Below are 275,841 nucleotides of genomic sequence, written 5' to 3' on the forward strand. Positions count from 1 at the left end.
TTATTGCGGCAACGTGAGTATTTAAAAAAAAGCATTTGTGGATATTTTTTATATAACACTAATTGTGAATGGTTGTGCTCTATATTAAGAAAATTACACTCAAAATATAGAGTTCATAAAACCAACACAGTCCAACATTATTAACCAACAGAACGAGAGGAAACAACTCTCTTACATTCCTGACAAAGTAGAGGCATTTCCCGGAGATATAGTAGTGAAAACATGAATATTAATTATATGGTCATATTTTTATAAATTAACTGTTTGTAAAAGTATGAATTATCCGAAATACTCATATATATTTTGAAGCCCTGTGGCATATTGATAAGAACAACTTAATTTTGTGTTATCCTCTAGAAATTAAGCGCTCAAATTTTTACGCCAAGTAAGCAAATTTTAATACAGTTCCAAAATGGATAATGTTGACTTGGTGAGCTCTAACAAGTAATAAATATAAGATTGTATCAATGTTATTTCCTAAGCACATATTTAGAGTATATGTGATCAATGTGTTTTTAGAAAAAATTTATTATCTTACAAGCTAACTTGCATTCTTAGATCAATGGAAACAATGAAATATAAAAAAATGAGACTATGTACGATCCTTATATATAATATTTAGTTGTATTATAATTTTGTTTATATCTTTTTTCTACATATCACTGTACTCCTTGATCATCAATTAGTAGTTATTATCAAAAGTCATCAAAATAGGTATGGATTGTGAAATTGAACATCTATAGTCTATTATATATATCAATCAACGTGCCTTCAGATATGTCACTTTTGTATACATAGCATTGTCCTACTCTGGTGTAAAGGTGGGTAAAATATGTCATACAAGATTGAATTTTCATCTTTAAAAAAAAAACTTGATTGAATACCATAAAGTCCTTATAGTATTCACTTTTGTGATTAAAACTTGGCTTAATTTATAGTTTTGATGTCACTGGTGGATCCATGAATCCTGCTCGAAGTTTCGGACCTGTCGTGTGTTTGTCGAACACTAAGAACAATCATATCGTATGGAAGGATCACTATGTGTACTGGGTCGGACCTAAAGCTGGATCAATAGTAGCGGCTTTTGTTTATAGGTTAATATAACTTCATATTAAGTCAATAACAACCTTTCTCACTATTATATTCTTCTTAGTGATTTTTCACTGTCAGAATATGTTGAATTGATACGGAAGTGGCATGATATCACATTTTACCAAATTTGACATCAAAACACATACTATGATTTCTAGACACTTTTGTATCAATCAATGAATATAAGGGATCAATTACGATCATAACATAAAGCAAATGTTCTGTTTACGATGACGGAAAAACTTGAGCCATCCAACAGTGGCGAGAGAGAAAAACAATGAAAGCAAATATTTCCTTCAGTGTTAAATTTTACTCTTTCAAATGTTTTAAGATTGTATGTAAATTCCTTGTTTTTATACAAAAATTAATTACTTTGAATTCAATCTTTTAAACAACATTTTGATTTACTTATATGAAAAACCAGCAGGGATTGCATAGATACAAACAATACAAATCTAAATTTTCTATTAGTTATTGTTACACCGTACATAATGACCACAACAAAATCAAATATGACACCATTCAAACTAGGAAAACCAAAGACCTGAGTTATGACAAAACAATTAGCGAAAAACAAATATGACAGAAGGTTAAAAAATACACCCTACTAATAGTTGTATAGTTTTTAATACATACAATGTATTTCAGATTCATATTAAGTACAGAATCCTGTTGTTGCAGAACCCAATGATTTACATTGTTTATTGTAAGTAAAATCATCAACTTTAAAAATTATTATAAATTAAGGAATGTATCTCCCTCATGCAAAGCTCTGATTCCGTTCACGGATTTGGCTATACTTTTTGGAACTATTGGATTATAGCTCTACAAACTTTATATAAGCTTTGGATTTTACATATTTTGGCCACGAGCATCACTGAAGAGACATTATTTGTCGAAATATGCATCTGGTGCAGCAAAATTGGTACCGTTAATGTTATTATTTAGAAAATATTGAATTAAATAAAGGCAACAGAAGTAGTAATTCGATTAAGCAAATACAATTCCGGGTAAAAAAAAACTAAAACCAAGGGAAATACATTAACTATAAGAGGAAAACAATGGAACATCAGAAACACTAAACAACAGCAAACGCCAAAATACATTTGTAGATAACGACTTTCATATACCTGGCTTGGTACTAGACACTTTTAGAAAACATGGTCGATTTAACCTGATTTTTATAGCTAGTCAAACCTCACACTAATATAGTAATGTTAAAAACACCGCATATATAATAATGTTAAAAATACCAATAACATAATAATGTTAAAAATATCGCTAATATAATAATGTCAAAAATACGCAATAACACAGAACACACAAAATACATAATTTAATTAATATGATAGTTCATTACAACATTAAGCGATAATATTGACGTGTATCTCTGATTTTAAGAGATCGTCAGGATAAGTCGGTTGCATCGGTTATTAAAAAAAATATGATTAGAATTTTTTAATGGTAGAACGTTTTTCTTCTTACCAATATTTATGTTTGAATCTTCCCAAAATTTTGCTTCATTTTATTTTCAGATGTTGTTAACTAGATATTCTAGGGTTACAGAATCCAGATGAATAATATAGATTATATGACTAAATGTTGTACTGAACAGTTATTTTGTATTGTAATTAATATTTCAAACGTTCTTATATTTGCAACAAAATGTAGGTTTAACTATAATATATCATGGTCATAGCAGTTTTTTATGATTAGTAAGTTCCGAAAAGAAATCACGAAAAATAACGTATATTAGAATCAAACAGATTTCCTAGCATTTTTTGTGTAGCACTTTGTAGCAGAATTTAAATTACAGAATTCTAAAACAATACCTGGGTAGTGAAACTTTATTTGTATCATTTTGGGAAAAAAGGAAAAATGGCAAAGAATGAACTAGCAAATTTTTATAGAACTTTTCATCAACAGGTTTTCTTCGAATCCTTACCAATAAAATGAAACATATAGATATGCAGCTTGGTTTCACCCAAACAAACGGCAAAATCTAAAGCTTATTTTTAATAATATATTTGTACATATGAAGAATTATAATTTTAAAACTATAGAGAACCATTATTGTATTGCTTATTTGTTTTTCACTTTTTTGCAACAAAGTATATAACTGTTTAGAATTGTAATAAAAGAGACAGAACCATAAATCCAGTAAAAACAGCCAGCACCATGCAGGGATTGGGTAATTGAAATTAACGTGTATCGTCCTTCCCTACACTCAGTCGCTCATTTGCTCCCAAATGCTTGTATAACGACTTTGAGACGAAATCAGGCATTATCAACGATGTTGTGTATTCCGTTGAGTCGCTGAAAAGTAATGTTCACTTTGTTTATCGGCACATCTACCGTCAAAGTTATTCTCATTATTGCTTAACGTCAAGTGGCAAATATTTCATGCATGTTCAAGACAAGAACAATTTAACAATAAATACAATAGGTAGGTCTTGTCAAAGAGGCCATCTGGGTTGATTGTCGGGAAAATTGAGTGCCATTGGAAAATGAGGGTATATTGGATAGGAACAGATATTTTGCCCTGAAACAAGCAACCTATGGACCACTCAAAGAGTTTATGCAAGGGTTCATGACTTAAAAAGAGCGTGGCACTCTCTTAACATAATGCATCGGATTAATCGTCCCCGTTATTACCGGATGTGGCTGCAAACTTGTATATCCTGCTCAAACAAACGGACGAACTACTTGAGCAAGCGTTTTGCTACCGGTCGGATGAAGACCAAGTTACCATATTTCTATTCCCCAGTTACCCTTAGGGGTCTTTTTTAAAACCTACATTTGTACAAATTGTTCAGATAGTTTTTCAATACCTGTTTCAAATACCAATTACACATATTTCTTAACATTATTTTTTTATGTAAGGATAAATTCTTTACCCGAAAACAAGTTTTGTTTTTTATGAATTTCAAATTTGCACACTTTGTTTCTTAAAGTTTAAACACAAGGTAACTGCCACTATATACTTTTAACCTCACCTAATTCAACAGATCAAGTTGGTTGTTCTCATCAATTGAAGTACGTCGTCAGTCACCAATGTTCAGACCGAAGATCTTCTTATTTTTCCGTCGACTCCTAAAATAAGTTGTTTGAATCACTGTTTGTCAATTTTTACACTTTGGTAAAACATTTAACTAATACAGTACAAGATATCTACTTAATCTTACCCATGTATGCATATCATTCGACAACTGTAACAGAAAGAGATGAACTGTTAACGGGAAAATGGTGGACAATTTAAGGACTTTTTATAGATTATATTTCGAAATTGTCTTCCAATTTCTTATAAAAGTATTGATCCTCAATGACCATTTGTACCTTTTTTTTTAATTTTGAAAATAAAAAAAAAACAGTAGAAACAGTGAGACATTGTAAACGATCTTTTTTAATGAATTATGTTTTGTTGTTGTTTAAAGTTGGAGGGTGGTCATTGTTAAAAATGTACATCTGATCATGAAGGTGAGCAAAACAACCTCTTTAGATCCTAATGTAATTACCGAAGACTAAAAACATTATCAATAATACTTCATTGCGAAATCTGTTATCCAAAGTCCTTAAATATGGTGAGCCATATTCTATCAATTGAAAACGTATATATGTTTACTCAAGCTGCAAATATTGAACTATAACTGGTTTACAATTCCATTATTTGAAAGCCCCGCACTTTGTAAACAGTGTATGAAGTACATTACTAATTGATGGTTCCATTGCTTTCTATGTTAAATTCCTCCATTTCAAGTAGGCAAACCTCTTTTGTTTTAAGTTCAAATAAAGTGACAATCATTGCATGTTAAAGCAACACTGTATGGTGTCTTGTGCTGATAAAAATCAACATACCTTGAAAGGCATTTAAGAAAGTACTGGTTCCCAGAACTTCGGATGTACCAAAACAGGCACTTCAGATCTAGCAAAAAGACAAAAAGTACCCTCTTTTTATATGTAGTGCAGTTTTTTTAATATTCAAAATAATATGTCAAAAAGTGTTCTACAATGATCATAAGCCATTCAGCTTTCATTTGATACCAACAATACCTACATAATCTACATATTTTGAAAGTTACACTCATGCTTAGGAACTATGTTGTGTTAAATATGTACTACTTTCTGGTATGTGCTTTCTGACCGGGTCAGAATTAGTGGTGTTCCACCTGTAATCGTTATCAAAACCGTAATCTGCTATAAATTATATAAAGATCAACTTATCTGAACAATTATCCGAAATATATTGTTTTAATTTGATGAAACCAGCTCTGTATGGTACACTATCTAAATCAAAACCTTAACCAAATATGGGACGGACAACCAGAACGGAAAATGTAAGGCCTAGTATATCGTAGGCGGGCATACAACAGACTGTTACAACCATATTAATCATTCATTATTTTAAATAGAAACAAAAGCTTCAGTTTTTTTATTGTGATAATATCAAACCAATACATCGGTACTCCATAATTTTATTCAAGAGTTAAATGCCTTTTACGTACATTTATTGGGGAGTAAAACAATTGACCGAAATACATTTTGTATGAAGGGTGGACCATGCGCTTTGTTCTAAACATTTGCGCACTATCGACAGCAGTATTGATTCTGACGTTGTTAATTATCGTAATAACGTGTTATTGCATTCTTTTATTTGTCTTTATGAATATTACTTTTACTATTTAGTCTGTTTTTGTGATATCCATTTGTTATGACACTGTAATTATACATGCTGTCATTGCGTTATTCTTCTATGCTATTTTTGTATTCTTGTCTTTCATTTTTGATTATGTGCTTTGTCTATATGCATTTTGTGTTGTGTTACTTTGATACATATGACGCGAATCTGTAATTATACGAACCCGTCATTTTGTAATTGTGCTACGGTAAATATTTTTTATTCTTGTCTTTAATTTTTGCTTTTGTGCTTTGTCTAATATATGCCTTTTGTGCTTCTTTGTTACATGTTTGTTTGGTTCGTAGTGATAACGATTAAAACACAATGTTGACTGCTGTACCCCTTTGTTTTACATTTTTACCTATTAAATCTATATCTGTTTGTTTTTTTCACACATCGTTGTCAATATAATGGAATTTAATGCGACTTTCATATAAATTAGAGGTTTAGCTAACTATAAAACCAGGTTTAATCCAACATTTTCAACTTAGGAAAATGCCTGTACGTACAAAGTCAGGAATATGACAGTTGTTATCCATTCGTTTGATGTGTTTGATATTTTGATTTTGTCATTTGATTAGTGACTATCCGATTTGAATTTTCTCGTATTTAAGTTATTTTGTGATTGTATTTTTTACAACCCTAAAAAATCAATAAAAAGAAGATTTCAATAATTATAATTACATTTATTTTCTAGGATTATGAAAACACGATAAACATTTTAAAAACATATTTTATTTACCAAATGCACTTTATTGTGGAAGTTTGTGTCATAATGAATGTTACATATCAAGTTGAAATGCTTGTTTATTTCAAAATGAGACATGATTGCTGTTAGCCAATAAAAAAGAAGTAAAAACGTTTATACGGGTTATTTCATTATGTATCCTTATTGGTATTTCTCTTTGATCATTCATTAAATATTTCCGTCTATGGGTACTCTCATCTCCATTTCGATCGTTCATCTGTCAAGTCTTTTTGTTTTTTTGTAATAAAAACTCAAGTATTTCCTACCATTTGTTGTAAAATTGTATGAACAATAATGTAAACAAAAATTTCCGCATTGTTTGAAAATTCAAATTAATTCTAGTATGTATACTGTTAAACGATCATTTAAACTAACGTAGAAAAAATATTTATACAACTGTACTTACCACTGAAAACTATGACAACCGACTTCCATTTAAGAAACAGAGATCTAGATGTATCTCAAGACCAACAAGTCATATTCACAGAAGGAATGACTGTCTTTGATGGTACGGAATACATTTATTCGGATGAAACAATCAGGAATCGCTTAATTTCTAACAATAATAAAGAGTTGCTAAGGGCAATTTTTGTGGAATTCCTTGGTACATTGTTGTATGTCTTTATTACAACAAACCCCACCTTTATACTGGCTCCAGGTCTCGTATTAACATCACTGATGATAGCTTTTGGGAAAATAAGGTAAGTTTTTTGTTATTTCCATTAATATAGGTTATTTTTAGAGCATAGTTCACACCAAACTCACTGTTGTACTATAGTGAATAAAAAAGTGAAGCCACAAAATTACTGAACTCCCTAATCAATTGGCAAAATCAAAATTTCAAAAACACGAGCCTGTCAGTCCCATTTACCTGATCCTTATTTAATTAGTACAATTAAAGAACGATAATAAAGAAACGCAAAACCTAAGAAGAACCAGTTAAATTATAATTTATTTTAATGTGTTGAACCTGCTTATACATTATTGGAGGATTTTTATTTCAGCGGAGGTCATTTCAATCCAGCAATTACTCTTGCTGTAAGCATAAGTAGTGGTCTCTCAAAAACGACCATTTTCTATCCTATTGCTCAAATAATTGGAGGGATAGCTGGAGCAGGTTTGACAAAGGTAAGTTCGTTTTTTAATCATGTTTAATGTCATTTTATTGTTTTTCAAACAGCAAATACAGGTTATAAAGAATATTAGAAAATGTGTAGTTTATGTAAATTAAAACAAATGCATCAGTACGTTGATGTACCAGCGAGAGATATAAACATTTAGTACAAAACAATCACCGATACATAAAGAAACAAGGTTTGAATTGCTGTTCATCGTCTTAAATGTTGCTTGGAGACCTCCAGCGATGAACCAGACCTTGTTCACAATTCATAGATGACTCAATCTGCAATGTTGCATATATCATGATAGGAACAATTGGAGCATAAATCATTTATTTAATAGAACTGATTAATGTATATTTTAAACAGTTTGCTATGATGGGTTTTTTTTCTATGTAAATTGCGACAAGCTATGGCTCATGTAACTTTTAATACGAATTGCAATGCAAGTCATATTCGCTTCAGTGTCTTTAAGATGTGAACGTTTCATTTGTATTATCAACTAATCAATTATAAATAACATTTTAGGAAGTGTCCACACCTCAGTTACATTTTAACTCGAATTAATTGTCATTAAAGAAAACTTATTTCTAATGCGATTTGAATAATACGAACAAGCCAATTCGAATTCGGTTCGAAAAAGAAATAGAAAAGGGTTTTTACAAGATAAGAGAACTCGATTAGAATTCGTTTCGAAATTAATTTCAAATTAAGTGTACGTGTGAACGAGGCATTAATTTGTATTAAAAAGGCTTGTTTCCTGAAAGCTCATAATTAGGATAATTATAGATACTAATCGAAGATTTCAAATAGAGAAAAATATTCAACGAGTGACCGAACGACACATTAATTCAAGAATGCGCATAGCGCATGAGTTAATAATCAGTGTTGTTCGGTACGATTTGAATATTTTTCTATATTTGGATCATTAGCTTACTTATTCTATTGATTACATTGGCAAATTTGTTTTGATCCTACGTTATTATATATAAAAAAAGAAGATGTGATATGATTGCCAATGAGACAACCGTCCACAAGAGACCAAAATGACACAGAAATTAACAACTAAAGGTCACCGTACGGCTCTCAACAATGAGCAAATCCCATACGGCAAAGTCAGCTATAAAAGGCCCCGAAATGACAATGTCAAACAATTCAATAGAGTAAACTAACGGCCTTATTTGTATAAAAAATTATTGAAGTCTTGACAACGCCTATTGTTGTATGACGCTAGAGCAGTGAAATAACCACATTTATTTCACATGTGAAATTATCGGTTTTTATTTCACTGGGAAATCAATGTAATTCATTGCAACCAATGTGATACTAGTAAACATTTTAATGTTCCAGACTGTTCAATATGATATCGACTATTCGCCGAAAGGTATTAGAGTTATTTTCTAATATTCCTGGATTCTATATGTTTAACGTCGGATCTGCCTTAAATAATTTCACATGATATTCCGCCCTGGTTTTATTTCTTTCTTATATTTCAAAAAGTGTACATAAAGCATTTCCTAAAACTCATAATTTTGTTGTAATGTTTTAATATTCCAGGCTGTACAAGGTGTCAATTTTGAAGATCATGAATTCTATCGTACTTTTTTGCGCAGATCCGTTGAACCTGAATATGGAATTATATGTGAAGGATTGATTACATTTCTACTTGTGATAACGTACTTAATGAGCATAATAGATAAAAGGAATAAAGATTCCATTATGTCACCAATAGCCATTGGATTTGTTGTAGCGGCAAATCTTTTTTCTACGTGAGTATTACACAAAGTTACAGCATTTCGAAAGAAGCATACATTTTTGTTAATGTCCTTTTGTGTTGTTGAACTAATAGGAGAAAAAGAAGTAATATCTAAATAAAAATAATAACCTTATTACAGAAATCGCTTAAATGTTTACAATTAATTAGTTTATGTACAGTTTATTTGAAAACAATAATAAAAGATATGGGTCACCGATGTGTTAAAAAGGGTATTTCAATTTTAAGCCAGATATGGCTTTTTTGCTCCAAAGGGAGATAATTTGGAGCTTTTTCAATTATATAAACATTTTAAAAGTCATCTGGGATCCAAACCGAATCGGGTTTTTTTGTTGATTTTTGGTACCATATCACAAAGTTATTGCTAATAGTGTAATGAATTAAAATTTTAATGAAAAATCAAATGTTTATTTTTTTGCTTAAATTTTTGTACCCGCGAGCCTCCTTAAACATTTTGGTCAACAAATTTAATAATATAAATAGAAAGATATACATGTATCGCATTTTATGTGCACATATCAAGATTATACGTGAAATGAAGCGATAAATGAACCTGCATTATGTTAATGGGTAATAAGAGTTTTTTACAGCCCGACTGGAAATTGCTTTAATACCTGGACGTGTCACCTCACAATACATCTGGGATAATTCATTTAGTCATGCTGGTAATCAAATAAGGGAAGGTCCGAATTTTTTTGAATAAGTTTGTAACATAAAAGAATTATTAACGAATTTTCCAAAACACGGAAGACTTTATTACAACTTTAATCTTTGAGAGAATCCGTTAACGTTATTACCAAGACAGGCCGACTTTTTACGACTTGTAAACCTTTATTTAATTTTTTTCAGTATCGCGTTATTTAGTTTTAATCTGTCATTTCCTTGTCGGATAAAACAACCTTATGGTTGTCAAAATATCGACACTCAATAACGACTTAGTTATTTACTGCTGGTTTGATATTATCATGAAACCACATGGTTTCTTAAACCGGAAAGCTGTCAAAATAGCTACATGTAGAAAAAGTAAAATCACAAAAAAACTGAACTCAAAACGGTGAGTCCGTAATCAAATGGTAAAGTCAAAAGATAAAACACATCAAACGAATGGACAACAACTCTCAATTCATAATGATGGTGATCTCTTATCTATCTGAATAAAACGTCATTATTTATGAATTTGTGACTTTTTTACATAATGAACATAATATATTTTTTTTGCAACGCTTCCCTTTAATATCTTTAACTAACAAATCATTGTATGAATGGAACAACACTAATTAATAGTTACTAGATAGATACAACATTTGTCAAAATATGCTAAACTTGTCCATTTGGGTCAAACAAACAGCAATGTCAATGCCATACAAATATATGTTGTCCTACACTGGTATAATGGTGGGGAAACTATGAACCTTGAAACTGTATTACAAGATTGTATTTTCATAATTAGGCTGAATTAATTAACAATAATTCCATGTTTATTTCGTGTTATGGTTATTTAAAAACCTGACATAATTTACAGTTTTAGCGTTACAGGTGGATCCATGAATCCTGCTAGAAGTTTCGGACCTGTCGTGTGTTTGTCGAACACCCAAATCAACCAAATTATATGGAAGTATCACTATGTGTACTGGGTTGGACCTACAGCTGGATCAATAATAGCGGCTGTTGTTTATAGGTTAATATAACTACAAATGATATCAATTACATCCTTCTCCCTTGATATCGTCTTTCCTCTATATGATTTTTTTACACAGTATATGTGACAGATAAGATCTTCAACGATTTAAAAATGTCCGCTGCTCAGTTTCAAAATAACAAGCTTTTAAAAATAGTATATAAATAAAGAAAAATATGAAGGTTATGTGTGCTTGTTTTCGAGATGTACGTCATTGAAATATTAGCGGGAAATGATTCTGTTAAGCATTTCCCTACTTGTAACATTTTTATTTTAAAAGCAACGAATTTTAATAACAAGAATTTAATAAGATTATTAAAAATTGCTCTCTAAACCATGTGTAACAAAATTATGAAAAGAAAAAAAAGTGGTTAACGCGCAGCATTTTTTTTTATCAATACATCGATAAAACCAGAGGAGTCCGCTTTGGCAAAAATTCAAAAACAAGTGGAGCAAACATCATTGGAGCAGCTAAATAAAGGAAAAAGTCAAATAACGCTGTTCAAAAATCATAAAACGATTGAAAGAAAACAAATCCAGGTAACAAACGAAAACCGAGGGAAACACGTCAACTATGACAGAAAAACAACAGAACAACAGAATCATTGAAGTGCAACAAAAACTAACACCAATGCAACATACAAAGAAACGAAATATTTGATAACAACGTGCCTTGTTCTACCTTGGTACAGGACATTTTAAGAAAAATAGTGGGTTGAACCTGGTTTTATAGCTAGCCGAACCGCGCACTTATTGGGCAATGTTAAAAATGCCGCTAAAATGACAACCTTACGTGACAGGAATACATTACAAATAAATGCAATAACACTCAGGGCAGAGAAATACATAAATAAATAATAAAGTAGTACTTTCGACAAGTTAATGACAGAATTACAACAAACACCAACAATTAATTTACGATGGTACACAAAAACAGCATAAAAAATTCCGAACTTATCGTCACAGGGCACTTTTAAGATATGTACTTCCCATTGTTATTCGTATTTTTGTGTCAAAGAAATATGTTGCAAAAACAATATTAAATAAGCGTTCGTCCATTTTTAATATCTTGTAATAACAGCGGAGTTCGATCAAGAAAAATAACTGATGTACCAATTCATAAAAACACCTCAAAATTAAACTATTAGAACGTTAACCTTTTGCCCCAAGAAACTCTAGATACTACTTTTAACAAAATAAATAGTAATAATCTAGTTACGCCATTTCCACGTTTTAACAATTAATGTATCAAAACTAAGAAGATGGGATACGATTGGCTATGAGACAAACATCATCTAGAGCCCAAATGACGTGGATGTAAGTACATATTGGGTACCGTATTTTCTTCAACAATGAGAAAATCCATAAATCATATAGTTATCTATAAAACGATTGCGACATAACATAAAGTGAAATAATCCAAACGCAACCAAATGATTTAATTGATAGAAAAACAGTTATTGAAAACTAAATACGATAGACAGCAATCAACGACAAACAACGAATGTATCTATAATCTATTTCAGATTCTTATTGAGTACAGAAACCTCTTGTTGTAGAACTCGCTGACCTGATTTTTTTTGTAAGTAAAATCAGAAATAAAAAGAAATTATTGAATTAAACTATAAAATGAGTATTTATCTCGTATTATAGATAATGGTGATGATGAATGGCCAGCGTCAAATTAATATACATATTCAGGATGAGAACCTGTAAATGTAATACTAATTTATCTGCTTTGTACTAGACTGAACCGGATTTCGACGTGCTAGGTCACAAGGTAACAAGCCAATGGAAGAACTCTTACCTTACCTGGACTCATTATTCTGACGCCGAGCCGTCCAGTCTTTGCACGTATTTCTTAATTTTATGTAAAACAGCAAATACCGGCCGGGGTTCGAACCAACGATCTCCCACATTCGATACGAACACGCTACCATGAGATCGCCGAGACGGTTCGTATGTTAGTATATTGTCAGGTCAAGTTGATTATATTAGTTTTGAAAAATAATCCATTGTGTTCGGAATGTTTTTATTGCAGAACATTATCCTTGTAACCAATCTATATGAATAAAGTTATGCCATAGAATTCCTTTATTTTATTTTCAGATGTTGTCAGAACTGGAATTTCCAACTATATAGAACTCAGATGAATGCAATGTGTTGAATTTCGTACTGGACACTTTTTCTGTATTGCAAATAATGTAACAAAACATTCTTAATTTTTCACTTTACTTGTTAAAGTATAAGTTTAGATATATGTAGTTGATAGGGTCTTTGCATCGGAACTAAACACATTTATTTCTAAAAAAACAGTTGTTGGCATGACACGGGTTATGTTCTTCTCATATATTTTATGATAGTATGATACTAAACCCCTAACGGGAGGGATTGTACCTGATATTCATATGATGAAGACATAATCTTTCAATCAGTTTAATTGAGGTCTGGAGCTGGCATGTCAGTTAACTGCTAGTAGTCTGTTGTTATTTATGTATTATTGTCATTTTATTTATTTTCTTTTGTTACATCTTTTGACATCAGACTCGGACTTCTCTTGAACTGAATTTTAATGTGCGTATTGTTATTCTTTTACTTTTCTACATTGGCTAGAGGTATAGGGGGAGGGTTGAGATCTCATAAACATGTTTAACCCCGCCGCAATTTTGCGCCTGTCCCAAGTCAGGAGCCTCTGGCCTTTGTTAGTCTTGTATGATTTTAAATTTTAGTTTCTTGTGTATAATTCGGAGTTTAGTATGACGTCCATTATTACTGTACTATTATGCATATTTTAGGGGCCAGCTGAAGGACACCTACGGGTGCGGGAATTCTCGCTACATTGAAGACCCATTGGTTGCCTTCGGCTGTTGTTTGCTCTATGGTCGGGTGGTTGTCGCTTTGACATATTCACCATTTCCTTTCTCAATTTTAGTTATTTAGTTATATGTTATTTTTTGTATATAATGGTTTGCTTGTTGGTCTTTTTTTCATTTTTAGCCATGTCCTTGTCAGTTTATTTTCGACTTAATTGTTTGAATGTCCTTCTGGTATCTTTCGGTTCTCTTTTGTATAATATATTGGATGCTATCAACTTATACGTTTGGAAGTGAGTGAGTCTTCCTTATGGCAACATAAAATGTTCACGTTAACAAGACATTGAATCCCGATCAGCTCAGCGTAAGGAAATTAAAATAAAAGTAAAACAAAGAAAAAACGTCTGAAAAATTAAAAAATATAATTTCTCCTTTGTTTGATGAAGAAATATAAGTGCTTCATTATAAACCTACAATTAAAATAAAATGACAACTTGGAATGAAAAAAAACTAGTACTAAAATATGGTTAAACAAGAATGTGTCCCAAGTACACGGATGCCCCATCTGCAAAATCATTTTCTATGTTCAATGGACCGTTATAATGGGATAAAATCTCTAATTTGGCATTAAAAATTAGAAAGGTCATATCATAGGGAACATGTTTACTAAGTTTCAAGTTGATCGGGACAGACGGGCGGACGAACGAACGGACGGATGCACAGACCAGAAAACCTAATGCCCATAAACGAGGCATAAAAATAAAGGAATAAAGTTACGGAAACTTCATAATTTTTTTTAATTGTTGGCTTCCAGATAAAAATTTGCCGATATGTTTTCCGTATGCAGTTACCTCAGCTTGAACGAATGGGAAAACGAAATATGTAAATAGAGAGTCAACAAACATAAACATCGCTCCGTCATCGTAATAAACTGTATCTGGGGTTTGCGTTCAATATCGTAGCGGCTACATAGGGCTACGTAGATTTATGATTATTGAACGTGTAGCTATCCTAGCTACTACATATATATCGATAGCAGCTGGACTAGCTACTCGTTCAGTAGACAAAACTCTACGTAGCACTATTTAGCTACTACGATATTGAAAGTAACCCTTTTGTGCATGTTATACACGTGCGTACTTGAATATCCAGGCATCTTTGTTGATTGTTTAAATAGTTGACAATCGGTAAACTGCGGTTTCAAAACACGACCATTAATAAGTTGACATATTATCACAACATCACTAACCGTTTATACGACATTGATGCGTAAAACAATATGATAAAATCGTTCACAGATAACAAAATTTATAATACATGCATGCATTGGTTCAATAATTAGATTAACATCATGTTTCACCAGTCACTCAGACTTTAACTTCATTTTTTTTTTATTTGAGTCTTTTGTCAATTTATTATCAATGAACTCCAACAATTTTATTTTTGATGTCTTTGTTCGATTTATTTGTATGTTTGTTTGATAGTCAGTGGTGTTGTATGTCTGTGATGTATTTTACACAGTTTTCGATGCTTGGTCCCAATTATTGTCAAATTCAAAGAGGGACGAAAGATACCAGAGGGACAGTCAAACTCATCAATCGAAAAAAAAACCTGAAAACGCCATTGCTAAAAATGAAGAAGACAAACAGACAAACAATAGTACAACCTGAGTTATCTGCTTTAGTTTGCATCCCCAATTTTGTCAAATTAAAGAAATTTTATTGAACTGGCATAAATGTGGTACTGTTCTCAGGTTTAGCTAGCTATAAAACAAGGCTTATATATACATGTATCAAGTCAGGAATATAACAATTGTTTTCACCAGTTCTGTTGATAAATAACGTTTGATTTTGACAGTTTTTTATAAACTTTCCTTTTTTCAAATACCTTAGAGTTCGGTATTTTTGTCACGTTTAGGGATGAAACAAATTAAAATCCGTTCGTATGATTGATATAAAATTATTCAACAAGAGATTCAAAACTTCAAACGTATAAAAACTTTGTATGCAATCATGATGTAAAACATATTGAAATGTGTCAAATAAGAATTGAAAGCTGAAAACGAAAAGAAAAGAAGGTTTGTTCTTTTTGGTTCATGACAGATTGATTTGAAACGATCGATTTACAACCATAAGACAAGGTCATAAAATAATAGCTAATTCTCATTGTGTATATGATTCTCCAGTTTCCAATGTATAAACTCTTCTATTTTTCCATTTGTTTTCTGTTAGATTATTAATATAATGGCGCACATAATTACTTCGTTAGAAATGTAAATCAAAAGTTTTCTGTAAATATAGAAGAATTTATCGGTGAACTTATAGTTGTTTGGTGTGGAATGAGTTTGGAAAAAAATATAAATGTAAAATTTTCTAACGGTAATAAAGATAATAATTAACCTTAATTGTTACTTGATATCATATAAATGAAATCAACAGTAGTTTACCGCCGATTTAAAGTCATGAATTGATTTAGAGAAAGCAAATTCAGGTTACAACTAAAACAGAGGGAATCAACGGAACAATTGACAAATTGAGGTGCAACAGAAACAAACGCCCACATTCATAGAAACGAACTTTATGACAACAACTGCCATATTCCTGACATAGTACAGTTCTTTTAAGAAAAATGTTAGATTGAACCTGGTTTTATGAATAACCAATATTCCCGCTTATATGGCAATGTTAGAAAATATCGCTAAAATGACAACACTACGTGACAGAAATACAGCAAATTCTCGTCTGCATGTGGCGTAGATCAGTCCTTATACCTCCAGTTATTGTACAGTTTGTTGCTTCTCTTTCATTTTTAGCTTTGTGCTTTGTCTATATGCCTTAAAATGTTTCTTCGTTACATATATGACGTGGCTCTGTACTGATACATCCCGTCATTGTGTTATTGTGCTATGGCAAATTTATGCCTTTTTGTGCCTCTTTGATACATATTTGTTTGTTTTTTTAGTGATTAAGATTATCAAACAAAATTGACTGCTGTATATTTGACTTTTTTACCTATTATGTCTGTTTGTTTTGTTCATGCATCGTTGTCAACATAATAAATTTGATGCAGCTCTCATACAAGTGAAAGGTTTAGCTAGCTATAAAACCAGGTTCAATCCACCATCATTTACATAATAAAATGCCTGTACCAAGTCAGGAATATGGCAGTTGTAATCCATTCCTTTGATGTGTTTGAACTTTTTATTTGCCATTTGATAAGGGACTTTCCGTTTTGAATTTTCCTCGAAGTTCAATATTTTAATAATTTTACTTTTAACAGCATATACAAATTCAAGAACATGCACCATAGAGAAACGCACAAATAAATAATATAATAGTCGTTACAACGTATGAACCACAGAATAACAACGAACGTCTTCCATTAACGACAGCACAGGACATCATAAATAGTGACGTTTTATAGTTCGACTATAAAATCTTGAAATTCATACAATTATATTCACAATACTATTCCAAACAATTAACATGATTAAAATATTTTGTGTGGTGTTTTTTTTTTTTTTTTTGTGGTTTTTTGAAACGTTATTCGGATTTACCATGTGGTCAGAGCAACCCCATTTAACGATAATATCAAGACTTATTATAAAATTGAGAATGTAAATGGGGAATTGGTCAAAGAGACAACAACCCGACCATAGAACAGACAACTTTATACAGTTCGTATTATCGAAAAGATATACCACAAGACTAACAATCCTCAACTTGCAACACCTCTCCGTAGACAAAAAGAGGACTACTGGATTCGACAATTGGGAACTGCGACACCATATGGTTGCAAGGACAAATTTGATGGTATAGGTATTTTATCTAGTCCTTCCTGTAGCTCGGTATGATGAATATTTTCAACTCTTCTCCTTGACGTAGACGCAGTCATGGTCATCGTCATTATACATCACCTACTTTGCATGATTTCTCTATTAATGACTTACTGCCATTTATGCAAAAGCCGTTAGGCATTCATCACATTCGCACGAAACTTTATTCATTACCCCTTTCAAAACTTCATTCTATATTCAATTTATGTTTGGAAACCACTGTTACAAACCCTCATTCAAACCAATACAAACTTACAGCTAACATTTCGGATATTGCAAGTCACAGACTTTTCCAGTTCGCATTGAAAAAAATGAAAAAGAGAAAAGATCTTTTCTCAAACTTTCCTTTGCCGATAAAGGTATCGATGGTGTCAACTTAGGCAATATCCTTCATCTTTAATTAGTTCAGTCGAAAATACTTCCTTATTTTAAGACCAGTTTGTAACAATATTTTCTTATACCTATACCGAACTAAGATTTTCAATTATAAACACGTTTTTCACGATCTCAACATTGACGACTTCAAGTCTAAACCTCCTGATTGCACCTGTGATAGTTCAAAATTTAAATATAATCCGGACACGTTACTACCGGGGACCTCAACATTGTCAATAACACTTCTTTACGAAAATTGTTATCCAAAGGTCCGCGTGAGCCTAAATCAATCAATTGGAAATACAACTTCAAAATACTGATTGATTCAGTGGAGGATTATGCCAGGCAATAGGCTAAACGCGAGAAAGAAGACGTAGATACTCTTTCCGAATTGATTATCATTAAGGCTGTGATGTCGTTAATACAAATCCGAATTAGGAAACTTAACGGGTCTATCAATACCTACGCTACGTCAATTTTTAAAGACCCAAATATTGCAAAACACTTGTCCTTCCTCCATGACAAATATGTTGTTGTCCCCGCAGATAAAGCCCCAAACAATATCGTTTTTGTATGTAAATATAGAATAAAGGACTTTTTGTTTTTGATACTGACTTTATCACAGTAAAATATCAGGTGAGCCCGAAGGGCGAGCCTGATATTTTCTGTGATAAAGTCAGTATCAAAAACAAAAAGTCCTTTATTCTGTTTATCGGTAATTTAAAAAAAATTAAAAATCACTACAATAATAGAGAAAATAACAAACGAACTTCTTTTTCGCGTCGGATCACGGCGAATCACACTTGACGTCACAGGCTGCATTACGTCATTTGAAATTTTGTCACAGTGCAGTAAACATGGCGTTCTCTTGAACAAAGTATAAAGATTTGAAGGAATTTATTGCATGTGTTTCATTAATATTCTGCTTTGGACATGACTCTAACGATGGCAAATATAATGGTAGCATACCGGTAAGTCAAATTTCTGTATTTTTCACAAAGCATCAACATAGAGGGGGATAGGAGGGTTCCTGATCCCGAAATCCCGGCCCGTTTAAAAACACGAAATCACGAGGTCCCGAATTTAAATAAAGTAAATCCCGACATCCCGAAATCACGAGCTTAAAAACACCCGATCCCGGAGTCCCGATAAAGTCCTATCCATGCATCCATGACCCCCTCGAGCATACTGCATAGTAAGTCAGACATTCAGAACATTAGAATGATACGATATGAAACAGCAGATTGTTCATCGATCATCATTTTTAAGTTCAACAACAAGTTATCATAATTATATGTTACTTAGTTTAGTGGATAAAATTACATTTATCTTGTCATTATTCGCTCAGTGTTCATCATGAAAACGATCACATTGATTTCAAATAATTTTAAGAAAGCACTGAGGAGTAGTCCAAATAATTATGACGTCTTGAAAGTCTATTATATGTTTTCGTCATAATTATTTGGACTATGTGAGGAGACATTTTAGGAGCTGAGTGACTGTTAAAGTTATTTGTAAATTATCTGAACAAGCTAATTTCTTGTCTATACTTCATAATTATTTCAAACATTTTAATAGACGTCACTAAACTTTTAGCTTAATATAATTCTTGCTTTTGTCAAAGTCTTGTTCATCTATTTTCAACACGGACCAGAAATATGAAAATTGGAGTTTACAGTCCCTGTGGTTACCTTTAATTTCTTATGTGAATTTAGGGGAAGGCAACCCGTGTCAGTCACCCCTTAGCTTATAAAAGCTACAATTCAGGTCAAAGCAGACCTTTATACATGTATAGTTTGGTGACCCCGGTTACCCCCCTTTTTAAAATTTATACTACATGTAGATCCGCAAATAAATAAGTTCACTTTTTTGTTCTTTGTTCTATGAATATCTGTCTTTAAATTGACCACTATTTTCTAGCTTCTCTCATGCGATAGCGGTACCTTTTTGGTCACTATTTATGTGTTGCGTTTAAATATGAATTGTAACACTTTATAGTGACTGAACAGGTAAAACAAATACTTCTCAAGAAACAGAAAAAGAAAACTAACTAGAACAGCACCCGGTTATGTATTGGTATTGTATGCATAAAAACTCGGATTGGAACATCATGGACGATATAATAATATTAGTCATGTACTTAATAAATCAATTATAGATAACGCATTTTTGTTTAAAAGTCTATCGGCTTTTTCATTACATTTTGACATCAATCGTTCAAAAAGGCTAAACTAACTTTGTGAAAGTTTCAAACAATGTAAAAGTATTTCATTCGCCAAAAATCTCGTGCGTTTCTGCGAAAAAAATCACGCGCAATTTTGTGAATGAAAGGGGAAAGTAGATCCTTACGCGTTGTATTCGCGCATGTCAATTGCGTACTAACCCAATAATTTCAATATCACGGCCAGTCCACTGATACTGACATTATCAGCGAGTACACATCAAAGGAAAAATATACAAAATACCGATAAATATCATTACAGTTTATTTTCTATCTATGAGTTTGACTTTCCCTTTGTTATCTTTCGTCCCTCTTTTATACAACAGGGCTGAATCAATTTTTATTTTATTTTTTTAAAGATATGGGGGAGGTCTTGTTCATTGGAAATGTTTATGTTTTTGGTCTTTTTCATGCCATTAATTTTGAAATCCCGAGAAGGAAATTTACTGTCCCATGAATCCGCGGTTCCATTCTTTAAAAGCTACTTCATATTGATAACGTCAGTGCAATATTAATTAAGGCATATCAATGATATCTTATTATACAACGTAAAAACAACAGTTGAGATTTATTAATATTGCGCTTTTGAAATGAAATGGTGAAATTTCATTTATATGCTTAATTTCGTTTCTGATCACTTATTAACATATTTTGTAAGAAAAGGAAAAGAAAACGCTCCCAAATGTTTTACAACGCTCTATTCTTCTCAGGTTCTTTTGTAAATTAAACCAAGACCATTTTGCTAATCATTAAATTTATTATATTATTTTTACAGGGTCCCTTTTCAACTCTGAGGTTTTCAGATTGAACACTGCATGTGGTAGGGGTGCTCGACTACAATCTTAATTAAATGGAAATATCAGTTTTCTTACCGATGGTCGGTAGTTGTTTCAAAACACTCCGGTTTCTCCAAAAATTAAAACTGAACACGAAACTGCCATTAGTAATGAAAATGTCGTTAAACATCAATCAATCATTTAAAACTTATTTTTACTGACTTTGACACATTTGAGGACTTATACATCTACAATATGTGTGTATCCCGGCGTTCGAAATTATTTATTAAGTAGAAATGGATTATTATGTCCATTAAATTCTACTTTTATTTCGTTACCTTATTATGTACCTACATAACTGGAAGATAAAAATATCGGTCCTTCATTGCAAATCTGGTAATAACTATTCGTTACACAATCATGCATTCAATTTACTTCAATTTTATACGCCCGTCAAAATTTTGACGGGACGTATTATGGTATACAAATGTCCGGTCTCCGTCTGTCCGTCCGTCCGTCTGTCCAGCGTAAAGATGTCGCACTGTAACTTGAGAACAACTCATCCAAATTTCATGAAACTTAATACAGTTGTTTCTTATGATGGTCAAACGATCTGTATTCTTTTTGGTGAAAATAAGATTAAAACTTGTTGAGTTACGGGACTTTGTAACTCAAACAGGGGTGTAGTTTTTTTTCACATGTCGCACCGTATCTCAAACACAATTTATGATAATTGCTTAAAACTTTACACACTTCTTAGTTATATTAAACTGAAGATCTGTATAATTTTTGGTAATGATTTAAAATTTTATTTTTGAGTTATTGAGTATTTTGTAAAAAAAGGGGGATGGGGTTTTTACATGTCGCGCCATATCTCAAAAACAATTTATGATTATTGCTTAAAACTTTACAAACTCATTAGTTATATCAATCTTAAGTTCTGTATACTTTCTGGTTTTGATTCAAAATTTTATTTTAGAGTTATTATTGAGTTTTTTGTTTAAAAAGGTGGGTTTTCACATGTCACGCTGTATCTCAGAAACTATTTATGATTATTGCACTAAATACGATGGGCGTATCATGCGCTCATGGCGCATCTGTTTATTATATGATCAAATGTCGGGAAACTGTGAATTTGTCCATGCGCGAGTACAATATCGGATTATTTTGCTAGAATGTTATCGTTGAATTAATGACCAGAAGCTAAACTTGAACGCAGTTCAGCGTAATAATAGTCATAAATGTAACGAATTTTATATCTCAAGGGGACAAGATAATCAAATGTTATTGAATCAGATATTTTACCTTGCTTTTTTTTTTGGTCTGAATGCGATTATAATCAGATTGCAGATAAGATATTCATGATCGTATCATGTGATATCGTAGGGCCTTGTCATGTGTGGCAAACATTTACATTCGATTTTTATCACATTACAAGAAAGTATACCATAATAAACTTACAGGTAACTGCTTAACATAATGATAACTGGTCAGTAAGGACCTAAAACATTTCAAAGTACAAAAATAAAATTACAGGATATCATTACATTGAACATTAAATGCAAAACAAAAATCATCAAAACGGCGATACCAGGTTTATCATTTTGTGTACAAAAAAAAATCATCAGTGACTATGACCTGAAACAAAAAAGTTAAAAGGTCCAAAAAAGTACGATAATCGAGAGCATTGACGGCCAAAAATACTCAATTGTTTTGTTTAAAATAGCTTAGGTAATCTATTCCTTGGTAGAAAATCCTTATTATCTCGAACGATTCAAAGTCCTGTAAACTGTATTGTGGTCATTTTATCGGTATTTATAAGCCGGAACTTGGCTAGCCATAAAACCAGGCTGAGGTTTTACCAGCCATTTTTCGTAAAATGTCCCACACCAAGTTAGGAATTTGGCAGTTGTTATCAAAAAGTTCTGATTTTGTAGCAGTTCAGTTTATCTCTTATTCCGTTGTTTCCCTCTGTTTTTGGTTTGTGTGACCCGAATTTGTTTTTGCTTAATCGATTTATGTCTATTGAACATCGGTAAACTACGGTTGCTTTTTTTTTTTTTTTTTTTTTTTTTCTTTAACTCTGATCGATATGATATCACTTACTAACAGATTTATAAATGAATATTGTGAAAATATGCATTACTTGAATAACTGCATTACTTTGAAAACTAAATTAACCCCCTTCACTATCAGGAAACATACTAGTGGAGATATTTTTGAACCTGTCGGGCAAATTACTCTCCGAATTTGTCTTAACTGAAAGTGTCAGACTTTGCCTCGACAATGTTGTCCTACTTTGTCAGTTGTCTTACCGATGGTCGGTAGTTGTTTCAAAACACTCCAGTTTCTCCAAAAATTAAAACTGAACACGAAACGGCCATTAGTAATGAAAATGTCGTTAAACATCAATCAATCATTTAAAACTTATTTTTACTGACTTACCTGATGCTTTTTGTTATCTATTAATCATGTTTTTCTTTGTCTAATATGTTCTATTAATTTGTATTGTAGTCCTGTAATATTATGTTGTCATTTCAATGTTATATTTAACTTTGCCATTAAAGTGCGAGGTTTGGCATGCCACAAAACCAGGTTCAACCCACCACTTTTATTCCCCTTTAAAAGTGTCCTGTACCAAGTCAGGAAGATGGCCATTGTTATATTATTGTTCGTTTCTGTGTGTGTTGCATTTTAACGTTGAGTCGTTTGTGTTTTCTCTTATTTTTGAGAAATTGAGATAAGACGTGGCACGGTACTTGTCTATCCCAAATTCATGTATTTGGTTTTCATGTTATATTTGTTATTCTCGTGGTGTTTTGTCTGATGCTTGGTCCGTTTCTGTGTGTGTTACGTTTCGGTGTTATGTCGTTGTTCTCCTCTTATATTTAATGCGTTTCCCTCGGTTTTAGTTTGTTACCCCGATTTTGTTTTTTGTCCATGGATTTATGAGTTTTGAACAGCGGTATACTACTGTTGCCTTTATTTGACACATGTGAGGACTTATACATCTAGAATATGTGTGTATCCCGGCGTTCGAAATTATTTTTTAAGTAAAAATGAATTATTATGTCCATTAAATGCTACTTTTATTTCGTTACCTTATCATATACCTATATTACTAGAAGATAAAAAATATCGGTCCTTCATTGCAAATCTGGTAATAACCATTCTTTACACAATCATGCATTCAATTTACTTCATTTTTATACGCCCGTCAAAATTTTGACGGGACGTATTATGGTATACAAATGTCCGGTCTCAATCTGTCCGTCCGTCCGTCTGTCCGGTGTAAAGATGTCGCATCGTAACTTGAGAACAACTAATCCAAATTTCATGAAACTTAATACAGTTGTTCCTTATGATGGTCAAACGATCTGTATTCTTTTTGGTTAAAATAAGATTAAAACTTTTTGAGTTACGGGACTTTGTAACTCAAACAGGGGTGTGTTTTTTTTTTTCACATGTCGCACCGTATCTCAAACACAATTTATGACAATGCTTAAAACTTTACACACTTCTTAGTTATATTTAACTGAAGATCTGTATAATTTTTGGTAATGATTCAAAATTTTATTTTTGAGATATTGAGTATTTTGTAAAAAAGGGGGATGGGGTTTTTACATGTCGAACCATATCTCAAAAACAATTTATGATTATTGCTTAAAACTTTACAAACTCACTAGTTATATCAATCTTAAGATCTGTATACTTTCTGGTTTTGATTAAAAAATTTATTTTAGAGTTATTATTGAGTTTTTTGTTTAAAAAGGTGGGTTTTCACATGTCACGCTGTATCTCAGAAACTATTTATGATTATTGCACTAAATACGATTGGCGTATCATGCGTTCATGGCGCATCTGTTTATTATATGATCAAATGTCGGGAAACTGTGAATTTGTCCATGCGCGAGTACAATATCGGATTATTTTGCTAGAATGTTATCGTTGAATTAATGACCAGAAGCTAAACTTGAACGCAGTTCAGCGTAATAATTGTCATAAATGTAACGAATTTTAGATCTCAAGGGGACAAGATAATCAAATGTTATTGAATCAGATATTTTACCTTGCTTTTTTTTTGGTCTGAATGCGATTATAATCAGATTGCAGATAAGATATTCATGATCGTATCATGTGATATCGTAGGGCCTTGTCATGTGTGGCAAACATTTACATTCGATTTTTATCACATTACAAGACATTATACCATAATAAACTTACAGGTAACTGTTTAACATAATGATAACTGGTCAGTAAGGACCTAAAACATTTCAAAGTACAAAAATAAAATTACAGGATATCATTACATTGAATATTAAATGTAAAACAAAATCATCAAAACAGCGATATCAGGTTTATCATTTTGTATACAAAAAAAATCATCAGTGACTATGACTTGAAACAAAAAAGTTAAAAGGTCCAAAAAAGTAGGATATTCAAGAGCATTGACGGCCAAAAATACTCAATTGTTTTGTTTAAAATAGCTTAGGTAATCTATTCCTTGGTAGAAAATCCTTATTATCTCGAACGATTCAAAGTCCTGTAAACTGTATTGTGGTCATTTTATCGGTATTTATAAGCCGGAACTTGGATAGCCATAAAACAAGGCTGAGGTTCTACCCACCGTTTTTCGTAAAATGTCCCACACCAAGTTAGGAATTTGGCAGTTGTTATCAAAAAGTTCTGATTTTGTAGCAGTTCAGTTTATCTCTTATTCCGTTGTTTCCCTCTGTTTTTGGTTTGTGTGACCCGAATTTGTTTTTGCTTAATCGATTAATGTCTATTGAACATCGGTAAACTACGGTTGCTTTTTTTTTTTTTTTTTTTTTTTTTTCTTTTTAACTCTGATCGATATGATATCACTTACTAACAGATTTATAAATGAATATTGTGAAAATATGCATTACTTGAATAACTGCATTACTTTTAAAACTAAATTAACCCCCTTCACTATCAGGAAACATACTAGTGGAGATATTTGCGAACCTGTCGGGCAAATTACTCTCCGAATTTGTCTTAACTGAAAGTGTCAGACTTTGCCTCGACAATGTTGTCCTACTTTTTTTTAACTGTCACGCAATGTAGAAACAAAATTTATTCATCCTTGTCGGAATTTTTTTTTTCTAGTGTTAAAAAGTTTCTGATGACTCAACCAGCTCACCAACATGCTTACAAAATAGAACATAGGGACAAAATGCAAGTTCCGTCTATCATCTTGAAACTGCTACATATAGAGAAAACCTGACAGGGGCAGAAATGCTCAGAATATTTATTGGACCTACCTATGTATATATACATCCAAATTAAGTAGGAGTAATTGCATATTAATAACAGTTATTACCATTTTGTTTTTCAGTTTTTGCCTATTATTTGAAAACTTTACTATAAAACAAAATTTCAAACTTTATGCATCATAAAGTCTTAACTTCACTACAATAATAACAAACACAAAACAATGCATTTAGCCGTGCAGACTAGAAACACAAAGAAAGGGCGGAAAAGTGTAAATGATATACAATAAAATGAAAATGCTAAAGACCTAGCTTCTTAGTAACTTCTAAACGATGTGCAAGTGAGTCTGCCACGTACCCATTTTGGCAGTATCAGATTTCCATCGACCATGCCGTTTCCAGCAGCGTTCGTTGACATCAGCGTTAGCTGCGACAGTGGCTCCACCCGCCCTTAAAGAATGTAAACCTATGTTTATATCACCACAAACTTCTTTGAGTCTAGCTACTATACACTCTCTAGCTCTGGTATAACTCAGTTTTTTGTTCTTGTAAATCAGCGAACACCGTTTGTCTGATCTAAAAATAGGTTTAAATAAATACTGCTCAGAAGTGGACTCAATTTTACAAATTATAAGGACAAGCAGCAGACTCACCATTTGAAATAACTAATTTTTCCCCTAATCTATACTGATCAGTTTTGTTTTTGTCAATATCAATCTCTAAATAATTAGTTTTGAAATGAACGTCTTTACATCGAACAGAACTAAGCTCATTGTATCTAAGAAATCCAGAGAAACTAAGAACAATCATACATAAATACCTTAAAATAGCTATATCATCACTGTCTTTACATTTTATACAAAGTTCAATAATAGATTCCGAATCAATATGTTCCTTTTTAACTTTCGGTTTCTGTGGTTGACGTTTAGATGACTCCAGTAAATTGGTCACAAATGCATTTTCTGTGGGATCTAAAAAACCTTGTACTGTATGTGCCCATTTTATACCGTAAAACGCTGACTGAACTACACTATAAGATGAACCTGTGTCTATCAGTTTGGTTAGATATAAGGCTACATGTATAGGCTTTGCTGGCAAAGATAGTCCCCCTTGTTTCAATATAAATCTCTCCCATCGTTTTTAAGCATAAAAATATTTATTGTTAGTATTGTCACTCCTGGACTGCAGTAAATACGATGACATCTTACGTCCCAATTCGTCAAAATCAGCCGAAAGAATCCCTCCATCTTGTATTTTCTCCAACACCCTGCTTTTCAGACTGATACCTGTAGGAAAGAATGAAATAAATTAAAACCTTATTTTCATATCCAACATCCTGAAATCTGTGGATTTTCCGAACATACCATTTCTACCTCGGCCTTTTTTGATAACTGTTGCTGGTAATATTTTACTATCTTTAATGAACGATTCGAATTCTACAACATTACCGTATACTTTGTGTACTTAGTGGCCAATATGGTGCTGAAACCCATAAAGGAAAAAAATAAAGTGCTATCTACTTTATCTTGTATAATTTTGTATATACATCGGGATATGTCTGAAGGTGGTGGCACAATCCAGTTATTATCTTTACCCACTGTCTATTGAAAGCATCAATACCCAGTGTACCTAGACACCAGTGTTTAGTATTGAATATGCTACATTTTGCATTGTAATCAGTGGCAAACCTATCTACGGTATGTGGACCCCAATTCTGATTAAGATATTCAAAAGTAATATCGTCTATCTCCCAATCATCGCAAACAATAGTTTTGCTAATTTTATCTGCTTTAACATTCTCTTGTCTAGGTACCCACTCTGGTACGATCTTAATGCTATTTGATTATCATACATTTGCTATTTTAATTGCAATATTTTGTAAATCAGATTTCTTGCTGCCCTTTTTTATTATGTTTACTACGTTCTGATTATCTGTGTGCCACTTAACTGTTTGGCCTTTTAATGACATAGATATAGACTGCAGTACTCTATAAACTGCCTCAAGCTCTCTCCAAGTAGAACTTTTCAATTTTTCTCCATCGTTTTAACAACCCATAATCTCTTCGTCTATGGCTTTTACCAAATAGCCACCGTAACCTATGCCCGAGGCATCAGGGCATACTACACTCGAGTATTGCTCAACAATATGCAATTCTCTGCCATTCATTTTCTCTATATTTTCCTTCCAGAAAATTATCTCATCAAGAGATCTACTGTTCAACAGAACATTAGCATTCTAGTTTGATTTATACAAAATGCATTCGTACATACTTCTTGTACGTAGTCTAACTACAGGACCAACTGCCCCTTGCATAGATATGATCTGACCAATTATAGAAGCAAGAAACCTTGCCGAAACGTGTATTTCTCCTTTACCTATTTTGTGTATAATTCTATTTAAAGTATCTAACAATTTGGAAAGTCGCCTTTCCGTGACTGAAACCTGGCCTTTGTCAAATTGCCATACTAAACCCAGCCATACCACATTTTGGCTAGGTGTCCAATTGCATTTATCTTCTGCTATCGAAAACTCAGAAGCTTTCAGTACTTTCTGAACAACTATGCTAGTTTCCTGGGCCTGACTTATCTCGTCAGCCCAGCCTAAGCCATCGTCTAAATACATGATAATTTTCAAACCTGAATTTCGTAAATATTTAACAATACACCTTACAACTTTGGTGAATATATAACCAGCAGTAGATATACCAAATGGTAAAACATTAAAGACGTAATATTTTGTTTCACGATTTTTGACCCAAGCAAAACCTAAATATGTCTTGTGTGGTTCGAATATCTCTACATGATGGTAGGCCGATCTCAAATCGTAAGTAAAGCAGTAATCTCCCTTCTTAAACATTTGACTGGCTACGCTAGCATCTTCGTATTTAAATCTGAATTTATGAAGATGTGGGTTAATGTGTCTACAATCTAACACTAATCTTAATTTGTTTTTATTGTTAGCTACCGTCAACGGATTGACCACTTTAGGTTTACATGAAAATTCTTTTATGCATCCTAATTCTATCAACTTTAAAATCTCATTTTCTACGAAATCTGAATTTTCTAAAGACGATTTGTTGTTATTAAAAAATACCTCACTTGGCTCTGTGTGAAAAGGTATTTTATATCCATGTTCTATGATATCAATTACTGTCTCGTTAGCGCAAATAATATTACGCCAATAATCAATTGAACTTCTTAATTTACCTATAGGTGATTTACATGAAACTATAGCATTTTCTCTACCAAAATTAACAGATAAATCATTACTAAATAATCTAGTACTTATCTTATCATACTTTTCTTTCTTAGTTTGCCAACCCTGTTTATAATGGTCTGACCTCCAATGTTCTGATAAACCACACTCATAACATTTTCCGGGTCGATGCACCACAGGAATGTTAACTGCACTCTGTTGATTAACTGAGTGAATCGAGTAGACTGTGGGGCACTGTAAGGAGTTGTACGTGTCTTAAACTTTGTGTCGCTCTTCATTTTCCTCGACGCTTTGTTTTCTGCTCGTATTATATGCGTTTTTCGTCTTCTGAATCATCTACTAGGTTGTGCGTTTCATACTCGGTAACTGTTCTCCATCCGTTCTCGGACTGATCCGCGAGCTTAATCAATTTTTGTCGATGATTAAGAATGTCCAAACCTTCACAAATGTTCCTCATCGCGCCCTCTGTACTTTCGTTGTTGTCCTGCGGTTCTGTTAGAATACTTCTGGCCTCTTTCATCTTGTTGGCGATTTTTGTGTTAACCTTGAACTGCTCTCCGTTTCCCTTTCGCTTGAAAACGTAATTTTCAGTGTTCATCTGCTGGATTTTTGACATTTGAGTTTCTGATAGTTGCCTCTGCGTTTCGTGAACGGATCTCTGAAACGTGTCTAAACGACTAGACATTAATCTGTCGATGCTCTGCAGTATCTCGTTTTGGTTCTGACTCATAGCGTCTTTAATTTTCCGGTCGATGAGCATGTTTATTTCTGCCGGCTCCGACATGTTTAGTGTTGAACGTCTGCGGCTAGAATGATTTTCAAACACAAGAAAATTAAAAAAAAAACCGCTTTCACCTCATTAACATAATAACACTTATTGACACAATCCAAATGATTGGTCCACGTAACCACGTGTACAATTACACATAACAAAACCCGCCAAAAACATACCGTTCTTATAAAACGTTCTTTTTGGACATTTTCTCGCTATACTCCGAAACGCGGGAAAATACATTTATCAACATGACAAAATCTACCAAAAATGTCAATGGTCGTACTCATTAGTCCACTCCTTATTGGGGTGATTGTTGTTTGGTGACATCTTTTGTATGTATTTTCCGTTTTGCGTGTTATTTTGAAACCATAGAAGTGTGAATCAATTATTTCATAAAATTTTTTTTTTATATAAAATGTTCATTCCCCACCCTCATATCATCCATCTTTCCCTTCCCACCATATCTTATCACTCTCTTACTTACACTCGCTCTTCTTCCTCTCACACACATCCACTCACTAATCTGTCACACATATACTCTACTATCTCACACACGGAAACTTTCTCCCCTCTCTCCAAAACACACCAACACTCAGTCAGTCACTCACACACACCATCTTCCTCTTACACATACTGTCTCCTTTCACATATTCTATCTGCTAATATCCCCTATCACACACACTGTGTCACTCTCTCTTATCAACTCGCTTTTCACTCTGTCTCTACTCACACTCTCTCTTCTATCACTCTCTCTCTTATCACACTCTCTCTTCTATCACACTCTCTCTCTTTCCTCTCCTATCACACTCACTCCCTCTCTCTCCTATCACACACTCTCTTATCACACTCACTCCCTCTCTCTCTCCTATCACACACTCTCTTTCTCTCCTCTCCTATCACACTCTCTCTTATCCCACACTCTCTTTCTCTCTCCTATCACACACTCTCTCTCTCTCTTTCTCTCTCCTATCACACTCTCTTTCTCTCCTCTCCTATCACACACTCTCTCTCTCCTCTCCTATCACACACTCTCTCTCTCCTCTCCTATCACACACTATCTCTCTCTCCTATCACACTCACTTTCTCTCTCCTATCACACTCTCTTTCTCTCCTCTCCTATCACTCTCTTTCTCTCCTCTCCTCTCCTATCACACTCTCTCTCCTATCACACTCTCTCTCTCTCTCTCTCTCTCTCTCTCTCTCTCTCTCTCTCTCTCTCTTTCACACTCTCTTTCACACTCTCTCAATTCTAAGAGTAGAATTAAAGCGAAAGGTGGAGTTAAAGTGAAGGGTTGGGCTAAAGTGTAGCCCAACCTTTCACTTTAGCCCAACCCTTCACTTTAACTCCACCTTTCGCTTTAATTCTACTCTTAATTCCTACCCTTAACTTTAATCCTACCGTTTACTTTAACACTACCCTTTACCTTAACACAACCCTTCACTTTAGCCCAACCCTACACTTTAACCCGATCCTTACTTTTAGCCTTAACTTTAACACCCCTACATTACCCATAACCTACGTCACCCTTAACCTCTTGACCTTTAACCAACCTACAACCCATCATTTCCCCTACCCTGGAAAACACTTTACCCCATATCCTATACATGAACAAATGCCTCTCCTAGTGAATGCTCTGTATTCGACTGTTTCCCATCCACATGAGAAATATCAATATGACAGAAATTCAAAATGGCCAAGACAGTACAGGCGTTCTACTCCTTCAGGGCTGTGGAAACCACAGTCCATCGGGGAGGACGCCACTGCCTACCATTGTCTGGGAAAGGTTGGTACTCGTCCCTTCAGTTTACCTTCATTTGGTAGGAGTACAACACTAAATAAAGAAAATCTATGCGTTTTATTCCAATGAAAATGTCATACTTCAACGGTCTTATAACATTTTACAATTTGCAATATATACCTGTATGAAGAACCAACTTTTTTGTTTTCATTTGCATATCACTTTTTTTAATATTCTTGACCCTTTTTATGTTCAGGTAGCTAAAAAAAAATCTTACATTTTGTATGCACAAAAAATATTAAATGAGATGAAATAAAGGGTGCTAACTGTGACAATCCTTAAGTCATTGGTAATATATAACATAACAAATATACGCTAATTAATAGATTGCTCAATGTATGTCAAAATTAGTTCACTTGTAATCATAGTAATTACTGAACTGTAGAAATATCAACTGAACATTAATATCTTAAATTTTAATTTATATTATATGGATTTTTCTAATGAATTAAAAGGAAAGGCTGTTGATTTTCTATAAGAAATTACTTACGTTTATCATTGAATCAACACAAGGGTACGTAATGCCTTTGTAACGAGTCATACCAACAGAGAAGGTGCGTTTATATCAGACTCAAACATTTGATGATTGAAAATCAGATCAACTACAACTACATCATTAAATCTGGAAACAGAGAAATGCGTTTAAATAATTTTGGCCGACCGTGCAAGGGCTGCATAGCCAGTCAAGGTTGTTAAAAACTTCCGTTTGTTGTTTAAATAACGAAAAACAAAAGATTCGTTTTATTACAAATGTTTCAATTTTAAGTGTATTTTTCGAAAGTATTTTCCATATATAAAAATACAGACCAACTTGATGTTAATCCACAATAACATAAGCTATTTTCTATGTTCTTTTCATATTTGCTGGAACATAATATATGTATAGTACCCATATCTGTGTTTGCAAATATGTTTATATAAAAATAAAGCTGAAATCTTGAATCATTAATTTTACATTTAGTTTTATCTTGTCATTTTTTACTAGACTAGTGCATGTTTTTTCAGTGCTTCTGCTATTGACTAAGTGGTCATTTATTAGCATTTGTTTGTTTAAAGTCAGTCGTTCGTGTCCTTAAGTTGCAATGTTTTCCTTTATATTCAATTTTGCTTTTCATCTTAAAAACTATGATAATAGATAGACAGAGAGAGAGAGAGAGAGAGAGAGAGAGAGAGAGAGAGAGAAAAGTTAAAAGTAAAACTAATCAGCAAGACCAGATAAAGCTGCGAATAGGTCAGTATAGATGAAGTAATCAGTTGTTTTCTTAGAGAAGTTATTACCCGTGTATGACGATTTTTGTTTTCCCTTTGATGTTTTGGAAAAAACTGTAGGATATAAACAAAAGCTGTTAGCAGAAAAGAATATCAGAAACACAAGAGATCAACAAAAAAGTGATTAAATCATCTTAAAGTTTAGGTTTTTTTTATTTCCTTATTTTGTTTTAACTATAGACAACTAATGCAATAAATGGAAATGATTGAAAACCTTAAATGTTTCACTTTATCCAGTTTGCGATGTTCCCTTTGTTGCTTTGTTAGTTATACTCTACAGACCCAATGACCGGCTATCGGTACCATGTGTATGGCAGATGCTATAGCCAGCAATGATAAATATCAACTGTACACGATTGCAGTTCTAATCTATTTTACTGCAACCGCAATCTGAAACGCAGACAAAATTCGGCTATCACATATCCTTATGTGCAGATAGCAAGTAAGGACTATGTCCTCGTACAACTACTTTTATTCGTTTAACTTTTGATCAAACAAACACAGACATATCATAATTCAGTCAGGGATATCGAAAAGTTGGTTTAAATGTCCACGGTAGATAACTACTTACCCACAACAAGGTAAATAAGACACGTATGACCTTTTACCTATATATAGATATATAAATAATCTATTGGAATAGAAGAAACATGAGCGACGGTGAACCTCTATTAATTAGCGATGAAAGACATCCAAACCCATATGATACCTGGGAAGACAAATTTAGACCGATTGTTGCCGAATTTGTTGGTGTGACCGTTTTCGTGTTTGTTGGTACTATGGCTGTACAAACAAACGATATTACCAGCATTGGCCTTGCACATGGTTTGATGATTGCATTGCTTATAATGGGACTTGGAAATATAAGGTAAGAAGATAGCGTACAAAAATAGCAACATCTAGTTTCAAAATGTATACATATATATTGTTGTCCTAAATATTGCACTAGGTCTTGTACGGTTTAAGGTCATTTTGTTTAGCATTTGGTGAAGTCGCATGGATTTTTAACGAAAAATAAAGTAAAAAAAAAAGTAGAGTTGCTACAGAGATCTGTTGGTCTTAAACAGATAAAGAGCTGCGTGCGATATATATATTATGTTAGGCCAAACGCTGAAGATTTTAAGTCTAGCGCTTTAGTTTTTAAGTCAAGCGCTTTAGTTTCAGTTAAGTCAAGCGTACGTTGCTATTTTTTTAAATACACATTTTCAAAAATATTTCATTCAAGCATAGCAAAATGTTAAGCAAAACTACCCAATTTGATTGTTGATTTTATTTCAAACTGCCATTTTTCGTTTAAGGTGAAAGGCGAATTTTAAATCAAATACCAACCCAACCACAAAAAAAACCATATTAGAACAAGTGTGAGAAACGATCAAAGAGCTAAAAAAATGATAGGGATAAAGATTGAATTCCATAACTGAATACTAGTATAGAAATACGAAAAGGTAGTTAAAAAAGCCATGACGCTATTCTTTAACTTTGAGACACACACCAACACACACATCTCGTTATACTCATACTTTTTTAGTTCTCAAATTTTCTATTTTCCTTACTAGTTGAGGCATACATGTGAGTTAATATGTATAAACTATCTAGATTATAAATGATGTACCCCAAGACAAAACGCACATGACAATATTGTTTGTTGACAATGAAACAGGACACTTTATTCAAGGGTGTTGTCAAAACTTATCATCTTGTATTTAATCTTTTCTGCGAAATGTGTTGTGACGTTTTATGCTGGTTAGTGATGCGAATGATATTTTAAATCGTGAACGACACCCTTGACCCTAATGTAATTACTTTGAAAATTTTCATTTATATTACAGCGGATCACATTGAGTGTGTAGCGATAGGTAATATCTATGGTAAGCTTGTTTGTTAGCTGAACCGTGAAGTCATTCTTAGGTTAGGTAAAATACCCTAAGAATAGATTACTCCGACAGAAAACCAATCGATCTGTCTGATTGAATATGCTACTTCGAAAGAAGGGTAGCATACCTAACCTAATAATGACTTCACAGTTCAGTTTACAAGCAAGCTAACCAAAGATATTACCTTTCGCTACACACTCAATGGAATCTGCTGTAAAAGGTTTTTTTGTAAATTAAATGAATCAGAAGGAGACTTCGTCGGGTTTCATGCAAGTCGTGCATTATTCACGGCCGACACTCGGCTAACCGAGAGTTTGGTCGGTTAATCTATATTGAGTATGCGGCTATATCGGCGGTTGGTCTGTTAATCGGGTTGGTTATACGTCTGTTAAGAGTAAAACTCACAATTTAATGTTAAACTCTGTTAAATATACAGATTTTTGCCATATTATGAGAACCACATCAAAAAAAGAAAAGTGTCTGACAAAATGATATCCATCATAGAACATTTTCCACCAGTAAAAAAAATGCATAGCCTGCGCAGTTTTAAGTAAAACGAAAAGGCGTCTCGCAAGTATGTGGTTTTTATGCTTGTACGCATAGCAATATTTTGTATAAAAGGCTAAAAAACATTTTTATATATGATTTAAAGGACACAAAATAGTACTTTGGTTCTAAAAAAATAATTGTCATTAATAAATATTTCATAATTGTTATATAAGTTGAGTAATACCACATTTAAATGAATATTAGGGGAATACAGTCTGTTAATGGGTTGGACAATTTAAATCGTGTCAGTTAAGAGTTATTTAGCCACTACAATAGTCTTACTACCTTTAGTTTATATTTTCACATTGAAAAAAATGAGATGTACTTGTGACGAAAAAAATACAATACGGTGCAACAGTATCCTTATAAAAAGAGAACTTTTATTTTAATTTTATTTCTTTGCATTTCATTGAAGGGTGTGTCACTTCAATATAGCGTTATATTGACTGATTGGCCGCTCGAATTCGCACGAATTTATTATTTACGCCAAGTTATCAATCAGCCTTATTTTTTTTTTGTCTGTTCAAAGTCTGTAACATCTATGAATCTGTGGCATGTGTAAGTCTGTGTTGCAATGCAGCTGGTTAAATTCCATGCGTTTTCTTTGAAATACTAAGGCTTTTCTACCTCAGGAATAGATTACCTTATGCCGGCGTCACACATTGGCGTATAGACTGGCCATATCCAGAAATCAACGCCACTTTGCTTATTTGAATATTATACTAAAGAAATCGGATACGGGTCACGGAAATTACATTTAAATGATAGGGAATTTTGAAAAAATGTCTTTTTAAATTTTAATTTAAGTGATAGACAGGTTGCCGGGGCAGAAAATGAATATACACAACAATATACACCATTTAAACGAAACATAATGACTGTTGTTGCAAAAATACAGGTTCCTGAGCTATTTTAAAAATCGAAGCGAGAGGCTTTTAATATTGCAGTGTAAAATACAGGCTAAAATGGCTGAAACGTCAAATTTGCAGACATCGTGTTGAAAATTGGGTCATTACAAAAGCAGGTTGCCGGGGTGAAATTTGAAACTTGAATTTCCAAAGAATAAGCAAGTCCAAACCTTGTATGTGTAGACGTTGAACTCTAGGTTCCCACGTAAAGTTAAAATGTCACTATTTCAAGAAGAATAAACTCACGAAAGCACGAAAATTTCACTAAATTCGCGTTTATTGTTTTGATTTTGACCGCCTGACAACTTTACGGAAATATCAAAGTGATTGTAAATAAGGACTCTGTGACGGGCAACTTATAGTATCCGTGTTTTAAAGATTTTAATGATATCAAGCCAGTCCAGTTCAAACTACTATCACGTGGTGCAATTCTCATTTACATCTTATGAATATTAATTAGCTAAACCACTACTAATTTCTGGCTATGCGTGCACCAAACGTACAGAGAAAATTGACAAAGTCGGTATACGTTAGTTGCATGCCATAGGAACGCTTAGCAATCGTTCAAAGCGCGTTGCATAAGTTTGTAGTACGTCGAAATACAAAGGTAAAATTGAGAAAGGAAATGGGGAATGTGTCAAAGCGACAACAACCCGACCATAGAGCAGGCCAAGGCCACCAATGGGTCTTCAATGTAGAGAGAAACTCCCGCACCCGTAGGCGTCCTTCAGCTGGCCCCATAAAAATATGTATACTAGATCACACAAGACTAACAAAGGCCAGAGGCTCCCGACTTGGGACAGGCGCAAATTTGCGGCGGGGATAAACATGTTTATGAGATATCAACCCTCCCCCTATTCCTCTAGCCAATAAAGGAAAGTAACATACGCCAAGATACGTTTCTAGTACGCCCAATACACGCTTAAAGCTCGTTTTGCACACGTTACAAATATGATTGACAGGTTAAATGCATCCAAAATTACTAGCGTATTGGCAGCGTAAATGATTTTGAACACACCAGTGCTATACGCTGATGTGTGACGCCGGTATTAGTTGTGTTTCCTCAATACTTTTCAACTTCGTATTTTATTTGGCTTTTTAAACATTATTTTCGTCACTGGTGAGTTTTTCGTTTACGAAACGCGTGTCTGGCGTAAATATAAGGCGTAAATATAAAATTTGAATCCTGGTATCTATGAGGAGTTTATTTCCGGTATGTATTGTCTTTTGAAATTAATATTACTTTGATATTACACTTTTTGAAACCATTTCTTTCAATTTTCAGATTCCATTGTCTAAACTTATGTTTCATTGTTCATGTGTTGTTTCCATATATTCAGGCTAGCCACTAATCTTGAGTCTATCCCTTTATTCAGATAACACCCCATATAGCAATTAAATTATTCTTGTAATGTCATTCATAACTCTTAACAGACCAATTAACAGACCGAGTTTTATACATCCGACCCATTAACAGACCACATTTTTATCAAAAATTGATTTATGTCACCAAAATACAGTTTTTCGTGTAGATTTTTCACATATTGATGTTAATATGGTAAACAAACATAATGCCTGTCTTTTTTCGATGTTCAAAATATTGCATGCAAGTAAACTCAACCAACTTGTCATTTTTGTGTACATTTTGTGTGTGTAAAATGTGTATAAATTTACTGATGAGTAACTCGCCTTTTCATTTTATAGATCGTTTATTGAAGCTAGAAAAAAAATAATTACACCACTGGATTCAGTACTCCAAATCGTTTTGTCAGACATGAATAGTTTTTATGATATAAATATAATTAAAAAGTTATACAATGAAACATACTGACATTGCAATGATTTTCTCGATAACACCTGATTAACAGACTTTAGCCAACCCGATTAACAGACCAACCGCCGATATAGCCGCATACCCAATATAGATTAACCGACCAAACTCTCGGTTAGCCGAGTGTCGGCCGTGATTATTGACACGAATTATCATTGATATGGTAATATTAATAAATGTTTACGAAACTTTAAATTTTTCGAAATACTAAGGATTTGTAGATTTCCTTTGATGCATTTCTTCAACTTTATTATGCCTTTTTGTTTTCAAGCGTAACGGGTGGAGTTTTTTGTAGAATGCGCGTCTGGTGTTTAAAATCGCAAAACTGATATTTTTAATGAGGTTTTTTTTTTTTGCTAGTCTAAAAATGATAATTCTTGAAAACAAGAATTGCAATTAATATTTAACTTATTAAACGTCTGCTTCAAGTAGATTTGAAGGCATGTGTTGTCTGGCTCGTCATCATCTGATAAAATTAAAAATAAAAACTGATGAGTACCGATAGTGCAACCACTATGAACTTTTACCCAATCAGTAAAAACAGGTTATCACAACTGTGTCTTGTCACTGAATTTATATCTGTATATTTTTTTTATTTACTTTTCATCACGCAATACCAAGGTTACCTGATAAATCATATGATTAGCTTGATTGACAATAATCGGAGGATTAGATATGAGTGAAAGTGAGCCCTTGCTTGTCTCTGTCAATCATCATGGCACTCAAAATGGGAATTTTGAAAGAGCATTTAGACCAGTACTTGCGGAGTTTGTTTGCGTTACCGTATTTGTGTTCGTTGGTACTGATGGTTGTACAAACCAATGATATAGTTAGCATCGGCTTGGCGCATGGTCTGATGATTACTTTGCTTATTATGGGCATAAGTAACATCAGGTAAGAATCTGTATGAAATAAAGTATGAACAAAGGGAGATTTGGGATATAAATGTATACTAATGAAGCAACAAAAATGACGTGAATATCAGAAAACATCGAAAGGTACGCATACGGATTCTAACAGGAGACCAATGTATATATAGTATGCCAAGCTCTAATCCATCAGTACAGAAAAGATATGAATAAATTAGACAACGACTATAAAAGATCTTCGATCCATGCCTTATTTCTTGAGTACATTGAAAATAACGATATAACAAAAAGTAACCACTTTCATTCTGGACTTCAGACAGTTACATAAACATGTAAATAGATTAAAGTGGTTTTAGAAATCTCAACAAATCTTCCAATGAAAAAAGAATGTCTTATATGATCTTACAGGGTTACTTTTGTTTTGCCTGACTGTTCAGTTTTGGTATTCGTTTAAGCTGCAGAAACTGGTAGGTCTTTTCAAGTTTGTTAGGATGTAATACAGACTAGCATTTCGTGGATGCTGGTTTATATTCAGATATTCTTAAGGAAAAAAATCTAGTTGCTCTTTGAAAACCGTGGAACCTTCGAATTCGAAGCTTAAGTCGCAATAATCATCTTTTATGTAAAATGCATAATTATAATGTTTAGATTGCATGTAATATCGCTATTTGGAACATGTGACTTCTCTTTCTCTCAAAATACCAACTAGACTGAATGATGCACTAGTATTTTACTGGTTAATGGTTTCACTGTTCAAGTCAACATTTCACATTTGCACTGACAGCAGCAATCGCAGGCGAGACTCAGGGTTCCGCGCAACCATTATAAATGTAGCTTTATATATGTGTGCTTTATAAGTTCAAATTGGTGTGAATAAAAACTACTAAAAACTAAAACTAGTATCTACTTGCAACTGAAACTTTAACATACTTTGAATAAAACTTAAATCTAATACGAAACGGACAGACGAACGATCAGCCTAAAAAAATAATGCCTCTCTACTCCTAGACTTGTAGGCTGGACATGATAAAATAGTTCAGCATGCCTAGTACAAATATAACAACCCTTTATCTGAAGCCTTGTACTGTTATCTGAATTATCACACGGTATATATTATGCCTTGTCATCGTACATATCTTAAACATTTTTTTTACATTAGATAGAACGATCCCGAGGTGTATTTATAAATCATATGATTAAACATAATTGGTATAAATCAAACATTTTTTCCATGAAGTTCACTTAATATTAAACATGGGAGAAGGTGAAGGTACACCCCTTCTTGTTTCTGTTAGTAATGTTGGTTTTAAGAATGAGAACTTTGAAAAAGTATTTAGACCAGTACTTGCGGAGTTTGTTGGCGTTACCGTTTTTGTGTTCGTTGGTACTATGGTTGTACAAACCAATGATATAGTTAGCATCGGCTTGGCGCATGGTCTGATGATTGCATTGCTTATTATGGGCCTTGGTAATATCAGGTAAGATCTTATATGGTGTTGAATATGAACAACAGGAGGTGGCACGCTCTTAATCTGTTTTAGTTTTGCCGGAAAAGTTTTACATTTAACAGTCTATTAATTAAAAGATCCGCTATCATTATTTTTTTCTGTTTATAAGCACCATCTCTTACGATATGACTTAAAAACAACATTGACGAAGTTTCTTATTTGAGACAAGCACATGCTATGTGGGGAGGTAAAAAAATATATTGAAACATCCCCCCTTTTAACCAAAACCAAAACCATGTTTAAATATCAGATAACTTTTTGTTGATATAACCGCTTTTATCGGAGAAAACGATTATTCATATCAAATTTAGATCTACCTTGTTATTTGACCAATCATGTTCTAGATTTGTTCTTAATTTATTGTCCCTCTAAAAATATCTCAAATACTAGCCACTGGAACATTAACGACAATAATCAACCATTTAGAATCATTAGAGAAAACATCATGTTCCATATATTGCCATTTCATCTCAAGCATGGACTGTTCTCTGCCTCTTCAACGAAGTCTGTCATTAACGTTTTTCGTTTTTCTACTTTCAGTGGTGGACATTTTAATCCTGCAGTGACCCTTGGAGTTGCACTTAACGGGGGAATATCGATATCTCTGAGTGTTCTGTATTTCTTTGCTCAGATGATTGGTGGAGCACTTGGGGCAGCATTTACCAGAGTAAGTAGTATAAATGTTATAAAAAATAGTATTAACAATGCTCTTTATTTCAAAATAACAAATCCTTTCAGCGTTGAATCACGGCTTATTAACTTTTGAATTTCTTCATGGTAGAGTTGAAATATTGAGTTCTCATTGGTTCATATTCGAGATTGTTTTAATAATTGGAATAATACATGGGACCAAAATGTGCTTTTAAAAATTGAAAAAATTATAAGTAAATGTGTATATGTTGTTCTGGATCTTAACAGGGGATATGTGCTAATATTGCCCATATTACCTATCCGTGTTTTACTCCTGCGAGTCTTCAGGCGAATGGGAATATAAAGCTCTGACAGGGAATATGACCCTGTATACCCATTATAGTCCGAATAATAATTATATTAATATACTGCATGGCTTGTACTGATTTCAACAATAGTTGCCATTTTAATCTTCATTTTGTTCCCAAGATATCTGGGCTGATGTACAGTGTCAATTAAACAAGATTAGACAAGATACTAGTATAACACGCAAGTATCATATACATTTTAATAATCATATCACAAATATAGTCCGTCAAGGTCGTTAAAAACTCCCATCATCAACAAATATTCATGTGACGTGTGCGTATAGTCTAATGTGCGATATGGGTTTTCATTATAAAAAAATATGTCTTTCAGGTCTCAAAATATTAGCCTGTGATTTTGAATCGGGCTTTCTGAGTTGTTTGATAAATTAGATTACTAGTACTGCACATCGGGTCTAATATCATTCGTGGATAAATATCAATCTAATTAAAAACCGATCTCTCATCGCTCTTGTTTCTGATATGTCGCGTGGGAGATCTAACGAAACCCGCTTTGAGGTCACATGTGAGTGACCTCGTAGGTGTGTCTTTTTCGACCAATGAAATTGAGTCTTCCACGATCTTGTAAGTTTAACGTAAGGCAAAGGGATGTAACTCATTTTATTTACGACGAAATCGTCAGTCAAAATAATTCATAAACTTTTTTGATTGGCTTATTAATAGGTCGTCAACTCATTTGCATATCTTTATAAATTCATAACTTTTAGTTCACTCACATGTGACCTCAAAGCCGGTTTCGTTAGATCTCCCACGCGACATATCAGAAACAGGAGCGATGAGAGATCGGTTTTTAATTAGATTGGGATAAATATCGGCCTTTGGGGAGAGCCAATATTTAATAGTGATCATGTAAAATGAGTTGATCCAACTGTACTCAAGGGGGCTAAGAACAGAAATTCATTTAAATATTTGACTACAATAACTCTCCATAGGAGTGGGTACAAAATAACAAAGTGTGTTTTCCAAAGGCAGTTTTTGAAAATTGTATCCAATAACTGTAAAATGTAATACTATTTTATGTTTGCAGGCCGTTCTTCCATCACACGTTTACCATGGTGACATGTCTATAAATGGTGGAGCTCATACACTGTCAGCAGGGGTTGAACCGGGATGGGCTGTTCTGTGTGAAGCTATTTTGACTTTCGTTCTTGTTTTTACTGTACTTATGAATGCTCTAGATAAAAGGAATCAAGATTCTGTTTTAACGCCGCTTGCTATTGGTTTTGCTGTAGCTGTGGATATTATGGGCGGGTAAGTTTCATTTCTTTTCTTTTGCTGTAGATGCATTTTTAGCCGATAAAGTTTATTTTCTATTATACTTGTTTCCATGTTTGCTTGCATATACATCAAATCAAAATAAGAATCAATGATGATGGGTGTACACAAAAGGCAAAAATATAAATTTCTAAATTATTTGAACCAACTTTAGTGAAAATCATATGCTCTAGAATAGGACTAGGACTGGATGAAAATCTAATTAAAATACAATCGTGTGTCTAACTGTGCCCTGTAAACGAAGCGTAAACACGTGGTATGTATGTTAATCACTTTGCAGTAACATCGTCTTGCCTTCAAGTCCACGTATAAAGCTGTTTAAATAGAAAAAGATATCTCTATTAGAAATACATGTAAATTGCTTTCACGTAAAAACTGTCGTATTAAACAGGAGCCTTATATATATCCTCAACGTTCTTAAAATCACAACTTTAAATTATAGGGGGATGACCACTGGTGCTTCAATGAATCCAGCACGAAGTTTTGGACCAGCGTTGGCGGTATCAACTTTTAACGACGATGTATGGAAACATCATTATGTTTACTGGGTAGGACCAGCTCTCGGTTCTCTTGTGGCTGCTGGAATATATAAGTAAGGACATGATACTAGTTATATCTTAAAATGTTAGACAATCCTTAGATCTCTTAAATTGATTTAAAAAAAGAAGGGTACGTGAACATAAGAAAAAGAAAAGGATTCTGTATGTGATTCATGCGTACACGAAAAACTGGCAAACTGTGTCAAATTCATTTTGAGTTTGTGGTTTAACAACTCCACCAAAGTTCAAATGAAGTAATGTAAGCAATTATACGCAGTCATACTTTAAGTTTTTTGCTAAGTATATATATACTATAATCACAATTTAAAATTTATTACAGGTTTTTGTTTCGTCGATGAAAAGAAACTTCTGTCCCGTCTGAGAATGAAATGAACTAAAGCCTTGCTAGCTTGAAAGAAGACGGAGTTTGCGAAGATGCTCAGAAATCCACTTTCTTTGAAACTGATACTCATATTTATGCATGATATTTTTTTTATAATTCTTGTTATGTTTTTGAATAAATTGGTCGTGGGATTTGATCTTATAACTTAACCATACTGAACAACAGAATGACTAAAAATGCGTATGTTTCTTCTCTGTTTGTTATTAATTTTATGTAAATTGTCTCATTTTTAAATAGTCCGTAATAGAGGTTCTGGATGGGGTCCTTTATAGTTGTATTCTTTATTTTTTATGTATTTTTTTTCTTTTTTTCTCTATACTTTATAAATTGTACCTAGTATTCTCTATTCTTCATATTTTAGCACCACATTATTCTTCATTTTTTTATTTTTGGATCATTTTTTTCTCCTAATCTTTATTTTGTTCGCGCATTTTTCTCTATTCGATAGACCCCGAACCCTCTTAATAGACATTACAAGAACGTGAAAAAAATAATCATTTGGAATGAAGATGTAAAAAATAAGAAGATGTGGTATGATTGCAAATAAAACCAATATTCACCAGCGACCAAATGACTGATTGCATGCAAATTTATGCTACAGTAGCAAAGCCCACACCGTATAAAAACTTTTATGCTATAAAAGGCATCGAAATTATAAAATATAAAACAGTTCAAACAAAAAAAAAACAACAGTACAACAATACATAAATCAATAAAGACAACACAGTTCAAAACATTTCAGTACACATCCATAAACGAAAAACAAAAAAGATAAATAACGACCAGCGACAACCAGTGACCTGTGGCTAGAACAAACAGAATGTGGTCGCAGGTGTTTACATGTGTAAGCGAATGCTCTTATGACCTGGAGCACAACACAAGAACATAAGAGGGGCAAAAGATACCAGAAGGAAATTCAATCTCAAATGTCGAGAAAGACAAAAAAAGCGACAACGTCATTGCTATAAAGGAAAAAGACAAACAGACAAGTAATAGTACACAAGACACAACACAGAAAACTCAAAACTAATCAACACGAACTCTACCAAAAACTAAGGGTGATCTCAGGTGCTCCTGACACCTATATTTGTCCATCCGGATTTAACGGACTTAACCGTGAAAACGATGACAAAAGTAAGTATAACCAGATGCTCCGCAGGGCGTAGTTTTATACGACCGCAGAGGTCGAACCCTGAACAGTTGGGGCAAGTATGGACTCAACATTCAAGCTTGAGATGTCTGACACAGAATGAATGTGGTCAAGGAACTTAAATTAAAAACTTAAAATTTTTAAATTGGACATTTTCCTATTATGGTCCAATATCCAAAATCTAAATACATGGTTAGATTCAGCATATCAAAGAACCCCAAGAATTCAATTTTTGATGAAATCAAATAATGTTCAATTTTCGACCCTTTAGACCTCAATGTGGACCTGTTGTCTGCTCAATGGTCGGGTTGTTGTCGCTTTGACACATTCCCCATTACCTTTCTCAATTTTATTTTGATAGTATCTGAGAAGTTGACCAGGCACACGACCAGGCAATGAAAAGTAAATTGAGCTGTGTAATTGGGGTCAAGGTCAGATGAAAATTTGTAGACAGACAAGACCTTAAAATTATTCCAGACCAAACTTATTGACTTTTATTATAGTAAATGAGAAACGGACCTGAAAAGTAAAACTTAATGTTGACCAATAAACCATGAAATTGAAATCAAAGTTGATGATATCTGCCAGACAGACACCAGCACCTCACAATAATAAAAATTTCATCACTTGCTGTGCATAAAACATGATTCTGTATACCTAACATAGCTTTTTATTTCTTATTATTGAGAAAACTACATAAAAACGATGTTTTTAGCATTAATCTGGGCCATGTAAAACTAAAGTCACAAGCATATACCAGATGTAAACTTAAAAACAAAGACATTTGTAATGCAAGATATAAAAGAACATACGTCTTCTAAAAATAAAGTTTTTCACAAATAGTTTGGGCCATTGTTGCCACCCTAAATCACAGGAGTTTGAAATCCTATCCAGAGAGAAGCTCTACTGTGATAATCGAGTTTGGTATATTTTTACCCCGTTATTAATATGATTTCAAACTCCTGGGCCTAAATACGCATCACTATGTCTCAATTCTGTCACCATTTATCACAGGCAAGACAAACAATTAATTTAATATGTTTGTACTATAATGAACATTTCTTGGCATAATCCTAAAACTTGCCTGTAGCAAAGAACTGAGGTTGATGTCACATATGTAAGTCGAACTCATGATAACCAACACATATAAACTAGCTTTGCCCTTTCTTTTATCGTTATTGGGAACAATAACAACATGAACACTAATGGCCATTTGTGAATGTGAATTCAATGACCATGAACCCTGCTGTTAACAAGACTACAAGTTAAAATTCACAGGCAGCGGAAACGTTCTATTTGGACATATTATTATAGCAGTGAGCAGGCACGTCTGCACCATTTCCTTAAAAAAAATAAAAAAAGCTGTAAGAAACCATTGTTTTAACATATGGGTATGAACCCCAACATAAATAGAACTCAATGTAAACTGACTACTTAATTGCCAAGGAGATTTTTTAATGTTGAAATTACCCATATAGTCTAGGACTGTTTGTAAAATCAGCAGCATAATGGGTGAAAAAAAAGTACAGAGATGTGGATAAATTAGTCTTTAATTTGTTGTAGGATTTAAGAAAATACTTAATAATTAAAGATGCAGATGAACAAACTGAAAAAGACTCCCAGGCTGATGTCAAAATTGCTAAAAGGCAACAACTCAATTTATGAATCTGACAACATACAAAACATTCCCTTTTTATAGAATTTGATCACACACTCTAGATATAAACTTTTATCCATCTTACTGATTGATTGATTGATTGATGGTTGCTCAACTTCCAGTGGCAAATATTTCAAGCATGTTCAGGACTAGAACAAGTTGTAAAACAATTAATTCAATAGGTCGGTCTTGTAATCCAGGATAAAGGGCAGGAAAATTTGGACTACAACTGGAAAATATGGGTATATTTGATAGGGACATAAATTTTGCATAGCAACAGACCTCCAATGGGCATGCCAAAAGAGTTCTTCCAAGGGTTCTTAGCGTGCAGAGTGCAAGAATGTGGCAATGTCTGTACATGAGGCATCAGATTTAACATCCCAATTCTGACCCGACATCTATCTCACTGACAACACCATACTATATTTGGTGTTTGACTGTGTGCATCCCTGCAAAAATCCAGGGCTGGCTTGCAGATCAGTATGGTCACTTCTAATGAGAACTATGTAAATGAGGTCAAGGACAGTGGACATTTTACGGATGGAAACTTCATAACATAATGCATCTACATACAAGTACAAGGTATGAAGAATCAAGATCTTATATCTACTGTAATATTAAGCTTATAAGTAGTTAGATAATGTCTTTGTCTCCACCAAGGATGCCATATCATTATCCTTATGCATGTCTCTCTTTCTGCTACGGAAGTCACAAGCTTCACAAAAAAATCTATTACTTCATACTTGACATTTCCTGGTCATAAGAATCTTGTTTCTAAATATCAAAAGGAGTACCTATTTCTTTAATTATCAGAGGATAGGTAAATTAACAAACGTATTAATAGCTTGAAAGCCAGTAAGGCATGAATAAGACAAAAAAATCATTTCATGTATACTTTTATTTTTATGTCATAACTGACAAATAAGTTTATTTCAATAAAAATAGCACTATTTCCCATCTTGCAAGTCATCACATTGTTAAAAACTTTTCTTCATATTAAAGAATACAATCTTCAAAATGTTACTAAATTTTCCTAGATTTTCAATGTCTGACTGGTATTGTTCAATCAGATTAGTACACAAAACAGTATGTTTCAAGAGAGTTTCATTAAAATTACTGGTAATACTATTATTTTGCTTTCAAAATTTGGAAATAACTATTTCGTCATGTGACCTAACAGAAGGACAAATGACTCACTACCGATCATCATTAAATATTACTGCAATTTAAGGAGTCTTTTCTTCAGCTAGAGACTTAAAGATAAAACCAAACTGTTTAAATATATATTACAGTAAAACCTGCTATAGAGGTCACATCTATCAAGCAGCACTCTTGTCACTCTGTAGAGATACCAACCTATGCATTTTGAACCTCAATTTAAAAGTTACATATCTTGAACGATCAGATGTTAGTGACCAACAGGGCCATAGATTTGACTGTACTTTAACAAGAAGGTAGCATAGACCTCTTGTTTAGTTTTATTTTTGTTTTACTCTTATTTTTTTTTAGCCATTTCTATAATATTCTCCAAATCAATATATAAAAGTATGGAACTCTATGCATTTAATTTAATGGTAAAACTATTTGAAAATGGGATATAATGTTTCCTTATTCCAGGATTACTGCAAGAAGATTCATAAATAATTCAAATTGAAAGCAGCATTAAAATTTCAGCAACAGAAAAATACCCTTCAATTCTATACTTGTTAAAATCAAATACCAGCATGCAACTTTATATATAAAACTGAACTTTTCAATCATAGCATAAATGACTTCATGATTATTATTTAATTTTGAATTCTCACAGAAAAAATAACGTAACTCTTTCACTGTAAGTACATAACAATTCAAAGAAAATTTTACTGATTTTGGAGGTTGTTTTTTCTTTTGTCAAACTACCCCTGTACTTATCTCATAACAAAAGCTTTTAATGATAAAAAATACAAATATGTAATGTTCCATCATCCAGCATTTACTTATTTAAAACTATAAGATTCCATGCACAAATTACAATAAACCTTTCCATGGGAGAAAATCACAAGTGTGCATATCATTTTAAATGTCACATGGTTATATGTTTAATGTCATAGTCTGAAAATTCATTGTCCAAAGATGTCTTTCTATTTATCAGATTAAAATTTGTGATATAATTATTTTTATTTATTTTTGATACCCACAAATGGGCAAACAGTTTAATAATGAATGAGTTGAGCAAATTTATAAAGATTTGAACGATTTTTGGTTAAATATTGAGTACACTAAAACAGTTGTTTGACATAAAATGCATTCCAGTCTGTGAATAAATGTGTAAAGATATTACTATGTGGATCAGTTATTTACATTTTTATTATTTTAATACACTGAAACTATCAACAATTTTTTGATATTTCATGATATAAAATAAAATGATTAAGAAAATTTAAATACTGAACACTTCATTTTAGCAAAGTTGCCAACTTGCATGCTTCAAGTGTGTTTTGTCAACTGGTTTCACACTGTAATAATTTTCTACACTGACACAATGACTCCTTATAGCTGGGGGGAAAAATATATAAAAGCTAACCAATTGTAATGAAACACCAATGATAAATACGGTTTTCAAATGTAAACTACTGTAAATTCAGAAATTAATGAAAGGTTTTTATTATTGCGAAAAATGTGACAGAGTTGTAAACACAATAATTTAAACTAGCATTTTGAAATATTTTATATGAATTAAACAGGATTTGTCTTAAAATTGTAAAAATTAAAATCGCATCTAAATCTAAAATGACAAAATTGCAATAATAAATGCACACAATAATTTCTGAATTTACAGTATACGAAACTTACTTTCCATGAAAAACAATAAAAGTAGCTCTTACACCTGGATATTATAAAATTCAAATACAGATTTATCAAACTGCATTTATAATTTTGTTTTCAGAATGTTCAGAACAGTCGATGAGCATATATATGTTCTTTTTGTTAAAATTTATGACAAAAAAGGTAAGAAAATATGAAATATGCTTAAAAATAAATACTGTAATCCAACTGACTATGGATCTGTCTATGCAACTTTCCGAGAAACTCTCACAAAAATTTAAAGTGAATATAAATTGTTCAATTATGTCACACTTAGATCTTCTCTTATATATGTGAAAAGTAAGAGAATTGTGAAAATAAATATATTAATTTAGCAACAAAGGATTAAAAACAGAAAAGGGATAAGTGAAATTCATTTGCTGTACAGTATGCAGATATAATTGTAATGTCAGACAACATTTTATACTAAAACAAACTAACTTTAAATAATTCTTAATGACAAAATATTTTACTCCCCCTAGACAGGAGAAATACTAAATAAATGTAAAATGTCCAGCTGTTAAATCAAATTAACAATATATAGCACTTAAAAATACATCAAGCACTCCCTATTCTTCTGTGTGTACAGAGAATTAAGCCACATTCTCTCAAACCCTGCTCTTAATGATATATTGCTGCATAACAAGTTTTCTATAAACACACATATACATAAACAATTACACAACACACATATCCACACACCTGCTGCATTATAAACATATATGAAAGACACACAACAGAGCAAGTCAAATGATAGTGACTAGCTCTTGAGTATGAACGAACACACCATTAAAAGGTCAAAGTTCACTGTATACTTAATCTTCAACCTTATCTCATTATTTATTATAGTAAAAATCTGATTTTCATAAACTTAATGTTTAAATGGTTTTTCTTAAATTATTGAAAGGAAACACATTTGAAATGACAGATTTTACAATGCATCAGATTTGAGCAGTAAAGACATGTTAAAAATATTCCCTGTTAAAAAATTCTATCTCTAATTTTTCATAGGAAATAAGATGCGAAAAAAGAATTGAAGAATGATAAAAAAAAATCAACACAATTCTTATATGTCACATTTTTTTTCTTCAGATTTCATATGGTTAAATAAATGAATTTCATCTTTGTCTTCTCCAACATACAAAAACAAACTTATTCATTATCAGTGGTTATAAATAAATTAAATGGATGACAATTTAGGTATAATGAACTACTGTGGATACATTATCATTTGTGGAGTACCAATTTTTAAATATTTCTTGTGTGTAGGTGAACCCCTTATCTAAATATTAAAGGAAGTACAAATTTCATTAAATCTTGTATTAAAAAAATCTTTGACAATACCATGAAATCAGGTATCCACATAAAACAATGTTTCCTAAATCCACCAAAAATAAATGAATCCACAGTATGCATATCAATAGGAAGCCATGTACAGAACTAAGTTTTAAATGAAAACAGTTAACTGGCCTGACGTTTAATAACCTGATGTTAAATTCCATAAATATGGCTACAAATTTGCAATTTGGATTACAAATGAATTGAATATGGCTGAATACTCAATAAAATTATGCATAGATAAAATGTTCTACAAAATAATAATGCAACTACATTTGTGTATCAAGATGTAAAAATTTCATTTACATATTTCATCTTTGAGAAACTATTTAACAGAAGCTTGGCAAAACGTTTATGAATTCCAGCAGTTTTAAATCTGCAGTATTTATAATCCCTGAATAAATGATAGAATGTGCGAGGATGTCATGAAGATGAGGAAGCCATGAGATCATCTGGGGAAATGGCCTGCATCTGGTCCAGAATATTGCAAACGTAGCCTGCTACATCTACTTCTAACTCCTCATGGCGTTTAATAAATGGATGCTCCTTTGAAAAAAAGAAAATTTAAAATCATCGGTAAATTGAATAAGGAAACAAAAGTTAGTACTGCCAACCGATACTCACCCCACTTCACATTTATCAAGAGAAACAGGGTCTAAATTGTTTGATGTTAAAAAAATAATTTTAAGTTATCAATCAAATGATTATCCATCTTAAAACTTGTTAATTTGCCAGGCCTTGGGGCACATGCTCATTTATATTGCTGAATTTTGTTTTTAAAAGAGTTTCATTTAGAAACCAAGATTCTGTTTAGGTAAACTACAATTGTCTAATAAAAGATTACAAAATTTCTAAGCTTTTTTATTATGTCTATGGTAACAAAAAATATATTGACTTGCCGATATAAGTTCTATCATACATACAATACTTACAACTAATTTGATATATTTCGGTCTCTGTTTTTCATCTTTAGTTAAACTGCAGAATAAACAAAACAATACTTAATGAATATAAACCTTTTAATCCAAGGAATATTCCATATATGGTTCTGAAGTAATTGTTATTTTAGAATATTTCTTTAAAACTTAAATACAATTAATGCATTTTAATATACATAAGAGTACATCATATCCAAGAAAAAAAGCTTATCATGACATAAATATTTATGTGTCTGTCCCAAGTCAGGTGTCTTTTGTCATAATTAAGTCCATCTACTGGTAATTCTAAATATTTAACATCCCCTTTTTCAGATTATAAGTACCAAAGAAATAACTTAGTCCAAATCTTTTTAACTTTCAACATTCTTCATGTGCCTGGTCATAAGCCAGGAAATTAAATTTAGAGATTGTTGTATGCCACAACTGTTTTCTGTTTTACTGTTGCTGTATAAATCACGCTGTTTTTTTTTTGTCTACTGTATAGTTTCACACTACCTTTTACAGATACATACGGTTTAGTATGGTATTTGCTATTTGTTAATTACCATAACAATATCCCATAGATGTTCACATCCTGGTCTTTGGTAGAAAGTTATGTCATTTTATACCATCATACCACGTCTCTTTATTTTGTATGACCACAAAGATAACCCAGAGGGTGTTGCAATAGGTTTTATAATAAAACACAACCAGGTGTTCCGAAGGGCGCAGCTTTATACGACCGCAGAGGTCGAACCCTGAACAGTTGGGGCAAGTATGGACAAAACATTCAAGCGTGATACAGCTCTGAATTTGGATTGTGATCAAATTTTTGACATTACATGGGTTTTTTTTACACAAAACAAATGTCAAGATTTTACAAATCAATTAAAGATTTCTTCAAACTTTTTAAATCTAAAATTAAATAGTTGACACAGCATAGGTTTCTGACACAGAATGAATGTGGTCTAATGAACTTAAAAGTTTTTTTTTGCCTTTGAGCAATTCACTATGCTGTTGAATATTAATCCTCTCAAAAAAATGTTTGAAGAAATTTTCTTTTCATTTATGAAATCTGAAATGAGAAAAATTTAAACCCCCCCCCTTTTTTTTCACATCCCTGTTTCCCTTTTTCCAAAACTGATACCAATTCAAATTTCTAATGGAGTTTGCAACAATAACTACTCTTTTAAATACATCATAAAATATTAAAATGTAAAATAAAGTGCTTGTTATCACTGAATGGTAAAGATTGGTTGGTAGTAAAAGTGAATATACATTGTTTATTGTATAAAACAATAAAAAAAACTTCATCAGCAACATTTTATATTGGCAAATTTCCAATGAAGTTATTTACATAAAGTTATTGGCAAATAAAAATAGAAAATGACATCATATTCATGTCTGGCAAATGTCCAACATACATTATCTAAAAACATTTTAGATAAGATAAGGAAAAAAAGCTTCATCAGCAACATTTTATATTGGCAAATTTCCAATGAAGTTATTTACATAAAGTTATTGGCAAATAAAATTAGAAAATGACATCATAGTCATGTCTGGCAAATTTCCAACATATATTATCAACTACTATTCTATACAAAGAAAGATAACTCCAATTGAAAATTAATTGCTATTGCACAATATTGTGCAATTAGATATTTCTTGCTATTGTGGAATACTGTGCAATTGAAAATTTCTTGCTATTGCACAATACTTGATATGGAATCCTGATTTGGACCAACTTGAAAACTGGGCCCATAATCAAAAATCAAAGTACATATTTAGATAAAGCATATCAAATAAGCCCAAGAATTTAATTTTTGTTAAAATCAAACTTAGTTTAATTTTGGACCCTTTGGACCTTAATGTAGACCAATTTGAAAACGGGACCAAAAATTAAGAATCTACATACACAGTTAGATTTGGCATATCAAAGAACCCATTTATTCAATTTTTGATGAAATCAAACAAAGTTTAATTTTGGACCCCCATTTGGACCAACTTGAAAACTAGGCCAATAATTAAAAATCTAATTACATTTTTAAATTCAGCATATCAAAGAACCCCAAGGATTCAATTTTTGTTAAAATCAAACTAAGTTTAATTTTGGACCCTTTGGACCTTAATGTAGACCAATTTGAAAACGGGACCAAAAATTAAGAATCTACATACATAGTTAGATTCGGCATATCAAAGAACCCCAATTATTCAATTTTTGATGAAATCACACAAAGTTCAATTTTGGACCCTTTGGGCCCCTTATTCCTAAACTGTTAGGACCAAAACTCCCAAAATCAAACCCAACCTTCCTTTTATGGTCATAAACCTTGTGTTTAAATTTCATAGATTTCTATTTACTTATACTAAAGTTATGGTGCAAAAACCAAAAATAATGCTTATTTGGGCCCCTTTTTGGCTCCTAATTCATAAACTGTTGTGACATCAACTACAAAAATCAATCCCAACCTTCCTTTTGTGGTCATAAACCTTGTGTTAAAATTTCATTGATTTCTATTTACTTATACTAAAGTTATTGTGCGAAAACCAAGAATAATGCTTATTTGGGCCCTTTTTTGGCCCTTATTTCCTAAACTGTTGGAACCAAAACTCCCAAAATCAATCCAAACCTTCCTTTTGTGGTCATAAACCTTGTGTCAAAATTTCATAGATTTCTATTCACTTAAACTAAAGTTATAGTGTGAAAACCAAGAAAATGCTTATTTGGGCCCTTTTTGGCCCCTAATTCCTAAAATGTTGGGACCAAAACTCCCAAAATCAATCCCAACCTTCCTTTTGTGGTCATAAACCTTGTGTTAAAATTTCATTGATTTCTATTCTCTTTTACTAAAGTTAGAGTGCGAAAACTAAAAGTATTTGGACGACGACGACGACGACGCAAGACGACGACGCCAACGTGACAGCAATATACGACCAAAAAATTAAAATTTTTGCGGTCGTATAAAAACATTAAACAATGAGTCCTAAGAGGTCAGAAATGTTCTACTGTATAAAAGGCAAAGAATATTAAATTCTGAAACACGACCGCTATAAGTAAATGACAATTCTTACCATGCATTTAAAAAATGTACAAATTCATCTGAGAATCTTCCCTCTGATTTTATTTGGGGTGGAGGACCTTGAACAACTTGTGTTAATTGATCAAAGACACTGTTCCACTTGGGATAAGGAAATTTACCAGTAGATAATTCCATCTGAAATAAAAATGTTTATTTAGTATATGTTAACTAGAGGCTCTAAAGAGCCTGTGTCGCTCACCTGTTGCTGTATTTACTGATGTCGGCCATCTTGGTTGGTAGGCTGGGTCATTAGACACTTTTTTTAAATAGATACCCTAGTAATGATTGTGGCCAAGTCTGGTTAAATTTGGCCCATAGTTTTAGAAAAGAAGATTTTTGTACAAGTTACAAAAATGACGAAAAGTTGTTCAATATTGACTGTAAGGGGTTGACTGACAATTTTGGTCATGTTGACTTATTTGTAGATCTTACTTTGCTGAACATTATTGCTGTTTAAAGTTTATCTCTATCTATAATAGTATTCAAGATAATAACCAAAAACTGCAAAATTTCCTTAAAATTACCAATTTTAGGGCAGCAACCCAATAACGGGTTGTAGGATTCATTTGAAAATTTGTGAGGGGATAGATCTTAATTTGATTAACATTTAAATCTTGAAAGATTTGCCCAAAATGTCTTAGTTTCAAAGATATAAAGCAAAAACTGCATTTTACCACTATGTTCTAATTTTAGCCATGTCGGCCATTTTGTTTGGTAGGTGGGGTCATCGGACACATTTTTAAAACTATATACCACAATTATGATTGTGGCCAAGTTAGTTTAAATTTGGCCCAGTAGTTTCAGAGAAGAAGATTTTTGTACAAGTTACAAAAAATGACGAAAAAGTTGTTAAAATTGACTATAAAGGGCAATAACTCCTTAAGTAGTTGACTGACAATTTTGGTCATGTTGACTTATTTGTAGGTCTTATTTTGCTGAACATTAATGCTGTTTACAGTTTATCTCTATCTATAATAGTATTCAAGATAATAACCAAAAACTGCAAAATTTCCTTAAAATTACCAATTCAGGGGCAACAACCCAACAACAGGTTGTCCAATTCGTCTGACAATTTCAGGGCAGATAGATCTGACCCTGATCAACAATTTTACCCCGTGTCAGATTTGCTCTAAATGCTTTGGTTTTAAAGATATAAGCCAAAATATATATTTTACCCCTGTGTTCTATTTTTAGCCATGGTGGCCATCTTGGTTTGATGGTCAGGTCATCGGACACATTTTTTAAACTAGATACCCCAAGGATGATTGTGGCCAAGTAGTTTCAGAGGAGAAGATTTTTGTAAAAGTTTACGGACAACGGACAATGGACGACGGACGCCAAGTGATGAGAAAAGCTTACTTGACCTTTCAGGTCAGGTGAGCTAATAATATAAACAGATCAATATGTAAACATCACCGGTCAAGGGTATTACTTAAACAAGTTATCACAGAAAATAGCAGACATACTGTGAGTGTGGGAATGCTGACAGAGTTATCTCTTTCTGTAATGAATTTTGTTGAAATAACACATGTTCATTATTATACAAAGAAACAATGTCTTTAATAATGCCTTTAGTTATCACAGGCATTAATATTTGGGTTATTTTCAGTGAAACAAACAATATGGGCACAGTAATCCTATTTCATTGTATTTTGATAAATTTGTCTTGAATAAATTTAATCATTACGGTTATGTATTTCTTAGTGTGAATGAAATTACTGAATATTCATTTAATACCATGTACTTGAAAATAATGATTTGTTGGAATATTTTGCTTGCACTGTCAAACAACAGACTATTGTATCCTGTTTCCCCAGACACTATATAACAGTATACTTACAAGTGTAATACCTAAACTCCAAACATCTGATCTAATATCATATCCTTTACTTGAGGCTCGTGGATCTATTCTTTCAGGCTACAAAGGAAATAAAGTCAAATCATTCATAAATTATGTCTATTTCTAAATTATTTTCAGTTAATCCTCTTGATTATTTTTTTTACTAAAGAATTTTCATGAGGTAAGTGTAAGTCTTGTACTTCATGCTTGCTTTGAAACAATCTAACCACATGAACTTTAGAATATGTAAATAAAATAAAGAAATATACAAAAATAAAATTTTTCATGATGCATTTCAAGGGCAGTTCACCTCAGGATAAGGGGGGTTCCAATAATTTTGTTGATGACAACACTGCAAGCGCCCAACATAATACCTGAGTCTTGCTTTTTTACTCCATCAAGGCAATACAAAAACTGATTACCTATTTTAGAGAATGAATTACTTACTGCCATATAGGGTCGACAGCCAGCATCTCTACTCCTTGCTACCTATGTTAGAGAATGAAATACTTACTGCCATTTAGGGCCGACAGCCAGCATCTCTACTCCTTGCTATAGAATCTACATGTTAGAGAATGAAATACTTACTGCCATATAGGGAGATATAGGTAGCTAGGAGTAGATATAAGAAGATATGGTATGAGTGTCAATGAGTTAACTTTCCATCCAAGTCATAATTTGTTAAAGAAAACCACTATAAGTCAAAGTGGCTGAAAGTGCCTAAATGGGCATTTTGTGATGTCTGTAATGAAAGTCATACCATTAAAAGACACACACTCATAAATCTTTTAATAACCTGCAGCCGGTAATGAAAGACACATGTGAAGACATGACCTAAATGGGCATACCATATCTTCTTATATCTACTCCTAGCTACCTATGTTAGAGAATGAATTACTTACTGCCATATAGGGCCGACAGCCAGCATCTCTACTCCTTGCTATAGAATCTACTAACTGTCCACTGATACCAAAATCACAGAGTTTTATGTTGCCTTGACGATCAAGCAGAATGTTAGAAGGTTTTACATCTACAAAATAAAATTGATACATGTGTATTTTTATTGTGACAATTCTTGACATAGGTTTAGCATTTGGCATCTGAAACTGATTTTTTTTATCATAAATATACTTAATTCAATTTAATGATCTTTTTTACTTCAAATTTGATGAACATCTCAAAAGTAATGGGAACATCTATAGTATAGATGTTAAGATGAATGAATGACATACAACATTATAGCTTGCTGTTTGGTGAGAATCAAGGCTCTGTGTTGAAGGCAGTACTTTCAGCCACTTTGACTTATAGTGGTTTTCTTTAACAAATTATGACTTGGATGGAAAGTTAACTCATTGACACTCATACCATATCTTCTTATATCTATATAGTGTGTCTTTGACTGCATTTTGAAAATAAAGGCATCATTATCGTTCAACAATAATCCACGATCATACGGTGCTTTTTAACTATAAAGAAATTGACTAACTTCATTGTTATGAAACGAGAAATCAATAAATATGTACTCACCCCTATGTATAATTTTTAAATGTTCTTTTAAATAATTTAAAGCTTTTACAGTCTGAAATGGAAAATATAAATTAGTAAATAAAAGTTCACTATTTATGACTAGATAACAGCAGCCGGTTGTACGAACATGTCATTAGCCTAATGTGTCATTAAGTCATCATTAGCCTAATGCATCATAAGGGCTTAATGAAGACTTAATGACACATTAGGTTAATGACACGTTCGTAAAAACCGGCTGCAGGTTATTAAAAGATTTATGAGTGTGTGTCTTTTAATGGTATGACTTTCATTACAGACATCACAATAGCAATTATACTATCTAAACTATTCTCTAATCAAATTTTTCTTTAGCTGTTTTCAAATTTATACCTTTCTTGCACATATATGAAATATTTATCCCTAAAAGCCTTTAAGCTGTCTATGAACATGCAATGTTCTAGCTAGGATTTATGGGCAGAGGCAAGTTATTAAGATATATGGCATATAAGCTTGGTTTCTTATTTGGAGAGGGACAATAGTGATCATGTTTATAGATAAAAGATTGAAATAATCAAATGAATGAATTTATCATTTTGACTTGAAAAGTTTTCCAATCCCTTCAAAATGCAAAAAAAAAATGCAAAGGGCAGGATTATAAAGGCACAAATTGCATAGAAAGGGCAAAGGGGTATGCCCATTTAGGTCATGTGAAGACACGGCTACCAGTTTTGTAAATCTATAATATGTACTTACTGCTACTGTTATTTTTCCTAATATTTCTTCCGGTATCGAACTTTCCAAAACATTATATATAAATTTGTAAAATTTATCTAAAGAAGAGTCCATTACTTCCATACATATCCAGCAATCTCCCTGAAACACAATAAACATCTATAATGTAAGATTTCATGTTTCCTTGCACGCTGAGAACATGTAATATTCAACAATTAAAAGTACTGAACTTTTATCTTTTAAAAAAAATTGACTAGCAGTTAACATTGTGAAACTCCTAGCTCGTCTCCCTTCTAATATATATTCAGCTTTATACTATCAGTTTAAAGTTATCGGTACTTTATCACAATCTATATGAATCTCATTTAAATAGTAGTTTTTGTTGTAGGGGAAACAAAACAAAATAGCTTTAACAATGTTAACACTATATCAGCTTTTGAATATTCATTCAAATGGTTAAAAGAAACTCTGCAAACATTGATCATGTGTGCATATTAGCGTGAGAATAGAAAGTAAACATTGTAAATATTCATAATATTACCATTATTCCGTTTTTTTCAAGTAACATTATTTCACCTAGGCTGTTATCAATTAGGCATATTATATTTATTCCATGGGTGAAGACTGTTCAAATTTATTAACATCAGAAAAGGACTAAAATCTTGGTTAACATGAAAGGTGTTCTCAATTTTCTTTGATAATAGCAAACTTACTTCTTTAAACAATGCACCATAAAACTGTACAATATAAGGACAATCATTACTTCTCATTACAACATCTAAATCCATTAATAACTGTTTTTGTTCTTTTTCATCTACGGTTGATCGTATTCTCTACAAAAACAAATCATATTCATTAACTGTATAAACCACATTTCTACTGCATTACTCATAATGAGAAAAAATAGCTGTAAACAAACCTAAAAAATATTTTACTTTATGTTGTCAATTGACAATATGAACTTTTTGGTTTCTATGCTTCACTTATGTTCCAACAAACTTCATTTCTTGACTGATATCAAACATATCTTTATTTCAGAAAATTATACAAAGCAAGTCTCAAGCCTCCCCCCCTCCTAATATAGTACTGAAAGACGGAAGTGATTTTTATAAGTATATATCAAGTTACTATCTATGGTACTTAACCAAAACAGAATCTTACAAATGGAGAGCATGTTTGAGAACAGGAAATTCAACATCATGCTGTTGCGATTGAAATGAATTTAAAAATGTTATAACAAACAATACTTACTTTTACTGCCATTATTTTTTTACTCGCTATGTGTTCCATTCTAGAAACTGCTCCATGATTGCCACGACCTATTTCTTCTATCTCTTTTAAATCTTCTGATGTGAACATATAACACTAAAAAAACAAATTGAACAAATCAATTATAAATAATTGTTTATATACACATGTATACAAGAGTATTTACTTTCCCAAAATCTCAATTGTAGCTTGGTAAGAAACTACAAGGTGAGATAAAGCAAGTCTTACAGGGTTTAAAGTAAAATATATAATATGTTCGTTTATCATGTTTATATCAAAACTATTAATATAAATTAATGTATATCAATCATATGGTTGAACTTTATCTGACATCTTTTAAAATAGTGCATGTTTGTGTTATGGTAGCAACAGGACAGCAATAAAGTTATTTCTATGGGCCATTCTTAAAAAAATAGACAAATATGTATACTATAGGCAAAGATCTGCAATAAACTACACAAAAAATCTGAACAGAAAAATACATGCAAATCATGACCTTTTCAGGAGAGCTTATGATCGATTTTTATTGTTCTATATCTTGTTGAAAGAACCACTGGCCATTATTAACAGTATTATATTGAAGGAAAAAACCTTCAAAGTTTTCAATTAATAATGACAAATGGCTGTCCACATCAATTTAGAAATCCAAACATTACACAGATTTTATTACAAGTTTGGTTAAATGCTGTCGAACTGTTTTCATGGTGTTGCAGACCTATGTGTTGCTGCTGCTTGAAGCTGTCGAGTGACATAACAAATATGATTACAAAATTCTCTTACATTAGACAAGTTATATATGGCACTTATGCCACACCAATTTAATTCCTTGTACGACAAACCCGCCCGCACTTATTTTTTTCAAAACAGAAAAAACAAAATTTCCACATCCGGATATATAATCATGTCCATTTCCCGCATCGTTTATTTTGGTAAATATTATAAAAAGATATTACACTCGTTTTAAAATAACAGTTTTAACTGTATTTAATTATTTCAAACCTATAAGCACCCAGCCACACTGTATAAATATCTGTGTAAAAATCTTATTAACCATTAAACCCGTATATCCCAAGTGGGAGTGCTGCATTACCCATCAAAAAATGTTTGTTGTCAGAATAAAGTACGCTAATATAATACTAGAGTTATTCGGGAACATATGAGCCCTTTTGTACTAAAAGTGTTTTTTACAAAAAAGTATATTATAACTTATATTGACCCCCTCATAAAAGGGATATTTCATAACATTGATGGGTTGTTCCCAACCTGTTAGCAGTTTAATTTTTTTCTCTCAAATTATCGTTTTTGCACCATTACAAGACTGTAGATTTATGAACAATTTACAAATAAATACCTCTTTCGGTGCAATCTGTAGTTTTCCAGCAGACTGTATATTAGGACAATGTGGTCTGCCTGGCGGGACTCTGCCATATAATCTTTCTCTGTTAAAGCAAATTAGCTTTTATTTCACAATGAATATACATAAAATCTACCAAAAACTAAAATAAAATGTGTTGTGTACTGCGTATGCATAGTCAAGAGGGTGATAAAATTAAGATACATTGTAAATGTACCTTCATGTAGGTAAACAAAATAAAAAAAAATATTAAATATTTTACACATTTCTGAATTGATCTTAATTCAATTCAAACATGCTTCTGCAAAACTAAATCTATTAGGGCAATAAATTCAAGGGTTCAAACTGATTGTTAATGGAAAAAAAAATGTCCTTCCATAAATTTTAAATCTTGTACTTTTTCTATTTCTTACTACAAGAACTTTGCTATACTATGTCAAAGGCAATATGTCTTATGCTGAGACAACTTGACTTGAACAACTTTGGATACATTTCTGTCAAAGTCACATACTGTTTAATCTATTAAAATATTTTTTTCTGAACATACAGTTAAAGCTGCTTTACAAGGTCACCTGTGAAAACCTGCATAGACAAGGGGTGAATTCAGGCATGCTACCAGCTAAAATTTGCAAAGCACAAGTTGTCCTCAGCTTAATAATGAATATTTCAATAATTTTACCTAAAAAAAGATACAAGTTTGAACTGCCTTAACCTTAAATCCTGGATTCACCCCTGAAGACACGTCACCTCTTGTCCAAGTGCAATTTAAACTTTAATTCAAAGGGCAGCTTTCAAATATAAAGTCAGTTTTTTTTCTAGTCCCAGGAGTAACCTTTAAATGTACAGGTTTTCATCTGACAATAATCAACCAAGTTCACTCCTTTCCTGTAAACATTTAACAGTTTACCTCAATCACAAAAATACATGTAAATTAAGTACTTACAAACGTGTTGGGTATCCTAGACTAGCTAATGTAGAAGGTAAATTACTGTGAGGGTTGGGAAATTTTATTTCAAGTCTCTCTCGCAATTTCTCTGAAGTAAAAAAATAAAAGCATTTTAATATTAAAATCACAGCACTACTTGTAACAACAATGGAAAACGTAAAGTCAAATAATACATAATAGATTTCTAGAATAACCAAAAATAGTAGACAGCACAATATTTTCTAACCCAAATCACGCACAGAAAGACAAATTTTTATTCTGAAAACCTTTATCTCTTTTAAACTTCTGATGAAACTTTGAACAAGATTTCAAGATCCTGTTTTGTTGAATCGGTTAAATTATTGTGTCTTAAAAATCATGAAATTCTGAGAAAGCAAATTTAATCAGATATGATAAGGTCCTTCTAGTTCCAATATCATGATAATGCTTGATTTTGGTACTACATTTTTTTGTACTACACTTTGTGACCATAAATAAAAGTTTTTCATTGTCAGCAGAACCCACAGAACACAGACATTTAAACACTATTGTTTCCAGCAATGGCCCCTTCAATATCAAATAAAATGGATAAGAAATGTTTCATAAATAGCAGTTATAAATAGCAAATGGAAAGCAAAATCTTTTAACCCTTTCGACAATGAATTCCTGTTTCCTGGGATTAACGCTTCCGACAGACGAGTTCATAGATAGGAATGTCTCCTTTACATTGGCTGCTGAAAAACATTGCGAACACAAGTTATCTTTCTTTGTTGAATGCCTGAATGAAAGTGTAAACACGACACTTCTTTTTGTTGAAAACAGTGTCAAAATCAAGTGAAATTTACCAATTTAACTACAATTTGAAATAAGGGAACATTGAAGAATTGAAGCCAGGCTAAAATACTTTTAGGACATAAAATGCTGATTAATGCACAATAACACTTTGAATGGAGATGTACATCATTCAGTGAGGGAATTTGAACGACATTATTATATTCAAACTTTTGCATTTTTGGTTTAACAATTTACAATTTTCATCAAACAGTAGAATTGCATGAATTTCAACTCTTTTAATGCCTAAAATTAGCAAATTGGAATTTTAGAGACAAAAAACTTTATAAAAATTGTGTCCAAAACTTTTTTATCTACTAGTCCGGACACTCAATATCACCCGTGTTAAGAGAGAGCCATATCTCTTGCACGTTAAAGACACCCTTGTAGATTTCCAAAAAGAGTAGGCTAATGCCGCTACAAGGCAGCACTCGCACCGCAAAGTGGAAAGGGATTAATATAAGTTGCAAAACTTGTTTCCCAATCCACTATAAATAAATATGTTTAAACTAAACTAAACTCAATATCAAGACTTGTGTCTATATCATGTATATGACTATATAATTTTTTTTAAATTTTGACTAGTACGAATCAATATTTACTAGTCTGGGGCATCAGACTAGTGGCTTACATTGCAGACTGGAACACGGCCATGGTGTAAATGAATAAAATAAATACATAAGTTTTTATTGCTATTAAATATGAAGATTTCCAACTTCGGTCAAAACAGCCAGGGAAGCAATTGTCTCAGTAGCTTCTGTCAGGGCGGATATTGGTTAGGGTTAAGGTTCAGCAGTCAAAAACCTATTTAACTAGACCATTTTCATAATCGTTTTATGTATCAATCCCAAGCAAGGAGCCTGTAAGCCAGGGGTTGTGTTAGTTGCTGTCTGCCATAATTGATGACCTATAAAACAGGCAGTTGATTTTCTCATTAATGAATTGTTTCATATTTTGTCATTCAGATGAATCTTATAGCTGATGATAAAGTATTTGATTTGTTCAGTATCAAAGGAGCCCCATAGTGACTTTCCTCAGTAGATAATTGTCTCTTAGGCAAATCATACTCCTTCTTTTCCTTTTTCACTAAGACTTTCAAATCGCGTTTTCATGAGATCACATGAAATTGTAAGACCTACCTTATCTGATTTTTTTCTAAGTTTGTATGTCAAAATGCACATGTAATAGATACAAAGTCAGGTTTAATCATTTGACTCAACTTTAAGAGGATATATATGTTCATGGGGTGTAATTAAGTAAGAGAAGGGTGGTGGCTGAACTTAGAGTAAAAATTTCTTGCGACATCATTTGTAAGGCCGTTAACCGAAGTGTTTTGTTACGCCTTCGAAGAACTATTCCAATGCTATTTTTTTACTGATGAATTGGTAAAATCAATATTCTTGACTTTTGGGAGCGATTTTATCATATTGTCACATGTAATGTAGGAGATTTTGCTTAATTGGAAACCCTCCGACACTTTCTTTATACATTTTTTTAGAAAATTCACAATTTTGAGATTTTCTGCATAGTAGTTATAGGTCAAATTCTCATAACATTTCATTTTCTAAAAGTGTTCTTTAAATAAGGAAGAACTCAAATATCTATTTTTTTTTAAATTTATCATGGCTTTACTTAACAGGTAAACAAACATGAGCTTGTTATTGATCAAGGTGTCAGAGGTGTCACTCGACAACAAACAGCATTATTTATATCAGAAATGTATTGCGTTATTGTGTTGACATTAACAGAGTTTGTCGATAATTACTCTTTATTGAAATGTCATTTACTCCGAGAATGATTAAACAGTAAAAACATACACTTATGTATGACTCATACATCCTAAAATAAAACCAACATGGATTTCCACAAGTACGCTACCTTGGTTGTCATTCGGCTTTTTTGGATTCGGATTTTCTGGGTCCGCCATTTTGAAAAACGGCTAATATTTTGATGGTTGTATTTGCCAGTATGGTAGTTGTGTTTTTCATGAAACCAATTCCTTGTGATATTAAAAACACAGTAAAACAGGTAGCAGATATCGTGGGCTTAGAGGAAATGTGATTGGGTAGCGATGTTCATTTCTCTGCGATGACTCATCTATTCGAAGTCTTCTTGGGAAAATCCCTGTGACGTCAAAGTTTGACGGGAACTGCCGAACAGCGGGCACCTGCTACAATCGCATGTTTTCGTTACTTTCCGTAAATCCACAAGAGTTACCTCTCGTAGGCTATCAATTAAATCGACGTAAAGATTGATTCCTCTTCAGGCCCATCTGATATAAAATATATTAATTGATTTATGTCTTTTAGTAAATGACTAGAAATTTGTTGCGAGTGACTAAAGGTAAACTACACATACTAAATTTTGTTTAGGTCAAATTAAAGGCAGAAATCATTATGTATTTCTTTTCTTTAAAATTATTGCAATTTCTTGAAGTTTTTTGCCTGCAAAAGATTATGACATAACAATCAAAACCAAGGAGTAAACAAAGACTCACAAACCCAAAGGACATTTACATCCACAGTTATAAATAATAATTAAGAAACAACACGAACCGTCTACTAAATACCGGGAGTGAAATCAGGTGCTCCGGAAGGGTAAGCATTTCCCGCGCCGTATACGGCACCCGTCGTGTCATTTCTTTGTTCAGTTCAGTAATGATGGAAGGTTATGACTGAGGAAGAATATCAGATATGATTTCTGACACACTTTTGTTATAATGGCAAATTAGCTCATGATGGCGACCGTAAAATTTCTTGAGGGATGACCTTAATTTATCTTTGAGAGCTGAAATTGAACTCAAACTCAAGCGTTCTATCTATACAAAAAGTAAATCCAAAGGATTTTGCCCCCGATTTGATTCTTACAAACTAAACTCCATCTTTGTTCACTGACGCAACTTTACATGCTTACTTAAATGATTTGTTAAATCATAGATATAATAGCCAGTATATCTATCATGGTTAAATCATTATTCGATTATAATTATGAAACAAAAAGCATCCGAACTTACTCTTGACATATTTGCAATTAACTTACATGTTTGTTTTCAGCAAGGATTTTTATAGTCTAACTATACAACTCCTGGTTTTCGGCTATTATGGATTTCTCATGAATAGTGTATATCTTGTTCAGAATTCAATATCGAAATATATAATTTTCATTTACTAATAGTTGAAAAAAGGGCTGATTTTGGCCTCAAATTTCAGGTTCATCTAACGAAAGATTTTGGACACTTTTTAAACACTTAAATGTCTATTTCAATTGATTCAATTAGTTTATGTACAAGATTTTAACTAATTTAGTCATTAAAAACGCACCGATCCAAGCTTAAAAATGAAAAATCTTTCAAATATGACAAAAAATCGTCACTTTTCAGATGGTTTTTGTCAAAAATGAAAGTGGCCGCATCCGTGTTCATCCCCAACCTTTATATATGTTATGTATTATCATTAAATACAACTTACATTTCAAGATTATGAATGAACACGAATGCGGCCACTTTTATTATAGAGGGAAACCGTCTAATTTAACTAAAATGCTCAAATTGTGAAGATTTTAGTTATTTAGCATGACATAATGATGCTAGTCTCCGATATATGTGCATTGTATTGTCAAAAAACAGCCCATATTTATGTAGCAGAAGCATTCTTCTTTCCAGTAAATAGCTAACAGATTCATTTTCACAATTTTGTAAAACTGCTATATTTTGGGGCCAAAAAGGGGTCTTACTGAACCTGCTCCTTTATATCAGCTATGTTCGTATTTATTACGAATTTTCTTTCTTTTACGTGTGTTACCTGTGATGTGATTGGAGCGCAAAAGAAATTTCGTAAAAAAAGCGCATCGGTCGGTCTGTCGGTCGGTTGATTTGATATTAAATTTACTGTTCAAATCTGTGTAGTGTTTTGGTCGTTGAACTTAAACAATTCCCTCAAATAATCAACTTTTGACATGTTTTTTTAATCATGTTTGAAGATATGAACACCATGAGAAGTTATAGATCAAGTTAGCATTTTGTTCTAGAATATCAAATTTTAAAACCGGTAGGGGACTATATATTGCTATGCAATACTCACAGAATACTGGTTTTATTAGTTTGGTTTTTTTTGCTTTGAAATAGCTGTTAGTAACAGCGAGTACACAGGCACTCGTCTCAGAATTTTTTTCCTATATACCTTTTTTTCTGAGACGACTGTCACGAGTGCCTGTGGGCGAGTACTATCAAAACTGTACTTAGTGTATTTTTAGTTTATACACTGTACTAGTAAGTACAAATCTATATAAAAAAGAAGATGTGATATGATTGCCAATGAGACCAAATGATTTTCAAAAAGAGACCAAATGACACAAAAATTAACAACTCCAGGTCAACGTAATTGTGATTGTAAATTAGACAACTCTTCAGAAGATGACCAAAGCTCATACCCAATAGTCAGCTATAACATATCCCGAAATGACAAAAGTAAAACAATTCATACCAGAAAACTATCGGCCTAATTTATGTACAAAAATCTGCTTAGAATATTGCCATGATATAATATAAAGCCTGAACGAGAAATTAACAACAAGTCTACTTTATAACACTTTTCATGATAATAGACAGCACTGGCATTTTACCCGTCCTTTGTTACGAAGTTCTTTGTAAGTTGATGTACAGATATCGGGCTCATTTTCATCTATCCTGCGACATTTATGTCGCAAAAGCGAGACATAGCGATCCTAAATTCCGTCGTCGGCGGTGGCGTCAAAATATACTGAGGTTCAATCTGTGTTGAAGTGTTTTTTTTAGACGTCAATTACTTTTATTTCTCAAACCATTGTGGACCTTTATGAAATTTGGACAGACGCTTAATTGTTTATGACCAACAGATAGAATCCGGAGCAACAGTTTGACGTAACCTTTTTATTTTAATTTTCCCGTATTTTATTGATAACTTGATGGACTTATTTTTTTTTTTCATTTAAAAACTAGGTACAGTATAATGTTTATTGCACATCAATTATTTTGTCAAACCTTTCGATAGAATTTTATGAACTTGAACAGGAGCTTTTGTGTGGCAAGAAATAAAAATGTCTGAAGCAAACTCTTGATTTTCCCCCCTGATTTTTTCTGATAGATTGACTCAGTTCACATTTGCAGGCAGTCTGGGATTTAACGTTTTCTATAGGATATTTGTAACTCTTCGTGGATTGTAATGAAACTTGGAAAGAAGCTAGTATTCGAGACCAAGAAATAGCATATAAAGAAGAAGTTTGATATTTTTAAAATTCTGTATTTTACTGATAAATGAACTCACTTTTTTGACAGCAGAAGATGTGGTATGATTGACAACGAGACAACTCTTTAGAAGAGACCAAAATGTCACATAAATTAACAACTATAGGGCACCGAACTACCTTCAACAATGAGCAAAGCCCATACCGCATTTTTAGCGATAAACCAATTCAAACGAGATAACTAACGGCTTAATTAATGTACCAAAAAAGAACGAAAAAAATTATGTAACACAGCAACAAACGACAACCACTTAAAAACAGGATCATGACTTGGGACAGGGACATACATACAGAATATTGAGGGGTTAATCATGTTAACGGCATCCCAAACGTTCTCCTAACCTGGTACAGTAGTATAACAGTTCAACACAAGAACGAACTATAAAAATCAGTTGAAAAGGGCTTAACTCATCAGATGGATACAAATTGAAATGTATCTATTAAAAACAAAGAGTGGACGTTGCCGGGTACTTGTACATCCCAACAATAAAAAGACACTAAGTACAGATCTGAGATTACTCGCAGTTACTTCCTGCTAGTTCAAAGACAATAATAACTTATAAAAAAATCATGAATCTAAGACTAAATTATCAATCAGTACACATCCAATATTCAATGGATTCAATCTAATTAAAATATTGATCTATGATTACGTTATACTACATATGTTAAAAATCTAGAGATAAGGAGAAGTTCAAAAATAATAAATGCAAATTAGCCACAAAGATACATATTTTGAGTGGTATATGATTTTAAATGGTATATTTTAAAGATGTGAATTGTATTATCTGGTTCTGTCCTGGCCTTTTATAGCATTTTTAATAGTATTAAACAATGTTGTTTTCTTATATGTCTCTAATTTATGTCTAATCTTACTTACTTGTATGCAATGTCATCAAGAGACGGATTTAGGGGGGGGGGGGGGCATGGGGCCCCCTTTTTCAGGAAAATTTTGGTTGGTTACATAGGGAATCACTGAAGTGTGACGGAATCGGGCCCCCTTACGCAGTCAATGGGTCCCTCTTATGAAAATTTCTAGATTCGCCAATGGTCATGAAAGCTCTTTATAGGGCCCTTTAATTGGAAATAAAACATTCTTATTCTTATTCTTATTCTGTAGTATAAATTACTGATCTCTGATTACGTTATACTACATATGTAGTATAAATTACGTTAAACAACATATGTAGTATAACGTAATCAGAGATCAATATTTTAATTACACTGCAATGGAGTTAGTGTAAAGACGTCATTAACAGTCAGAAAAATAAAACACGACCTTGTACAATAACAAGATACAGGTATTGTAGATCCATGAAAGTGCATACGAAGATGTCAACAATCTCGAAGTTGCTTTTAATTTAATGTTAACAAAATCAATATAAATACCAATAAAAAACAGTATTCAAAGATCTTACTACAGGATTGAATTGAAGTTACCTTGGCGGATCCAAAGGGGGCGGTTCCGAGGGGTTGGAACCCCCCTTTTTTTTGGCCGATCAATGCATTTGAATGGGGACATAAAGTTGGAACCCCCCTTTGTTCTCGGTTGGAACCCCCCCCCCCTTTTTAAAATGGCTGGATACGACCCTGACCTTGTAGTTTAGTTTAAACATATTTATTTATAGTGGATTGGGAAACAAGTTTTGCAACTTATATTAATCCCTTTCCACTTTGCGGGTGCGAGTGCTGCCTTGTAGCGGCATTAGCCTACTCTTTTTCGAAATCTACAAGGGTGTCTTTAACGTGCAAGAGATATGGCTCTCTCTTAACACGTGTCAGCCATTTATCGTCCCCTTCCGACGGACTATCATCGTGTCCTCAAGACCATACTCGCAGATGGTGTCAAGGGAGAGCCGAAAAGAATAAGTTTATTCAAAGGAACGAAAAGCTCATCCCGTTTAAAATAAGTTTCATACAGGCAAAACCAAACATCAAAACCAACTCTTGATGTATCTATGGAAGAATTTAGTAAAGGTTTTAAGTAATATATGGTATAGAAATCCTTGACTTGATAATATACCATTAATACATCTATGATGAATTTGTTAATAGACAGTTTTGAGTTGTTTTGTTTATACGATATTGTAGTTGTTATGATATTTTTGCATATATTCTTTCATAACCTTTGGATCCGAGTGTACACGTAATCAAGGTTATTCCAGAAATGTGATTCATTTCCACCATAGTAGTAATCATTCAAATTGATAGTGTTTTTTTTCTAGTTTGAAAATGTCAACAAAGGAATTATTTCATCTCATTTATCACTTGAACTAAGAAACATATTTTTTTTTTCATAAAAAAAGGTTAAACAGAAGTTTAACATCATATTTTTTCTTTAATGCATACGATTTTTACAATTTTGATGAATAACTAATTTGCAATCATATCTATTTCTATCTGTTTGCCTGTGGCCTAAAATGTTAAATCTCATTTAATGTGTCTTTGATCTTAGAATGACTTGTTATTTGCTAAATACCCTGAAAATATGTGTATGTTAATGAGAAGTCTCGGTGACCGAATGACTTAGAAAATTAGTCCAACCTTAAAAGTCATTTTGGTCTTAACGTTCCATACAGATGACTCTTATTGAATGTTTGCAAGGAATGAGTTAATCATTGGAACGTAACGTTCGATCACTTAAATTTTTATTTTAGTTTAAAACAGCAGGTATATAGACATCATCGATGAATAGAAAACGTTTACCAAACTTTATCACAAATGAAGAGATTTATTTTGGAGCTATAATTCCACCTTTATAACAAAAAGTGGTATTTTGCCTCAAGATTTTTAATGTAATATTATTAATAAAGCTAACAAGTTTTGGAATGTCCTTGAAATCTTTTCCTTTTGCTTAATAGACTTGTTCATATTGGTTATACATTCTTTGGTGTTGTTCCATCACTACATATATACGGTATATTGTTTTCGGGGATAAATATCAATTTTCTAATTTTAAGTTTGAAGCAATGCTGACATGTGTCTCTAGTTTTAGTCCGGATAGTTTGGTCTGTTTTAACACAAGGTTATGTCTGTCTGAACGATTTATGATGTTGCTGAAATAATCATTTTATTATGTTCATCAACCGATATTAGATCATACAAGGGCCAGATTTTTGTTCGCATGTTAAATCCGTTGGAACTTTTCACTATTTGTACATGTATAGCCCCGGAACGATTTACAGCTAGACATATAGTATGGAATTATTGAAGACTGTATCTTGTCCTCTATATGTATTATTTCATAACATTTTTCGTAGTGTTGCTGAAAAGTCTTGCAGTTATAATAGCTATACAGAACAAGGTGGGGGTGCTTTTTTTTTTATTAAAGAAGATAAGGTTTTAACCTACTGCTTATTTTTGCAGGCCTCAGAATTATCAATTAATATATATGTTACAGGCATTTTCTTAATTTAGTCATTTTGTAAAATGCCTGAAAATTTTAGGCATTCTCTTAAATGCCTGCAAGATTCAGTCATAATACATAATGACTAATTTTTCTAGGCATTTTACAAAATGCCTGATAAAATTGAAAGGCATTTTACAAAATGCCTGAAATTATTTTAAAGAATAAAATATTAAAAATAAAAACAATTGAAAGTTTTGAACTCTAGAACAGTTTTGTTTATGATAATTATTACTAAATTAAAAAAGAAATTAAATCAAGAATAAATTTTACTGAATTACCCCAGGAAACTCGACAATTATTTATCATTTCTCATAAATGTTTGAATCAAAGAACTGTTACACAATATTTGTCCTGAACTTGTGTAATTACATAATTGTTTGGCATTAAATCTGGTTTTAGAACTTCAACCATATTTGGATAAACCGGAATCATCCCACATTTAGCTCTTTCGTTACCTTTACTGACAAAACACTAACCGTTCGACAGCATTTTGTTTCGCAATAAGCAATTGTCAATTGACTCCTGATGGAGTTATTGCCCTGTATAGCCAATTTTAAACATTTAAAATTTTTTTTTTTAATCTTTTGCACAAATAAATTTAAACCTAGCCACAATTTGAAAAAGGCTATCTTGATTGAAAAATGTATTGGATGACACTGCCAACCATATCTTTGCATCACATCAAAACACAGCCTTGTATGACAAAACCCATATTGTAGAGGGCGGAATTCGTTTTAATGAGGTGTATAAAATTAAAATTCTCATTATTTCTGAATGGGAATAATAAATATTGTCATATGATAGTAAAATGCAATACTGTCTTCACGTTAAAAACTCTTACATTTTTATTTATATTTATGGCTGTTCTGCAGGTGGAATTGTCTGTCCCTGTCCGAAATACTGTAACCGGGAGACTGGCTACTAATTTGATGATGATCACGAGCTGCAACCCACGACACGAACATTATAAATAATGACTAGGATCTAGTCACTTGAGTGTGAATACTCGCTTTAACTCCACTTGTAGAATTAGACACAAGTCCTATGCAGTAGTTAACAATTTAATGATTCAGGATGGAATACATGTAGTTTCACAAATTGTACGAATTGATACAAATTGATATAAATTGAGGTACTTTGACAAATTGATACACATTGACAAATTGAGCGGATGTTGTCAGTACGAATGTCTGACTCTCACTGAAGTTACAACTTCAGAAAACATATTTAAATCAAGAATTTACATGGTGACAATTACATAATATAAACGAGATTACTGAACGACAATGAAATACTAATACGATAAGGATTAACAAAAGGATATAAAAAAAATCTGTCGTTTGAGATTTAGGCTAAATAGCGCCGTAATTGAAATGACTACAGGATTAATTATTCTTTACGTAAGAAAACTTAAGAACTATGTAAATCTGTGACTTTATCTATTATTTACAAAAAGATTATCTTGAAACAAATTTCTGACTTTGTGAAATATACTTGACACTTTTAAAAATAGTTCCAAAAGAAGGTGCATAATTTACACAAATTATCACTATCACAATACCTTCAATTGCAAGCGGCAGTTGAAATGTCTGTCCTTTATCCGGGTCAATCCCCAACAGGAATAACCGGATATGAATTATAACCAAATTGTTCACGTCTAAAAAATGCATGACATATTTGCTACTGAAAGCAGCAAACAAAAAACAAAAAAAAAATCTGTTTCTCTGCTTCATATGTTTCATTTTAATTTACTGTTTGAATGGAGAATTTCAAAAACTTCTATTGTGAATTTTGTTTTATAATGACAGAACAATTTGTCCTTCTGCTATTTTGACAAAATAATCACAAATGTTGTACTAATATCTGAAATGCAGAGTAGATACTTTATAGAGTTTCACTAAAAAGTACACATCATATGACATACAAACCTTCCCAGCTGGTTTTGGAACATAAATTAGTTTTACCGAACCATTATGTATTATCTTTAAAAGATTTGTGTCTTGTCCACTTTTGTAAATGGTAACCTTCTTCTACAAATTGCCTGAAACTGGATAGGCAATTTGTTGAATTTTGCTTCAAAATTTCAGTCATTTTACAAAATGACTAGGTATTTTTAGTCATTTTGTATAATGCCTGTCAAGGTTAGGCATTTTATAAATTGCCTGAAAATAAATTCAGTCATTTTACAAAATGCCTAAATTTAGAAAATGCCTGTAAGTGTAACATATATATATATTATATACATATATAGCATTTCATAGATGTCGTGCATGCGACAAAAATAAAAAAAGACTTTATAAAAGAGCAGTCAAGCATATTCATCTGAGGTCAATTTTGCCTGTTGGTGAGTTGAAACCTTAAGTTCTGAATAATATCTTATTTCATCAACGGCAGATTTAAGTGATTTGGATGTGAACAATGTCGAAACAGAAGCCTTGATATACCCTCGGGCACTAACTATACACCAACAGAACAGGGCTAATAAATAAAGATATCAATTTATACAGTTTTTTTGGCGTCCGAAACCTTTTTTCTGAATTTACCTTCTTCGGGTACGCTCAAATATAATCATTTGAAGACAGCGATTTTAAAAATACAAATATAAACGTCCGAATCTACACACAATTGAAAATAAATCTCTAAAATAAGATTTCGGCTAATTAAGCAGACGGGTCATGTGCGGTGTTTAAGACCCTCTGTTCTTACAGCTAGGACACACCAGATAATACTATAGTGATTCATCCCCTATTAAATAATATTATTCAGTCGAGTCTGTTCCATACGTATCGTGACTTAAATCTAGAAACTGAGAAAGAGTGCCAGTTTAGAACAAGAATTAACGAGAAAAGAGATGAATTCGGTTTTCCAATTGTAAGCTATTCATTTGATATAACTGAGCGCCCGAGTATTACAGATACAACTGGCTAATTTTAAGATATGTCAGAGCTTTAGTTTGTAAACTTGAAAGTCATATATATTCCTTTGAAAATTTTACGCCGAGTGAGCTGCTTGCTTGATCGGTATGGCATAGCATGTATCACATATGCTGTCTTATACACATTTATATATAAATTATTGTCGCAGCTACACTCTTCTATTCTTTTAAATTGTGATATCATCGAATTAGATGTTTCACCGAATTTGCACTTAAAATGGGCAGCACGACTGGTATCACATGTGGGGCAGGATCTGTTTATAATTCCGAATCACCTGAGCTCTACTCCTGTTTTATGGGGTTCAAGTTGTTCAGTGTTAGAGCCAGGATCAGGAGAACCAAGTCAATAGACGTCCCAAACACCAAGGTCCCCTGTTGCGCAACCCGCGCGGCGGGATTCGGTGCTGAGCTCTTTCCGACGATGGAAGTTTCTAACGACCTTGATTGGATATACAGCCCTTTCACGGTCGGTGAGCTCTCTCCGCTTCATAAAGTGTTTTATATAGTGTTTGCTTTAACAGGCTGTCTTCGACATATGCATGAGTCTTCTGCAGTTGGTATCCTCTGCCTCTTTTTTCATGCAAAGATTGATACCCCCATATACTTTGTTTTATTTCTATTATGATATAACCTGGGACCAATAAATGGTCAAAGTTATAAAAACTGAAAAGTAAACATGTTTGTCCCTTTCAACAAATTCATGTATATTGTACACAGGCACTTATTTCTGAAAAAAATTCTTCATTATCATGACACTGAGAAATTTCAGATAACAAAACTTAGTGCCTGTGATATATTAGTCTTTCAAAGTGAAAACTGATAATTCTGATAAGAGAGCAAGAAAAGACAATTTTTTTCTTTTTCGATAGCCTAAAGAAAAGGTTTTATTTTCTCCCCACCAAAAGTAGGCTATTTGATCATTTAAAAAAAAAAAATCAACGGGTGTAATACCCATCTTCGCTAACTCTTGACTAGCAAAGATGAGAAATACCGTACTTATAATAAAAGTCGAACTCAAGGAATAATTATCAGAGGCTCGGATGATTTTTTTCTTTCCGACGATGGAAGTTTCTAACGACCTTGACTGGATATACAGCCCTTGCACGGTCGTTGAGCTCTCCCTGCTTCATCAAGTTTTTTTTATATAGTGTTTGCTTAACAGGCTTATTTATATACATTAAAATTTATTTTGGCACGTATATAGCCAGAGACCGATGATCCGAGAGATGATCACAGTTATAGTACAATTGGATGAATCTTGGATATAGCGGATAGTTCAGTACGGCATTTTTACTTAGTCAATGATTAGGGATCCCTGTTATTTTGTGATTTTTTTCTCTCTCTGTGTTTTTTATGTATTGATTATGTTTATTGTGACAATAATGAAAATCTCACGATTTGAATTTGTATATAGATATCAAACATGAATCAAAATTTATATAAACTTTTTTTTGACTACTAATAAAATTACGTTTTCCCAGAGACTTATAATCATGATAATACAATAGACCACTTTCGAGTTCATCCGTCACCGGCAAAAACTCGTCAATTATACACGCCTTTATGACGTCATTTACCAGATAGAGGGGCTCGCCTGTATCCCTGCACTATTTACGTTCTGCAAGCGTCTTAGTGATCGTCTTTGTGCAGGATAAACTAGAAATAATGGTTGCTCTGTAGGTACTTACTGACATTTCCCTAATGACAGCAGTGTTGATTGTCAATTTTGAGAATTCAATTTGCCGAATAATTCGTACAATATAGAATTATAGTTTTCCAACCACTCGCTCAACATTGGAAGGAAGTGACGACGCCCCTAAACGCACAAATGACGATGATAAAGGCGCGTATAATTGACGAGTTTTTTCCGGTGACGGATGAACTCGAAAGTGGTCTATTGTATTATCATATAAGGCACAAAATGTGCACCATAATTCAGTTACCTTGTTTTGTAACCCCCATTGACATAATGGTTACATTGGTTACATTGGTTACACTCATACAAACTATCATAAATCATCATATTCAGAAATTCTCAAATCCTGCTACATTTGTAACCTCCATTGACCTAATGGTTACATTGGTTACACTGGTTACAGACATGCAAGAATCCCTTTTAGCCATCTTGTTACCATGGCAACCCCATTATTCATGGCTGTGAGGTTACATAAGTTATTTAGGTTACAATGATTTAGAGTTACAATGGTTACATGCATGGAGAATCAGGTTACAATGGTTACATGTATAGGGCATCAGGTTACAATGGTTACATGCATGGGGAAGTCGGGTTACAATGGTTACATACATGGGAAAGTCAGGTTACAATGGTTACATACATGGAGAATTTTGTTACAATGGTTACATGCATGGAGAAATAGGTTACAATGGTTACATGTATGGGAAAATCAGGTTACAATGGTTACATGCATGGAAAATCAGGTTACAATGGTTACATACATGGGGAATCGGGTTACAATGGTTACATACATGGAGAATTGGTTACAATGGTTACATGCATTGAGAAATAGGTTACAATGGTTACATGCATGGGGAATCGGGTTACAAGGGTTACATACATGGAGAATTTGGTTACAATGGTTACATGCATTGAGAAATAGGTTACAATGGTTACATGCATGGAGAAATAGGTTACAATGGTTACATGTATGGGAAAATCAGGTTACAATGGTTACATGCATGGAGAATCAGGTTACAACGGTTACATACATGGGGAATCAGGTTACAATGGTTACATACATGGAGAATTTGGTTACAATGGTTACATGCATGGAGAATCAGGTTACAATGGTTACATACATGGGGAATCGGGTTACAATGGTTACATACATGGAGAATTTGGTTACAATGGTTACATACATGGAGAAATAGGTTACAATGGTTACATGTATGGGAAAATCAGGTTGCAATGGTTACATGCATGTAGAATCAGGTTACAATGGTTACATACATGGGAAAGTCGGGTTACAATGGTTACATGCATGGAGAATCAGGTTACAATGGATACATATATACGAATGTAGGACAGAAAGTCACAGGACAAAAAGTCACGGACAAAAAGTCACAGACAAAAAGTCACAGGACAAAAAGTCACAATTCAGTTTTGAGATTATTTTTGTTTGAACAAGAAAACATATATTTTGAAAATATTTTTTTGTATTTTTCTTGAAGTTTTATGTTTCAAGCAACTTTGTAATAAAAATCTTCTCAATAAATATCAATAACGATCAAGTAATTGTTATGAAAACAAAATGTCAAAGTGACTTGGTACCTAAATAGCTTCATTTTGCCAATAAAAATATCCTTTGCATGATTAAAATTTAATACATTTTCATTTATCAAGGTATATGAGCTTTTTTCTAAACTTAAAAATGATTATATGTAATAAAAAGAAAATATTTCAAAATATATTTGAACAATTGTCAAAAAAATATTTGTGACTTTTTGTCCTGTGACTTTTTGTCCTATCAAATTTGTGACTTTATGTCCTGTGACTTTTTGTCCTGTGACTTTCTGTCCGTTTACCATATATACATGCCTGGGGAATCAGGTTACAATGGTTACATTCATTGGGAAGTCAGGTTACAAAACTATGTCCACCATGATGGCCCTATGTGTCCATCATAATACTCCCTGTTGCTAATTAATACACAAGGTATTAATCAAAAACTAGTCAAGGATAAAGGGAAATCATGACTGCATTGAAGTGTTAAAATTACTTAACCTACAGGTAAAGTGTCTCAGGTAAAATATGTGTTTGTCAAATTTAATTACTGTGATTATGACCAGAAAATTCAAAAAATAAAATGAAATAATACAACTAGTTGAACCAGAGACATATAAAACACATATAGCCTTATAACATTTTTTTGGAAATGTCTTGTGACTTTGTTTCGATGTTAAAATTTTTTTTTTTAACTTCTATCAATTTATGTTATTTTTTACAAGTACTTTTTGACAACTGAAGATTAAATGAATGTCATCTTCATATATATATAATGCAAACTTTCACAATACCTGTCTTTTTCTATTGAAAGGTGTTTCTAAAATCAATTTTCTAAATTCAAAATTGTTTATACTAAGAGAGACGGATCTGCATTTAACATTGTTTAACAAATGTTTCAGATAATATCTTTAGGACTTATTTTAAATATAATTTAGGCAATTCATTATTTCTCTATTGAATAAATATATTCAACATATATTTATTACAGCAAAATTTGATAATATTTTGTATTGTCATATATCTGAGACTACTAGACAAGTATCTTTAAATAGTCTAATTCATTCAAGTCCCTGCAGTTATTACAATGTATTAACTTTATCTAAAAGGTCTGGTTTTAAGTGAAATATTCTTGGCAAATGTATACAAGATTATATGAATGTAGGACAGAGAGTCACAGCTCAAAATTTCACGGACAAAAAGTCACAATTCAGTTTTGAGATTATTTTTCTTTGAATAAGAAAACACTTCAAAAATTTTTTGTATTTGCCTTGAAGTTTAATATATGAAGCAACTTTGTAATTAAAATGTATTTAATAAATGTCATTAATAATTATCAAATAATTGTTTATGAAAAAAAAATGCCAAAGTGACTTGGTACTTAATTAAATTGGTTCATTTTGCCAATAAATATATCCTTTGCATGTTTAAAATTTAATACATTTTCATTATCAATGTGTATATATATGTATCATGCCAGTCCAGCAGTTTCGACAATATAATACACAGAGAAAAAAAATATGATTTTATTAATAGACCATAAAAATGTCACAATCTATAGACATGGTAGAAGTGTATTTATTTTTTCTGAAGACAAATTTTGGTTATTAACTGACAGATATTAGCCAAACTGACGATAACATACTTGATTTTCAATTGTTTTAAAAAGCAAGAAAATTTTTCATTAACTAGTTTCTTTTCATAATGCAATTAAGATTCACTTTATTTTGAGAGCTAAGAAAATTTTTCAATATGATAAAAAAAAATAATGAGCGATAACAAAAATTAATGAGCATTTATACAAATTTGATATTCCACCGCAATATCTACTGTACTGTTTAAACTGTTTATTCAAAATACACTCGGACGCAGATTTCCTGGCACCGATTTCCTGCATAACAGGAGCGACAAAGAATGTAGGACAGAAAGTCACAGGACAAAAAGTAATAGACAAAAAGTCACAATTATTTTTTTCTGGCTATTTTCTTTGAATAAAAAACGCTTATTTCTACAAAAATATTTTGGTATTTTTTTTAACTATTGTATATATAAACCAACTTTGTAAACAAAATTTATCCAAAAAATATCAAAGATGATTAAATAATTGTTAAAAAAACAAAATGTGAAAGTGGCTTGACACTTTAATGGCTTCATTGTGCCAATAAATATATCCTTTGCATGATTTTTATTAAATAAATAATCATTTTTCAAGTATAATGACACATTTCCTTAACTTTAATATGAATATATGAATTAAAAAGTGAATACATCACTTACATATTCAAACAATTGGCAACAAATTATTTGTGACCTTTTGTCATGTGACTTGTTGTCCTATCTTTGTGACTTTATGTCCTGTGACATTTTGTTCTGTGACTTTCTCTCCGTTTACTGAGACAAATACACATAAATTTACAAATAACATAGATAGCGAAATGAGTAGAATACATAAAATGAAACAGTAAAAATATTTTTTTAACAAAACAAAATATATACTAAATCTTTTGACCAGAACGCAAAAAGTCTGTGCAATCTGTAAAGTTTAAATAACCATGTGATCAATATATTAAGATATGTACATTAGGTTGGTTCTAGAACACCCAGACAAAGTCCTAGTAATATTCCTTATTATTCCCAAAACTCAAACTAATTACTTATATACAATCTTTGTTGATAGCTAGAAATATCTTATTCATCAAATTTGTCTGAAATTTACTGAAATAATTTAACACAATTAAATCTTTATCAAAAATTTAGAAATACTTTGTTTATTGAATTCATTTGTTATAATAGTTTAATATTGTTTTAGTTTTTTTATTATTTAGATTATGCCTCATTTGTTGTTTTTATTTTGCTTGGGACATCGTAACTGTTACAACTATCTTAAGACCCCAAAATTCAAACATATCTTATCTTAGAAGACTTTCTTAAGACTAATTAAGATGTGTCCTAAGACCAATACATGTGGTGTCTTCCCGATTGTCCCACTTTTTGAAATTACAGGTAAAAAGGTAATGAAATTTTGTGGGACAATCGGGAATATGTTTGTGGGACAATTGGGAAGTTTAAATGTGGGACAATTGGGAACTGTTTTTATAATGATTAATTTGTTTTTATAGCGTGTTGCAGTTAATCAAAGGTTACTAATCGATGTAACTTATAAAATATGAACAAAATAAGAACAAATAATAATATTTACATATTTTATTTTGCTCATAGTAGGTACATTTGAAGTATCATATAATATAATATGAAGTCTTTTAAAAAATTAAAAAAAATTAAATCCAAGATGCATATTTTTTTAATTATTTTTTATTGGCTTTGAACTAGCAGTCAGAACTGCGAGTACTCTCATATCTGTACTTAGTGTCTTTGTTGTGGTGATGTCCCAAGCCAGGAGCCTGCAAGTCAGTGGTTGTCGTTTGTTGCCGTGCAACATATTTGTTTTTCGTTCATTATTTTGTACATAAATTATGCCATTAGTTTTCTCGTTTTACATTAGTCATTTTGGGGCCTTTTGTAGCTATGTGATATTAGATTTGCTCATTGTTGAAGGCCGTATGGTGACCTATAGTTGTTAATTTCTGTGCCATTTGGTCTCTTTGGGAGAGTTGTCTCAATGACAATCATGCCACATCTTCTTATTTCTTATGGAAGTCTGGCTCTTCTTTATAATTGGTGAAGAGTCCTGTTGACTGCAAAAACAATGGGAAAATTGGAAAAACAACCTTTAATAGTGATTCTTGGAAAGGCTGATCTGGAAAAATTCTAGACAGCAGCAAATTTAGAGAAAATAGATGGGGTACAAGAAATGATTTTACCAGAAGCATGTGCATCCCATATAAAAAAAAAATCTTTCAAATTTCTCAAATATGTATTTTTTCAATCAATTATAACAAAGAAGTTGAAATAATAAGATTTGTGTTCTAAACAAAGAGAAAATTCCAAAATTTACAAATTGACAGAATGGTCAATTTGACACAAAAAAGCAATACATTTTTTTTTTAAGTTAGATCTATTCAGATATTTAGATTGGTCCACTCTATCTTTATTGAAAGTATGAAAAAAATAAAGTTTAATTGTGAAACTGTGATTTTTTTTCATGATAATAGCCCAAAAATGGATAACATTTGATGAAAACTGAGAAAATCATCAGAATTGGCTACTTTTAAATGGTTGTAGCAAAAATAAGTGCACCACCATATGATTTTCGTCACCAATTAGTTTTCTAGAGTCATATATATAAACCCAAAAATCAGGTTCAGAAAAAAAGTTTAATTCCAGACCTTAAAAGATCTATTTCATAAATCAGAAATATTATATTTTTTTAATCAAAAGTGTATCAATCTAATGATTTAAAAAACATATTTTTTATACTTTTTTAAAATTAATATTAAATGTGCAATAATTAATTCTTGTTTATTTAGCAAAACAAACAACAGTTACCTTGTTTTTCTTAAGAACATTTTACTACATAAAATAATGTGGGACAATCAGAACTTTTCATGTGGGACAATCAGAACTCTAAAATTTTAAAAAGTGGGACAATCAGGAATAAACCATACATGTATACCATGTATACAGGTTGAAAACATATATATGAAACCACAGCACAGGGAATCTGATGTTTTTGCGCCAAAGAAGAAACCTTTTAAGCACCAGATGTTTAACCCATTTTAGTGAAATTTAAAAATGTCAATGACCATTTTAGAGAAATATTTTAACCCATTCTAATAAATAATGTATGATCAATAAAAAACTTGAATAGACTCAAGACAGCACTATAAAACATATCTTGTCCATTAAAATACAGCACTAAAAGTCTAAAAGGTTAAATCAAATGTTAAAAGTCTGTTCTACCCTGATATTTATATATCCTATGAGAAAGTACATAATGGGCTCTGCATGAATAGACTCCCTGTACAATACTATTCATAGAATTGCATAGGGAACTGTTCTTTCTCTTTATCTTGTCTAGAATGTGGTGCACATTCCTGTATACTTTGTAATTTTAAATATGTTGTTGTTTGAAATTTAATAATAGTATCAAGGAAAATGTAAATAGCTGGGTGACAACTATAAAATTGCTCATTATAATGGGCATGGAAAGACTCTGGACCATTAATTGGTTGCTTTGAATTACACTGCCCAAAGCTTAAGTGGGAATATAGAATCTTCAGTTCTTCCCAGTTTCTTCTAAGAGATAATCTGCGAATTCGATACATCTCTTATTGTATTTCCATGATGAACATATAAACAACTTAAACATTAAACCAGTATAAATTATTGTTCATGGTTATAGTGAGGCTAGTATTATTCAACCAGGGTCAGCTTTCGCTAAAATGGACTATACAAAATACAGGAGAACAGAGTAATCACACGCTAAAATGGGCTCTAATGTAGGCGCTAAAATATTCCCTAGTAGTCTTTTTTTTTCTCTCGCTGAAATGTCCTGTGCCCAAGCCTGTATTATGTGGTAATAAGCATTGTGTATAAGTTTCATAACATTTGGTTGAGGCAAACTAATGTTAGAGAACGGAAAAAAACTTGCAATTAAATGCTAACAAATTTGGATTTTATGTTACTTTAAGGAGCTACCATTTGATTTTTATGGGGGGGCAAGGATGAAAAATTTTGTCCTGCATTTTTTTTTAGCTGTAATCTCTGTCCTGCCTTTTTATTTTTCACTCTGTTCGGTCCTGCCTTTTTTTTTTTAGTTTATCCTGACTTTTTTTTACCTACATTGTCGTCCTGACTTTTTTTTTTATACAAGTGTCTCATCCTGCCTTTTTTTTTTACTCAAAACTCCTGTCCTGCCTATTTTTTTCAAATTTCATCCTAGCCCCCCCCATAAAAATCAAATGGTAGCTCCCTTAGGGAGATACCTTATTTGTAACCCCAAGCCATTCAGTGAAGTCAATAACTACCATCATGACCATTAAATTTTCAATTGTTTATTGGATATGGTCAGTGGGTATTTATGTCTCTGATATGGTTGATAGAACATGATAATTTGCAATTTGCACAAAGTCATCAGTCATGTGTAATGTGCTGATTACAAAGTAATTTAATTACAAAGTCATAATATCTGTAAATACCAAACTTTTTATTTATGGTTTTATATGCTTTTCTTTTCTTACATCATAGAATAGAATATAATAGAATAGAATAGTATAGAATATTTTTATTTCCCAAATTACAGGGCCATTAAGGGCATAAAATCAGATACAATTGATTTACATAATTGGTAACAACAACAATAATAGTCAAATGTAAATATATATTTAGTATATAAGCATTGGACAGAAGCAGAAACAAAACCACATACATATTGTGAATAATTAAAAGAATGAAATTACATTATATGCATTCATTCTCAAATCGTTTACTAGTACTTGACTTATATTCAATATGTATACCTGATCCCCTTAATTCAAAACGGTCTCAAATATAATTTTTCCATAAGAGTTAAATTTTCTTGGGTAAGAGCCATAACAATTTATAAGATTTATTCAAATTTTTAAAATTATAACAATTGTGAGAAATGTATTTAAAAAAACCTTCCCTCTGAATATCAAAAAGAAGGCATTCTAACAAAAAATAAAGCTCATCTTCAACTTCACCAAATGAGCAATTTGAACAAAGACTCTCAGATCTTTCTCAAATGTTTTCATATATGCATTATGTGCTTCTAAAACACTGATTTATGGTAATTAGTTTTAAAACTTTGTTTCTAGTGCAACAAGACAAGTCCTTTGCTGTATTTGTAAGCACCAATTACTACCAAAACATTTTAAGTCCCATCATGTTTAACCAACTATGTTTAAAAGTGTCGGATCCAGAGATTTTCATAAGTGGGGCCCACTGACTGCCTAAGATGGGCCCACTCCAGTCATGCTTCAGTGATTCCCTATATCATCAACCATATTTATCCCAGAAAAGTGGGGCCCTGGCCCCTGAAAACCCCTCTAAATACGCCTCTGAAGTCCCAGTTTCTTCTAAAATTTCCAAAATAGAATCCTGTGACTTTCTTTCCTGCACTCTTAAAGGAGATTGCATTCATAATGCTATAAATTAAAATTATTTAATGCGGTCTTCTTAACTTTCAGCTTACAGCTAACAATTCTACCATACAACAAATATAGTTGACCTATTGCTTATATTTAAAGAAAAACAGACCAAAACACAAAAAACTTAACACTGAGCAATGAACTGTGAAAATAAGGTCAAGGTCAAATAAAACCTGCGCTACTGGCATATAAATCATAAAATATTTCATACACGAAATCTAGTTAATCTAATGCATATAGCATTAGGAAAAAAATACCAAAACTGAATTGAAAACTTTAACTTTGACCACTGAGCCATGAAAATGAGGCCAAGGTCAGATGACACCTGTCAGCTAGACATGTACACCATACAATCATTCTATACACCAAATAGTAGACCTAATACATACAGCATAAGTAATACAGACCAAAACACAACAACTTAACTATAACCACTGAACCAGGAAAATGAGGTCAAGAACATTGGACATGTGACTGACGGAAACTTCCTAACATGAGGCATCTATATACCAAGTATGACGCTTCCAGGTCTTCCACCTTCTAAAATATTAAGCTTTTAAGCACTTAGCTAACGCCGCCGCCGCATCCCTATAAAAATTAACAATTACAGAGAGGCAAAGACTGATTATCTTATCAACCACTTCTTCAACAATCTGTTTATTCTTGTTGAATTTCACATGTGTATAACATATTTATAGTTTTGATATAAGTTAAACAAATTTAAAATTTCATTATAATGTCTTTAAACCTTTCAATATAAAGGGAATGGTTTTATTTTAGGACTAACCTTTTTTTAGGGTTTATTTTAATACAAAGTTTTTTTTTCAATAAATACGTACATGAATACAAGGACACACTCTAATTTTAATTCAATAATTTTGATATTAATTATATTTATTTTTCTAACCTATTTGATTTACATTTGAACATGTCATGCATGTTGAAGAAATTTACAACTTTCCATTTGAAACAAATAATTATATAGATATATATGCCATGCAAATATGAAATATGAAATGACAGAAACATATAATGCATATATTATATGTCTCTAGAATAGACAATATGTAAGATGTAAACATTTATAGATTAGGTATTAATCTGAGTTTGAATTATAAGTAATAAACAAGGTTAAGATTGTAAGTTATACCCAGAGTTTAAATAATATGTAATAAACAGAGTTTGGACTGTAGGTTATAAACAGAGTTTAAATTATAAGTAATAAACATATTGATATAATGTTACATTGGGGAAGATGTTTATTAATTCATTAATTTTAAGGCAAGTTTAAAAATTGAATAGCATTATATAAAAAAGTTAGACTAAAATAATGAGTAGAAGATGTTGTTTCAGGTTTTTTTACTGTTCAAGATCAACAACCAGCATATTGTTAATTTTATTTGGATGATCATTGTCAACACAAAAAAAAACACCATCATAATCAATTAACATTTATGAATTCAGATAAAACACTGAATTATTCAAAAGAATGTTCCCAGGCTAAATGTGATTCCGTAATTGGTCTTGACATGGACATTAACAAAGTCCTTCTACTAAGGGAGTTTAACAACTTGACTAAGTTGGTCCTGAGACTACTGTGTTATACTTAGTCTCTGAGGTCTGTCGGATTCGTTTGTTTAAATATGTTAACACGTAAAAACCATGGTATATATAGTACTTGTAACCTGATTCTCCATGTGTGTAACCATTGTAAACTGATTCTCCATGCGTGTAACCATTGTAACCTGATTTCCCATGTATGTAACCATTGTAACCTGATTCTCCATGCATGTATTAACCATTGTAACCTGATTCTCCATGCGTGTAACCATTGTAACCTGATTTCCCATGTATGTAACCATTGTAACCTGATTCTCCATGCATGTAACCATTGTAACCTGATTCTCCATGCGTGTAACCATTGTAACCTGATTTCCCATGTATGTAACCATTGTAACCTGATTTCCCATGTATATAACCATTGTAACCTGATTCTCCATGCGTGTAACCATTGTAACCTGATTTCCCATGTATGTAACCATTGTAACTTGATTTCCCATGTATGTAACCATTGTAACCTGATTTCCCATGTATGTAACCATTGTAACCTGATTCTCCATGCATGTAACCATTGTAACCCGACTTTCCCATGTATGTAACCATTGTAACCTGATTCTCCATGCATGTAACCATTGTAACCTGATTCTCCATGCGTGTAACCATTGTAACCTGATTCTCCATGCGTGTAACCATTGTAACCTGATTACCCATGCATGTAACCATTGTAACCCAACTTTCCCATGTATGTAACCATTGTAACCTGATTCTCCATGCATGTAACCATTGTAACCTGATTCTCCATGCGTGTAACCATTGTAACCTGATTCTCCATGCGTGTAACCATTGTAACCCGACTTTCCCATGTATGTAACCATTGTAACCTGATTCTCCATGTGTGTAACCATTGTAACCTGATTTCCCATGTATGTAACCATTGTAACCTGATTCTCCATGCATGTAACCGTTGTAACCCAACTTTCCCATGTATGTAACCATTGTAACCTGATTCCCCATGCGTGTAACCTTTGTAACCTGATTCTCCATGCATGTAACCATTGTAACCCGACTTTCCCATGTATGTAACCATTGTAACCTGATTCTCCATGTGTGTAACCATTGTAACCTGATTTCCCATGTATGTAACCATTGTAACCTGATTCTCCATGCATGTAACCGTTGTAACCCAACTTTCCCATGTATGTAACCATTGTAACCTGATTCCCCATGCGTGTAACCCTTGTAACCTGATTCTCCATGCATGTAACCATTGTATCCCGACTTTCCCATGTATGTAACCATTGTAACCTGATTCTCCATGCGTGTTACCATTGTAACCTGATTCTCCATGCGTGTAACCATTGTAACCTGATTTCCCATGTATGTAACCATTGTAACCTGATTTCCCATGTATGTAACCATTGTAACCTGATTTCCCATGTATGTAACCATTGTAACCATGATTCTCCATGCGTGTAACCATTGTAACCTGATTCTACATGCATGTAACCATTGTAACCGGACTTTCCCATGTATGTAACCATTGTAACCTGATTCTCCATGCATGTAACCATTGTAACCTGATTCTCCATGCGTGTAACCATTGTAACCTGATTTCCCATGTATGTAACCATTGTAACCTGATTTCCCATGTATGTAACCATTGTAACCTGATTCTCCATGCATGTAACCATTGTAACCCAACTTTCCCATGTATGTAACCATTGTAACCTGATTCTCCATGCATGTAACCATTGTAACCTGATTCTCCATGCGTGTAACCATTGTAACCTGATTCTCCATGCGTGTAACCATTGTAACCCGACTTTTCCATGTATGTAACCATTGTAACCTGATTCTCCATGCGTGTAACCATTGTAACCTGATTTCCCATGTATGTAACCATTGTAACCTGATTTCCCATGTATGTAACCATTGTAACCATGATTCTCCATGCGTGTAACCATTGTAACCTGATTCTACATGCATGTAACCATTGTAACCGGACTTTCCCATGTATGTAACCATTGTAACCTGATTCTCCATGCATGTAACCATTGTAACCTGATTCTCCATGCGTGTAACCATTGTAACCTGATTCTCCATGCATGTAACCATTGTAACCCGACTTTCCCATGTATGTAACCATTGTAACCTGATTCTCCATGCATGTAACCATTGTAACCTGATTCTCCATGCATGTAACCATTGTAACCTGATTCTCCATGCGTGTAACCATTGTAACCTGATTTCCCATGTATGTAACCATTGTAACCTGATTCTCCATGCATGTAACCATTGTAACCCGACTTTCCCATGTATGTAACCATTGTAACCTGATTCTCCAAGCATGTAACCATTGTAACCTGATTCTCCATGCGTGTAACCATTGTAACCTGATTCTCCATGCGTGTAACCATTGTAACCTGATTTCCCATGTATGTAACCGTTGTAACCTGATTCTCCATGCTGTAACCATTGTAACCCGACTTTCCCATGTATGTAACCATTGTAACCTGATTCTCCATGCATGTAACCATTGTAACCTGATTCTCCATGCATGTAACCATTGTAACCTGATTCTCCATGCATGTAACCATTGTAACCTGATTTCCCATGTATGTAACCATTGTAACCTGATTCTCCATGCATGTAACCATTGTAACCCAACTTTCCCATGTATGTAACCATTGTAACCTGATTCTCCATGCATGTAACCATTGTAACCCAACTTTCCCATGTATGTAACCATTGTAACCTGATTCTCCATGCATGTAACCATTGTAACCTGATTCTCCATGCATGTAACCATTGTTACCTGATTCTCCATGCGTGTAACCATTGTAACCCGACTTTCCCATGTATGTAACCATTGTAACCTGATTCTCCATGCGTGTAACCATTGTAACCTGATTTCCCATGTATGTAACCATTGTAACCTGATTCTCCATGCATGTAACCATTGTAACCCGACTTTCCCATGTATGTAACCATTGTAACCTGATTCTCCATGCATGTAACCATTGTAACCTGATTCTCCATGCATGTAACCATTGTAACCTGATTCTCCATGCGTGTAACCATTGTAACCTGGTTCTCCATGCGTGTAACCATTGTAACCTGATTTCCCATGTATGTAACCATTGTAACCTGATTTCCCATGTATGTAACCATTGTAACCTGATTCTCCATGCGTGTAACCATTGTAACCTGATTCTACATGCATGTAACCATTGTAACCCAACTTTCCCATGTATGTAACCATTGTAACCTGATTCTCCATGCGTGTAACCATTGTAACCTGATTCTCAGTGCGTGTAACCATTGTAACCTGATTTCCCATGTATGTAACCATTGTAACCTGATTTCCCATGTATGTAACCATTGTAACCTGATTTCCCATGCATGTAACCATTGTAACCCGACTTTCCCAGGCTTGTTACAAATTTTTACTGGATTCTCCATGGACAGCCATGTATGTAACCATTGTAACCTGATTTCCCATGCATGTAACCATTGTAACCCGACTTTCCCAAGCTTGTTACAATTTTTTACTGGATTCGCCATGGACAGCCATGCATGTACAGTTTGCAACAGATAAAGTCACTATTGCATATCATTTACTTAAGGTCCATGTGTGTAACCAATGTAACCAATGTAACCATTGCTTCAATGGGGGTAACAAAACAAGATACCTATATTCGGGTGCACATTTTGTGCCATATCTATGTATTATATGTCTCTGGTTTTCCCAACTCAGACTGAAATTTTAAGACATTTAAACACTTTTTATATCCTTCAAATAGATCTATCTATTTGTAAATAAAATACTCAAAACGTGTCATGTATTGATTACAAAGGATATATTATAAGCAATTATTTGTCACCTTTTCATATGACAGAATGAAATCATTTCCACACGTTATAGAAAAAAAAGGGCGGTCCTTGTGACGTACTACACAATAACCCCGGAAGTACAATCAAGACAATCACCTGCAACAGTTTTAACAGCGAAAGTACAATGAAAACAAAGATAATATTTTTGTTAGTTATAAATTATATTGTAATTTGTGTTGGACAGGATAGTAAACCAATTTTAACAACAGATTCAGAAACTGAAAATCCAACAAAATCTTTAGAGAATGGTGTAAAAGGACTTGTTAAAATTGTTCATAGTTTTTTAAAATCAGTGCAAAGTGAAGATTTCGTTGGAAAAACTGAAGGGCCAATTTGTAAGTATTCAATTAGAATAATGTTATATAAAACATAAGTGACAATAGCCCGAGGACAACATGTTGCTTCGATTGATTTGTTTAAAATCCAGCTAATCACCCAAAATGAAAATAAAAAAGAAATATGTTGAAAACAAGAAATTTTAAATATTTTAGACCAAATTCGACAGTTCTTGACTGTTGACCAAAAGTATTCATTACTTTAATTTTTTCAATAAATTTTATATAAAACACCTACCTTATTAAAAAAATATGTAATGGTGCTTGGACTTTATACAAACAGGGCCGTAACTAGGGTTTGAATTCAGGGGAGGCAGGGGTTTGGGGGCCACCAAGTGTGGGCCCCAGAAAGGGGGGTTGGGGGCTAAGCCGATGTTTTTCTCACAGTAAAATGGCTAAAAATGACCTGTTTTCCTTCGATTTACTTACTTTAAGAAACATCAGTATTGCTTGAACCCTGGAAGCAATTTTTATGCAAAAACAAACAGATTGCTGTTCGGGGTGAGCCAAGGCTCCGCCTTGAAGGCCGTACTTTGACCTATAATTATTAACATTAAATACATTGTGACCGCGGATTTTGTTCTCAATAGGGCTAAAAATCACCCGTTTTCCTTCGATTTCCTTACTTTAAAAAACATCAGTATTTCTGGAATTTTATACAAACAATTATTATCTGTATTTAAAGATATTTTTGTTAGAAATCAAACTGGTAAGTTAAAAAAACATATAAAGCAAGATCATAGAAAGCAAGATATTTTTTGTCGAGGACCTTGAATTTCAATATTTTTGAAAGCTGAACATACATGTATATAACTACAAGCAGAGACTTTCAAAACTAGTATATACTTAGTTTAGAAAGTCTCTGCTTCAACGAATGGGAGTGTTTAACTACTAAGGCATTGACCATAATGTTCTCGTACGATCGGCCGGGAGACGTTAAAAATGACCCAATTGCTGATTCAGCCGGTAACGAATTTCCGATATCATAAAAGATTCACAATACAAAGGGAACTTCCTCTGCTTAATGGAGCCCTAAATAAATGTAAATAGTTAAGTTTTATTCAAAATTGTCTAAAAGAAAAATTTCATATGTATTCTCGTACGAATACTGAATAACAGACGGACGGCCACACGACAAAAAAAAAATTACTCAAATGGTTCACTTTCGGTAAAAAAATCCGGAAGTTGACAGATATATCACGTATCATGATAACACTGTTAAAACTGTAAACTTGTGTTGTTTATAATATAAATTCAAGTTTTTCGTGTACATATTGTCAATATTTCATTTTATTACTTCAAAAAAAAATTTGGTGTAGAAAATTCAGGGGAGGCAGTTGCTTCCCCTGCCTCATAGGTAGTTACGGCCCTGACAAACTTATATACACTAGAACCTTATTAAAGAGGGGGGATAGGACCTTTATCAGGACTCTGGGATCGGGTGTTTTTAAGCTCGGGATTTGGTGATTGACCCTTTCAAGATCCGGGATTTTTTTATTTGACTTTCAGGACTTCGGGATATTGTGTTTTTAAGTCTAGGATTTCGGGATCTCATGTTTTTATGTAAATTATACATAGTTATTAGTACGTTATAATTACTGATGACTGAGTAGAAAGTTTCAAACTGTCTAATATAAAAAACTATAAAATTTTAAGTTATTAGAACCACATAGGGTATTACATCTATGTTAGTCTGTTAGAACATGTAGAACATAGACAAAATAACTATAAATAATTGTATAAATGATGTACATTGTAGTGGTATTTATTTGGTCAATAATGTCTCCAATTGGTTTTTTTATGCAGTTAAGCTGCATTATGCGAGCACCCTAGATTTGTGTTCTACCCAATAAATCCTGAAATACTTGCCATTGTTATTTTCTAGCTGGCTACTATGTTATATATAACTAATTGAACACTTTTTTAATACTTTTTATTCTGGATTACAAAAAAAATGACCAGAAAAACCTTAAATGATCGTCGATTTATCCAAAAGTTTTAAAGTTACACATAGGAAGTAGTGCTTATTAAAAATCCTTGTGTAGTTCATTATGACTCGTGCTTTTAGCTAAGATGTCAAAGAATAATTGTATGAAATATTTAATCGCCGAAAATCTCTTAAGACAAGCAGTTTAGATTTCCCAAATGACAAAAGTCGTAGGAATATTGTTTGTCATCAATACGTAGTACAACTACGTCAGTAGTCTATTATATAATTCAACTGTTCATGCTGTTGGCGGCAATTTCAAATTAGAAAAAGAAATTTTCGTAGCTTTTCAATTTGGAGGCAGGTGTGCAAATTAGCGGTGGTCCGAGACCTTCCACTTTTGCAAGCGGAATTTCGACTAGGATAGTTGGTTTCTAGCTACGCCCGACGTAGTCGCCTTACATTTGAAAGAAAATAAGAAATTACTTTGCAAACCTTTTCGGCACCATGTTCACCAAAGTCTCCAATTAAACGAGCTAAAAACTTATTTTTATCATTATTATTCGTGACGGCGATGTTCATTTTGTTCAACCGCTAGCTTTATACAGAAAATCGCCGACAAATATTGTATAAATTCGAGTAAAATCGTATCTGATTGACAAAAACAACATTGTAAACACATAACAATGGCGGCCGTGAAGACAAAATTTTACAAAATCGGATCCGATTCCGGAAGCGGATAAGGATAATTCCGGGTTTGACGATCATTTACAAAATAAATCCAAGCAGGTGAAAAAATACATCTATGCATGGTAAATGAATATAAACACTAGTATTGTAAACCAAAAGATATATGTAAAAGAAAGAAAAAGCTAAAAAATATTTAATTCAGAAACTAAAAATTACATTTTGATAAATTTTAGTTTAAAATGATCCAATACAACGTGACAGCTGGGAACAGTATATCTAACAATATACATGTTCATGGTCACAGTCTAAATTTTCTTTATAAATGATAAATGATGATAATGCATGTGAGATGCTTTTAAAGTGTAAACATATTACTGCAATTTCGAGGGGTTATTTGTTTTTTCTCAATTTTGAAGGGTCAATTAAAGTAGCTGAAAGTTACATTCTTTATTTTCACAAATAATGCAACTATATTATATATACCTTAATGTAAGTAAATCATATGATATATAGGTGGCATTCTTTGGGCCACTCTACCCCCTCCTGTTTGATAACTTGGAAACGGTCGAGCTCCCCACCCCTAAACCATATGAGGGGCAGATCCAGGATTTTAGGTTAGGAGGGGCGCAAACTTAAATTTTCGCCGAGCTGTTCTCAGCTTATTAAAAAAAAAATTGAGGTAAAATTATCGGAATTTTCTTTATTAAGCTGAGAACAACCCATGCTTGCAAATTTAAGGGGGGTGCAAGCCCGCAACCCCCCCTGTCCGAATCCGCCCCTGCATATATTCAAGTATAGGATAATATAATAAATAAAAAATAAAATATAGGGGGAGTCCCTGGAGATACCCCACCCCCTCCTGTTTGAGAACTTGGAAACGGTCGAGATCCACACTCCTTAACCATATATATTCATGTTTGTGACAATATGAAAAATCAAATGAAATATAGGAAGAGTCGCTAGGGGTCACCCCACCCCTCCTGTTTTAGAATTTAAAAATGGTCGAGATCCCCATCCCTAAACCATATATATTCATGTATGGGACAATATAACAAATCAGATGAAAGATAGGGGGAGTCCCTGAGGTCACTGTTCACCCTCCTGTTTGAGAACTTGGAAATGGTCAAGATCCTTACCCCTAAACCATATATATTACTCATGTATGGGACAATATAACAAATCAAATGAAATATAAGGGAAGTCCCTTGGGTCACCCTACCCTTCCTGTTTGAGAACTTGGAAACCAATGAGATCCCCACCCCTAAACCATATATATTCATGTATGGGACAATATAACAAATAAAATGAAATGTAGGGGAAGTCCCTAGGGTCACCCTACCCCCAGTGGCGGATCAAGAAATTTTCATAAGTGGGGCCCACTGACTGACCTAAGAGGGGCCCGCTCCAGTCACGCTTCAGTGATAAGCCCCCTGCCCCCTAAATCCTCTGCCTACCCCTACCTGTTTGAGAACTTGAAAACCGTTGAGATCCCCATCCCTAAATTATATATATTCATATGTATGGGACAAAATAACAAATCATTTACATTTACTATGGGCAAGTCAGTCAGACCTCATCTTTGATCCCTGTTGTAGTGAACATTTGTCTGATTCGTGTCTCATAACTTTTGTACTATAGAACACAAACTCAGTTTTCTTTCCATGGAAACCAGTCCATTCATACTATTACATGTTCATACTACGTCAAATTGAACTTCTAGCAGTCAAATAAAACCAAGGTTAACTACCAAGTAGAACAACTGCAATCATTGGGAACTTGTACCACTGCAGACTCACCATAAAAAATATACATTGATATATGCATTGCTTTTGAAACCTTGATAACATATAAACTATTTGCCTTAATAAATACATCATTAGATAAACATGAATGTACTATACATGAATGTTTAATGTTGAGGCAACATTGCCACAGTTTTCATAATTACGGTTGTCTTGGTTTTTGGTTAACTGCCTTCAGCGCTTACAGCGCTTTGATTTTCTACTGATATTAACACTATAATAATCGGAATCTTATTTGGATGTTGTTATCATTATGTCATCCTCATTATGACCTCATAGTCATTCTTAATGTTCTAAGCTATATATTTGCTCATAGGCCAGAATATATTTTCGATTTCTTACATCAATACTTATTCAATTTTAGTAGTTAGCACCCTGGGGACCTCAAAACCACAACATAGACCATTTTTATTAAAAAATAAGTCAGAAGGCCTAATTTTTACACATCTTTTCCCACAATAATGTATATATATGACATATCTGTCCCTAATGTATTTTGTTTAATCTTACTTTTTGCACAAACATATATGCATATGAATGCTACTTTATTATAAATTTAATTTTGAATGACATTAGTCACATACATAATGTAGGATGGTTTAAAATTACTACAAAGGAAGTATTTATTTACATGGACATCATTGTAACGAAAAAACGATCATGAACTTGTTATTGGAATGATGTCTACCGTTTTCGTGCTTAGAAAATTTATACATTTTAATTTGCAATCATTTTGAACATCATTTTTATTTTATTTTTTTTTATGGTTTTTTTATAAAATGCCATGCTTACGATTTTTTTAAGCTACACATTCGTTGTGTCTACAATAGACATGCATCAGTGATGCTTGAGTTGAATAAGTTAAAAGGCCAAATAAAGTTATAAAGCATTGAGGATCAAAAATTGAGAACGGTTTCACCTCATTCCTTAGAGGTATAATAAAGTAATAGTTAGTATAGTCAAAACAGTAATGAAATACAACATTCATATACATGTACAACCACTTAGTTTAAAAGGACTTATAAAACACACAAAAACTATGTATGCTACCTTCATTTACTTTTAGTTATGTTTGTTTAAATTGTTTGACCTTTAGGCTTTAAAACTGGGAGGCTGTTCCTTTTTAACTGGGAAAATTGACTTTCTAATAATCACTTTATTGATTGATTGATTGTTGGTTGCTTTACATTTTTATGTTTATGTCATACAGACAGAACATTTTTTTTGGAATGCTCCAGGAAGTATAAGTCAATGTTCATCCACATACAATAGTTTAATGATGATCATTTCTTATTTAAATGTAAACAAACTGATTAATTGAGATTTGATTACACATATAAGAAAAAGCAAAAATATTTATTCAAATATAGATGTGGAAAATTGGTTTTATGTCATTCATGTCCAGTAATGCGGATGCTGCTCCATTTGCAAAACAATCCTGGTCACTGATGAGAGTGGATTCAACAACTGCATGATGTGTACAAATATAAATTCATGTCTTCTTTTTATACCCCACCTAGGGGAATTATATATTTAGGTCTGTTAATCTGTTCATCAGTCTATCCAGCTTCAGGTTAAAGTTTTTGGTCAAGGTAATTTTTAATAAAGTTGAACTCCAATCAACTAGAAACTTAGTACACATACATGTTCCTTTTGATACAATCTTTCTAATTTTAATGCCAAATTATTGTTTTGATCCCAATTTCACCGTCCATTGAACATAGAAAATGATAGTGCTTTTGTGATCAAAATATAATGGAATGTATTATTTTGTTTTCATTTATGCCAGCAACCCCATTGAAGTATAAATTAATAGTGCCCTGGCCTATTTTCAAAGTATACATCATAGATGTACATACATTTACATACATGTACAAAGGTATGAATTTTGGTTAAATTTTAATGAAACAATTTAACGTTATTTGAACATTTATCAAAGCAGTGCACAGTTGTATTTGCTCTTGTTAAAACTTGTATCCCCTGGTAAAGCTACAATGTATAGTCAATCCTGATAGTAGGAAGTACTTCAGATGCTTGGCATTAAGACTTGTTTGCTTACCTGATAAGCTTTATTTACTAAAGTAGATAATTGGAATATGTATGATTGATAGATATATGCAATCTTTTGATAATTTGATCATGGATGATATGGAATGGGTGGCCCAGCTGTGTGATTGGTGTGCCAAGTTATGTTTTTTATCCGGAGATATATAGTTTTTTATACATTTTGTTATTTTGGTCAAATATAATATAAGCAAACATATGAAATGCATTTCTTCTTGTATTTTGCCCCTATGGTAAAACATTGCCATTTGAAAAAAAAGACTATTACCCGGTACTTGAAAGACTGAATATGAAATTCCTAATTTGAATAGGCATACATTGATTGTATGCAGCAATTCTTTATTTTTTGTACAACGCAAAGAGTGCTTCTTGTGTAGTATTATCTGCTTAGCCGCCAGTGTATGTAAACTGTTGTGTGTCTTTTTTGGCCATGGATGGTATTGTCTGTTTTTCTCTTTTTCTCTGACCTTTTGCTTTTTCTCTTGCATTGGCTCTTGGTATTTCCAGTCTCTATTATTTGTGTTTTGAATTGAAATTGTTAATCTTTTTCAAAACGTGAATTTATCATGTTCCTTTAATCTATGTTTTATTATCAATACAATGTAAGTTAGTCTACCATGTAAAGCAGAAAGGGAAAGACTTAAAAGAAAATGTACATACATGTCTAGAAAGCAAGATGTTAATTTATTTTATATGTTTCTTGATCATACATGTACATGTGGCTTTGCTTGTTTTATTGTACATGTGTATCTGAGACTTCAGTCAAGTCTGTTTTTAATATATATCTAAACATTACAAGATTCAAGTTTTGATTTACATGTTGTGGTTGAAAAAGTCTTCAAATGTCATTCTTCAATATTTTGATAAGTGAAACTATGAAGTTCAGGATTTCAACATTAGCGCAAATAATATAAATAGTGAATTTAAAACATAAAATACAAACTTTTAAAACTTTTGAAATGACATGTCTCAAGTTTTGATTTACATATTGTGGTCGAAATGTTTTTTAGTCTTCTGGTGTCATTCTTCAATACTGCAATAAGTGATACTATGAAGTTCCAGATTTTAACATTTCTTTTACGAGTAAGAATAATAGTATAATAAATTTAAAACACACACTCATCAGATGAAATCAAAGTAATTCAGCTTGATGTACATGTTTATTTCATGTACATTTATAGATGAATTGAATAACTGACATTTTAAGTTAGCTTTCTATCAAATGCAAATAGAATTGTTTGGGTATGTTTCAGTGGAGTCATAGATTAAATTACAGGTAATATAGTAAATCGTCAAATAACTAATGCATTCTCTATGCAGATTTCTAAATTGAGGATTTTGAAAAATTGTTATAGAGAAACTATAAAATTGTAAAGTAAAGGGGAATTTTCCACATGTTATTGTAAAGCCCTGAATTCTGCTGTTCAAAAGCAATGTCCATTTAAACATATTTGGACCCTAATATTAAGCAGACAATTTTTAAACATTTTTTTTTTTCATTTATTAATTTTATATCTTTGACTTCTATTGTAACAGAGACATTGGTATATAATTATATAGCTTCTACTGATTGTTATAATAACTTTTTCTACTTAAAGCAAAAGATGTTATATAACATAACATAAATTATGTTAATTTTATTTACTATATTCTCTGGAGCTATCAAGTATAAGACAGTGATACAAATCCTTGTAGCTATTTACTAGTTTATGAGAACAAAACCATTCATTTAAATATTTTTCCATTCATAATTTACATGAATGAATTGATTAGAAATAAAGTGCTAATTTATTTATGATAGAACAAGACATTATACACCTAATAGAGCTTTCTTACAAATTGACGAAAGGTACGTATGCTTGACGAATCATACGTAAGACTCGTTTTAGGGATCCTTTATTTTGACACATTTATATAATAGTCGTGGAACTTCGGACAATAATGGTGTATGCTACGACACTTATTAAATTGGATTTTTCTTGAGGTATATTTAGGATTTCGGGACGTACGATAGGTTAGAATATGATTATTGATACCACCAGGTCGGAGGAGGTAACACTACAAAGTATTCTAAATATAGAGTTGTCAGACGAAAAAAATGTCCCCTAGAAAACTAAAAACCGACCCCTCCCCTACTTTTAATATTACAATGTTGCACTGTTTAACCTAAGAAAATGGCAAAGCAAATACAAATGTCTTCTTCCCTAACAGAAATACAAATACTTCCTTGATTCATAATTTGCAACGCTCAAAATAATAAAATGAAAAAAATAGGATGATCTTTATACTATGTCATATGCTGGTGCTCATTTCATAACGTTTGAATCATCGCCTTAATGTGATATATGATACACCGGAGCAATGGAACGGTTATTTTAGCGTATAACTGCGTTCTGCCTAAGTCCTGAACATTCATGAAATATTAGCCACTGGACGATAAGTGACAACTTCGTGTCTATCTTCCAAACATGTGTACTGTTAAATCGTCATTATAAAATCCAAAATATATATGGTGCAAAACTGTAGATTTATTTCTTGATATACAAAGTCTTTTTTTTTTTACATTTATTCAACATTACTTTTTAAAATCATTGTATCATCATTTTATAGCAAATCTCGATATTCCACTTTGATAATTTGCTGAAAGTGTACTGTAACAAATAAAAATAAATGTGAATCTTGTCGTTAAATTTAGACTAATGATCTTCAATAATGTCATTGAAATGTTAATCGTGAAACTCGTGCTTAAAAAATTCTCACGGAAATGTGTGTACTCGTGGTTTACGTAAATAACGTATCGGACGTAAGTGTATTTGACACTATTTTTCTCTGTTAGATTATATTATAATCCTGTATTATTTGCGATATTATTTTTTTTTAAAATAAACTTGATTTAGAAAAGAATGCTGTTTTACTGGATAAAACAAAGACTCTTTTAAGTTTTTGTAGAAATGAAATGCATGCTCCCTTTAGGTTCGTTCGTACCTTTCGTCAATTTGTAAGAAAGCTCTATTAAGTGTTAATTGCTTATCAAGGCAATACATGACAGTTACCACACACCTTTTCTACCTGTCTTGGTTTTTACCTGGGAACATCTTATTGATCAACAGGAAATCAATTAGAGATGCTATAATTCTTTATAGGTCTAATAAGATTTCTTGATTATCTTAGTTGAGACATGACAGGCAATACACAAATCTAATTATCCTGTACTTGAGAAGTCCGTTGACCTTTCACCTCCAAAATGACCATATGTTAGAATACAAATTTTGCCAAATTATCTGTATATATAAACCTGGGATCAATATAATAATCCTAGTTTAAACTCACACATTGTGTATAAGAATTCTTTATTTGATTTTCAACTCTCCTTGTAGTTCAGAACTAAATGTTTACAAATACTTGTTTTTTATTCATGACATCATTTTACAAGTATTGGTTCCCTATTATTGGTTTGATTTTATTATAATATCAAAGGAAGCTGTACAATTTGGGATCAAACTAGCCATAAAATCAAACTTGTTCAAACTGTCTCTGATCTGAGACATTCTACTCTTTAATACCTTTGATTTATAGTTAGACTATCAATATTGAATTTTTGTATTTTAAGAAACCTTTTACCATATTGCAGTTTCATTATAAAGTGTATTTTTGATGTTGTTTATGAACAGCCATTAAATGATAGAAAAATCAAAGGATTTGGGTATCCATCCATCATGTCCATGATACAAAATCATGACACGCACAGCCGAAAAACACACAAAAATCAAAGGAGTAGTGATTTTATTGCTGTTCTTCATCTCAAAGGCACAGTGAGGTGTTCAACACAGATGTTTATTTCTGAAAAATGGCAAAATTCTGCAATTTCTTCACCCATTTTTCTCATAAATGTACATGGTTAGAAAAAAGGTCATGAAAGTGATATTCACACAAACTAAGTATTCTAGTTATATTTTTGTATACAGTGGTTATTGACCAAGTTGGCCAAGATATGTGTAAATAAATTAAAGTTCAGTAAAATGTGAAGTCAATGAAGACTTTAAAAATAGGTGAGAATTTAAATTGTTAAATTGGTTTTTCAAAAATGTTTATTCAACAGTTCCTTATTCATATCTTCAATTGTATGACATTTTTAACCCTTGACTGTTAAATTTTTAAATATTTTAAAGACTGCACTCATGCTTTTAAATAATGCTACATTGTTAGTCTTTTATTAATGTATATTAGAATAAGTTTGATCATATAAATTTACAAAATGTCAGATATTGATCTCCAAACTATATTAAGAATAAGAACATTCTTCAGTGGTACATTATGAATAAAAACTTCACACAATACATAGATCCTGATTCACTGAGTCAAATATGAGTTAACTCCCATATTAAAAATTGTCAGGAAATATCACGTTCACTTTAAGACTGACTCCTTCTAAATACAGTGGTCGCCCTAATATGTATAGATTATCAGGTTTTATACACATTGATCATGTTGATAAATTAAAATATCAGCTGCTAGCTACAATGTGAACCTTTTTGGCGAGTGAGTGCAGTGAACGAGCTAAAGAATTTCTCATTATGGTCAGCGGCAGATATTTTACGATATCTTTATGACGAAAACTCTATCATCTGTTTATCGCTCTATTACTGGACTTTTACCTTTTCATAAGACACGTTTTCGCTTGACGAAAGCAAGCTTGATAATGTCTCCTTTCGCATTGTGACGTCACTGATAACTTCTCCTCTCACATTGTGATGTTGCTGATAATGCCTGGTCTCGTTTTGAAGTACTGATTGGAAAATTACGGTACAACAGAGCAGGTTGATATAGACATAGGGAAGGACGATAATATCAAATAAGGGATTTGAAATAAGCTGTTTTGATATCAATCCCCTAATGTTGGTCCATTTATATGGTTTAGAGTTAAGAGTGACATATATCTTCACTGAACTAGTACAAATTTTTGTTTTGAGGCCAACTGAATCTTACTTCCGGGTGTAAGATTTTCTCACTATTTTTGGCTCTTTGGGCTGGTTGTTTTCTCTTTGACACATTCCCCATTTTCATGTTCAATGTTATAATATCATATTTATAATACTGGTACATTCTTTCATTAAATCTTTTAATGATAAGATATAAAATTGAAAAATGAATAAAATACCATAGGGAGAACCCTTATAATGATGAATGTGGGTTAAGAGAAGCATAAGGAATACATTTCATGATATATATGGTTTGACCTTGCCTACATTATAAGTTCATACCCAAGATACTTCCACTGGTAGTTCTAAAGGAGTAATAATTTCAGAATGAAAGATGTTTTATCTTTGTTTTACATACATGTATATTGTAATGGACTTCTCCTTTTATATGTACTTTTATATAAATACAAGAGTGCACACACTGAAATGTCTCGCCTTTACTAATCATTGATATTATGTTGATAGTCCTAAGTATAAAGCTTTATTACAACTGTTACATTTTAACATTAACCAAGATATTATTAAGCTAAACAAAGACCAATGAACCATGAAAATGAGGTCAAGGTCAGATGAATCAGGCCAGGCAGACATGTACAGCTAACAATGCTTCCATACAACAAATATAGTTGACCAATTACTTAATTATAGGTTAAGAAAAATAGACCAAAACACAAAAACTCAACACTGTGCAATGAACCGTGCAATTGAGGTCATGGTAAAATAAAACCTGCGGGACTGACATATAGATCATAATATATTTCCATACACCAAATATAGTTGACCTTTGGCATATAATATTAGATAAAAAGACCAAAACTTAAAAACTTAACTTTGACCACTGAACCATGAAAATGAGGTCAAGGTCAGATGACATCTGCCAGCTAGAAATATACCTTTTACAATCATTCCATACAACAAATATAGTAGACCTATTGCATAAAGTATGAGAAAAACAGACCAAAACATAAAAATTAACTATAACCACTGAACCATGAAAATGAGGTCAATGTCAGATGACATCTGCCCGCTAGACATGTACACCATACAATCATTCCATACAACAAATATAGTAGACCTATTGTATAAAGTAGGAGAAAAACAGACCAAAACACAAAAAACTTAACTATAACCACTCAACCATGAAAATGAGGTCAAGGTCAGATGACACCTGCCAGTTGGACATGTACACCTTCCAGTCCTTCCATACACCAAATATACTATCCCTATTGCTTATAGTATCTTAGATATGGACTTGACCACCAAAACTTAATCTTGTTCACTGATCCATGAAATGAGGTCGAGGTCAAGTGAAAACTGTCTGACGGGCATGTCAGGACCTTGCAAGCTACGCACATACCAAATATAGTTATCCTATTACTTATAATAAGAGAGAATTCAACATTACAAAAATTCTGAACTTTTTTTTCAAGTGGTCACTGAACCATGAAAATGAGGTCAAGGACATTGGACATGTGACTGACGGAAACTTCGTAACATGAGGCATCTATATCCAAAGTATGAAGCATCCAGGTCTTTCACCTTCTAAAATATAAACCTTTTAAGAAGTGAGCTAACGCCGCCGCTGCCGCCGGATCACTATCCGTATGTCGAGCTTTCTGCAACAAAAGTTGCAAGCTCCACAAAAACCACATTGATATCATGTAAATTCTAGTAAAAGTGAAACTTAGTCATATTTAATTATGATGAAATGATACAACCAGGATGTCTGATAAAGATCACGATTTTCACCTAGTCCATTCAAATAAATCATCATGTGGTCACTACTTTAATATCTATTAAAAAGTTTCAATAGGATGTCATTGTCCTTTAAATAATTATGTGTATTTTTTCGCACCATTTTTGCAAAATTGCCTCATTAGGGATTTGCTATCTTATGGGTTATTTATTTTTTTATGATCTTTAAACATTTTAACTTGCAGATTTATGGTAGTTTGAATGAAGTCTGTTCGACTAAAAGACAACATGATAGTTAATAGCTACAAGATAAAGAAATATAAGGCCATTTATTTTGTAACTAAATAAAATTGAGAATGGAAATGTCTCTATTCCAATAAATGTTTTAAACAAGACAGATTTCTTGTCCTCTGTCTGTAGTTATGATTTCTACATGTATATCAGATTAAATATATGTTTGATTAAAAAATAATAATAATTTGTATACATAATTTGAGAACCTCCCTTTTAAGGCATTCACTTGAAGATACACCTGATGCAGGCATTGCTTCAGTGAGCTTTGAATTTTTGCATTTTTCACATGGTGAACTTTGGTGGTTATAGGTATTTTTATAAAGAAGTAATCTGTAAGAAAGTTGATATTTGATACATAGTATTATATAGCTATAGTCAATGATAGTTAGGAGAATCAGGAGTTGATTAAAAAAGCATGTCTCATGTGGAGGAATGTCCAGAATTTATGGATAAAGGGTACACTAGATAGAAATCAAGGCAAAACTAATATGCTGTGGCAGATTACAAGATTACTGAACATGACTCCTTGCATCTTAGTGGGATGTACATGTAGGTTACAAGGTCACTGAACATGACTCCTTGCATCTTAGCAGGATGTAGGTTATAAGGTCACTGATCATGACCCTGAGCATCTTAGCAATCTAACAAGAACAACAAAGAAATCTAACAGCCTGGTGATTTACAATAAAGATTTTATCATATATGTTATAAAGATATTTTTTGCTTATATATTTGTATTGTAACAGCAAGTCTTGTGATAATACAAATGTTTTTATTTGTTTTATAAAGATGTTTTTTTGCTTATATATTTGTATTGTAACAGCAAGTCTTGTGAATAATAATAAAAAAAACAACAACATCATATACATTCCAAAGTATGTAGGGTGTACAATTTAGAAGTTTGCTGTTTGTTTATATAACATCTTGTCTTTTTAAATTTGTGAGGTTATACAGCAGTATACTGTACAAATATTTCACAATTAATGGCAAACAAATGCTTTCAAACTGTTTGGTTTAAATACCATTTAATAGTGCATTTATTTAAATTTAGAGAGCTAAATAAATTTGTTTAAAAGAACATGTTAAAAAATAGAATTTCACTGCATGAAAATGATTTAACAGTTCAAATACCACATTTTTTTTAAAACCATTATAATTATAAGTTATCATCTTTTTACTTCTTTATGATGTTTTATTAGGAATATGCAAGCATGTGCTCACAAACTCAAAAGATTTTATTAAAAAAGAAGAATAATTCAAATTTTACTTGTTCCATATTAAAAATTCACTAGACCATGTAGACCAACCAAATTTAATATTTTAGAATCTTTCAATTTATTATATATGTTCCGGACCATATGAGTATTTGGACCATACGCGTATGGTCATGACCATATGGGTATATACTCATATGGTCGGGGTAATTAACACTATGTTACAGTTTACTTTAAATACGTCTCAACTCTTCATATGATATGACTGTTCATTAAAAAGACGCTATCATATAGGTGATTTTATATCAATTTATATAATCATAACAAAAAGATTAACTAAAATAATTTAGAAGTTTCAAATAGTTAATTTTATTTACTTGTCAAAAATATCATAAACACATTTTATACCAATGGTCATTGCCGATGGTCATTACCGATGGTTATTACCGATTTGTTACAACATGTGAATGGCAATATGTCGACTTAAAAAAATAGTCAAAAAATGTCTTAATGAACTGTTACACAAGAAGTCAATTGAAAGTAACACATTTTATTTAAGTCGTCTTGTGAATATGGTGTATTGCAGTCGTGTAACGATATTTGAAATCTAGAGCTTCTTAAAACATCGTAGATATATCGGCATGGCCCAAGACCTCGGTATCACTGTACGCAGCTGCAAAAAGGCTAACTTTTCATTCGCAAACAAAAGATGTAAATGAAAAGGATCGTGCACAACACGGACTAGTAAATGTAAAAAAAAGCTATGATATGGTGTGGAAGTAACTGTCACATCAAGCCTACATGCAAGAATATAATTAGCGATGAAAACTAACTAGGGCATCAATATTTAATTTTTACGTAGCCTTTGAATTATAAAATTAATACATTATCATGTAACCATCTTGCTTTTTAGATAGTTTTTGTATTGATACGTTTATAATGTAATTTGAAAAAAAATACCTATATGGTCCAAATACTCATATGGTCCGGCCCGTTAATAACCAAACGAGTATTATACTCATATGGTCCGACCATATGAGTATACGCTTATGGTCATGACCATACGCGTATGGTCCAAATACTCATATGGTCCGGAACATATATATATGGTCTTAAAGGGGTTGTATACTACAGAGAGTGCACACCATTCTGTACTATTATTTTTATTATTTGAGTAATGAATTGATGACTCTAGTAGAGACGTAAGAGGAAAATACTTCCCACTTCTTGATCTCCTTGATCTCCTTGACTGATATCCTACTCTTATGTGTTATAACTTATACGTACAGAGTATTCTTACCACCTAACAAATTAAGGATTGCAGCAATACGTCATGTACAGAAAGTCAATTATGGTTTGAATTATTTTTGTCATTTGTAGGTTTTTTTGACCATGTTGACCCTTTCTTTTATACCTTATGGATTCTGCTCAGTGTTGAAGGCCCTAAGGTGACCTATAGTTGCTTAAACTTTTATGATTGGACTCTCAGTGGCAATCATGCACATGTTTTTTATCATATTGAGAATTTTTTCATTTGTTTGTGAACTGATACCGTTCGTTGACCTCCAATTGCTTTGACATCTGCTACATACTCTATTGGATAGTTGTGTCATTGGCGATCTTTTCATTTCTCTTTTTAGTTGCAGATCCAGAAATTTTCATAAATAGGGGCTCACTGTCTGCCTAAGAGGGGGCCCACTCCAGTCATGCTTCAGTGATTCCCTATATAATCAACCAAATTTTTTAAAATAAATTGCTTCATCTATGTTCTTTGTGAACCTATTAAGTGATTGTTTTACAGTCTTATTTGCATGATTTGTATGAGGCTGAATCAACTATTTCAAGAGTTTGCAGTGGCGGATATAGAACTTTTCTTAAGGGGGACCCGCTGACTGACCTAAAGGGGACCCGCTCCAGTCATGCTCCAGTGATTTCCTATATAATCAACCAAATTTTTCCCACGAAAGGGGGGGGGGGGGGCGGGCCACCCAGGCCCCACCCCTGGATCCGCCTATGGTTTGCAACAGAAGACCATTTTATTGGTTCTCAAACACCAATCTGTAAGAACAATTTCTCACTTGGCACTTTCAGTTAATTGAGGATGTAAGTTTCTGATTGTTTACAACAGATAATTTGAAATGGATATATCCGTTTCAGGGACTGCATTGCAACAGATAAAATATTTAAAGTATGTGAAGTGGTAACCAGACACTTGATTTAAAGGATAAAACAAAAGTGTTTGTGGTCCTGACTGTCTCCATAAATGTTGAATTTGAAATTGATAAAAACGAAATAAAACGAAATTTAGAGTATGGAGTAGTCCATCTTTGTCTCTAAAATCTTAGAATAGAAGGGCTTTGTCCAATATAGAGGGCACTTATGTATTGTTTATCATTTTCACACAATATTTTTGGGGAAAGACGGCTTCAAGCCGTCAATCCCCTATAGGGATGACCAGAGTAACATTCCCTCACATCATTCATTTTGTTTTTATAGTGTGGAAAACCCCCCAACAAATCTTACTGAGATTGATGAGAAGGAAACACACAAATGAATAGATTGACTTTAAACACTTTTCTACACATTTCCCTTCTGTTTCCAGCGAAATTATCGTATTTTGAGCTCTCTTTTACACTATTAACGTTTTTTTAACAATCCGGAAAAATCAGTATGACGAGATATTCTAAATATATCCAACCTACATTATATTTTATAATGAAGTCATTGTTGGAATGCCACACCATACTGATATCGAGCAGGGATATCCTTTACTGAGCGCACGCATGGTTATTTAAATCATTCTCAGAGTTCGTGCACTAATTATAAATTGTTATTTGTTAAATTTAAACATAATTATGTTTGCTGTAGATGATTCCAACATCAACATGCAATACTTTAATTTGTGGGTCAACAACTTTCAAAGTACATTGTAAACAAAGTTCGTGGAGATACATGAGATTGGGGAGAGAAACGATTTTTTTCATTTTTTCTGTAAAATTCTGTTTTGTGAATATTCCTTCAAACAGGAGCACCTCAATTGATGAGTAATTATCCACTAAAATAAAACTTGAAAATGTGACATTTAGTATATGATTAGTAGTCTTCCATTAAAACTAAATTGTGTTTACCAACAAATAAATCATTGTAATGGTAATAAAAAAAAAATTTTAAAAAAGTTGCAGTTTATAGTTTAAACCTATTTATTCATGAAATTTACAAATATTTCAAAATGTAAGATCTGGAAACAAGCTTCACACAGTTTACATCATTCATATTATTTTTTATCAGTACACAAATGTACCTGTATCCCTGTGATGAGAGTTGTAACTGGGAACTTTATCAATGGAAATTTAAAACACTTAAAAGAAAAAAAAGAAAAAAATCTTAGAGTACTGTCATAAAAAATGGAAAATAGCCTAGCCTGCAGTTCAGTGGTACACAATTAAGATTTCAGAAAACATTGTAGTTGTTGTTCAATGACAGAAATCAGTTGAATTTTACATCATTAACTATCAACTTTAATCAAATGTTTAGATTTAGAAGATCCAGATCTCTTGGTCCAAATTGAATCCTAAACTAAGGAAACAAAATTAGATTAAACAACAATTGACTTCAATATTGTCAACCTTTCTACATGTTCTAGCTGTTCTTTTTTTTCATTCTTTATACAAAAGATACCCCCCCCCCCCCCTAAAAAAAAGAGACAAGGGCCGTCTTTCCCCTCAGAGCTATTCAGCTCTTTGATTTACATTGGTAATTGTATTTGAGGAGACCTCCTTTTATCCTCAACCAAGCATAGTTTTCTTCATAAAGATATGTTCAAGATTTTGACTAATAAAAAGAAGGTATAAATGCTAATCTGTCAGTTTTTCTCTCTATTTTCCTATGTGCAAGATCTGATTGAAAAGTGCAAAAATAGATAGTCTCTGTTTTATACTCATTTTAGTCAAAGCAATCCAAAGACCCATTTTAGGGACTTATATATTGTAGCTGGGACTGTGGGTCATGGCTCATTTACTCTTTACTCATACAGTGTCAGTAATATATAGTTCATTAGTCCATGAATCATGACTTTTTACAATAATTACCAGTATTCAATATTTTTTTATTTCAACATATTTACTTTCTTATTTAAGTATTTATCCACTTGTTCATTTAGCTACTTATACTTGGTGAGAAATGAACTTGTCTTGACCTATCCTTATATAAAACTAATTATATGTAACAACTTCAAAAAAAATACATTTGAAAATAATAGTTATAGTTTTCAATCCAAAATCTATTTAAACTGATTTTTTTAAAAGGCTATCATTAAGTTGGTTAATTTTTTTTCATAGATCTTAAGAAAGTTAGTTGCTTTACCATTATAAATAAATAGCAGACAAGTAAATTGGCAGATTTCTGTTTAGCTTGTAAAGTAATATACTTCATGTTATTCATATTTAAAAGTTAAAGACATTCCCTATAAAGTATTAATAATTTGATTTATTTGACAAATCCTAAGTTGAATGTTCTTATCATTTGGCCAACACAATATGGTCAAATTACATTTACACAATTAATAGTTATGAACCTCCCCTGGTACCCTCCTTTTTTCTTCATCATTAGTTCACTTGTTTTTTATGGGATACAGTCTTGATACTTGAATTTGAGATTCATGAAAGTTGTAGTTTTTCTGATTTTTTTTGTCATTTTAATCAATTTCTTATGTACTAAGATAATGATGAGTTCCAAATATTTTGTTTATGTCTATTTTCATACCAGTTACTTTTTCATATAGTGACAGCCCTTGCTTTTCAAAAACTTATATTTGTCTAGAACTTAGAAATGATTTGTAATTGGTTTTTAAGTGTGGTCCACAAATGATGAGGTGTAAAAAACAATGTTTCGTGTTTCATTCAAGTATATCAGTGTGTTTATGTATGGACATATTTTCCAGTGTAAATCATTCTTATTAGGGGAGCACCTATTTACCTAAGATGTTTTATTTGACAAAAAGATGTAGACCTTAACACCTACATGTGTTTTGATTGATGTAGGGATACAAGTGTTACAACATGATTGATGTTAAATTAGAACATATAACATTGGAGATATTTTTTTTGTTATTACATGTTAAAATGTTACCTCTAAGGAGGTTTCTATCTGAGGGTCCTTCATTTCTGCAAACTGAAATATTTTAGGTCATTTTTCTCGATTCTATAAACGTTTTGCCCACTTAAATCTTTATTCTTTATATTTTAACACTCAAGTATTTTCTTTTCACTAATTTTTTGCACTATTTTTCTCTTATATTCTTAGATTTTTTGGTACCTTTTTTTAAAGGTTCAATACATTATCCACTATTCTTTAAACCCCATTGAGACCCTTCCTTTCAGTACGGAAACATTACTTTTAAAAATACAACAGTCTATGATTTGAATTTTTTAATGTTTTTTGTGCAATATTTTATGTACCGGTAATGCATCATAAAATAAAGTTACATTTTTTTTATGTTACAATATTTTTGGGTCAATGACTGTATAATGACAATATCCTAGCTGCATTTAGAATTTTTTATTTGTAATTTAAGTATGAATACATGGAAATTTACCAAATTTGAATGTTTCAAGAGGAAGTTGTTTTAATAACTTGATCAGAAATTGTTCAAAAAATTAAATGATCCTTTCCTGTTGGAAAAATTGAAGCACATAGTGCTTTAACATACTGGCATTGTATGGTACAAATAGTTTTGTAAAATGTTAAGTTTGTTATTGGTATTTGTTTCAAATTGATATGGGAAGTATTAAATTTTTTGACTATTTTGGTAATATCAAACAAAGAATATTATTGAAACTGAATAATGTTTATTTTTGTGTCCTGATACAGTCGTAGATTTTTTATTAACCATTAATTTTCTTCCGCAATGTTGCCTCTTTGTGGTACACGATGACCTCAGTTGAAAACATATGAACACCTGATGTGATTTTCCTTGATTGTATAATTTTTTCCGCTGTGCATAATGATGTACCTCTCAATCATGGTCTACTGACTTTAAAACTTTCAGTGTAACACAATATTTTAATCATTTATTGTGAAAATAAAAACATGTACACATTACATTTTTGTTACAAATATGAAACTCTTGCTTAGTTTACATTTTTGTTTGTGGTTAGGTCAGTTTATGGGGAACCACTAGTTGTATGTCAATGGTATTTGTCATGTACAAATATAGTTGTAATAGCAACTTGTCACATCTCATTTCCATGAAGATTATTTGACCCTGCCCTTCACTTCAGTCATGGTATATTTAAGAAATAATTCATGGAAGCCATAGATTATTGGAAATTTACACATGGCCTGGGCCGTGATATTCGTATTTTATCCTGAGCATTAGCGAGGGATAAAATTAACGAATATCACGGCCCAGGTCATGTGTAAATTTCCAATAATCTATGGCTTCCATGAATTATTTTGATTCTAATAGGACAAATACGATCATTAAAAAAACTGAAGCGAGGGTGGGTATGCTGTGTGTGCGGCTGTTCTTTTTTACTCCCTGTTAGATAAAGCTCGAACATTCTAATAAATCCGTAGCTTGCATGGATTATTTCGTGAACAACCGCTGAAAAAAAAATCTGTTTCATTCTCAAAACCAACAATTGCCATTTTCATTTACATGTTTTTCTCGTAAGCTACCGTAAAATTCAAAGTTGACATTTCGTAACTAAGGAGCCGCCATGTTGACTTGCTGAAATCCGTAAAAATGCTAATAATGCAATAGAATAGAAAATCAAACAAAACCTACCTTGAGAATCAATTTTAATACAATAATAAACGAAATTTAAATGGTTCACGTAACAGAAAACTTTCAACTCTAGCGTTTTCATTTGTATGACGTCATGTTTTGAAATGACTTTGATAGCGCCAAATACATGAATAAACTTTCGCGTAATTTTATTTTATTTTTATTTTGTTGGTTTCTCCAAGCTGTTTTGCATTACTTCTTTTTATAATGCATCCGAATAAGAATAAAAGTGATTTTGTTTTTTTTAATTGCAATTTTTAAAACAATAAAATCGGCAAAGGGTTTGCAAATAGATTTCAATACATGAGGATTTACGAGGGAAGTATATTGTAACAGCCATTATTATGTACATCTCGGAGTCTGCGCTAAGTATAGATATATCGAGAATTTTATCACAGTGTTGTTTACAAAGCGAAAGAAGCACGTCATATTAGAATGACTTTGAATCTTTTTATTAGTTTGCATGCATTAGTTTGTGATTAGGTGATGAACCACTTACATTATTCAATGAACTTAGTATGCTTATGTATAAGCATTTGCAAGTGTCATTTCCATGGAAATTATATGGCAAAATATTTTGCAAGTTAAAGTTTGAGTTGAGGTTAGTTTAAAAGAAAGCACTTATGATAAGTCAATGGATTTGGTATGCAGTTTTATAAGCATTAACAATTCTCATTTCTATGCAGGTTGTTTGGCCATGCACCTTCAGTCATGCAGTCATTCCCAAGATCTGTCAAACTTATGGCAATGCCCAGAAATAAATGGTTTAGTCAGAGACATATAAATACATAGTATACATGTCTCTGGTTTATTCCAGTGAAATGTCATCAATTACTGGACCAAATTACCAGTGAAAATATAAGAATTATGTAATACTCATATGGTAAAAGACTATTAGAAAAATGACTGGACCAGTAAATCTTGAACAATTACTGTACTAAATGACCAGTGAGGTCCAAAAAACTTTATGATTCATTGCCTTTGAATGTTTTGCATAATATATAGTTTACATGTATAATTTTATCAAAATTATGAGAAAAGCAAGACATATTCTGTGTCAACAGTTTAAGTTATATGTAATTCTAGTTTTTACTAGTTTCTTATAATTGTTCTAGTTTTAGCCACTATTTCGGTGGATGTGGAGAGTAGTTAGTAATCAATTCTCTTACTTATATTTTTCAGCATTTACTGATGTTGAAGACATAATAAAACGTCAAGACTATGGTGAACTTGCTAGTAGATGGAGAGATGTAAGTTTGTTATATACTTTTGGATTCTGAAATCCATCATTAGCAATAATATTCCATCATTCTAGAGGGGATGTGATGTTTGTGATTGTACCCTCTGTTGTAAAGACGAGTTTGGTTCTGTTGTTCCCTTATCCAAATGACTTATTTGCTCTATGATTAGCCTGTTTTGTATCTTTTAAATGCCTAATCCACAGTCTAAGAGGCTTCTCTGTAACCAATCTGAAATGATATTGCATCTTAAGCTTCATTCAAGAATTATGGTGAAAACCCTGCCTTTGGTAGATATTATGGTATATAAGTTATTTTACCCCATTTTATGGAAAGATGATATATCTAAAACCTAGATTGATTGATAAATTGATTAAATGTGGGAGTTTAACACCACTTTCAGCACACTTTTATTGCAACCATTTTTTATTAGGAGAGACAGTTAAGGACCCTGAAGAGATAACCACTAACCTAATTATGAAAGTTGCAACACAGATTGACTATAGATCAAGCGATAATATAAGTTGTCTTTAGTATCAAGCTATATCCGCGCGCGCCACTACAGAAATTTGATTAAAATATTTCCTTTTTTTTTATTTATTAAATTTACATGAAACTGGCCATGTACAAGAAGAATGGTTTTGTTGTAAATAGAATAATCTGACATGAAAGCTTACATAAAAGTTAAATACCAGCCTATTGATTTTGCCAGTTAAATATACTAAGATAAATCATGATTTATTATTTTATGGATAATACATGTAAGACATAGTATACTGAGTACAAAAAAGTTAGCAACAAACATTTTTAATAACTTATTTCAAAATTAATTATTCTTCTTAAAGTCATAAGAAACCTTAAATTAAAAAATAATATGCATATGTTTTTTATAACTAAATGGATAGTTTTCATTATAAAACTTATGTACGTATACTTTTTTCTGAGGAAAATTCTTTAATTTGTCCACTTTTAGAAGAAGTTTACTTATTTTTAATTGCTTCCTGACATATTTTCTGTATGCATAGTGACCTGAGCGTAACCCTCTTCGTTTATACATGTTAAACACGTGCGCAATACCCATGCTTTTTAATATTTGTTTACTATAAGGTGACAATCGGTAAACTTCGGCTATAAAACACGGCATTTAATGAGCAGCCATATTTGTTAAATCATAACAGACAGAGAGAAAAAAATTGACGATTATACGATATATTTGCGTAAAAAATGAGAAAATCGTGCACAGAGGACTAATTAAGTTTATGATATATACATGCATTGGTTCAAGAATTGGATAAACATTATTTTTCACCACTCACTCGTTTCATATGACTTTTAACATAACTATATATACACAGATTATTGTATTTATAAAATAAGAAAATGACCATAAGATGCAATTCTTAATTGACAAAAACAATTATTTATAATTTATTTCAACAACTTTATGAATGTTTAATTAAATCAGTGTTTTTCAAAACTAAAACATATGATGCTGAACTTTTTCTATTCAGTATAAACATTTAGGTTTTTATATTGATTGAAAGACCATTTTAAATTTTGAAATGCCGTTTTAAGTCAAATCTATAAAATTGTATACATGTCCAGTGTTCTCCCCAGGCCGTTTTAGCGTCGCGGTACCGCGACGCTATATTTTTTTACCGTGACGCTATAATAATATCCGCGACGCTATAATTATTTTCAGGATGCTACTTTTCTTGGCAAAGCCATGTCCTAAATTGTGAACTATCATCTAATTACCGCTTATGATCATAAAAAAAATATATCACCGTTAATTGTAATCCCTTCAAGTCGGACAATAGAGGCAATCTAAAGTGATTACATAGGTGTTAATTGCCCTTTGGGTGATAACTGGTTGGATGCTAATACCCCAAGCTGTCACTTGTGACATGATTATTACCACGTGGTATGCAATCGACAAAGAGAAAATGTAATCAGAAAATCATAAAATAAATCAAAATATGTTTGCAAAATGAAAATTCAAATAAACAAACATTTTTTTTTCTCTTTTAAAAAGAGATTCTTATCTTTTTATGACTTTCAAAATATTAATAGTATTACTTTCTTTCTCTTCCTATTACTAGTTGTAAATCGAGAGTGAAAATTTTGATTTTAAATTATATAAGTTTTGTACTTTCTTTAGAAAGTGATCATGATTGGCTTTAGTTTATGTTTCATCCATTTAATGCATTAAAAACGCCATATTTATTCCCAATCTCTTGTCAAACATTGTTTTATTTTCGTATTTTTCATTGCTTTCGGCGGCCATTTAATATTTTAGTGTAAACTACGGATCGGAATCGGACCAGATATGACAAAAATCCGCATTTTACGATAATACACTACATATCCACAAATGGCACAGTAGACAGAAAACAATACCTAATGAAAAAACTAAGCATTAACAGAATATTTATTAGATAACTTTGTGAAAAAAATATGTATCATTTTGATAAAAAGAAACAATTGGGACCATGAACCAATATATTTAATAGACATGATAAAGAAAGTTTTTTTAATTTAAATTTTATTGCTATATGATACCTTCTCTTTCCTTTTTTTATTATAAGAACCAGTGTTTTTTTCCTACACATTTAGTGCAATTGTATCTATACACATATATTTTTATTTGGCCCAAGAGGAAAAAAATAATTCTGGAACTATAAATGAATATAGAAAACATAAACTGAAAATTATCTGTTATCATGGTTTTAGTTTAATTGTTTTCTCATTTATGAATTCAACAATATAGATACAAAGAATAGGGTGGAATAGAATATTTTATTCACCAAAAAAGGGCCTATAGCATACAAACAATATAATACATTTTGTAATAAACAATAATGTATATAACAAAGGAAATAGAGCATTACCACGATGCGACAAATTACATTGACAAAAAATACAATTTATTTTTTACGCCAAATGTGATGCTATCCAAAATTTCTGGGGAGAACACTGATGTGTTGCATCATATTATATTGATAATAAGTAATAATCAGCAAATTGTATTTAAGATCATAGAACAGAAAATGCAGTTATATACTAATAGTTTTAAATATATATTTGTAAGATTATTTGAACTTGAACATATTGAGGTGAAACTGAAAATTAAAGAAAAAATCTAAGAGCATTATTGTTTTACCCCTGTCCATCTGATGTACATCCCAAATAGGGTATATGGTATCTCTAAATAACTCCCCCTTTAGTATCAAACTAAGAGTTTATATTTTAATTTGAAGTGTGTGCATTTTTTTAGGTAAAGATTGCAGGAAATGCAGTCAAAACCTTATGGGACTGACTTGATATCTCAATGTTCCAAGGCTTATCACTACTTTTTTTGATACACAACATGTAGTGCATTGATCAAAACATTATACATTCTATCCATGATCATTTCAAGATATTTATGGATATAATATATGCTCAGATATTAAAGGCTCAAAATATTGTTACTAATATATAACTTTTGCAAGGTGCAGGAATCTAATATCTGTTCTAAAAATAGAATGATGTCATTGTTAACATCATCTTTAAAAATTTGGGGTTATTTTTCTTTTGTCTAGAATTGCTGTTAAATCAACTACAACCAATGCAATAATTAATTTTACTTCCCACTGATAAATTGAAGCAATCTTTACCGTTCAGTGCTTACAAGCACTTTGGTTATAATTATTAACGATTGGAAGCACTTTTTGGAGGGTTTGCTGCCTGTGCAATGATATTTTAACTTTTATGATTTTTATTTATATTTCGTAGCAATATTTGGAGTTTTTGCTGTCTGTGTAGAAATATTTTACTCTTTTTTGTTGTTTTTTTCAGTTGGAGGCAGTATTTGGATGGTTTGCTGCCTGTGTTGTGATATTTTAGTTTATTTACAGTTGGCAGCAGTATTTGGACGGTTTGCCATCTGTGCACTGGTATTTTATGCTGTTATTTATATTTTCAGTTGGTGGCAGTGTTTGGAGGGTTTGCTGCCTGTGTAGTAATAGGACTATTGTTTGTATTATGTATGCCATTGGCTGGTTGTATCACATGTTGTTGCTACTGTTGTTGTAAGAAGTGTGGCAAAGCCTCGTCCAAAGAAGATCCTAAGAATGCCAAGTGTAAAAGAGTTACATTTGGTTCCTTTTTGTTTATATTTACTGTGTTAATTTTGTAAGTATGATGTTGCTATTTAATCTGTAAATACATGTATATGTCATTTGTATGAGAATGTTCTAAGAGATTACTCAGATTTTCAATTCAAATCATTGAGAACAAAATCATAAGGCCTTGTGTTCATAAAAGTTTGGTAGCATGATTATCATACTCAGACTCGGGAATCAACCAATTACAATACATGTAGTGGATTTGGTGTTTGGAACACAACTTAGGTACTCCCAAGTACTGAGTAAATTTTTATGACCAAGGACCCAGGTTATCTAAATTATGAGCCTTAATATTTTCTGTTATTAAATTAGGTTTTTCAGCCTTCACACAAAATGAATTATGTTAAAATTTATTTTTCCGTAACTTCTTAATTTTGTGGTTACAATATCCTAGCTACTATCTGTATTGTTATTTACATAACATTACTATCAATAAATTACAATAAGCTGAGTTTGAATCAATATACAGTACATTTTGTACAAGTATTTACATAGAAAAAAATAAAAATTCATTTGAGGTCATCTGATACATAGTCATAGTATTTATTGCTTTAAACTAAAATATTCTTAGTACATTTCGTACATCCTCATAAAAATCTATAGTATCAAACTAATACAGAACTGTATATCCAGTGGCTGATTCAGGACTTTAAAAAGGGGGGACCAACTAGATTGTCTAAAAAAATTAAAGTAAAATTCATCATTTTCTTATAACGGATACATATAAAACTATTTTTAGTGTATTCTGAAACAACAGTGTAAAAATGTATTATAAATTTGCATTGATTATTTCTCTTTTTTTAATGGATAAACAAGGTAAATCAAGCAGTCATCACTGTTTCATCGTTTGCTTATAAGAAATCATTAAACTCCTTACATCCCAATAAAAACCATCTGTAACCAGTTTGTAAACAAATAATTTGGTATCCAATAGTATGTGTTTTTTGTTTTGAGAGGGTGTGTGACATCTTTTAAAAAAAAGAATCAGGTCAAAATAGATTACCTGTGTAAAATGTTCATATCAGTTTCAGTTTTTTTTATCAAAAAAGGTAAAATTAGATATTTTTGTTATTTTGTTTCATATACAGATTATTGACTGTTGATGAAACTGATATCATTGGTAATAAACTGTTTCACAGGTCTTATTTCTCATCTGAAACATTAGGTAAATTTCAGGTAAAGGAAATAATGAAGAAGCTTAAATGACAATAGGTAGTAAATTTTTCACTTCTACTCTACTCCAATTTTTATTTTGAATAAACAATCAAGACCTAAGTCAACTTTTGTCAGCTTGAAACTTACATCAGAACTGATATGAAGTGAATTTAACTTATATGAAGTGAATTTAGTCCTTGGAAATGCTTATATGGCATTAATTGTTGAAAAAACAAGAGTCTTGCTGCAGCAACCCAAATGTTTGAAATTTGAATAAAATAATGAAGCTTTATTAAAATAAGGTGATGCAGAATGATTGCCAATGAGAAAAACATCTGCCAGAGACCAAAGGATGGGAATGAAATCAGACAGCAGTCCAACAATACCTATAAATCAGCATACACACAACAATGAACAAGTCTTCACAGTTTAGTGCAAACTCTTAACTGGGTTTCCGATGTCTTTAAACAAATGGGGTATGATTGCGCAAATTTCACAAAAATATCCTTGTTGGTGTTAAAGAGTCTCAAAAAGGACACAACTGATTAGGAAAAAGTAAAAACACAAAAATACTGAACTCCGAGGAAAATTCAAAAAGGAAAATCCAAAATCAAAAGGCAAAATCAAAAGTCCAAACACATCAAACGAATGGATAACAACTGTCATATTCCTGACTTGGTACAGGCATTCTCTAATGTAGAAAAATAGAACCTGGTTTTATAGCTAGCTAAACCTCTCACTTGTATGACAGTCATATCAAATTCTATTACATTGTCAACGATGAATAGGTTCTTAAAGTATTATTTCTGAAGCTTATTCTATCATATGAATAAACCCAATTGTCTATTTTCAGAGTTGGTGCTATATTTTCTGTGATATCCAATGAAATCCTACATTCCAAATTAGAAAATGTCAATGACCATGGACCAATTGGTCAAGTGAAGTCATCTCTGGATGGTTTAGTTAGTTTTGCTGGAGATACTGCAGACGTAAGTATAGGGTACAGTTAGAAATATTTCAATACTATGTAAATGTTCACAACAATTTTCTTGCACAATTGACATTTATCTTTAGATCTTGATATGCATTGAAATCTATTCTATTACATAATGTAAAATCAATTCTTTGATTAGGACACCCAATAAATGATAAACATTATATCTGGTTCTAACTGTGTGAATCATACATGTGTAATAAAAAAAAAACTTTGTCCGGCTATCTGTGCCTCAGAATATGCCTCATCTATTGTGATAATTCTAGGACGTATGCCTTGATGAACGCGTACACAATTTTGCACTATGAATGTAAGGTTCTTTGAGACTAGAAAACTGTTCTTTTATGAGGTATTGGACTTTTATCATCAAAAACAGGTTAATTCATATGGGGTAATTGCCATTAGACATGAATTTAAAAAAAAGAGCTTTCAGAGACATACAAGTTTGTGTTGACTTTTACACTTTTGAAGTTGTAAATCTGCAAGCATAATAAAAGTTGTGAATTAATTCAATTTCTAAAAATTTCAGGAAATTGTGCAATCATCTGAAAAAACTGTAATAGACACAGTTAAAGACTTATTAAAGATAATAAAAGGTAACTTATTATTTCAGATTCTAGTATCATTCCTCATAAGGATTCTGTCCTGTACACTTATCTGCTTTTTTTTTTATAGATAAGATAACAGATTTACCTCTGATCTCTGGCATAAAAGTCATTGAACTATCTATTTATTCCATAAATAGGGAATAAATAGAAGAAGACGAGGTATGAGTGCCAATGAATCAACATTCCATCCAAGTCAAAATGTGTAAAAAGTAAACAATTATAGGTCAAAGTACAACTTTCAACATGGAGCATTGTCTCACACTGAACAGCAAGCTATAAAAGGCCCTTAAATGACTAGTGTAAAACCATTCAAACAAACAAAAAACAATGGTCTAATCTATATAAAAATGAGAAACACTTATGAACCACATCAACAAACAACAACCACTGAACATCCTTTAATCCTATTTATAGTAAACTGCTATTTAGTAGTTTTATTTATCAAATAAAAAGCCAACTATAAAACAAAAGTATAAATACTACCGATATTCAGAAGTTACAGACTAAGGTGCAATAGCAATAAATGTAAAGATAAGTTTTAGTTTTTTATTGGAAAAAGTTAAACTATTTTGATATATAAATATTTTTAAACTCTTTATCAGGTGCATCGGAGCAAACTGTAGAAGATATACAGAATTCCATTAATGCAACAGAACTTTTGAACCAGGTAGAGAGTTTAGGAGAAAGTAAGTTGACCTGTGCATGTCTTAATGCTTAACCACAAGTCCTATGGCATAGATCTGTAAAATTGGTTTCAGACTTGTAAAATTCTTCTCTACAAGCCAACAGAATCCAAATAATTTTTTCAAAAAAAATTGATCTTCGAACTTGTGGACTAAATATCGTGAAAGCTGGGCTTTTGTTATGGTTAGGTCAATATCTGTTATTTTCGTCATATCAATATAGCCAGTCTATATTTTTGGATGTGGAAACCTACTGCATGGCAAAAAATAATGCACTTAAAGTGAGTCACTAATCATTACAAACCATAATTAAACTGGTCCGCCGTTCTATCTATAGCTTTGCACGGAAGGAACAGGTTGGAGCTATTGTCACATTGGCATTAATTGGATGAGTCTTACAAATTCAACGATTCGCTAATAAAATTGGCCAATTAAAGTGATAGGAAATTGACCTCAAATGTTAATACTGCGATGCCGCAAAATAAACAAGAATCTGTTAATTTACCCCGTGGTAGTAGCGCAGATAAATGACATGTTCTTGACAAACTGAGACGGCATCTTTTATTCCCTTAAGAACTCAGTAGGGTAATAAATGTGCTAATTTTTCTTTGATTTGCTATCAGTAAAATATGATAATTAAACATAGCCCATGATGTACTAGTCTCGTTGAATTATTAAATCCCGTGGTCAGAATTCTGACCACGGGATTTAGGCCATACCTGTTGTCAGTGTAGCGATTAGTTAACACAACAGGGGTCCAGTTTAAACCATAATATGCTAGAAGATTGAGCACAGACTTCAGTTAGTAAACCCCTTGCTGAGGTGTTACCATGATAGCCAGTTTGCTAATGTAAATACAACAGGATTTAATTAATGATAATGGTGTAATCAGTGTTTTGACCATTTCTGAATTATGATTGTTAACTAAATTTACAAAATTGTTTAATGTAACAGACAATTACTTTAATTGGAAATTATAAGCTATAGATATTATATAAGCCCAGTGTCTTTATTGACTCTAAAAAAATGTTTCATTCGAATAGTTAAGCACAATGTTATATGAGAAATATTCTATAAATGTAGAAATAAATGCCTTTGCTATTACTGTAGTTTAATTATTATGCATTGGAAACTATTTTTTAATAGGGGTTACAGCTAAATCAAGAATTTATATTTTTAATGATCAAAAACTGTTCTATATGCTTGATACAGACTTTTGCAAATGAAAATACAGTTCTGCCACAAATTATGAAATTGGAACCCATGAAATACAAATGAAACTACAGTTAATATTTCAAATATATTTTTAGATGCTAACATATCGGCTGAAAGTCTTACTGTTGTCACTAAAGAAGTGACAGCCCTGAAGGATTTAGGAATAAAAACTACACAGAAACTGACTGATGTGAAAGATAATATCACAGCGATTTGCAATGGTGTCTCTAATTGTGCTAACACAAGTGGTCTTAATTTGGCAACAGATTTCTCACAGGTAATTTTTATTTAAAAATTGTACATCATATTAATAATGTACATTTTTTTGGTAATTTTTCCATGCACATAAAATAAGGAGATGTAGTATGATTGCTAATGAAACAAATTTCCACGAGTCCAAATCACATGGACTTAAACAACTATAGGTCACTGTACAGCCTTCAACAATGAGCAAAGTCCCATTCCTTACAGTCAGATATAAGCACATTATGTTTAACAATTTTAAACCAATTTTGTATGTTTTTATTCAAGCAGAACTACTGTAAACCAACTATTTTCGCCTGAGATTTATTTTTGCGAATTTCATGAGTAGAAAATAAATGCGAATATAAATTGTCACAAATATGGTAAACTTGGAAATTTCTTATTAAACTTTATCAAGTAGATTTGAAAATCGCCAAATTAAATAGTCACGAAACAATGTCATGAGTCCACATACAAGACATTGTTATTATAAGCAATTTCTTCGGGTGTCTTACAGCCAATTGCATTGAGTGTGTAGGTAAAGGTAATATCTTTGGTTAGCTTGCTTGCTACTCTCAGTCATGGTTCTTTTATAGTCAAGATTTGATAATTTTTTAAAACACTGTAATACAATATTATTTTTTTTTAGCTGGATGATTTAGGAAATATTGGTGTTATAGTACAAGCTGTAACAGATATTTCTAAGAAGGCTGGTAAGGTAAGTTCTTTGTAAACCAAACTTTAATTTGTTGAATTACCTCATGAGTAAATGTTTTTCTGCCCCATTTATGGGCATTATGTATTCTGGTCTGTGCGCCCGTTCGTTCATTCGTCCGTTCGTCCGTCTGTCCTGCTTCAAGTCAACTTTTTGGTCGAGGTAGTTTTTGATGAAGTTGAAGTCCAATCAACTTGAAACTTAGTACACATGTTTCCTATGATATGATCTTTCTAATTTGAATGCCATATTAGAGTTTTGACCCCATTTTCACGGTCCAATGAACATAGAAAATGTAAGTTCGAATGGGGAATTAGTGTATTAGGTACACATTCTTGTTGTGTTGTGTTTTTATGAGGTATGAATGCTAATTCAATTGTTCTCTATTAATTGAGAAGATTTTGTGCAAATGAGAAAGTGTTATTGTGGCTGTTAATTTGTATGTACGATTCTCTTATTATTTGTTTTGGAGCATTAGCTAATTCTCAAAAAAAGGAGGAGGGGAATCTCAACATACAAATTAAGGTACAGATGTCTTGCTGTCGTTTAGAAACCACCCCATTCATATATTGTTATTTGTGAAAATTTTCAACCTTTAGCACATTTTCCCAGCTATCTGGAATAAAATCTTTTCCATTGTAATTCTGAAAATGAAACATTGAACAATTTCAGACTTTGTCAATTCGACAATATCAAGAAGATTTTTGGATCCTAAATTTGAAGTTATTACAAAATCGGAAGTAGATGTGGTTGTATTGGATAATCAAGACAAAAACTTTACCAGAAATGCTGAAATACAAGCTGTACAATGCCCATGGTTTAACTTCAACTTATTGTTGCGTATAAAAGTTCATGTGTAAAGTCATGTAAATAAGACTTTTATACATGCATCAAATGAACTACTGGTTAGCTTGTTTCAGTCAAAAGATTATCCAAATTGGGGCATCTGCAGTGGCATCAACAATGTATAAGTTTGTGATTATGTCAGTTTATAGGGAACCACTATTAGTAGGTCAATGATATATGGTATGCAGTTGTTTCTAGCATTCACACATCTCATTTCCTTGAAGAAAATTTGGCCAGCCAGCTCAGTCATGGTCTATTTACTTTGAAAATTTTTCTTACTTTGCATGTATTAGTTTGTGATTTGGTTCAATTAAAAGGAACCACTTGTGGTAGGTCAATGATATTTGGTACATATAGATGTATTAGCATTGGCACATCAAATGTTAAGGAAAATTATTCAACCCCCATGCCCTCAGTCAGTGTCTATTGAAATTTTCTTGCTTTACATATATAAGTTTGTGTTTAGGTCAGATTAAGTGGTACCACTAGTTTTAGGTCTATGTTATTTGTTATGTCAATGCATAAGCATTAGCACATCTCATTGCCATGGAAATTCATTTTGCTTTGCCACGGTTGACAATGTTTTCTCGATGTAACAATCCGCTCTATCACCCTCTCAGCTATGTGTTATGTATATAATGTTTATATAAACAGGCAGTTTTTGTCATTATTCAGAAAACAAATATTTATCTGTAAGTGATCAAAGCTACATTTTTGTTTTTCAGGCAAGGGAAGAATTTAATGGTATAAAGAATAAAATTCAGACAGAGTTGTTAGGAACTATAACTGGTTTGTATTTAGAATGGATATGACACAAAATGCTATATTATTTGAACTAGTTTATTGGGTGCATCAACTGTCAATAATAACAGATAGGTTACAGAGATTAAACTGCATTATTTCCATGATATTTTGTTGAATTTTAAGATCTGACAAAACTTAACAAAATACAATCGAAGAACCTTTAGATAATAAGATATTGATTGATTAAATTAAGACTTCATACATGTTTAAAATTCCAATTTCAAACTGTTTCTTTTTTATTCTGCAAATTATTCAGCAACATGTTGTTTTATTGGGGTTTTTTTTACATTCCAAAAAGGAAATATCTCAACTTTGTCTTGAATTCACCAGAGCAATTGTTTATCTGCTGTGCATTTTCATTATTTATGACTGAACAATTATTTTATTGCATCAGTATTTTTTAATTAATCTCATTTAATGCCTATTTCTGCATATTATGTAAATGTTAGAAAGTACCAACTGAAAAAGTAATCTTCAGATGAGGAGGTATAACATTTTTTGGCCCCTGAGTTAGAAAAAAACCCTAGTAAATCTATACAGCCTTTTGAAATAATGATAATTGTGTGGGTATTAAAACAATTTTGCATTAAATGCAATAAGTTTGAAACTCATATACAAACGAGAAAGACAAAGTAGAAAAAAATGAAAAACTGTCTGATAATATGACTTATAATATGGACATCTAAAGGATGTAATTTGGTAGATTTGAAAATACCATACTGATTTTTAAACTGTAAGGCTGCAAAAGTGGCCTTATCATTCCTCCTCCTTTATGGAAAATTTGTTCTTTTCAATAGTCAATTTGCCAATTACTGATTTTATTCTGTTATTACACACTTTTTAAACAAATTACTTTGTCAATCATAGACTGGTTCCATACCGGACAAAATTGGCTTTTGCCAATGGAAAGTATGATGAATTGAAAGTGATGTATTGGCAGTTTAATTAATTTTTCATAAACTATAATTTCTGATGTCAAAAGTATTTAGCTTAACAAAAACTTTATGTAATTAAAAGATTTGAAACCCTTAAAGATTACTCACATTACACACAGGTAAATTTGCTCTTTCTGCTAGCTCTCCATTGTAAATAAAAATTAATGTCCCTCATAAGGGAGACAACTAAAAAGGAATCTCTTATTACAGGATCAATTACGGGAATTGGCCTATTCTCTAAATTGATAATAGTATAACTGAGGGTGCAATTTTTTAAGATTTAGTTATTCAGCATGGTAGAAGTTATTTTTATGTAAGTTTTACTGTTCTACAGTACTTCAACTTGAAAATGAATGTCTACACGTTCATTAAAATTTTATTTAATTAAAGTCATAACAAAGGAGTGACTGGTAAAAATAATGTTATTCCAATTCTTGAACCAATGCATACAAACATCATAAACTTAGTCTTCTGTGCATGATTTTATCATTTTTTTCGCATAAATTTCATATACAATGTAATTGTCAATTTTTTTTCAATCAGTCAGTGTTGTTGTGAAAATATGGCAGGTAATTAAAGTTCGTGTTTTGAAGCCGAAGTTTAACGATTGTCACCTGTTTGTCAACGAACAACAAAAAAGCTTGGATATTTAGCACATGTTTAACATGTACAATCAGATAATAGTTTATTTTAAGGACATCCATGCGTATTGCATTGCGATCACCAAATTTTTACGAGATAAGTCACACTGAGGTCACTTTGCATACGGAAAATATGTCAGGGAATTGCTTCCTTGAAGGAAGCAGTTAAAATAAAGTAAACTTCTTCTAAATATGAACAAATTAAAGAATTTTCTTCAGAAAAAAGTATATGTTCATAAGTTTTATAATGAAAACTATCCATTGAGTTATAAAAAACATGAATTATTTTTTTTTGATTTGAGGTTTCTTATGACTTTAACAATTTCAATAATATTCCTTTTTTCTTCAGAGGCAGAAAAAAAGACAAATCAAACAAGAGATGATATATTGAAGGAAATTCCAAGCATAAAAGATACCTTGAATAACATAGTAAGAGTTATAGCATGATTTCTAAAATCTACTAAAATCCAACGATATGTCACCACTTCTTAGGCCACTTTTTTTTTATTAGTTGGTTTACGGATCCGCCGACCCTGTTTTTCACGATTTTGAAATAAAAATAAAAACGATTTGGAAGATTTTTTTTAATTCCGCCGACCTTTTTCTGTTTGAAGAAGTACAAATAAAAATAAAAACATGATTAAAAAAGATCGGTCTTTCTTCTTCCAGTCGGAATACCCTCGGAGTGAATAATATCCTTGGATGTATCACCGTAAACCTATCAAGATCAGTGGATTCGGAAATCCCGTGCGGTTCCCTGTTCAGTCAACGTTTCATGATGATCTAATGTGGTGAAAGGGAACCGGTTGAAAGGCGGTTCCCTGTTCAGTCAACGTTTCATCATGATTTAATGCGGCGAAGAGGAACCAGTTGAAAATGGAGGCAACTTCCTAGCAAGAACCGAGGCTCATAAACTCGGCAATCAATGTTACACGCAGGACTTCGGGAAAGTTCGGAGAGCCGACAACCTTGCTTCAGAAGTTGAAATGGAGGACCAGATACGATTTTAATATTGTTGCCTTGGAGATTTTCGGTGTAAATCTAACGGTTGAACAAAATAAACATCGCAGTCATGAATAATAAAAATGAAAATTATTTTTGAGATGGTTTGGGAAGTTTGGTTTAAAAGGTCGAACAACCGCTAATTTGAAACCCTGTTTTAGATAGTCAGTGAGGTTGACGGCGGGTCAACTTTGGTTCAAGTGTTGATCAGAAAGTCTGAAACCCGTCGAAAGGGGTTGTTCTAGTTTCTTGAGGATTGAGCTCCATTTGTCATTACATATATGAGGTACTAGTCCAAATAATTATGACGTCTGGCAAGGCTTTCTGGCATCCAAGATTTGTTTTAAATAGCCTTGCCAGACGTCACTTAAGGGAAGAATCTTTAAACTTGCTGCCAGGGATGGATTAATTGGCTTATTATATAAATACTTAAATACCATCCCACCGTACCCATTAAGATTTAATGGAACAGAGATGGGATATGGTGAACAAGATCCCAACACAAAATCAGAACATGTATTACTGTAATAGAATGCCTGACAATTAAAATCACTTCAACATTTATAAAAAGGGACAATCACAGAACACTTCGAGATATAAGCTAATACTTTATTAATAGCAGTGTAAAATAGCATAAAAAGCCTAAGAGGGACATGTTTTCATGTACCACATATGAAGGCATATGACATGCAAAGCGCATATGGTATTTCCTCAATAAGATTGTATTTTGTTATGAGGAATTTTGTCAATCCCTGATCTAAATTTGATAAATAAATACACAGAACAAAGAGAAATGCAATTGGTAAAGACACTTCACTTTCATCAGGGACATGCTTTCATCAATCTACATTGACATTGGACTCCTTGTAACACATTAAATTTAAATTAAAACAGCAAGAATCAATACCAAATTATGAAACGATCTGCATACATGTTTAGTACAAAATGCATAATACTATCATATCTATCTTCCCGTCAAGGAGTGGACTCATTTTTGAGTGTATATATTCCAGCGATTATATTACTATTATATAGACTGTAGAGTAATGTCATTGTTTGTTTCTCTCCATTTTTGGTTAAAAAAAACGGTATTAAATCCAATTTTTATTTTTATTTATTTTTCGTCCTCCTACCCTACATTTTTTCATTGTTTTTATTTTTATTTTTTTTTCGACCTCCTACCCTTCCTTTTTTAAGAAGAATCCCGTAAACCAACTAATAAAAAAAAAGTGGCCTTATGAACTAGAAATGCTCGGTAAAACTATCCACCAAGGACAAAATGCAGGATTTAAGATTATTCAATTATGATTAACAGTTCACATTGTAGAATTTTCTCTTATATGATCAGTCTTAAAATTATAACTCCTCGTTTCACTTTTAGTATATAATAAAATCTGGCTGTCTGTGATTCATGGTTATTATATTTTCAGACAAAAAATTTGAACTTGACAGATGGACTTAATGATGCAAATGAATCTATAAAGCAATATGGTGATTATGTGTAAGTATGATATAAATCCCTTGAATTCATCTCTTCAAAGTCATTTTCAAACTGCACACTTGTAACCCTGTTTAAAATTACAGTACTCATTTAAGTATTTATATTAGATTGTTCATTTAATTAATGAACTATCATCTGCACTTAAAATGTTTCCTAATGATCTAGCAAAACTATTTCCAAACAGAAATATCTGAAGTTGACATTTTTATACCCCCATGGAGAAGGCATTTAGTTTTACCCCTGTCCATCTGAATGTCCGTACATCTGTTCATACATCCCAAAGTTGGTTTCCATTCTCTAACTTAAGTTTGCCTCAACTAAATGTTTTGACACTTTTACTCAATGCTTATTACCAGAAAATACAAGTTAAATTTGAATTTGAGTGTCGTCACTTTAATTGTTCCAGAGTTATGCCCGTTTATATATGAAAAAATAGCTGATTTTTTGTTTCAGTTCTCTCTAACTTGAGTTTACCTCAATCAAATGTTATGAAACTTGCACACAATGCTTTTTACCACAAATTACAGATCAAGTTTGAATTTTGGTGGCATCACTTTTACTGCCTCACAAATTTTTCATATGGCTTCATTTTAGTATGCTTTTCTGTGTGAAGTGGTTTCAGTTTCATCACTGATTGTCTTACTGTTTCATGAATACTTATATATTATGCTGATACATACAGGCACTGTGGTGGCCATGGGCTTTTTATGCTCTTTGGTTGGTTTAATTTTGTCTTTGACACATTCCCTGTTTCCATTCTTATTGAAATTTAAAACAAAAATCTGTACAAATGATATCTTCATCCATTGAGCACATATAAATAGCTGAGCTTATTTTAAAACAAAAACAATAAAACAATAAAAATGTAAAGACGTAAAATTAATAGATTTTATTTTTGTTTTAGATGGTATGCTTTCATAGGTGTGCCTTGCCTAACTTTGTTGGTGGTCGTGTTTTACCTGTTTGGTCTCCTATTTGGTATTTGTGGAGAAAGGCCTGGGCGAGATGCCAGATGCTGTAACAAAGGAGCAGGAAGTAATATGCTTTGTTGGTAAGTAACTCAAATACCCTTATTTTGATCTTGTGCAATCTTACAATTTATGGAATAATTATAATAATGTGTCGGAATGTTTTTCTAAAAAAGTTACCTAAATTGGACTAAATGAAGTTGTTATCAAACAAAGGTTCTTAACGAAGTTTTGAACAAAAAAATGCAGAAGCTAGAAGAACTATGTGACTTTGATTTCTGACTCAATGACACTAGTGTTTTACCTTTAGTAAGTAAGTAAATTTTTTATTATAGTGACATGTGTAAATATGTACAAATTATAAACATATAATAGATGATAAATAGTAATACACTATCAAATCTTAGTTTTGTTGATATAAGTAAATTTCCAAAAATATATAAACATTAAAATATTTGTAAACCAAAATTTAAGCTTTAAATATGCAAAAAATGTAAGTGTTATACAGCAACTGGCGACGTATATGAAATGCACAAACTATATATTTTGCTATTTTTCTTATGTGGAAAGTCATTAAAAAGTTCAGTTTGTCAGCATGATTCAAGTCTGTGAAGTTTTCCTCAATTAAAAAATTACTAAAAAATTTAATTCAACATTCAATATACAATTGGCAATCAAACATAAAATGGAACTCAGTTTCAGTTTCTTGATTTTTGTCGAGCCTGCGACTTTAGTTGTAAAAGCTTTATATTTTAGAAAGTGGAATACCTGGAAGCTTCATACTTTGTATATAGATGCCTCATGTTACAAAGTTACGTCAGTCACGTGCCGAATGACCATGACCTCATTTTCATGGTTCAGTGACTACGGTACTTGAAAAAAAATTGAAGATTTTTTGATATGTTAAATTCTCTCTTATTATAAGTAATAGGATAACTATATTTGGTATGTGTGTACCTTGCAAGGTCCTCATGTCTGTCAGACAGTTTCACTTGACCTCTACCTCGTTTCATGGATCAGTGAACAAGGTTAAGTTTTGGTGGTCAAGTCCATATCTCAGATACTATAAGCAATAGGTCTTGTATATCTGGTGTATGGAAGAACTGAAAGGTGTACATGTCCAACTGACAGGTGTCATCTGACCTTGACCTCATTCTCATGGTTCAGTGGACATAGTTAAGTTGTTGAGTTTTGGTCTGTTTTTCTTAACATTTAAGCAATAGGTCAACTATGTGTGTTGTATGAAAGAATTGCTAGCTGTACATGTCTGCCTGGCATTATTATTTTACCTTGACCTCATTTTCATATGGTTCATTGGTCAATGTTTAGTTTTCTTGCAAGTTGGTTTATGTTAAGTTTATGTGACAGTTTTAATAAAGCTTTATATTTAGGACTATCAACATAATATCAATGATTAGTAAAAAAGGCGAGACATTTCAGTGTGTGCACTCTTCTTCCAAAATATACATATTCTTTCTTCTACACTTTCGTCCTTTATGTAAAACTGATTTAACTGATTTTTCGTCGAGCCTTCAACTTTTGTTGCAGAAAGCTCGACATGGGGATAGTGATCCGGCAGCGGCGGCGGCTACGGTGGCGGTGTTAGCTAACTTCTTAAAAGGTTTATAGGTGAAAGACCTGGATGCTGCATACTTTGTATATAGATGCCTCATGTTGCGAAGTTTCCGTCAGTCACATATCCAATGTCCTTGAACTCATTTCCATGGTTCAGTGACCACTTTATTATGTATATCTCTGAGTCTGCGCTAAGTATAGATATATGGAGAATTTTATCACGATGTTGTTTAACTTGTTTACAAAGCGAAAGAAGCACGTCATATTAGAATGTAGAATAAATTATAAGAAAAAAAAGACAATTTATTTGCAAGAAAATATATATATTTTTTCTTTAATTACAGTGGCGTGCTATGTTCCTATTTGATTGGAAGCTTGATAATGTTCGTAGTTATCCTTATGTTTATACCATTTGGGTTACTGTATACCAATGGTTGTCGATACCTCAATGATGGAGTTGAAAATATAGAGGTAAGGACTAATATGGAAATTTATTTTGCTTCACATAACTTAGTCCCTTGATGATGTAATAAACATGTTAATTTAATAAAAGGAACTATGATATGATTTACTTTAAGCATCAACTTTTAATTACAACAAAAACTGCATCCAGAACACTTACTGCTATGTTTATTTTCTAAATATAGTAACAAAGTAAATATTTTGTACAAAGTTAATATTTCCTATTACTTTTCTATACAATCTGGGGCTCATGAAGGGTTGAAAAATAGAATTTTTTTTGTATAGCCATTTTTATACCCTAGACGCAAGGCGGGGGCATTAAGATTTACTCTTGTCAGTATGTCCCAAAATTGGTTTCTGTTCTCTAACATTAGTTTGCCTCATCTAAATGATATAAAACCTATATGCATTGCTTATTTATTAACACAAAACACAGATCATGTTTGAAAGTTGGTGGTGTCACTTTTACCTTTCTAGAGTAATGTCCCTTTACAAATAGTGAAATTGCTGAATTTTTCCTTTCTTTTATAGTTTGCCGCAACCAAATATTTTGAATCTTATACACAATGCTTATTACCACAAAAGACAGATAAAGTATGAATTTTGTTGTCATCGCTTTTACTGTTCTCCAGTTATGTTCCTTTTCAAATGGAAGAATTGCTGAATTTTTGGTTTCTGTTCTCTAACTTTTGTTTGCTTCAACCAAATGTTATGATACTTATGCACAATACTTATTACTACAAAACTCAAATCAAGTACAAATACTTTTACCATTTGTCAGTTATGTCCCTTTATAACTATATATGATATGCAAGCGAGTATCATCTGTATCCCATTGACATAATCAATTTTTTTAGCTGCAGTATACAGTAACAACAATAGTACACCAGTGTCATAAAAATGTCAACTACCTGTTATCGACAGAAAATTGTTTAAGGGCATGACAAAACTGTTCCCCAGTTAAAAATCATCATACAAAAAAATTGCATTATAAAACATTTAAAAAATAATATTAATACATATCATCATGATCATACAATGTTTATTTTTATGAAAGTTTAATTAGTTCATTTTAAAAAAGGAAATGATTGTTTGGTCTTTTGTAGAGATTTGAGTTTGTGGTCAGTGAATCTCTGGGATATAATATATCTGAATTTATTGATCCTAAAGGAAAATCTGGAGGCAAGATAACTGTTGGAAGTATTTTGGGGTAAGTTATAATCATATTTCTTATATAGCATTAAAAAAGGTAGCTGTTTCTGGGTTAGGGACAAGCTTAATTTAATGAATTTTGAATCATTCCTGGTAAAATGTAAGTCATAGTGACACTTTTATTTTGGAAATATATTGTGCTGTGAATATTTGAGATGACAGTTGAACCACAAACACGATCCCAGCATTAATTACTTGGAAGATAATTTTAAATATTTCAGACGGTTTACACAACCTTTCATTGACCTGTGATTATGCTTAGGTTTTCATGGTCAAGTCTAACTCTGATATCAATAGCATAAGCAAAAGGTTAATTAAATTTGGTATATTCAATAAATGTAAGGTTTACATGTCTATCCGTATTGTTTCCTCTGACCTTAACCTCATTTTCATGGTTCATTCATTATAAAATCATATAATTTTAACTTTTCATGGTTAGTTTTGTTGCCAGATACTATTTAAGCCTAAAGGCAACTATATTTATTTTAGGAATGATTTTTAGGTGTATGCCTGTCTGTATGAGACTTAAAATCATTTTTATGGTTCATTTAAGAAAATATAAAATTACACCATTATTTTGATTATGTTCCTTTCTCATAAATCTTTTTAAAATCAGTAGTTCAACTATTTTTTGTGTATTGAACAATTGTGAGATGTACGTGTCTGTCTGAGAGGCTTCATTTGATTTTGACATTATTTTCATAGATTTTGATTTTGGTTTTATTATGTGCGCATAGTGATTTATTTTCATGAGTTAATTCACATGAATTGATACTCCATATTGATTATCTTCTACACTGTGAAAATTTTCTATTAATAAAGATTAAAGACAAAACAAACACTGAAAAAAGAGGATATGTTGAAAACTTAATGAAGGGTTTTTATACGACCGCAAAAATTTTAATTTTTTGGTCGTATATTGCTATCACGTTGGCGTCGTCGTCGTCTGAATACTTTTAGTTTTCACACTCTAACTTTAGTAAAAGTGAATAGAAATCAATGAAATTTTAACACAAGGTTTATGACCACAAAAGGAAGGTTAGGATTGATTTTGGGAGTTTTGGTCCCAACATTTTAGGAATTAGGGGCCAAAAAGGGCCCAAATAAGCATTTTCTCGGTTTTTGCACTATAACTTTAGTATAAGTAAATAGAAATCAATGAAATTTTAACACAAGGTTTATGACCACAAAAGGAAGGTTGGGATTGATTTTTGGAGTTGAGGTCACAACAGTTTAGGAATTAGGGGCCAAAAAGGGGCCCAAATAAGCATTATTTTTGGTTTTTGCACAATAACTTTAGTATAAGTAAATAGAAATCTATGAAATTTAAACACAAGGTTTATGACCATAAAAGGAAGGTTGGGTTTGATTTTGGGAGTTTTGGTCCTAACAGTTTAGGAAGAAGGGGCCCAAAGGGTCCAAAATTGAACTTTGTTTGATTTCATCAAAAATTGAATAATTGGGGTTCTTTGATATGCCGAATCTAACTATGTATGTAGATTCTTAATTTTTGGTCCCGTTTTCAAATTGGTCTACATTAAGGTCCAAAGGGTCCAAAATTAAACTTAGTTTGATTTTAACAAAAATTGAATCCTTGGGGTTCTTTGATATGCTGAATTTAAAAATGTACTTAGATTTTTAATTATTGGCCTAGTTTTCAAGTTGGTCCAAATGGGGGTCCAAAATTAAACTTTGTTTGATTTCATCAAAAATTGAATAAATGGGTTCTTTGATATGCCAAATCTAACTGTGTATGTAGATTCTTAATTTTTGGTCCAGTTTTCAAATTGGTCTATCTACATTAAGGTCCAAAGGGTCCAAAATTAAACTAAGTTTGATTTTAACAAAAATTAAATTCTTGGGCTTATTTGATATGCTTTATCTAAATATGTACTTTGATTTTTGATTATGGGCCCAGTTTTCAAGTTGGTCCAAATCAGGATTCCATATCAAGTATTGTGCAATAGCAAGAAATTTTCAATCGCACAGTACTGCACAATTGCAAGAAATATCTAATTGCACAATATTGTGCAATAGCAATTAATTTTCAATTGGAGTTATCTTTCTTTGTATAGAATAGTAGTTGATAATATATGTTGGAAATTTGCCAGACATGACTATGATGTCATTTTCTATTTTTATTTGCCAATAACTTTATGTAAATAACTTCATTGGAAATTTGCCAATATAAAATGTTGCTGATGAAGCTTTTTTTCCTTATCTTATCTAAAATGTTTTTAGATAATGTATGTTGGACATTTGCCAGACATGACTATGATGTCATTTTCTATTTTTATTTGCCAATAACTTTATGTAAATAACTTCATTGGAAATTTGCCAATATAAAATGTTGCTGATGAAGTTTTTTTTATTGTTTTATAAATACAATAAACAATGTATATTCACTTTTACTACCAACCAATCTTTACCATTCAGTGATAACAAGCACTTTATTTTACATTTTAATATTTTATGATGTATTTAAAAGAGTAGTTATTGTTGCAATCTCCATTAGAAATTTGAATTGATATCAGTTTTGGAAAAAGGGAAACGGGGATGTGAAAAAAAGGGGGGGGGGGTTAAATTTTTCTCATTTCAGATTTCATAAATAAAAAGAAAATTTCTTCAAACATTTTTTTGAGAGGATTAATATTCAACAGCATAGTGAATTGCTCAAAGGCAAAACAAATTTTTTAAGTTCATTAGACCACATTCATTCTGTGTCAGAAACCTATGCTGTGTCAACTATTTAATTTTAGATTTAAAAAGTTTGAAGAAGAAATCTTTAATTGATTTGTAAAATCTTGACATTTATTTTGTGTAAAAAAAAAACCATTGTAATGTCAAAAATTTGATTACAATCCAAATTCAGAGCTGTATCACGCTTGAATGTTTTGTCCATACTTGCCCCAACTGTTCAGGGTTCGACCTCTGTGGTCGTATAAAGCTGCGCCCTGCGGAGCACCTGGTTTGTGATATGCTGAATATTGTGCATTTGGATTTTTATTTTTATTTTGGGCCCTGTTTTCAAATTAGTCCATATTAAGGTTTGAAAGGTTCAAAATTAAACTATGTTTGATTTCAACTAAGATAATATATTTATTTTTTTTTATATGCTGAATCTAACCATGTTGTTAGATTCTGGATATCAAACAATACCAGGAGCTTGAATGTCCCATTTTAAATTTTAAAGATTTATTATGTATCAGAAAATCTATATTGTTTCAAAAATTTAATTACAATCAAAATTCAGACAGTATCACGCTTGAGTATTGTGTATAAACTTGCCCCAACTGTTCAGGGTTCTGCGGTCTTATCAGGCTGTGCTCGGCAAAACATTAAGTGATATATATTTTTAATTTTATTTCAGAAACTGCAAGAAAAATATGGGAGTATACAGTGCATTCCATTTGGAAAATTTATTTTCACTAGATGAAATTCTAAACATGACAGTGAGTGTGAAATGAATTATATCTTATGTTTTATTACAAACTTGATGTAGTATTTGATGTTTGCATTATCACATATATCAACTTTCTAATATTAAAATATCTTTACAGATGTTTTACAAAAAACATTTATTTAAGAATTGAATGCTTCTTTTTGTAACTTCATTGGGGTGTAAAAGCGTTGACCAAAGTACATTTTGTTTGAAGCACGGAAGCGCTTCATTCTAAAAATGTGCGCACGGCCAACGCTTTTACAACAAAAAGAAGCATTCAATACTTATAATTACATTTTTTAGCTATGATCATGAAAACACGAATTTTATCAATTTTTTATTTAATTTACCTGTGAACTTTATTGTGGACCATGTGTTATCATGAATGATAAGTTTTATTGTGTAATGCAATTGCTTAAGGAATAACATGTGATGTGCAGTTAGCCAATCAGAATAACATATTATAATGAAACATACATCTAATGTAATTATTCAATTATTTATTAGATAAATGCAATGTACTTACAGTATACTTTAATGAAAAACATAATTGTCTTGATAATTTTTTTCATTTTTTTCAGAAAATCACTTCAGAAATTGACAAAATTGTTGAGGAAGGCAGCAAAGCTAGTTTAGGTAATATCACAATCATTCCAGATGATTTGAAGACACAGTTAAACGATTTTGCAGGATCAGGAATAACTAATATTAGCTTTACACAATATGATGAGGTTGTAAGTATAATTGCTTTTAGTTTAAAAAGATATATACAACATCTTGAAATTATTACAACAGTTTCTAATTTGTATATTTTAATAATTAATCAAAGATTAAGCAAAGATTTTATTGGCTTCAATCAGTAATGAAATGGGGCACACTTCAAGAAGAGGAGCAGACATTTTATATGAACTGATCAGAATCCAAAGAAATGAAACTAATCTGAAAATATTGATTGATTGATTGTTGGTTGCTTAACGTCCAGTGTAAAATATTTCATGCATGTTCAGGACGAGAACAAGTTAACCATAAGTACAATAGGTAGATTTTGTAATAATAGAGGCCATCCAGGATGATGGTTGGGAAAATTTGAACTGCCACAGGAAAAGGATGGCATATTGGATAGGGACAGAAATATTGACTTGCAACGGGCCACCTACGGACCCCTCAAAGAGTTGTTGCAAGGGTTTTTAACTTGCAAAGAGCATGACACTCTCTTTACCTGAGGCATCTAACGTCCCCATTCTAACTAGACGTGGCTGCAAACTTGATACACCCCGCACAGCCAAACTGACACCCCACTTTGGCAAGCGTTTTACTGCTGGTGGGGAGAAAACCAAGTGACCATATTTCGTTTCCCCAGTCACCCTTTGGGGAATCTGAAGAGATATAATTTAAGAAGAGTTTAATTTTATAGTTTTTATACGACCGCAAAATTTGAAAATTTTTTCGTCGTATATTGCTATCACGTTGTCGTCGTCGTCGTCGTCGTCCGAATACTTTTAGTTTTCGCACTCTAACTTTAGTAAAAGTGAATGGAAATCTATGAAATTTCAACACAAGGTTTATCACCACAAAAGGAAGGTTGGTATTGATTTTGGGAGTTTTGGTCCCAACATTTTAGGAATTAGGGGCCAAAAAGGGCCCAAATAAGCATTTTCTTGGTTTTCGCACTATAACTTTAGTTTAAGTTAATAGAAATCTATGAAATTTTGACACAAGGTTTATGACCACAAAAGAACGGTTGGGATTGATTTTGGGAGTTTTGGTTTCAACAGTTTAGGAATTAGGGGCCAAAAAAGGGCCCAAATAAGCATTATTCTTGGTTTTCGCACAATAACTTTAGTTTAAGTAAATAAAAATCAATGAAATTTAAACACAATGTTAATGACTACAAAAGGAAGGTTGGTATTGATTTTGGGAGTTTAGGTCCCAACAGTTCAGGAATTAGGGGCAAAAAAGGGACCCAAATAAGCATTTTTCTTGGTTTTCGCACCATAACGTTAGTATAAGTAAATAGAAATCTATGAAATTTAAACACAAGGCTTATGACCATAAAAGGAAGGTTGGTATTGATTTTGGGAGTTTTGGTCCCAACAGAACAAGGGGCCCAAAGGGTCCAAAATTAAACTTTGTTTGATTTCATCAAAATTGAATAATTGGGGTTCTTTGATATGCCGAATCTAACTGTCATGACTGTGTATGTAGATTCTTAACTTTTGGTCCCATTTTCAAATTGGTCTACATTAAGGTCCAAAGGGTCCAAAATTAAACTTAGTTTGATTTTGACAAAAAATGAATCAGTTAGGTTCTTTGATATGCTGAATCTAAAAATGTACTTAGATTCTTGATTATTGGCCCAGTTTTCAAGTTGGTCCAAATCGGGGTCCAAAATTAAACTTTGTTTGATTTCATCAAAAATTGAATAAATGGGGTTCTTTGATATACCAAATCTAATTGTGTATGTAGATTCTTCATTTTTGGTCCTGTTTTCAAATTGGTCTACACTAAAGTCCAAAGGGTCCAAAATTAAACTTAGTCTGATTTTAACAAAAATTGAAATCTTGGGGTTCATTGATATGCTGAATCCAAAAATGTACTTAGATTTTTTATTATGGGCCTAGTTTTCAAGTTGGTCCAAATCAGGATCTAAAATTATTATATTAAGTATTGTGTAATAGCAAGTCTTTTCAATTGCACAGTATTGCGCAATGGCAAGAAATATCTAATTTTTTAATTAGAGTTATCTTTCTTTGTCCAGAATAGTAAGCAAGAAATATCTAATTGCAAAATATTGTGCAATAGCAAGATTTTTTTTTAATTGGAGTTATCTTTCTTTGTCCAGAATCAACTTAAATATTTGTTATATACAATATACAATGTATATTCACTTTTTACTACCAACTAATAAATTAAAATAATCTTTACCATTCAGTGATAACAAGCAGTTTTTTTACATCTTAATATTTTATGATGTATTTAAATGAGTAGTTATTGTTGCAAACTCCATTAGAAATTTTAATTGAGATTAGTTTTGGAATAAGGGAAAGGGGGATGTGATTAAAAAAATTGGGTTCAATTTTTCTCATTTGAAATTTCATAAATAAAAGAAAATTTCTTCAAACATTTTTTTGAGAGGATTAATATTCAACAGCATAGTGAATTGCTCTAAGAGAAAACAAAAATTTTAAGTTCATTAGAACACATTCATTCTGTGTCAGAAACCTATGCTGTGTCAACTATTTAATCACAATCCAAATTTAGAGCTGAATCCAGCTTGAATGTTGTGTCCATACTTGCCCCAACCGTTCAGGGTTCAACCTCTGCGGTCGTATAAAGCTATGCCCTGCGGAGCATCTGGTTTTATTAAGTTTTTCATACTCATTAATAGTCAGCTTTAAGAAAAAGTTAAACCATAAAAATTATGTATATAATATTGTTTTTATACTTCAGTTAAACAAAGATAGTGTTCCCAATTTGAATTCAATAATGGATAAATTGAATAGAACAGCTCATCAGATGCGTGAACTAGGTGAAAATGTAACTGCTGTAAGTTTTTTATTTAACATGTTTAAAGGGATTGATTTATTTTCATGGTTACTGGTTTTCGAGGATTGAGGGAAAATTGTCTTTTCATGGTCATTGAAAGTTGTTAATTTTTGCTATTTGTTTTTAGTTTTAAAGAGAGTTAGAATATTTTGCTATAAATTAACTAATGAGACAAATTTAAACAAAAAATAATGACATGGGTATGTCATATTGCAGAGTTTAAGAGATAATTGTATATGGGCTTGCTGAGAGATCATGAGATATGAACCTTTGTAAATGTGCTATAACAAACACTGATAATGGCATTATTTGGAAAGATTTATACTGGCATGTTTCCTATTATTTTTTACAGAAGCAGCTCTTGAATGAGTGGGAAAAATTATTAAGGATTCAGGAACATGAAATACCACTCATTAATCAAGCCAAGGTAAGAGTAATACATATTACATGTAGTAGGATTTAAATTTATCTTTAAAGATATGCTAAACAAGCTTTCTTTTGATCACTAAGATTTAAAGGTTCTTGTAGGTCTTAAGATTTTAAACTTTGTAATTAGGTCAGTTAGGTCAGTTTATTGTTGAACCACATTTAAAGTCAATATTATTAGTCTTAGTTTTTAGCTCACCTGGCCCGAAGGGCCAAGTGAGCTTTTCCCATCACTTTGCGTCTGGCGTCGTCCAGCGTCTGTCATCGTTAACTTTTACAAAAATCTTCTCCTCTGAAACTACTGGGCCAAATTAATCCAAACTTGGCCACAATCATCATTGGGGTATCTAGTTTAAAAAATGTGCCCGGTGACCCGGCCAACCAACCAAGATGGCCGCCATAGCTAAAAATAGAACATAGGGGTAAAATGCAGTTTTTGGCTTATAACTCAAAAACCAAAGCATTTAGATCAAATCTGACAGGGATAAAATTGTTTATCAGGTCACGATCTATCTGCCCTGAAATATTCAGATGAAACGGACAACCCGTTGTTGGGTTGCTGCCCCTGAATTGGTAATTTTAAGGAAATTTTACTGTTTTTGGTTATTATCTTGAATATTATTATAGATAGAGATAAACTGTAAACAGCAATAATGTTCAGCAAAGTAAGATTTACAAATAAGTCAACATGACCAAAATGGTCAGTTGACCCCTTTAGGAGTTATTGCCCTTTATAGTCAATTTTTAACCATTTTTCCTAAATCTTGGTAATCTTTTACAAAATCTTCTCCTCTGAAACTACTGGGCCAAATTAGTCCAAACTTGGCCACAATCATCTTTGGGGTATTTAGTTTTAAAAAATGTGTCCGGTGACCCGGCCATCTTGGTTGCCATGTCTAAAATAGAACATAGGGGTAAAATGCAGTTTTTGGCTGATAACTCAAAGACCAAAGCATTTAGAGCAATCTGACATGGGGTGAAATTGTTAATCATGTCAAGATTTATCTGTCCTGAAATTTTCAGATGAATCGGACAACCCGTTGTTGGGTTGCTGCCCCTGAATTAGTAATTTGAAGGAAATTTTGCTGTTTTTGGTTATTATCTTGAATATTATTATAGATAGAGATAAACTGTTAACAGCAATAATGTTAAGCAAAGTAGGATTTACAAATAAGTCAACATGACCGAAATGGTCAATTGACCCCCTAAGGAGTTATTGTCCTTTATAGTCAATTTTTAACAATTTTCATAAAATTTATAAATTTTTACTAACAATTTCCACTGAAACTACTGGGGCAAATTCATTATAGATAGAGATAATTGTAAGCAGCAAGAATGTTCAGTAAAGTAAGATGTACAAACACATCACCATCACCAAAACACTATTTTTTCATGAATCCATCTGCTTCCTTTGTTTAATATTCACATAGACCAAGGTGAGCGACACAGGCTCTTTAAAGGCTCTAGTTATATAAAAGTGTTGCTTTTTAAATTTCAACTTTTGCATAAAACTTTCAAAATTACAAAAAGTCAAGATGTTTGACTGTGTCAACAGTTTTCTCAGCAAACAAATTTAAACAGCCAATTATTTGAGATTAAGAAAAAGAAATAAATTCAGAGTTTTGTACTTGTACTAAGTATTCGTGCATATAAAAGTCTTAATATATAAGATAAAATCTATATGTGATGGTTTGTTATACCAGTATATATTTTTTTGCAGGGAAATTTAACAGGAGCTCTTGATAATTTGAGGAATCAGACAAATCTAAATGTAAGTTCTAAAAATATTTACAGTGTTGAATAGATGTTGTTATCAGTACTGCTTTAATAAAACATGGATAATATTCTTATACTATGATTTGATTTGCCTGATAATAATCCCTAAGTGTTTTTGCATTTCAATTCAAATTCAATTTATATGATACATATAGAACTTGATTAATATAGTTTAGTCAGGAGTAATTCCATTACATCAGGAAGGAAAACAAGAAGTCCCAAAACATTGAGTAGACAGCAACTGCTTTTTCAGAACTCACAAGCTTTGATTATCTGAATAGTTATACCTATAGGTTACCTAGCAAAACGTTTAGCTTACATATCTACACAAACAGGAAGCATTAGACATGGGTTTGTTAGCTATTGAGTTCTAGTGTGGTTTTTTTTCCTTAGTTTTATGCCCACCATGATCACTTTTCACACAGACTTCATATAAATGTGCTAACTACTTATCTGAAAATTCTATATTCTTTACTAACGTAAGGCAAGCCAAAACTAAAATGCACACAAACATTAATGACTTTATATAGGTAAAAACTGGTTTTGGTGAAGTTTTCATTTTTTTTGTGTTTTTTCAAACAGGTACAAGTTCAGAATGTAATAGACAGCTTGACCACATCTCAGAATACATTTAACCGAGAATCAACAGGAATATTGGAGAAGGTAAAAAAAAATGAAAAATTGTTAAATGTTTAAAGAAGATTTTTTTTTTATCTGTAATGTACAATTTTTGTCTGAATTATTTTGCAAATTTATGTGCATATTTTTGAAAGTGGTCAAATTTGTTTAATCATTGCAGTGTTAAATAGATGTTGTTATCAGTACATGGATAATCTTCTTATACTATGATTTCATTTGCCTGAACAACTTGGGTTGTTTTAAGTTATTCTCATTTCTTGATGTTAGCCATCCATTAATTTCACTATGTTTCAACTTTTGATTTATTACCCTCTATGAATATTTTCTTTTATGATAGAATTGGGTCATTTGGAAACAATGCCTTTGATCTTATAGGACATGAGGCGTAATTGATTTCCCATAGCCGGTATTAGGTTACATTTTCTTCTACAGCTCAGTCCGTATCAAAAACTTGGATATGTTTAAAAGTGTGTTTCGAAGCTAAGACATATTCATATATGTGATTAAATTTGAAGATTACGATGTGAGATTCATTATTCCTTAAGTTAGCACACCCCAAAAATACTTTTGTGATGCAGTTCCTCATTGTAAAAAATCCCTTTTTTCACACAATAAGTTCTTTGAAAATTTAATACTTTGCATACATTCAATAACTCCATAGTTTTTATACGACCGCAAATTTTGAAAAAAATTTTCGTCGTATATTGCTATCACGTTGGCGTCGGCGTCGTCGTCGTCGTCGTCGTCGTCGTCGTCGTCGTCGTCGTCCGTCGTCCGAATACTTTTAGTTTTCGCACTCTAACTTTAGTAAAAGTGAATGGAAATCTATGAAATTTTAACACAAGGTTTATGACCACAAAAGGAAGGTTGGTATTGATTTTGGGAGTTTTGGTCCCAACATTTTAGGAATTAGGGGCCAAAAAGGGCCCAAATAAGCATTTTCTTGGTTTTCGCACTATAACTTTAGTTTAAGTGAATAGAAATCTATGAAATTTTGACACAAGGTTTATGACTACAAAAGAACGGTTGGGATTGATTTTGGGAGTTTTGGTCTCAACAGTTTAGGAATTAGGGGCCAAAAAAGGGCCCAAATAAGCATTATTCTTGGTTTTCGCACAATAACATTAGTTTAAGTAAATAGAAATCAATGAAATTTAAACACAATGTTAATGACTACAAAAGGAAGGTTGGTATTGATTTTGGGAGTTTAGGTCCCAACAGTTTAGGAATTAGGGGCCAAAAAGGGACCCAAATAAGCATTTTTCTTGGTTTTCGCACCATAACGTTAGTATAAGTAAATAGAAATCTATGAAATTTAAACACATGGTTTATGACCATAAAAGAAAGGTTGGGTTTGATTTTGGGAGTTTTGGTCCCAACATAATAAGGGGCCCAAAGGGTCCAAAATTAAACTTTTGTTTGATTTCATCAAAATTGAATAATTGGGATTCTTTGATATGCTGAATCTAACTGTCATGACTGTGTATGTAGATTCTTAACTTTTGGTCCCGTTTTCAAATTGGTCTACATTAAGGTCCAAAGGGTCCAAAATTAAACTTAGTTTGATTTTGACAAAAAATGAATCAGTTAGGTTCTTTGATATGCTGAATCTAAAAATGTACTTAGATTCTTGATTATTGGCCCAGTTTTCAAGTTGGTCCAAATCGGGGTCCAAAATTAAACTTTGTTTGATTTCATCAAAAATTGAATAAATGGGGTTCTTTGATATACCAAATCTAACTGTGTATGTAGATTCTTCATTTTTGGTCCTGTTTTCAAATTGGTCTACACTAAAGTCCAAAGGGTCCAAAATTAAACTTAGTCTGATTTTAACAAAAATTGAAATCTTGAAGTTCTTTGATATGCTGAATCCAAAAATGTACTTAGATTTTTTATTATGGGCCCAGTTTTCAAGTTGGTCCAAATCAGGATCTAAAATTATTATATTAAGTATTGTGCAATAGCAAGTCTTTTCAATTGCACAGTATTGAGCAATGGCAAGAAATATCTAATTGCACAATATTGTGAAATATCAATTTTTTTTTTAATTAGAGTTATCTTTCTTTGTCCAGAATAGTAAGCAAGAAATATCTAATTGCAAAATATTGTGCAATAGCAAGATTTTTTTTTAATTGGAGTTATCTTTCTTTGTCCAGAATCAACTTAAATCTTTGTTATATACAATATACAATGTATATTCACTTTTTACTACCAACTGATAAATTGAAATAATCTTTACCATTCAGTGATAACAAGCAGTTTTTTTTACATCTTAATATTTTATGATGTATTTAAATGAGTAGTTATTGTTGCAAACTCCATTAGAAATTTTAATTGAGATTAGTTTTGGAATAAGGGAAAGAGGGATATGATTAAAAAAATTGGGTTCAATTTTTCTCATTTGAAATTTCATAAATAAAAAAGAAAATTTCTTCAAACATTTTTTTGAGAGGATTAATATTCAACAGCATAGTGAATTGCTCTAAGAGAAACAAAAATTTTAAGTTCATTAGAACACATTCATTCTGTGTCAGAAACCTATGCTGTGTCAACTATCTAATCACAATCCAAATTTAGAGCTGAATCCAGCTTGAATGTTGTGTCCATACTTGCCCTAACCGTTCAGGGTTCAACCTCTGCGGTCGTATAAAGCTACGCCCTGCGGAGCATCTGGTTACATATTTTTTCTATGGTCCTCTTCTTTCCAAATCAATACAAACGGTTAAGCTCAGTCACTTGTTAAAATATGTCCAATACCGCTACACATGGATATTTTGTTCACACACAACTTTTGAGTTCCTCACCTTGAGGCACATTAGGGATCTTGATCTTTTAAGGGTCAATAGGTCATATAGTGATTTTAAAATCTTGATGATGAAATATGTATTTAGGATCCCCTTCAAGATATAAATGAATAATGTTCTCATTTCCTATATTTCTATTGTTTATTATAGACAGAGAATATGAAATCATATTTAGTGAAGCATTAAAAATACTATATTATCCCTTTTCTGCTCTTTTATATTGTGTAGAATTTCTTTAGAGTATGATAAATATAATTTTGTTGTATCTTACAGAGTTTAGTGGCCACTTCACAACAGCTTGTGAGCACAGTCTCAGACCAGCTGAACAAAGTCAAAACAGATGTATGTTGAAAAATTTTGTTGTCTATATTTATACAATGCAATGGATTTGATAAAGCAGTAGATGCTTTGTAAGTTAAAAAAAAAAGTCATGCAATTTAAAAATTAGTTCTGCATGTTAATTTGTACTGCCATTACAAATTCTATAAAGGACACTTTTTTATGACTATATAAAAATACAAATTCCTTTTTCTTATTAATTTGATATTTTTTGTCAAAAATGTTTTCACCATGGTTGATGATGAGAGACAGCAGAGAAACCTGGAGGCAAATGAAGAGAGACGATCTGTTTGTTTATATTAGGCAAAATCATGTTCTCACTATACTCAACTGAGAAAAAATATTTGCAGACATAAGCTTTATATGAATTTAATTAAATTAAAAATTTATATTACAAAAAGATCATAACAAAATTTAGGAAATATTCATAATCAACACAATTTACAGAAATATGTTATGTTTATTATTTATGTCATTGTTTTTAGCAGTGTTTTGGGAAATATTCCAATAATGTTATTCATTTCTTTGCTCATTGTCCTGAAGCAAATTTTATGACCAGTAAATGCACAAATGATGTAAATTAATATTGTCTGAAAACTAACTACAATTATTGGAATCAAAATATTGATTGTGTAATAATACAAATGCAAGTTTTATACATTATCATTGATCATCTCAACAAGATTGTTTTTCTCACTTGAGCCAGTAAGGCGAAAGTGAGAAAAGCAATCGAGTTGAGATGAACAATGATAATCTGTTTATCACTATTTTACCTTTAATTTCATTAGCAACCCCACATGTCCCCTTAGTTTCTAGCGATAATTTTCATATCACTTGACTCTGCTGGGAAAGGAAATTATCAGTCAGTAAAGTAAGTTCAAAGGACAATTTTGTAAAATAGCGCTAATATATCTTATCTCACTGAGTTCACAAAGTAAATGCTTTGTATATCGACTTTTGTCCTTTTTGATTACCAGCTTTACCTTTTGAATAAGTTTTTGGACTTTCAAATATCAAGGCCTTATTATTTATTTAGCAAGTAACTTTTCATATTCATTTACAGATAAGATCATATGGAAAATGTGAGCCAGTCTATAAGAATGTACAGAAGTTATCAGATGCTTTTTGTGTTACATTTTTAGATCCTGTGGTAAGTTATACTAATGACAGGAAATTTACTTTAAAGCCAAAGGTACCTTTCACATTTAAGTAATATACACTGCTTACCAATGACAACTTTTGATATTTACCATTGCTATTAATGAATGTAAGAACTTTACCTCGTGGAAGCATTATTTTCTTGTATCAAGGCAACACCATATAGGATGGTGATTAACAGTTTTTGTTCAATTTTGTTTTAAGGGCTGTGTGTCTGCTATCCTGCCCTGAATAGGAAAAGGATAATGCCAGTGGTACATTGTGTCGATAAAAGGACACATTTTTATTTCAAATTTTCAGCAATGACTTTATTTTGCCACTTGTGGTGAAATTGTTACTATTATTTTGGTGTGTAATATATAAAGTCGCATTATTTATTGTTTCAACTGACAAAAGAAATAACAAATTCATAGCGACTTTCACAGATTCGTTTACAAGAAATTCAGTTCTGCATGCACCTTTTAATTACTCATTTTAATAACTTTTAAGGATTTATAACACTTAACATGAATTAGACAATTTGTGCAGATATCAGTTTGATAATCCTATTAAAAACAGCTTTAAAGAAACTCCATCACACCTTCATTTGCAGGACTTGTCATGCACTTGCTATTTTAGAAATCAATCTGAATGATTTTCAAGTTTCACATTTCGAAATATGGAAATTTCTTATAATATTATGGTGTTAGCTGTTGACCCACATCTTCTTTCAAAAGACTCACACATTTTTGTTTTAGAAACATTTATGCAAGTTTCTATTTTTATGTTTGTTTTACAGAATTCTATATGGTTTGGATTAGGCTGGGGACTAGCCTTCTTTATACCAGCTATTATATTTGCCCTTTTGACTGTCAATCTATACCAGAGAGAAGAACCATATGATACAGGTTTCCATAGAACAAGAAAAATGATGAAGGCTAGAGATCAGGAGGAATCTACATTTGATAATCCGTGAGTTTTATGTTAAGAATATACTGCAGGTTTTACAGATCTTTACTGTGTTAAATATTAATTATGTAAATATACATATGAAATTGTTAACAAGGTGTTGATTCCTCCATAAACTTTTGTTTGAAATTATATGTTTTATGCAGAAAATTATGTGTTATGTTTCTGGTCATTCAATGCTGACAATAAACATGTATATTTTACTGATCCTATAGTACTACAGATAAAATTCTATGTATTGCAGGTCTGGCCATTAAAATGCTGACATGAATATTTTCGTAATTGTTTAGGCATGTACTACAAATAAAGTTTTTTTTTTTTTATAATCATTCTGACATGTTAGAGAAACAGATTCTTACATAACTACTTGTGAGTTATCAGATTTATCCAATCTTGCCAAGGTTCGGACTTTGAAATTGATAATTTAAGTATCTCGATTGGATAAATCTGATAATCCACTGGTATCAATGTGAGAATCAATATTTACAATTTTCATTCTTTTCATATCGGTAGTTGGAAAATAGACTTAAAAATGGGTTAAGTGATTCAATCATTATTTTCATGTCCTCTATTCTAATGTTTCTCAACTCATTCAGGGATCTCTTCCAAAGATTCATTCTTTATCTTGATTTTTCCAGTGACATTGACAGATATCAAGGTCAAGGTTATGATGCATATGGTGGACCTGGAGCAGACAACATTCCACTAACAGGGTATGTAATTTAACATGGACTTAGAATGGACATTTTGGGGATTTTTTTGTTTCATTTTTTGCATGAACTTTATTTGATTTACTATTTGCTTAAATTATTCAAATTTATTTTAAGATAGTCTTAAATGCAACTTTTAAAGTTTTGGTTTTTTTTATTTTATATTAAAAAGTAAAATCACAAAAATACTGAACTCTGAGGAAAATTCAAAACAGAAATTCTCTAATCAAATGGCAATATCAAAATCTCAAACAAATGGATAGCAACTCACATTCCTGACTTGGTACAGGCATTTTCTTGTGTAGAAAATGGTGAATTGAACCTGGTTTTAAAGATATCTAAACCTCTCACTTGTACGACATTCACATCAAATTCCATTATGTTGACAACGATGCGTGAACAAGATATATCAAGATATTGAAGGAAAAAAATGAGGAAATTAGGCATAGAATTAAAATATAACACCAACACTGTTATATTTTCAGACAAATATATGTTCCAGATGACTGAGCAGTTTTCTTGATCTAAAGTAATTTATTTGAATTATCATCAACATTGATCAATACTAACGCATCAAAAACTATTATTACAATATATGTGTTCATTATGTTTATTTGCTTCGTTCTGGTGTATTGAAATAGATTGCTTCATTTTTTTTACACTGTTATCTCAACAGAGATTTTATTGTTCAGATCAGTCTGCTTAGACTGCTTGTATATTAACATCTCCATTGAATTTACAAAGATTTGATAAATTTACTGGGTTACGTTTTAATTATATTTTTAAAATGAACGTTACAGAAAGTTACATTAGCCCAAAGTTTTCTTAAAATGACAAAAGTATATGATCAAGTAACTCATACATATGTCCCTCATCATTGACTGGGAAACCAATCATTCATCAAAGATACAGATAAAATGAAAATACCATATTCTACAGTTTGCTTTGAAAACCCTGTAATAATGTACATGTTATCAACTGTATCAATCTGAACACCATCATCACCTGTCAAAATTAATGAATCTCTAGTTCTTTACCATAGCTGATTTACCGTAGATACTCACTTTGAAGTCACTTTCTTTGCTTTAAAATAATAGATACAGGAAGGGTCCCATTGTTAAAGAGAAGTAAATAGGCAATAATTTTCATTATGCTGTAGGAAATTCAGCAATTCTTTATCTTTAATTGAAAAAAGTGTTGCAATCTTTATTTATTGATTACTGAAATGATGAAAAGATATATTTATTTTGGTTCTTTAAACAAATTTTTACATCTGAAACAAGCAGTTACGGTTGAATAAACAATTTAAGATCTGTTGAGATTAATGTGTTTGTGATTGTCATCATAGATGGTTAATGAATGGAATTATAAGTGCAGGTTATTTTCAAAACAATGCCATACCAATAGTAAATAAGATTTTTGGATATCTTATTGAAAGCCATTTTGCTTATATATTAATTAGATTATATTATTTAAATTTGAAAAAAAAATGATTTTTGTGTACAGATATTTAGATATTTTTTATTTTTTAAGAAAATAAATAGGAGGGAAACATTAAATAGCTTTAAAATGAATTTTAAATATATAGTTAATATTTGAAAAAGGTCTGTGAAGCAGTAATTGATTTCAGATTTGAAGTAAAACAAAGAATAAGCAACCGTATTGGCATGGCAGTGTATTGATTATTATAAATGCTTATCAAAAGCAACCTAAGACATGTCCATTTGAATGATACTACTGGAAAATTTCAGCCTTTTGTGATGATTTTTTTCTAATAAAAAAATAAGAAAGAGGAAATCAATTTCTGATTATTGTTTCTATTATGAACTGATGTTTCCAAAAGTTTAACTATAGGAAAAGAAGGTACTGAAAGATAAACCAGTAAGTAGAATTAAATGGACACCGTCTTTGTGGGAAAGCTTTGTAGTTAGAATATCTTAATTTTTGTAGCGTGGGTCAGAATCGTGGCAGAAATCATAGTAGTGGTGGTGGTGGTGGTGTGCCTAATCAAGGTTACTATTCTCCTGAACATCGCGGAGATTATCCAGATCACCGTAATAGTCGTTATCCAGATCACAGACAGAGTAGTGGAGGTTATTCCGATCACAGAAATAGTGGTGGTTACCCCTCCGCACCCCCTCCTTATAATGGACATGGCTATGATGACGATGTTAGAGGTCCTGCTAATAAATATAGAAAACCCCAATATTAAAATATGTAAGTACAGGTATTGTCATAGAAATAGTGGCGGTTACCCCTCCGCACCCCTCCCTATAATGGACATGGCTATGATGACCATGTTAGAGGTCCTGCTAATAAATTTAGAAAACCCCAATTTTAAACTATGTAAGTACATGTATTGTCACAAAATGACAATGCCACATCACAGAATTCTCAAATAGATAATATAGAAAATCCTGAAAATATTTTCCCAGAAAAATAATAATGGCTGCTGCAAGCAAGTGTTGCTTCAGGAATAGTTGAGCCTGTGTGCATAAAACAAAAGCCCTACTAATTAAGTGCTGATTGGTTAATTCAAAATTAACTATGAATCTCATTGGTTAATTAGTATGATCTCGAAAAACAATTAGTAAACGAGAAGCACATGTGACAGTGACTGGAAAACCCCATTGCTGATTGGTTAAAATCCTAGACATGCATGTGTCCCCTAGTAACTACTGACTAGCATTCCAAAACATATTATGTATTAATACTCTATTTAAATAAAATAGTTCCATTTGAATATGTAAGTACAGGTATTGTCATAGAAATAGTGGTGGTTATCCCTCTGCACCCTCGCCATATAATGGACATGGCTATGATGACCATGTTAGAGGTCCTGCTAATAAATTTAGAAAACCCCAATTTTAAACTATGTAAGTACATGTATTGTCACAAAATGACAATGCCACATCACAGAATTCTCAAATAGATAATATAGAAAAACCCAATATAAAAATAGGTAAGTAATATATAATTATATTTATCCTGCAACTAGTTGTGTTTATTTCCTAAATATTGTAACACAGCTATATTTTGTGCATAATTAATTTCATCATGGCTCACTTTTTCCACAATCAGGGGTTCATCAAGGGATGAAAATAAGTTTGAAATTTCTGTTAAATTTAAAATTCTATCAATGTATTAATTTAAGTAACAGTATAAAAACAGTATTAGGTCAATGTCATAAACTGGGGAAGAACCTCACCCATCCCAGTTTCTCAGCCTCATACAAAAAAGTTTATATTTTTCTGACATTGACCTAATATTGTATATGTACTGTCACAAAAAGACAATATTAAATTGCAGTATGTACCAGTAGTAATAAAATAGAATTTAAATGTTAAGTGTAAAGTAAAAAAAATTCTTTTAAATGTTGAAGTAAAAAATTTAACTGTTACCTGAATAGTAAAATAATTATTCTTCTAAGAATTTTATGTATAACAGCTTAAAAGCATTAAAAGTATATGTATGAGCTCACTCGTCTTTATAGTTTTTATGTACAAATGATTTTTAGGTGGTCTTACAATTTCAGTCAATTCGAAGGAAAAGTTTTCCTCCTATTTCATGTTTTCTTCATCTACAGTATAGGCTTGGAGAAAAAAGATATTTCCATTCATGCATGATATTTTCATTCATGCATGATATTTTCATTCATGCAAAACATAATAATTTGAATGAAGAAGGGTTTGGTTTCATTTCTGTATCTTAACATTTTTTGTCATTTTTCACTTATTTTTACTGTGTACATTACTTGTATATTGTATTCTTACATTTAAACACCCCATTACTGTATTCAGTATTCTTTAAATAAATCTGATAAGACAAAGTTTCTATTAACTTAAGAGGTCTTATGAACTTATTATGAATTATCAGGATAGGTCTGTTATATGTTATTTGACAAGGTGCAGCTTTTGTCATCATGGGTTATGGCACTTGTGGTTGTCACACTTTGTCAAGTCTCAACTCCTTCACAATATCTAACAGAATTCCACTAAACTCACATAGATTTTTCTCAAGGGCAAGATATTGTGCATCTGTTATCTGATATTTAAATTTTTGATTTGTGGGATTTTTCGTGGTGTTTCCGTACCAGACATAGATTCTTTTGTTTCTAATTATATTTATGGAAACGACAAGCACACAAGTTTTCCTTAGAATACTCAACTATTTTTATTAGTTTAATACTATATTTCTAACTTAATATTGTCATAATAAGAAAATTGTTAAAATGCTTTTATTCAAAGTTGGATTTTTACAATTGTTTTTTGTTGCCTATGAAAACTTTAATGTATTGATTTTTTTGGTATTAAGAATACACTTCATAGAGTGTATATTACTAAGTATGTTTTTACATAACAAAAAAAATCATAAATTTTTTATACCCCCGCTTTAAAAAAGGGGGGTATACTGTTTTACCTCTGTCTGTCAGTCCGTCCGTCCGTCAGTCCGTCAGTCCGTCAGTCAGTCCGTCCCATGAAACTTTCGTCACATTTTTCTCAGGAACTACACATCCACCCTTTCTGTAATTTGATATCAACATTTATATAAGTCAGCTATACCGTGTGATGCATTTTCAGATTCATCACTCGACAACTTCCTGTTTACCGAACACTTGTATGATTTTACACATGATAGCCAAGTTGAAAATTTTCGTCACATTTTTCTCAGGAACTACAATACAAGGATTTCTGAAATTTGGTTTCAGGATTTATATAAGTCAGCTATACCGTGTGATGCGTTTTCAGATTCATCACTTGACAACTTCCTGTTTATCGAACACTTGTCTGATTTTACACATGATAACCAAGTTAAAAATTTTCGTCACATTTTTCTCAGGAACTACAATACAAGGATTTCTGAAATTTGGTTTCAGGATTTATATAAGTCAGCCATACCGTGTGATGTGTTTTCAGATTCATCACTCGACAACTTCCTGTTTACCGAACACTTGCATATTTTTACACTATTAATATTATCCACTTGCGGCGGGGGTATCATCAGTGAGCAGTAGCTCGCAGTTTCACTTGTTTGTACTTTTCAGATCTATGTATTATTAGTATGAAAGAAAGAGACACAGTTTCTACTAGTTGTATTCCTGTGGAGGGGAACATTTCCAAACTAGTCCATTCCAGTCTTTTGTACAGTGTCCTCAATCATATCATAATTTTCCAGATTATCATCTTATCTAACTATTGTGCTGATAACATCACAAATGTCCCTCTTGAAAATGTTATGCCAAAATAAAAATGTTACATTTAATGGTGCATGTGTATTGGTTGATAATGTTCTTATTATATTTATATTTTTGAAAATGGCATCCATATTTATAGATTTTTATGTGTAAGATGCAATGACCAATTCTTGCCAGACAAACAGTCAAGTCTGGTAATTTTGTTTGTCACATAAGTCCATTCTTTTCGTTTATATAACATTAAATTAAATTCATGTTTCAAATTTTAAAAAAATGATGCATATGTTTTTTTATTACTAAATGGCAAGTTTTTATGATAAAACTTATATACATACATTTTTTTCCAATGAAAAATTCTTTGATTTCTCCCAATTTTGAAAAATTAACTTTTTTTAAATGTTTGCTTCCAGCCAACAATTTTGCTGCATGATATTCCATATGCAGTATCCTCAGCGTAACCTTTCTCGAAAAAATCCAGAGATAGCAATCCGCAAGTGTGAAGGGGAAAATCAAATTGTTAGAGAGAGTCTTTCTTCCTAGAGGGTAGTAAAGGGGGGCTATGAACACAGAAACACATGAAATAAAAAATCTCAAAAACGTTGCACAGAAAATAAAAATTTGGAAAAACAAAGCACGATAAATAAAATGGTAAATATTAAGGAAAAAAGCACTAGAAGTTATAACTCGGCCCTTCTTGGAGATCATGCAGTCATTATTAATCGGCTTCTTTGTTGATTGTGTACAAAGGTGACAATCAGTCAACTTCGGTTTCAAAACACGATCATTAATAAATGCCATATTTTCATAACACTGACCAAGAGTAATATTTTTTTGAGGATAATACGATATGGATACATAAAAAATGATAAAATCTTGCACAAAAGACTTAAGTTTATGATATATGTATGCATTGGTTCAAGAATTGGATTAATGTTATTTTTCACAAATCACTAATTTCATATGACTTTAACAGACAAACAGAACAAACAAAAATGCCAGCCTTCATTGTTTATTTTTATAACTGTAAATTTATTATATGGTAACAATAAACAGATTGTCATATTATATAACTTATATAAACAGATTGTTATGTCTAACTCGAAAAGATTTGATAATAATTGGTCATCAAAAGTGATTAAAAACATGAGGAAAATGTTTTTGGGTGATTTTATGATTGAATCAATGCAAATTGTCATACATATTTTGTAAAAACAATAACGAAATTGTGTGTTAATCATTTAAATATTTTTTTGTAGAAGTGTAATTTTTTTGCTTTTGCTGTTGGTTACATGTTGGGTTATTACTATTTAGGTGTTTAATGCAAGTTATCTAAGAAATTGCTTTGAAAAAAAGACTAATTCTGTTTGAGGTGCAATATATGTTGCATCAATATTGAAAACCTATAGTTTTTTAACAGAGAGGATATAAATTTGTAGTTTTTAAGAGAAAGAATTTTCATTGACAATGACTTTGTTTTTGAGAGAGAGAATTTTTATCGACAATGAATTTGTTTTTGAGAGAAAGAATTTTTTACTAACAATGACTTTGTTTTTGAAGGTATATACAGTTGCATCATATCTTACTAGCTTTATCGAATCTTTTTCGAACCATCAGCCAGGCTTGTCATTCTATATGGCAAAGAACCTTGGTACTATGGAGCTGCATAATAACAAAATATAGTATTGATACAAGAAGATTTATGAGCCATATAATTTGCATAATAAGCATTCCATATCTTTTTCCTGCTCAATTGTTCTCTTTACTTCCAGGTTCTCAGGGATGACTGGTTTATTTGGGGTTCATAATCTTTTTGACAATCAGTTCTTTAAAATTGACATATCATTATGCTGTCCTAAACAAAGAGTAAAATTATAGTTTATGTTTGATCACTGTTGTTAGGAATGGGTCAGTCTTAACGTTTATGTGGTAGATTTATAAAGCTTATTCCAAAAAGTAAAGTTACATGGAAATGAACCATCACTGCACAAGTATAAAAATAAACTTCAATAAATTCAGGAATGTATGATTTTATGAGGGGTTAAAAGCTTTTGTCTCTATTCAATGGTAGTAAATGCTATGCAGAAAATTTCTAATTTTTGTCAAATTTTCTGTAAATAATTGCTTCTTCATGATGTTATTTTATCCTCTTAAAATCATTATTTTTCACTTTAATTATTGAGATCTTATCCAAATATTTAAGGTCTTTAAGGTTTTGCATAATTTTGAACAAATTTCATAAGAGGGGGCAATATTGGCAATTATAACACCTATGAGCTAGAATCAGCTAGAGCATTGAATATAGAGCAGATATTTCTATCTTGACTTATGCAGTGAAAATCATTCCAATACTGCATTTTGCTTTGTTGTTTTTTTATCTAAAAATTGTGATCTCTCCTTGATGTTATGTGATTATCATTGCCTTTCAACAAACAACTCCATCCAGATAAATTCTATGCAGACAAAAATATCATTCCAGAAGAATTGTAAATATTTGTTGTTTTGTACTGCCAAATTTTTTAATGGCAATGCATTGTTAAGAATATTTTAAGCATATCGTGAAATACATATTTTTGTATTGTTCTCAGAATTCCAGAACTATCTGTCATCATATCTTTTATATACGAGATTTATCATAATTTTTTCTTGTCTCTAATAAATTGTTATAATTCAATTATTTTAATTTGTCATCATTCAATTATTTTAATTTGTCATAATTCAATATTTTAATTGTCATAATTCAATTTATTTTTGTATGTAAATAATTGTGTAATTTTTATGTTTCAAGAAATCCAACGCATAATGCCATTACTTTTTTGTGTAATCATGATATAGAATATATTTAATCTTATAAATAATTTTATTATTACCATTATTTATGTATATTTACATTTAGATTTACCTTCTGTTTTCTTAGTTATACATGTATTAGCTTTATTTGGGTTTTAATATTTGCCAAAAGATAGTGTTAAACTTGCAGTGTGCAATATGCAGTTTATTTTTTGATTGAAATTGGCAATATCCAGTTAAAGCCAAAATTAGTATCTTTGACATAGAGGTACAACCAGAACATGATGATTTTTTCAAATGATTCAATTGTCACAAGAATATTTGTGCAATAATTGTTATATTGAATATCAAAACTTTAGAAATAGAAAAGATACTATTTGAAAATCCTCTTCATGTAACAGTTCTTAAATATATTAGTCATGTGCAGTTCTATGGAATTTTTACCTGCAATTGCAGTAATATAGAATGTTGCCTGTGAGTGCAGAACCACATCTTCTGAAAAAATCATTAAAGATTGTCATATTTATTAAGACTCTTTTAGTTAACCTTTTGGAGGTGCTTATACTAGTTTTTATCAATTATTTAGCCATGGAAAAACGTATCATGTAACTTATAGTGGGAAAGAATATGATATAGTAATACTTCACCGGGTTTCATTGTTTAATATTAGGGTGAATATTGTTTTAATTCAATTGTTTATGAAGAACAGTGACGAAGAATTTTTAGTTTTAGTCTTGTGTTTTTTTAAACATAAACAAAATTAACTTTAACTTTAAGATATGATCTACAAAGTTATTTTTATTCTTTTTCTGAGATCATTAGTTCCATTAATTTGAATTATTTCATTATTTCTTAGATTCAGGTTTGTTGGTTTTGTTATAAATGCACAGATTTAGATTGGGAGCTTTTCGTCTAGTTTTCCCTCAGTTTTAGTTTGTAACCCAGATTTGTTTTTTTTTTTCAATTGATTTATGATTTGCCAACAGCAGTATACTACTGTTGTCTTTATTTAGAAAAACATAATCTTCCTCAAAATTTAGTTGACTATATTCTTTGGTATTAACTTGCTGGTTGTGATATGTCCTTCTTTAAACTTGTGATCTCTGTTGCTGCTTTGTACAATGTCAGGAGCTTTATTTAATGTTTGATACGCTTTTGTGATCTTGATATTGTGAAGTTTTTTGTTAAATTTGAAAATTTGTTTGTGACTGATTGTTAAAAGGAGTTTTTGCGTTAATGGATAGTATTTCTGCAAATAAGGCCTATTTTGGGGGGTATAAATGAACATAACCATTTCAAATTTAACATTCACTTAAAAAAATAATAAATTTAAGATAAAATAAATCATGTTAGCTTTATTGTCATAAAATTGTTTATTTTTTGTATAATAATTTTACTAACAATATACATAGATTATTTGACTCAGTTATTTTTAAATGATTCAAGAGAAGTTTTGAATTTATCTTTGATCTTTGCTAAAATCTTTCACAATGTTTTTATGTTTAAAAATTTAAAACTTCACCTCAATATGGTTTCAAATGTTGATTTATCCAAATGACTTCAGTTCAAAAGTCACCAACTTATGATCATGACAAGTGTTCTATAATACAATTTAAATTAGCATACAGATTTACTTTTTATCAAAATGTATATTTTGAATGTGCCTTATGTTTCTATTTACATGTATGTGTAAATGTTTCACAGATTAATAAATGTACTTTTACATGGTAAAATGTTTTGTTATTTGTTAGTCAGAATTCACCAGTAGCTTAATTTAAGAGTTAGGATTCCATTTTCAAATATGTTATAGGTAATCACAAACATTACTTTATATAATGTTGTGTTGCTTCCTAAGAATTCCATAACATATATTGTTGAAAGGGTGTATTTTAAAATACTAATTCAGTGGACACATGTTTACATCAGACTACTAGCAAAAAACATGAGTCTGTCCCAATGGCAGTCAGTTTATCTAAAAAAAAACATTTCACTATTGTTAGAGATAAAAGAAGTCTTCTGCTGCTTTTACCTGGACTGCCTAGGACTGTACTATATGAAAATCCATGTTAACTTTTTAAAAGACTGTCAAAATTAGTTACAGTGACTAACAGTTGATGATAGTCCAAGGTAATGTTTTTCATCTTAAACTGTTTAAAGTGATCAGGAATTCTTATACAGACAAAAAATACCACTTGTATAGATGCTTGCACAGTAACTTTTAGTTGAACAAAGGGCCAGGTGAGGTATTGTTATCACTTGGCTTCGATCATCAACCGAAACATCTAAACATAAGACAATGTGACTGAAATCCTCCAGTTTTTTAAGAAAACTTTTTAATTTATTTTCAACTATTTTGAAACATATAATACACAGAGAGAAAGCTTAGCTGCTTAACTGATATGCAAGATAAAAAAGACTTATTGTAAGAGTGAAAACTTCAACTAACATTGAATCCCCAGTTTTTGCATTTTCAGATATTTTCTTAAAATCTGGCATACTAAATGGAGAACAAAATGTAAAAAAAATATTAGTAACATAAGTTTTGAAAAATAAGCAATCGCAATGGCTTGCAATAAAGACAAAAAAGAATGTCAAGATCTCATGTTTTTTGCCAGTACAGCAATTCAGTTCCCGAGGAGCCTCTTGTATTTGTTTCAAAATGTTGCCTCCCCGTTTCAGAATTTTCCACACAATTTATCTTATCGATTTATTTATCAATAAGAATTTAAGAAGTTCTATAAAATATTCATGAGAAGAAAACACAGATCAGAAATAAATGTCTTCGTGAAATATCGAATATGTTGAGCTTTCAGTGTCCAACGTATTTACTATTATCATCTGTTGATGATCATTGTGCTTTAGTCCAAATCTCCCCCACAATCATTCCGGATAGCCTCTATTATGACATGACCTACCTATTGTATTTATTGTTAACTTGTTCTCGTCCTGAACATGCATGAAATAGAAATATTTGCCACAGGACGTTAAGCAACCAACAATCAATCAATCATGTTTTTCAAGTCATCACAGTGTGAGTTTCCATTGAGTTCTTTTTGTTATCCTTATTCCGACACTGTCAATCTGAACATTTTTGAAAAACGGTTCTGCTCTGAGAAAAACTTGTTCACATGTTATTTAAGACTATAGGAATGAGACTGATTAGGGAGAATGTGTATTCCAAATTTCACAAATATATTTTCACGTGGTCAACTAAAATTAAACTGCACAGCTGTTAAGAAATATAGCCAAACTGCTTTCGGAGAACCACAATCAAGACATCATTGTTAAGATGCAAGTGAAAAAAAAGAGGGTGCAGAAATTTATTTACAAATGTTTTTTTTTCGCTGTCATCTTGAAGATATTATAGTTATACGTTATATTTGATGTAAAACCACTGTTCCAGTTGAGGAGATGATTGGACGTGCACAAACATATCTAAACCCGCCATATTGTATGACACTGTGACCTAAATTTACTGACTTCTATATTTTTTGGTCTCTGGTAGAGAGATGTCTCAATCGCATTCATACCACATCTTTTTTTATAGCACATACTACTTGAACGTGGGCACCCTCAATCTTAATTGTATCCTAAAATGTTTGGTTTAGAAAATGCATTATCTCTCTTATCTGCATTTATAGGCAATTGCTTGATAGTCATATTGAGGTCCTAAACCGACTTCCACTTAAGATCCACTCAGTGATATATTCTATGCATCGGCTACTCATCTTCAATCGTCTTATCATTCATTTCGATTTCCAGAAATGAAAACCGAACGACATTACAGATCTTTCGTCGGCACTAAAACTTAGACTTTTCATTAAATTTCTTGTCTTCTAACTTCTTGACTTCATCATCATTTGTGTGTATAAAAAGGTATTCTTTGCAGTTTCTTTACTGGACGATCTTATTGCTTTTTAATCCTATACACACAAATCGTTGATTTCTTCCTGTAGAACAATTCGCTCATTTTTAGTTCGAAGCCAGACTACAATGTTTCTTCTTTTCTATATTTATGTTTTGGCATTTCAAGTTTGTACAGTTTGTCCGTCTTACTGTATAGTCATGATATTGATGTATGAAACCTTATGTGAAATATAAGGTATAACACTTCCGATATTAGGGAGTAAAACTTGTTATATATATGAGCCGGACAAATACTTTGATATAAATACAAAGAAAGGGATAATAGGAATAACCAAAGCTGTGCAATAGACCACACCAACAGACTACTTGGTATTCTTCCTAGAAAAGACCGCACAAAGACAAATAACAACAAACAACAGTGCGTCGACTACTAGTATGTTTTGATATATTCTATAGATCGGATACGCACCTGCAATCGTTCTATTGTTCAATATCCTGTAATTAAAGCACAGACGCAACCACAGATCTTTCGTCAGCACTAACACAAAGGATAAATAGATAAAGGCTACAGTAGTATACCGAAAAATTAGCACCTCATGTTTGTGGTTTATTATGTTTGCCGCAAGTTTATTGTTTTCTGTTTGGTATTGAATTAATTTAAGGATCCATTTGTTACATCTTGTGATCAATTTATTTGGCAATCGTCAATAGCGGTCATCATGGTTTAAGAACATCAGTTGTTTGACCTGCTAGTCAATGCGTTTTGTTAAAATATGCTTTTTCACCTGTTTTTGTCTTTTGGAGAATGTTGTTTGTGCTGTATTTAGACCCCTCTACAACGAAATTTGTTTTACATGCACACGTATAAAAATTGCGGTTTGTATCCAACTCAATCATAGGTTTGAACGTTGTTTTCAATTTAGACTTGTATATATATAACGCAATCATTGTTTGATAAAGGCAACAGTAGTATACCGCTGTTCAAAACTCATAAATCCATGGACAAAAAACAAAATCGGGATAACAAACTAAAACCGAGGGAAACGCATTAAATATAAGAGGAGAACAACGACATAACACTAAAATGTAACACATATAGACAAAATCCCACGAGAATAACAAATATAACATATATATATAACATCAAAACCAAATACATGAATTTGGGATAGACAAGTACCGTGACACGTCTTATCGCAATGTGAATTTACACTCAAAAATAAGAGAAAACAAACGACACAACGTTATAATGTAATACACACAGAAACGAACTATAATATAACAATGACCATATTCCTGACTTGGTACAGGGCATTTTTAAAGGAAAAAATGGTGGGTTGAACCTGGTTTTGTGGCATGCCAAACCTCGCACTTTTATGGCCATGTGAAATATAACATTAAAATGACAACACAGGACTACAATATAAATAAATTGGAGAACACAATTGACAAAGAATCACACGAACAACAGCCAACAAAAGGCAACAAGTTCAAAATTTTAATACGCCAGAAGTGTATTTTGTCCACACAAGACCTATGTGTGACGCACAGATACAAAAGTTTGAAAGCCGAAACGAGTACAAAGTTGAACAGCATCGAGGACCAAAAGATCAAAAAGGTTGTGCCAAAAACGGCAAGGGTTTTCTGTTAAGTTACCAGAAAATCCCTATAATTTAGAGTAATTTATACTTTTGCAAACAGTAAATTTAATAAAATGAATATTCAAAAGATGTACATGATAAAGCTGAAGTATTAACTAATTACAGGAAACAACTGAAATACATTTACATAACCAGACATTTGAAACACAAAAGTAGACACATCCGAATACGTTTAAACCTCTACGCCAAGTGACGTCCTATTTGAAACTGAAAAATGACGAAAAAATGACGTCATTTGAATTAGTAAAACAGAGCATCAAAAAATGAAAAATGACGTCACATAAGAATGAATAAGATAGAATTAGGATTAATTTAAGATTATATATTTGAACTAAATACTGATATTGCATTTAATAACAAAGCACATTTTAATTCTTATTAATATAAAACTGAGGTAGCAATTAACTATATTATAAAACTATGTCAGGTTTGTTATGAATCTAACTTCAAACGTAAAATATCGTACTGATTACTTTGAACGAAATCAAATCTGATAAATGAAGGCGGTGATTAATTTTCTTTACCATAACACATAAATATAATAGAAAAGACGTCAACACATTTGACAAAATCCGATGAGAATTACAAATATAACATTAAACATTTAAACTAAATACATGAATTTGGGATGGATAAGTACCGTACCACGTCTTATAGTAATGCGAGTTCACACTCGGCAAAACAGTCACAATCGGGAATAAGTCACGTTTGGTAATTAAAAGATTAGACGACATTATGACAAAACACAATCTACCATGTGGTAAAAATGTCCTTAGCTAGTTTGGTCGTAGGCAACGTGAAGATGGGTATCGTGAGCCTAGGAAGGCAGCCTGTCTAGGAGATGGAAAACTCTGATTTCAAATACCGTATGGTGGTGACCGCTAGTCCTACAAGGACAAACACTCCAGACACTTGACAAACAGTAGGGAGATCACTTCGGAAGATAGCTGCCACGCCACAACGGCAAAGAGCATAGGAATACAAACGATAATTTCCAAACCTTGTGTGAAAAAGAAGGAAGACCTTTAGATAGAAGGAGAATGACGTTGGATGGCCAAAACTAATGGAAGCCTCACACCTGGGACGTTTTAACTCTAGTTCTGCAACGAAGGTAGGAACATGGAACGTGCAATCTAAGTATATTCCAGAAGAAGCGAAAACCGTCGAAAATGAAATACAAGCATATAAGATACTTTTACTAGAAATAGCAGAAGCAAGATGGACATTTTCAGGACAGTCAAAGATGTCATTAGAAGAAGTGAGTATAAGCTCTGGACACATGGAGGAGAACGTCCAACATACTGAAGGAGTTGCCATCACGCTATCAAAAGAAGCTCAGAAAAAATGACAACAGTAATTAGATCGAAACCACTCAGTGTCATAATCATCACTGAAAATTTCAAGACCGCACATAAATGAATATCATTAAACATCATTCAATTCTATTTTCCTACAAATGGTTCAGAATACTACATCAAAGAGGAAGTATATCGCATGTTAGAAGAAACTACCAAAAATTATAGCTAAAAAACACTATCTTAATGTAGATCTAAATGCAAAGGTAGGATGTGACACTGGTAATGAAAAAGTGAATGAAAGACCTGGACTGTGAGATATCAGTGAAAATGGTGTGCTCTTTGTCAATCACTGTTAAGATCACAATCTTGTCATTTGTGGATCACTTCCCCATCCCACCCCACGCCAAAGTGTCATCTAGTAACATGGTATCTCCGGAAATGTACACTGAATTTCAAATAGACCGTGTCTGTATCTCGAAGAATTTTAATAGAAATTTAATAAATATCCAAGTTGAAAGAGAAACAAACGCTGCTATAGCCATCACCTTATTATGACAAAAGTAAAACTAAAGTTACAGAAACATTATCGAACAGGTAAGCAATTAAACATATCAATGTTGTCCAACAAAACAAAGAAATCAGAAATCCACTTCTCCACATTGCAGATTGTTACTGAGAAAATAGTTACAATAGATGATATCCGTCAACAGATTAAAGAAGCTTTAGAATTGGTATACGATGATGACTGATATTGGAATTAACTATTTGTGGATTCTTATAAATTCTATATATATCTTTTGGACTATTTTTAATCTCGGTCTATTTCTGAAATTTATTCTTACATACTTTTGATTTTTCAACCCTATATGCTAACATTGCCTATGTAAATTTTAAAATTGTTTGTATACACATTGAACGACAAATTTATGTGACGTATAAAATTTTCTGACGTCAGACACACAAATCAATGAATTTGTTTGTAGATAGATGTTTTTTGTGTTCTGTCAAATTGTTCCTTTAAAATTGTTATACGATGATGACTGATGTACCCATATTTTGACTATTTTATTTATTGTGTCTGTTTAGTTAACGCATCAATGTAAATATAACGAAATTTGATGAGACTGTCATCAAAGTGAGAGGGTTAGCGCTATAAAACCAGGTTTGATCCACCATTTTCTACATTTGAAAATGCCTGTACCAAGTCAGGAATATGACAGTTCTTGTCCATTCGTTTTTTATGCGTTTTGTTATTTGATTTTGCCATGTGATTATGGACTTTCCGAATTGATTTTCCTCCAAGTTCAGTATTTTGTGATTTTACTTTTCACAACATCTTGCGAAACATCAGTTTGCAAAATTGGAAACATCAGACATGGATACCATCAGAAACACTTCTAAAAGTGGAAAAATGAAAAACAAATCCTGAAAACAGCAAAACAAGATAAGCATAACAAACAGTCTCAAAAGCGTACACTATAGCTAGCAAGAATATCAAAAACAGAGGAAGGTTATATAAGAGGGCGTTTATAGACAGGTAAAATGCAAAAAAGGGAAAACACTTTGCACATCGAAGAACAGTTGACTGTTAAAGACCATCTAAAGAAGGAACAAAGAAAGCCATAAAAATGCTGCTAAATAAAAAAAATCCAGGGCATGACAGCATATCTGCAGAAACAATGAAAGCAGATATTGAAACATCAACTCAAATGCTATATGAACTGTTTGGAAGGATCTGGGAAGAAGAAGAGGTATCTCTTGAATGAAAGGAAGTACACATTCTTAGGCTAATGGTTCCAAAGAATGACAATTTAAGCGTTTGTGACAACTGTAATGCTACTGTCAGTTCCAGGGAAGGTTTTAAATGAAATATGTTAGATCGACTCAAAATACAAGAGACGAGAAGCTTCTTGAAAAACAAGCTGGATATAGACAACACAAATCGCGTGCAGACCAAACAGTAACCGTACGCTTCAGCCTCGAACAATCACAAGAGTTCAATTAATCGCTCTATTCTGTTTTTGTCGACTTTACGAAAGCATTTGGCAGCTTAGATAGAGCTGTTTTGTTGAAGTTAATGAGACACTATGGCATTCATGAAAAAATATTACCATCATCAGAAACATGTTCACAGGAATGCAGAGCAAGATCATCCATGAAGATAAAACAACACAGGCCTTTGATATTCTATGCTATTCCTCCTGGTGGTTTACTGGATTATAAAGCAAGCCACAGACGATAGATGAAATGGTATCCAATGGACCATGTTGACCCAGCTAGATGGCTTAGACTTTGTCGATGACATTTCTATGTTGTCCAACAACCAACACAAATGCATGACAAACTAGCACAGTTTGAAATAAGAGCTACAGAGACACGCCTATTTATCAAATACTATCGGACCACATTTTTTAAAGTCAAGTCTGGTGGTTTATATCAAAGCTTCAGAATAAGTTGATTCCTTTACATATAATGTAAGCGTAGTGGACCATCTTGGTGGCTCAGATAAAGGTGCAAAAACCGAATTGGCAAAGCTAGAACTGCATTTAATATGATGGATAGGACACACACTGGGAAGACAGATAACAGCATTACAAAGCAAGCCTTACGATGAAACCCGCAAGGTAAACGTGGCATGCCTAGATACACCGTGACAAGAAACGTTGCAGTCGAGATGGAGAAAGAAGAGTGTCGTTTTGGTCTCTTGTGGAGAGTTGTCTCATTGGCAATCATACCACATCTTCTTTTTTTTATACCAGTGGCATGATCATGAGAGGCTAGCAAAAAAAAAAAAAAAAAAAAACAGTACAAGGTGGAGGTGGATCGTGGTCTAGATCGTGGTCTAATAAGATTAAGCAAGTAAGCATAAGTTGGAAATTGTCTTCAATTGACCATCAGTTGGGTTCACGGCCACGAAAGAAGAAAAATTTAAAGAATGTTCTTACAGTGAAGTCATTTAATTTGTTTTAGCTATAATGTTAGCAAAATTAATGAATTCGAATGCATGCATATATACTAAACCAAGTCATGTCTGCACATTTCACATTTATTTCGAAATCGACAAATAATATTTCATTCGGGGAGTTTATAACATGCAAATTTTGAGTTTGTTACCAAAATGTACCGGATCGTGACATTGATAAAAAAAAATAAGCATAGAGCATGTGGAGCACGTGAAAAAATGAGTCAATTGATAGAGCCATGATCGATCATGATCATGATAGTATTAAAAGTAAAGTAAAGTAAAGGTAAAAGGAAGTTGAAGTCAAGTGAAATTGAAGTTGAAGTTGAAGTTGAAGTTGAAGTTGAAGTTGAAGTTGAAGAGTGAAGTGAAGTGAAAGTAAAGTAAAGTTAAGTAAAGTTAAGGTTTAAGGATGAACTTAGGTGAGTTTTTGGAATGTGTGTCAAATGTTCGGACTCCTTGGTGTTTTTTCCATACAATACAATGTAAAATATTTTGCCCCATAACACCCATTTATTTTTTCATATAAGACTTAATAGCTCTTGAAAGGTCATTTACCAAAATTTTAGAAGATTCTTGATTTTCTTTCTTTTGTTTTGAAACCCAAATAATACCAATGCAAATATAAGGTAAAAGTCCGAGTCAGCCTTTCCCGCCATATTTTTAATCTCAAGTATCTGGAAAAGGAGGTCCATGACCTATCAATATGTTTAGTCTATCTCTATCCTTAACTGATGCTCTACCAGATATAGTATCAATTTTAATTTTTTTATTTCTTAATTTTTACATAACCTCACCTAAGTACATCCTTAAGTAAAGTACAGTAAATTATGTAATAAAGTAAAGTAAAGTAAAGTAATCTTTATTCAAAGTCGTTGCATATTCATATAGATACACAGTGGCGGCTCCAGAAATTAATATAAGTGGGGCCTACTGGCTGCCTAAGAGGGTGCCCGATCTCGTCACGCTTCAATGATTCCCTATATAAGCAACCAAATTTTTTTCTCAAAAGGGGGGCCTAAATCCGCCTCTGATACACACAATATAACAATAGCTAAAAAGCTTAAAAGTTTTAAAAAGAGCTCTTTAACGGACTGTTATTAAATACATGTTATAACATCAGAACGTAAAAAGGCCTCCATAAATTGAACCCGGTATTTATTTATTGATTTTTTTATTTCATATATCACCGTCTCTGATATCAAAATGGAACAGGAACGGATTTCCATTGCACCGTTTATAATGATTTTGTCTGTGCCCCTCCCTTTTTTGTTGACTAACCAATGAAGTGTACCGTAACAAAGATGGAAGCAATATGGCAGACAACATGAACTTGGTTGTGGAGGGGCTTGTAAAGTTTCGAGACGGCAAAAAAGTGAGTATCTTTGCCTAAATATAAATCAAATGTTGTTTTAATACTGGTAGCAATGTTTATTTTCACTTGTAATTTATTTTACAGTGGAAACCTCGTTGGTGTGTACTGAAGAAACCGTCTCCGGTCGCTGGTAAGTTTTACAACTTTTTGTTTACATTTTTTCGTGTTCATTGCTGTCTTTGTATATAATTTTTGTTTCTGTTAATTTAAAGAGATCCTAACAAAGTAGCATTCTCTTTATTTGCCAATTGAAAGTGTCTGTGAACAGTTGATGAATTGTCATACACCCTAGTACATTTATTATTATTTTGAGTGTGGTTCCTTATTATGATTTTACCCAGAGTAATACATAAGAGTTGTCAAGTTGTTGCCCTTGGTACTCATACCACATCTTCTTTTTCTCTGTACTTTGGAGGACTGTTGAGGTCCAATTTGTGAGTTGGCATGACGTATTCAACTTTATATATATCTTATATATATGACAATGTTTTCCTCATAATTAATGATTCCAATAATTAACAGATTAACAAGTTTTAATCCAATTTCAATACCAAATCCAAAAGTATACATTTCCTGTAATTAATCAGTGTGTTCGCCTCTGTCAAGCGCACCACCAAGTGATGTTTTTGGGATTTGATATAAACACAGGTCATATTAATCACATCCAAGCATCATTATACCTTGAGGTTTCAAAACAAGTGAGAATTGGATATCGCTTGATATTAACTCAAGTTATTATATAAATATTATGATAAATAAACCTTCCCTCAATATAAAATAAACAAGGAATTGATTAAATATTTCAAGCACAAAAAATTATGCAAATTCCATAATTAAAAATAGTTCCAAGTTCAAATAATAGCCTGTTTCTAACTTTCTACTAAATTCAATCATTGGTCTCAAAAATATATCTACATGTACAAGTAGTTTCCTGTTGTAATACGAAAACCAGGACTGATTCAAACACAAAGATTTTGAAAGCAGAGAAAACTATACACATTATAATCATCATGACTTAATCAAATGACGAAATGAATACTTAAAATCCAGGCTAAAAATAATGCGTAGATCTCAAGGCGTAGATACTTTAGTTCAATCATGGACCCAAGGTGTTCTTGTATGTATTCAAATAAGTATCTGTAACAGAAATTATCAAAAAGTCTTGCATGGCATTCTCATGTATTTGATTCAAATATGTGTTAAATGTAAACCCTTGAGGGAGTTATCATATTCAATACAATGTATATACATGTATATATATATATTAAAATTGTATAGTTTATCAATATTCAATTTTAAGATTAGATGATGTGGTATGATTGCCAATGAGACAACTCTTCATTTGAGTCCAAAAGACACCGAAATTAACAAGTATAGGCGTCAACAATGAATAAAATCCATACTGCATAGTCAGCTATGATAGGTCTTGAAATGATGATAATTCAAACAATAAAACTTACGGCCTGATGTATGTATAAAATAATGAACACTAACACATAAGTAGTACAGCAAAAATTGACAATCATCGAATTATAGGCTCCTGACTTTATTGCCAAATACTAGGGATACTGTCCATTTCGGAAACAGTTCTGCTATAATTTTATGTAATATAAAAAAGAAGATGTGGTATGATTGCCAATGAGACAACTATCCACAAAAGACTAAAATGACACAGACATTAACAACTTTGGTCACCGTACGGCCTTCAACAATGAGCAAAGCCCATACTGCATAGTCAGCTATGAAAGGCCCCGATAAGACAATGTAAAACAATTCAAACGAGAAAACTAACAGCCTTATTTATGCAAAAAAAATGAACGAAAAACAAATATGTAACACATAAACAAACGACAACCACTGAATTACAGGCTCCTGACTTGAGACAGGCACATACATAAATAATGTGGCCGGGTTAAACATGTTAGCGGGATCCCAACCCTCCCCCTAACCTGGGACAGTGGTATAACAGTACAACATAAGAACGAACTATAAAAATCAGTTGAAAATACTCATTACATTAACATCACTGTGCACAACCACAGTTAGTTTGACATGAAAGGAATCACAAAAAATACCACTCAAAAGTTCAGAACAACATTAAACATCATTATGACTCCTCCATAAAAAACTCTTAACACACAAAGTTTAAGAATAAGAACACTAGATAGTAAGTCCAATAGCTGGACTTAAAAATGCACAAAATGTGTTGGGTTACACCAGTTTCAAATGATGATTGCATATTTCACAATACCCTTGGCTTGAAGATAAAAGCTTTTTTAAGAATAAAAGGTGATTTCCTATTGTGTAATATACTGATAAGAGTATTATGGCTTCAAAACAAAAGTTACTTTTATCTATACATTTTTTAGCTATAGATTCTAAATTCAAATCTCAGATTTTTTCATGTTTTTGCAAGACCTACAACTATATAAAGATTATAGGCATCTAGACTACATTTGCAAGTGAGCATCTCATACCAACCCTATGCAATGTAAGTTAATTTGAGTCCTTTTCATGCTTCATTGACTTTCATTTTTGTATTCCCATTTCAGTACTCAGATACTAAACAATATGAACTAGGCTTATTAAATATGCTATCTGGATGCTTCTACACATGAACTGAAGATAAATGGCCGTTTGTCAATTAAATGTGAAGCTTTAATCACTCTCATTAGGTTTATACAATTTTCAATCAATGTGTAGTTCCTAGATACATGTACTATATGGACTTAGTTTTTGTCTATCGATATAATTATAATAAGATGGCTTCTATGGACGAAAAATACTTTATGAAGAATAGATAAATAATAAAGTGTCATATTGAAATTGTAAATTGATAAAACACTATGTCAGAATCATGGTACCTACTCAATGGTACATTTTTCACCACAGCTAGAACTTACATGTGCTATAAAAAAATTGAAATGAACAAAAACTTTTTTGAGATTTTCTGGTTTTCTTGTCATAATTATATATGTAATCATGGTAATAAGATTTTTGATAAAAAAAATAGTTTTTCAATCAATTCTTGACAGATTTTAATACAGCTTTTACAATGTATTCATCTTAGCATTTAACTCCCAAGTCTAATTTGGTCTAGATCTATTGCAGACCATTTGACAAAGAACTTAATTATTTTCCTTGATTTCTAGGATAAACGAGACAATACGATTTGCCACATCTTGCAATGTGTTGTAAATTGTAGTAAGTGCATGCTGTAAATTGATTTCAAAGATTTAAATTTATAGATGCTTTGACCTATTTCTTCTGGAAAAAATCTACAACACTTCAAACATTGTAATCATCTAAATTCTTTGGCACACTGTCAGGTTATGGTGCCTTCATCATAAAAAATAATAATGAATCCAATTTATTTACATAGCAGGCTTAAAAAAAACACAAACATCAATTTCATTATTGAAAGACTTGTAAAGTAACATATATTGATATTTAATTTAAAAAAGATATAATATATTTATAGCATGTATCTAATTTGCTTCAGCAATTCCTAAGGCAACAGTATTAAAAAGTTTTTCTCAAAAAAAAAATGCAAATTGCGATTCTTTGTTGTATGAGATATTTTGAATTTCATTCATTTAGTTGGTTTATTGAAACATATCCTGACCTTATTATCTGCATGTAAATACACTTGTAGGCTAGCCAAGGAGTTTTAGGGTTCCAGGTCAAATAAAAATAAAAAGCGACCTAAATCTGAACATTTTGGTTACTGATCTACTAGTATATTCATGGCTAACTCACAGGGGGTTCATTATCATGTTGACTGGTACTTTCCACGTTTCTAGGTGGTACTTTTCAATTTGTTCCATGAATATCTTATATAAAAATTCCTACATTTAGGCGGTACTTGTCAATAGCATAGGAGGGTAAAAGTACCAGGTATCGCCTCCTAATGAATGGCCTGAACTCAGATATGAGAAAACTATATCAAATATATACAGTTCTTGTAAATTTCACTGTCATGACTGTATAGTCTTCAGCATCTCTAGAAAAGATGCAGATTACTTGATACGACTAAGAAAAAGTGGTATAAATGACCACATTTTGTACATGAGTTATAAGAACTTGGTCATGCACTTCAGAACAGACAAACTTTATTTTTGATATACATGATATATAAAATATTAGTTTAACTTGAGGACTAAAAATCAATACACAACAATGAGAGATATTTAAATTTACTCTCAGTTGTTCAATAATAAATGATAGATTAAGCAGATTATCAGCCTTATGTAGACATACTGTGTACCTGTTGGCCTTTCTATTTAAATATCTGTTTAGTCTGGGTCAAATTACAATACATGTCAGCAAAGTAGTTATGCCTCTGCCACAGGCCTCTCAAAGAAAGAAAAAAAAGTTTAAAATACACTTGTTCCTGATATTTATATAGGTTATATTTATATAGTCCTGTATTTAATCCTCCTGAGAGTGTTCATTTTTATATTTTTTTCCTTCTCCTAATATAGTTTAAATGTATTGAAATTGGTTGTTCCAATTACATGTATGTTTTCACTTAAGTAGGGGCTAAATTGCAATTACCTTGTCTGTCCAGTGTTTCATACAACAAATATTTTCAACACAGAAAATATTACAGAGAATTACTTCAAATTTGGACAGCATTTCAACAGTGATTAGCTGTAACGAAATAACACTTTTTTGCTGCATGTTGAATGCACTTCAAAATTGTCAACACACTTTTTCCCCAAACTTCTTAGCAGAATGACCTCATATTTGGTCAGCAACTCAATATTGATGACATGTAAGTCCCCTTTTACACTAGCAAAAAAGATTGATCTTTGGTCTAATGTAAACATGAAAGATCGATACCATCTTTCTCTATGTTTCCAATACTTTTGATTACTAGTGGGGTAAGCTAAAGTTTGACATGTATTCTTGTTCAATAAGCCTTTACTACTGGAAAAGCATACATTGTTGACATGTAAAGGGAATAAAAACTGAAACCTGAACACATAAAGCTGACAATTTATGCTTGTCCCTTTAAAGCATACTAGAACACACCCGCGAAATCGCGGGCATATACAGCTTGTGAACTGTTTGTTGTAGGATGATGTTTTGTAAAAGATATTATGTGTTTGATAAATAAACTCATCATAGATACCAGGAATAAAATTTTACACTTACGCCAGACGCGCGTTTCGTCTACAAAAGACTCATCAGTGACACTTGAAAAAAAAAAAGTCAAATCAAATTAAAAATTTGCTCCGTTTCAAACATCAAATAAATGTAACTGCTTATATATATAGACCATTATTAGTCTAATTATATATGCTTCTAGGACAATCCATCAGTGCTTTTTCTTTTGAGAGCCTTATTAACATGCCAATGGTAGGATATGAATCTTGTATAAGTGACTCAGACTGACTAAGGCTAATTTGAGGGGTGGTCGGATGGGTCCTGATCCCGAAATCCTGAGATGCAGAATTTAAAAAATTAATTTCCCGAAATCCCGAAATCGAAAAATATATTCCCGGATCCCGTAAGGACCAATCCCCAAATCCCGAGCTTAAAAACACCCGATTCCGACGCCCCAAAAAAGGTCCTGTCTCCCTCTAGTCTCTACCTTACTTTCATTTTTACCAAATCACAATTTTACCTTTCAACAATAAATTTGTATGCCCTGGCCATTTAGGAGCAACATGTTTTCTAGTCTGTGCATCCGTTCGTTCGGTCGTCCGTCCGTCTGTCTATCTGTCCCGCTTCAGGTTAAAGATTTTGTCGAGGTAGTTTTAGATGAAGTTGAGCATGTTTTACTTATTTTAATATATACAAGTGGTATGATCCCTTAAAGAGTAAGCATTACAAAGAAAACAGTAGACAGAATCAGGGACTTTCTATACTGACATAGAAAGTCCCTGACAGACGGCCTTGAATACAGAGAGTCTCTATATATTAATGTAGTATAATCGTAGTTTACATTAGATAATTGTCCTCTATAAGGAGGTATAATAGTTGTTGTTCTTGCGATCTAAACACCATGATATGGAGAACGCTCTGATTGGCCTATTTACTTTTCATTTTTTGTTATCTTTCATACGATTGGTTGTATTTGTGCATGTTTCAAACCGGAAGTCTTATCTATGACTAAAAGTCACTCTGATGACGGAATCAATATTCGGACTCCTTTTTTGTCGTTTTTCTCCAAAAATAACTCAATCTGAATAATCATAAGAATGGATGACAAATGCGACTATGCGTGTTACCTATAGAACACAGAGGCATGGTGATTAATTAATCGTGGAAGGAAGAGAAGCGACACACAAAATGAGGTCTTCTCGTTTAATAGTATAGATATCTATTGCAAAAAATAGATTATGTAATACCGTTCATGAAGTTACATGTTTACATGACATGAAGAAAATCTGAAGAACAAAACAGTTGACAAAATACCATACAAAATTGATAGTTTTCAGGTATAGATTATTCATTAATGACATGTTATAGGAGATATAAATATTGCTATCGTTTGGTCCTTTTGTATTGCAGATATATGTATGAAAAAATGAATATTGCAATATATAACTTAAGTAAAGAATTTTTCATGCGTTTGAAAGTTCTCATTCATGTTTGTCTTTAGAGAAAAATCAAAAGTGTTTTTTTTTGTATATTTTGTATCTTTTATTTTTCAAGTGGAATAGAGATAATAAGGGATAACCAATTCATATATAATTTCTTTGCTGGTTCTTTTGAAAGTTGAAAACAAAGTCTGTAAGCAGATGAAACAAAACAATGCATAAAAAACTTCTGTTTAATTACTTAGGTGTGATGTTTGTAGAATGATATGAAATGTATCCATGCATAGTTCAAAGCAATTAGGACATATGCAGAATCTGTACTGGTAGTCAAAGGAGTATTTCATTCAGATCTGTTTTTGTTGTTCATTTATAATGAGATGTAGATTACATCTACATAAGTAACATATCTTTGTGGTTTACAGATGTGTTATTGCTGCAGAGATTATATCATAAAAGTCATTCAAAACTTCCTTCATAGTAAATAGTGTACACATAAAGTCACAAATTGTGTCAGAAAAAAAAATCACTTCTAATTTTTTGTGGTGAATTTTCAAAGTGTGAGTGATTCACTCTGAGTCTGAGGGATATCTATTGATGATGTAGGTAATATACAAGAATGTAGGAAAGAAAGTCACAGGACAAAAAGTCACAGACAAAAAGTCATGGACAAAAAGTCACAGGACAAAAAGTCACAATTATTTTTTTCTGATTAATTTTATTTAATTTTAATTTTGTTGATTTCTCCGAGCTCTTGTGCATTACTTCTTTTTATTATGCATACGAATAAGAAAAAAAGTTATTTTGTCTTTTTTTAATTGCCCTTTTTTAAAACAATAAAATCGGCAAAGGGTCTGCAAATAGGTTCCAATACATGTAGATTTACGTGGGAAGTATATTGTAACAGCCATTATTATGTATATCTCTGAGTCTGCGCAAAGTATATTTTATTGAGAATTTTATCACAGTATTGTTTACAAAGCTAAAGAAGCACCTCATATTAGAATGTATATTAACTAACTTTATAAACAAAATTTTCAAAAAAATTTTCAAAGATTATCAAACAATTGTCAACAGAGTATTTGTGACTTTTTGTCCTACCAAATTTGTGACTTTTTGTCCTGTGACTCTCTGTCCGTTTACCATATACAACAGGGTCATTAATTAGGCTGTTATCACCTCCTGTCACTAACAATCACTGTTTGCCAGTTTATCAATAAACACCAGTGAGAATGATCATTTACTGAATCACATTGTGTGTTTACTGTTACCACTTTAGATGTCTCATGGTTGTTCCTTTAAATGATTTATTGAACATTTTGAAACTTGTTCTCCCCACAAGCTGGTTAACAGGAAATTTTGAAATACCATCTAGTTTCTAAGAAATTAGACGTTAAACCAATACAGCAATAACATACTGTAATCTACATGAATAAGAAAATTATATCATATTGAATCACACACCTTAATAAGCTATATAGCATCACTTTAACATGATGCTAAATGACCCTACTATTGGGAGAATACTGATAAAAGGCTGATTCTGTTACAGGGACTTGTTTATTGGGTCAGACAAGGTTTTACTGTCAATGACGGTCACTATTCTATATGCATAAAACATAGGATAGCAGCCGCCATTGACAGTAAAACCTCGTCTGACTCACTAACAAGCTCCTGTTATTCCATTCTAACATTGTGAGTAGTGAATATTAAATGAATGCATGATCTATGTCAATCTTTAAAGGATAGTTGATGTTTATATACAGACAAACACTGTGGTAAATTTTCTACAGTAGCTGCTCCTCTTTATGTGGTCTTGTACTTTTGAGTCAGAAATCTATTTGAAAATCTGTGATTATTTAGTTTTCAGAAAAGAGCCACAGGAGAAGCAAAAAATCTGTATATACATAGGTGGATCCAGGGGAGCACTGGGGGGCACGGGCCCCCCTTTTGTGGTTGATTATATAGGGAATCACTGAAGCATGACTGGAGTGGACCTCCCCCTTATGAAAAGTTCTGGATCTGCCACTGATATCCTTTATATTCAAAACCATGCTGATCTGAATGTCATCTTGTCCCCTTTCTTTATATAAATATGTTAGTATATACTAGTATATATGTAAGGAATATTGCAGCAAAAAGTGTTCAGGTGTTCATCATCGGGTTATCGTGGCATAGATAAGCTATTTATTTAACTTTAAAAATAGCACTGAATCAGTAAAGGTTCACAAGATGCAGACTATCAAACATAAAAATTATCATTTTATAGTTCTGCCATTATAATCATTAGAATTGATACCAACCATATTAAAAAAACGTGATATGCTGATTATTGCCAGAATAATTTGAAGTTAAATTTTGATGTCAGATATTTTTTGGTCTTTTTAAGTAAATATTATCAGGTTAGGTGCTCACTCAATTTTGTCAACGCAACTCTTATACAAATCAGAGGTTTAGCCTAGTGTATACTTTCTTAAGAATTGTCTGTACCAAGTCTGGAATATGACAGTTGTTCATGTGTTTTACAGTTAGCAACATTTTTGATCAGTATCACTTATAATAATATAACTTGTTTGAGTAAACAAGGTTTAGATACCTAAGAACCCTGGAGGAAATAAAAATGTTAAAGTTATCAGATAGTGTATTGCTGATAATTTTTTGTCATTAACAGTTTCTACTTATATTATAGTTTTGAGATAGAGGCTCAAGCTAAAAGAATGGCAACAAATTGTCATTCAAGGGCAATAACTCATGTATGGAGCTATCTGATAATTTTTGTCGAGCCTGCAACTTTTGTTGCATAAAGCTCGACATAGGTATAGTGATCCGGCGGCGGCGGCGGCGTTAGCTAACTTCTTAAAAGCTTTATATTTTAGAAGGTGGAAGACCTGGATGCTTCATACTTTGTATATAGATGCCTCATGTTACGAAGTTTCCGTCAGTCACATGTCCAATGTCCTTGACCTCATTTTCATTGTTCAGTGACCACTTGAAAAAAAAGTTCAAATTTTTTGTAATGTTGTATTCTCTCTTATTATAAGTAATAGGATAACTATATTTGATATGTGCGTACCTTGGAAGGTCCTCATGTCTGTCAGACAGTTTTCACTTGACCTCGACCTCATTTCATGGATCAGTGAACAAGGTTAAGTTTTGGTGGTCAAGTCCATATCTCAGATACTATAAGCAATAGGGCTAGTATATTCAGTGTATGGAAGGACTGTAAGGTGTACATGTCCAACTGGCAGGTGTCATCTGACCTTGACCTCATTTTCATGGTTCACTGGTTATAGTTAAATTTTTGCGTTTTGGTCTGTTTTTCTCATACTGTATGCAATAGGTCTACTATATTTGTTGTATGGAACAATTGTAAGGTGTACATGTCTAGCGGGCAGATGTCATGTGACCTTGACCCCATTTTCATGGTTCAGTGGTCAATGTTAAATTTTTGTGTTTTGGTCTGTTTTTCTCATACTATATGCAATAGGTCTACTATATTTGTTGTATGGAACGATTGTAAGGTGCACATGTCTAGTGGGCAGATGTCATGTGACCTTGACCTCATTTTCATGGTTCAGTGGTCAAAGTTAAGTTTTTGAGTTTTGGTCTTTTTATCTAATACTATATGCCATAGGTCTACTATATTTGGTGTATGGAAATATTTTATGATCTTTATGTCAATCGCACAGGTTTTATTTGACCGTGACCTCATTTTCACGGTTCATTGCACAGTGTTAAGTTTTGTGTTTTGGTCTATTTTTCTTAAACTATAAGTAATCGGTCAACTATATATGTTGTATAGAAGCATTGTTAGCTGTATATGTCTGCCTGGCATGGTTCATCTGACCTTGACCTCATTTTCAAGGTTCATTGGTCTATGTTTAGTTATCTTGGTTAATGTTAAGTTTATGTGACAGTTGTTATAAAGCTTAGCTTTATACTTAGGACTATCAACATAATATCAATGATCAGTATAGAAGGCGAGACATTTCAGCGTGTGCACTCTTGTGTTGAATACAAGAGGTTCATGTACATGTAGGTAAAAAATCATTTTTGAGCATTTTTGCCCTTTTCAAATTGTTGATTTATTATAGTTTTCAATACTTTAGAAAAATAACTTGGTTTATACTCTAATATTCTTTTTTCGCTAATGTGGCCATCTTTGTTGACTGGCAGGAATAAAAAACGCAAGTTTTTAATAGATGACCTAAGGACCATTAAGCCAAGTTTGCTGGAAATTGATCATATACTTTTATAGAAGATTTTTTAAAAGGTTTACATAGTCAATTGATTGCAATTGACAGGTGAGCTAAAATGGGATAAATCTTTAAAGCAACTCTGTAAAGGGAAGGTGTATTCCTGTTAATAAAGTAGTTATATTTGCATGTGGTTAAGAGTGTTTCAGAGCATTGAGGTTTTCCTGTATTTTTATAATCTGTAAATCCTGTTTAGTGAACAGTGCTAATTTTTGGTAAACATCATGTTTGTGGTAATTCAAGATTTTGATAGTTGCATGAAAGTTCAAAGCTATTCATATTTAATTTTCAGTTCATAAAAAAAATGCAGAATTTGTAAAATTCCAAGGATATCCTCTTGATGCACAGGTGTTTCTTATAGTTAGTTTTTGTCCCATTCTTTTGTGTTATTTCTGTATAATGTTTGATACTTAAAGATTTTCAATATTTATTTTTAAGTATTTCTGATAAGAAATAGATTTTTTAATATGCAATGTTCTATGCTGTAAATTAAATTTGTGACTTTTTAACCAATACCTTTCATTTTATTACCTGCAATTTTGTGCAGCAAATTAAATTTGTTTATTTTTAACAGCCACATTTCATTTTCATTATCTTTTATTGTCTCTTAACCAAGATATACATAGTACTTTCTCAGTTTGTGTTGGCACATTTTATAATGAGATGTAAAATTCACTAAACAAACTGGTAGGAGCTTTGACCAGGGTACCTATTTATACTTAATTATACTCCACCCACTGGGTAAACTAGAACCACCTATAACCAACTCTTTGTCCTCTTATTTTGTCAGTCCACATCTTTTGTTGCAAATTTTTGTCAGCTTTTGTATTCATTCAGGAATTATTTGAAATTTGGTTAAAAAGCCATATTATCTGTAGGCTATTTTCCTATCTTCCAGGCAGTTATTGCTTGTTTGACTGTAAATTGAATTTTACTTTAAATACCCTCTCACCAAGAAATTATTTGTCAACATCAAATGACGGTATACTTTTACTTTGAACATTGTTTGCAACTTCTTTATTTGGATTGACCTGAAAACTTGAAACTTCTTTGACTTATGTTTTTTTTTGTACTGCCAAATCTGCATTAATAAGAATATCTTTATGCATGTCTTTGAAACAAACAGCTGCATAGTTAAGAAGGTTTTCAAAATCATAAAAAGAATAATTATATAGATCTACAAAGTAAATATTTTTATCCTAATTGTTTTAGAAAACTGCAAAATAAGCAGAGTATTTGTTTTAGCCATATGGTTTTCTATAGTTTAATTACAGCCATATTAGATGGAGTAGCAGTTATCTGTCTGTTTCATCTCTTTGAACAGGAAATAAATGAGTCACAGGTTATGGCGAATTAAAATTCTTCTCCCCTCTTCCAAAGTCTTAAAAATAGCACTCAAAAATAACCTATGTATATTTTGTTGTTTGTAAATAAATTGATGTTGATATTTAGTTGCTATCTTATAAAGATAACACATGTTGTTAAGTATGGATATGTTTTGCTTTGTACAAGTATAAATAATTAGATTTATTAGGATTTTGAAGTGCCCAAAGAATTTTTAACAGTATTCCTTGGAATAATGGGCATATTGTAAATTCCTGTATGTTATCAATGATAACATACAGGAATTTACAATATGCCCATTATTAAAACCGATCCACAGGTCCAGTCCATGATAACTTATCATGGACTGGACCTGTGGATCGGTTTTAAGTTTACATTTGTCAGTGCATCCACCGCATTTCAAAATTATAGGTTTTGAAATCATTATCAGATCTATAATCTCCTCAAGGTTATAATATACTACAAAACTAATCACGGAAACCATCACATTTTCCTGATGTTTGGTGCATACAGTACACATTATCATTTCCATATGGTATTACATGTTTGTCATGACTAGAAACTAAGAAATAATGTCTTCCTCTGAAATATATCAAGATTAGTTGTCATGACATGAAATTCTTACTTTCATGTCTCAAGTTAAAATAAATATACATGTGCGTAAGTGTTGAATTTTACTTTGTAAATGTCAGTGCTGCTAAGTGTGTATTCATTATTTTTGTGGGTACTATTTTTCGTGGATATTTGTAGTTTGATTTCCAGCTTTAATCAAAGTCTGCATACCTTAGCCTAAAGAAAATAAATAACTCAACATTTAAAATTTTCGGTTCACCTTAACTCATGAAATACTCGATAATTGGTATCTGATAAATAAAAATAATTCGTCTTATTTTGTCCAGATAAGGGACATGATTCGAACTATTTCAATAACTAATATTATTGACTTTTATGTCCTAGTTATGGGCATTATGTTTTCTGGTCTTTGTATCTGCTCAATCATCCCTAAGTCCATCCGTCGTCCCACTTCAAGTTAAAGTTTTGGTGAAGGTAGTTTTTGATGAAGTTTAAGTCCAATCAACTTGAAACTTAGTATGGTACACATGTTCCCTATGATATGATCTTTTTAATTTTGATGCCAAATTAGAGTTTTGACCCCAATTTCATGGTCCACTGCACAAAGAAAAGGATAGTGCAAGTGGGGCATCCATGTACTACGGATACATTTTTGTTTGTATCAATTTTCATCATTAGTAAATGTTGGGCTCTTGTTAGAATCTATCTTTTATAAATAGCTACAATTGAGGATTTCTGATTTTTGCAAAGAGGGATCAACCAAATATTTTACCAAAAATATGTTGTTGGGTGGAATCTACATCTAAGAACTGTACTTCAAAACACAAATGTCTGGCTTTTAGTAGTGTGGCAGGCAATAACTCTTTAAAAATACTTATAGTTTCATGGACATACAGTTTACTTATACACTACTCTTTTCCTATTTTTACTAGGAATGAGATAAAATTGTCACTCTTTTCCTTTATATAGTAGCAAAAGTACCTAGTTTAACCACCAACCTTTGTCCAGTAGTCACATTTGAATAGAACATGGCTGAAAATGCTTTATTTTCAAACCTGAGCTTTCTTCAAACTGTGATGCATTTACCGGTACTAGTAATTGTCATAACTTTATTTTACAGATCGCTTACAAGTCCAGTTATACAAAGACATAAAAGATGCAACAAAAGGGAACCCACCAAAGCAGGAATTTTACGTGGAAGGATTTTATGGTTTGGAAACGGTTAAGTTTGACAAGGAACCTAATGTCCTCTGTGTGGTGTGCCAAAAACAAGTGACACTATTTGCATTTGAAAACAGGGAACAAGTCATACAGTTTGAAATCAAAATCAGAAAAGCTTTAGGAGAAGGTAATTATGATTTCAACTACTAGTAACAGAAAGAAAGGGTACTGGTAGTTATTTCAATATTATTATTCATCCTTATATTTAAAACCCAGGGTGCATGTTGTAGCAAGCATGTTTTTGCAAAATTGTAGCAAACATGTTCAAATAAATTTGACTGACTTAACTTAATTTTTGAATGAAATATTTATTGAGATCCTTAATGGTGTAAATTATATCTTCTGGAAAATAAAAAATCAGTTTATAATTAGGGAGCTTTTTGGGTCATTTTCTTGTGAAAAATCAAGGGTTTGTTTTGAGATTTATATTATGAGAATTAAATATGTTTTTTTCTCGTTTATTTTCTTGAAACTTAATTGACAGTAGCTGTCAAAAATTGAAAAAACCACAAGCAAAGACTGTTGATAGAGACCTAGTGATCATTATTTTGTCAGTTCTACTAAGAACCTTGTGCTTGTTACTGGCATGATTTATTATAACAATACATTTTTATGACAATTTTCTCCCTTAAATGAAGTCAACCTTTTTTGAGTTTGTTGTTTCATTATACGACCGCAAAAATTTTAATTTTTTGGTCGTATATTGCTATCATGTTGGCGTCGTCGTCGTCGTCGTCGGCGTCGTCGTCGTCCGAATACTTTTAGTTTTTGCACTCTAACTTTAGTAAAAGTGAATAGAAATCAATGAAATTTTAACACAAGGTTTATGACCACAAAAGGAAGGTTGGGATTGATTTTGGGAGTTTTGGTCCCAACATTTTAGGAATTAGGGGCCAAAAAGGGCCCAAAAAAGCATTTTCTTGGTTTTCACACTATAACTTTAGTTTAAGTGAATAGAAATCTATGAAATTTTGACACAAGGTTTATGACCACAAAAGGAAGGTTGGGATTGATTTTGGGAGTTTTGGTTCCAACAGTTTAGGAATTAAGGGCCAAAAAAGGGCCCAAATAAGCATTATTCTTGGTTTTCGCACAATAACTTTAGTATAAGTAAATAGAAATCAATGAAATTTTAACACAAGGTTTATGACCACAAAATGAAGGTTGGGATTGATTTTTGGAGTTGAGGTCACAACAGTTTATGAATTAGGGGCCAAAAAGGGGCCCAAATAAGCATTATTTTTGGTTTTTGCACCATAACTTTGGTATAAGTAAATAGAAATCTATGAAATTTAAACACAAGGTTTATGACCATAAAAGGAAGGTTGGGTTTGATTTTGGGAGTTTTGGTCCTAACAGTTTAGGAATAAAGGGCCCAAAGGGTCCAAAATTGAACTTTATGTGATTTCATCAAAAATTGAATAATTGGGGTTCTTTGATATGCCGAATCTAACTATGTATGTAGATTCTTAATTTTTGGTCCCGTTTTCAAATTGGTCTACATTAAGGTCCAAAGGGTCCAAAATTAAACTTAGTTTGATTTTAACAAAAATTGAATCCTTGGGGTTCTTTGATATGCTGAATTTAAAAATGTACTTAGATTTTTAATTATTGGCCTAGTTTTCAAGTTGGTCGAAATGGGGGTCCAAAATTAAACTTTGTTTGATTTCATCAAAAATTGAATAAATGGGTTCTTTGATATTCCAAATCTAACTGTGTATGTAGATTCTTAATTTTTGGTCCAGTTTTCAAATTGGTCTACATTAAGGTCCAAAGGGTCCAAAATTAAACTAAGTTTGATTTTAACAAAAATTGAATTCTTGAGCTTATTTGATATGCTTTATCTAAATATGTACTTTGATTTTTGATTATGGGCCCAGTTTTCAAGTTGGTCCAAATCAGGATTCCATATCAAGTATTGTGCAATAGCAAGAAATTTTCAATTGCACAGTATTGCACAATAGCAAGAAATATCTAATTGCACAATATTGTGCAATAGCAATTAATTTTCAATTGGAGTTATCTTTCTTTGTATAGAATAGTAGTTGATAATATATGTTGGAAATTTGCCAGACATGACTATGATGTCATTTTCTATTTTTATTTGCCAATAACTTTATGTAAATAACTTCATTGGAAATTTGCCAATATAAAATGTTGCTGATGAAGCTTTTTTTCCTTATCTTATCTAAAATGTTTTTAGATAATTTATGTTGGACATTTGCCAGACATGACTATGATGTCATTTTCTATTTTTATTTGCCAATAACTTTATGTAAATAACTTCATTGGAAATTTGCCAATATAAAATGTTGCTGATGAAGTTTTTTTTATTGTTTTATACAATAAACAATGTATATTCACTTTTACTACCAACCAATCTTTACCATTCAGTGATAACAAGCACTTTATTTTACATTTTAATATTTTATGATGTATTTAAAAGAGTAGTTATTGTTGCAAACTCCATTAGAAATTTGAATTGATATCAGTTTTGGAAAAAGGGAAACAGGGATGTGAAAAAAAGGGGGGGGGGGGTTTAAATTTTTCTCATTTCAGATTTCATAAATAAAAAGAAAATTTCTTCAAACATTTTTTTGAGAGGATTAATATTCAACAGCATAGTGAATTGCTCAAAGGCAAAAAAAAACTTTTAAGTTCATTAGACCACATTCATTCTGTGTCAGAAACCTATGCTGTGTCAACTATTTAATTTTAGATTTAAAAAGTTTGAAGAAGAAATCTTTAATTGATTTGTAAAATCTTGACATTTGTTTTGTGTAAAAAAAAAACCCATGTAATGTCAAAAATTTGATCACAATCCAAATTCAGAGCTGTATCACGCTTGAATGTTTTGTCCATACTTGCCCCAACTGTTCAGGGTTCGACCTCTGCGGTCGTATAAAGCTGCGCCCTGCGGAGCACCTGGTTTAGGTATATATTTAGTTTTTTTTGTTCTTTAATTTCATCCATATTTTCCTCTTTAAATTTTTTTTGTCCCATCCATATATTAAGCCATATTAAATTTTTGACCTTCAGACCTTCAGACCTTCACCTTCATCATAATTGATGAAGGTCATGCATGTACTTTGTATGAATTGATAAAATAAATAACTGTACAAAGTGTTTTGTTCTGATTGAAGTTTCCTGCATGGTTATTACTATTTTCTAAAACATATATCTGTTGATAGTGATACAAATAAGAAATACCCATTAAAATTTTTAAAACAATTTCAGAGGAAAGAACACCCTTCCTCTGTCATGTTTTTGTACTTTTATAAAGTTGTAGTGGTTATTTAAATACCCCCAGGCTTGGTTGAGCAGGATATAATGAAGATAAAGATGGCCTTTCCTGTTTCCTGAAGTGGTCTGTTTGTTTAACATTAAAGAATAAACAAAATATTGTGAAATCATGTATATATCCCTCATCAAAAGAAAAGTGTGACAGTCATACTCATATACCATATTTTTGGGAAATATATCTTTCTATGTCAGTTTGAATGTGTAAGTTATTATTTATTTATTTAATTTTTAAAAAAGAGAAAACAAATGTTTTCTTAACCTAACTGGATGACTGGTTATGGGTTACAAACTTTCATAGAACACTCACTGTGCACATGGTGCAGAAAAGGCTAGATTCAGAGTGTGTGGTCATCTTTTATGAATTGCTTCTTTTTCAGTAAGATGAAATTTCCTCTTTCATATCTGATTAGTGTCACAAAGTTAGGACTATCATTCCAAAATTTGATAAAGGGCGTTTAAAAAGTAAGACAGTAATTAAGGAATGCAATACTATGTACAGAAGTGCAAAAAGAAGGAAATACAATATCATTAATCTTTCTCATAAAATGGAAACATTATCTTTTTATAGCAGGAGTCTATTTTGTTGATAATGCATTCAATAAAGTCTGCATTAAACCCATGTTAAAAATCTATCAAAAGTAAATAAGCTTGCCTTTCACATTAATCTTGCTTAAAGTACAGTATATCTTGCAAAAATCTAGGTAAAAATGCCGGCTCTATAAATCTTATAAACATTTCTTCATGTTTATTAATCTTCCATGGATTCTTCAGGTAGAAAGGTGAAATAAAATAAAGAATCTCGATTCATTTTAATATTTATGAATGAAAGGAATTTGGCTTCCTGCACTTCCAAGCAATTAATTTTGCATTTAACACTTTATGTTTTTGTTCTTCATCAAGGTAATATATTATGTCTTAGAGAAGTGTTAAAAGCATCTATATTGTGATTGAAATTTACTATGAAATGTATTTGTGCATCATTACTATAATTTATTTCATATCTAAGATGTGAAAATATTGTATAGTTTTCTGCTTTTTGCATTGGATTTACAACCCGTACACATTAAGTGTTAAATTTTCATCCAAAAATTTCATGGTCAGTTGAATTTATGGAAAGCTTTAAGAAAGGCAATTTACAAATTTACTTACATTGGTTACTGTGCAATGCATTTTGACAGACCCTTATGAAAATTTAGTATTTCTAATGTTAAATATATTCAATTGAAAAGTCAAACTGGATTGACTGTAAGTTCTCTGGATGAATTTGGATGAACCAGATGTTAAACTTGTCAATAATTATCATCAAACTATTGAGAATATGATGATACCCAGCTGAGGCTGAGTCTAATTGGCGATGATTATATTCATTTCTAATTATCTCATAAATGTTATCTGCATATCTCACTGATAGCTGTTAAGACTTTATTTGTTTGTGCATATGGAAATAATAATTTACAAAGATTTATTCTATTTTGTATGTTTGATGAAATTAAAAAAGATGGCACTTGTATAATTATTTGATAGTGAATTTTGTTATAATGCATAGATTTAATTTAATAATTTACTTCATTGGTTATTGAATGAAAATTATTTTGTAAATCATTTTTTTCCCTCCTTATATGAAGGAAATAATTAAGTTTTCACCCAATATCTTGTAAAAACTTACTAACCACATATTTGAAAGGGGTTTTATTTTTAAAAATTTTTATATCAAATTTATTCTAGTATAGTTAAATTTTGCAGTTATAATTTTTACATCACAATGCCATGTGCATGTATCATTAGAATACATTGTACATGTAGATGTTTAAAAAAAAATTGGTGACATTTCTTTGTATGTCTGTAATAGGAGTTAAGAAATAGGGGTGTCTCATCTTAAGTTTCTGAGAAAATAAATGTCAATCCCCAAATTCTCTTTAAAAAAATATGTGACCCACATCATGTTATGATTAACCCCAAATGATCCCCCATTCCCAATGACTTAATTGGCTGTGTCAGAATTCCAATGAATTGAATGTTTCAATCTCAAATCTGGAAATTCAGAGCCTCTTGGCTTTATGGAATCCAAAATAAGATTGTTATCAACTACACTGGGCAAAACATTAACATACAAAAAAGATCAAGAGAAATCTTGGAAGTTATTTTTTTGTACAACTACAATGAGTCTAAAGACAGGTTATCATGGTTCCCAATCTCATTATTCACATGTGATAAATTGTAATCACCAGATCAGGTATCCAGCATACCCATTGTCTATCCTAAGCTCTTAATGTGGGTTATATGAAGGATTGATTTAATTTAGGAAACCGAAAATCAGATTCTGGGGGTAAACATGTGCTGCTGTTTATGAAGTTATTTCATTTGATAAGCTGTCCTGTCATAGAGTTCTTGATGATCATTGCTGATAAATATTGATGTCTGACTCTAATTTGATGTTTTGATGTATGTTAAAGTGTTCATGTTATGTCTTGTCAGACCATCATGGCTGTCAGCTGTCTCTACCGTTTAAACAGGAAATGTACATCTTTAAAAATGATTTATGGCCTGAATACAACATATTCTATTGTTTTTTTAATCAGTTTTGTGCTTTTACACTCTTTAAGTTTTTAAACATACTAGCTAAAAATCCCCTATAATTTTGAAGATTTATATGAAAAATTATTTTATTTCCCACCCACACAGCTTTTTTTTTGTATGTAAGTGTAAATTTAATGCTGTATTTTAAAAAGTATTAATATACTATAAATAATTCTAACTTTTTCAGAGGATCAATTTGTAGTTGATATAAAGAAAGTTCCAACTAACAGTAAACTCCAGCCAGATCGTGTCAGACTTTTGATACATGGACAAAAGTTTTGTTTTACTGCAAGTATTCCTCCTAAAGTTTTATGTTCTTGGCAAATAACCGATCTGAGAAGATTTGGAGGTGTTGATGGCAAGTTTGTATTTGAAGGTGGATCCAGGTGTACTAAAGGTAAATGATTGAATACACAAATTGTACTTTTGTTTACCATACAGGTAGTGAAATGTTTGTCATTAAAAGAAAATATGATTTATTTTACTTTCAAAAAAGGATTTCACAAATCTAGAAAAGATACCAAAAGGACATTCATTCTACTAAACCAAAAAATAAACTGACAACACAATGGCTAAAAAGGAATAGACCAATAGACAAACAATAGTACACAAAACACAACATGGAACAGTGGCGGATCCAGTCATTTTAAAAAGGGGGGGTTCACAACCCAGAGTAAAGGGAGGGTTCTAACTATATGCTCCCATTCAAATGCATTGATCATCCAAAAAAAAAAAGGGATTTCCAACCCCCAGAACCCTCCCCCCTGGATGCGCCACTGTGGAAAGCTAAAGAGTAAGCAACAATACCTGGGGGTGATCTCAAGACATGCTCTGCTTTCATGAATGTATTGGCACATCTTCATCCAGTTCTAAGATACTGATTTACATGTAGAAAAATGATTGTTTTATTAGTTTAAGTTTGTTTATTTTAAAAAGTTTCTACAATAGTTTGTAAGAAAGTCCTGTCTAAATGAAAGGGGTATAAGGTTTTTTATTGTGTGTGTGCTCTAAGCTTGCAGGGCTGCCTACTTGTTGATAATGCATTGGGTTCTAATTTTAATAAACATTAAGGGAGGTGCTGAAAAGCACAAACGTCAAAAAGGTTTAATTTTTGCAACTGGTATATGTTCTTGTAATTATATATTTGAACTTTGAACTAAAGCATACATTTTAATACTAAAATACTCTAAAATGTTGGCAACAATTAAAATTGAAAAAATAGCAACTGTATTGAATACAACTATATGAATATGCACTTGTGTAACTTGTGTTTAGGCTAAGAGTCAATATATTTGATATTCAACCACCTTGTGTAAGCTATAGTTTGATAAAACCATGTAAAAAACAAATGATTTACATGAGATGTGGGACATATTTCAGTGAGATAGCAATCCAACAAAAAAAAAAAAAATTAAGAGATTTAAAGGTCTATATTCATATCATACTACATCTCCTTATTTCATGTATACAATTGAAAGTGAATGATATCTTCAAGCGCAAAAACATTTAAAAAGAAAATTGCAAACATGTTGTAAAAAAAATAACCCTTTGCTGCCCGCACATATATAAATTAATATATGCTAACACTGTAGCTTTTGTATAAGACAATTTTTATTTGTGAAAATTGTTTTTAATTATATTTAAAAAATTAAAATATTTCATTGAACAGGTGCAGGATTACATTGTGTAGCCAGTAAGCAGGCAGAGGAGATAGCTGAAATTGTCACGTTAGCTAGCCAGGGTAAAACTGCAAGCTGTAGAAAGGCAAACAAGAGGAGTAAGTAAATAGACAATTAGATTTATGTACACATATTGTTCGCATTTATATATTGCAATTTCCCAGTAAAATAGTATCTGATAATTTCACTCTTTTAGTTTGACCTGAATCTATTGAAATTGACACCATTAGAAGTAAAAGTTTTTTAACAGTTATAATGATAACATAGATTTATATGTAATATTGACTGTTTTTTGTTTATGAAAAACAAAGAAATCTTATGTATCTAACTGAGAAGATGTGGTATGAATGCCAACCAAGAGACAACTCTACACAAGAGACCAAATCGCACATAAATTAACTATAGCTGACTGTACAGCCTTCAACAATGAGTAAACTATTTTTATAATGAAATTGATAGATTTGTATGCCAGAGTTGAAACTACAGTTGTTTTATGGAAAACGATATATTATGCTGTCCAAATAAAAATTGCAATGTATTCCAGAAATGCATGTTCATGGTAAAATTATAACTTTCAAGTGTTTTCAAAGAATACAGGTTGTTGAATTTATCAATTGTAATAACTTTTTGAATTTTTATCCACAGGGTCTCAGTGTTGTGATTCTTTTGATTCTGGAAGCCGAGCATTCTCTGATTCAATTTACAAGGATTTTCACAGTTCTTTCAATGATTCACAACATAGATTTATGCACGATAACAGATGGCCTAAGCGAGCTTCATTCTATTCAGATCATAGTTTGCACTTACGGAGTATTGAGAATTTGGAGCGTGAAAGATTAATGTCTTTATATGATGTCCCACCTAACAGAATTCGTAAAGTAGAGGCATTCAAATGTACAAAAAAGCATAGTTTTAGCAGTGTAGAAAACAAAAGCCTTGAAGAAGATAATTCACCAAGTTCGTTCGGTTCTGGGAATACTGTTATAAGTCGTAAAGAAGAACCACTACAAAGTAATGGCATGCCATTGGACAAAAATAGTGAACAAAATGTCTCAAGTCTCAGTATAATCAGTTGTAACTCAGCACTAAGTTTAGCAGAGAACTGTTTAGCGGAGAACTTTGACGAAAATCAAATGTATCTTGGATGTAATACCAAAGTTTCTGCTAGTGCACCTGCTCTGTGTGGATATGGTGCTTACATTTCTGATCCAAGGAGAAATCTGACAGGGTCTGTGCCAAATAGAATTGATGAAGAAATCGACAAAATGGCTGATTATACCAGAAGACAGGATGCTTGGGATAGACTGCAGGGAGAAGAAGTTAACTTACAAAGGGAATTATCACTATTGGATGAAATATTGGAGGTTTAGTATATTTTATTTGAATTATTGCAGGAAAAGAAAACTTTAATTATACCCCCACTTTAAAAAAGGGGGTTTTTACTGTTTAACCTCTGTCTGTCCATCCATCAGTCTGTCTGTCCCATGAATATTTTCTTCGCATTTCTTTCAGGAACTACTTGACAAGGATTTCTGAAATTTGGTTTCAGGGTTTATTTTAAAAGTCAGTTATACTGTGTGATGCATTTTCAGATTCTTAACTAAACAACTCCGTTTGCCGAACACTTGTATCATTTCACATTATAGCCAAATTGAAAATTTTCGTCACATTTTTCTCAGGAACTACAATAAAAGGATATCTAAAATTTGGTTTCAGGGTTTATATAAGTCAGCTATACCGTTTGATGCCTTTCAGATTCATCACTCAACAACTTCCTGTTTACCGAAATATTACGGCAGGGGTATCATCAGTGAGCAGTAGCTTGCAGTTTTACTTGTTTGAATATCAATAAATGTTTATTAATTTCATAATACTATCATTAATAAGGCACAATTGAATTATTAATACATGTACAAGGCTCTTGGGCGAATACTGGACTTAATTTCATAGTGTTTTTTTTAATGTATTATCTCACTCTTTGCAAAAGACATAGTCAGTTTCATGTCATTATTTGAATAATGAAAACAAATAACCTATACTCAGAACATTCTGTAGTTATATATATGCTGTCATAAAAAACCTTTCGTTATAAAACTAAATCTTCCTGTTAACTAATATATGTTGTCTTTATTTTTAGGGTTGTAAGGTTGAGAGCAGAAAGAAACAACAGGAAATCAAGAGAAGAGAAAGAAATAGACCCCCGCCATTACCTTGTCGTTCTACAAAACCAACAAAACGACCTACAAATATTAATCTGAATCCAAGAAATGTTTTAGAATACAACGATAGTTGTTTGAGTCCAAACCTGGCTAGTAAACTTAAAAAAATACCTCCTTTTTCAAAACTGTCAGCACCTCTACCGTATGTGAACTTAGAAAAATATGATATCGGAGATATCGACAAAAGTCATGTTTATGTTCCCGCTGGTATACCTCCTAAAGATATCGGTAACTGGAGTGCACCATGTTTTAGATCTGGAAGTTTTGATAATATGAATAACAAATTAGCGAACAAGGAGAATCGTAATAGTATTTCAAGAAGGAGTTCAAATAGTAGTGACTGTCTTCAAAACATGCATAATACTGAAGATTTTAAAGTGCCTTTGAGGGAAAATATTTATGCCAATGAAATTCCATTTGAAAATAAAGATAATGTGCCACCTAAATTACCACCAAAGGGACCAAAACTGAAAAGACAAAATCCTGAAGATATTCCGCCACCACTGCCAACTAGACGCCGTATAAGCGATGCACAATATCAAAATTCCTTAGATTTTCCGCCAAAACAAGAACCAACAGAATTAATACGAGAAGAAAATTACCTGATGATGGGTGGCTTTGCCAAAGAACCTAAACCAAATACAGGCAAGTTACAGGAAGAACTGGATTGTGAACTTATGGTAAAATTACCAACAAGGAAATCAAAACCTAAGAGGGACCCCCCAAAACCACCTCAGGATGAAAACTCTGGGGACCCTTCCAGTTGTTACATTGACATGGCTGGACAATTTCTACCAGAACCAAAAAAGGATCCTGCCAATCAAAACCTAGATACAAAACCCCCACAATATTTCCGATCAAATAGTACATCTGCCATTTCAGATCGTAAAGTCTTCCCGCCAAATTTCAATAATTCATTCAGTGGTACAACGGAAGCTAGTACAAAAGGACTTGTAAGGGAAGAAAACTATTTACTAATGTCAGCTTTTAAAACACCTCCAAAATGTTCATCGGAAAGTTCAATTTCGAGTCAAAATACAGAAGACATGAGAAATGAGTTAATACTTGCAAAGGAATCATCAGATTCTCTAAGCAGTAGTGAAAGTCAAAGTTCAGAGGCGAAAGGTCATAATACAGAACGAAAATCTTCAATTATACCTTTTCCAAATCTGATTAATTTTCAAAAGCATAATGTGATCAAATCAGCAAAAACACCAGAAAAACAAACTCCTGTAAGAACATCTTCAGAAAAACTGCATAGTGAAGGTGGCAAAAGTCCAGGTTTTCTTTCACGTCTCATTAGAAGGAATTCCGGCAATAGGAAGAGCATGTCTCAGAGTCAGGAAAACTTGCTAGCATCAAGTTCAAGTGAAAGTTGTTTGGAACGTGTTCACAATACAAGATCTCAAAATAAAGATGCAATATCTATTTCAAGTGGTTCATCTCCAAGCAATAGCCGTAGGGCCAGTCAGCAGGACATTTCAATCATTGAAAGGCGGAGGTCGTCAAGTTTTCCAAATCGCTCAAGTTTTTTGGATATGTTACCTCAGGGTAGTAGTGATGAGAAAAGGGCACATCATGAATCTCAGGAGTCATTTGTATCTACCGTATCTATGGACGACCAAATGCAGTTGATCGTTTCTGAAGAAATGCCTTGTTCTTTGGAAGTAGACAGTTGTAGCAATGGATCTGATAAATCCAAACAATATTATATGGGACCATGTCAAAATAACGAAGAAGAGAAGAAACGTCCTGAAATCCGAAAAAAAGTTAGTGATTTTCCCTCACCAAAAACTTCTTTAAAATTTAATAAAAATAATGTGAATAATGTTTATACTGTTAGACATGTTAAAAGAACAACATATGATTATGAGAAACCAGAAAATACGAGTAAAACAGATGATGAAAAATTGATTGAATTATTGACACGTGATAAGAACAAAATTGGCATGGATGACTGCGATTCTCTGAAATTATCTGTTGACTGTAAACAGGAACATGACGGAAGTCCTGTAAAATTACAAAAACAGTCTCCTGCAGAGGAGGCAGCGGCCATTGCTCGCTTAGTAACATCTCTACCACCTTTCATACCTCCAAAATTGAAAACTAATCCATGCTCTCTTTCACCTGTGCTAGAAAGTGCTCCATATACCCCATCATCCAGAAGTACTTTACCGAGTAATCTTACAGATACATGGAGATCCAGTCAAAGTTTTAAATCCTTTCATTCGGAAAGTATGAGCAACAGACGTTTGCCATCACATTCTGAAATTACTAGTGCAATGCTGAAAATTGTTGACAACAATCAAGGAAAAGATTTGTCTGTGTGGGTTAAAAAGTCCAGTGATTCAGGTTAGTTATGATTCATATTCTAATGATTTATGTAAATTTTTAAATATCGAAAAAGATTTGCAGCAAATCAAATTACAAGAACAGGTAACCAAACAACAAATAAGGGAAATAATAAAAGACCTACAAAACACTTTAAATACTTATTTATATCCGTTGAGCATTCTTATTCTCTTGTGAAGAAAATAAAACATAGCTACAGATAATGAACAAAGCTTATATAAGTACAATTGTATAAAAAGATCTTTGAAACAGTGTTCTTACAAAAGGCATATTGTTAATCAGATAAACCTTTATTTACTAGTTTTGAAGTAAATGTTTAGGCCATTATTTTACTTAGGAGTTTGATGAGACTTTTAACACATTAAGAGAGAATGTGTTACATTGTAATTGATGGAATTGTCTTACACATTAGACTTGAATAAGATGCCTAAATAAATGGTATTACAATTGTATTTTTGAATTGGCAATTTAGTAGTACCAGAATGTAATACATGTAATAAGGAAAACAGGAATTACCCAAAAATAAAATTGAACAGTGGTACACTTTACAACAACCATCAACACTAGTACTTAATCTTCCACGAAAAAAAGACATTCAAACAAAGATGAACAACAAGGAACCTGATAGTTTTTTTATTTTGATTATGAAATGGGGTGGGGTTGAACCAATTTCATTTGCTCACATATCTAATGATCATCATATATCTACCATATATGTTGTAAAGAGTAAAAATCACCATAAAAAAAAATCAAAGTCTAGCTACTAACAAGATGACTGCTAAATATAAGAAAAAATATTGTTTGCAAACTCATTTCAAGAAATAACAAACAAAAAATGGCTAAAACAATATTTCATGCTATGGGAACATGGTAGCCAGATGACAGGTAATCAATCTATAAATGTATAAATTTTAGTGTATACATTTGATAAATATATTTGCATACGGTTACTGGTATACAATTAACTTGACTTACAATTATTTTTACAGGTAAAACTGAATCAGTAGAAGAACAAGAAGAGAAGTTCAAGGCAATTGTAATAGAAGTTGATGAAACACAAAATGACGATGACACAATGTCATTGTCTTCACAGGAGAGTAGTTTGGATGATGGAACAAGGAGCAGCCCTGCATCAACCATTCTGAGGCCCAGATCAGGGAAAGAATACAAAATGATAGAAAGAATATACACGGGTACAGATAGCTTTACAACTAGTCCAGTACCAACACCTACTTCCCCCTCGGGAACCTCAGTGTTTACATTTGACAATTTTTCAGCCTCACCATCAACACAGAGCATTTATAGTCACGATAAGGAATCTCTTGCTACTTCCAAAGGATCTCGACACGATGATAATCCGCCAAAAGTGCCAGACCGAGTTAGTCCATACAGGGCTTATGTGAATATAACACCCCCAGCTTCACCTTTGAAAAATAGCAGCACAACATTGCAATCGGAAAGTGAAAGGCAATTGATCTATGCAGAAATTGACTTGACTCTACCAACAAAAACAAGTCGTAAGACCAGAAAGCCTTCAATGAAATCTCAGAGATCTTTAGGAAACAATGTTGAATATGCTTTAATTGATATGGAAGCTACCCAAGCAATACAGAGTGCTGGACGTGAACATGCCCGAACACGAGAGGACAGTTCTAGTCTCAGGAGGGTTGATCGAAAGGCTTCATTGTCAAGCTTTAGAGATCGTAAGGCCTCTGCTAGTTCTCCATCTCCAACATTCAGAGAGAGAAAATACAGCTCATCATCTTCAGATTCGGGTCATGGGGAATGATCCTGTTACAACAATAGTTGTTTTGTGTGCTATTAACCACTTTGATCGATCTGCTGATATCCACATATAAATCAGTGCTTCCATTGTCTTGTTGATTGTTTTTGAAATCATCATTGTTCAAATTGTTATTAAGATTTTCTAGTCTTATATCCTATGAAATGTCTTTGGGACCAAATTGGACCAATTTGGTGTTTACTGTCATTTATTTGTATATCATTTTATAATGAAGCTAAGGTTGATTATACTTCTGGGTCTTATTACACCTCTTTTTACATATTATTTCAATAATGATCAAAAAAGATAATCGTAGATGTTTATTCAAGAGTTCGAGTAAAGAAAAGTGGTTTTTTTTTCCACAAAAAAACAAGGTATTTAAAATGTTATATCCACCCACCTCATGCTATATCATAGAATTATTTAGGTACAACATTTATATTTTTCAATTTGGCCTCATAATAATGCAGGGAGAAATTTCAAGTTTTAGTTTAATGAATTATATTTTAAATTATTTTTCATAGAGAGTGTGTTTTACATATGTTGTGCTTCCTCAACCAAGAATCATTTCGAAAAATCAAATACAATGTATTTGCTTGAATTGCTAATCAAAAATTGTATGTTTAGGATTCAAATACCTTAAATGTTAAGTATACAATGAAAATGAGGTTTAAACTCTTTTATAGTAAATCCATAGGACAGTTATGGAGAAGGAAATAAAACGTGAAACTAAATCCATGGGACTGTTTTGGGACAGGGGAATGAAATGCAACGATCTCATTGAAATACATATTCTGTGTCCACACTTTGTTTACAAATATCAGACAAAGCTTGGGATCCTCAGGTTATAATAATACATATGCTAAAAATTTAGGAGACATAAATTTCATTGTTTGAAACTTTTGAGAAAACAAGCTAGAATCGAGTTTTGCTAAATCCATGTAAGCAAATCATGGCCATAGGAACAGTAATTAAACAGATTTTAAGATGTAAGGAATAAAAAGATAGATAGAAAATCCCATCTTGTCAAATCCCATAAGGGTACACTCCTTTGTTTATATCTAATGAGTAATTTAATACAATTATAATAAAATGGTTTCTATACAACGAAATATGATTATGCATGTTTTATAGTGATATATAAGCTACATAGCATTTAACTGGTGCTTAGGTCATTCAAAATTATTTCTAGTATGCAATTAAAAAAGGGCATTTGCCAATTTTTTTTTCAATTGATGTGTTTTGTATGGACAAATTTTTTATCCAGAAATTTACATAATATTTACATATACATGTGTACTTTAAATCTTGTTCAGCTACTAGATTGAAATATTTTCAAAATGGTTTTTGAAACTTTTTACCTTAGCTTAATGAAAACAATTATGGAAAAAGAACTAGGAATCATATTTGTGTGGCCTAAAAATATAGTTTAGGTTGTTTTATGTTATCAAATATCTGTATATTTTGAAATTTTATATATATATTTTAATGGTTTTTATATTCATACTACAAATGTTTTTCAGTAGGAAAAAATAGTACCAGGGAACAATAAATTTAAACCAGTGTTATATAAGTTGAAACCTGTGGTTGTGTTTTATATTTTCAAATACATGCTCATTAATTTATTTTTGTAATCAGAAAATCGCAACTCAAATTGTGCTTTACAAATTTAAACTTGTTTATGATGTAGAATTTTCTTGCAGGAAGATTTGATATTTGGATATTTTATAAGCAGAGACTTGAAGGCTTTAGACTTAAGTGTGATTTTATATTTTTACATATAAAATTTGATTTTTATAATTCTTTATTTAATTTTGGTCTCTTCCATTTATTTCGTCTGCTTTATATGTTGATAAAATCTTGATTTGATAGACATTTGTTTTTAAATTTGTTTTTCTATCACTATACTAATACTAGTTGCTATAAAGAATCATGGGGAAATTTTTTAGCTACCTTGTCGTATTGTTGCCATTGACAAACTTTTTGTTCTATTAAAAGCACCTTTAACACCGTTTATTTATTAATATAGCATACTATATTTTGTAATTTTTTTTGAACAAGAACTAAAGCTGTCACTTTGACTGGAAAACTTTCTTTATATTCCAAAGTTTTATTTAATTCTTTACATACTAATCTTCTTTTCTGTCATATTGATTTTTTGCCAATTTTATAGTTCTCAAAATTACAAATGAGAGATAAAATGAAGTTACCATTATTTTTGGGACCATCATCCTTCTAACAGGTTTTATGTCTATCTATTTGTTTCTAGTAAATATGTAAGAGTTAAAAATAGAGTCAAGATTTTATGAAACATTCAAAAAGCATTTGCTGTTTTTTCGCTCAAATGGAAGAGACAATGCTACCAAATATTTAACAAAGAGCTTTTGCTTTCTTTTGATGCAGTTCTCATAACTATCCAAAGTTGTTTATTTATATTTTTTTTAAAAGATTGATATATTTATACCCTTACTGCAATAGTAGGAGGTATTTTTGTCTGTGAGTTCGTTCATCTCAGGTTAAAGTATGTATTTTTATATGACCGCAAAAATTGCCCCAACTGTTTGACCTCTGGGGTTGTATCTGGCTGCTCTCAGTCTCAGCGAAGCATTTTAATGATAGTTTACCATGGCCATGAAGTTGTGGTCACATCAAGCAAAAATATTATGCACATAGTCTATATGTTGTGAACTTTTTACAAAATAAATGCCAAAATAGGATTTTGACCTAAATTTTGTGGTTCATTGTGTGAATGAGGCATGGTGCCCCAAATACACATAATATTTTTTATCAAAACTTCTGTATTTAGTTATAAGCAATGCAATCTTGGAGCAGACAATTTTTCAAGATGTCTTAAACTAAAATATGAATCAAACTTGTTGCTCGTACAGTTGTTTTTCTATTACAAAAGAGCAAAGTTTATAATTTTGTAAAATTTTTCAATATTACTTTAGGATAGTTTGCACTGACATGACCAAACTATATAATCCAATTCATTCACAATAAGAAAAGATATAATTTTTGAAAGAGTTTTTTTGCTTTTGCACTTAATGATTTTGGAAAACAAGAAGGTCAACATGCATGGTCAAAATATTGTAATTTTATTTTTTCATGTAGGATTGTCATAATATATACCCACTCACTATGTTTAATAAAATTTTATGGAGCCATTATCATTTTTGGGTATCTCACAAAGGGATATTACACCATATCTTTTATAATTATGAAAAAATGAAATTTAAAATGTCAATTATCAAAAAGCTTCAAAATTATTTAATGTAAAATGATTAATTTTCTATGAGATACATGCAAACACCTATCAAAAGGGGAGATAATAATGCATTTGAATATTTTATGACTTTCACATTAAGTTGCTCATAGAAGTAAAAAGAAATTAATATATTTTTTTAAAGAATAAATCAAGTTTGAACAGAATGAGCTATTTGTGATTTTTGTTTAAATCATTTATAATTAACTAGAGCTTTATAATCAAATTTTATATAATTACTGTGCCAATAATTCAATATACATGTATATATATATATTTGAATGAATAAGTGACTCAAAATTTCATTTATTTCTTTTTGTGTGTGTGTGCCATTTTTTTTTATTGAAAGGGAGGAAATGCATTTTCAGGAATGCTTGATTTCATAGTTTCACCAAACAAGTCTATATGATATTTGTATTTAATTGAAGACTAGTGACTGTTAATTAAGTGAAGTCTGAAATGATGCTTTACATTTAAAATGTCAAAAATAAATCCCATTTACCAAAGCGAAATGTCTTTTAGAATTATTATCAATATATAATACATGTTATTGTTGTTCCCTAGAAATGAAAAGCTAAATAACAGTATCCATTGCCATTCAAGAGTAATTCAAAATAACTTTCACATTACTTGGAGTCAGGTGAATTAAAAAAAAATCTGGAATTTAAAATTGATACTTTAAGTCAAAAGGTCATTAGTTGATAATTAAAGATATTGATAGGACTGCTGTTACGGAACTCCTTTTCAAGAAATTTTTATTTTAAAAAAATGGCCAGAACAGACTGACTCATACTTTATATTTAGCATTGACATAATTTTGGTCTCAAATTGTAAAAAAGAAAATCTGGCATCTGCCTAAATTTTGGTAAGGACCTTTTATGAGCTATCTTCAATGAAAAGAAAAGTGGGTGATGGGGCAAACCCTGTATCATTGGAAAAAAACCAAGGAGTCTGAATTTCTGACAAAAGATGTTCTTGTCATTTACATCTGATTGGCTAATTGTAATACATTTTTGTAACAGATCATGATTTTAACTGGATTTTACCTAAAATTATCCACATAATTTAAAGAAATGAAACTGTCTTTAAAATGATCTTTAATATTATTCAAGTATTTATTCTGTAAACTGAAATAAGTAGTACTAAGTTGTTTATTAGATTATGAAATTTCTTCTTAAGGTGGTACCCAATACCTTCACTAAAATTAATTTGGCTCGTTTAATTTTCATAAAAATTTAAACAAAGTATTTACTTTGACCCTTTGACAAAAATATAAAAAATTCAAAAAATTTGAACCAACCATGTTATCAGAAAAATTACACTGGTTATATAGTGGTTTTTCTCTAAGCACTCCTCCACCAATAAAAACTGGCCTTAACAAAAAGGCCCAAAATAGATGCTTAAAAGTAGCATTAAAAACACAGAAATCAAATCAAATCTTAATGTTAATTACGATTAATGCAGTTGTTTTTATGCAATTTTGTGTTTTTTAAAAGGCAAAAACTAGAGAAAACATTGCTATGCACTGCACTGCCCACCATATCCTAAGTTGTATTGTTAAACATTGAAATTAATATCCATAGTGAAAGGGATGTTCCAGAAAATTGTTGAGGGGGTGTTTAAAAGGCACTTAATTATTTTTTTACCCCACCAATGAATTTTATTTATACGTTTCCGATTTACAATTTTCTGATCAAAATTAGAAATTAAAATTAAAGTGCCTTCATAAGACCTCCAAAGATAATTATTTTTGGAATAGCCCTAACTTAATTGCTAGATGTTGTGAAAATCTTAATTTATATGTTTTTGTTTATGCACATTTATTTTATATAAGCATTTATTATCCAAAATGATTTACTAAATGTGACCATTGTTGTCATATTTTTTGTTTTGTGCCCACCAGTCAATGTGTTGTATTGTATTTAGTGCTTTCTATGTTGAACATTTTATATCTGTATTTTGTATGTTAGTTCTTTCTAGAACACATTGTTTTAGAATAAATTTATTCTCAGCTAGTTATATTTCTTTTACTTTGCCTTTATTTATTTTTACAGACATCTATATCATACATAAATTTGTTCAGTTTTAATGTGGTGCTTAGACTTTTTTTCTTTAATAAATCTGATGATTTATTAGTCTAGTATGGAATGAATTTATTTTTTATGATAGAGGAAGATTGGTAATTTAGAGGCTTTTTCATTTGATTTCATGTGTTAAAATATGCATACATGTGCATAGGAAATGTGGACTTTCATGAACAATTGAATTTAAAAATAAGATGACAATAAATGGCTTTTTAAAGCTAAGTCCAGTGGCATATTCATGACAAAACCAGACCATGTTTTCAAGAAATATCAATCTACATTTCTTAACAAATTTAGAGTGATGACATCATATGTAGTTTAAGAAAAGCATGACCCACTGCAAATATCATTTAACTCGACATAAGTTGTTCATCTTAAACTGATATAACCACAGACTTTAACATGTTACCTATGCATAACATTCAAAGTCAATAGACCATGACTGAGGAGTGGGTGCCAATGCTTATACATCTGCATACCAAATATCGTTACCATCCATGGAAAAATCACAGCCACAAAATAACACTGATGCTGAAACAGGTGTTAAATAAAAATCTATCAATCAATCTTGCTTTTTCGAAGCTAGACAAAAACAAAATAATCTCTTCAAATCAAGTTTTTGAAAATTACATGTTCACCAGTGATTCCATTTACACCAATATGCTTAGCAGGGCTTCAGCAAACACCCATTTCAAAGTCCTTAGTAATATCCATTGAGAAATAGAACCCATGAACATACTACCTTAAGACAATGAGACCATTGACAAAATTTAGAGATACATATAACAGACTGTGTTTGGGAGCCAAGGCTCTGCATTGAAGACCGTACTTTGACCTATAATGGTTTACTTTTACAAATTGTGACTTGAATGGAGAGTTGTCTTATTGGCACTCATACCACATCTTCTTAGACCCCGTTCAAACTAGCATTTTTGTCGAGCCTGCAACTTTTGTTGCAGAAAGCTCGACATAGGGATAGTGATCCGGCGGCGGCTACGGCGGCGGCGGCGGTGTTAGCTCACTTCTTAGAAGCTTTATATTTTAGAAGGTGGAAGACCTGGATGCTTCATACTTTGTATATAGATGCCTCATTTTACGAAGTTTCCGTCAGTCACATGTCCAATGTCCTTGACCTCATTTTCATGGTTCAGTGACCACTTGAAAAAAAAGTTCAGATTTTTTGTACTGTTGAATTCTCTCTTATTATAAGTAATAGGATATCTATATTTGGTATGTGCGTACCTTGCAAGGTCCTCATGCCCGTCAGACAGTTTTCACTTGACCTCGACCTCATTTCATGGCTCAGTGAACAAGGTTAAGTTTTGGTGGTCAAGTCCATATCTCAGACACTATAAGCAATAGGGCTAGTATATTCGGTGTATGGAAGGACTGTAAGGTGTACATGTCCAACTGGCAGGTGTCATCTGACCTTGACCTCATTTTCATGGTTCAGTGGTTATAGTTAAGTTTTTGTGTTTTGGTCTGTTTTTCTCATACTTTATGCAATAGGTCTACTATATTTGTTGTATGGAATGATTGTAAGGTGAACATGTCTAGCGGACAGATGTCATCTGACCTTGACCTCATTTTCATGGTTCAGTGGTCAAAGTTAAGTTTTTCAGTTTTGGTCTTTTTATCTGATACTATACGCCATAGGTCAACTATATTTAGTGTATGGAAATATTTTATGATTTATATATTAGTGTGCAGGTTTTATTTGACCTTGACCTCATTTTCACGGTTCATTGCTCAGTGTTAAGTTTTTGTGTTTTGGTCTATTTTTCTTAAACTATAAGTATTAGGTCAACTATATTTGTTTTATGGAAGCATTGTTAGCTGTACATGTCAGCCTGGCATGGTTCATCTGACCTTGACCTCATTTTCATGGTTCATTGGTCTTTGTTTAGTTATCTTGGTTAATGTAACGTTTATGTGACAGTTGTAATAAAGCTTTATACTTAGGACTATCAACATAATATCAATGATTAGTAAAGAAGGCGAGACATTTCAGTGTGTGCACTCTTGTTGTTAATCAATCTAATTTGAATCGATCAAAATAAAACCAGTTAGCGTTCACATTATCCTTAATCATAGCGATCTCTATGGTCCAATCTGAATCACTGCGTTCACATTACAATTAACCAGATGCTCCGCAGGGCGCAGCTTTATACGACCGCAGAGGTTGAACCCTGAACGATTGGGGCAAGTATGGACAAACATTCAAGCTGGATTCAGGTCTAAATTTGGATTGTGATTAAATAGTTGACACAGCATAGGTTTCTGACACAGAATGAATGTGGTCTAATGAACTTAAAATACTTTTTTTTCCTTTGAGCAATTCACTATGCTGTTGAATATTAATCCTCTCAAAAAAATGTTTGAAGAACTTTCTTTTTATTTATGAAATCTGAAATGAGAAAAATTTAAACCCCCCCCCCCCATTTTTTTTTCACATCCCCCTTTCCCTTTTTCCAAAACTGATCTCAATTCAAATTTCTAATGGAGTTTGCAACAATAACTACTCATTTAAATACATCATAAAATATTAAAATGTAACAAAAGGTGCTTGTTATCACTGAATGGTAAAGATTGTTTTAATTTATCAGTTGGTAGTAAAAGTGAATGTACATTGTATATTGTATAAAACAATGATTTAAGTTGATTCAACTACTATTCTGGACAAAGAAAGATAACTCCAATCAATTGAACATTTCTTGCTATTGCACAATATTGTGCAATTAGATATTTCTTGCTATTGTGCAATACTGTGCAATTGAAAATATTTGCTATTGCACAATACTGTGCAATTGAAGATTTCTTGCTATTGCACAATACTGTGCAATTGAAAATTTCTTGCTATTGCACAATACTGTGCAATTGAAGATTTCTTGCTATTGCTGAATACTGTGCAATTGAAAATTTCTTGCTATTGCACAATACTTAATATAATAATTTTGGATCCTGATTTGAACCAACTTGAAAACTGGGCCCCTAATCAAAAATCTAAGTACATGTTTAGATTCAGCATATCAAAAAAGCTCAAGAATTCAATTTTTGTTAAAATCAAACTTAGTTTAATTTTGGACCCTTTGGACTTTAATGTAGACCAATTTGAAAACGAGACTAAAAATTAAGAATCTACATACACAGTAAGATTTGGCATATCAAAGAACCCCAATTATTCAATTTTTGATGAAATCAAAGTTTAATTTGGACCCGATTTGGACTAACTTGAAAACTGGGCCAATAATCAAAAATCTAAGTAGGGTACATTTTTAGATTCAGCATATCAAAGAACCCCAAGGATTCAATTTTTGTCAAAATCAAACTAAGTTTAATTTTGGACCCTTTGGACCAATTTGAAAACGGGACCAAAAATTAAGAATCTACATACACAGTTAGATTCGGACCCCTTATTCCTAAACTGTTGGGACCAAAACTCCCAAAATCAAACCCAACCTTCCTTTAGTGGTCATAAACCTTGTGTTTAAATTACATAGATTTCTATTTACTTAAACTAAAGTTATGGTGCGAAAACCAAGAATAATGCTTACTTGGGCCCCTTTTTGGCCCCTAATTCCTAAACTGTTCAGACCTCAACTCCCAAAACCAATACCAACCTTCCTTTTGTGGTCATAAACCTTGTGTTTAAATTTCATTGATTTCTATTTACTTAAACTAAAGTTATTGTGCGAAAACCAAGAATAATGCTTATTTGGGCCCTTTTTTGGCCAACAATTCCTAAACTGTTGGGACCAAAACTCCCAAAATCAATCCCAACCTTCCTTTGGTCATAAACCTTGTGTCAAAATTTCATAGATTTCTATTTACTTAAACTTAAGTTATTGTGCGAAAACCAAGAAAATGCTTATTTGGGCCCTTTTTGGCCCCTAATTCCTAAAATGTTGGGATCAAAACTCCCAAAATCAATCCCAACCTTCCTTTTGTGGTCATAAACCTTGTGTTAAAATTTCATAGATTTCTATTCACTTTTACTAAAGTTAGAGTGCGAAAACTAAAAGTATTCGGACGACGACGACGACGACGACGCCAACGTGATAGCAATATACGACGAAAAATTAAAATTTTTGCGGTCATATAAAAACGCAATCGATCTGACCTTTACCCGTAAAACTGTAAACATTGTGTATAAAAAGAACTGATTTATTAAATTCATGTATAATACACCAATACACATACTTGAAAGAAAGTAAAAGTTATTGTTTGTCTTGAATCACAAGTTAAAATGTTGATACCGGTGTTATTGCAGTATTCTTTAAATTTGAAAAAAAAACTATAGCTACAAAAATACTACACGACGAAATACTGTGGTTCCTGAAAAGAGAAAAAAAAATCTAAATCTAAAAAAAAAGATAGATTTTACAAATCTATGCTACGGCTAAGACTACATGTTTTCAGTTATTTTAAAGGCCTGTTAACAGAGAAATATGGGTCAAACAACGAACCTCTGCGATAATTTTGCCGCTATACATGCGCACAAGTTATTTTCGATTCAATCGTACTAGTTTAAACTGATCTCTCAGTTCACATTTAAAGTAAGATCGGTTTACTTTAGATCGATTCAAACTAAACTAACTCTTTTGGTGTTTTAGTTTAGACCGATTGAAGATCGATTCACAGCGTTCACATTGGCCCTTAAATCAATCTAAAGTGAACCGGTCTAGTTTAAATCGATAAAAACGTCCTAGTGTCAACGGGGTCTAATATCTATATATAAACATTCCTGTACAAACACACAGCATCTTGCCATTAAACAAATTCAAGACAAAACATTATTCTAAAATTCAAATATTTATTTTCTGTAAAAAAATGAAAACAATATAAATATCACAGTCTTTAAATGAACACATCTGGTGGAGATCACTGCTGTTTAAAAGATAATTCTTTTAGCTGCCACTTCAGGATGTAAAATCAAGCATCCTTCTACTCCTTTCATAATTCTGAGAACTCCGTCAATGTAGTCATCGTATGTAATTCATTCATATACAAACATGGTGATATACATTTTTTTTACAAACTAGTCCAAATGTTAATGAATGATATTATGATTTTATAGATATTTTCCCTGAGTTTGCAAAAGTAAAATCAATAAATGTATATTGAACAATTAGATAATAAAATTTAACATATTTTGGTCTCTGAATCATATATGATCTCTTCTATGACATACAATAAATCATTTTGTGACTAGGTCTGGCCTTTATCCATTTTAGTGATCATTTTGTGACTAGGACTGGCTTTAATCCATTTTAGTGCATGTAATGAAGTGTAAGGCCTGCTTTTCAACATTTTTAATTGCCGATGTGAAACAGTCACACTGGTAGCAGTACCCATGTTTATATCATCTTTCAATGTATAAATTTATAAGTTGTTTTTGTTGAAGAAGGTCCCATTGTTGTTTGACTTATGTTCTGCCAATAGTACAGGTATATCTATGTTTGATGAACTAACATTGTTGGTTTGCTGTCTCATTGATATTTACCACACATCTCACTTTGTTTTTATCATTCATACTTTCAAATTTTAAGTTACATAACAATACCACAACACATCACAAATGTTTTGAATCTGAAAATTCTGTTTTGATATTCTGTAATTAGACATCCATAAAGGTGAATGGTCATTTATGTAAATGGACAGAAATTGTGATCTTATAGATATGGTCTGGCAAAGTAGGGGACATGCATATACTATGGAAATTGTATATTACTACCCTTCAATTTCTTGCTAGTACGAGCTTGATAAGATACGATTTGTGATCATAACGTTCTAGTTTACCATAATTGAAATACAGAATCAACTAATAATAAAAGTTTCTTAACTATAAGTAATCATTTTTTTCAGTTTTCAAACAAAATCAAACATTTTCTTAAACATTTTGGCTTGGACAGTCTTTAATCTCTGATAGCTTTCTTTATTTCAGCTTCTAAATGGAAACCTGAATGAGAATTTAAAAGTAAGCAAAAACACAATTCTACAAAGATCTGGCAACATTTTAACAAATATGCAAATCTGATCAATGATGATGGTAATATATTACATAGAAATGCAACACATCGATTACAGTGATAAAATTATTACAAGTAGTGTTTCATAAATTTTACAAGCTATGTTCCATAACCTTAACAGTAATATAATTATCAAAAGTGATGTTTCACACATATGGAACTACATGTATTACAAATAATGTGTCATTTAACAGTAATGAGTTATAACAAAACATATCATGAATCCTCCTCCATTTTGATAAAACAGATAACAACTTTACTATGTTACAAACAAGTTACTACATCTTGAGTTCATTCAGTGTGTTATATGAGAGGCAAAAACAATTATATTGTCTGGCAAGTCATGTGATGAGTTACAATAAATCATATTACTACAGTTTAAACAAGTATCTTAGTAGTATCAATAGCATTTAAAAAACACTTTTTCAACATTTGATGAAATAAGGGAAAACACTTTTTTCTGAGGTTACAAAAGCCACATAGTAACCAGTCAGTCATTTAAGAGGCTAGTGTGTAAATATTTTGGTTTTACATTCAGAATACATTTCTGTCATTCAAGTCTCTAAAATATGTCAGAATGTTTTATATTATACAAATACAAACAGATTGAACCACACAGGCTGATCAATTTCAAATATTGCAGAAACATTTTGTATAACAGAAGGCACTTTTCTTTTTGTGCATCTTGCATGCAACTTTACAATGTCTTACATACTTTAACCACTTTATCTTTCAAAAACATCACACATATCAAATTTATTCCTCTCAGTTGAACTGTTTCCTTATCTAGATTCAATTATATTCCAAAAACCCAAGGATACAAAACATACAAAACTAATTAAATCATATTAAAGTAACAGCTTTGACAAATTTAAGCAAACACTTACTAACAATTTCTTTTGACTTAAGTTTGGTTTTTACATGATTACTTTTGTAAATGTTATTGTTTAACAATTAAAAACCTTCACTAACATAGACAAAACATATGATTTAAGTATTGCCACCTTCAGATGTCTACAGCAAAAAAAATTTCTTAAACCAACTTTCTTATAACTGGTCAATTCAAATTAAAAATACTGTGAACCAACCTAAATGTACTGTACAATTCAATACACATCCTCTTCCCCATTTGTGCAAATATCATTATTGAAATGGAACTTTTACAACACTTTTATCAGGTACTCAAGATTATGTAAATGATCCAAGGAAATCCAGTCAGAGATTTGGATGTAGTCAGAGGTAATGCCTTCCACCTTTCACAAATATGGTAAAACTTTAAAAAGAATTGGAACAATAAAATACATGAAGTGGTACCAATGCAATTATGGGTTGAGATTCTTTATCAAAATTCATTGGCATCCTGTCAATGATAAATAAGCAATTGAAAATTTTAAGCATAAAAGAATTTACAAAAGGAATGCAAACACCAACAACTATGAACCTCTCACTTCAGCAAGAAGTAAAGGAGCAAGGGAGATAATTTAAAGAAAATGTAAGGAATTAACATGAATTCCTCTAAAGTTAATTGGCCCAAGTAAGAAGAAATGACATTCCTTAATGATTAACCAATGAGAAACCAATAGACAAGAATGCAAACAGATATGACAGACTGTATAGCCTTCAACATGAGCAAGACCAATACAGTACAGTAAAACACCCTGGCAAACAAAATATGAATCAATTCAAAAAGTGATTTAGCACAAATACATATTCTTTATTATCAATTGCAACATTGAAAACCAACAGCCTGATTACTGCTTAAACATCAAATGAAACAGAAATAAGGGTGACAGCAACCATGGACAACCATTTAATAAAAGGCTCCTTACTTTGAACATCTGATATTTTGACATAGCTTTTGATAAAATCAAAATAAAGCAGATCACATGATTGAAAATTGGTTTATATGTTTATATTTAGTTGTGCTTTTACTTTGTAAATTTTTCTATAAACAATACATGCTCAGTTTACAAATATTACATTGACTATTAAAAGCCATGTACTTTTGAACAACCCAAGAGTAAAAATAATCATTTTAAACATAATGCTTATACATACTATGTAATTCAAATGTTTCAAATGATTATCATTGACATTGATGCATGTTATAATGATTTAGGAACATTATCAGTCAAGTCTTTCAGACATTATAAAATGAATTAATGATTTTGAAACACTATAATCAGACATGCATTATAGATATAGATAATACAATGTTTCAGTTATGATTACGAACATAAGAAATAATCAATTATGCATATTTAGATATAACAATGATGTTTGATTGATTTCAAACATCAATGTACAGTAACAATCAAACTAAAGAACATAGTCAATTATGCCATTTAGATATTATACAATATTTTGGTAACAATTTAGTAACATAATAAGTCATGCTTAATTCATATTTACAGTTCTCTAGATAAAAGAAAAAAGAAAAGATATTGCAAATAAAAATGCTTATAATCATAACATATGTAATAAACTGACACAAAAATTTTACAAATCATTGTAACAAATTGAGTAACATTAGCATGCTTGAATCTTGTATAAACAGTGTTGTTGATCTGTCTAAAAGCTTTTATTGACCACCAACTTTTAAATCAATCTAACACTTATTAGCTTTTCTTTTTTACCATCACAATATTTTCAACCAATATATAATGTTGATAGCAATCAAACCTATTATTTTTCCATGTGTCATCTAATGCTGAATATTGGTTATTTCCCCTCGAAGCATTGTTTTTACAAAACCTTTTATTAATTATGAATGTTTGATAAATACAGGACATCACACTTAAAATTTGAAGAATTTTTATTTTTCCAATCTTCTTTTACAATAGCATGTTATTCAAAAGATGTTTGAAAGGACTTTGTCATTCAAAGCATTTTAAAGCTTTAAAGATGTCATTCGAGTCTTAATGCCAGTGACTCAACTCAAGCTTATATTCCTACAAATGTATGTTTCTTGGGAGAAACATGAAATCTTGAAAGTGTCTACACTATAAAGATGAAAAGGAATGAAAACAGAATCATCTAAACTGCAGAAAACTTAAATTTGAAAAAAACACAACATTTTATTCAAACCTAAACAATTTATCATTTAAAAAAATTATAATGTAGCAATCTAAAGCCTTGCTTGTTCATCTACATTTATTATCATTTCCTAAATTTTCAATTATCTGTTGATATGACCACAGACCCACCAAAATGATCAAATAAAATATTACTGAAATATTGATAAAAATTTAAATAGAATGTCTGTTATAATTAATATGAGACTCAGCTGTCAGAATACAGAACAAGTATAAAATACCAACAAAAAAAAATACACCAATCCACCAAAAAATGGTAATATTTATAGAAATTAGTGATTAGAAATACATAAACATAGATGTACCACCGTATGTGTTATTTCTGAATACAAACTCTCATTAAAAATATAAGAAATATCATGATATGCATCCAAGTACTAGTGTATCAAAGGACACAATTCCACAAAAAAATGAGTGAACTGAAATGAGAGGCAAAGTCAATCTTCAAAATTAGCTCTAAAGTACTATGTAAAAAGGAAAAACACAACATAAGAATTCAGCTTTATATTAAAAGATTAATAATAGGGTCCATACTATGACAGTTCGTATTGACATGTATGGCAAGAAAACATGAAATCTATTTCATTTCAGAATAATGAAATAAGTAAAATGGAATAAGTAAAGAACAGAAATTGGTTAAAACTAATTGTAAAATTGGATAAGGACATCAAGACAATGTATATGACATGCATAGAACAATTCACAGCTGATAAAATACCTGACATCCATGCCAACCTATATGTAACTAGGAAGACATACTTCAACCACTTGAACAAGATTACAATGTAACTGCATTATAACCTGAACTTTAATTATATAAGTGACTGTTGATGGCCCTTGGATATCTAAATACAAGGAACATTGCAGCCAATCATATCAACTCCATATAACAAAGTAGTTTTTAACCAATTACTGCACTTGCAACTTTACCAAAAGTTCAAATCAGGACTGTGAGGATGAACTTAGAAAAGTTGCATGTACAATGTTATAACAATCAAATAAAAACTACTAGTCTTGACCCTTCTATTTCATTCCAACTTTTTCTTTTGATATGTTGGTTACCAAATCCTATAAAAGTAACACTATTCCAAGAACATTACAAATGAGATGTTGTAATCAATATTCACTTTGAAATACTCAGTAATGAATAGATAATTTATTATTAGGTCATCAGATCTATTCTAAATCTCTTTAAAAATAATACCACCTATATATTTCATTTTTCCTTTGAAGGGAAACAAAACCGACTTTCAACACATTTTGACCTGTTTCCCATTCTATAACAAGCGGAGTGACTTTATTTTATATATTTACTGACATTCTAATCAATATCACATTCTGTGAGATATATACAAACATGACAAGTCATTCACATACAGTAACAGATGTTTATATTTCCACATGTCCATGTTTATTTATATCACGTCAACTATATTTCTGTTGGTCCATCATCACTTCGTGTCTTCGTTTATTTATTGCTTCGTTGTTCCTCTGAATCTTCTTTATTCTTTCTTCAAGATCATTACACTGGTACCCTGAAATTAAATCCTCAATTTACAACATAAAACTTCATTAGTTACAGGTCTTCCAGGCATTTTGAATCTAAACAATGGAGAACATCATGCAGAAAATCTTCCTTGCGCCCAGCTGATCATGATCAACCTTGAAATCTGAACGCCCAATTACCCTTAATATTCTAAATAAATAACATACAATATTTCATATTTCCATGTGTTTGTTAAGTCTTATTAAGACTGTTCAGAGCTTACAATTATCTTTCATAATCAGGAATTGAATTGATGTTACAACTCTGATTTTTTTAATTTTAAATATTAAAGTTTTGTTGATTTTAAATAATTTCAGATATTCTGTATGTCATGTTATCTTCCTGCCAAGAGTAAGATGATAACAATGATAGCCAACCTTTTTGTGCAGCTTTTTAAATGCAAAATTTGGTAAATAAAATGAATGCTTTATAAATTTTATGCAACTGAACTCATGAAACGCTTTTCTAAACTTTTTCCTTCATCAGGAACACTCAGATGAACATTTAAAAGCCAAGGATGTGTAAATATATTGAAACGTATCAGTTATGTACTGTAACCAAAACGGACATAAATGCAAAATCAGTATTAAAGGTAATTTGTTATTAGATATTAAGTTATACATGAATATATAAATTGAATACCTGATTTTGAATTCCTTTGGTCTAATTCATCTGAAGAACTTCTCCTTTCGGGTCTAACTCTATCAGCAACAGAGGACCGTACTTTTGGTCTGTTATCTATTCTTAGTTTCTTGGAAGGCCTATTATCATCATCATCATCATCAATTTCTTCCACCCTCCTGGCCTTTGACTTTGTGACAACTTTTCTGTCATCTGACAGCTGTTTACCAAGTCTGTCGTGGACAGACACCTTTGACTTTTTGACAGACAAGTTATTTTCATCATCTCCTATAGGTGAAAACAAATAAAATGCTGAGTGCATTGTGTATTCTTTAATATACATGAAATTTGTTATAATTTGTCTGATTCTCATCAAATGTTATATAGAAAATATTTATAAAAAACATCAAAAATTTAAATTGTAATTTATAATTATAAACTTATGCTTTTATATCTATGGAAATTTCTGGTATTAACAAAATAAAACTTATTTCTTTCTCTGAACATCTGAAGATTCAAACAAATTACAAATTTATACATTCTTCTAAGCCAGGTCCATTTGTAGAGATAAGGCAAGGTCCATGTTTCTCTATGAAAATCAGGATAAATGATGGCATTTTGTACAATTCTGAAAATTAAATAACTGAAACCAAGTCTGTAGCTAAACATGTTAAAGGAGCTGAAGATATTGTTTGTATGAGTCTTAGAAAATGAAATATTTAAATGAAAATGTTGTCCATTAGGTTGAATGTTAAGTATTATTATTAAGATAAATACAATTGACCCCCCTTTCTAATCCTTTAAATCATCTTATCCACCGACCAAACATTCATCATACCGGTACTTCATGTCCCTGGCCAAAAATTCAATATGTATGGCCTTACATCTTACCTGTGTTGAGGGTTACAGTTACTGTTGGACTCTTAGAACGACCTTTATCAGATCTCCTTTGACCTAATGCTGTTGAATCTTTATCATCAGTAGACACTAGCCGAGTTCTCTTCTTTCCATTATCGTTAACCTCTATTTTAAGTGATCTACCATCCCCATTGTCTTTAGATTCAAAGTATGATTTCTGTGAATCTGACCTTTTGTGACTAGAATATCGTCCAGAGTCTTCATCATCACTCATTTCAACAAATATTTTATTTCTATGTTCTTTAAATCTATCATCTCTTTGTCTACGATTTTGCCAACTATTATCACGATTATCGTTAAAGTTTCTGTGGAAGGTATTTGATTGAGTGTCTCTACTTGCTCTCCTGTTGTGGACTCTCTCTTGCTTAATTCTCTGCCGTCTTTCCCTTTCAATATCTTCTTGCATTCTTTCAGACTTCGTAGATTTTTTGTTCCGCCATGTTTGACTGTCAGAATCACTTTCACTGTCACTTGACAACACATTCTCAGAGCTACTAGAACTGTCAGAATCATTGTCTCCATGTTTCTTTGGTGTAATCTTTTTCTTTGAATCTGATTTTTTATCAGTGCTGCTTGTTCTCCTTTTCTCATGTTTCTTTGGAGTTTTAGGTTTTTCATTTTTATCTACTTTCTCAATATTTTTCAACTTTTGACTAGATTTTGTTTCACTGATTGCTGGTTCTCTCTCGGTAATTTCTCTTCCATGTGAAACTTTTTCACTTGCTGTCTTACCCCCAGTTTCCTTCATTTTTTTCTTCTTGCCTTTTGTTACAATTCCTTTAAGAGATATTTTCTTCAAAGACTTATCACTTTCAGGTATATTAGCACTTTCAAACTTCTTTTTCCTAGCTTCAAGTTTCTCGTTTGTATTATCATCTGAAATTTTACCTTTTTTCTTTGACACTTTCAATGATTTTTTAACTGTTTTGACCTGACCTTTACTTGCATCCGTATTTGTTTTGGACGTTTTAGAGATGGGTGATCGAGACCTAGATTTCCATTTACCAAATGGTGACACTGATCTATGACGCTTTGGTGAATCAAGTTTATATTTTTTTGGAACCAAAGGAGACTTTGACCTTGAACGTCTTTTCCTCACTGGAGATTTTCTTCTTACTGGCGACCTTGACCAAGATTTTTTCTTTTCTGCACTAGTTGATCTTTTTCTTCTGATTGGAGAGCCAGACCTGAAAGCCCATTTTGTTACCGGAGAACTAGACCCAGACTTCTTCACAATGACTGGTGATTTTGACCTAGATTTTCGTTTTGTAACTGGAACCTTTTTTCTCTGAGGTGGAGTTATGGATCTAGATTTTCTCTTCCGGGCTGGAGGAGTTAAGGACCTTGATTGTCTTCGTTTGACTGATGATATCGATCTTGTATTCCTTGCTCTTCTGTTTGCATCTCTAATTTTTTCCTCTGATTTTGTAGGTGACCTTGATTTTCTTCTAATAGGTGATCCTGATTTGAAGCAGAATTTTCTCACTGGAGTCTTTGACCTTGACCTTCGTTTGAGGTCTGATTTTTCCTGAGGAACTAACCTAGTCTTTTCAGATTCAGAAATTATCTGTTTTGTAGGAATAGAATCCTTCGAATCTTTGGGAACATTGGAAGCCACTCGTTTTGGCTGAATTGTCTTTGATTCTTTAATACACTCTGTAGTTTTCTGTTTAGATTTAATAATTTCTTTTGATTCTTTTTTAGAATCTGAAGTTATGCGTTTAGAAGATTCATTTTTTATTTCTACTGACTTCTCCGGTGTCTTTTTAACGGCTGGCATCGGGATATTTTTAATGGTATCCTCCACCTGTCGAGACTTCCCGTTAGATTTTGCACCATTAGATGTACTCAATTTTGTGTTAACAGTCTGTTTGGAAGTACTCAATTTTGTGTTGACAGTCTGATCACTTTTAGCCAAATTTTCGATTTTCTTTTCTAGTTCCGAATTAAGTTTTGACACATGTTTAGCAAATTCATTTTTTACAACATTTATGATATCTTTTTCTGGTGAAGATGACTTATTTAAATTGGACTCAGTACTTTTATTTTTCTCTTCATCACTTTCACTGTCAGAACTAGATGATGACGACGATACTGATGATAATGACTTTGATGATTTGCTATCATCTAGTTCATTGTCAGGCTTGTTACTCTTCATTTCATCGTCATATCCCTGAAAACTTTTTCGTCTTTCAGAAAAATCGCCATCAGAGCGACCTGAATATTTTCTAGATCGATTTGAATGATTTCTCCGACTATCATCTGCGGAATCGTTATCAGAACTGAGATGGAACCTTCTTGATTTATCTGTTTTCTCATTATCGCTGTCATCTGAGCTTTGTTCACTCTCGCTGTCTGAATCTGACCGATATCTTGAAAACTTGTCAGTGCCTATAGAAAAGTTAGTAGAAAAACAAACAAAATTTGTCATATATACCTTCACTACAGATAAGATTGATTCTGTTTATTTTTCCCACAGTGAGTACCCTACTCATTTGTTATAAAGTTTAGGTGCTATACTTGTATATCTCTTCAACTTCATACTTGATTTGGTGATTTTAAAACTTTTATGATTTAAATGTCACTGATGATCAAGTCTTTTGTAGACGAAAACATGTTTCTTTACTTATGTACAATACTAAATGCCTGGTATTTTTTATGAGGTTATTTTTTGCTTGTACATGTATAATAAAATAATGACATTGCTCAAACCAGTGATTGGGTTTGTCTTAAACTGATGCACCATTGTTTATGTCCAAAATGTAACTATGAAATAAAGAACAGCAATATGAGCCTTTTTTTGTTTGTTTTGGTTTAGTTATAAATAGATACACTATGTTTCCTTATTTTATAACGCACAAGTTAAATAAATCTCCAAATATTAATAAACTAACCCTTTGTTCTGGTAGGAGTAGATGACTGGCTATCCTCATCTGTCAATGCCCATTTATCTTGAGGTCTGATTAACGCAGGTTTGGTAGAATCACTCTTTTCTGTAATATTCTTTCCCGTTGTTTTTAATGCTGATTTTTCCTCATCCTTCATAGGAACAGTATTAATAACTATCAAATTACTCTGTCGAGGAGGATTACTGGCGACATTTTGTCTCTGCTGATTTTTCCTAAATTCCGGTACCTTCTGTTGATTTTTCCTAAATTCTGGAACCTTCTGTTGTTGTCTGCCAGGAAAGGTGCCACCAGTACTGTAGTTGTTGGTGTTACTGTAATGTTCCACTGTACCAGTACTGTAGTTTCCTGAGTACTGCACTGGCTGTCCAACAGGATATTGATGAGTAAGTGGTTGTCCATAGGGAGGAGCATAACTACTATAGCTAGTGATAGGTGTATTCTGTAAGATGTTCAACGTTTTCATGAATGAAACAAAGAGTTGTGTATCATAATTTAAAGTTTAAACAATGATAAAGTATACACAATTCTAAATGTATAAAAAATTTGAACATACTTCCAAAAGCCTGAATCTGATTTTAAAATAACAATTGAATACAAATTAATTCCCTTGTTAAGAAATATACTGGAATAAATGCTGTACCTAGCTGGTATATAAAATGTTAAGAATGCAATATAATATTCATAATTCAGTCCTTAAATTCTATTTTTCCCTATAACACTATAAACCAATAATAATTGTAGGCTTTGAAGTGTTGTGTATACAGGTAAATTCATTTCCTATTACATGTACTATTTTGTCTCAACTGAAATTACATCACATTTTTCTTATCTAACTGCTGAATACTGAAGTTACCTTAGTAACAGACTTTGTAATAATACCACTTGTAGCTGTTAACACATCGAGTGGATGTGGATGTAGATGTACACTGGTCTTTGGTGTGTCTGACTTTTTAGGTATATCTGGCTTCTTTTTCTGAAAATGCAGTTAATAGATTACATTAATATTCTGAAATGATAATTCAAAATGTAACCATGTTAAAACCTATGAACCAACTCCTGGATAATTAAGGAACAGTTGTGGAATTAGGGGGCAAAGAGGGTGTACACCCACATTTGATTCGAAAAAATCAGCATTTGGCATAAAATAATCAAAATATTTTTGCATTGCCCAGCTCTGTAATACATTTAGCTTTTTCCAGTATTTCTCTCCCCTTTCAAAAATCCTAGATCCACTTGTAGAGATGGATACCAAAGGGTAGCCTAATTAAACATTAAATAAAAAGAAATAATAAGGATACAACTCTTCATTGGAATGCAATTGCATGGAAAAATTACTTTGGATACATCATGTACATTAACATTTATCTACCACTGATAGATATATATAGGCCTTTTATCAATGTTGTTTTGATGTTACCGATACATGTGATAAATATACTAACATAGTCATATGAAACTGATATATCCACTGTAAATAAACACATGTACAGTCCTAGAGAGTTCATTTGTTAGCATTATCACTGGACTAGTACACATTTTTGTTAAGGGCCAGCTGAAGCATGCCTCCGGCTGCAGGATTTTCTTGCTGTATTGAAGACCCATTGGGCCCAAAATAAAATTTCATTTGTTTGGCATTGCCGCCCGACCCACTGAAAAACTTGTCGCCCAAATAATTTTATTTGCGTTTCAGAAATTTATTTTTTTTTATTTAAAAAAATCGAAATTGTGCCGGAAATTGATCGTATCCGCCGAGTTTGTTCCTGGCTTTACTTATTTCAAATCATGATCTTAAAAGTGCTTGCCTTACACTGTATTGGGAGCAAACATTTAAATGACATGGAATAGAAAAAGTCTGCCAAAAGTAATGTCAAAGAGGCTGGCAGGGGAAGGCATCTCCCTATGCTGCAATGCATTGGTTAAGGGAGATGGATTTTATCAAAAATCAAATTTCAGCTATTCTTTGAAAGAAACGTTCTGAGAGAACTTGTAGAGGACTCAATTTTATCTTTTATAAAGCAGAAACAGATGATTTCTGCTTGACTTTGTCGCTTTATGAGATAGAAGTTTTCACCGGGACATCACAGAACAAATATGCGTGGCTCTTACATTTGTTGAACTTATTAAATATTTAAAATTTATCATTGACAAATTTTCCCTTGAACCAGAGAACAAAGTATCTACTATAGTCAGAACCACAATGATGCACCAAAGCTTAAACTGTTAAAGACCATAATGATTTACAGGTTTATAGTAGTTTTGTACCAGTAGATACTAGCCTGGAACAAAACATACATATTTTAAAGACTAGCATCTTGTGTCAATTGAAGTACTTCCCCCTTTTCTTGCCTTTCTTCTTAACATGAATAAGATAATTCTTAAAACATAAAAGATACTGACAGAAACATATTTATAAATGTATCCAGTGTACTAGTGATGAATAAAATCCCCTCCTTTTCCACAATTCTAAGGGCTCATTAATTTATCTGTATTCATGTAATGCATGTCCAGATTTCTGTTAGGGAGCTACCATTTGATTTTTATGTGGGGGGCTAGGATGAAATTTTAAAAAAATAGGCAGGACAGGAGTTTTGAGTAAAAAAAAAGGCAGGATGACAATTTAGGTAAAAAAAGTCAGGATAAACTAATAAAAAAAAAGGCAGGACCGAATAGAGTGAAAAATAAAAAGGCAGGACAGAGATTACAACTAAAAAAAATGCAGGACAAAATCTTTCATCCTAGCCCCCCCCATAAAAATCAAATGGTAGCTCCCTTAATCAAACAAGCATTACAACCCATAATTTATTTATCTGCAAAAATTGTCTGTCCTGCTGCATATTTCCATTTTGAATTTATCATACGTTTTAAACCTATCCCTGAAAAACCTTGCACTTGGATAATATTAGTATAAACACCATGTCTATTTGTTATAGATAATTATGACCCATATTTTTGGCACATCCCCGTATACCCAATAATAGGAAGTAACCCCCCCCGTGGTTTGAGCCCTAGTTGGGCAGTTGCAAAATTAAGGTTTGATTTTCATGTCAGATGTGATAAGGTTAGTCAGTTTCCTCCCACAGGTTGGCATTTTCCTTCAAGTACTACGGTTTAGTACGGCACTAAAACTGACTGCCATGAAATTACCCATATGGTGTAGAAAGTGATGTTTATAAAACCAAAGCAAAGTTTTAAATCTTTGTCCATTTGTACAAGGAGCCGTAGTGGTTGAGCCATTTAACTTATGGTAATTTTACCAAACTGTGACCACAACTTCAAGATGTGACATCAGGCCTCTGTTCAATGGGCAGTCCCACAATAAAAGTTCAATTTTCACGTCATACATTTTATATGGTTAATTTGTCAGTTTCCTGCCTCAGTTCTGTGTTTTTTCTGGGTACTTTGGTTAACTTTGCCAATAAAACTGACTGTCTTACGTGAAATTATCCATATGATGTAGAATGTGACATTGATGGTTGACCCCTTTCAAAGAAACCACCAGCATGTACACACAACAATGCTGCAATGCTTTAGACAACATCGATCTGGAGACTTCATGATTTACATGTATAAGGCTTTTAAATGTAAAAAAAAAAAAAAAAAAAAAAAATCCCTACCTACCTACCCACCTGCTGATAGTGTGGGTCGGCAATGCCAAACAAACAATTTTTTAAGGGTGGCCTTGGTGGCCTTTGGCTGTTTAACTTCTCTTTGGTAGGGTTTATGTCTCTTTGACACATTAACCATTTCCATTCTCAATTTGATAGATGCTCATATACATGTACCGGTAGTTTAAATTTTCTATAGTATATAAGCATGTGGTAGAAACAAAGAGATATTATGATAAATAAAATTTTCCATTTAAATCTCCTCTTCTGATTTTTTAAAGCAATAACTATCATGACTATGACATTAAAGAAATAAAACGAAAAATACATTACTCACATTTTTCATAGAAGCCAAGGCCAACATACGAAGTGCCTCCAAGTCATCCTAAAAAATAAAATAAAATAATGAAATGAAAGCCAATGAAGGTATAAAAATTTCTAAGAAAGTGTGGCTTTTAGTTTCTGTACACTTATTTTCATCAGAAATGCATTTGTACAAGATTCCTTCTAAGGAGTAATGGGCAGCAATGATCCATTGAAAGAAAGATACATGTATCAAATTGAAAAGACTTTAGTTTAGTTTCCTGTGTAAATGACTATTGGTTTTTTCACATAAAATAAATTTAGAATATGTCTATTGGAGCCATATTTAAGTGTAGGCTAAAAGAAATTAAAATTATTTGGAATACAATTTTTTCTAAAGTCTAGAGGTAAGTAAAACAAGCTGAAGTTGACTGATTTATGAAAAAATTTGAGCACTACAGTTACACAGGTCTTCAAAATAGGGACAAAAGGGAGGTAGCTTTCTCAAATTGTATGAATTCGAAACCAACTTTTTCTACCAACATGTGCAACAACTAGATATGTACAAAATGTTCATAACACATGTAATTAAAAGAAGAAAATGGGGATAATAATAGGGTCATCATTAGTACATGTATATACATTTTTGTATGGTAAAAAATATGACACAATTTTCAGATTAAAAAAATGTCCAAACAAAATTACCATGAAATTGTAACTCTTAAAATTTGTCTGACTACATACATGTAATTGGCAACAAGAAGGATTTTAGCGACAAGAAGCAACAAGAAGAATAATTAAGCGACAAGAAAAAACAAGAAAAATAATTTAGCGACAAGAAAATATAATTTTGCGACAAGAAGCGACAAAAAGACTATTTTGCGACAAGAAAGTTAAATATTCTATCAATAAATATAAATTTATACGAAAAGTCAATATTTACAGTAATATAGCATCATGCATTTTAAACCTAGATCCAAGGATTTGTATACATTTAATCATGATAGTAGTCCTACAAATCCTTGCTAGATCTAATTGTTACAGTTATTTATCATATGTATTCTAGCCAAAATTACGTTTTCCTGTCATTTATGACAGACCTGTGTTTTAGAGCACTCATATATTCATGTTATAATTTTTTAACACTCTTTGCCTAATATACATGAATATAATAAACTCACTGCATGCAAAATCACAGGCACTTGTCTCGAAAAAAACTTTTTTCTGAGACCATGGAGACAAGTGCCTGTGTGCAAAATCCATACATTTTATTGGTGCATCCATGCATATTGTGTTTTTAATAAATTTATTTGGAATAAGTAGTTTTAATGAGATTTTTTAAATTTCTTGTCGCTAAATAGTCTTCTTAATGTTTCTTGTCGTTACAAGTAACATAATATCTTCTTGTCACTAAATAATATTATCTTGTCGCTAATAAGTGATACCCTTTATAATTGCTGTCACATGCTATTTAACAGTTTAAACCTCATATAGGGAATAACAAGAATGAGTTAAAATGGTTTCTTTTAAAGTGTAGATGCATTATCAATATTATCCAGGTTTAAACCATGAGAACTGCTCCTAAACAGAATGAGTTTCTTATGAATAAGTTTTTTTATTCATATAAAACTCCAAGATTTGATAATAATCGAAGAATATTGAATGCATTTTGGAAGCATGCAAGTGTGTAAATCATCAAAATGTCAGGAACACGATTTTATTCGACATGAAAAACACAAAATTCTGTCTGTCATTATACATGTCAATCATGCAATTAATATTAGGATATGAGGTGTAAGAAGTTAACAATTTGTATCAAACGTGATATATTTTCATTTTATAACTATTTTCTAAGAAAGACGAACCTCATCGTCGGAGGCCATTTTGGTGTTTTCTGACGTTATTAAGGAAACCCGAAACCTTCCGAAAAGTAAATATTACTGACACGGATCAAGCAGGCGAGTCATTTGTTAAAATATTTTAGCGTCAATATACTATGGCTCAGATCAACTATTGGAGCAATGTCAAGGTCTGAAAATTATTCATTTTGTCATTTGAACGAAAAATTGCAGCTGTCATATATTTTTTATATTGGTTATTAAACTAGATTAATTCGTGCGCAAAATCAAACCAACCCACGGAATCAAACCGATCATGTCCGAGATTAGTTTTTATTTTGACTCTCTTCCGCAATTTATGCTAACTAATTTGTTACGAGATTTCGGATTGGCTCCTTGAAAAAAGTGCGAGTTTCAAACAAATCTAAAGACCTACCTGCAGATTGAATGGTTTCTACTGATAATACAAAAAAACAAGTACATTTAATACAAAATAACGTTACAAACTAATAGTCATTACCTTCTTCACACATTAAAACACTCGTCAATGTCCCATCATAATTAAGGGGGAGACACAAGGGTCTGTCTCATAAACGTTTTCAGAGAATCGGACCCCTACATATTTTTTTGCAACTGCTTCAGTTTGGTAAAAATCAGACTCGCCCAAAACTTCAGATCCTTACTTGTCCTTTTCCACTGCTTCAGTTGGTAAAAATAAAGAGGGGTGAAAGATACCAGAGGGACAGTCAAACTCATAGATTGAAGATTGAAAGTTTTATTTATAGTCGATATTCAATAAACTACATAAACACAAGCTCTTTTCAAATCAATTTAGTATTTAGTCTTAATAAAAGAGTAACACATTATTTGAAAATAAACTGACAAATCCATGGCTAAAAATAAAAAGACAAACAGGCAAATTTTAGTACCGAAGACACAACATAGAAAACTAAATACTAAGCAACACAAACCCCACCAAAAACTGGGGATGATCTCAGGTGCTTTTGAAGAGTAAGCAGATCCTGCTCCACATGTAGCACCCATCGTGATCGGTCAAAATTTCACCCCTGTCAGAGTGTGACTTGTTCCACTGCCATATTTACTTAGGCTTTACTATGAGAGTATGAATGCCCTTACCGTCAGTTGTCAAACTGTCATTTATGACTACTTTCAAATTGGTTTAAATTTTACCATGATTTTTTAAAATATCGTGATTGGTCAGGGGTCCTACTTAAAAGGGCCCGGTTGAAGAAAAAGCCCCCGGGGAAGACAAAAGAGTGCCTGGAGAAAATATATAGATGTTGTATTGGCATGAGACATGTTTTTTCAAAAACAATATTAAAATGAAAAATGCAAAAACAACTTAAATTTCAAAGATAAATATCAATTTTATTTTTTTTTAAATTAAAAGAGTAACTCATTATTTGAGAGCGATAACAGTGACATGCACATCAGCATCAGCAAATAATACAGGTATACTATGCATATACTATGCATGTAAAAAGCAGGTGTTTGGTATACAACAAATACGCATGAATAATTTTTGTCTGTGAAGAACATCTCAAAGTCTTTCAATTCCACATTTCATCCCCCTACTTGCTATTTGAGGCATAAAACATGAAGGAATAAATTTGGAAGGGGAATAAATATTTGCTTTAGCAGTCGGTTTAACTTTTCTTTTCTTAGTGGCAGGCAGGTTGAAACCCTTCCACCATCAATTCAAGTGTGTTTAATACAATACAAAACTTTGAAAAGTGTTCACCATGCAGTTGCGAATATTAGACCTTGGTCACTGATTTTTTTTAAATAATGAAATATACGTTTTGATCGAAAACAATATCGTTCATGATTCTTCTATTATACTTTTGTATATATTCACTTGACTACAAGCCTTAAGGACAGAACAAGCAACGATTTTTTTTTTTTATTCAGGAAAACATTTATTGTTATAAAATATTATTATTTTATTCTCCCGGGCTAATTTTTGTCTTCCCAAAACTATTTTTAGTAGGACCGTTGGTCAGAGGTCTCCAAGTCAAATAATTATTGTGAACTTTATTTATGGAAAACAATTAATGTGATGAATTGTAAAAATCAGTAGATTTTTTTTATTCATCTCAAAGATAGTGTGTATTATATCTTCATGTATAAAAAATTACCTTATTTTATTTATTTTGTAGATGATCTATTGAAACTGTTAAAAGAACCAGTAGAACTTGAGACAAAATGACTTCACAATATGCTGAGTTAAGGGGGTTGTATCATTTAAGGGAAACTATAGGCTCTGGTAGGTTTTCTTTGTCACAATTTAGAATTGAATATGGAATATGATTAGTAGGAGAAATTGGATATATGTCTTTGATAATGTTGATGCAGCAAGTTAGCAAACAAAAACAAAAATGCCCAAAAAGCGCATTTGTATGGAGTCATTGTAAAATATTTCAAATGGACCTTATCACCCAAAGATAAATGTTTTTCAATAAGACAAAATTATTTACAATTTGAAACATGGAGATCATTGCTAATTGCTGTCATGTGTCCTACTGAATATAAAAATTATAAGGACTAAGGAGATGTTGAATTGGTAAGGGCTATTCCATCAAAATGTATGGGTGGGTAGCAAGGGAAGTTTAATTATTGAATGTGGGTCATGGGTCTTTTTCCAGTATGCTTCTATAACCATTAGGCAAAATGATATAACAAATGGTTTTTGGTTGTAGGGATATTTTGAAAGTCCCTTCCTACCCTCCCTCATACATTTTAATGGAATAGCCCTAGGCACATATGGACCATAATTTGCTATTGGGCTCGTTTCCTATAACGATAGAAAAGTGATAAAAATGTGTATTACTGCAAGAAAAGTTGTAACTACATGTAAAGATGCCTTTATTTTTATCAACATACAAGTGTATGCTACTCTTCCCTAGAAAAAAAATTGAAATTAACAAATTTCAAAGATTATACGACAGTATTTTTGTGTCGTTTCTCGCGTTACTTTTCGCTTCCGAAGTGCATAACGCTGACTGATTTATAGATAATCGTCACCGGCAAATTCGTAACTTTTGCTTTCAAATAATAAAGAACATCTACCAATAAGAATAGTCAGAAGAAAATGCAGAGAACTATAAGTATTTCTGTAGCAGGTGAAAGAACACTAGCGTTACTTTGGTTTCCAATTTCGTAACGCAAATTTTGGATGATGTAATCTGCTTTGTTGTAATAGAATTCTTTATAACAATATGCAAATATGAACCACCGCGAGATGTTCAAACATGTAAATCAGAGATGATTTACATTCTAGTTTTGTTCTTCGTAATAATTAAGTTAGAAAATGACGTTATCGTTATGCATTACATTTCAAACGAAACAGAAGTCCAGTTATTTCCTTTTTTTTATTAAAATTGTTTTTGTCGTTAAGTTCTAATCATTTCCGGTCATACATGAAACATGTGACTAACATGTGATCACGCCCTTACGGCCGGATGTATGAAATACTAGGTCTAAACATTGATTTTGTTTCCAACGGGATGTTAGCAAACATAATCTGTAGACTTGTTTCGTCGTGTTTAAAAAATGAAAATACAATTTTCAAAGAGATTGCACCGGGGGTCTATTGTTTTTCCTATGTGCATAATGTTACATAAGATCTTGTGTGAAAATAAATGCCCAATGACTTGACAAAATCGATTTCAGATTTGACAGACGTTATGACACACTTTGTTTCCTGATAACGATGTAAAGGGTCCTTGGAAAATTCAATCGACATTACGTCTCTTATCATTGTGCCGATGCTCGTTGGATTGATTTTGCTTCAGCAGTAAATATTACTGGATATTTTAGGTGAATAAAGATAACTTAATAAAAAATACATGTTAATATACCGTTACACTTGGAATGTACCAAGTTGGTATCTTTGTCACAATTTTTAATTATTTTTTTTTATTCATGTTCTGCAAACACTTTTCAGAAACGCAATAAACTTGTCAAAGGAGAGTAAACTTTTACCATGCATGACTTGAAAGGAAGTACTTTATTGATTTTAGCCCACTAAAGTAGGTTAAAATGTGGAAACCATGTAGATGGTGTACAGGTCACAAATATCACATGGTGCCTATTTTAAAGATTTTAATTCCAAGTTAAAAGTTTTTTTCTTTACTGGATTTAAAGAATTTAACATTGCCAATGATTTGGAATAAATTCATTATTGTATATAACTGGAATTTTAAAACCAAATATAAATACATTTTTTTGGCTAAAACATCAAGATACAACGATTATGGTATCCTGTATCAATGAAGAAAATATGGAAATTTCTGAATAAATTGTACTAATTGTTTTCAAAACAAGCACATATTTAGGAGTTTTATAATACTGTTACACTTAAGATGGATTTTAAGAAAAAGTATACTGTTCAGACTATTTTAAACAGATTTTGCAATAAAATAAAACTAAAAAAATTGCTTTCGGTTTCTTATGGTTTCCTGTCGCGTTTAAAAAAAACTTTAATTAAACATTGAAAATAAATTTTAAATATTAACATGAAGCAAGTAACACTAGTAATGGTGTTCATTTTTGTCTTTTGAAATATATTGTACAAAATAAAGAAAATAAAGATTGGTTTCCTGTTTGGTTTCCTGTCATGTAAACGGTGAATCAAAATGTATTATTTTTTTCTTGAAAAACTCAATTGTTCCATTAATACTATTCTAACACCAACACAACCCACAGAATAAAAGTTAAAGTTTTAGAACTTATAAAAAAGGATACAAAAAGAAACCAAAGGCTGAATACCAAATTATGGTCCATATTTGATCCTATTAGATGGAAAGTATTTCTTACATATTTTACAATGAAACTTTAACATTGATTTCATTTATTATCAGATTATCTGCATGACTTGTTAATATAGACAAAAAAAATGTTTTCCTTTTCAGGAGGATTTGCTAAAGTCAAGTTGGGATACCACTCTCTCACAGGAGAAAAAGTTGCCATCAAAATTATGGATAAGAGAGCTCTAGGGGTAAGTCTAGTCAAGTCATTCTACTTCAAGACTTGATAAGGGCCTTGGTGGCAGAGTGGTCTAAGTAGTAACTACTATATTCACTAGCCAGTCAACACTGAGGTTGTGAGTTTGAACCCTGTTGTGCAGGACTTCAATCTTTATTGACTAGGATTGTCAGTTTTCCTATCAAAGTTTGCGTTAAAACACCAAAAATCAAATCAAATCAAGACTTGATACATGTACAATGTAGTTTAAAATTATACTAAATAAAACAAATGATAATTGATAAAGAAATGATATAATGGTAATCGATTTTCATTGTCCTTACTATTCAGTAAAATGTATGCCAAATCTAAATAATAATTCAGTTAAAACACTGTACAAAATATGAAAATACAAAACTGAACGAAAATCGGTAAATTCATGGAAATTTAAATGTTGCAAACAATACAGAGTGATCAGTTTTGAATAAATGGTATACCAATCTAAAACCTTGAACTTTCCAAACCATGAACAAAAATAACCAGAAAGAAAAAGTAAAACATTAGGCTTCATATGTTGCATTCTGTCAAGTACTACATAAATTTTACAGAATTTTCTATTTATGAATATGCTATACATGTATCTACTATAAGTTGTATCAATGTATTTAGAACTATAATTATAATGACGATAGGTCTTGATTTAAATCATTTTTCTCTTAACAGGATGATTTACCCAGAGTCAAAACAGAGATTGAAGCTATGAAACACTTGTGTCATCAACACATATGTAAACTGTATCAAGTAATAGAAACAGAACAGAAAGTTTACATGATTCTTGAGGTATTTAAGTGAACACTATAAACTTTTTTTTAAATGAAAAACTTCATTTCTGAAGTCATGACTTTCACTGAAATAGATCATCAATTTTGCACGCTTTTATGACGTCATTTACCAGATAGAAGGCACATCTGTATCCCTGCTCTATTAAAAGTTTCCAGCACTTTCAGAATCCTCATTCTGAAGGATACTGTACAATAGAAATAATTTATGTTCGGTAAATACATAATCTTGATTGCCGTACGACAGACGGAGGGGGATTATCTCATTAGATTTTAATGTCTGAAATATTTTGTACATTATTTAATCAAACTTTTCACCAATTTGCTCAACATGTGTTGGAAGTGACTATTCCTACATATTGGTCACATGGTGATGAAGTCACATGACAAATTCAACTAAAAACCATATCTCAGAACTGCTGTATTGATTGCTTTATTATTGATGCAAATGTAGACCAGATATTTGAGAAGGACAATCTATTTTGAATATGTCTGAAGATACATCCTGATTGGTCGCACAGTTGACTGCATTTTCCTGTATATTTGGAAGTTTCTGTTATCTTGTCTGTTATTTTGGTCTCAATGATTGTTATTCAGGTAGGTTCTGAGTGCCAGTTATATTTAAGAATAAATATGTATATATAAAGAAGTCTGGCAGAGGCTAAATGAATCCAAGTTTTAATCCTCTTGATAAAAGGGGATATAAAAATATTATAGTATCTGCCATGAGACATTGGTTTAATATTAAAAACTAGCTTTTATTCCTGTCAAAGGCTTCAACACTTACTTGATTTATTAAGGTTGTCAAGGTCTGATTGGCAGGGACAAGTGAAAGTCAATTCCAGGCAAGTAAATGCTTGATTGTACTTGTCAGATGGACAGATATATTTAAAAAAAACCAAAAAAAATGCATATAAGTCTATGCAGACAGGCCATCCATTAGGAAGCGGTACCCGGTACTTTAACCTCCTATGCTATTGACAAGTACCGCCTAAATGTAGGAATTTTTATATAAGATATTCATGAAATAAATTGAAAAGTACCACCTAGAAATGTAGAAAGTACCAGTCAACATGAAAGATAATGAAACCCCTGTGCAGAGAAATAAAATAACGCAATATGAAACCTCAACATTTTCAGTACCGTCTTACTTAAAATTGCCTTTCAATATATTGTTTTTTTTTTACCTAAAAAAATATAAGTGCATCATTGAGTTCACACCTGTACATACCGTTACACACATATTCATGCTTTTATATGAGTAGAATCAGTCCATTTTCTTACTGAGGGCTATTCCAGAAAAAAATGTATGGGGGGGTTGGAAGGCACATTATATTAAAAATACATGGGTAATGGGTATCAGAGCAACTTTTCTCACTATAATGCACTACTAGTATCAATTACAATTGTCTGGGTGGCGGGTGCTGACAAAAAGTGCCTTCCAACCCCTCCATACATTTTTTTCTGGAATAGCCCTGATACGTTTTATCTTTGTATGCAATTTTTTTCTATTTCAGTATTGTCCAGAAGGAGAGTTGTTCGATTACATTGTTTCTAAAGATAGACTTGCTGAAGATGAGGCTAGGATATTTTTCAGACAAATAGTATCAGCAGTTGCCTACATTCATAGCCAGGGATATGCTCACAGAGATCTTAAACCTGTATGTATATTATGGTTAATCTATTTTCTGACAGTAAATCTTTTTATTTAGATACTGGATATGCAGAAGATTTACTTTAGTCATCATCATTTTTATAAAATTTAACAATAAATGTTGCTTTGTTCATGTTGTTTCCCCCCCCCCCATTTTGATCATCATGTAACAATTACATAAAGACTTTAACAAATAGATATGTAAATGGACCCTTTATTAAATTAAGTGTATATGAATGATTATGTTCATAAAAAAGAGATGTGTAAATTGAATTCTTGACATTGTTTAGAAATTCTTGGAAATGTTGCCATCAAATGTCTTTAGTGAAGGGTTATGGTAAGACATGTCCATACAAACTAAACAGAAACAAGCAGGAGGTGATAAAAGAAATTTTATTTTTCAAAGCACTTGCATTTAGATTCAGAGTAATGCTTAGGTTGTCAAGAGGCATTTCCTAAATAACTGTTGTGAAGTTAAATTAAGAATGATATCAAGGTGTTTTCTGAATGTTCATTCAAGATGAATTTGTGTAGATCAATGTACATTTGGATCTTCTTTTTTTTTAATTGGTTGATTGAATAGCTGTAACAATTTCACAAGTTTTTATACTTTTGATTTGATTTCCCTGGCCACATATATGCAATTTTTATCCAGTTTATCTGCACTTCAAAGATTATATTTTATCTATGAACTTTAACCTTATGAAAACCAGTTACCAAATAGCTAATAAACTGTGAGTTTTGAGATAATCCTTCCAAAAAATATTAAGAGTCACTTTTATTTTTCAGGAAAACTTATTACTGGATGAAGACCAGAATTTAAAGTTGATAGATTTTGGTCTGTGTGCCAAGCCACAGGGAGGAATGGAAAACCATCTGTATACCTGTTGTGGTAGTCCTGCATATGCAGCTCCAGAACTTATATCTGGTAAAGAGTACATAGGGTCACAGGTAAATAAATCCATATTTAAATCCTGTGTATGCAGCTCAAGAGCTTATAGCTGGTAAAGAGTACATAGGGTCACAGGTAAATAAATCCATATTTAAGTCCTGTGTATGCAGCTCAAGAACTTATATCTGGTAAAGAGTACATAGGGTCACAGGTAAATAAATAACAATTTGTGGGAAACAGCATGAACAGGAAAATTGTTTCAAAATAAATCTATTATGAATACACATGAATTTTGCAATGGGATAGACATACACTTGTTGATTGTGAATTTTATAACAAAGTGTGGTTTATATGGAAGATTATATGTGTACACTAAACATATATTTTGAATATACACAAAAAAGAAATCATTGTACACATGCAATATAAAAATGAAGCAAATCACTGTCATAAAGTGAATTCCATTTTAAAAAATAAATACTTCAGCATTTTCACATCCAAATAAAGAAATCAAACACTAAATTTCAGTTGTAACTATTTGTTAACTTTTATGAAAAACACATTCAACAGGACGTTTGTAGTAAATACTTAGTTTTATCTGTAGCTATTTTGAATTGCATACTAGTTAATAATTAGTCAGAATCTTTTTTTTATCTAGGCTGATTTATGGAGTATGGGTATTCTGTTATATGCATTACTGTGTGGTTATCTCCCCTTTGATGATGAGAAAATTCCACAGTTGTACAAGAAAATCCAGGTAAGTTAATTTTTGTGTATGAACAAATCCTAGAAAAAATAGGTTGAAAGAGCTATTCCATATGCACTTCATAGCTACCTTTCAATTGATTTATTTTGTTTCACTGAATGAAAACCCTTTCCAATTTTTATGCCCATTTATGGGCATTATGTTTTAATTTCTGGTCTGTGGGTTCATCTGTCTGTCCGTCTGTCCCACTTCAGGTTAAAGTTAGTTTTTGGTCCAGATAGTTTTTGATGAAGCTGAAGTCCAATCAATTTGAAACTTGGTACACATGTTCCTCATGATATGATTTTTCTAATTTTAATGCCAAATTAGAGTTTTGACCTCAATTTCACCGTCCACTAAACATACAAAATGATAGTGTGATTGGGGCATCTGTGTACTATGGACACTTTCTTGTTTTTAAATGCAATGGGTTGCTTGTTTATTCATATACAAGGCTTGGTTAGATTCAACACCATGTATCCCAATCTGAAACTGCAGAGGGATCCAAATCCTGAGGAGTAATTAATGAAAAGTTTGTAACTGTGGGTAAGTAAAATCTGGATCCAATGTCAATTTTTGAAGACAAAAAATGTTTATAGTTTCATTGAAAATCTTTAAAAATAAAAATTATTTATTTTCATGTGCAGAGTGGGAAATATGAGAACCCACCATGGTTATCAGAAGAAAGTAAGCTATTGATATTAGGAATGCTACAGGTTGATCCCCAGAGCAGATTGACAATAAAACAGTTAATAACACATCCTTGGTTAACTAAAGATACAAACGTACCTGTAGAATGGAAGAGTAAATATAAGGTATTATACACTTTCTGTATTGCTTTCTTTTTGTTTTTGACTATTTAAGGGTTCAATTACTACAACTACTACTTCTTTAAGACGAGAAATTGTTCACTCACTTAAGATGGTACATAACGTACAGGGAGAAAACTCTGTGGCAATCAGCTGACTATTTAAATCACATTTTATCGTTAAGGAAATAATGAGCTTCTTAATTATTAAAATTATTGTTTGTCAAACTGCTATATATCCAATGAAATCTTTATGATAAAGTGTGGGGTTCAAGTTTTTGAAATTTTGAAATTTTTGTTAAAGGGTCAAAGTAAATATTTTGACACAATTTTTTGAAATTTTAAAAAAGGCAAATTTATTTAAGTTAAGGTGTTTGGTACCACCTCAATGGGTACCAATATTCTGTCAATTAATTTCATGCCAATTCATCTGTAGTAAAATGTATTTTGTCAATTAAGATATGTAAAAAAAAATTATCTGTATATTAGAATATGAAAGTTTAATGATCTAAAATTTGCATAGGTTAATAGGGTAAGTCTGTTTTGTTAGTGTTTACAATTTTACATATATATTTCACTCACAATGTCAATATATATTGTGTGTATGTTTTTTCATTGTTCTGTTTAGTGTTACTAACTTAGAGTTTGATATCTAATGTTTTTTTAATGTGCAGAATGGTTTATTATTCTCATTTATATATTCCTTACATAATTAATTGGTCTGTGTGTCAAATTTTTGTAGAATTTCTAGCATTATCTGAGTGCTGCTTGCACTTTTTACAAAGAAAATAATCATAATAACTTCTGTCTACTTATATATTAATCAGACTCTGTCACAACTGGTGTCTTTCATGACAAAAGGTGAGGGACACATGCTTTTTAGCTCACCTGGCCCACAGGGCCAAGTGAGCTTTTCTCATCACTTGGCGTCCGTCATCGTCCGTCGTCATTAACTTTTACAAAAATCTTCTCCTCTGAAACTACTGGGCCGAATTTAACCAAACTTGGCCACAATCATCATTGGGGTATCTAGTTTATAAAATATGTCCAGTGACCCGACCAACCAACCAAGATGGCCGCCATGGCTAAAAATAGAACATAGGGGTAAAATGTAGATTTAGGCTTATAACTCTGAAACCAAAGCATTTAGAGCAAATCTGACATCGGGGTAAAATTGGTTAGCAAGTGAAGATCTATCTGCTCTGAAATTTTCAGATAAATGGGACAACGAGTTGTTGGGTTGCTGCCCCTGAATTGGTAATTTTAAGAAAATTTTGCCGTTTTTGGTTATTATCTTGAATACTATTATAGCTAGAGATAAACTGTAAACAGCAATAATGTTCAGCAAAGTAAGATCTACAAATAAGTCAACATGACCAAAATGGTCAGTTGACCCCTTAAGGAGTTATTGCCTTTTATAGTCAAATTTTAACAATTTTCATTAAATTGGTAAATTTTGACAAAATAATTTCCTCTGTTATTAATGGGCAAAGTTCATTATAGATAGAGATAATTGTAAGTAGCAAGAATGGTCAGTAAAGTAAGAACTTCAAACACATCACCATCAGCAAAACACAATTTTATCATGAATCCATCTGTGTCCTTTGTTTAATATGCGCATAGACCAAGATGAGCGACACAGGCTCTTAAGAGCCTCTAGTTTTTAAAAGCAAATACAGCATTTTGGAATAATGACTCATACCTTGTAAAATTAATTGGTAGTTATCAGATAAATGACCTTTTCTTTTGTATAAACTAACTTGGCTATCTATAAAACTGTATCATTCTCAAACATTCCAAGGTCATTATTTTTGAATAGAAATTATTTCAGGTTGTGTGAAAAACTAGAAAAACTGATTGGGTCTAGGCATACATTAACATAAGTTATTGATTTCACGAATTTGTTTATTAATTAGATATTTTGAATAAAAGTAATTTCTTGCATGAAGTGTTTCAGTTAAAATGATATTTTTTTATCGATAGTTAAACATAATTTATTTAGTGAGTTGTTGAGTTAAAAAAAGAGTGGAAAGAGACAAATTTTTCTGATGAAATATTCAGCATCCAATAGGTAAATACAAGCAGGATACAATTTTATTGATACAGGTATATTATATTAATCATTGACTTATTACAGAGAAGTTTAGATGAGGACTGTATTACAGAGTTAGCTGTACATTACGGTAAAACAAAACCAGAGATGGAAAGGGATGTAACTCAGGTCAGTATTAAGATTAAATCTATTTGTGCCATTGTATATGTTACAGATGACTGATAAGTTTTGTTGAAAGAAATAAGAATATTAAATATGAGTACTATCCAAGTCACTATGTGTAAGCGGTAAAGGGTAAACAATTTTAGGTTAGAATACAGCCTTCAACATGAAGCCTTGGCTTACACCGAACAGCAAGCTATAAAGGGCTCCAAAACTGCTAGTGTAAAACAATTCAAACAGGAAACCAATGGTCTAATTTAAAAACTAAAACCAACGGTCTAATCTATATAAGAAACAAGAACTGAGAAACAATTATTCACCACATCAACAAACAACCATCACTGACCAACAGTCCTCTATAGATGTATGTTAAAACATGTTGTAAAATGCCTAAACTTGAGTTTTTACTAGCAACATAGTCTGTTGAAAAACTCTAAAATTAACAATAAAAGTGCATATTTGAAAAACTTTGAATTGTCAGTTTTCCTGATGAATGTCTGTGGTTCTCTCTTGGTACTCTGGTGTCCTGCACCGATAACGACTGGCTGCCATCTTGATATAGTCATATTGCTTAAAGTGGCGTTTAACACCACCAATCAATCTGATAAACAGTTTAATATTTTTCAGCAGATACTTAATTCTTTTCATTTTTGTTTTATTATTTCAGTTCAAATTTGATTATTTAACATCGTCTTACTTTTTGCTGCTGGAAAAGAAAATGAAAGGTAGACCTGTCAGATTACTGCACCAGAAACAAATGCTACCTCAGACTCCTTGCAGGGTAATTATAAATATGGTTGGAGATACCAACTTGAACAATACCAGAGGTGTTTACTTGTACAGATTGTCCGTATTTTACACAGGTTTTTTAATAAAATTACTCAATACGAATTCATCATGAAAAAGTACGAATTTTCTAACAATCCAGAAAAAATCATAGTTGCTACTGTTTACGGTGATCAATGTCTAAAAGTCGTTTTTTTGACTGGGAATAGTCGCTCTTTAAAGGAAAAAATGATAGCGATCAAGTATATTTCATGGACGGCATGAATCAGGATGCCACTCTTTGGAATTATGAAAATTCCCCACAGTAGCGCACATTGTGAAAAGTTTTTTTCTTGCGTTAGAAAAAAAACAAACTGAACAATGATCCTGCGAACTCTGAACTGTGAATTGAATACGATCTACATAGTGCCTTGTTACAACTTTGTATTGATAGTAACTTAATAATATTTATAGTCATTCAATGGCAATTAAATTTATAGTCATAAGTATTGAAGTCTAGTCCCTATTGAGTTTATTATTTTGAGGTTTTGTATTTTTAATGTGTTGTACAAGATTAAGTAATCAATGAAATTTTAAATGTACATATCTTGTTTCTTTATAAGTACACAGTGCATACCAGATTTGCATGTATTGACTTATTCCAAATTTAGCTCAACTTTTTGTCAAATCATGCAAATTTTAGGTTATAATCTTTGTTGAAAAAATATCTGAATAAGACTGCAGATTGAGAGTATTACTGACAACATTGCAAAACTACTGACAATTCTACTAATATACATCATGGTGGGTAAGCAGGTCTGCAATACATAGCACAGACACTTGTCTTTGACATTTTTTCTATTCACACAATTTAGATCGGACTCACAATGTGTTGGCTTTACATTATTTTTGTTAGAAAACACACAAAAAAAGAGTTTTAGTGTATTAGAACTTGTTGTAATGTTTTTTTCTAATAACCATATAAAAGATCTAAAAGAATAATCATAAGATCATTGAGGAGAAAAACTCAAGTTTTATTTGTAAAATAATTTTTTATGGGGAGGATTATGCATGCTATGTTAAGATTTGCTAAAATAATTATTTGAAACACAATTTTTATGAATTTTAGGTGTATTTACATGGGACAATAGCCCTGAATATTTGTAAAAGCTTTATAATTATTTCTTTGTTATTTTTTAACCACCATGGAAAATGTAGAGTTGTAATGGCAAAAGAAATACAAATGTTTACATCCAGTTTTATTTTTATAGCCGAGGAGCCAAAGTGCTGATCCATCTTTCAGCATAGAGTTAACTCCCATTAGTTACACACCAACACAAAAGACCAATGCAAATTGTGATACAAATGACCTTGGACCAAGGCCACCTCCCTGTGGTGCTGAGGAAAGAGGAAGAAGTCGAGCTAGAGAGAGATTGCCGTTTTCTACAAGTGATGAAAATTCCGAAAATAAGGAAAATGAAAATAAAGAAAACTTTCTTGTTCCAAAGACACCATCAATAATTAACAGAACACCTAAACCTAAATCTGCAAAAGCTCCACGACCTGTATCCACACAACCTATTAAAACAAGGTCACCTCTGATGGCTAAACAGTTACCTTTGTTAGATGATACATGTAAGTAATAATTCATGACACTTGTTAAACTGTATGACCTTTATCAACACAGCCTGCAAAACCAAGGTAATCTATTCAGGGCCTTTGTGACTGAATAATCTAATTTGTTCATCTACAGCCTGTCAACACTGAGGTTGTGAGGTTAAACATGGCATGTGCATTCAAGCCTTCCTCCTAATAAGGCTTAAATTAAAATATTGTTTGTTTGCCCTTTACCGACCGACCCTATCAATTCGTTCTGCCTGAAAATCTTTTATTTATATTTACCAGCAAGATTTTATTTTATTTTATTTTTTCGTTCCTACCCAAAATCTTATATTTGTATTTCCCGCTCAAAACTTTTTTACCGGAATCCTCGGGTTTTATCTTTACGTAAAAGGTCCAGTCCGTTTGGTATCACCTGAGCGTTTGACATGAACACTTGCATTTGAAGTTTCAAAGCATTTGTTTGAAATCGATGTTGAACGCTTTCTGAAATCATGATATGAAGTACGTTACTCTGTACCTTTAAACTTAAAGAGCAGGGTTCATTTACAAAAAAGTTCGTTTGATACAAAAGTATTAACGTGTGTACAAACTAATTTGTAAACGGACGTTGTATTCTATGTAGCGATGGCCTTTTGTGATCCGTTTATCAGAATGATTATGTTAACGATGCCGCTAAATTATTTTTATCTGACATGAACCAAAAGTGACAAAAGCCTGTAAAGTGGAGAATATCTGGCAGTAAAATCGCCAAGTTTTCCATACAGATCATTTATAAATGTGATGCAAAATATGTGACAATTGAGTTTTAAGTCTTATAGCATTTTTATTGGAAAAAAAGGCACACACGAAATTTGTAACACTCTAGGGACTTTTTCTACTAGTAATATATGTCTGCCCGGACATTATCTTACCAGTACAAAGTTATCTCTTATATAATTTTTTTTCAAAACTAATAGTCCCAGCGGAAAACTTATTTGCAAAAACAAAACGGACAAAAAAATGACATTATGCAGATTTTGTATCTATAAAATAAAATATTTTACCTACCTGCCTACCCATGACAAATAATATACCGAGCCAAGTTATCTTTTTGGGGAAAAAAATAAAATATTTTACCTACCTACCTACCCTGTTTCAAAACATAGGGTCGGAAAAGGGCAAACAAACAATATTTTAATTTAGGCCTAAACCTTGCCAAGAGAGCTGAAAGTTGATTGAAGCAGCAACAATTAATAAATTTACCAATGTCTTCTAAATTTTTAATGCCAATTAAATATAGTCAAACCATAAAAGCTGAAAATCATAGAATTCATTGTGACTGTGAAGGGGATTTCCAACCATAGTTACATTTAATCATTTCAAAGATTTTTTACCTTTAAATATTATTTACAAAAATGCTATTACAGTTTATACTGAATATTGTATACTAATTGCTGTATTTAATATCAACAGTATGTACACCTGGAAAGTCAGATAACTCCTATATCAACACAACATTATCACCGTCACGGTCGTATGATTCACAACTCAACAACTTACAAAGAGAAAAAATTCTCAGTGCCAAAAAAAAGTAAGTAACATTGGGAATTTCAAACGTTTTGTACAAATATAAAATAGTTTTTTAAGTTTAATATATTACTTTATTGTATAGCAATATAATATTTCCCACAGAAAGTAACCAAAAGTTAGCGTGCAATAAATTCTAATATTGCACTAGTGCAATAAATCGTCAAAATTCATGACGTCATCAATGACAAAATCTTAGTTTAAACCAATTTTTACTTTCAAATATTATATTGCTATACAATAAAAGGGTTATTGCATGAATATTGGGGAATATTGTCCCTCGTAGAACATATATTGCACTCGCAAGCTCGTGCAATATAAAATTCTACTCGGGACAATATTCCCCAATATTCATGCAATAACCATATATTATTGCTATTTTACGAAATTTTCCTTTGATCTTACTAACAGATAATTTCCTTACTCAGCCCAGTATAGTGATATGAAAGATTATCACTAGAAACTAAGGGTACACATGCAGTTGTCAGTGAAACTAACTTCATCACAGGTAAAATAACGATAAACAGATTATCATTGGTCATCTCAACTTGATTGCTTTTCTCACTGTCGCCGTCCCGACTCAGCAAGAATATCAATCTCGATGAGATGACCAGGAATAATTTATATGAAATTTACCTATGATCTTCCTGACTGATAATTTTCTTTCGCAGTGAAGTCAAATGATATGAAAAATTATTGCTAAAAATTAAGGACACATGTTCCCGTTGTTACCTGTTAATGAAATGAAATTAACAACGTTGTCATAGGTAAAATAGCAATAAACGGATTATCATTGGTCATCTCAACTCGATTGCTTTTCTCACTGTTGCATTCCTGACTCTAGAGAGAAAATCAATCTTGTTGAGATGATCAATGATAATCTATAAATAACATAATAATTTAATATATATGTTAAGTATTGTTCAACTGAATAGTCATTATTAAAATCAAATGAATAATGTTAAAGATGTAGAGCATAAGTCTTATACTACTTTTTATCAAAAAATGCAATTCTGTAAAATTCTTAAGTTTCTTTTGTGAAGTAAATTCTAATTATGTATGTGTATTAATATAAATCAGCTAATTTTTGCCAGTGATGTCTTTGATGACTATTGTTTTGGAGAACAATTGTGTGATATAAATCAGCATGAATACGTACAACTTAGATATTTCCTTATACAAATGCAGCAATAATATTGGAAAATCTCAGAAATAAATCACTGTGAAATGGATTAGAAATTGGGCTGACTCAATTTTCTTTCATGATATGTTTTATAACTTAATAAACTTAATAAATATGTTTGACATTTTTCAGAACAATAGATTGCCAGAGAGGATCGTCTGTAGATGAATGTTACCAGAGAGAACCTGACACTCCCGGCTCAGCCTCCAAGACAAGGAAAGGATCTGTATTTGGTAGTCTTGAAAGAGTGTTTAACATGTTAACCCCTAAAAAACAGAGAAACTCATCTACAGATGGACCTAGAAAAGTTAAGGTAAATGTGAATTAGAATAATGTCTAAGTAGGCCAAAAAAAAAATGTGCTGATACATTATTATCTTGCAAGACATTTATAATTTGACCTCATTTGGATTTATATTTATGTGATCTTTAATGGAGAAATAGTTGGACTGATTTGGTCTACAAAAAATCAATCTGATGATGAGATAATTATTTACACCATTTTTTTTCATCTTTAATGTGAAACAAACCAAGCTAGTAAAAAATATTGCACATGCTCCAAATGCATCTATTTATATTTATAAAGAGATTTCTCGCCCATCAACAATCTTTGGAGGTCACATTGAGGATTAATTTGATGTTTATTTATTGCGGCCAGTCTCAAAATATGAAAAAATGTTTATACTTTATAACAATTTAATGCATTGGTTATTGTTTCCTATGGAACTTTTGTAATTAAGATACACATTAGAGTGATTTTTTTTTAATTAAATTTGATAGTTATGAGATAAATTTTGCAGATAAATCACACTAAATTAAGTGTACCTTAAAGCAAGTTATAATTCATATATAACTTTAAATTATTAGGTTTTGGGCATAGAGTTGTATATTTAGAATTGATTAATTTTACATCTCAATTTTTATATATCTTTAGGCTTTGCATAACGTATACAGGACGGGAGAATTTAGTGCTGACTTTGTTTTAAGTAGAATCAAAGCTGTGATAGAAGAAAAGTTTATACCCTACAAACAAAGCGAGTAAGTATTTATTAGTGTTGTCAAATCGTACAGTTTTGCTTAATCTGTTCCTCAAATAATCGTTCAAAAGATTATTCGGTTAACTGGTAGTTTAAGTTGATGTTTGAAGGCCTGATCTATAGAACCCTTCAAATGTAATTTTTCATAATACAATGAATTGAAGTTTGTTTTTTTTGGCATTATAAAGCTGAGCAAGGCTTGTCTGTGAGGATTCCTTGCGAAGTTTGACTTTTAATAGTCTGTATCTTCTTTGTCGTTTGTAATAACTTCAGATTGAAAATTAATAAAAACCTTGATCTCCTGGAACTGAAAATGTCTGAAACCGATGATTCTTTAATTTTTAGCTCACCTGGCCCAAAGGGCCAAGTGAGCTTTTCTCATCACTTGGCGTCCGTCGTCCGGCGTCGTCCGTCGTCCGTCGTTAACTTTTACAAAAATCTTCTCCTCTGAAACTACTGGGCCAAATTTAACCAAACTTGGTCACAATAATCATTGGGGTATCTAGTTTAAAAAATGTGTTCGGTTACCCGGCCAACCAACCAAGATGGCCGCCATGGCTAAAAATAGAACATAGGGGTCAAATGCAGTTTTTGGCTTATAACTCTGAAACCGAAGCATTTAGAGCAAATCTGACATGGGTTAAATTGTTTATTAAGTCAAGATCTATCTGCCCTGAAATTTTCAGACGAATCGGACAACCCGTTGTTGGGTTGCTGCCCCTGAATTGGCAATTTTAAGGAAATTTTGCCGTTATATGGTTATTATCTTGAATATTATTATAGATAGAGATAAACTGTAAACAGCAATAATGTTCAGCAAAGTAAGATTTACAAATAAGTCAACATGACCGAAATGGTCAGTTGACCCATATAGGAGTTATTGCCCTTTATAGTCAATTTTTAACCATTTTTCGTAAATCTTAGTAATGTTTTACAAAAATCTTCTCCTCTGAAACTACTGGGCCAAATTTATCCAAACTTGGGCACAATTATCTTTGGGGTATCTAGTTTAAAAAATGTGTCCGGTGACCCGGCCAACCAACCAAGATGGCCGCCACGGCTAAAAATAGAACATAAGGGTAAAATGCAGTTTTTTTGCTTATAACTTAAAAACCAAAGCATTTAGAGCAAATCTGACATTTGGTAAAATTGTTTATTAGGTGAAGATCTATCTACCCTGAAATTTTCAGATGAATCTGACAACCTGTTGTTGGGTTGCTGCCCCTGAATTAGTAATTTTAAGGAAATTTTGCTGTTTTTGGTTATTATCTTGTATATTATTATAGATAGAGATAAACTGTAAACAGCCATTATGTTCAGCAAAGTAAGATTTACAAATAAGTCAACATGACCGAAATGGTCAGTTGACCCCTTTAGGAGTTATTGCCCTTTATAGTCAATTTTTAACCATTTTTTGTAAATCTTAGTAATCTTTTACAAAAATCTTCTCCTCTGAAACTACTGGGCCAAATTAATCCAAACTTATCTACAATCATCTTTGGGGTATCTAGTTTAAAAAATGTGTTCGATGACCCAGCCATCCAACCAAGATGGCCGCCATGGCTAAAAATAGAACATAGGGGTAAATGCAGTTTTTGGCTTATAACTCAAAAACCAAAGCGTTTAGAGCTAATCTGACATGGGGTTAAATTGTTTATCAGGTCAAGATCTATCTGCCCCGAAATTTTCAGATGAATCGGACAACCCGTTGTTGGGTTGCTGCCCCTGAATTGGTAATTTTAAGGAAATTTTGCTGTTTTTGGTTATTGTCTTGAATATTATTATAGATAGAGATAAACTGTAAACAGCAATAATGTTCAGCAAAGTAAGATTTACAAATAAGTCAACATGACCGAAATGGTCAATTGACCCCCTAAGGAGTAATTGTCCTTTATAGTCAATTTTCAACAATTTTTATAAAATTTGTAAATTTTTACTAACATTTTCCACTGAAACTACTGGGCCAAGTTCATTATAGATAGAGATAATTGTAAGCAGCAAGGATGTTCAGTAAAGTAAGATGTACAAACACACCAACATCACCAAAATACAATTTTGTCATGAATCCATCTGCTTCTTTTGTTTAATAGTCACATAGACCAAGGTGAGCGACACAGGCTCTTTAGAGCCTCTAGTTATTTGATGTCTCTGAAAATAATGTGGAGGGTTTCAATTTGATATGATTAAGCTTGTTACTCTAACTATTAAGTGTACAGTAATTACATTCACGTTTATTTTCATTTCACAATTTTTGAGTTGGCATTTCGAATAAAGTAAGACAAAGCCTTTCATGAGTGAGGCTGCACATTCAGATGTAGGTCTATGCAATATTAGATAAAAAATAAAATAGTGAAGTAAATCATGAAATTTAATCGGATTACTGATTTCAAATTACTGTTTAAAAACATGTATACTTAGTCTAGTTATTTAAGATCTTGCCCAGAGCTGATAGATAAGTTGTCTTAAGTTTTTAATTAATTTTATGCACAAGGGCCATGCTATTTTTTTTTGGAAATTAGTAATAGCAATCAATATACTGGATAATTGATCTGTCAAATTAATTACCAGGACGATAATTTAAAAAAAAAAAAACATAATGATTTTAATACACATTAATACAAAATCTACTAAAATTCAAAAAAGGCCGTTTAACCAGTTAGCATTTTTTGCATTCGATATTCGGTCCTTTCAACGGTTAACTGGTTGAGAAATGAGAAAGAAACAGTTTTGTCAATATATATCACACTCATTTAAGATATAACTAGAGGCTCTAAAGAGCCTGTGTCGCTCACCTTGGTCCATGTGAATATTAAACAATGGACACAGATGGATTCATGACAAAATTGTGTTTTGGTGATGGTGATGTGTTTGTAGATCTTACTTTACTAAACATTCTTGCTGCTTACAATTATCTCTATCTATAACAGTACTTTCTGTGGAATGTTATTGAAAATCTTCAAATTTTAAGAAAATGACTATGAAGGGCAATAACTCCTTAGGGGGTCAATTGACTATTTTGGTCAGACTGACTTATTTTTAGTTCTTACTTTGCTGTACATTATTGCTGTTTACAGTTTATCTCTATCTATAATAATATTCAAGATAATAACAAAAAAAACAGCAAAATTTCCTCAAAATTACCAATTCAGGGGCAGCAACCTAACAACCGATTATCCGATTCATCTGAAAATTTCAGGGCAGATAGATCGTGACCTGATCAACAATTTTACTTCCTCTCAGATTTGCTCTGTATGCTTTGGTTTTTGAGTTATAAGCCAAAAACTGCATTTTACCCCCATGTTCTATTTTTAGCCAAGGTGGCAATCTTGGTTTGTTGGCCAGTTACCGGACACATTTTTTTAACTAGATACCCAATGATGATTATGGCTAAGTTTGGTTAAAGGAGTATGTTCGATAAGGTCCTAAAATGGCCCACTTTTTTAGCGTAAATTTCAAATTCGGATTTATTGACCAATATCACGATAAATTATAGCTAATACATTGACTAGATAGGATATAAGCCATTTTGTTTAAAATTTTACGTTTCTGCGTTTCATTATGACGTCACAAGTTGTACTCATATTGATTTTTCACGAAAAAATCAATGAAAATGGGTAAATTTCCAAAGATTATTTGACAGGAAACATAGAGCGCATACGTCGACAACAAAGATCTTTTAAAATAATGTTTATGAAGACATTTAACATGTCTTATTTGAATATAAAGCTTGTCGACGCCTGCGCTCTATGTTTCCTGGTCCTTTATTTGGTTGAAATCCCGCTATTTGTCAAATTTCACCAATTTCCCTTATCTTGACCATTTTGGAATGTAAAAATCGTTGTGTTAGAATTAAACTTTGACAAAAACAGCTCTGTTTAACTTTTTCACATGTCTTTAAGGCAACTTAAAACAATTATTGTCTTGTAACCATGAAATTTATAATTGGGGCCAAATATTGCACTTACCGAACTTACTCCTTTGGCACAGTAGTTTCAGAGGAGAAGATTTTTCTAAAAGATTACTAAGATTTACGAAAAATGGTTAAAAATTGACTATAAAGGGCAATAACTCCTAAAGTGGTCAACTGACCATTTTGGTCATGTTGTCGTATTTGTAGATCTTACTTTGCTGAACATTATTGCTTTTTACAGTTTATCTCTATCTATAATAATATTCAAGATAATAACCAAAAACAGCAAAATTTCCTTAAAATTACCATTTCAGGGGCAGCAACCCAACAACGGAATGTCCGATTCATCTGAAAATTTCAGGGCAGACAGATCTTGACCTGATGAACAATTTTATTCATGTCAGATTTGCTCTAAATGCTTTGGTTTTTGAGTTGTAAGCCAAAAACTGCATTTTACCCCTGTGTTCTATTTTTAGCCATGGCGGCCATCTTGGTTGGTTGGCCGGGTCACCGGACACATTTTTAAATCTAGATACCACAATGATGATTATGGCCAAGTTTGATTAAATTTGGCCCAGTAGTTTCAGAGGAGAAGATTTTTCTAAAAGATTACTAAGATTTACGAAAAATGGTTAAAAAATTGACTATAAAGGGCAATAACTCCTAAAGTGGTCAACTGACCATTTTGGTCATGTTGATTTATTTGTAGATCTTACTTTGCTGAACATTATTGCTGTTTACAGTTTATCTCTATCTATAATAATATTCAAGATAATAACCAAAAACAGCAAAATTTCCTTAAAATTACCATTTCAGGGGCAGCAACCCAACAACGGAATGTCCGATTCATCTGAAAATTTCAGGGCAGGTAGATCTTGACCTGTTGAACAATTTTACTGGTGTCAGATTTGCTCTAAATGCAGTCAGAGCTCAGACATAAATAAGTCTGAATCTGCTTTTAACTCATAGAGGTCTAAACTTGTAAGTTTTAGGATTTGTCTCCCTTTAATGTCAGACAAATTACGACTTGAATAAGTCCAATATTGTTACACAAGAAATAATTGACCAGAATCAAAAAGTTGCAAATATCGACTCCTACAAGTCGATGAGTGATCGAAATTGGTTAACTTCAAGACCCACGCATACTTATAAGGAGGTCATGCATCTAAATCAAATAATGACAACATTGAAAGCCAATGCTTTGTCTTCTAAAGAAAAATATGAATGAGAGTCTAAAAAATCGGAGATAATGTTAATTAACCTTACAATGCAACCACCTGGAATCACACTTAATGAGGAAAAACATATGTGTTTAGTAAGGATGTTCAATTAAATTATTAAATATAGATAGCTCAAGTCCTTGTGAACTCTCATACAGGTTTTTGCTGTCATAGGTGGTGTAGTTTGGCCACAAAGTAACATTAAGTTTTTTCACCAACATAAATAGACCTAAACAAGTCTGTCATTTTCTGACTTAGATAAGTCTAAAATTGAAACTACATTTTTATAATAAATACATGTTTCGACTTATTTAAGTCAAAAACAAAAATCGACTTGTTTATGTCTGAGCTCTGACTGAAATGCTTTGGTTTTTGAGTTATAAGCCAAAAACTGCATTTAACCCCTATGTTCTATTTTTAGCCATGGCGGCCATCTTGGTTGGTTGGGCGGGGCACCGGACACATTTTTTAAACTAGATACCCCAATGATGATTATGGCCAAGTTTGGTTAAATTTGACCCAGTAGTTTCAGAGGAGAAGATTTTTCTAAAAGATTACTAAGATTTACGAAAAATGGTTAAAAATTGACTATAAAGGGCAATAACTCCTAAAGTGGTTAACTGACCATTTTGATCATGTTGACTTATTTGTAGATTTTACTTTGCTGAACATTATTGCTGTTTACAGTTTATCTCTATCTATAATAATATTCAAGATAATAACCAAAAACAGCAAAATTTCCTTAAAATTACCATTTCAGGGGCAGCAACCCAACAACGAAATGTCCGATTCATCTGAAAATTTCAGGGCAGATAGATCTTGACCTGATGAACAATTTTATTCATGTCAGATTTGCTCTAAATGCTTTGGTTTATGAGTTATAAGCCAAAAACTGCATTTTACCCCTATGTTCTATTTTTAGCCATGGCGGCCATCTTGGTTGGTTGGCCGGGTCACCGGACACATTTTTAGCTCACCTGGCCCGAAGGGCCAAGTGAGCTTTTCTCATCACTTGGCGTCCGTCGTCCGTCGTCCGTCGTCCGTCGTCGTCGTCGTCCGTCGTCGTTAACTTTTACAAAAATCTTCTCCTCTGAAACTACTGGGCCAAATTAAACCAAACTTGGCCACAATCATCATTGGGGTATCTAGTTTAAAAAATGTGTGGCGTGACCCGGCCAACCAACCAAGATGGCCGCCATGGCTAAAAATAGAACATAGGGGTAAAATGCAGTTTTTGGCTTATAACTCAAAAACCAAAGCATTTAGAGCAAATCTGACATGGGGTAAAATTGTTTATCAGGTCAATTTCTATCTGCCCTGCAATTTTCAGATGAATCGGACTAGCCGTTGTTGGGTTGCTGCCCCTGAATTGGTAATTTTAAGGAAATTTTGCTGTTTTTGGTTATTATCTTGAATATTATTATAGATAGAGATAAACTGTAAACAGCAATAATGTTCAGCAAAGTAAGATTTACAAATAAGTCAACGTGACCGAAATGGTCACTTGACCCCTTTAGGAGTTATTGCCCTTTATAGTCAATTTTTAACCATTTTTCGTAAATCTTAGTAATCTTTTAGAAAAATCTTCTCCTCTGAAACTACTGGGCCAAATTAAACCAAACTTGGCCACAATCACAATTGGGGTATTTAGTTTAAAAAATGTGTGGCGTGACCCGGCCAACCAACCAAGATGGCCGCCACAGCTAAAAATAGAACATAGGGGTAAAATTCAGTTTTTGGCTTATAACTCAAAAACCAAAGCATTTAGAGCAAATCTGACATGAAGTAAAATTGATTATCAGGTCAAGATCTATCTGCCCTGAAATTTACAGATGAATCGGACCACCTGTTGTTGGGTTGCTGCCCCTGAATTGGTAATTTTAAGGAAATTTTGCTGTTTTTGGTTATTATCTTGAATATTATTATAGATAGAGATAAACTGTAAACAGCAATAATGTTCAGCAAAGTAAGATTTACAAATAAGTGATCATGACTGAAATGGTCAGTTGACCCCTTTAGGAGTTATTGCCCTTTATAGTCAATTTTTAACCATTTTTCGTAAATCTTAGTAATCTATTACAAAAATCTTCTCCTCTGAAACCACTGGGCCAAATTAAACCAAACTTGGCCACAATCATCATTGGGGTATCTAGTTTAAAAAATGTGTGGCGTGACCTGGCCAACCAACCAAGATGGCCGCCACAGCTAAAAATAGAACATAAGGGCAAAATTCAGTTTTTGGCTTATAACTCAAAAACCAAAGCATTTAGAGCAAACCTGAATAAGTAAAATTGATTATCAGGTCAACATCTATCTGCCCTGAAATTTACAGATGAATCGGACAACCTGTTGTTGGGTTGCTGCCCCTGAATTGGTAATTTTAAGGAAATTTTGCTGTTTTTGGTTATTATCTTGAATATTATTATAGATAGAAATAAACTGTAAACAGCTATAATGTTCAGCTAAGTAAGATTTACAAATAAGTCAACATGACTGAAATGGTCAGTTGACCCCTTTAGGAGTTATTGCCCTTTATAGTCAATTTTGAACCATTTTTCGTAAATCTTGGTTATCTTTTACAAAAATCTTCTCCTCTGAAACTACTGGGCCAAGTTCATTATAGATAGAGATAATTGTAAGCAGCAAGAATGTTCAGTAAAGTAAGATTTACAAACACATCACCATCACCAAAACACAATTTTGTCATGAATCCATCTGCGTCCTTTGTTTAATATTCACATAGACCAAGGTGAGCGACACAGGCTCTTTAGAGCCTCTAGTTTAAACTAATTACCCCAATGATGATTATGGCCAAGTTTGATTAAATTTGGCCCAGTAGTTTCAGAGGAGAAGATTTTTGTAAAAGTTAACGCAGGACGACGACGGACGACGACGGACGCCAAGTGATGAGAAATGCCTGAAATTGAGTAGGTTCCATCCAACCAGTTCATAAATTGAACAGTTTGTCAAAAATTATTAAAGAGTATCTAATTCTTAATTTTTAAGGAATATTAATTGATAGATCTGCCATAAAGCAGATAGAGCTTTAGAACTGTTTCCCAATTACTTCGTTCATGCCTTTAATGATTTTATAATTTCAGCTACACATTAAGATGTACTGTGATGGATGATTGGAGAAGAGTTCAATTGGCATTTGATTTAGAAGTTTGCTCATTACCTAAAATGCCTTATATTGGTGTTTGTAGAAAGAGAGTGAAAGGGGATACCTGGCATTACAAAAAACTGTGTGAAGATATTCTAGCATCATGTAAATTATAATGGTAATATTTATATCTGAACACTTTTTACTCCATCACAACAGAAATGAATTATATTTATGCAGAAATACTTGGAGAAACACACTCCTAATTTACTCTATGTTTAAACAGACTCTCAGTATTCATCTTTTATTAAGGTAATATTACAGAATTACTTGGTTTTTTTTTCAACTACTATGTACCTTTTAAATTAATCCATCAGCAAAAAAAAAACTAAATTATCTTATCAATTATGTTCCGTATAACTTAAAAAAAAACAACAATTTGGCAGTATTTGATTCACTTCATCTTTGGAAATATTGACATGCTATTTTCAAATAGCTAGTAATAGCCAAAGAGGAATAACAGTGTTGGAAGATGTTAATTTTTTATTAGCTCACCTGGCCCGAAGGGCCAAGTGAGCTTTTCCCATCACTTGGCGTCCGTCGTCCGTCGTCGTTAACTTTTACAAAAATCTTCTCCTCTGAAACTACTGGACCAAATTAAACCAAACTTGGCCACAATCATCATTGGGGTATCTAGTTTAAAAAATGTGTGGCGTGACCCGGCCAACCAACCAAGATGGCCGCCATGGCTAAAAATAGAACATAGGGGTAAAATGCAGTTTTTGGCTTATAACTCAAAAACCAAAGCATTTAGAGCAAATCTGACATGGGGGTAAAATTGTTTATCAGGTCAAGATCTATCTGCCCTCAAATTTTCAGATGAATCCGACAACCCGTTATTGGGTTGCTGCCCCTGAACTGGTAATTTTAGGTAATTTTTGCTGTTTTTGGCTATTATCTTGAATATTATTATAGATAGAGATAAACTGTAAACTGCAATAATGTTCAGCAAAGTAAGATTTACAAATAAGTCAACATGACCAAAATGGTCAGTTGACCCGTTTAGGAGTTATTGCCCTTTATAGTCAATTTTTAACCATTTTTCCTAAATCTTAGTAATCTTTTACAAAAATCTTCTCCTCTAAAACTACTTGGCCAAATTAATCCAAACTTGGCCACAATCATATTTGGGATATCTAGTTTAAAAAATGTGTGGCGTGACCCGGTCAACCAACCAAGATGGCCGCCATGGCTAAAAATAGAACATAGGGGTAAAATGCAGTTTTTGGCTTATAACTCAAAAACCAAAGCATTTAGGGCAAATCTGACATGCGGTAAAAGTGTTTATCAGGTCAAGATCTATCTGTCCTGAAATTTTCAGATGAATCGGACAACCTGTTGTTGGGTTGCTGCCCCTGAATTTGTAATTTTAAGGAAATTTTGTTGTTTTTGGTTATTATCTTGAATATTATTATAGATAGAGATAAACTGTAAACAGTAATAATGTTCAGCAAAGTAAGATTTACAAATAAGTCAGCATGACCAAAATGGTCAGTTGACCCCTGAAGGAGTTATTGCCCTTTATAGTCAATTTTTAACCATTTTTTCGTAAATCTTAGTAATCTTTTACAAAAATCTTCTCTGAAACTACTGTGCCAAATTAAACTAAACTTGACCACAGTCATCATTGGGGTAACTTGTTTAAAAAATGTGTGACGTGACCTGGCCAATCAACCAAAATGGCTGCCACGGCTAATAATAGAACATAGGGGTAAAATGCAGTTTTTGGCTTATAACTCAAAAACCGAAGCATTAAGAGAAAATCTGACAAGGTTTAATTGTTTATCAGGTCAAGATCTATCTGCCTTGATGTTTTCACATGGATCGGATAACCCGTTGTTAGGTTACTGTCCTGAATTGGTAATTTTAAGGAAATTTTGCCGTTTTTTGTTATTATCTTGAATATTATTATAGATAGAGATAAACTGTATACAGCAATAACGTTCAGCAAAATAAGATCTACAAATAAGTTTACATGACCAAAATAGTCAATTGACCCCCTTAAGGAGTTATTGCCCTTTATAGTTATTTTTTAACATTTTTCATAAATTTTTGTAAATTTTTAGAAAATATTTTCCACTGTAATTCCTGGGCCAAGTTCATTATAGATAGAGATAATTGTAGCAACAAGAATGTTTAGTAAAGTAAGATCTACAAACACCTCACTATCACCAAAACACAATTATGTCATGAATTTATCCGTGTCCATTGTTTAATATGCACAAGACCAAGGTGAGCGACACAGGCTCTTTAGAGCCTCTAGTTCATTTGTTTATCAATTCTACACTTTTAGAAAACTGGTGTTCTATAGAATTTTCCAAGTTTTATTTTATTTGGACGTGAAGGCCTGGTAGAGGAATTAAGATTTTACTTTGTCATAAACCTTATTTCATTACACATAATTTTCTTGTATTAAGTAGATATTTTACACAATCATAGAAATATTTAATAATTTTGTTTTATTTCAGGTTAAGCTGTGATATAGCCAGATATTATGACGAGGGAAAAGATATTTTAGTAACATTAGGCAATAAAGTGCTGTGGATATGTGATCAAGTTTAAACTTAGCTTTGACTGCTTTTTAGCTCACCTGGCCCAAAGGGCCAAGTGAGCTTTTCCCATCACTTGGCGTCCGTCGTCTGTCGTCCGTCGTCGTCCGGCGTCGTTAACTTTTACAAAAATCTTCTCCTCTGAAACTACTGGGCCAAATTACACCAAACTTGGCCAAAATCATCATTGGGGTATCTAGTTTAAAAAATGTGTCCGGTGACCCGGCCAACCATCCAAGATGGCCGCCATGGCTAAAAATAGAACATAGGGGTAAAATGCAGTTTTTGGCTTATAACTCAAAAACCAAAGCATTTAGAGCAAATCTGACAAGGGGTAAACTTGTGTAACAGGTCAAGATCAATCTGCCGTGAAATTTTCAGATAAATCGGATAACCTGTTGTTGGGTTGCTGCCCCTGAATTAGTAATTTTAAGGAAATTTTGCTGTTTTTGGTTATTATCTTGAATATTATTATAGATAGAGATAAACTGTAAACAGCAATAATGTTCAGCAAAGTAATATTTACAAATAAGTCAACATGACCGAAATGGTCAGTTGACCCCTTTAGGAGTTATTGCCCTTTATAGTCAATTTTTAACCATTTTTCGTAAATCTTAGTAATCTTTTACAAAAATCTTCTCCTCTGAAACTACTTGGCCAAATCAATCCAAACTTGGCCACAACCATCTTTAGGGTATGTAGTTTGAAAAATGTGTCCAGTGACCCAGCCATCCAATCAAGATGGCCGCCATGGCTAAAAATAGAACCTTGGGTAAAATGCAGTTTTTGGCTTATAACTCAAAAACCAAAGCATTTAGAGTAAATCTGACATGAGGTAAATTTGTTTATCAGGTCAAGATCTACCTGCCCTGAAATTTTCAGATGAATTGGACAACCTGGTTTTGGGTTGCTGCCCCAGAATAAGTAATTTTAATGAAATTTTGCTGTTTTTGGTTATTATCTTGAATATTATTATAGATAGAGATAAACTGTAAACAGCAATAATGTTCAGCAAAAAAAGATTTACAAATAAGTCAACATGACCGAAATGGTCAGTTGACCCCTTTAGGAGTTATTGCCCTTAATAGTCAATTTTTAACCATTTTTCGTAAATCTTAGTAATCTTTTACATCTTCTCCTCTGAAACTACTTGGCCAAAATCATCATTGGGGTATCTAGTTTAAAAAATGTGTCCAGTGACCCGGCCAACCATCCAAGATGGCCGCCATGGCTAAAAATAGAACATAGGGGTAAAATGCAGTTTTGGGCTTATAACTCGAAAACCAAAGCATTTAGAGCAAATCTGACAGGGGTAAAATTGTGTAACAGGTCAAGAACTATCTGCCTTGAAATTTTCAGATAAATCGGATAACCTGTTGTTGGGTTGCTGCCCCTGAATTAGTAATTTTAATGAAATTTTGCTGTTTTTGGTTATTATCTTGAATATTGTTATAGATAGAGATAACTTGTAAACAGCAATAATGTTCAGCTAAATAAGATCTAGAAATAAGTCAACATGACCAAAATCGTCAGTTGACCCCTTAAGGAGTTGTTGCCCATTTTATTCAATTTTTAACAATTTTCACTAATTTGGTAAATTTTTGTAAATTTTTACAAAATATTTTTCACTGTATCTAAAGGTCCAAGTTTATTATAGATAGAGAAAATTGTAAGTACCAAGAATGTTCAGTAAAGTAAGATCTACAAACACATCACTATCAGCAAAACACAATTTTGTCATGAATCCATCTGTGTCCTTTGTTTAATATGCACATAGACCAAGGTGAGCGACACAGGCTCTTTAGAGCCTCTAGTTTAATTGTAAAACCATTCTTGATGAATAATTCACCCATCTATTTCAGTGTTTTTATTTGTGTATACAATTTTATACTAGATTTTTGAAGTACAGTGGATTCATTGGGTACCAATTTCATGGATTATGGAAAACTATATTCTCATATTTAAGATTTTATGGTTTTACTAGGCCCCATACAAGCCTTTCAAATTTAGAACATTGAAATTCATGGTCAAAATGTCCATAAAAACTGGTATCCCACATAATGAATCCATAGTATAGCATTTATGAAAGTTTTATGATTTTAATCATGCCATTCATTGATTATGTCCAATTTATATTCTGGGCTTCAGCCATCAGTGTTTTTATTGTAGGGATATCTGACTTTTACATTTTACTGACAGATTTTTAGCTAGGAAAAATTTCAAATTATCTATGTTCTCCTGTTTATATAACTTATTTTTGTTTATCATTCTTGACAAAGTTACTTTTATCTCAAAATCTCAGCAAGGTCAACAATTTTTTACATATTTTCCAATTCATTAAGGACTGTTTTATCTATGAAATAGATATGGAAAATAATTTTGGCAGATTTATGGATTTAAACAATATGTATTTAACTCACTAAACACATATTGATTTTCATACATTCTAAAACAAAACAATTCTCCATTAGGAAAAAAAGAAAAAGTCTTATTGACCCTAGGCCTAGATCCTGTTTTATTTACCACATATATATACTTGCACAAATCTTAGTGTTTAAGTTGCATTTTGAAACTTTATATTTCTATTGTGTGTTTTGTGAATGTATAGAGTATAGCTTCTTTAATCTTAGGGCTATTCCAGAAAAAAATGTAGGGGGGGGTGGTTGGAAGGCAGTTTTTGTCAACACCCGCCACCCAGACAATTGTAATTGAGAATTATAGTGCATTATAGTGTGAAAAGTTGCTCTGATACCCATCACCCATGTATTATTAATATAATGTGCCTTCCAACCCCCCATACATTTTTTTCTGGAATAGCCCTTATTACAATGCAAGACTACAATTACATGTAAATACTATATAAATGCAGCTATGCTTTGAAAAATTATTAACATCTTTCTAAAATATAAAAATTACTAGATGTGGTGTGATTGCTAATAAGACAACTCTCCACAAGAGACCAAATGACATAGAAATAAACAACTATAGGTTACTATATTATGGCCTTCAACAATTAGTAAAACCCATACCATGGAGCTAAAAGTTATTTGGGTGAAAAAAAGAGAAAGGAGAGGTCAGAAATGCAATGTAAATATTAAAATGGTGCTTTTATTTATTATAATACTTCAAACTTACATATTGTTACACAATATATTTAAAATTATTTTTCTTCTTTGTATTAGAAAATAAAATTTATTAAGTATTAGTTGTTCAGGACCTAAAGAACACATCATTTGTTTTTGAATGTCATATTATTTCTATTTGGTGATGTAGAAAATCATTTACTGTATTACGTTAATATCAAATTGATTAAAAGAGACAATGTTTGGTTTTTGCCTCCCCCAAAAGACATAAAAGATGAATAAAGAATTAGAGGCACCATTTAAATTGATGCTGTAACTCATAGAATTTATGCTGCAACTCAAAGAGTGTATGTTGTAACTCATAGAGTTAATGCTGCAACTCAAAGAGTGTATGCTGTAACTCAAAAAGTTAATGCTGTAACTCATAGAGTTTATGCTGTAACTCATAGTTATGCTGAAGAACTGATACTCAAATTGTTGTTGTGTTAGAATATTCTGTATCTTCAGAATTTTTAATTGTATACATTTTTTTTTACATATTGTAAAGTACTGAGACAATTGTTGTAAATATTAAAGCAATAAACTAATTATACACATAAAATATTTTTCCTTTTGAGTCCATCTCTTTCCTTGTACTTTACACAATTTCAATAGGAATGGTCTTGACTCAGATTTTCACTCAGTGTTTGTCCAATAGTGCCTTTTTTAACAAAGCTCATTGAAACCGATTTTGAGTAGATTGTAGCTATATTATTCATTTCAACTTGGGCCCATTTTAGTCTCGACCTAGCAAGTTTCTTTCCATCTTGTGCAGGAATCTTTGTGCTAGATCTGCACCAGACACAAGCAAAAACCAGTAAAAACTGATATTTGCTGACTCAGCCAAGCATAAAGAATTTTGAAGTATACTGTTTGGCTTCACAACAAATTCCTCTGAAGAGATATACCATTTTAATAGGAATTTTCAACCTTGCGAGTTGTACTCAAAAGTGGAAGTTTTCCATCAAGCAGAATATGTAATGTTTGCTGCTGCACCTTAAACTGCAAACAAGCAATTTATTTGGAGGATTGTAGTAATGCATCAGTTCCATTTCTTTGAATTTCAAGACATATTGTTGTCTTCTTCATAATAACAACCAAATGTAGTCAGGCTTGGCAAAACATGTTTTCCTGATTAAGCTACATTGATGATACACATGTGTATGTCGTTAAAGTTACTTCAGTCTTCACCTCGGTCAAAGATATAAGAAGTATGTTTGCCCTGCCCTTCTAAAAAATATATAAGTAAGGGTATTGAAGACTGATTTGCATATAATAGGAATTGGAAAGGTAACCTGACAGTATTTTTGTTTATTGTTAGTTTATATTGGAAGCTTTTACATTCGAATGAAGTCTACTGGTAAAATAAATAAACTCATCATAGATACCAGGCCTTGAAGGCATAAAACTTTGCTCAGTGCTCGGAGCACAAAAATCATGCTCGAAACATGAAATCCAGCAATTTGATTGGTTGATTTTCTAGTCTGAGTACAAAAATCATGCTCGAAAGTTTTATGACCGTGAGGCCAGGATTAAAAAAATAATAGTTTTGTATACAAAAGACTCATCAGTGATGCTCGAATAAAAAAATGTTAAAAGGGCCAAATAAAGTACAGAGTTGAAGAGCCCTGAGAACCAAAAATTCCTGAAAGTTTTTCCAAATACAGCTACGGTAATCTATTCCTGAGCTAGAAAAGTCGTATTATTTCAAAATTCATAGTTTTGAAAACAGTTAATTTGTTATTATGACCATATCAATGATAATTCATGTCAACACAGAAGTGCTGACTACTTGGCTGGTGATACCCTCGGGGAATAAAAAAAGGTTCTTATAAATATGATATACGTATATTAAGAAATGCAGTGTAATATGTTCTTATGATTACGGGTCATTTAAACATGTTTTAAGAAAATATCAATTAAGTCAATTTCCTTTCATAGCTGTATGGTCTTGTCTTAATCATAAGAATAAAACTATTCTGGGGAGAATATCTCTTGATATTTTGTTGGTAGTTTTGTTTACTTTATTGGTTTGGGTTGGATGATTTGTATTTGTTTCTTTTTAAGCATCATATACGGTGCATATTTATATGAAAAGCAGATAGAAAGAATTGATGGAAGTATCGTACAATTCATACTATGGATTCCGTTTTTGCAGATACACCATTGGCGCATCCGGGGGAGAGGGCCCGGGGGTTGGAACCCCCCCCCCCTTTTTTTGGCCGATCAATGCATTTGAATGGGAGCATATAGTTGGAACCCCCCTTTATTCTGGGTTGGGAACCACTCTTTTCAAATGGCTGGATCCGCCCCTGTACACAAACTATTATCATCGTACGACTTTCAACAGATAAGCTTCTAAAATCTGCAAAAGTTTATGATGAATGCAGCTTTATTAAGGTAGCACAATACAAAGATTTTTTAACTCCCAATCAGACAACTTTAAACTGATGTAATTCATTTAATCCTTCTTTATATTTTATAAATGAGGTACATAAAGAAAGAAGAAAGATTAATCTTTGAAATTGTGATAATTTCATTATGACATAATTATTACATAAATAATTATTATGTAATTAGTTGCTATATTGTGATATCCACACTTGAATGAATTAAGTGTCTTTGTTCTTCACAGCATCCCAAAATATTTTATAGATTCTTGTACAACACAGGTTGACCTCCAAAACTATGTCTCAGATTTCCAAAAACATCAATAGAATAAATTTTATACCCAGATGAATTTAGTGGTCTCTTATGAATTGATGTTGCAAACTTCATTGAAGATTTATGAGAGAATGAAATACAATAGGAAAAATCTGAGACACAGTTTTGGAGGTCAAACTGTGTTGAGCAAGAATCTATAAAAAAAATTGGGATGCTATGAATAACAAAGAAGCTAAATTCATTCAAGTATGGACATCACAATATAGCAACTAATTACATAACAATTAATTATGTAATAATTATGTCATAATGAAATTATCACAATTTGAAAGATTAATCCTTCTGCTTTCTTTTGGTGCCTCATTTATAAAATTTAAAGAAAGATGAGTGGAACTACATCAGTTTAAAGATGTCTGATTGGGGATGAAAAATCTTTGTATTGTGCTACCTTAAATATATACTATCTATGTATTATTGGAAATACATTGAGAATTCATGCTAACAACATTACAGATTACAAATTTATGACAGTATCTAAACAAAAACCATTACTTTCTGCAATGAAAAATGATGCAGATGTAACTTGAATAAGCATGCCGCAAAACATCACATCTAGACAGGAATGGTACATTATACAATATTGTAATATTACTTTAAAGTTTATGTTTCTTAGTTCCTTCTAGACACTGTTTGGTTAGAGGAAAAAAACCTGCTCTATCAGTATTTCAGTATTTATGGCATTAAAAAGTAATAGAAGAACAAGCCTGCACACCCCATTGCCTGTAAATCTGGCACCGCTATTTCATAGTCAATCTGTTCTGGCTGAGATTTTAACCCAAAATGTTCGACTATCTCATCAACTGACATGAAAAACGGAGGTCCTATGCCAATTGGTCGATCAGCAGTTTCAAGAATATAACCCGCTCCCGGTTTCATAATAGATTTCATGATGTCAATGTACGTTTTCCTCATTTTAGGTTCTATGGCTTCAAGTGCCCCTCTATCCCAAACACCATCAAAATCCTTTTCTAAATGAGAACCGAATTTGAAGAAGTCTCCACAATATATCCGGATTCGATAGTCATCGTTTTTATACAGCATGCCGCCCAGAGATGATACAGAACTCGCCGTACAAGGCACGCTGTTCTCTTCAAAGAACTGTCTTACAGCCAACTCAGAAAACTCAACCCCAACAACTTCATGTCCCATCTTTGACAAGTGTAGCATATCCAAGGTTTTCCCACACAATGGAAAAAATAGTTTTGCTTTGTTTTCTTTTCCAGTTATCTTGTCTAAATGTTTTTCCAATGTCGAGTTAAAGCCATCCATATGCCAAACGGCCTTATCTTTCTCCCAGGCGTCTTTCCAATCGAACATTTCTACAGAATAACAATATAATATAGGAAATATGTAAAATAGATTACAGGGAATATTCATGTAGTTTATACATAATAAAACAATGTAACTTTTACATTGACGTAGGAGCGCGGGGTCTTAAATCATGTGTTAAACATGAGGGAAATTTTTCTGAGTTCTTTAACTGTGACATTGGTCTAATGCAAGTGGAATCCTTGTCACCTTTTTTATATGCTATGTATGTCAATGATATTGAAATAGAATTAATAAAACAGGGTTGTCAATCATATGACATGAGAATGCTCAATCTTTACTTATTAATGTATGCTGACGATACTGTTATTTTCAGCGAAAATATAAACGATCTTCAAAAAATGATAGATGTTGTACAAATATGTTCTGAAGGGTATAATTTACATATAAATATGTTAAAAACCAAGATTGTTGTTTTTAGAAACAGAGGTGTTATCAAACCAGATGAAAAATAGTTCATTAATGGAGAGAATATTGAGTTATGTGATGAATTTATATATTTAGGTATGCTGTTAAATTATAATGGTATTTTTACGAATACTCAGAAAATGTTGTCAAATCAAGGTAAAAAAGCTGTTTTTAGTTTATTCAGTAAAATTCAAGAAGACTTTTTTAATACAGAAACACTACTGTCTTTATTTGATACATATGTATCAAGCATAGTGAATTATGGTAGCGAAGTTTGGGGATATCATAAAGCAATTGACATTGAAACTCTTCACTTATATTTTTTAAAGAGGATTTTGAAAGTTAAGAAGAGTACTACAAATTACATGGTGTATTTTGAACTAGGTAGAGTCCCTATGTATGTACAAAGATACTGTAAAATGATGAAATATTGGTGTAAATTGTTAAACACTGACAATTGTATTCTGAAAAATTGTTATTCAGAAATGCTGGAGGCTAGCAATGTAAAAAGTAAAAATAAATTGAATTGGTCATGTAAAATACGAGATTTATTATGTAATTATGGCTTAAATCATGTCTGGTTGACACAAAATGTTTTAAATGTAGATGTTTTTATAGCTGATTTCAAACAGCGTGTTACTGATAGGTTTATATCTGAAGCAATGTCATTTTTTGAGGAGTCTTCTAAATGTCTGTTTTACAAATACATATATGACAGTCATGGTTTGCAGTTTTATCTTAGTAGACCTGTTAATTTTAGATATAAACCATTAATAAGCAAGTATCGTATACATGCACATAATTTGAACATTGAAACTGGAAGGTTTTTACAGTGACTTGACTGATAGTGTTGCTATCCACCAATTGCAATTCATTCAAAATTTTGACCAAATTGCAATTTGTTTTATTAAACCAAATTGTTCAACTGGTCAGAAATTTGAACAAATTGTTCAGTCAAGATGTGAAAGTGCAAGGTGATAAAATAAATCATACTTACAATCCTATAAGACTTTAACTCCACTGTGTTGATGTTATTTCTAAATTAGTTTATCAATCTGTATAGTTATATATAGCTATTACCATACTAAAGGTGAACTGTTTTATTTGTAATTGCTATAAAAATGTCCAAACTAAGCTTTTATATAGTTTTTCTTTCAAAATGTATTCTATATTCATAAGAATCACACAGTATATGAATAAAAACATCATATTCAGTAAAATAATTTGTAAAATTGCAATATATTTGTAGGAAGGGGAGATAATCTTTTTTGGTTTCAAAAAGTCTTTATTCAAAAGAATAGTATTTTAGGTTATTTCCCCAAGGAAACTTATCAATAGCATATTGTTATTTCACATATAGTTTACTGAATATATGATGTATTATTTTAAATGATATATGATTCTTATAAATATAAAATCCTTTTCGAAAGAAAAACTATATAAAAGCTTAGTTTGGACATTTTTATAGCAATTCAAAATAAAATAGTTGACCTTTAGTATGGTAATGGCTATAATATAACATATATGATATAATATATCAATACAGTGGAGTTAAAGGCTTATAGGATTGTAAGTATATTTTATTTTATCACCTTGCACTTTCACATTTTGACTGAACAATTTGTTCAAATTTTTGACCAGCTGAACAATTTGGATTAATAAAACAAATTGCAATTTGGTCAAAATTTTGAATGAGTTGCAATTGGTATAATTATATTATATCATATATGTTATATTATAGCCATTACCATACTAAAGGTCAACTATTTTATTTTGAATTGCTATAAAAATGTCCAAACTAAGCTTTTATATAGTTTTTCTTTCGAAAAGGATTTTATATTTATAAGAATCATATATCATTTAAAATAATACATCATATATTCAGTAAACTATGTGTGAAATAACAATATGCTATTGATAAGTTTCCTTGGGGAAATAACCTAAAATACTATTCTTTTGAATAAAGACTTTTTGAAACCAAAAAAGATTATCTCCCCTTCCTACAAATATATTGCAATTTTACAAATATTTTACTGAATATGATGTTTTTATTCATATAATGTGTGATTCTTATGAATATAGAATACATTTTGAAAGAAAAACTATATAAAAGCTTAGTTTGGACATTTTTATAGCAATTACAAATAAAACAGTTCACCTTTAGTATGGTAATAGCTATATATAACTATACAGATTGATAAACTAATTTAATAATAACATCAACACAGTGGAGTTAAAGTCTTATAGGATTGTAAGTATGATTTATTTTATCACCTTGCACTTTCACATTTTGACTGAACAATTTGTTCAAATTTCTGACCAGTTGAACAATTTGGTTTAATAAAACAAATTGCAATTTGGTCAAAATTTTGAATGAATTGCAATTGGTGGATAGCAACACTATCAGTCAAGTCACTGTAAATATAAACAGAAACGATAGAATATGTAATGTGTGCAACTGTGATTCTGTTGAAGATGAATATCATTTTATTTTGGAATGTATTGGATACAAAGATATTCGTATGAAGTATATCATACCTTATTATTGGAGAAATCCATCAGTATTTAAACTTATACAATTGTTATCTGTTCGTAATATAAAAGAACTTAATAATTTTGGAAAGTATTTATGTATTGCCGAAAAAAATCGTAATCGTTGAATGTGTATATCATACTTTAACTGAGATTGTTAAATAATGCTAATTAATATCATGCTCCTACATTTGTTTTTAATTGTATTAATTGCATATTAATGAATTACCTTATTAAGTCTTTCCACTTTTCTGTGGAAAGACTTATTGTTTTTCTTCTGATTATTATTATTTTTTTTTTTCCGCCAAATTTTGTTCTTGCGATAAATGTTTGTTTCGCAATATGTCGCTTAGATATTTCTCATATGGTGTCGTATAGTTTATGCGCTTTTAAATTTCACCCTGCTAAGGCGAACCATTTTCTTTGTAAGAGTTATCTCCCTATTCACTGTTTTTCATCTGTGTGCATCTCCTTCGTAACAAAAAAAGATAGCGACAAAATTCTTTTTACAAATTGTTCGTTACATCCTCAAAATTTTTTGGCTAATTTGGATCGAAGCGATTCGATGACATTTTATAGGAGTTATCTACCTTTACAAAATAAATTTGTCGGTATGTTTTTTTAACTCATAAACAGTTAACCGTATAACCCTGGAATGTTTTTATTTGAGGCCCCTAGGTCCTAACTTAGAAAATGAGGTCAAGGTCAAAAGTCAAGGTCAAGTTCTCAATTGTGACTTTTGCTTGTTTTTGCATTTTCTCCGACACTTTAAAAGATACATATAAAAGAACAAGTGCAAAATGTCTGCTTTATTGTTATGAAGATATGCTCCATTAAGTCTGATACAATTTAATGGCATCGTATAGGAGTTAGTGCCCCTGAAATGTCTTGATATGAGGTTATTTGATTATAACTTCAACTAAGTTTATTATAAAGGCATTTGACCTTGTACAAAAGGTTAGGTGACAAATGACCTTGAAAAATGACTACCGGAAGTGACCTTGAGAAAACCGGAAGTAGCCTTTTTTGCATTTTTTTCATAATAAGGCCTCAGAATCCATATATTTTGTCATATAGATACATAAACTGATTACTGAAGCCTAAAAATGACTTCCAATAAACCGGAAGTGGCCAATTATCTCCCATTCTACATATAAAAGTATATAGAAACTATATATTTTTGGAATCAGTGTCAAAGAAGCTATCCTATGAGACCGTAAGTGACATTCATTTCACCGGAAGTAGCATATTATCTCCCTTATTTAACTCAAAATTATAATTTAACCATTATTTATCGCATCAGTATGAAGAAACTATCTTCTTAACAAAATTTCTTTGATGTGGAAAGACTTTCAATTGTTCTCTGAACAATTGGTTTTTAATTGTAATATTTGTTGCTTATTACATTTAATGTAATATTTATTGTACTTGATACCTATGAGCAGTATTGCTTTTGGAATAAAGAATATATATGTAACACTCCCAAACGTGTCCTTCCCCCCAAACGTGTCCGATTCCCCCAAACGTGTCTATTCTCCGCAAACGTGTCCGTAATATTCAATATTCCCCAAACATGTCCGATTTCAGAACCCCCAGACGTGTCCTATAATTGTTAATTCACCAAAAACGTGTCCATTGTTATACGCCAGAACGTCTCACGTCTTTTAGCGCTAATACATGTATGTCCTAAATGAAATCGATAACGTTTACGCAATTCTATAAAGGGGGAAACAGTTGATGAGGTAGCCATTTATTAGCATTCGTTTGTTCACTGCCGGTTTTAATATATTGTTAATAAAAAATGAAATTTAATCTGTATCATATATGCATTAAATTTTGACAGAAATTTCTTATTGTCCAGTTGCAAGTATTTCATGCTCATTTAGAGCGAACATACAAAAAATTATAGTGCAGTTGAATTAATTATCGTTTACTATGTAAATTGTTTGTTTATTATAAACTCCGGTGATGTCTTTTATATTAATCCGACGGCGATCTTTCAGCAAAATTTACTTCCATTTTTTCCACAGTTCTGATATTTTAAAATCTCACACGATCAAGAACATAACGTCCAGTGCCAAATATTTCATGCATTATTTGAACTACAACATATACGGTAGATAGGTTCTAAAAATGTATTATCATACCGGGAGCCAGTCCACATTTTTTAACACTGGTATCATACAGTACTTTGATAGTGAACAAATGTATCCTGTTGAATTGTTTAGTACAAACTCCCTGCATGGACGATATGACCAGCTACAAATATTACAATAAAGGAGATATCGTTGATTACAAAAAAACAATCCTGCTATGAACAAAGGGAGTTGCTATGTTTAGTAGCGGTTTCTGGAGAAGAGGTGTAGTAATACAAATAGATAAGTGTCCTAGACGAGGCACATTTCACACTGTTAAAGATGATATGATATTTCTGATTTCATATATACAGACACCAGATAAGAATGGTACAATAAAAATGTATTTTTACTAGCACTGGTTCATTTTATCAATATGATTATTATGTTATCCACACCGGTTGTTAATTACCGTAATTGCAAATTTAATTTGTACTGTATCTATAAACTTTAGACTGTTGATTGCGTATTGTCCAGTTGCAAGTACTTCATGCATATTTAGAGGGAACATGGAAGTAATATTTAATATTACTTCCATGGAGGGAACATACAAGTTTAAATGTTTTAACAGTTGTACTGTATAAATTAACGTTAAACTGATGATTGCGTATTGTCCAGTTGCAAGTATTTCATGCATATTTAGAGAGAACATACAAGTTTTAATGATTTTACATTTCTAGTGTATAAATTAAATTTAGACTGTTGATGGCATATTTCAAGTTGTTAGTATTTCATGCACATTTAAAGAGAACATACAAGTTTTAATGTTTTTACAGTTGTACTGTATAAATTAACGTTAAACTGATGATTGCGTATTGTCCAGTTGCAAGTAGTTCATGCATATTTAAAGAGAATATACAAGTTTCAATGATTTTACATTTCTAGTGTATAAATTAACTTTAGACTGTTGATTGCGTATTGTCCAATTGTTTCATGCATATTTAGAGAGAAAATAAAAGTTTTATTGCGCAGAGAAAGGGACATTTTGACCAGGTATATGTACAGTTTTGATAGACATGTTTGCTTACAATTTACATACGACATAGCCGAAATGACGCAACACTTTTAACCAGCTTATACTGCCGGTTTAAAAAAGACCTTACGACTTTATATTTATTTTTAATGAAATGGTAAAAGTATTATCATTAATAAAATAGCAATAGCCAAATAACGCTTGATATGGACACGTTTGGGGGATTGGATACGTTTAGGGGTTAGTTGAAAATGGACACGTTTGTGGGCCCATACATGTTTTGCAGTTCAGTGACGTCAATGTGGACACGTTTGGGGGAATTGGACACGTTTGGGGGGAAGGACACGTTTCTGAGTGTTACATATATATATAAATGGTTGAAAGCAATCGCGATGCATTGCAAAGTCATAATTGAATTACTAAAAGATATTCAACATTATACAATTATGGCCCGTTGAAGAGGTGAATATCCAAAATTGTCAACACGAGGTTATTTCATTGAGGGTGCATCATCGATTCTAAGGAGCCACAATTGCTTTATTATACCGAACTAACAGTGGAAATGCATTTCGAACACAGACTGACGTTTGAAAATACATTTGTGTTCAATTTTCTCGAATATACAACAAAAGTAGAATATTTTTTGTAAAATATTGATGGCCCTGAAAAGGACCGTTTATATGGGGACGAAGTCCCCAATAACAGTAGAAAAATCAATAAAAAAAAAAATATAAAAAAAAAATCGGGAAAATTTTCCCGAATTTTTTATTGTACTAATGAACTCAAATTCGTTCAATTCTTTTTTTGTCGTGTTTTTTAATTTCCGGATCTGCGCAGAACGCAGAAATCTACTTCCTTTTTCCGGTCTTGTTGTCGTGAGACTTTGATTAGTCTAGTAAAATATAGGAACTCAAGGAACACAATACCAATATTTCATTTTTAATCATTCTTTGGCTTTGATATGAATAAACGTTACCGCATATTAAGTGCAGTATTGCAAAGCATGTATGGAACGGATATGAACTCTGCGCCGGAGATTGTATTTGAATATCAAAAATAAGACAACGCGTGACCGAACGACGCATGGATTAAACGAGTTTAATCCATAGCGGCGTTCGGTCACAAGTTGTCTTATTTTTGATATTCAAATACGGCGATTAGTTATTCTTTTTATTACATTGGCAAATGGCTTTTTTTATGAAATTAATGTAGAAAATGTAAGGAACTTTATTTCATATTGGTATTATTTTTGTAAGTTTCTCTAAACGAATTGGATTTTGAATAAAAAAGCATATTCACCTGGAGAAAAGTGTTATTCGCCGCGCTTAACGTCACGCGCTTTTACATGCAACGTTATGTTGAAATGTTTTATGTAAAATTTGTTTTGGTATATGTTTGTTAGTAAATACATTTTCTTCTCTCGGAATATGGAATAAAACAATTACTGTCTTTTGTTTCGGTAAATATGGGGTTTAATTGACTTTTGAAAAACTGATATTCACTTCACGTTTCACCCAATAGAATTGTTTGAAATATACGTAAGGTATAATAATTAGGAGATAACTGTATTGTATTTTAAGCTCCGACGGCATCAATTGGGGATTTGATGGTCGCAAATTAAGTTTACTGGCGACGCGTTAGCGGAGACAGTAAACGGGTATTTGCGACCATCAAATCCCCAATTGATGCCGTCGGAGCTTAAAATACAATATTGTTATCTCCATTCTAATGAAACTGACAGAAAACAACGTTAAAACATGTATTTAAAATCTGTCAAATGTCGTCTGCGCTTGCGCGTACGTCCCATAACATCAATTGTCAATTGATGCCATGTAAGAAAGTGACGTTATCCAATCAAAATGAACGTTACAAACGTTGTTGCATTAGAATCACGATTGTATGTGCTGTCGAAGAAGTATCACCATATTGCATAGAAAACTAAATCTTGGTATAAATGGTACTTTTTATAGTAGAGTATATAATTGTAATTTTTAGAATTGAATGCAGAACTGACTCAGGCTCCCCTTAATATATATTTGTACCACCACAATATATATATACCGTATAGCGGGTTATTTATGCGGAGTGTAAACTTTCGCTTATTTTTCGCGGGGTGTAAACTTTCGCTTATTTTCGCGGATAGAATATCAATAATGTGGTCATTTTTATAAATTTCCTGTTTACAAAACTTTGAATTTTACGAAAAACTAAGGATTTTCCTATCCCAGGCATAGATTACCTTAGCCGTATTTGGCACCACTTTTTGGAATTTTGGATCCTCAATGCTCTTTAACTTTTTTCTTGTTTGGCTTTATAAATATTTTGATATGAGCGTCACTGATGAGTCTGATGTAGACGAAACGCGCGTCTGGCGTACTAAATTATAATCCTGGTACCTTTGATAACAATATAGAACAAAATCGCCAAAATAAATTCCGCCATTTTAAAAGTGTACATGCAAAGGTATCAAGAAAAGTTTTGAATCCGCCAAAATATTTCGTATACCTTATTTAATAAAAATCGCGAAATGTTACACCCACGAAAATAACCAGCTATACGGTTTATGATCATATATATCATACTCATACTCCCTTTACATATATAACATATTCATACACATAGTGAACTCCGAGAAAAATTCAAAACGACAAGTCCCCAATCAAATGACAAAATCAAATGACAAAACACATCAAACGAATGGACAACTGTCATATTCCTAACTTGGTACAGGCATTTTCAAATGTAGAAAATATACCTGAACTCCCTACACATGCTTCATACAAATACTAATATACTATATACACCCCAGTATACATAACATACTCATACTCTCCCAATAAATACATTTATCTTATCTCCAAAACGTTTCTAGGAATATCATTTGTTAAAAGCTACCACGTGGAGACCGTGTATATTTCATTTGGGGTTAGTAGGCGGGGCTAATTTTAATACACGTTAGTTGCGGTGTTATACGTCCCTCATTTGATGTGGCTCTGTACTTATACTTGTCATTGTGTTATTGTTCCATGATACTTTTTGTATTCTTTCATTTTTGCTAATGTGCTTTGTCTATTTGACTTTTTGTGTTTCTTTGTTACATATGCCGTGACTCTGTACTTATACATCCCATCATTGTGTTATTGTGACATAGTAAATGTTTGTTTACATGTTTTGTTTTTATACTGATCAAGATGGTAACACAATGTTGATTGCTGTACACCTATCTTTGTCATTTTTTTCTATTATGTCTGTTTGTTTTGTTCACACATCGTTGTCAATATAATGGAATTTTATTCGACTGTCGTACAAGTGAGAGGTTTAACTAGCTAGCTACAAAACTAGGTTTAACCCACCATTTTCTACAGAAGAAAATTCCTGAACCAAGTCAGGAATATGACAGTTGTTGTCCATTTGTTTGATGTGTTTGAGCTTTTGATTCAGTCGTAGGAAAAATTTGGTTGATTATATAGGGAATAATTGAAGCATGACTGGAGCGGGCTCCCCCTTAGGTCAGTCAGCGGGCACCCCCTTAGGAAAAGTTCTGGATCCGCCACTGTCAGCCATTTGACTAGAGACAGTCTGTTTAGAATTTTCCTCGGAGTTCGGTATTATTATGATTTTACTTTTTCCCTTAATAAAAACAGCATGGCGTTGAGGAAAAATCTGAGACATTTCTACAAACAAAGAAAGGAACGATTGAAAAAAATGCAGAAAACACATTAAAAGCTTTTAATTTGTTACTGTTGGTATTAGTTTTTGTATAGACCAATGGAAGTAGATTCTTTTAAATATATTGAAGACTTGACCACTTTGTTCGGCCACTAGTCTAAATGCCACATGTTAAGATAGTCAGTCAGATAAATTTGTTACACAGTGTGCCAGTGACCTAATACACTATATTTAAGTCAATAAACTATGCATGGGATTTGTTGACCCCATACATATCGTATTTGTCACTAGCACACTGTGTAAAGAATATATATAAATATATAATGTCATACTCATGTATCTTCTACCTAAACATCTAACATATTCATACTCGCTATACACACTCATACCCTCCAATATTATGAATATATAACATATTCATTCTCACCCAACATGTATAACATACTCATCACCCAAATATAAATAACCAACTCCCCCTCGTCATATTTATAACATTATCATACCCCTGGATACCCTTAATTGTGGCGAATCAAGAATTGATCTATTGGAAAAAACTTGCTATTACAATACTAATCACATAACCTACCGTGAACTTGATATATAAGCAAGTTATATACCTACAGGTGTAAAAATATTCAATGTGATATTTATAGCATCACTGACCTACTTTTGGAGAGGAAAAAAGATACGCATGTGAATATCAACGTTTGTGGTTTTCAAAATGATAACAAAACGGTCCGTGTAACACTTATCAATTCAAAGTTTTAAAAAGTTTTCAAATTTTAGATTTTTGAAATTTTGATCAAAGGTTTTAAAATATCAAAATTCCAAATTGTGTAAAAGTTTTGAAATTTTGAAATTTTAACCAAATGATTAAAATATTAAAATTCTAAATATCGTTTATAAATTGGTGCAATTTTGATTATTTCACTTTTTGAATTTTGATTTTTTAAATTTTTGACTAAGATATCAAAATAGAAAAGGGGCGAAAAGAGGGGTACGTATATAAACTGCGAAACGAAATAAAAGCTTTTTTTACGCTGAAATTGAGACTAGTTTAGAAGTTACAGTGAAAACTGATCAACTCGCAGTAGGCCAAATAGTATTATTCGCCTTTTTGACGTTCCTGATGAAGGTAGATCCAGAAAAAGCGCTTCGGTCGCATGCAACTTTAAACGTTTTGTTTTCTTTTTTATTGATATGATAATATATTGCCTTTTATGATTGATTTTAGTTCCAAGTAATGATACGGAAGGAATACTTAATGTATGGTGTCGCAATGAACGTTGTGCTGGGCAGGCGTGCTTCAGCTGGCCCCTAGATATACAAGTGTACTGGTTTAGTGATGGTTCAGTGATGGATCAGTGATAAAAGACGTAATACTAAACTCCGAAATATGACAATGAATTAAAGTTAAATCATACAAGACTAAAAAGGCAAGAGGCGCCTGAATTGGGACAGGCGCACAAATGCGGCGGGGTTAAACATGTTTTGTGAAATTCAAAATAGGTTGTTAACATACAAATTACATAGAAACTTAGGATTCAACTCCCTCGGGCAAAGTAGCCCTTATAGATGGATTTTGTTATGTTTAACTTCACTTTTGCCAAATACCTCTTCAATTGTTTCGGTTCTTATATATACTTGACTTTCAAATAATCAGATTTCAGCGTTCCGTAGGTGACTTAAAATTCAGCATTTTACATTGTACTTGTTTTTCAAGAGAAACATTGGTGTATGGCCAAAAATAGAAAAGTCCATCATGCAGCTGACAGCGTGACACTCTCTTTACTCTCTTCTCTCATTGAAGAAGTAAATGAATACAAATATTTAGGCGTATATTTTTCAAGATCCCTTAAATCTACATACCATATAGAACAGTACCTGAAAGAAAATTTTCAACGGAAAATAAATCATGCAATTCGTATTTTAGGTGAACATGGGGATTTTAACCGTATACATTTTGGACATTCTCTGTGGATGTCGGCTATTCGACCATCACTGACGTATGAAAGTTCAGTATGGTTCCCGTCATCCCAGAAATGTAAAGAATTACTAGAAAGTTTTCAATATAAAGTGGGGAAAATAATCTTAAACACAAAAGTGAATATTCCTAAATGTGCGCTCCTAGCTAAATTTGGGTGGGAGCCAATAAACAGATTTATGGATAGACAAAGAATTGCATACTACGCTAGATTAAAAAACCTTTAATCAAATTTCCAAAAATCTAAAATTTGAAAACTTTTTAAAACTTTGAATTGATAAGTGTTACACGGACCCAAAACAGATTAATTTGTTTTAAAAATAGACAGCCAAATTGTGACTTTAATTCATTCTGAGGATCATTGGCTCAGCTTTTGACAGGTGAAAATAAATCTTTTAATGGCTAATTATTAGACATATATACATTTTTTGTATTTAGTACTTTAGTCTAACTTTTAGGCTTATATATATACTTGTAATATATAACAAGTAATATATAACATATATGGAGGAGTATTAATTGTCTATAGTTCGGAAAGTTTCAAATACAGGTATGCTGCAAAGAAACGGTACCAACCGTTATATTACATTTGATATTATGAAATAAATAACAGGAAAAGAACACACAATCTTTTAACAGAATGACTTTCTTTTTTTAGTTTTTTAGACAACGTGTCAAACCATGCCGAACAGTTTCATTAAAAGGCGAATATTTGAAACATATTAATTCTCTACGACATTGAAACATGCAGTCTGAAATAATTAATCAATCTTGTGTAAGGCCACAAGACGTATATATAGTTGACAGAAGAAAACGAATCTTCGAGTCGAAATTAAAAGAACATATTTAATTGTTTAACTTCTACGTTTCTTACGCGTCTTCTGTTGCCAAAAAGATGGTAATTTGATTCAATGATGAAACCAATTATATCTTTTTCTACGAAATAAATGTTCGTTTTAGCCACAACATGTAGTAAACATATGGTATTTCCAACAGACTATTGATTGAGTTTTAGTTACCAAATGTCACACGTTTGGTTATGTGTAGATACACAATAGGAGTTATCCTTTGCATTGCCGTCGGATGTCCGTACTGATCGAAGAGTTTATTTTCTGTTTATCATTGTCGGTTAGTGTTCCAAATAACCGATAGTATAGTGAAATCATGCACGTATATTTTCACGTACACATATAGAAATTATGTAAACGTATTCCGGCGCGTAATCCCGCGTGTCTTTAGACTAAAGATAAAACTAAACATGGACGCCATGCTTCTAATTTACTGTTTGGTGGCAAGCCTACATATTTTTACCGAAATTGTTGGAGCTGAAGGTAAGTTCTGTCACTTCCGTTTTGGAGATTTCAAATTCGAAACGTTAAGATATTCATAAATATGTTAAAAAATACAAATGAAAGATATTGAATTGCTTTCAATCTTTGTTTTGAGAAAGAAACTTTTATAGTGTTGAACTCTTATCTGTCATTTTAAGCATGTTTTAAAGAAATTCGATTTATATCTGTTTGCATGTATTGTTCTGAAGTAGTGGCAAATTTTCCTTCAAATTCGTCTTGTTTAAATTTTATATTTGTATCCTTCGTAAGTAAGTACTTGAAATGAAAACTCTCAACTGAAGACCCGCATACATGGGTTATTAGATACCGTATTATGTTCATGTTACAGGGAATAAGCACACGTGGAGGGGTTTTGATAAAAAAAAAAGAAGAACATGCTCAAATAGGAGTGAATAACAACAAGGAACAATTACAACAATACCATGATCATTTTCTACACTATTGTTATCTCGATCTGAGATGGTTACTAGCGCTATACGACTGTTATCACGTGCATCAATGGTTATATAGTGCTATAGGACTGTTATCATGAGCTGCAGTAGTTTTAGTGCTATACGACTGTATTCAGGTGCTGCAATGGTTACTAGTGCTATAGGACCGTAATCACGAGCTACAATGGTTATAGTGCTAAAGGACTGTAATCACGAGCTGGTATGTTTATAGTGCTATATTTGACTTTAATCACGAGTTGCAATGGTTACTAGGGCTATACAACTGTAATCACAAGCTGCCATTGGTTGTGCCATACGACTGTTATCATGAGCTGCAGTAGTTCTAGTGCTATACGAATTAATCTGAAACTGCGATTGTTATAGTGCTATAAACAACAGAAATCATGAGCTACAATGGTTACTAGTGCTATAAACAACAGAAATTATGAGCTACAATGGTTACTGGTGCTATAAACAACAGAAATCATGAGCTACAATGGTTACTAGGGCTATAAACAACAGAAATTATGAGCTACAATGGTTACTGGTGCTATAAACAACAGAAATCATGAGCTACAATGGTTACTGGTGCTATAAACAACAGAAATCATGAGCTACAATGGTTACTAGGGCTATAAACAACAGAAATTATGAGCTACAATGGTTACTAGTGCTATAAACAACAGAAATCATGAGCTACAATGGTTACTAGGGCTATAAACAACAGAAATTATGAGCTTCAATGGTTACTAGTGCTATAAACAACAGAAATTATGAGCTACAATGGTTACTAGTGCTATAAACAACAGAAATTATGAGCTACAATGGTTACTGGTGCTATAAACAACAGAAATCATGAGCTACAATGGTTACTAGGGCTATAAACAACAGAAATTATGAGCTACAATGGTTACTAGTGCTATAAACAACAGAAATTATGAGCTACAATGGTTATTAGTGCTATAAACAACAAAAATCATGAGCTACAATGGTTACTAGTGCTATAAACAACAGAAATTATGAGCTACAATAGTTACTGGTGCTATAAACAACAGAAATTATGAGCTACAATGGTTACTGGTGCTATAAACAACAGAAATCATGAGCTACAATAGTTACTAGTGCTATAAACAACAGAAATTATGAGCTACAATAGTTACTAGTGCTATAAACAACTGAAATTATGAGCTACAATGGTTATTAGTGCTATAAACAACAGAAATCATGAGCTACAATAGTTACTAGTGCTATAAATAACAGAAATTATGAACTACAATGGTTACTAGTGCTATAAACAACAGAAATTATGAGCTACAATGGTTATTAGTGCTATAAACAACAGAAATTATGAGCTACAATAGTTACTAGTGCTATAAATAACAGAAATTATGAGCTACAATAGTTACTAGTGCTATAAACAACAGAAATTATGAGCTACAATGGTTATTAGTGCTATAAACAACAGAAATCATGAGCTACAATAGTTACTAGTGCTATAAATAACAGAAATTATGAGCTACAATAGTTACTAGTGCTATAAACAACAGAAATTATGAGCTACAATGGTTATTAGTGCTATAAACAACAGAAATTATGAGCTACAATAGTTACTAGCGCTATACGACTGTAATCACATGCATCAATGATTATATAGTGCTATAGGACTGTTATCATGAGCTGCCATGGTTGTTGTGCCATACGACTTTTTATCATAAGCTGCAGTAGTTTTAGTGCTATAAGACTGCATTCAGGTATAGTCCGGCGGCTACAAGCATATTTCAGACGAATTGTGCACATCCTGCTACAAGCATAAAAGTTGGTATAGACCTTCCTAAACTATTACTCTTTTATTTCAGATAGAGAGACATTTGAAAAAAATGTCTCACTTCCGGTAAAATCCAAAATGGCGGACTTCATACTTAAATCAGCCCAATATCAAAGGCTAGTATTTGAAAAGGTGTTATTATCATGCTACAACCATAATATTTGGTACAAATCTTTGTTTTGTACTACTTTTGGATATATTATATTGTTTAGATGTCTGCAAAAATCCTACTTCCGGTAAATTCCAACATGGCGGACATTGTACTAAAATAAGCTTATTTGTTAGGGAGGGTAATTGAAATGTGTTTAAACGTATTGCTACTATCATTACATTGTGCAGGAACCTTTCTTTGGTGCTTCTAATAGACAATGTATAAAAAATCTGTCTTTAAAACCCCTACTTCCGGTAATATTCAAAATGGCGGACATAGAAATATCAATTCATTATTTGAATATTCAACTTTTTTTCAAAATGTAAAGAAAATGTTGTTTTTTGTGCTGGTCATTAATATTTTGGCTTTGAGTTATCCTCAAAACCCCTAATTCAATTCTGTTGTAAATGTTTAAATACAAAGTTGACACCTCCGGTAAATAATATGGCGTAAAATGAGTACTCAATCCATTTCTTCGATGTAGAGTTTTGGATAGATTGATTTAAAAAAAATCAGTATAATAGTAAAACATTTTTAAAACTACTACTATTTGGCCAAAAATATATATTTATTCACAGTCCCTACCACATGCACACAAAGCAGTGCACTAGAGACCCGATTTTCCACATTAACAACGACCGAGACATCCTTTCTTACATCCACAATGTACAAGCTTCTGACAAAATGATGAGGCATCAGAAAGAGTTCTTTAAAAGGGATCCTCTTTGTCCCTTCGCCATCCATTAGCACCTGGACTGGGTAGCATAAGAGCCAATCCAATGCGCGTCCCCCTAAACACCTTCCCTAGTATATTGCATGTTTTACATGCTGAAAAAGAGTAGACCAAGTTGAGGAAATAGCCTCAATTAGCCTTCCCCTTTGTGCAAATAGTTATTTTCTTGCTTCGTTAACCATGTTATCCCCATCTAATAAGTTTGTGCGATCTTACAGTAAAACCCCGGTAATTTCGTTTGATCAATCATCATTCTTTATGTTAAAGTGAAATCTTCAAATGCCATCAATGACTCCCACGCAGTCTTTTTTCTTTACATGCAAAGAGAGAACCGTATCACAAACGATAAAGGCATTGATCACAATAAGTGTGTGTGATCACTTATTGCCTAGTACATTTGAAAGACCATTGAAAGATAGTAATCCAAAGTGTTTTGCCTTCCCAAACACAATCCATAGTTCGTCTACCCCTTATGTCACGGAATAGCGAAACAGTAATGACAGCATCATCAGTAACGACTTTTCGAATCATGACTCGTTTAAGTTCGTGTTTCACTGCATCAG

At 32.0% G+C, this 275,841-nt stretch overlaps 6 protein-coding genes and 1 long non-coding RNA gene across 10 annotated transcripts in view; 5 read left to right on the plus strand and 2 right to left on the minus strand.

Annotated features, from left to right (window-relative positions):
• The window catches only part of LOC143046912 (uncharacterized), a 6,036-nt gene extending 2,733 nt beyond the window's left edge, over positions 1-3,303 (plus strand). Inside the window, exons 3-6 of the long non-coding RNA XR_012969305.1 lie at positions 1-13; positions 939-1,094; positions 1,741-1,798; positions 2,628-3,303. The exon at positions 1-13 is cut by the window's left edge and continues 205 nt beyond it. This is a non-coding gene — a long non-coding RNA (uncharacterized LOC143046912). The remainder of the gene's footprint in view (positions 14-938; positions 1,095-1,740; positions 1,799-2,627) is intronic.
• Positions 3,304-33,989: 30,686 nt separating this feature from the next.
• Positions 33,990-44,302, plus strand: LOC143045083 (aquaporin-8-like). Of its 2 annotated transcripts, none has more exons than XM_076217384.1 (5): positions 33,990-34,267; positions 41,479-41,605; positions 42,982-43,205; positions 43,672-43,821; positions 44,109-44,302. In XM_076217384.1, exons 1-5 carry the CDS (start codon positions 34,050-34,052, stop codon positions 44,125-44,127), a joined length of 738 nt encoding a protein of 245 aa, XP_076073499.1. In that variant the 5' UTR covers positions 33,990-34,049; the 3' UTR covers positions 44,128-44,302. The 2 variants fall into 2 exon arrangements, with proteins under 2 accessions (XP_076073499.1, XP_076073498.1); XM_076217383.1 differs by lacking the exon at positions 33,990-34,267 and adding an exon at positions 40,670-40,908.
• A 3,559-nt stretch (positions 44,303-47,861) lies between these two features.
• LOC143045085 (dual specificity mitogen-activated protein kinase kinase 4-like) lies at positions 47,862-65,773 on the minus strand. Its single transcript, XM_076217385.1, has 12 exons — positions 65,493-65,773; positions 62,802-62,892; positions 61,856-61,943; positions 60,487-60,600; positions 59,949-60,068; positions 59,257-59,376; positions 58,525-58,576; positions 57,900-58,027; positions 56,998-57,075; positions 55,150-55,292; positions 52,093-52,138; positions 47,862-51,706 (listed from the first exon to the last, which is right to left on the minus strand). The coding sequence occupies exons 1-12, from the start codon at positions 65,539-65,541 to the stop codon at positions 51,584-51,586; spliced, it is 1,152 nt and encodes a 383-aa protein (XP_076073500.1). The 5' UTR covers positions 65,542-65,773; the 3' UTR covers positions 47,862-51,583.
• A 25,276-nt stretch (positions 65,774-91,049) lies between these two features.
• LOC143045088 (prominin-1-A-like) lies at positions 91,050-155,141 on the plus strand. Of its 3 annotated transcripts, none has more exons than XM_076217390.1 (26): positions 91,050-91,338; positions 113,973-114,040; positions 117,996-118,204; positions 120,206-120,341; positions 120,876-120,942; positions 121,557-121,640; positions 122,948-123,129; positions 123,745-123,813; positions 125,382-125,445; positions 127,386-127,465; positions 129,469-129,539; positions 130,444-130,590; positions 132,427-132,553; positions 133,651-133,754; positions 137,127-137,208; positions 137,780-137,932; positions 140,649-140,744; positions 141,097-141,171; positions 142,891-142,941; positions 143,529-143,609; positions 146,663-146,731; positions 147,792-147,878; positions 148,665-148,837; positions 149,473-149,547; positions 150,030-150,073; positions 154,589-154,727. In XM_076217390.1, the coding sequence occupies exons 1-25, from the start codon at positions 91,128-91,130 to the stop codon at positions 150,052-150,054; spliced, it is 2,586 nt and encodes an 861-aa protein (XP_076073505.1). In that variant the 5' UTR covers positions 91,050-91,127; the 3' UTR covers positions 150,055-150,073; positions 154,589-154,727. The 3 variants fall into 3 exon arrangements, with proteins under 3 accessions (XP_076073505.1, XP_076073506.1, XP_076073504.1); XM_076217389.1 differs by lacking the exon at positions 150,030-150,073 and adding an exon at positions 151,495-151,761 and having other exon boundaries at positions 91,054-91,338; positions 154,589-155,141; XM_076217391.1 differs by lacking the exon at positions 150,030-150,073 and having other exon boundaries at positions 154,589-154,752.
• Positions 155,142-168,546: 13,405 nt separating this feature from the next.
• Positions 168,547-201,823, plus strand: LOC143045089 (uncharacterized). Its single transcript, XM_076217392.1, has 8 exons — positions 168,547-168,688; positions 168,773-168,818; positions 182,530-182,757; positions 188,698-188,907; positions 190,180-190,287; positions 190,835-191,553; positions 192,327-194,760; positions 195,750-201,823. The coding sequence occupies exons 1-8, from the start codon at positions 168,629-168,631 to the stop codon at positions 196,547-196,549; spliced, it is 4,605 nt and encodes a 1,534-aa protein (XP_076073507.1). The 5' UTR covers positions 168,547-168,628; the 3' UTR covers positions 196,550-201,823.
• A 4,862-nt stretch (positions 201,824-206,685) lies between these two features.
• LOC143045086 (uncharacterized) lies at positions 206,686-222,811 on the minus strand. The gene is made up of 7 exons (XM_076217386.1): positions 222,784-222,811; positions 220,953-221,000; positions 217,864-217,983; positions 216,996-217,449; positions 214,075-216,492; positions 213,205-213,471; positions 206,686-212,551 (listed from the first exon to the last, which is right to left on the minus strand). Exons 1-7 carry the CDS (start codon positions 222,799-222,801, stop codon positions 212,442-212,444), a joined length of 3,435 nt encoding a protein of 1,144 aa, XP_076073501.1. The 5' UTR covers positions 222,802-222,811; the 3' UTR covers positions 206,686-212,441.
• Positions 222,812-223,124: 313 nt separating this feature from the next.
• Positions 223,125-255,594, plus strand: LOC143045087 (maternal embryonic leucine zipper kinase-like). Its single transcript, XM_076217387.1, has 16 exons — positions 223,125-223,233; positions 224,937-225,043; positions 227,691-227,776; positions 228,466-228,582; positions 230,099-230,242; positions 231,025-231,186; positions 231,786-231,884; positions 232,520-232,687; positions 234,818-234,901; positions 235,563-235,676; positions 236,932-237,295; positions 238,736-238,853; positions 240,165-240,345; positions 240,966-241,069; positions 249,300-249,479; positions 251,830-255,594. The coding sequence occupies exons 2-15, from the start codon at positions 224,983-224,985 to the stop codon at positions 249,475-249,477; spliced, it is 1,980 nt and encodes a 659-aa protein (XP_076073502.1). The 5' UTR covers positions 223,125-223,233; positions 224,937-224,982; the 3' UTR covers positions 249,478-249,479; positions 251,830-255,594.
• Positions 255,595-275,841: the final 20,247 nt, after the last annotated feature.

Source organism: Mytilus galloprovincialis, chromosome 9 (genome assembly GCF_965363235.1).
Source record: "Mytilus galloprovincialis chromosome 9, xbMytGall1.hap1.1, whole genome shotgun sequence".
NCBI lineage: Eukaryota > Metazoa > Mollusca > Bivalvia > Mytilida > Mytilidae > Mytilus > Mytilus galloprovincialis.

Coding starts and splice junctions, on each gene's coding strand:
- LOC143045083 (XM_076217383.1), top strand. CDS start 40,685: ATGGGAGAAGGTGAAGGTACACCCCTTCTTGTTTCTGTTAGTAATGTT. Junction 40,909..41,478: donor ATGGGCCTTGGTAATATCAG/GTAAGATCTTAT, acceptor TTCTACTTTCAG/TGGTGGACATTTTAATCCTG. Junction 41,606..42,981: donor TTGGGGCAGCATTTACCAGA/GTAAGTAGTATA, acceptor TTATGTTTGCAG/GCCGTTCTTCCATCACACGT.
- LOC143045085 (XM_076217385.1), bottom strand. CDS start 65,541: ATGGCGGACCCAGAAAATCCGAATCCAAAAAAGCCGAATGACAACCAA. Junction 60,601..61,855: donor TACAGATTGCACCGAAAGAG/GTATTTATTTGT, acceptor TTGTTTTTTTAG/TGTTATATGTTCACATCAGA. Junction 55,293..56,997: donor GGAGTTTAGGTATTACACTT/GTAAGTATACTG, acceptor TTTTTATTTCAG/ATGGAATTATCTACTGGTAA.
- LOC143045088 (XM_076217389.1), top strand. CDS start 91,128: ATGAAAACAAAGATAATATTTTTGTTAGTTATAAATTATATTGTAATT. Junction 120,943..121,556: donor CTTATTAAAGATAATAAAAG/GTAACTTATTAT, acceptor ACTCTTTATCAG/GTGCATCGGAGCAAACTGTA. Junction 125,446..127,385: donor GTTGTTAGGAACTATAACTG/GTTTGTATTTAG, acceptor TTTTTTCTTCAG/AGGCAGAAAAAAAGACAAAT.
- LOC143045089 (XM_076217392.1), top strand. CDS start 168,629: ATGGCAGACAACATGAACTTGGTTGTGGAGGGGCTTGTAAAGTTTCGA. Junction 191,554..192,326: donor TATTGGATGAAATATTGGAG/GTTTAGTATATT, acceptor CTTTATTTTTAG/GGTTGTAAGGTTGAGAGCAG. Junction 194,761..195,749: donor TAAAAAGTCCAGTGATTCAG/GTTAGTTATGAT, acceptor TTATTTTTACAG/GTAAAACTGAATCAGTAGAA.
- LOC143045086 (XM_076217386.1), bottom strand. Junction 217,984..220,952: donor CCTTGGCTTCTATGAAAAAT/GTGAGTAATGTA, acceptor CTGCATTTTCAG/AAAAAGAAGCCAGATATACC. Junction 212,552..213,204: donor CCAAAGGAATTCAAAATCAG/GTATTCAATTTA, acceptor ATTTAATTTCAG/GGTACCAGTGTAATGATCTT.
- LOC143045087 (XM_076217387.1), top strand. CDS start 224,983: ATGACTTCACAATATGCTGAGTTAAGGGGGTTGTATCATTTAAGGGAA. Junction 232,688..234,817: donor AATGGAAGAGTAAATATAAG/GTATTATACACT, acceptor GACTTATTACAG/AGAAGTTTAGATGAGGACTG. Junction 235,677..236,931: donor TACCTCAGACTCCTTGCAGG/GTAATTATAAAT, acceptor TTATTTTTATAG/CCGAGGAGCCAAAGTGCTGA.